Genomic DNA, 249,071 nt, shown 5'->3' with positions numbered 1-249,071 from the left:
GCGGTGGGTCGCTTGGTCTTGAGTGGCCGCACCAGAGCTCCGGGCGGTTGCCCAGAGGACCCGTGCAGCGGGTCACGTGGATTCAGAGCCAGTCAGAGCGACCGCTCCTGAACCCCCGGGGGGTTATCTGGAGAAGGAGGAGGAACGGGGAGGGTCACTTCGACTCGGAGTGATTGATTGCCCAGGGCTACGGGTGGTTGGTGGGGAGGTGGAGGCACGCAGTGAGTTGCTTGGACTCCTAGTGACCGCACCGGAATACTGGGCGGCTGTCCTGGAGGAAGGCGTGTGGCGGGTCTCTGGGACTCAGAGTGATTGTACGGGGGCCCCAGGTGGCTACTCAGAGGAGGGGCCGCATAGCCAGGCGATTAGGTGCAGAGCAGGGTCCCAGGATCTAGGAGGCTTCTGGGTGGAAGAGCCGCACATAGACAGGCTTAGGGTGGAGCGAAGGTTCCAGGCCTGCGGGCAGATTCTGAGGAGGGGCAGCCTAAGGAGATTCATCTGCGAAGGGTGAGGCTCCCAGGCCCAGGAGGTAGGGCCGGGCCCCTGGCAACTTTGCAGAGGAAGGCAGCCCACAGGCGGTAGCTGTAAATTGAGGGGAACCTCTAGGAGGGAACTGACCAGAGAGACCTCCCCACGGGTGAGTCTTCCCTGCCGGGTGAGGTTTCCCCAAGGACGGTAAAACCAGAGACTCAGGCCCAAACAGGCCCTTGCCTCAGCCCGCAGCCTAGGTCCCCTTTGGATGACATTGGTCAACAAGTGGAGGCACCTCTGCCCACTAGCAGGGATTATACCCCACCTGAAGGCCACCACTCCAAGAGAGGCAGCTTCTTTGTGGAGCACCGCATTATCAACTTCCTCCAAGACTTCAGCCTACTGAAGGCTAAGAAGGGATGTATATAGAAATCTTCAGGGACATTGTAAGTCAATAGAGGAAATCTGCAATATCTCAGTGGTCCACTGATACCTGAACAATATGAGAAAACAAGGGAAGAAAATGCTGCAAACAAATCTAGATGTTACATCAATAAAACCCAATGACAGCATGGCAGAAGAAATGAGAGAAAAGGAGTTCAGAATGTACATAATTAAAATGATCAGAGAAGCAAACGATGAGATGAAAGAGCAAATGCAAGCATTGAATGATCGCACCAATCGACAGCTAAAAGAGCAAATACAGGAAGCAAAAGATCATTTCAATAAAGAGTTAGAGATATTGAAAAAAACCAAACAGAAATCCTTGACATGAAGGAAACAATAAACCAAATTAAGAACTCCATAGACAGCATATCCAGTAGGATAGAACACCTGGAAGACAGAACCTCAGACATTGAAGACAAATATTTAACCTTGAAAACAAAGTTGAACAAACAAGAGAAGATGGTAAGAAATCATGAACAGAATCTACAAGAACTATGGGATATCATGAAAAGGCCAAATTTAAGAATTATTGGGATTGAGGAAGGCTTAGAGAAACAAACCAAAGGAATGAACAATTTATTCAATGAAATAATATCAGAAAATTTCCCAAATCTGAAGAATGAAATGGAAAATCAAGTTCAAGAGGCTTATAGGACTCCAAATACACAAAATTACAACAGACCCACACCAAGGCACATTATAATGAAAATACCTAACATACAAAATAAAGACAGAATTTTAAAGGCTGTAAGAAAAGAACCAAATTACATTCAGGGGAAACCAATACGGATATCAGCAGATTTTCAATCCAGACCCCTAAAAGCTAGAAGGGCCTGGAACAACATTTTTCAAGCCCTGAAAGAAAATGGATGCCAACCAAGAATCTTATACCCAGCAAAACTTACCTTCAAATTTGACGATTAAATAAAATCCTTCCAAGATAAACAAAAGCTAAAGAATTTACAAAAAGAAAGCCAGCGTTACAGAACATTCTCAGCAAAATATTCCATGAGGAAGAGATGAAAACAAAGAAGCAAATCAGCAAAGGGAGGAATTATCCTAAAGGAATTGTCAAATAAAGGAGGAACAAGTTGTGTCAAACAAATAAATAAAAAATGAACCAAATGACCGGGAAACCAAATCATATCTCTATAATAACCCTGAATGTTAATGGCCTGAATTCATCAATCAAAAGACATAGACTGGCAGATTGGATTGAAAAGAAAGATCCAACAATATGTTGCCTGCAAGAGACTCACCTCATAGAAAAAGATACCCATAGACTAAAGGTGAAAGGATGGGGGAAAACATACCATGCACATGGACTCAGCAAAAAAGCTGGAGTACCCATCCTCATTTCCGATAATGTGGACTTCAAGCCAAAGTTAGTCAGAAGGGATAAAGAAGGTCATTTCATACTGCTTAAGGAAGCATAAATCAGCAAGATATAACAATCATAAACATCTATGCCCCAAACAGTGGCTCATCCATGTATGTCAAACAAATCCTTCTCAATTTCAGAAACCCAAATAGACCATAACACAATAATACTAGGTGATTTTAACATGCCTCTCTCACCACTCGACAGATCTTCCAGACAAAATTGAACAAAGAAACCATAGATCTCAATAACACAATCAATAATTTAGACTTAACGGACATTTATAGAATATACCATCCAACCAAGAGCGAATACACTTTCTTCTCAGCAGCACATGGATCCTTCTCTAAAATAGACCATATATTATGCCACAAAGCTAATGTTAGCAAATACAAGAAGATAGAGACACTACCTTGTATTCTATCAGATAATGGATTGAAGTTAGAAATAAATGAAAGAGTAAAACACAGAAACTATTCCAACATCTGGAGATTAAACAATATGCTATTATATGATGAATGGATAACAGAAGATATTAGGAAGGAAATTAAAAAATTTTAGAGGTAAATGAGAACAAAGAAACATCATATCGAGAAGTGAAGATGGCGGAGTGAGGAGAGGAGAGGCCATCTGGCCGTTTGGCCTCTGGGCCGGGGGCTGGCAGGCCCCGGGATGCCGATTGCGTGGTACAGTCATACATTGCTGGTGGGGTTGCAAATTAGTGCAGCCACTCTGGAAAGCAGTGTGGAGATTCCTCAGAAAGCTTGGAATGGAACCACCATTTGACCCAGCTATCCCACTCCTGGCCTATACCCAAAGGACTTAAAATCAGCATACTACAGAGATACAGCCACATCAATGTTCATAGCTGCTCAATTCACCATAGCCAGATTGTGGAACCAACCTAGATGCCCTTCAGTTGATGAATGGATAAAGAAACTGTGGCATATATACAATGGAATATTACTCTGCCTGAAGAATGATAAATTATGGCATTTGCAGGCAAATGGATGAAATTGGAGGATATATGCTAAGTGAGATAAGCCAATCTCAAAAAACTAAAGGACGAATGATCTCTCTGATAAGCGGATGAGGACATATAATGGGGGGTAGGGAGGGGTTAGCGTTAGGTTAGGATTAGGTTTAGGATTAGGGATAAGGAGGGGTGGTAAGAATGGAGGACTGTATAGAGGGAAAAGGGGTGGGAGAGTGGGGGCAAGGGAAAAAATAACAATGAATCAAACAACATTGCCCTATGTAATTTATGATTTTTTAATAAAAAAGTCTTGATGAGCCAAAAGACTATTATAGTACAAATTTCATATATTTCTTTAATTGTTGACATCTAGAGTATTTAAAAAAATAAATCCTTTTTCTTGAGGATAGGGGTATAACTCAGTAAGAGTGGTTGCCTACCATGCATAAGGCCCCAGGTTCAATCCTTAGCACTGCAAACAACAACACAACAAACCAAAACCTCGGGGCGGGAGTTATGGCTCAGTAGTAGAGCACTTACCTGGCTTTGTGAGGCCCTGGGTTTGATACTCAGCACTGCATATACATAAGTAAAATAAAAGATACTTTGACAGCTAAAAAAAAAAAACAAGACCTCTATCCCGATTTAAATATATAGATATATATTTTTTTTTTTTTCACTTCATATTCCTTTATCAGAGAATGTCTTTCTTCCTCTATCATTCTTAAAGGATTTTTCTACGGCAAGCCTTTCCTTCCTGTTCTTAAAAAATGTTAAAATAGGGCTGGGAGATAGCTCAGCTGTAGAGTGCTTGCCTTTCAAGCACAGGCCCTGAGTTTTCAATCCCCAGTACCGCAAAAAAAAAAAAAAAAAAAAAAGTAAATAAATATATTTGCTTCTTTCTAGCTGCATGGTTTCTGATGAAAAATCCACAATCGCATGATTATTACTTCTATAGAATTTAGTCATTTTAATATGTTTTCAAGGTTTTTTTTTCTTTATCTTTGTTTTAGAAGTTTGGTTATGATGTAATCGGGACTGATTTTATAACAGTTTATTCTGTGTGCTGTTCACTGAGCTTATTTAATCTGTAGATTTATGTCTGCACCAACTGGGGATTATTCTGCCATTATTTCTTCACTCCTAACTCATCTCCTAACACACTAGGTCTATTTGATATAGTCTCACAAGTCTGGAAAGTGTATTCTCTTTTTTCATTCATTTTTCCAATAGTTCATGTGTAATTAATTTCTATGATGTGTCTTCAAGTTCCACTAACTTGTTCTCATTACCTTCTCTATCATGCCTTTATCCTACGAGTAAATTTTAAAGAAATTCATAGAACGTGAGTAGCTTTTGCTTTTCAGAAAATTGATTAGAATGTACGAATCTGGGGGCCTCTTACCCAAACCACTCTCATCCTGTGATCTCCGCCATCTGGCATTACGTGGTATATGTATTAGATTGATAGCCACTGTTGATACATTATTTTAAAATTCATAGTTATACATTGGGGTTCAATTCTTAGTATTATATAGTTCTGTGGGGTTTCTTTCTCTCTGTTCTTGTGAGCTGGGTACACCATACTCTTGACAAATAGATGTATTCATCAAATCAGGAGCACTCTTTTTGGGAAATACTGGGATTGAACTCAAAGGTGCTTTACCACTCACATGATGCTCAGCCCAGCCTTTTTTTTTTTTTTTTTTTTTTTTTTTTCTGAGACAGGGTTTCACTAAGTTACTGAGCCTCCAACTTGGTGATCTCCTGCCTCGGCCTCCCAAGTCACTGGATTAAATTATGCACCACAATAACCAGCTCCTAGAACACTGAATCCCATAATGAAGGATTTGTATAAGAATTTTATCACATAGGCATGATTGATGATTAGGCTTAAAGCTATAATCATGGCTCTTCCAGGCTCACCTTGTATTTTTCTGCCCTAGACCTGACATCAACCACTTTTCTGAGATCTTGTTTCCTTTTATTGGAGACTTAACCAAGAACTGGGCACTAGATATGTTCATCTAGGCCTTCTCATAGACTGATCTAGAGAAGAGACTATGCCCATTTACCCATGGCGTATGTTCTGGATAAGTCCATTGTAAATTGAAACATTGTAAGTGAAAGAGCATTAATACACTTAATCTACAGCACATCCTGATTCAGCGCACAGTGCAGCTGTAGAGCATGAAGGGCTTTCCTTACAGATGCGCAGCATCGCAGATGGATTGGATTGCATAGCACTGTCTGTAGAAACCTACAAGTCTAGAAGTCAAAATATGATTTCTACTGAACATGCATCACTTTTCACACCTATAGTGAGTGGAAAACTCTTAAGTACACCCATCATGAGGCAGGAGTCATTTGTACATGTATGCTTACTGATCCATGGGTATATAATTATCTGTATTTCTGGTCCCATCTTTCTGATCATATATATACACATATATAATACATATATATATCATATACATACATGCAAATATATAAGTATTTTTAAAAATATTTATAGATTATATATGTATATACATATACTTTTTCCCCCAGTACTGGAGATCAAACCCAGGGCATCACGCATGTTAGGTAAGGTGTCCTGCCACTGAGGTTACCCCCCAAACCTTTTTATTCTTTAAAATTCTGAGGCCTGGCACAGTGCACATGCTTGTAATCCCAGTAGCTCAAGAGGCTGAAGCAGGAGGATTGTGAGTTCAAAGTCAGCCTCAGCAATTTAGCAAGGACCTGAAACAACTCAGTGAGACCCTGTTTCTAAATGAAATACAAAAGGTCTGGGGATGTGACTTAGTGAATAAGTGCTCCTAAGTTCAATCCCTAGGACCTAAATAAATTAATTAATTAATTAAATAAAATTTTGAGACAGGGTCTCACTTAATGACCCATAGTGGCCTTGAACTTTCAATCCTTCTGCCTCTGCTCTCCAGCTGGGATTGCAAGTATGCACCAACATGCCCAGAAAATTTTTAAAACATATTTATACTGATGCTCTTGTCCTAATTGACATCATAGAATTCATTTTGGAATTCTCTCTTAGTTTATTTATAATTTCTTTCTATGATAATGAGAGACCTGCCCTTCATTTTCTTATGCAGAATTTTCAATTTAAGATTTTGTTTTGAAAAATGTAATAATTTTACACCCTCAATTTATTTCAAAACTTATGAATTTTTAAATATTCTAAATGGCTAATGTAAAGTTTCACATGGTTTTTACTCTTTGAGGGAAAAGGATATTTTAATAGTCTGTAATTCATAGATTACATTGTAAAAGTAGTCTTATAGCTCTCAGAGAGCTAATTTTTCTTGGTCAGGTTTTAGGGAAAGAGCAACTTAATCACTCTGATTATACAGTTGGTACTAACATAAAAATTAACACAGGTCAAGTTTTTCTCAATTTACAATTTAAAATAGGGTTAAGTAGTCACCAAAATATAATGGTACAGTGGACATAGGGACTGAATATTTTTCAAAGAAGATATCTCATCCTTGCTGACTTTCAGAAACTGGAGTTCAAGGAAACCCCTGACTTGGCACCTTATTCCTGGAATGCATTTGGAATTAATTTTAGAATTGAACAGAGTGATTCTTAAGAATAGCTGTGTGAGGGGCTGGGGATATAGCTCAGTTGGTAGAGTGCTTGCCTTGCATGCACAAGGCCTTGGGTTCAATCCCCAGCACTGCGCGCGCACACACACACACACACATACACACACACACACATTAAAAAAATAGCTGTGTGAGACCAGCACAGTGGTTCACACATGTAATCCCAGTGATTTGGGAGGCTGAGGCAGGAGGATCACAAATTGGAGGCCAGCCTCAGCAACTTAGAGAGGCCCTAAGTAATTTAGAAAGACCCTATCTCAAAATAAAAAATAAAAAGTTCTGGAATGTAACTCAGTGGTAAAGTGCCCCTGGGTTCAATCCCTAATACAAATAAATAAATAAATAAATATGGGTAACAGAGACGTAGTAAGAGTCCCAAGTATGATCACTGCAAGTCATATTTTAATTTTCTAGTAGCCACATTGAAAAAATAAACAAAAACAGGTGGGATTAGTTTTAACAATATATTTTATTTTGAAACTAATATGCTCTCAATGTTAAAAATTCAACAAGTGATTACTACAGAAATTATTGAGACATTTTTCTTTTTTAAATACTTTTAGAACTATAGTGTGCATTTTTTACATCTCAATTTGGAGTAACCTCATTTCAATCTTTCAAAAGCCATGTGACTGGTTGTATTAAATTGGAGCAGTTCTCAAACAAAGGAGTTCCTCTAAAAATATTTCAAAGTCATACTGTATAAGAGAATTTGACAGCTGACCTGAATGATTTCTCCTTTTCCAGGAAAAAATCAGAAACAAAATTAAGTTAGCTGCATATTTGATGGGTCCCAGGAGAAATAAACATGGTCCAAGAGAAAGATTGAAGTCAGAAACAGAATGAATCACGTGAATCAAACACTGAACAATGTCCAGTGCTCAACATAAGTTTTTAGTTTATCATAAGATCACATTACACCACCAAATATAGAGATTTCCTAACTATACTTAGTACAAGAGGTCCATTGTTACACTGTTGTATAAACTACTACAGTTCTACACTTTTTGAAAAACTATCTTTCACTCTTGGGGAATATTGTATTTATTGTAATCTTAACCTATACTAAAATAACTAATATAAAACACCTGTGAAATTGCTCAGAGTAGGTCTGAATCCTACTTTGTTAAAAGAAAAGGAATAAAAATTATTAGCTAGACATCTAAAGCAATCCACAATGAGATCACCCAAGCAAACAAGCATCTCTTCCCAAAGGACAGCTCTTTCTAATTACCTGGAACACCATTTAGAATCAGTAAGTGCATAAAGTCAGTTCAATCACTGCTTTTTTGTTTTGTTTTGTTTGTTTTTAGATATTCATGACAGTAGAGTGTATTTTGACGTATTATTCATACATTGAGTATAACTTATTCTAATCAGGATCCCATTCTTGTGGTGGTACATGATGTGGAGTTTCATGGTGGTGTATTTATATAAACATAGGAAAATCAATTTCTTCAGTTTTATAAGCAGTTTTTTAAAATCACTTTGGGATGGGAATGTAGCTCAGTGGTAGAGTGCTTGCCTAATATGTGCAAGGTCCTGGGTTCAAGCCTCTGCACCCACCCACCAAAAAAATTTTCTTTCATTGAAATACAAAGTTTGATTGAACTTCATCTCATCAATCTTTCTTCAGCTAGACTGACATTGCCATAGATATGCAGTGGGTGACATTTATATTATGCTTGGACAAAATAACCAGAAACATACATCGTTTCATAATACAGATATTCTGAAATCAGGCAAGCCAGGATTCATTAATAGATCATTTCTTGGGAAAGTTGATGCAAGTAAAGACTAAAGTTAGAACAAAATGGCTTCCTCAGGAAGTGTGGCCTTCTGGTAACCCCTTGGATAAGAAAAAAACAAACAAACAAATAAGAAGAAAGAGCCAGTTTTCAAAAGAGGCTCTTTAAGGAAAGAATAACCTGTATTGTGGGTTTTTAGTACTTCCCTTGGAAAAGAACTATAGCCACAAACAATTATTTAATTCAGTAGCATTAGGTTTAATCTCCTGAGTGGTGGCAGTGATAATGATGTGCTGAAACTAGTCTGTAATTATGTCTGAAGTGGAAAATAAAAATATCTAAAATTTATTTTATGTGTCTTATTTTATGTGCTGGGTCAACATTCTGCCTGCAGTAATTAATTAATTAATTAATTAAGGTTATGAGGTTATTATTATCCTTACTTGAAAATTAGGAAAGAGTGGTGTTACATACAAGTAAGGAATTATTTTTCTCATAACAAAAATTTTAAGATTAGTTGTGGATAGTTCATTAATAAAAACCTGAATTCCATTTTCAAATCTACCATTCTTAGCGTATTTGTTGCTGGGGTGCTTAACCACCGAGCCAATTTCGAGCCCTATTTATTTTTTATTTACAGACAGGATCTTGCTAAGTTGCTTAGGGTCTCGCTAAATTGTTGAGGCTGGCTTTGAACTTGGTGATCCTTCTGCCTCAGCCTCCTGAACTGCAGGGATTACAGATGTGTGTCACTGTGCCCAGCTCTCTTTTTCTTAAAAATTTTAATGGCTTGCCAGGTGTCCTATAGCCTATTTCCTAATTGTTTTTTTTTTTAACCAGACATCTGCTTGGTTTTTTTTTTTTTTTTTTTCTTGGTGCTGGGGATCAGAACCCAGGGCCTTGTGCTTGCAAGGCAAGCACTCTACCAACTGAGCTATCTCCCCAGCCCCTTAACCAGACATCTATTACCTGGCCTCTTCTAGCTGTAAGGGAGGTTGGTGACCTATCTGGCTTTCTAATATCTAGAATGGGAGGAGCAAGAGAGAAGGAAGAAGGAATAGCTGAGGGTTAGCCAATTACTGCATTCCTTCACCATTTAGTACATGTAGAAACTGAGGCACAGGAAGATGAAGTTACTTACCCATATTCATACAGCTAGCAAATAGTATACAGACTCTTGAAGACTGGCAAAATGCCTGCAAACTCTGGCATTGCCTTCTAGACAGAGGGAAGGCAGTTATAGAAATCAGTATATTTTTGCATATAATGTTTTATTTATAAAATTGACTACCTCAGGTTAGTAGAATGTTTTCCAAAACAATCTCCATGTATCTTTCAGTCTCTCTCTCTATATATATAATGTGTGTGTGTGTGTGTGTGTGTGTGTGTAGGTAGTTTATATATAAGTAGATATGTATATATAGGGAGATATGGATGTGTTGTGTGTGTGTGTGTGTGTGGTTCTGGAGATCAAACCCAGAGCCTCATACATGCTAGGCAAGTACTCTACCAACTCTACCAGTGAGTTATATCCCCAGCTTCCCAAAATATTTTTATTAATGTGATTATATCCAATGGATATCAGTGAAATAAAGTTTACTTTTAGGAAGATGTAGATTAAATGAATACATTAAGAATTTATTGGCCCCTCCCCTCGCTGGAGCAGTGAACGCGGACAACTGGGAGCGCCGTAAAGGAGGCCGCTCGGCACAGCGCTGGGACCTGGAGCAACCACTGGGGCTCCGGCGGCTGCCCAGGGGAGGAGTGGCGAGGAGAGCTGTGTGGACTCAGGACACGGGGCCTGCCCTGAGGAGGAGGAGGAGGAACGTGGCTGCGTGGATTCGGAGTGACTGCACCAGAGCTGCAGGCGGTTGCCAGAGGAGAAGCTCCGCGGTGAGCTGTTTGGACTCAGAACGACTGCTTCTGAACCCTGCGGCCTGCCCTGAGGACGAGGAGGAGGAAGAGGAGCACGGCCGCTTGGATTCGGAGTGACTGCACCAGAGCTGCAGGCGGTTGCCAGAGGAGGGGCTGCGTGGCGAGCTGTTTGGACTCAGACCACTTCTGAACCCTGGGGCCTGCCCGGAGGAGTAGGAGGAGGAGGAGGAGGAGTGCGGCGGGTCGTTTGGACTCGCAGTGACTGCATTAGCGCTCCAGGCGGCTGCTCAGAGGAGAAGGCGAGTGGTGAGTTGTTTGGACTTAAAGTGACAGCCCCTGAACACAGGGGGGCTGCCTGGAGGGGAAGCGCGGTGGGTCGCTTGGTCTTGAGTGGCCGCACCAGAGCTCCGGGCGGTTGCCCAGAGGACCCGTGCAGCGGGTCACGTGGATTCAGAGCCAGTCAGAGCGACCGCTCCTGAACCCCCGGGGGGTTATCTGGAGAAGGAGGAGGAACGGGGAGGGTCACTTCGACTCGGAGTGATTGATTGCCCAGGGCTACGGGTGGTTGGTGGGAGGTGGAGGCACGCAGTGAGTTGCTTGGACTCCTAGTGACCGCACCGGAATACTGGGCGGCTGTCTGGAGGAAAGGCGTGTGGCGGGTCTCTGGGACTCAGAGTGATTGTACGGGGCCCCAGGTGGCTACTCAGAGGAGGGGCCGCATAGCCAGGCGATTAGGTGCAGAGCAGGGTCCCAGGATCTAGGAGGCTTCTGGGTGGAAGAGCCGCACATAGACAGGCTTAGGGTGGAGCGAAGGTTCCAGGCCTGCGGGCAGATTCTCTGAGGAGGGGCAGCCTAAGGAGATTCATCTGCGAAGGGTGAGGCTCCCAGGCCCAGGAGGTAGGGCCGGGCCCCTGGCAACTTTGCAGAGGAAGGCAGCCCAGCCCAGGCGGTAGCTGTAAATTGAGGGGAACCTCTAGGAGGGAACTGACCAGAGAGACCTCCCCACCGGGTGAGTCTTCCCTGCCGGGTGAGGTTTCCCCACAAGGACGGTAAAACCAGAGACTCAGGCCCAAACAGGCCTTGCCTCAGCCCGCAGCCTAGGTCCCCTTTGGATGACCATTGGTCAACAAGTGGAGGCACCTCTGCCCACTAGCAGGGATTATACCCCACCTGAAGGCCACCACTCCAAGAGAGGCAGCTTCTTTGTGGAGCACCGCATTATCAACTTCCTCCAAGACTTCAGCCTACTGAAGGCTAAGAAGGGATGTATATAGAAATCTTCAGGGACATTGTAAGTCAATAGAGGAAATCTGCAATATCTCAGTGGTCCACTGATACCTGAACAATATGAGAAAACAAGGGAAGAAAATGCTGCAAACAAATCTAGATGTTACATCAATAAAACCCAATGACAGCATGGCAGAAGAAATGAGAGAAAAGGAGTTCAGAATGTACATAATTAAAATGATCAGAGAAGCAAACGATGAGATGAAAGAGCAAATGCAAGCATTGAATGATCGCACCAATCGACAGCTAAAAGAGCAAATACAGGAAGCAAAAGATCATTTCAATAAAGAGTTAGAGATATTGAAAAAAAACCAAACAGAAATCCTTGACATGAAGGAAACAATAAACCAAATTAAGAACTCCATAGACAGCATATCCAGTAGGATAGAACACCTGGAAGACAGAACCTCAGACATTGAAGACAAAATATTTAACCTTGAAAACAAAGTTGAACAAACAAGAGAAGATGGTAAGAAATCATGAACAGAATCTACAAGAACTATGGGATATCATGAAAAGGCCAAATTTAAGAATTATTGGGATTGAGGAAGGCTTAGAGAAACAAACCAAAGGAATGAACAATTTATTCAATGAAATAATATCAGAAAATTTCCCAAATCTGAAGAATGAAATGGAAAATCAAGTTCAAGAGGCTTATAGGACTCCAAATACACAAAATTACAACAGACCCACACCAAGGCACATTATAATGAAAATACCTAACATACAAAATAAAGACAGAATTTTAAAGGCTGTAAGAGAAAAGAACCAAATTACATTCAGGGGAAACCAATACGGATATCAGCAGATTTTTCAATCCAGACCCTAAAAGCTAGAAGGGCCTGGAACAACATTTTTCAAGCCCTGAAAGAAAATGGATGCCAACCAAGAATCTTATACCCAGCAAAACTTACCTTCAAATTTGACGATTAAATAAAATCCTTCCAAGATAAACAAAAGCTAAAAGAATTTACAAAAAGAAAGCCAGCGTTACAGAACATTCTCAGCAAAATATTCCATGAGGAAGAGATGAAAAACAAAGAAGCAAATCAGCAAAGGGAGGAATTATCCTAAAGGAATTGTCAAATAAAGGAGGAAACAAGTTGTGTCAAACAAATAAATAAAAAATGAACCAAATGACCGGGAAACCAAATCATATCTCTATAATAACCCTGAATGTTAATGGCCTGAATTCATCAATCAAAAGACATAGACTGGCAGATTGGATTGAAAAGAAAGATCCAACAATATGTTGCCTGCAAGAGACTCACCTCATAGAAAAAGATACCCATAGACTAAAGGTGAAAGGATGGGGGAAAACATACCATGCACATGGACTCAGCAAAAAAGCTGGAGTACCCATCCTCATTTCCGATAATGTGGACTTCAAGCCAAAGTTAGTCAGAAGGGATAAAGAAGGTCATTTCATACTGCTTAAGGGAAGCATAAATCAGCAAGATATAACAATCATAAACATCTATGCCCCAAACAGTGGCTCATCCATGTATGTCAAACAATCCTTCTCAATTTCAGAAACCAAATAGACCATAACACAATAATACTAGGTGATTTTAACATGCCTCTCTCACCACTCGACAGATCTTCCAGACAAAAATTGAACAAAGAAACCATAGATCTCAATAACACAATCAATAATTTAGACTTAACGGACATTTATAGAATATACCATCCAACCAAGAGCGAATACACTTTCTTCTCAGCAGCACATGGATCCTTCTCTAAAATAGACCATATATTATGCCACAAAGCTAATGTTAGCAAATACAAGAAGATAGAGACACTACCTTGTATTCTATCAGATCATAATGGATTGAAGTTAGAAATAAATGAAAGAGTAAAACACAGAAACTATTCCAACATCTGGAGATTAAACAATATGCTATTATATGATGAATGGATAACAGAAGATATTAGGAAGGAAATTAAAAAATTCTTAGAGGTAAATGAGAACAAAGAAACATCATATCGAGAAGTGAAGATGGCGGAGTGAGGAGAGGAGAGGCCATCTGGCCGTTTGGCCTCTGGGCCGGGGGCTGGCAGGCCCCCGGGATGCCGATTGCGTCTGCTGGACCATGCGAGAATCCTTATCACACAGGATGAACACTTTCCTGATATTTAGGTGCTTTTCTATTCATCTCAACAAAATTCTGAACTCAGGATGTGGCAGGTATTTCTATGTTGTCTTCTAGAGCGGGTAGTCCTGCTTCTTTTATTCAGCCACTTTCCTCACTGAAATATGGATACCTTTCTACACATTACCTCCATGGTTTGGAATGGAAAAAACTGCTTTTCTTTTGTTCCACCTTTCATATTCAACACAGAAGGAAGACCTTAGGGTGCAGTTATCCTGCTGACTTCTCCAGGAAGAAAAAAGCAAGTGATATGGGTCTTCTGCAACTTGCTTAATTGTCAAAAAATTATTTTGCAAGCCGAAGGCTGATGTGTAATTTGAAACAGGTGCTTAGGTTGTGGTATTCTTTGCCTTTTACTCGAAACGAGAAGACTAATAAATGGCAGGTGTGGATGACTTCAGGGTTTTTAAAAAATGTCTTCCAGTTTCGGCCACTATTATGATAAGCACATTTGAGACTGCAGCAGTAAATTCCAAATATTTGTTGTAATTTGAAAAGAAGGAGATGTTAAAAAGTGACATATATCTCTAAATCCTGGTTCATCTTGTGACATATATTTGCTGGACAGAAACAAGGATCCAGTTTTGCAGCTAACCCTTTGATGTGATAAAGGAGCATAAAGACAAGGTATCAAGATTGATTGATTTCACAACTGATATACCTAGAGTCTGTACAAATACATATTTTTACATGTGTATATCCACATTTTTGGATGAAAGGAGGGATTTTTCTCCTGGAGAAAGAAGCTGTTGTTGACTTTTTCAAAGGTCTTGGAACATTTGCTATTTTTAAATTTTTTCATTCTTCTTCTGAAGGACCAGATGGTGTAGCAGCTAATTCTGTGAATGCATGCTTACATTTAGTTGAAAGAATGGTAAAAGCAAACAACCCAGTTTGAGTCCATGATGGAAACCTGTTCACGTAAGATGAGAGGCTGCTGTATTACAGTTTTATTCATCCTGTTTTTGTGGAGTCATATAGCAGAGTAGAGTTAATTTTCATTGTGGCCAAAGCTGGAAGAAAAGTAGCACGAGTAGGTTTTTAGTTAAGAAGGTGTGATGGACCCTATAGTATGACTTGCCTTCAACTTTGGACATAGAAAATAGAAGAAGAAAAAAAAAATGAGAAGTTTTCATATAATTCCTTTTTCCTGAAAAAAAAAAACAAAAATGTCTTATGTAGCACCATTCGACTTTTTGGGAATTTTACATTACATTGTCCCATTTTTTTGCAAAGTCATAAATAACTCTTTTTCTTCAACCCAGATGGGTACTTGGATTTATTTTTCTAGGTGGTAGGTGTATTGTTAAACTGAAAAGGCTGGGACTCAGGTAAATTTCTGCAGTTGGAATAGGACTTTCTCATCAGTAAATGGGTCTATCTCAGAAACAATGTTCCCAATCCTGTGGTTGTTTCCTTGTAGATTTAGAAGAAATTCTGGATCTGGAAAAAACCTCAATAAGAAAAATAGTTCCAATAAGAAGCGTGGATCTTGTGTTTGTTCATCATAGATTGAGAAGAAATTCAGGGTTTGGAAAAACTCAAGAAATATGAATCTTCTTTTTTTTCCCCTTTAACAGTTATATGATGAAGACTATAGTGGAAAACTGTCCTTGCTTCCAAACAAACAGAACCATTGTATGATGTCAAATCTTTCATAAGAAGCATGAAAAACTTTATTAGTAGAGAAAGAATTTTAAACTTATTTGATGAAATTAAGAATAGGTAGTATTATTGGAAAAAAAAAAACATCATATCAAAATCTCTGGGACACTATGAAAGCAGCACTTAGAGGGAAATTTATTTCATGGAGCGCATTTAATAAAAGAAGTAAAACTCAACAAATAAACGACCTAACACTACAGCTCAAAGCCCTAGAAAAAGAAGAACAGAACAGCACCAAAAGTAGTAGAAGACAGGAAATAGTTAAACTCAGAGCTGAAATCAATGAAATTGAAACAAAAGAAACAATACAAATAATTGACAAAATAAATAGTTGGTTCTTCGAAAAAATAAACAAAATTGATAAACCTTTAGCCACACTAACAAAGAGAAGACGAGAGAAAACCCAAATCACTAAAATTCGGAATGAACAAGGAAATATCACAACAGACAGGATTGAAATACAAAACATAATTAGAAGCTATTTTGAAAATCTATGCTCCCACAAAATAGAAAATTTCGAAGACATCAACAGGTTTCTAGAGACATATGAATTGCCTAAACTGAACGAGGAGAACATACACAATTTAAATAGACCAATTTCAAGTACTGAAATAGAAGAAGTCATCAAAAGCCTACCAACAAAGAAAAGTCTGGGACCAGATGGGTTCTCAGCCGAGTTCTACAAAACCTTTAAAGAAGAGCTCATTCCAATACTTCTCAAAGTATTCCATAAAATAGAAGAGGAGGGAACCCTCCCAAACTCATTCTATGAAGCCAATATCACACTGATACCTAAACCAGACAGAGACTCATCAAGGAAAGAAAATTTCAGACCAATATCCTTAATGAACATTGACGCAAAAATTCTCAACAAAATTTTAGCAAATCACATACAAAAACATATTAAAAAGATAGTGCACCATGATCAAGTGGGTTTCATCCCAGGGATGCAAGGTTGGTTCAATATCAGGAAATCAATAAACGTAATTCACCATATTAATAGACTTAAAGTCAAGAATCACATGATTATTTCAATAGATGCAGAAAAAGCATTTGATAAAATACAGCACCCCTTCATGCTCAAAACACTAGAAAAAATAGGGATAGTGGGAACATTCCTTAACATTGTAAAGGCCATTTATGCTAAGCCCATGGCTAATATCATTCTAAATGGTGAAAAACTGAAAGCATTCCCCCTAAAAACTGGAACAAGGCAGGGATGCCCTCTTTCACCACTTCTATTCAACAACGTTCTTGAGACTCTGGCCAGAGCAATTAGACAAACCAAAGAGATTAAAGGGATATGAATTGGAAAAGAAGAACTCAAACTATCCCTGTTCGCTGATGACATGATTATATATTTAGAGGAACCTGGAAATTCCACCAGAAAACTCTTAGAACTCATAAGTGAATTCAGTAAAGTAGCAGGTTACAAGATCAATGCCCATAAATCCAACGCAGTTTTATACATAAGTGATGAATCTTCAGAAAGAGAAATTAGGAAAAATACCCCATTCACAATAGCCTCGAAAAAAATAAAATATTTGGGAATCAATCTCACAAAAGAGGTGAAAGACCTCTACAATGAGAACTATACAACACTAAAGAAAGAAATTAAAGAACACCTTAGAAGATGGAAAGATCTTCCATGTTCTTGGATAGGAAGAATTAATATTGTCAAAATGGCCATACTACCTAAAGTGCTATACAAATTCAATGCAATTCCAATTAAAATCCCAATGACATACCTTACAGAAATAGAGCAAGCAATTATGAAATTCATCTGGAAGAATAAGAAACCCAGAATAGCTAAAGCAATCCTTAGCAGGAAGAGTGAAACAGGGGGTATTGCAATACCAGATCTTCAACTCTTCTACAAAGCAATAGTAACAAAAACGGCATGATATTGGTACCAAAATAGAAAGGTAGATCAATGGTACAGAATAGAGGACACGGACACAAACCCAAATAAATACAATTTTCTCATACTAGACAAAGGGGCCAAAAATATGCAATGGAGAAAAGATAGCCTCTTCAACAAATGGTGCTGGGAGAATTGGAAATCCATATGCAACAGAATGAAGCTAAACCCATATCTCTCACCATGCACGAAACTAAACTCAAAATGGATTAAGGACCTCGGAATCAGACCAGAGACCCTGCAGATTATAGAAGAAAAAGTAGGTCCAAATCTTCACCTTGTTGGTCTAGGATCAGACTTCCTTAACAGGACTCCCATAGCACAAGAAATAAAAGCTAGAATCAATCACTGGGATAGATTCAAACTAAAAAGCTTTCTCTCAGCAAAGGAAACTATCAGCAATGCGAAGAAAGAGCCTACAGAGTGGGAGAATATCTTTGCCAATCATACTTCAGATAGAGCACTAATTTCCAGAATCTATAAAGCACTCAAAAAACTCTACTCCAAGAATTCAAATAGTCCAGTCAACAAATGGGCTAAGGAAATGAATAGACACTTCACAGAAGAAGATCTACAAGCAATCAACAAACATATGGAAAAATGTTCAACATCTCTAGTAATAAGAGAAATGCAAATCAAAACCACCCTAAGATTCCATCTCACCCCAATTAGAATGGTGATTATCAAGAATACGAGCAACAACAGGTGTTGGCGAGGATGTGGGGAGAAAGGTACACTCATACATTGCTGGTGGGGCTGCAAATTAGTGCAGCCACTCTGGAAAGCAGTGTGGAGATTCCTTAGAAAACTTGGAATGGACCCTCCATTTGACCCAGCTATCCCACTCCTTGGCCTATACCCAAAGGACTTAAAATCAGCATACTACAGAGATACAGCCACATCAATGTTCATAGCTGCTCAATTCACAATAGCCAGACTGTGGAACCAACCTAGATGCCCTTCAATTGATGAGTGGATAAAGAAACTGTGGTATATATATACAATGGAATATTACTCAGCCATAAAGAATGATAAAATTATGGCATTTGCAGGCAAATGGATGAAATTGGAGAATATCATGCTAAGTGAGATAAGCCAATCTCAAAAAGCCAAAGGACGAATGATATCGCTAATAAGTGGATGATGACACATAATGGCGGGGAGGGAAGGGTTAGTGTTAGGGCTAGAGTTAGGGTTAGGGAGGGGGGCAAGTATGGAGGAAGGAAGTACTGTATACAGGGTAAAAAGGGGTGGGAGGGGTGGGGGGAAGGGAAAAAATAACAATGAATCAAACAACATTACTCTATGTAAATTTATGATTACACAAATGGTATGCCTTACGCCATGTACAAACAGAGAAACAACATGTAAAATGATTTATTTATTTTAATTAAAAATCATAAATTTACATAGGGCAAAAAAAAAAAAAGAATTTATTTCGGGGCTGGGGAGATAGCTCAGTCAGTAGAGTGCTTGCCTTGCAAGCACAAGGCCCTGGGTTCGATCCCCAGCACCACCAAAAAAAAAAAAAATAATAATTTATTTGGTGGGATATCCAATCCAAGATGGCAGACTAGAGGAGGTCTGCATTCCTTGTCACTCTGTGACTCAGAATTCAAGCAGAGGAAATACTATTTCTCTGCGAGGCAGCCCTTGCTGCCCACTCATCGCCTGGTGTCCACTCATCGCCTGGTGTTTACCCCTCATTCATTGCTACAATCACCTGCAGTCTGCCAGCATATGGTCCACCTTTTGAATACAGATTGCTCTCTGACCGCCGGCTATCATCAGCCATTTGCCCATTTGCCCACCTTTTGCCTGACCATCTCTCCACACTGAAGTTCACCCACTGAATGCCCTCCGTTAGCCTACCCACCAGTTATTGGTGACGAGCTCTGCTTCCTCAGATGTTGAAGTTTGAACATGAAAGAAGCACGCCAAGGCAAGCATATAAAGCAGATTCTGTTTAAAGGTAGTAACACAGACTTCTCCCACGAGGGATAAGGGGGCCATGGCTGGTGTTCTGGTGTCCCAAGAAGTGAGAGCGCCCTGCCCTTTTCATAGACTAACATCTCCTGCTCCCTCCCCCTTTATCTCTCTCCTTCCTGCCTACATGACCAGGTCCAGGAGATGCCAGTGAGATGGCAAAAAGGTGAGAAGCAGATGGGCAGGGCAGGGGCCAAAAGGAGTGGTTCAGGCAGGTAGGAGCCCAGGAGGCATTAATTAGCAATTCCCTGCCTACAGCCTCTCGGGAGGGGTAGTACAGGCAGGTAACCCTGGTGATCAAAAGGGCTCTGGCTCATTCCAGTCTCCCAGGGGCAGTCTTCAACTTCTCGGACTCAGATGGCCTCCATTCCTCTATTCAACCAGATTCCCTATTCTACACCCACTGCCTGTTCTCAATTCTGGCTTCACAGACTGCTCGTTAGACCACCAGCAGATTACCCACTGCCCAGTGTTGCCTGGAAGTCCATTATCACAGGACCTATAGGTTTGGTTACATGCAGCTGCAGGCCATCTTGGGACACTGGCCAGGGTCTGCAGGTTTGCCACCACCACCACCACCATCTTGGGGTGAGCCGCCTCAGTCTGGGGACACTGGCCAGGGCATGGAGATATATTGGGGTACCAGCAGATCTGGCTGCACCTGAGGTCCTTGTTGGTAAATGTGCTAGTGGCCACCATCTGGCTGCCTCTTTGCAGTGTCGCTTCTTTGTGTGAGCACATCCCTTAGGGTCTCTCTGCAAGTTGAAGGGGTATTGAGATCTTGTGACTGCAGCAAGACAGGATCTGGGGAAGCTGAAGCCCAGATCCACCAGATTGCATCTGGGTTTGCGTGGTCCAGTCTGGGTCTGGCAAGCCTGTGGAAAGCCAGAGACTAGGGGCAATTCCCTGGAGTACAGGCTGAAGAAACTGGAGAAAACTGAGCTCTCTCCACCTGAGTCCTGAAGTACACAGGGATGAGAGGGGCCAGCTACAACGGGTGGGAAGACAGTAAGAGGGTGTGAAGGCATCTTGCTATCCAGTACAGCATCCACTGGACTGGAGCTAACATCAAATTTCAGACAACCCCACCTATCGTCTGAACAGTATATTACAGTTTTGTTGTGGATTCTTATATTTTAAAAAACCTGTATATATTTTTTTACTCACCTATCTGTCTCCCTGGATTCTCTTTTTCACTTCTCTCATTCTATTAATTCCTCCCTCACATTTACTATAAATTTTTACCTCTATCTTCTCTCCCTCTCCCTCATAAACAACACTCTACTTCTGTTCCCTCATTGTCCATCATTTGAAAAAATAAACCCCTTTAGCAAACTTACTGTATATATTGTAGACAATCATTGAACACATCATTTCTGTTTATTGTGACTACAATGTAGACCCCTTAATAGGAGCTATTTGGTTTAAGGTTTTATATTGTTTGCATTGGGTGCTGTTAATATTGGTCTCCCCCTTAAATGTGAGGTACTGGAAGCCTTCAGGTAGTAGTCAGTCTATAAGACTACAAGGTAGAAAATGTACTGCATTAGATTCATACCGCTAGATGAGAAGACACACAAACAACATGAGAAAACAAAGGAACAAAGCCCCTCAAACAAATAAACAGTAGAATCCATAGACAACACAGTACAACAAATGTCAGAGATGGAGTTTAGAAAATACATAGTTAGATTGATCTTCAAAATAAAGGATGGTATCAGAGAGAAAATACAGGAACTGAAAGATCACTTCAATAAAGAGGCAGAGATTATAAAAAGGAATCAAGCAGAAATCCTCAAAATAAAGGAAACAATAAACCAAATTAAAAAGTCAATGGAAAGTGTCACTAATAGACTAGATCACTTGGAAGACAGCACCTCAGACAACGAAGACAAAATGTATACTCTTGAAAATAAAGTTGACCACACAGAGAAGATGGTAAGAAACCATGAACAGAACTTCCAAGAAATGGGCTAACATGAAAAGACCAAATTTAAGATTTATTGGAATAGGGAGCTGGGATTGTGGCTCAGTGATAGAGCACTTCCCGAGCATGTGTGAGGCACTGGGTTCAATTCTCAGAACCACATACAAATAAATAAATAAAGGTTCATCAACAACTAATATATATATATATATATATATATATATATATATATATATATATATTTTTTTTTTTTTTTTTTGTGGTACTGGGGATCGAACTCAGGGCCTTGTGCTTGCGAGGCAAGCACTCTACCAGCTGAGCTATCTCCCCAGCCCATAAAAATATTTTTTAAAAAGATGTATTGGAATAGATGAAGGTGTGGAGATGCAAACCAAAAGAATGTACAATCTTTTTAATGACATAATATCAGAAAACTTCACAAATCTAAAGAATAAAATGGAAAATCAAGTACAAGAGGCTTATAGGACGCCAAATGTACAAAATTACACCAGACCCACACCAAGGCACATTATAATGACTAACATACAGAATAAGGACAGAATTTTAAAGGCTGTGAGAGACAAAAATCAAATTACATGTAGGGGGAAACCAATTCGGATATCAACTGATTTCTCAACCCAGACCCTCAAGGCCAGGAGGTCCTGGAATAACATATATTAAGCTCTGAAAGAAAATGAATGCCAACCCATAATCTTATATCCAGCAAAAGTAAACTTCAGATTTGAAGATGAACTAAAAACCTTCTATGATAAGCAAAAGTTAGAAGTATTTACTACTAGAAAGCCTGCATACAGAACATTCTTGGCAAAATTTCCATGAGGAGGAAAAAAAAAAAAAAAGTGAAAACCAGCAAAGGGAAGAACTACACTAAAGGAAAGGTCAATCAAAGGAGAAACTAAGTCAAGTTAAAAACCAAAGATAAACCAAAATGACTTGGAATACAAATCATATCTCAATAATAACCCTAAATGTTAATGGCCTAAACTTATCAATCAAAAGACATAGACTAGCAGATTGGATTGAAAAAAAAAAAAAAAAAAAGACCCAACAATATGCTGTCTTCAAGAGAATCACCTCCAGGCTGGGGAGGTATCTCAGTGATAGAGTGCTTGTCTCACATGTGTGAGGCACTGGGTTCAATCCTTAGCATCCATCTAAGAAGAATAAATAAAGATATTGTGTCCATCTACAACTAAAGCAGAAAAAAATATTTAAAAAGAGAGACTCACTCCTAGGAAAAGACATCCATAGATTAAAGGTGATTGAAGGTGAAAGGTTGGGAAAAAAATATCACTCATATGGACTGCATAATCAAGCAGGGGTTTCCATCCTCATATCAGACAAAATGGACTTCAAACCAAAGTTAGTCAGAAAGATAAAGAAGAACTTTTCACAATGCTTAAGAGAATCAAACATCAACAAGACATAAACAATTGTAAATATGCCTCAAACAACAGAGCATCCACATACATCAAACAAACCCTTATCAATTTCAAGAATCAATAATACTGGGTGACTTTAACACTCCTCTCTCACCACTGGATAGAGCTTTCAAACAAAAAATAAACAAAGAAATTTTAGAACTCAATAATCAATAATTTAGACTTCATGGACATAGATATATAGTATTTCATCCATCATTCAGCAAGTACACTTTGTTCTTAGCAGCACATGAATCCTTCTCTAAAATAGACCATATGTTATGCCACAAAGCAACTCAGCAAATACAAAAATATAGAAATACTACCTTTCATTCTATCAGATAATAATGGAATGAAACTAGAAATCAATAATAAAATTAAAAATAGAAGCTACTCCAACACCTGGAGACTAAATAACATGCTATTAAATGATGAATGGATAGCAGAAGAAATCAGGGAGCAAATAAAAAATACTTACAGGTAAATGAAAACACCAAGACAACATATCAAAATCTCTGGGACGCTATGAAGGCAGTGCTAAGAGAAAAGTTCATTGCATTGAGCTCACTCATTAAAAGAATAGAAAGTCAACAAATAAATAACCTAGCACTACATCTCAAAGCCCTAGAAAAAGAAGATCAAATTAACACCAAAGCAGTAGAAGACAGAAAATAATTAAAATCAGAGATGGAATCAATGAAATTGAAACAAAAGACATAATTAAAAAAACTGACAAAACAAAAAATTGGTTCTTTGAAAAAAATGAATAAAATTGATAAACCCTTAGCTACACTAACAAAGAGAAAGAGAAAACTCAATTTACTAAAATTTGTTATGAAAAAGGGAATATCACAATGGACACTACTGAAATACAGAAGATAATTAGAAATTATTTTGAAAATTTATACTCAAATAAAATAGAAATCTCAGACATCAACAAGTTTCTAGGGACATACAAAGTGAAGCAGGAAGACATATACAAATTAAACAGATCAATTTCAAGCAATGAAATAGATGACACCATCAAAAGCCTACCAACCAGACAAAAACACATCAAGGAAAGAAAACTTAAGACCAATATTCCTGATAAACATACATGCAAAAATTCTCAATAAAATTCTGGCAAATCACATACAACAACATATGTGAAAGATGGTGCAAAAAGATAGTGCATTACGATCAAGTAGGGTTCATCTCTGGGATGCAAATTTGGTTCAACATATGGAAATCAATAAACATAATACATCACATCAATAGACTTAAAGACAAGAATCATAATTATCTCAATACATGCAGCAAAAGCATTTGACAAAATACAGTACCTCTTCAAGTTCAAAACACTAGAAATACTAGGGATAGTAGGAACATACCTCAATATTGTAAAAGCTAACTATGCTAAGCCCATGGCCGACATCATTCTAAATGGAGAAAAACTGAAAGCATTCCCTCTAAAAACTGGAACAAGACAGGGATACCCTCTTTCACCACTTTTTTTTTTTTTTATAAACAAATGGGATACATGTTGTTTCTCTGTTTGTACATGGCGTAGAGGCGTACCATTTGTGTAATCATAAATTTACATAGAGTAATGTTGTTTGATTCATTCTGTTATTTTTCCCTTCCCCCACCCCTTCCACCCCTCTTTACCCTCTATACAGTAGTTCCTTCCTCCATCTCTTTCACCACTTCTATTCAACATCATCTTTGAAATTCTAGCCAGAACAATCAGACAGACAAAAGAAATTAAATGGATATGAATAGGAAAAGAACTCAAACTGTCACTATTTTGCCAAAGACATGATTCTATATTTAGAAGATCCAAGAAGTTCCATCAGAAAACTTCTAGAACTAATAAATGAATTCAGCAATATACCAGGATATAAAAATCAATACCCACAAATCAAATGCATTCCTATACATGAATGATGAATCCACTGCAAGAGAAATTAGGAAAACTACCCTATTCACAATAGCATCAAAACAAAAACAAAAAAACAAAAAACAATTTGGGATTCAATCTAACAAAAGAGGTGAAAGACCTCTACAATGAAAACTACAGAATACTAAAGAAAGAAATTGAAGATCTTAGAAGATGGAAAGATCTCCCATGCTCTTGGATAGGCAGAATTAATATTGTCAAAATGGCCAGACTTTCAAAAATGTTATACAGATTTAAAATCCAATGACCATTCTTCATGGAACCAGAAAAAGCAACCATGAAATTCATTTGGAAAAATAAGAGACACAGAATAGACAAAGCAATCCTTAGCAAGAAGAGTAAAGCAGGAGGCATCACAGTACCAGAACTTAAACTATACTACAGAACAATAGTGATAAAAATGGCATGGTATTGGCACCAAAATAGATATGTAGATCAATGGTACAAAATAAAAGATGCAGAGACAAACCCACATAAATACAGTTATCTCATATTAGACAAAGGTACCAAAAACATACATTGAAGAAAAGATAGCCTCTTCAACAAATGGTGCTGGGAAAACTGGAAATTCATATGTAACAAAATGAAATTAAACCTCTATTTCACACCCTGCACAAAAATCAACTCAAAGTGGATCAAAGACTTAGGCACTAGAACAGAGACCCTGTGCCTAATAGAAGAAAAAGTAGGTCCAAATCTTCAAGATGTCGGCTTAGAACTTGACTTCCTTAACAAGACTCTTAATTTATTTTTAATGTGCTAGGAAATAAACCACATGTGATAAATAGTAAGGCAGACTGGGAAAGAGAGAGTTGTTAAACTACATTCCTTTAGTTTATCCAGAATTGTCCATGAAATACAGGATTTGAAATTGTTTTGGTTTCTTTTTCTTTTCTTTTCCTTCTCTCTTTCTTTTTATACAATGCTAGGAATCAATCTCAGGGCCTCAGGTATGCTAGTCAAGTGCTCTACCACCGAGCTGCACACCGCCTTATGAGAATGTTTTTACATATAGTACCTGTGATTGCTCATCTTATGTGTCAGCCTGACTGGGACACAGGGTGCCCAGATATTTAGATAAACATTATTCTAGATGTGGCTGTGAGGGTGTTTCTGGATGAGATTAATATTGGATCTGTGGACTAAAGCAAATGGCCCTCCCCAGATGGGTGGGAATCCATGAATCCCTTGGAGGCTTGGATAGAAAATTCTGGAGGGGAAGGGAGAACTTGCTCTCTGCCTGTCTTCCTCAGGTGGACATCAGTCTCACGCACTTGGATTCTAACCTATACCAGCAGCTCTCCTGGTTCTCAACCTTCAGACTTGGACTGGAGCTAAACCAGCGGTATTCCTGGATCTCCAGACTGTGGGACTTCTCAGCTTCTTCCATCACCACGTGAGCTAATTCCTTATAATCAATTTCCTTCTTAGCTATCTTTCTATGTAGGTATCCTCTCTATGTCTATAGATTTGTCCTATATCATCTGTGTATTACTATGTATACATACATATTGGTAATATCTGACATAATCTATTAGGAATATGTATAAGTTTTATCCTGTGTATACTATTGGTTCTATTTCTCTAAAGAATGCTAATACAGCACTACATATTGAAACAGGATAAAATATGTTTATATAAGTCCTTTATAATGAGAGGTAATAAGAATCTTAATGATCCACTAAATATTCTTTCTATTGATATTTGATATCAATATTCTCTTATCCAAGGTCAGTAGATCTAGTAAATACACCTGAAATACAGTAAATAGCTACAGATCCTAAAAATATAGCTTTGACACATATACTATTACTTGGATTTGGATGCCATAACAAAATACTAGGTGGTAGAAAATAGAAATCTATTTTCTCACATTTCCAGAGGCTAGAAGTTCAAGCTCAAGGATCCCATCACATGGACTTCTGATGAAGGCTCTCTTTTTGGCTTGCAGGTGGTTGCCTTCTTACTATATTCTCACATTGGCTTTCCCTTTATACGTGTGCAGAGAGCACAAACTCTGGTCCCTCTTCCTCTCTCTCTCTCTCTCTCTCTCTCTCTTTTTCTTTCTTTTTCTTTTTTTTTTTTTTTTTGCAGTGCAGGGGATTGAACCCAGGGACTTGTGCTTCCAAGGCAAGCACTCTACCAGCTGATCTATCCCCAGCCTCCTCTTTCTCTTCTTAGGAGGATAAAGTCTACTGAATTAGAGTTCCACTCTTAGGAGCCCATTTAGTGTATGAGAACTGGCCCTAAGGTGCTTCAAAACTAAAGAGAGAGAGAGAGAGGTGGGGGGAGTGAGAGATATCTGGAATTACACAAGTACAATATTTTGGGGAAGTTACTGACAGAAGCATGGTCCTGAGTTGGAGCAAAACCAAGTGTATCCCTGCAATTTGGGTCAGAAGAAGGGGTTTCTATATTGGTTAGGACAAAAATGACTTTATCCTAGCCAGAAGATATCTGGATGGTCTTAAGCTAAGATTGAAAAGTCAGCCATATTCCTGGCACCAGGAAATGCTCCACATACCTCTCTAATGTTTTTGCCTACTTATAGTTTGCTGGGAAGCTATGTGGAGAAAATCAACTAGGGTTATTCTGGGGCAATCATGACTATTACAACTCAAGATGGCTACAGTCACATTGAGCTGAATCCATACATTCCATCTCTAGGAGCTGGATCTTTCAAGTCCATATACCTGCCTCTTCCTGATATGCCCTGAGCCTGTGTGGGGTTTCAGCATTGTGTAAGTGATATGTTGCAAGGCCATTTGTCCAGCTTGTAAGCAGAGTCCATGGCAACAGTAGAGGCACATGCAAAAAGAGAATGAAAACAGGCAAATGATAACGACAACCAGTTTCTTCCACCAGGAACCCCAGATGTGTGACATCAAGAGTGTGTACAACATTTTGTCTTGGTAACAGCACAGCTTCCATGAAAAACAGCACAAAAGTAAAAGATCACAGTTAAGGACAGAAAAATAAATGTTTAATAAGGACTTGTAAAGGTCAATGTGCCCTATCTAGCTTGTGACATCATCTCTATTAGACAAAACAGTGGCAGCAACTGGAGACTGATACCATGGAGCATACTACACATGTTAGTTAACAGGATGGGGGCCAGGAATGATTCCTAAAACAAAGGGTGAGATAGCATGCAAGACCAGGAGGCCAACTATGGCCCTCAGGGAGTCCCTCAGAGCATAAGCCATGGCCATAGGTCAAGTCTAATAGGAACAACTAGAACCAAGGTAGGAGGGTCCAGAGATTCTTCACACCATGGCAAGAAATAGTTGGCCCAACAAACCAGATGATCTCCTTAAGCCCCAGCTGAATTGTCTTCTCTTCTGGATTTAATGCTTGTGGCATGGGAAACAGTAGAATTCTGTCCACGTGTCAATCCTGGCAGTACAGCACCTGGATGCACAGCTTGGATGGGGATGGTCTTTGAGGCACATGCTAGAGCCCCCAGGTGCTCATAAGGAGCATGCATGCCAGCCATATGAGTATTTAAATTGGTTAACATTTCTCCAAGGATTCCAGCTGGCTAAATTGGGCCTGCTTAATAGGGCCCACATCAGCTGCTTTAAGAAGTGATTCTTTCTACTAACTGTGTTGCCTGAGGGTTAGATACATAGCAGATGAAAGTGCCATGTACATCATGTGCTTGTGCCAATCCTGAGCAGCAAGTCCTGTGGAATGGGTGCCCAGGCATTGTCAATCAGACACTAGTACCTACACATTTCCCTTAGCTCTTTTTTTTTTTTTTTTTTTTTTTTTTTGCGGTGCTGGGGATTGAACTCAGGGCCTTGTGCTTGCAAGGCAAGCACTCTACCAACTGAGCTATCTCCCCAGCCCTCCCTTAGCTTCTTAAGACCTTTGATAGTGGTGGAGTATTTTCACAGAAGCTGTGTCCATATAGGTAAAAGTATATTTATGTCCTTTGCTATTTGGTGAAGGGCCAATACAATCCATCCACTAAAATAGGTTGGATGCCTTGGTGTGTCTGTCACTGCACTTGGGTGAAACAATGGGGCTGGAGGCAGGAAAATACTTGACGTTGGGTTGCACCATCAACAGGTCACTATATTTTTTTATTTGTCCTAATTGGTTATACCTCACAATAGAATGCATGTCAACACATTGTAACAAATGGAGCATAACCTTTCATTCCTCTGGCTGTACATGGTGCTGAATCCCACCAGTAGTGGAATCAAACATGTATATAGGGTAATCATGTCTGTCTCATTCTACTGTCCTTCCCAACCCCACTGCCCCACCCCTCCCCTCACTCCCCTCTATGCAATCCAAAATTCCTTCATTCTTCCCTAACCCCCGTAAGGGGGCGAGGCCCTGGCCCACTGCCCAGTTGTCAGTACAAACAACCACCAGTCATGAGTTGCTACCAGTCACACTGCCCATAACTTAGCTCATGACTGCTCTGATTTTCTCCTGTCTCAAACCAGACGGTGCCAGTACAGTCCAAACCCTTGGGCTCCTCGCTGGACCCCGTACACCAAAACATTTGCAGGTACGGCCCCCCCCTCTTGTGTTAGTGAAATTATAAACACAGAGGCCACCTGTGGTGGTAAGATGGTTTCATAGGTAATGGGGCTCAATACTGTCCACAGCTATGGAACAGTAGGGGGTCTGTGCTACAGAGAATTGAGGCTGGAGGAGCAGGCTATCCTGAGTAGGGCAGTTTGCACTGTGACTAGTAAAGTCTCGGTCAGTGGCTCAACCTGCAGTAGGGCATTGTATACTGCTAGAAACTGCCATTCAAAAAGGGGGAGTATTTAGGTCAGCTTCCAGAGCTGTGACAGCACCTAGAGGTAACCTTTGTCTTGTTCTTGCCAGAGAGCACAACTCATGCCATGTGCTGTTCAGGAGACTAACTGCATTAGCACACCTGGCAGACAGGTGCCCAGAACCTGCACCTGGCCTATTGACATCCTTCAGTTTTCAAATGCTTCCTGTTGGGGAACGCCCCGTTCCATGTTGTTCCCTTCTTTACACACACACACACACACACACACACACACACACACACACACACGTATATATGTATATATACAAACACATAAAAAATATATATATTTTTTAGTTGTAGATGGACACAATGCCTTCATTTTATTTGTTCATTTTATGTGGTGCTGAGGATCAAACCCAGTGCCTCACACGCATGAGGCATGCGCTCTACCACTGAGCCACAATCCCAGCCCCGTGACTCCCTTCTTAATCAGCAGATACAGCAGGTGTAGGCTTTGAAATAGACGAGGAGAGGAGGACTGCCAGAGCCCAGGAGCCCCACAAAAGCCTATGTGGCCTGTACAGGAGATGGAGAAGCTTTGCCTTTTATCTTGCACTATACTGGGAACCAAATGAATCTTACCCAGCCAGACCACCCCTGGGACTTCACAGATGGATCTTGTTGGGGTTGACAGCACATTGCCTTGTGTGTGGATGAGTACAATTATTGTGCCAGGGAGATTAGCACCAAATATGGAATGGTTGCTTTCCCAATTCCTAGATGCAATAATACTTGTTTTACTCTGATGGTTCTCAATTCCATATCCACCTCCATATCCATTCCCAGGGCCCCAGAAATGTGCTGGGTTGCTGTGGATCAGTATACATTCAGCATCTTTATCTACCACAACAATGATCTTTTCCTTGGTCTTGGAAGACTAATACTGAGCTCCATGTGAGGCCTCTGGTGGCCTGCATGGCCCTCACTTTAGGATGACCTTGGCACCACCCCTACTCACAGGAGTGCAGGGAATCCATCCTCCATCTTGGAAATTCTCGACCTTCCTCCACAGGTGGGGCAAAAGGGCGAGGCAGATACTATTGTTGGGACTTTTCCTTCCATAGGGCAAATCAGATTGCACTAATTTGTTTATCTTTTCTCTGTAGTGCTGACACAATGTTGTCATCTGCTTTCTTATTATCGTGTTGCATCTGTTTTCTTATTATCTTAATTGGTCCCATTTCTTTCTCTCCCATTAAAAAAAATTTTTGTCATCAATGGATTTTTATTTTATTTTTTTATTTATACACGGTGATGAGACTCAAACCCATGTGAGGCAAGTACTCTATCACTGAGCTACAACCCCAGCCCTTTCCCTCCCATTCTTATTTGTCCCGTTTTCCTATCAGGCTTTGAGAAAGTCATTCCCTGTTCCAGCCACCTTTAGTCTCTCCCATAATGGCCTCACCCATCTCATAAACATGCTGTCTGGGACAACCCAGCTGAGGAGGAAGACAAAGGAGCCATACCATTTCGGAGGGGCATTTTATAAGTTTGTTTTTCATCCTGACCATAAAAGTGGTTTTATCAGCTCCTTGAAACACATGAGCAAAAATGACTGTTGCATGTCCAATTATTGCAGAAAACCTAGGACTTCCTCAGTGTTTTTCCATGGGTTTCCTGTTCTGGCAGAACCACTTCATTTGGTCATCCCTCTCTGATGCTCAAGATGATCCAATCTATAATGGAATAATTTCCTTGATCTGGCAGACATTATGTCGACTCTGCATAAGGGCCAAATGAGCAGCAATATAACGTATTTTCTCAGCTTCATTTCCTGGTGGAGAAATGTCATCCCTTCCTACTTGGTGTAGGCCTTGTAAGGGATCCCACAGAAACCACGCCGGACATAGGAAATCACATAAGGGAGTTCATTAAGCAAACAGAGTGTCTCCCTGCAGGGTAAGAGAGAAAATGAGAGGAAAAGAAAGGGAAAGAGAAAGGGCACGCACTAGAGAGAGTGGAAAAGCGAGTAGGAGAGAGAAAGCAAGTGTGTAGGAGAGAAAAGCAAGAGAAAAGATGGCGGGGTAGCTACCGTGAAGCAGTTGAATTCCCCGAGCTTACAGGGACCAATAACAGAGAAGGATACTTGCAAGCTGACTGATAAACCAATAGCTAGCTAGGATGTTCACAGACTGACAGTAGTTGGGAGGCGGGGAAATGGCTGCAACAGAAAGGGTGGGGAGAGAGGCTTTGTATTACAATAAGGACAGAGCTTTTGGCAACATTTGAAGAAGTGTCTGTTTAATTCATTTGCCCATTAATTAATAGCATTATTTGATTTTTTTGGTGTGAAGTTTTTTTGAGTTCTTTATATATTCTGGTTATTAATCCTGTCAGAAGACGAGCTAGCAAAGATTTTCTCCCATTATGTAGGTTCTCCATATTCCTAATTGCTTCTTTTGCTGTGCTGAAGCTTTTTAATTTTGTGCCCTTGCATTGATTAACTTTTAAACTTTAGGGGTCCTATTGAGAAAGTCATTGCCTGTACCTGTATGCTGGAATGTTGACCCCAAATGTCAGTGCACAGTTTCTTGTCTAAAACTCCTAGGTCTTTGATCCGGGTTTTCATCCAGGGTGAGAGATAAGGGTGTAGTTTCATTCTCTTTCATATGGATAACTACTTTCCCCAGCCCTGCTCCTTACAAAGGCTGTCTTTTCTCCAGTGTATGTTTTTGGCACCATTGTCAAGACTCAAATGACTGTAGATATGTGGGTTTGTCTCTGTGTCTTCTATTCGGTCCTATTTGTGTATGTGTTTCTATGCCAGTATCATTTAGTTTTTGTTACTATAACACTGTATTATAATTTGAAGTCAGGTATTGTGATGTCTCCAACATTGTTTTTTGGCTTAGAATTGCTTTGGCTATTCTTGGTCTTTTATTCTTCCAAATGAATTTTAGGATTGTTTTTGTAATGTGAAGATTGCCATTGCTCTTTTCATAGGGATTGCATTGAATCTGTACTGCTTTTGATAAAAATGACCATTTTAAATGATATTAATTTTGTCTATCCATGAACATGGTAGATCTTTGTATCTTTTAAAGTCTTGTTCAATTTTTGAGGCTATTGGCATATCATCTTCAGGATGGAGTACTGGGAAGTCTATGACTTCTGTCTGGATCCCTATCTCCAGCCAGTATTTCTTCCCTGTCGCACATTCTTTTTTTTTTTTTTTTTTTTTTTTTTTTTTTTGGTGCTGGGGATTGAACCCAGGGCCTTGTACTTGCAAGGCAAGCACTTTACCAACTGAGCTATCTCCCCAGCCATTTTTACTTTTTTTTTCTTTTTTTTCTTTTTTTTTTTTTTTTTGTGCTGCTGGGGATTAGAACCCAGGGCCTTGTGCAGGCAAGGAAACTAATCTACCAACCGAGATATATCCCCAGTCCTCACTTTCATTCTTGATTCAGGCAATCAAACTGATTCATCATGAGATGTCCTGTGGACACAACCCTGTGATAAAGGCATGACACCATCCATCCTCCCACCAGAGATGCACTGAGGTTCAGCCAACCTGGATCCTCCCAAGAACACAGGCACGAGCCCAGAGGCAGATCCTCCCAGCTGAGCCTCAAAGGAGTCTGTAGTCCCAGCCTCCTGAGACATGAAAACAGAAGTGTCCAGCTGAGCCACCTTGGATGCAGGTGCACAGAAACTAACCTCATCAATGCCCGACATTGTCAGTCATGACGTAGAGGGGTGATGTTTCACAACTGTGGACATCAAGGAAGCCTCCAGGCTTTTTGGTATGCACTAGCCTATCCCTCTCTGCCCAGGTCCTCCAAGCCACATCAGCCATTAATCTAACCTCCTCCTGTGGACAAACTCAATCCCGTATGGCCACACCTTCCCCAACACAGTGCTTCCAAAATGAGCAGGGTTGGCCCCCACTCGTTGCTCTCATTCCAGAGGCAGTGCCACCTCACTGAAATGATTCTGAGTCCCCCACAAGTGACTCCAGCTTTCCTGGTCACCCCAGGCCCTATTTTGGCCTCGGCTCTTGCTCTTTTCTTTCATGTGCATTTGCTTTGAGATTTTGCATATCTGCAGCTACTGCAGTGCAGAGCTCATGGTGGTGACTATCTGAGCCATGCCCAAGCTGACAGGACCCTTGGATGGGTGACTGCCGGGTCACAGGGATGGGATGAGTGAACAGATGAGAGGACATTGGAAACTCCTGCCTGAGTGGCTTCTTTTATCCAGGAATGCTAGTGAGGAGAGGACCCGTGACATGGGATGCTGTGGACAAAGCAAGAACACAATTGCTCCACTACAATGGAGAGCATTGGTGTTCCTGGTGGCTAAGACCAGCCCTGTACCCCAGAAAGGACACTGCTCTGAAAACCTTGACCTGAGTGTGGGTGTCCTCCAGGCAATGAGCTTTCAGGTTCCCAGGTGCAAAGTAGTAAGTCTTCTCAAATCCAGGGACACTATCAGTCTCCCTTGTCCCTCTTTCCCTCTGCTGGTCCCAGGGTGTCCTCACCCTAACCAAGGTTAATGCCCTGACACATTCCCAAATGAAGACCAGTGGGCTACAAAAAGACCATGTGTGAGATACCCAGTGTACCAACCCCCTCTGCAGAACCCAAGACCCCAAGATCTTCCCCCAAGACCCCAAGATGATTTCTCTTCAGGAAACCCAGGTTTGGGAGAGCATTTTCTAAAGACCCAAGGACACTAGATGGCGAGTGATAGATGGATGGATGAACTACGCCCACCACAAAATTCTGGGAACATGGATGGCCCTTGAGTCACAGGCCCATTCACTTTGTTTTTTTTCAACCAATTGTTTAACAGAGGTGAGGCTTTCACTTAGAAGGCTCCTACAAACTAAGGGGGCCTCATACTTCTTCCACAGGAAAATGGTGGACAATGGACCTCCCACTGTGTTTATTCAAGAACACTCTGTGGGCATCTTAAGCCTGGGAAGCATGGGGACATCACACCCACCACCAGCGTACCATTTCTTCACATCACAATTGCCCCCGTGCTAGAACTCCCCATTCCACTTTCTAGTCTGCTTGATCAGACCTACCTCTCTCCTTCCTTAGTCTCGACTGTCCTGATGCATCCCAGGGTGCTTGTTGAACACCCACCCTACTACGGTGACCCGTCAGGTCCCAGAAATCGAAGAAATATGTCTGGAAACCTCTGATGATGGGAATGCCACCCTCCAGGGTTTCATCTTCAAAGGAATGAGTGGAGAGGGAGCCAAGAGGGATCTGCAAGTTAGAGACGTGTGGGAACTCAGTGAGCCTCAACGCGATGCCCAGGACTCCGGGATCAGAGGTGGTTTTATGTGGAGTTGCTGGGGGCCCTGAAGAAAGCCCATTCACTCTGCAGAGACGGAGGACTCCCTCAGTGCTCAGCCTGCTGCTGTGCTTCTCAGAGCCCCGGGATGCCCCAGGTGTGAGGAGGTGGGGAAGCCACACGCCATCCCAGGTGCTCCTCAGCAACTCCACCTGGACTTGAAGCACGCATCTCTGCATCAGGTGTCAGCACAACAATGTTTCCCTGCCTCCCAGCACAAAAGTGCTCTTACACACACTGAGGTTCCACTGGCTGTGGACCAGCCCTTTCCTCTGGGATTCCTGGGTCCTATGATTTACGAGGCCACAATTCTCAGCACATAGGCTGGGCCCACTCTCAGTCCGGGAGAATATAGGCATTGCTCATACTTCTAGTCTATCCTGACCCACGACACGATGCCTGGCTAGACAAGAGTCCTCTCCACCACCGGGATGGCCCCTTCCCCTGGCTCAGGACTCATCCTCCAAGTACCTTCAGAATGGCCCACAAACACATGGAAGAGGAGGGAACCCATGGGCTGGGAACCAATACCCTAGATCCTGGGATCACACCTGCCCACTGACATGGACACAAAGCTCATGTGCAGTCACCACTGCCTGTCACTGAGGGTCCGATTGAGACACCTGTGGAGTTGGCAGGGGACCTGGATCCCCAGGAGTGGGGGTGAACTGCATCCACTTAAAATTGATGGTGTCCACAGAAAGACAAATTTTGTAGGATTTCACTAATCTCAGATTCCCAGTAAACCAGTTCTTAAAAACGTAAAGAAGGATTCCCAATAATCCACTTCAGAAAAACATAAAGAAGAATGTTCTTTTCTTAGGACTAGGGAAGGCACTAGAAGTAGTCTGGTGGCAAGAGCATGTCCACATGAGTTCTGGAGACGGATGGTGGTGATGTCTAGACAGCAGCAGGACTACGCTTAATGCCCCTGAATTACAAAGGGGTGTTGGGTGTACTCGACCACAATTTAAAAGCAAGGGGATTGCTGATTGACTCTTTAAGGATTGTTTGTGTTGTGATGCCAGAATACAAGAGACTGGGTAACTTATAGCACAGGTTTTATTTCTCAAACTCTGGAGGCTCCAAGTCAGGTGCCCAATCCGATAACCTTCTTGTGTCCTCCCGTGGCAGAAGGTAAAACAGGAACAAGGGCTTCTTTGAGTAGCCCCTTCCCAAGGAAGGAGACTCCAAGGTTCTCACCTGGTAACATCATGTGGAAGACAAAACAGAATGACATCCCATGCTCCCCAGAACCAAACTTCTTGGAATGACTCAGAATGTCTGCAAGATTTCACAAGTCATGATCTTGTTATAAAAGAAGACTTAAGCTTGAAACATGGGGAGAGGGCTCCCTTCTCTGCTCCTGGTTGTGGTCTTGGATGTGGTCTTACAAGTCCTTCCTGAGCTTCTGCACACCACCTACGACAGCCCACCTAACACATTCCCATGGGGCTGACTCACAGTGAAGTCCTGAAGGTTCTCAAGTCTGGAAATCAGAAACATCTCAGGAAACAAATGGGAGATTTGTTCTAAGACCAATAAGAACCACAGTCCTCACATGTTCAAGTCTCTTCTAAAATTGCCAGAGTATTTGCACATAAACAATGTACATCTTCTTCCCATATTAATGGCTTCTGACAACTAATACAATAAAATGGCAACGTAATTCTCCATAATCCTGTATGATCTAGGAAACAATGACAAGTATCTGTCCACTGAGATACAACTTCTTTCCTGAGACTTTTGATTCGCAGCTGCTGGGACTTTGGAGAGAGAAGGATGGGCACAGGGCCAACTGCATTTTTCTTGCTTTGCATCAAGGGCAGGAAAAACTGCAGCCAAGATGAGGGTTTATAGGAGCTGATATTCTTCAAGTCAATGTCTGGACACATCTGGTTTCAGGCTGGAAGACTTGCTTGGAGAGGATCCAAGCACCTGCCCACTGAGGAAGCAATCCAAAATAATGACTTACTTCAAAGGACGTCAAGCATCGGGCTTTCAGGAGGGAGGGGGTCATTCCACTCGTCTAGGACGTGTTACACAGCTCACAGAGCAGGTTCAAAGGGAAACTCTGCAGAGTCCCATGGGGAACACTGCAGAGTGTTGGTGGTTTCAGAGAGAGTGAACCCCCAGGTCACTAGGTCCTCTCAGCCAGAAGGAGGGAACCTGCCATGACGGCAACTAGGACAAGGGACGCCAGGAAGCCTCAGTGGGGAGGGATCTGAAGGAAGGCCAGTGTACGTGATAGAAGAGTGTCCCCTGAAAATTCTTGCTCACCCAAAAGTGGGTGCAAGCTCGTGGGGAAAGTCTTTGCACAGAATCAAACTAAGAAGAGGTCACATGGTGGAAGCAGTCTAAATGGATCCCAAATCCATTATTTGGTATTCTTGTGGGAAGAGGAGAGTTTGAACAGAGACCCAGGGAGGCCTGGGGAAAGAGGCTGTGTGAAGTCTGAGGCAGAGCCTGGATGCCCCCAGACAAGAACAACGGATCGTGGGCGGCAGCAGGAGGGTGGGTAAGAGCAGGGAGAGTTGGGGAGGACACTCCCTGGGAACCCTGGAAGGGAGCGTGGCCCTGGTAGAGCCCACACCTCTTGCCTTGAGTCTCTGGGGCTGGAGGGAAGGTCTCTCCTCTGCTGGAGGCCACCCAGCTTGCAGGGTTAGGTTGAAGCAGCCTACAACCTGCCTGCAGTTGGTCATCCAGGAAGATATGGGTCACAGACACACTCTAATGACTGCATGGTCTCAGCCGTAATGAAGCACGACAAGCGTGCCCACTCAGTCTATGTGGGGAGAGGGCTAGGCACACACTGTGGGGGCTGGTGCCTGTGTTACTGAAACCACAACGTAAACCCGACGGAATAAATAATCGACGGGTGGCGGAGCAGTAGGAACTGACTCAAAAGTATTCACACCCTGAACACATTCTTCACTTCAAAACACTTGAGAGTGACTGATATCTATTTCTTGTGACCTTGCTCTCCAGCAAATTATTCTTCAAAATTCAAAGGAGCCTGTCACAGAACCACACAGAAAGGGATGTTAATTACAGATGTTTAGTGTAAAAAGTAGGACTGTTATTTTTTGTTTCTGCTCTTTTGTTAAAATGAAATTTCTCCTGCATTACCTCAACAATCCAAACGGGAATGTGTACGAAATTCCAAATTGGAAGAGAATATATACTTGCTAAAGAGGCAGTGCCAAGAATTTCGACACTCCAAATGTGTGTGTGTGTTTCAGAGGCAGTCATACTTTAAATGAGAGAGTCCCACAAAATTAATGAGGAAGATCAGTGCTCTAGCCCTACCATGCAAGCAGTGTGACCTTGAACACGTGACTTAGTCTTAGCAACCATCGTCACTAAGAACTAAGTACATGAATAAAGGTCCTCAGGTGTGAAGTTACAAAATGTGTGGTAAGTATGGAGGAGGATGGGTGGGAGAATTCTCCCCCTCAAACAGAATTAGGGAAGGCTGCACCTGCCGTGAGGTGGCTAGGGCGCCTGGGATCCTGCCACAGAGTGGGATTCCAAACCTCAGATTCACTGAGCCCAGGCCACAAGAGCAGGCTATAGTCCAGGGACACTGGAGAGGCCCAATAGCAATGGAGGTCAAGAGAAACCAGGTACCTGCCTGGACCTTTAATCCCCTCCTCTAAGCAGGGCTGGATGAGGATGCCAGAGACCAGCCACAGCAATAGGCCTTCACAAGAACCCTGAGTGGCTGCAGCCTGCATCAGGCTCACTGAATCAGGGTGATGGTCTCACAAAAGCAAGAGCACTTGCTGCGATTTGAGCAGAAGTTCATGTGCTCGGGCGGAATGGCTGGATTGAGCAATGCACTGAGGAATGAAATACATGATTAATATCCAAACCATCTGTGGCTCTTCCACATCATCAGGGGTTCTGATTCAACTGAGTAAAAATGGTTTCTGAAATGGCTTCTAAATATGTTGGGGAACTCACCTGTGTGTGGGACTTTCAGGAAAAATGTCATAATATCTCATGAAGCAGCTCTTCTCTCTTCTAACCCATTTGCAAGGCTGGGTTGCACAGCAAGCTCAGCTCTTTCTTCTCATGCCCTCTTCAAATTAATCATGAATGCTTCTTTTGAAGTGAAACAGATGCCTGGGTTCCAGGTGCATGGAAGTGTTGGAAGGCACTGTCCTCCTTAAAACCAAAACAGAAAAAAAACAGTTCATTGGTGAGGCACATAGATAGGCGTCAGTTATCAATGATCTGTCCTCCCTGGAACCTTCCACATGACCATCTATCACATTCGTGGAACAATGCTTTGCCATGCTCCAAGGGCAGAAGACCATGATGCTGATAACCAGGAAGTCAACTTGAAGAACTTGAAGGGAGCAGCCAGAATTGCAGAAGGCACACCAAGGATCTTGAGCACAGCTGCTAGAAAACAAGAGCTCAACTTCAGTACTGACTTCCCGCCACTTACCAAGTACAATGTTAGCGTCAACCACAATACTCAAAGATCCAAGTACCAGGTGACACCCAGCATCCAGTCATACAAGTGGGAAACATCTGCACTGGAACAAGTATCTTGTCCTTTTTCATAAAAGTAATCAGGAAATGAAAAGAATAACATGGATGGAAGGCTTCACATTTCGCTATCACATATTTCCTCTAATTCCCTAAAAATCAGACACCCAAAAAATAAAAACTGTGTCAGAGATGTGTCAATTTTTCAATGTATGACATTTAAAAAGTTGTGTTCTTTACTTAATATTTCTGTATGCTATATTCCTGCCTAATGCTCTTTGAGATGGGAGTACACAGAATTGAGTTTTTATAATCTAACGTTGCCTTATAAATACGACCAGCTATGTCAGGCATGGCTAACTGAAAAGGGGGACTTGTGATAATCAGAGAATGCAATGCTGTAGCCCCAGGATCCCCGAGTCACATTCACCATGTGGAAACTATGGAAGCCAGGGAGGTAGCAGGAGGAAGAAAGCCAACTGAACAGATGACCTCGGGGATACAGCGGGAGGGATATGCAAAACTGAAGAACACGTTCCAGCTAACCACTGGCATGTGGGCCCTAGACCTTCAGTTTTAAAAAGGGTGAAAAAATGCAGCATTCATGGAAAAATATCTAAACTCTAAAAGTGGATTATTTAAATGGTGTCCAATTACACATCTGATGGAATGGGCTGTGAATTTTGCTCAAACAAAAAAAACAGATGATGACAGAAATAAAGATAAAACCTTCGTCTTTTCCAGGATGCCTGCAAATGTTTCCTTTGACTCAGATGCAAATAACTTTAAATAGAATTTCTGCTTTCTGAACGAACCTATTAAATATTATACTACCCAAATCACAAGGTTTTCTTTATTGAATATTCTGTTATTATTAAACATAAAATGCCTCACAGAACATATGAAGGGAATGACCCAAAGGATGAGAAAATGGCTAGGGATCATTCTCAAATGTGCACGTGTAGCCTGAAGGTTAGGAAAAGGAACCACACACATTGCCTGCTCAAGATTGCACTCAGGCTGCAGGGGTACCAGAGTGGCTGTCCCAACAGTGATGGCTCCATGTCACTGAACAGGCCTAGCTTTCCTCAGATACAGGACACACAGCCAACGACCTCACTTTGATGGCACCTAAATGGCTGCCTGAAACAGTTATCAACTTATTTGCTACATTCATTAATACACACAACTTTACCACTTCAACCAAATCCCAGAAAATTTTAAACACATAATCATTTTGCTTGATATCTCTACTTCCCTTTCACTATCCAAAGATGATATCTACTTCATATTTCAAGTGATACAGATTTATATCAGAATGTCTAAGATCCTGAGGATATATATTATCTCAGTCCTTGTTATGGCTTCACTATTTTATTATTTTGTAAGTAATAAAATATAACTTTCTGTTTTGAATATATCATCCAACATTTTTCTTCCCAAGATGGTAGCCCAATTTCTGTGCTCACTTAATGTGTTGCAATTTGACTAATTGTTTTAAAGTTGTAGATGACCTGTTGGTCCTTGTGAGGGACAAAGTATCCAACATACTGCAGAGAACACACATGTGTGGCAAGAAAAGAATAAAGCCAAGTAGCGGAATGGGCAGGGGGATCCGGAGGAAGCTCATTTTCACAAGAGAAAAGCCCCCCAAAGTGAAAAGCATCTGAAGACAAGTTAAGAAAAAATACCAATGAAAACAGTGCGCTGCCACTTTGTATCCACTAAACATGCAAAAGGTAGAAGCTAGATGGTAGAATGCTGGTGAAATGTGGATGGGTTGAGCTGTTCACAAGAGCCACCTGGCAGTGCTCTGCCAAGAGAGTAAGCATACATTCTTTGATTCAGATATTCTACCTGTGGGTATGTAACCTACATAATGCTTGAACAGTTTCAGAAGGGGACTTGCAGAGGGATATTTATGCTCATGTTCCTTGTAGCCTCATCTGGGCTGACTGCGAGTTAAGGGCTATCTGGATGCCCACTGCTGGGGAAGTCAATGCCTAAAACTGTGGTGGATGCAAATCTTCATATGTCAAAAACAATCGATTAAGAACAATAGATTTAAATATGACAGTCAAATTCCAAACTCTACTTCTTGCTTTCCTATCTACCAACAAGAATGCTTGGTCAAGACACTTGAATACTTAGGGGGGAAAAAAAGGTAATATTGTGTCATTATGCAAAACAGAAATGGTGATATTTACCCATCCAAGATGTTATGCATACTAAATGAGATTTTTGCAGGTATGTTAGTGAATGATTATCTATTCAGATACTTTCAGACTCACCAAAGCAAAAATCTATGAAGAATTACAGTCTCCATAAACAAATTCATCATCAAAAGCCTTGACAATCAACAGGTTCTTCACAAAATAGCTGCATGGGTGGTTGACACCCATCCAGCCCTGGTAAGTCACAATCTGGAGTTTTATAAATTCTCAGGGGATTTGAATAAACATGACATTTAAGATTCCAGATCAAGGAATACTTTGATGGTGACTAGCAGGTTACTAATACACTTTCTTCTTCTAGGACTAGGTGTCCCAGAACAAGCATGTCAGCAAGGAATTCTGCACATTAAAATTAACATAAGAAAACTCTTTGCAGTTAATGTCCACATTCCCTTGTGTATCAGAGCAGTGTCAGACAGGATAAGTGTATTTGAATGTCTACAACTCACTATGAGTGCCAGGGGAAACTTTATTACAATAAGCAACCTAAATTCTGACTCCCTAAAACACTTCAAACTACTTCTAGAATGTGATCACAATCTAAAACCTCCCTACCGTAGTTCACACATGGCTCACAGTTGATACTACTCTTTGTGATTCTCATTCTGTGAGCCCAGTGAAATTAAGCACATTCGATATTCATGGTTTAGAGCAGAAGCCCACTACAGACACAGGGGTCAGGCTGAGTCCTTCTACTTTCTGTTTCCTCAGGGGATTCCCACAGCCAAGGTGTGTCACAGGGTTGTGTGTCCCTCTGATGAGCAATTACTGGCTATGCTGGAACTAACCCTCTCACACCTCAACACCTCAAGTTGGGCTCCAGAGTCTCTAGCCAGCAGTGTCTTGTGAAACACATAAAAATCTACCCCTGCCTCCTGCCACCAAGTGACATGACTAATGACAAGGTATCAAAGTAAGAACCACATAACAACCTCTTTGAGTCCGTCTATGGGATCTCTCCCTTAGATGTCTAGCTGACCTAGATGCCCTGGCTAGAGCAAGACTTCTGGACAGAGCACTGGACACAATTCCACAGTGAAACATTCACCAGGTATGGCATTGTCTGGTGAACATTTCAGTGACCCTACTTGGTTGATGCTTCCATACTAAGAAGAAAAAAATTTTAATTACTCCCAGTTAATAAAAACAAAATACCATCCATTGCCATGTCATTTCCAGGTCAACCACAACAACTTACAAGTCCTTAAAACTTATTGAGACTCTGTCTCAAAATAAAAAATAGAAAGGACTGGAGGTATGCTCAGTGGCAAAGCACCCCTGTTTTCAATCCCCAGGACTAAAAGAAAAAGAGAAGTGAGATAAGTTCGCTTTTTTCCTAACTCATGATACATTACCAGTGACTGTCATTAAGCCATTTCAATATTCCTTTTTTTTTTTCTTTTTGCGGTACTGGGAATCAAACTCAGGGCCTTGTGCTTTCGAGGCAAGCACTGTACCAGCTGAGCTATCTCCCCAGCCCTCAATATTCTTTTCATACTCACTAATTTATATCAAATCTTCACTTTTCTCTTGACTCTGATCACAGAGTGCAGAGAGTGAAATTCAGGATCTGGCAGAACTTATTGGAAAGAAATTAGATGATAAAGTTCTACATAAAGGTATCCATTACACCACACTGGATGTTGGGGAGCAGAATTCATGGCAAACTATTCCTCATGTCCTACCAAAATTATGATCCACTTTATTTTATCATGGGAAAGTGTTTTCTTATTTTCTTTTGGACAAGTGCTTATCCACGGCCAGGCATGCTGACACACGCCTCTAATCCCAGTGGCTCGGGAGGCTGAGGCTAAAGGATCACAAGTTCAAAGTCAGTCTCGGCAAAAGCAAGGTGCTGAGTAACTCAGTGAGACCCTGTCTCTAAATAAAATACACTATAGGGTTGGGGATGTGGCCCAGTGGTTGCATGACCCTGAATTCAATCTGTGGTACCCCCCTCCAAAAACGTTTACCTACTTACACTAATAATGAACTGTACCATCTGTTTCCTTTAGGTTAAAACAAAAGAAAAGAAAGAAATGCACATGCTATAGAGAATCAAGCAACTTAGGACAATAATACATTTCTGATTTGTGGAATGGCAATCTTATTATTCTACTTGGGGATTCAAATATCTTTGGGCATACAACTTTGTGTCTGTAACATTTCAACTTGACTCCTCTAGAAAACACACTTAAAACAATCTACAGTCTATATGAAGGGGCAAAATAAAAATTACTTTCTCAAAAATTTTTACAATACTCCTCCCTAACTTTGTTTTCTCAACAAATAGTAACTGTAATTTTGACATAAAATTTAAAACACACAGACACACACACACACAAAATAAAACAGGTAAACAGAATGTAAAGTAGTGAGATTCCACCACAGTGACCAAAGATGCATCTGGAGTCACTGGAAACAAAAACAGGACCATGTACTATTTATAAGTCCCTCATTTTTAACCAAGATGAATATTTTCAAAGAATACCTGTACATTTCCATGGCGCTCTCTGCAGTAGAATCACTGGCTTCTTGGCACACATATGAGGTCTTCTTTGGGCAGTGTATCCAGCTGAAAGATAGTCACCAACTTGCTCTCACATTTCCGCACTGCCAAAAAAAAAAAAAAAAAAAGTCTGATATTCTACTGAATAAACCTTGAAGTGGACCAAACACCATACTTTGTTCCATATTTCAAAATTAGTAAATGCAATTTCAACTCAAAAAGTATTCGTTATTAGGGAAAAAGCAAGCATAACCTCTTACACACACTCTTGTAATCTAGGACTGACATTTCCTACATCCTCATTTCTTTAACACATGCTACTTCACATTCCTTAGAGCTGTCAAATTCATTCTCATCCAAGCTGAACACACATCCCTGTCACATGGCAATGTGAGCATATTTCCACCCACACCTTGCATCAGCAAACATTTAGGTTTTCAATAAAAACTTAGGCTTCACCATTTAGGAAACTGCTTAACCCCTGTGGGCTCAGTTTTCTCATCTATAAAACAAAAAGTGCAACAGGACTATCTCATGGTTTCCTGAAGTCTAATAAAGGAACCGAGTGCTCAGGCAAGCCTGAAAGGTGGTATGCAAACAGTACATTTTAGCGATAAGGCCCGGTCACTGGGAATCAGTCCATGTCACACATCGCATGGGACCAAAAGCATCTGCTCCAATTCTCTCCAGGGTGGAACCTGGAGCCCACAGGACCGAGCGCCTTGCTGCCTCCCTAAGTCACTGCTCTCGCCGCTGCTCCACTGGAGACCCTTCCTATGTTGCGCTGCTTCACTTAATGCTGGAGACACCGGAGGGCCTCCTGCGCTGTCAGCCAGGAGCAGGAAGAAAGCAGCAGGGGTTTCCAGGCGGGAAGTTGGGGAAGAAAGAGAGAGAGACGCGAGAGAAACAAGGTGGCGGGTGGCCGGTGGCCCTCAGTGGACACCGAAGTACCTGGAGGCGGCTCCTCTCCACGCGGCCTCCCTCGCCCTGGCGGACGGTCCTCCTCCGTCGCCCTCCACTCCCCAGGGCGCCTGCTGGCCGGGCATCCTCTTCACCTGGAGTCCGGGTCCCAGGCGAGGCTGCTGCGGCCACGCCGCCCTGGACAGGACCCTGGAGCCGAGACCACACCCGGCTGTGAGCGGAGTCCCCGCGGAGGACCCGCCCTCGGGAGAACGAGGGCAGCGCGGGACCGGGCGGCCGTCCGTGCGGAGGCCACCAGGCGGGCCCGAGGGACAGGCAGCGGGATGGAGCCTGCGAAGGCGGCGGCAGCGCCCTCCCGGGTCCACCCCGTCCCCAGGCCTGGCGCGGGGGTCTCGGCGCCGAGTTCGTGGCCGCTCCCGCCTGCTCACCTTCCACGCCGCCCGCCGGGACCTGCGAGCGGTCCGCCGAGCCACCGCTTGGGCGCGACCAGGCGCCACTGCGGGTCAAAGTTCCGCCTTGGCTAGGCTCCGCCCCTCCCGGCGACCGCTGCGCCGCGCTTGCGCTCCCGCTTCCGCTTCCGCTTCAGCCTTTTCGGGACTGTAGGGCTGGGGTGCCCAGCCTGCCGGGCTGTCAGCTCACCTGGCGGGCCCAGGGTGCGACAGGATCCGGGTTTCCTGCCTGGACACAAACTCCGTAGGTGTGAGTCCTGCGGCTGCCACTTCGTGGCCACGGACCGTGCGGACGTCCCCGCCGCCTCCTGCTCGGATTTCCCACCCGATACATCTTGTCCATCAGGGTGGTGACAGTGCTGCGCACCTAGTCGCATCTACTACTGCCAGACTGGAGCCTCCCAGTCTCCTTGCAGTAAAGTGACTGCCTGCAAGTCCTGCTGCACAGCAAGCTGCTGGCGAGGGCTTTCTTGGGCCTATGTGTGAGCTCAGCTCCAGCCTCAGGTCTGGAAGTGGGACCTTCTCTCAAGCACGCATGTCTGTCCGGGTAGCACTGCCCAGCGGTTACCTTGTACTGACATGAATGTGGTAGTAAAGAGACACTCTGCCAGGGTGCTGGCACTAAGCACCCAGAGCAAATGCACCAAAAGACAGCCAGGGACCCTCACTTCCCAGGCACACCATGAGATTGGCCTTGGAGTGGTCAGAGCTGCTGCTGTGCCCTGGTGGGCCTCCAGTTCCCCAGAAGCCCGCCTGCTCTACTGCTCAAGGGCTGGCTGTCACCCTGACCTTCCACTGATGTTTCCCATACAATCCCATCAAATAAGGGAACCAGGAAAGAGAACTCAGTTCCCTGTAGTTTGAAATGGACCAAAGGATGCAAAGAGTTGCAGTATAGAGTGGGGATCAAATAAATGGTAGCTGATTCTATTAGGTAAAGGAAGTGTCAACTAAAAGACCAAGAAAGACTACTGGAGACATTAGTTACCCTCTCTGTTATCTATTCTTGCTCTTGTACGGTGTGGAGCATCTCTGGTGTTTGACTGTGGTTGGTTCAAGGATAACATGCTGCAAAGTGTACAGTCAGTGAGTTTGGGGACTTGTGTGTAATAAATTAGTTTAACGATAATGTTTATTTTCCTTTAGCATGTTGATGAAACACAGCAGCTCTGAATGCTAGTGAACAGAATTTGCCACTGCAGTAGAAGTCTGCCTCAGGACCTAATTGCTGAGAGGAAAAAAGGCAGGATCAAGGCCACCACAGAGTGGAGATGGAACCCAGGTCCATTTATGATCAGAGAGTCAAATTAATTTTGGTAAGTGAGCCAGTTCAAATTGGGATTTACTGTATAACAAAGTACAAAATAACTTGGAAAGAAGTGTTCTCCAACTTGTCAAAAAAATCTCTCAAAAGTGAGACAGTTTAGTAAGTGCCTATAAAGCTGTACATCGTACAGTGTGTACAAGGAGCAACTTCCCTATAGGACTAGAAAAATGATAGACAATTTTAGGAAATTAACTCCTAAGAGCCACCAAAATATTCTTTTTTTTTTTTTTTTAATCAGGAAACACTGTAAAACAAGAGTGGATAAATGTTTTTGCACACAGTATTCAAAACCTAAGGTGGAAAGAGAAATTTCTCCTGCCCTATCTCCACAGGTGAGTTGCCCGTTATTTAGCAAGAACTCCATGGACACTTAATGGAATCTGTTAAGTAATTCATGTAGAAAAAGATCAAAGGACCAGAACTGAAGAGCACTCTTCAGTTTCTTTCCAGGCTTTGAGAAAGGTTAGAACTGAAACTTCAGAGATGTTTTTCTTTTTTTATTATTTTTAATTTTTATAGGCTGCATTTTGATTCATTTTACAAAAATGGGGTACAACTTTTCATTTCTATGGTTGTACACGAGGTAGTTTCATCTATTAATTAAAAGGATTTTCTGTCATTTTCCTCTTCCAGCGTGGCATATGGGTATTGTTTTTGATGACAGGTTTCTTTTTTGGAAGATTTTTAAATCTTCGCTTGGTCTTTTATATAATTAATATTTGAAGATTACAGTCCTCACTTTTTTTGTCAGTTGACCTATAGTAAAATGGACATTCATTTTGGCTTACAGTTCTTTGAATTTCAATATACATTAAGATTCACACAACCAGCACCACAATCGGGTTACAGAAAAAGTTTTTTTAGCCCTCAACATTCCTCCATACTATTCTGCTAAAGCCACAACCCCCTCCCATGCTTAATTCTGGCCTACATGATGTCTTCTTCATCACTATAGTTTGGAACTTTTGGGGACATCATATAAATGGCCACATCATATAAATGGCCACAGTATGTAAACTTTTGAGACTGACTTCTTTCCTTCAGCATAACGCCTTTAAGATTCATCCAAACTGTTTCCTTTATCAATAGTTTGGTCCTTCTTATTGCTCAGTAGTTAGTATTTATTGTTTGGATGTATCACAGTTGGTTCATTCAACAGTTGTGAGACATTTGGGTTTATTCATTTCTAGTTTGGGATGATTATGAAGAGATCCAGCTAAACATTCATGTACATGTTTTGTGTGAAGACAAGTTCTTACTTCTCTAGGGTAAATAGCTAAGAATGAGATTTGCTGGATTCTATGGTGGATATGTTTTAATTTTGAAGAAACTGCCAATCTATTCATCCTGATCATTACCCAGGATGTAACTGGGAGGAGATCATCCCTTTCTCAGGAAAGCTGCATTTAATGACCAAGGTGCTTGAGGAAGGTGCATGGACCCAGACATAAGGGAGGCAATCTGTTGATTGCTTATTTGAGTTGATTTAAAATTTTTTTTTATTTGTTCTTTTTAGATATACATGACAGTAGAATGTATTCTGAACTGCTATACGCATGTGGAGTATAATTTATTCTAATTAGGATCCCATTCTTATGGTTGAATGTGATATGGAGTTACACTGGTCATGTATTGATATGTATGTATTGATATGTATGTATTGATAGTTGACCATAGGAAAGTTATTTCTGATTCATTGTGCAGTCTTTCCTGTAGCCATGTACCCTCACTTCCCTTCATTCTTCTTTGTCTAATCCAATGAACTTCTTTCCTCCTCCTGCTGCCCTCCCACGTTATTGTGTGTTAGCACCCACATATCACAGAGAACATTCAACCTTTGGTTTTTGGGATTGGCCTATTTCGCTTAGCATGATAGTCTCCAGTTCCATCCACTTATCAGCAAAGGCCATAGTTTCATTCTCCTTTATGGCTGAGTAATGCTCCATTGGGTATATATCCCACATTTTCTTTATCCATCCATCTGTTGAAGGGCACCTAGATTGGTTCCATAGCTTAGCTATTGTGAATTGAGCTGCTATAAACATCGATGTGTCTCCTTCACTGTAGTATGCTGATTTTAGGCCCTTAGGATATACACTGAAGAGCGAGATAACTGGGTCAAACCGTGGTTCCATGCCAAGTGTTCTGAGGAATCTCTATACTGCTTTCCATAGTGCTTGCACCAATTTGCAGTCCCACGGGCAATATACGAGTAAACCTTTCTCCCCACCTCCTCGCCATCTTTCATTGTTACTTGAACTCTTGATGATTGCCATTCTGACTGGAGTGAGATGGAATCTCAGTGTAGTTTTTCTTCTCATTTCTCTAATTACTAGAGTTGTTTAACATTTTTCCAAATATATATTGGCTGTTTGTATTTCTTCTTCTGTGAGGTGTCTGTTCAGTTCCTTTGCCCACTTATTTTTATTTTTTTGGTGTTAAGTTTTTTGAGTTCCTTATATACCCTGGAGACTAGTGCTATATTTGAGGTGCAGGTGGCAAAGAGTTTCTCCCATTCCGTAGGCTCTCTCTTCATATTCTTGAGTGTTTCCCTTGCCGTGAGGAAGGTTTTTAGTTTGATGCGATCCTGTCTATTGATTCTTGATTTTACTTCTTGTGCTTTAGGAGTCCTGTTGAGGAAGTTGGTTCCTAAGCCGACATGATGAAGAGTTGGGCCTCTGTTTTCTTCTAGTAGGCACGATGTCTCTGGGATAATGCCTAAGTCCTTGATCCACTTCAAGTTGGGTTTTGTTCTGAATGAGAGATGGGGTTTCACCTTCATTTTGCTACATAAGGCCACCTGTTTTCCCAGCACCTCTTCTTGAAGAGGCTATCTTTCCACCAATGTATGTTTATGGTGCCTTTGTCTAGTATGAGATAACTGTATTCATGTGTTGTCTGTGTCTTTCATTTTGTTCCATTGGCCTTCATGTCTGTTTTGGTGCCAACACCATGTTATTTTTGTTATGATAGCTCTGTAGTATAACTTAAGGTCTGGTATTGTGAAACCTCCTGCTTCACTTTTCCTGCTAAGGATTGCTTTGGCTATTCTGGGCCTCTTAGTTTTCCAAATGAATTTCATGACTGCCTTTTCTATTTCTGTGAAGAACGTTGTTGGAATTTCAAAGGGAATTGCATTAAATGTGTATAGTATGGCCATTTTGGCAATATTACTTCTGCCTATCTAAGAACATGGGAGATCTTTCCAACTTCTAAGGTCCTCTTTAATTTCTTTCTTTAGTGTTCTGTAGTTTTCATTGTAGAGGTTTTTCAACTCATCTGTGAGACTGACTCCCAAGTATGTAATGTTTTGGAGGCTGCTGCGAATGGCATAGTTTTCTACTTTTTCTATCAGTCAATTCATCATTGGTGTATAGGAATGCAATTGATTTATGTATGTTAATTTTATATCCTGCTACTTGACCCTCCTGGATTGGCAGGAAGTTGCATTCCAGACTGGAGAACATGCAGCAAACAGAAAGAAGAGTGTAAGGAAGTGTAAAGAAGAGTGTAAAGAAGAGTGTAAGAGTGTAACCTCCCCACAGGAAGGGAGAGCTGGTCACACCACAGATCTAGACTTTTTCTGATGGTGGTTCTTTGGCTAGAGACCTGTCCTGTCACAGCCTGTATAGCCAGTGTGTCTTGGCTGACATGGACTGGCCTGTGGAGAGACGGGGGTTACAAGAGCCCAGGCCCATAGGGACGCTATGGGAGGCTGTTTGAAGGAGAGGCCAGGCTTCTGCTGACTGTACACCTGCCTGCCCACAGTGCCATGCCTTTCATCCTGGGCAATAGGCTGAACCCACATGCTGAGGCTTTCTGTCAGCCTCCAGGCCTTTGGGACTCCACCTCTGTTGCCTTTGTTGCAGCTCAGCATGGGTGACTTGAACTGGAGCACTGTGCTGCCTACCTGCTGGCCCAGCTCAAGGACATGAAGTGCAGCGAGGCAGAGTGTGAGGGCGAGGAGGCAAAAGGGTAAATGAAGAATGCTCATAATTTGGCCACGCCGGGTGGAGTCTGTAAGTCTGATGTTGCTCTGGGAACAACAGTAAGCCTTTGTCCACTCAGCCAATGGTCCCTGAGAAGAGGTCCCACAGGGGCTCAGGGTCTGAGGGCTTCCTGACAGATAGAGGTGTCGCCTGTTTTGGCAAAGCTCAGGGCAAGGCAGTCATGTTGGATTCATTTCTCCTGTGGCTGCAGCCTCGGTTCCAGTGCGATCTCTGAAGCACTTGTGGAGCTAGAGCCTTCTCCAGGAGCTGCTCTTGTGCCCAGTCAAGTGGCAGCACTAGCATCAGATCCGGAGCTCAAGTCCACCCAGCATGTCTCTGGAAGGAAGAGGCAGTTCAGGGGCTGGCTTTAGTGCCAGCTCTGGAGCTCCAGGCAGCTGAAGCTCTTGCTCCACTGCTGGATCCAGCTCTGTGCCCACTCTAGAGGTGGAGGCCACCCTAGTGCCAGTTCCTCTCAGTACAACCTTGCCGGCCTTATCCTGTGACCACAGAGAAAAGGCTGAGGGAGGAAAACCCTCATGTCTTAACATTCCCTCTGGACCTGGGGGCAGAGAGCTTCATGCTGATGGATGAGGTGAGTGTCTGGGCATGGCTGGGCAGAGTGGGTTGAACTTCCTTCTGATCTCTGCTGTCTAGGCCTGCTGTTCCCTGCTCCAGAGCCCATGTTCCTGTCCCATTGCCCAGTTCACCATTGCAGCCAGGGGTCTTGACTCCTGGGTGGTGATAAGGTCCAAAAGGAAAAGATGTGTCCGTGAGCTCTGAATAGGGCAGAGTGGTGAGTCAGGACAGCACAGAGGCAGTAAAGAGAGAGTGCTCTGTATGTCAGCGGGGCTGGTGTACGTTTGTCCATCATAGCAGAGGGGAAGGTAACCAGATGTAGAAACGGTATTTGGGGGGATAAAGGAGGTTTAGAAGCAGACCCTGTGCACAGGCCAGGCTTCATACTCAGTGGCAGACCAAGGGGACAATGTTGTCTTGAACTTCAATCCTCAATCTCTGGCTAACCCAAGGAGCCCAGATGGCTCAGTGCCTGGTTGTAGTTGCCAGAAGTCCCCAGAGAGTGCTGTGAACCTGAAATGTCCCTCAGTTTCTGAGATTCTGCTGATGTTGCCATCCCCACAGTTCTTGGAGTTGAATTCAGAGTCCTCAGCAATGATGTCCAGCATCACTGCATCTTTGAGCAGCACCTCTTCAGTCAGCCAGGCCCCTTCCCATGGCCACCAAAAGCAACAGTGAGTCCAGTATTGCAGTGTCTCCACTAGCAGCTCCTCGCTGCCCATCTGCACAGCTGGGAGACAGCTGCATGGTTCATATCAACCTAGAGGGGCAAAGCATGGCAGAGTACGAGAGAATCCTGGTGAACCTGACAGCAGGGTTTTCTCCCAGGTGCCCACACTGGAAAAGGCAAAAAACATAGCCAATACCATGGACTAGTCCTGCCATCTTGAATTGGGGCTTCTGGGTGGTCAGGAAGGGTAGGTGGGGATAAAGAAGAGAGAGGTCAGTGTTAAGGACTTGACCTAAGAGGAGGGAGAGCACCAGCATGCCCAGCTCCAGGTGTGAGTAGACCTGCATGCTGTGGGGTTTGCAGGCCACAAGTGGAAGAGCAAGTACAGGGGACAGATGAGGTCAGAGAAATATCTAGGGTGCAGGCTGCACTGTATGGACCTTGGTATTCCTGAGGTGGACCTTTGGAGTTTGGAGCAGAGGAGGTGGCAGTGATTTCTCCTGTGTATGGGAGGGGGTGTGTTGCTGGTGGGGAGGGGCTGAGAGCCTCCTTGGCGTGATTAGTTGTGGTATTTTGGGGCCACGGACACCTAGGAGCCATACAGGAGGCCAGGAGTGTCGGAGTCCTTGTATGCCTTGAATAGGGATCTATTCAATAGGGGGTGAGTCTCTTTGTAGAATTTATATGGATGTGGAGTATGCGCTCTAATGTTCCAGGTGCCCAGATTTAGAAGAGACATGATCTATCCTCCCCCTGCTGGCTCAGGTGTCCCATTACACTCCAGCCAGCACTGAGCCTCAGGAAGCCAGGAGCTCTCCTGGTTACTGTTGGTCTCTCACCATCATGATCTTGTTCCTGGCTGTTGGTTTTTTGTCCTGGCTGTCAGGACCGAAGCCTGCAGCATTTCTGCCTGTGTCAAGTACAGAATCAGCCTGCATCCCAGAGTAGAGCTGGCATATAGTGGGCCACTGGCCTATTACTCCGATCTCGTTTAGAGTAGAGTGTGTCTGTGCACAGGCTCATTGGTTCTTTTACTCTGAGTGAAAAGTGGCTCCACACAGGACAATGGCAATTACAGGCAGTAACAGGGCTAGTAGCCCATGGGCAGAACCCATGTGATTACAGGGAGCCCAGCCTCAGGTAGCAGGATAATGAGATGGTGCCTTTGTGTTCACAGCTGAGGTGTCTCCTGAATGTCCCTGACTGCTGTCCTCCGGGCATGCCCTCTGGGGCACCTACCCTGATGACCTGTCTCCCATTCTGATCCAACTGACATGCCGGGATAGGGCTCCTGCTATTGTATGCATGGCTTCGGACTGACACCTACTTAAGGAGGAAGAGGATTTGAAAGACTTTGAGCTCCTGCAAATCATCTCACAACATCAGATTAAGTGGGACAATCAGATGGTGGGGAGAGATGATCAATGAGCAAGCTCAGAACAACTTGCAGCCCAAAGAAAGAGTGCCTTGGCCTAGTAAAACAGACAAAAACTGTGTGGTGGGCCTTGTGCACAAAGGAAACTGCACTGAGGTGGCCCTAAAAGCTGCAGTCTCTGTGCTGCCCTGGGGCTGCTGGACCTCCCTATCATGTGTCCTCCCCTGCACCTGATCAGCCATTGCACAGCTAACATCCATGAGGGGCAACAAAGACAGGCTCCTTCCAGCAGGAATATGCACCATGGGTCACTCTTAGGGATGATTTTAGAATAAGACGGGAAAATGGGCTACAAGTGGAATCCACACTAAAGTGGAGGAGGGTGGGGAGGAGGAGAAGAAGAAGAAGGAATACAAAATGCACCAGAAGAGGCTTAATAATAACCAGAATAAGGATACCAATCAGAAGGATAATGATGAGGAGGAAGAGAAAGACCTGAAAAATTCTGTTCTGAGGACACATTCCTGCTGAGGTCATCCTCCATTCTTGCCCAACATACTTTCAATTTATACCAAGTCCCAGAACTGCATTCATCTATGAATGGATTAATCCACTGATTGGGCCAAGGCACTCACATCAAATGATCCCCGGAAACACTGGAGTGAACATTGCTGCATTCAGAGAAAAACTAAAGCACGTGAGCCATTGGGGGCAAATTCTGATGCAAACCCTAACAGTGACTCTGGCAGGTCCAACCTGAATTGAGTCATTCTGGGGTCCAAGGTGCTTTTTCTTTGAAAGGTGATAGTTTGGTTTAGTTCCTGCGCATAGTCTTTCCTCAGGGAAGAATCATGGAGAAAATCTTTGATGGTACTGTAACCGGATTGAAGGGCTGTAAGGTCTGTTGCTCAGGCCTGACCTGGCAAAGGCTCTCAGTTGTTGGGCGTGTCCTGTGGTGTATGCCATGAGTCACTAACCACCACTCTGTCCCTCCCTCTCCAGAGCTGAAGATCCCTGACAATGTATTCATCTTTTATGCTGCGAATTCTCAATTTAACTCTCTCCAGCCTGAAAAAATAACCCACCAGCAAGTGGACCGAGGTCAAAGGAAGGAATGAAAACACCCACCTTATTCGCTCCTTTCTTCTGGTGACACTCCACATCCTCACAAGGAAACAAGAAGCCTCAGTTGCTGGACATATGTTCTAGAATGCCCAGAGAGCAAACTGCCAGGCTGGGGTGTCTTACAGTTTCTGGCCTTGCTGATGTTGCCATCCCCACAGTTCTTGGAATCCACTTCAGAGTCCTCTGCAATGATGTCCAGCATCACCCCAGCCTTGAGCAGCACCTCTTCTCCAAAACCAGGACCCAGGTTCATAGCCATTAAATGCTTCATGAAGCCCAGTGTCCTAGGAGATCCTCACGGCTCCTCTAAAACATGCAGGTGGGAGAGAGCTGCTTGGTTCGTTTCAGCTTAGAGGAGCAGAGTTGACAGAAGTACAAGAGGGGCCTGGTAAGCCTGGCAGCAGGGTGTCTCCTGGTGCTTACCCCAGGGCAGGGAGCAAGCACGCATCAGATGTCATGGACTATTCCTGCCCTTTAGAATTAGAGCTTCTGGGTGGTCAGGAAGGATAGATGGAAAGAAAGAGGAGAGGTCAGTGTTGACCTGAGAGAAGGGAGAGCACCAGCATGTCTACCCCCATGTCTGAGGGAGTCTGTGTTGGGAGGCAAGAAGTGCAGGCCAGAATGCAGGGGCAGGTATTGGTGGGAGATGAGGACAGAGTAGTGTCTAGGGTGCTGGTTCCACTGTATGGGATGGAGAATGCTGGTGCCCATGGAGGAGGACAGCAGTGTCAGTGTCTGTATGTCCCTTCAGTAACGAACAGAGAGGGTCCCTTGGCAGAATTTATATGAATGTGGAGTGCACACCCTAATCATCCTGGTGTCCAGTTGCAGAGAAGTCATTTTCAATCACTTCCCCTGCTGGGTCAGGTGACCCATTACACCCCATCCAGCACTGAGCCTCTGGATCCAAGAGGTCTCATGGCTGCCATTAAGCCCTCCCATGCATGGTCCTGTTTGTGAGTCTGTTTTGTGCCCTTGCTGTTATGACCCAAGCCTCTAGGGTTTCTGCCTGGGCCACCCACAAATGTAGCCTGCATCCCTGAGCAGACCTGGCATATGGGAGGCCACTAGCCCATTTCTTTGACCTTGGTGGGCATGGAGTGTGTCTGTGCACAGGCTCTTTGTTCCTTTTACCACGAGTGTAATGTGAATACACACAGGGCAATGGCAGGCACAGGTGGACTCTTGTTTGAAGGTTGGGCTACTAGGACATCAGAAGACCCCCTCATGATTATATGGAGGCCACCCTTAGGAACCTGAATAACAAAATTGTGTCCAGGTGGTTAGACCTGAATTTCTCATGAAAGTCCCTGACCACTGTGCTCTGGTAGCCAGTCCAAGGCCCATTCCATGATGACCTATTTCCCACAATGATACAGGTGACCTTGCCTCTGCAAGTCCCCTTCTGAAACTGTTCAAGCATTATGTAGGTTACATACCCACAGGTAGAATATCTGAATCAAAGAATGTATGCTTACTCTCTTGGCAGAGCACTGCCAGGTGGCTCTTGTGAACAGCTCAACCCATCCACATTTCACCAGCATTCTACCATCTAGCTTCTACCTTTTGCATGTTTAGTGGATACAAAGTGGCAGCGCACTGTTTTCATTGGTATTTTTTCTTAACTTGTCTTCAGATGCTTTTCACTTTGGGGGGCTTTTCTCTTGTGAAAATGAGCTTCCTCCGGATCCCCCTGCCCATTCCGCTACTTGGCTTTATTCTTTTCTTGCCACACATGTGTGTTCTCTGCAGTATGTTGGATACTTTGTCCCTCACAAGGACCAACAGGTCATCTACAACTTTAAAACAATTAGTCAAATTGCAACACATTAAGTGAGCACAGAAATTGGGCTACCATCTTGGGAAGAAAAATGTTGGATGATATATTCAAAACAGAAAGTTATATTTTATTACTTACAAAATAATAAAATAGTGAAGCCATAACAAGGACTGAGATAATATATATCCTCAGGATCTTAGACATTCTGATATAAATCTGTATCACTTGAAATACGAAGTAGATATCATCTTTGGATAGTGAAAGGGAAGTAGAGATATCAAGCAAAATGATTATGTGTTTAAAATTTTCTGGGATTTGGTTGAAGTGGTAAAGTTGTGTGTATTAATGAATGTAGCAAATAAGTTGATAACTGTTTCAGGCAGCCATTTAGGTGCCATCAAAGTGAGGTCGTTGGCTGTGTGTCCTGTATCTGAGGAAAGCTAGGCCTGTTCAGTGACATGGAGCCATCACTGTTGGGACAGCCACTCTGGTACCCCTGCAGCCTGAGTGCAATCTTGAGCAGGCAATGTGTGTGGTTCCTTTTCCTAACCTTCAGGCTACACGTGCACATTTGAGAATGATCCCTAGCCATTTTCTCATCCTTTGGGTCATTCCCTTCATATGTTCTGTGAGGCATTTTATGTTTAATAATAACAGAATATTCAATAAAGAAAACCTTGTGATTTGGGTAGTATAATATTTAATAGGTTCGTTCAGAAAGCAGAAATTCTATTTAAAGTTATTTGCATCTGAGTCAAAGGAAACATTTGCAGGCATCCTGGAAAAGACGAAGGTTTTATCTTTATTTCTGTCATCATCTGTTTTTTTGTTTGAGCAAAATTCACAGCCCATTCCATCAGATGTGTAATTGGACACCATTTAAATAATCCACTTTTAGAGTTTAGATATTTTTCCATGAATGCTGCATTTTTTCACCCTTTTTAAAACTGAAGGTCTAGGGCCCACATGCCAGTGGTTAGCTGGAACGTGTTCTTCAGTTTTGCATATCCCTCCCGCTGTATCCCCGAGGTCATCTGTTCAGTTGGCTTTCTTCCTCCTGCTACCTCCCTGGCTTCCATAGTTTCCACATGGTGAATGTGACTCGGGGACCCTGGGGCTACAGCATTGCATTCTCTGATTATCACAAGTCCCCCTTTTCAGTTAGCCATGCCTGACATAGCTGGTCGTATTTATAAGGCAACGTTAGATTATAAAAACTCAATTCTGTGTACTCCCATCTCAAAGAGCATTAGGCAGGAATATAGCATACAGAAATATTAAGTAAAGAACACAACTTTTTAAATGTCATACATTGAAAAATTGACACATCTCTGACACAGTTTTTATTTTTTGGGTGTCTGATTTTTAGGGAATTAGAGGAAATATGTGATAGCGAAATGTGAAGCCTTCCATCCATGTTATTCTTTTCATTTCCTGATTACTTTTATGAAAAAGGACAAGATACTTGTTCCAGTGCAGATGTTTCCCACTTGTATGACTGGATGCTGGGTGTCACCTGGTACTTGGATCTTTGAGTATTGTGGTTGACGCTAACATTGTACTTGGTAAGTGGCAGGAAGTCAGTACTGAAGTTGAGCTCTTGTTTTCTAGCAGCTGTGCTCAAGATCCTTGGTGTGCCTTCTGCAATTCTGGCTGCTCCCTTCAAGTTCTTCAAGTTGACTTCCTGGTTATCAGCATCATGGTCTTCTGCCCTTGGAGCATGGCAAAGCATTGTTCCACGAATGTGATAGATGGTCATGTGGAAGGTTCCAGGGAGGACAGATCATTGATAACTGACGCCTATCTATGTGCCTCACCAATGAACTGTTTTTTTTCTGTTTTGGTTTTAAGGAGGACAGTGCCTTCCAACACTTCCATGCACCTGGAACCCAGGCATCTGTTTCACTTCAAAAGAAGCATTCATGATTAATTTGAAGAGGGCATGAGAAGAAAGAGCTGAGCTTGCTGTGCAACCCAGCCTTGCAAATGGGTTAGAAGAGAGAAGAGCTGCTTCATGAGATATTATGACATTTTTCCTGAAAGTCCCACACACAGGTGAGTTCCCCAACATATTTAGAAGCCATTTCAGAAACCATTTTTACTCAGTTGAATCAGAACCCCTGATGATGTGGAAGAGCCACAGATGGTTTGGATATTAATCATGTATTTCATTCCTCAGTGCATTGCTCAATCCAGCCATTCCGCCCGAGCACATGAACTTCTGCTCAAATCGCAGCAAGTGCTCTTGCTTTTGTGAGACCATCACCCTGATTCAGTGAGCCTGATGCAGGCTGCAGCCACTCAGGGTTCTTGTGAAGGCCTATTGCTGTGGCTGGTCTCTGGCATCCTCATCCAGCCCTGCTTAGAGGAGGGGATTAAAGGTCCAGGCAGGTACCTGGTTTCTCTTGACCTCCATTGCTATTGGGCCTCTCCAGTGTCCCTGGACTATAGCCTGCTCTTGTGGCCTGGGCTCAGTGAATCTGAGGTTTGGAATCCCACTCTGTGGCAGGATCCCAGGCGCCCTAGCCACCTCACGGCAGGTGCAGCCTTCCCTAATTCTGTTTGAGGGGGAGAATTCTCCCACCCATCCTCCTCCATACTTACCACACATTTTGTAACTTCACACCTGAGGACCTTTATTCATGTACTTAGTTCTTAGTGACGATGGTTGCTAAGACTAAGTCACGTGTTCAAGGTCACACTGCTTGCATGGTAGGGCTAGAGCACTGATCTTCCTCATTAATTTTGTGGGACTCTCTCATTTAAAGTATGACTGCCTCTGAAACACACACACACATTTGGAGTGTCGAAATTCTTGGCACTGCCTCTTTAGCAAGTATATATTCTCTTCCAATTTGGAATTTCGTACACATTCCCGTTTGGATTGTTGAGGTAATGCAGGAGAAATTTCATTTTAACAAAAGAGCAGAAACAAAAAATAACAGTCCTACTTTTTACACTAAACATCTGTAATTAACATCCCTTTCTGTGTGGTTCTGTGACAGGCTCCTTTGAATTTTGAAGAATAATTTGCTGGAGAGCAAGGTCACAAGAAATAGATATCAGTCACTCTCAAGTGTTTTGAAGTGAAGAATGTGTTCAGGGTGTGAATACTTTTGAGTCAGTTCCTACTGCTCCGCCACCCGTCGATTATTTATTCCGTCGGGTTTACGTTGTGGTTTCAGTAACACAGGCACCAGCCCCCACAGTGTGTGCCTAGCCCTCTCCCCACATAGACTGAGTGGGCACGCTTGTCGTGCTTCATTACGGCTGAGACCATGCAGTCATTAGAGTGTGTCTGTGACCCATATCTTCCTGGATGACCAACTGCAGGCAGGTTGTAGGCTGCTTCAACCTAACCCTGCAAGCTGGGTGGCCTCCAGCAGAGGAGAGACCTTCCCTCCAGCCCCAGAGACTCAAGGCAAGAGGTGTGGGCTCTACCAGGGCCACGCTCCCTTCCAGGGTTCCCAGGGAGTGTCCTCCCCAACTCTCCCTGCTCTTACCCACCCTCCTGCTGCCGCCCACGATCCGTTGTTCTTGTCTGGGGGCATCCAGGCTCTGCCTCAGACTTCACACAGCCTCTTTCCCCAGGCCTCCCTGGGTCTCTGTTCAAACTCTCCTCTTCCCACAAGAATACCAAATAATGGATTTGGGATCCATTTAGACTGCTTCCACCATGTGACCTCTTCTTAGTTTGATTCTGTGCAAAGACTTTCCCCACGAGCTTGCACCCACTTTTGGGTGAGCAAGAATTTTCAGGGGACACTCTTCTATCACGTACACTGGCCTTCCTTCAGATCCCTCCCCACTGAGGCTTCCTGGCGTCCCTTGTCCTAGTTGCCGTCATGGCAGGTTCCCTCCTTCTGGCTGAGAGGACCTAGTGACCTGGGGGTTCACTCTCTCTGAAACCACCAACACTCTGCAGTGTTCCCCATGGGGCTCTGCAGAGTTTCCCTTTGAACCTGCTCTGTGAGCTGTGTAACACGTCCTAGACGAGTGGAATGACCCCCTCCCTCCTGAAAGCCCGATGCTTGACGTCCTTTGAAGTAAGTCATTATTTTGGATTGCTTCCTCAGTGGGCAGGTGCTTGGATCCTCTCCAAGCAAGTCTTCCAGCCTGAAACCAGATGTGTCCAGACATTGACTTGAAGAATATCAGCTCCTATAAACCCTCATCTTGGCTGCAGTTTTTCCTGCCCTTGATGCAAAGCAAGAAAAATGCAGTTGGCCCTGTGCCCATCCTTCTCTCTCCAAAGTCCCAGCAGCTGCGAATCAAAAGTCTCAGGAAAGAAGTTGTATCTCAGTGGACAGATACTTGTCATTGTTTCCTAGATCATACAGGATTATGGAGAATTACGTTGCCATTTTATTGTATTAGTTGTCAGAAGCCATTAATATGGGAAGAAGATGTACATTGTTTATGTGCAAATACTCTGGCAATTTTAGAAGAGACTTGAACATGTGAGGACTGTGGTTCTTATTGGTCTTAGAACAAATCTCCCATTTGTTTCCTGAGATGTTTCTGATTTCCAGACTTGAGAACCTTCAGGACTTCACTGTGAGTCAGCCCCATGGGAATGTGTTAGGTGGGCTGTCGTAGGTGGTGTGCAGAAGCTCAGGAAGGACTTGTAAGACCACATCCAAGACCACAACCAGGAGCAGAGAAGGGAGCCCTCTCCCCATGTTTCAAGCTTAAGTCTTCTTTTATAACAAGATCATGACTTGTGAAATCTTGCAGACATTCTGAGTCATTCCAAGAAGTTTGGTTCTGGGGAGCATGGGATGTCATTCTGTTTTGTCTTCCACATGATGTTACCAGGTGAGAACCTTGGAGTCTCCTTCCTTGGGAAGGGGCTACTCAAAGAAGCCCTTGTTCCTGTTTTACCTTCTGCCACGGGAGGACACAAGAAGGTTATCGGATTGGGCACCTGACTTGGAGCCTCCAGAGTTTGAGAAATAAAACCTGTGCTATAAGTTACCCAGTCTCTTGTATTCTGGCATCACAACACAAACAATCCTTAAAGAGTCAATCAGCAATCCCCTTGCTTTTAAATTGTGGTCGAGTACACCCAACACCCCTTTGTAATTCAGGGGCATTAAGCGTAGTCCTGCTGCTGTCTAGACATCACCACCATCCGTCTCCAGAACTCATGTGGACATGCTCTTGCCACCAGACTACTTCTAGTGCCTTCCCTAGTCCTAAGAAAAGAACATTCTTCTTTATGTTTTTCTGAAGTGGATTATTGGGAATCCTTCTTTACGTTTTTAAGAACTGGTTTACTGGGAATCTGAGATTAGTGAAATCCTACAAAATTTGTCTTTCTGTGGACACCATCAATTTTAAGTGGATGCAGTTCACCCCCACTCCTGGGGATCCAGGTCCCCTGCCAACTCCACAGGTGTCTCAATCGGACCCTCAGTGACAGGCAGTGGTGACTGCACATGAGCTTTGTGTCCATGTCAGTGGGCAGGTGTGATCCCAGGATCTAGGGTATTGGTTCCCAGCCCATGGGTTCCCTCCTCTTCCATGTGTTTGTGGGCCATTCTGAAGGTACTTGGAGGATGAGTCCTGAGCCAGGGGAAGGGGCCATCCCGGTGGTGGAGAGGACTCTTGTCTAGCCAGGCATCGTGTCGTGGGTCAGGATAGACTAGAAGTATGAGCAATGCCTATATTCTCCCGGACTGAGAGTGGGCCCAGCCTATGTGCTGAGAATTGTGGCCTCGTAAATCATAGGACCCAGGAATCCCAGAGGAAAGGGCTGGTCCACAGCCAGTGGAACCTCAGTGTGTGTAAGAGCACTTTTGTGCTGGGAGGCAGGGAAACATTGTTGTGCTGACACCTGATGCAGAGATGCGTGCTTCAAGTCCAGGTGGAGTTGCTGAGGAGCACCTGGGATGGCGTGTGGCTTCCCCACCTCCTCACACCTGGGGCATCCCGGGGCTCTGAGAAGCACAGCAGCAGGCTGAGCACTGAGGGAGTCCTCCGTCTCTGCAGAGTGAATGGGCTTTCTTCAGGGCCCCCAGCAACTCCACATAAAACCACCTCTGATCCCGGAGTCCTGGGCATCGCGTTGAGGCTCACTGAGTTCCCACACGTCTCTAACTTGCAGATCCCTCTTGGCTCCCTCTCCACTCATTCCTTTGAAGATGAAACCCTGGAGGGTGGCATTCCCATCATCAGAGGTTTCCAGACATATTTCTTCGATTTCTGGGACCTGACGGGTCACCGTAGTAGGGTGGGTGTTCAACAAGCACCCTGGGATGCATCAGGACAGTCGAGACTAAGGAAGGAGAGAGGTAGGTCTGATCAAGCAGACTAGAAAGTGGAATGGGGAGTTCTAGCACGGGGGCAATTGTGATGTGAAGAAATGGTACGCTGGTGGTGGGTGTGATGTCCCCATGCTTCCCAGGCTTAAGATGCCCACAGAGTGTTCTTGAATAAACACAGTGGGAGGTCCATTGTCCACCATTTTCCTGTGGAAGAAGTATGAGGCCCCCTTAGTTTGTAGGAGCCTTCTAAGTGAAAGCCTCACCTCTGTTAAACAATTGGTTGAAAAAAAACAAAGTGAATGGGCCTGTGACTCAAGGGCCATCCATGTTCCCAGAATTTTGTGGTGGGCGTAGTTCATCCATCCATCTATCACTTGCCATCTAGTGTCCTTGGGTCTTTAGAAAATGCTCTCCCAAACCTGGGTTTCCTGAAGAGAAATCATCTTGGGGTCTTGGGGGAAGATCTTGGGGTCTTGGGTTCTGCAGAGGGGGTTGGTACACTGGGTATCTCACACATGGTCTTTTTGTAGCCCACTGGTCTTCATTTGGGAATGTGTCAGGGCATTAACCTTGGTTAGGGTGAGGACACCCTGGGACCAGCAGAGGGAAAGAGGGACAAGGGAGACTGATAGTGTCCCTGGATTTGAGAAGACTTACTACTTTGCACCTGGGAACCTGAAAGCTCATTGCCTGGAGGACACCCACACTCAGGTCAAGGTTTTCAGAGCAGTGTCCTTTCTGGGGTACAGGGCTGGTCTTAGCCACCAGGAACACCAATGCTCTCCATTGTAGTGGAGCAATTGTGTTCTTGCTTTGTCCACAGCATCCCATGTCACGGGTCCTCTCCTCACTAGCATTCCTGGATAAAAGAAGCCACTCAGGCAGGAGTTTCCAATGTCCTCTCATCTGTTCACTCATCCCATCCCTGTGACCCGGCAGTCACCCATCCAAGGGTCCTGTCAGCTTGGGCATGGCTCAGATAGTCACCACCATGAGCTCTGCACTGCAGTAGCTGCAGATATGCAAAATCTCAAAGCAAATGCACATGAAAGAAAAGAGCAAGAGCCGAGGCCAAAATAGGGCCTGGGGTGACCAGGAAAGCTGGAGTCACTTGTGGGGGACTCAGAATCATTTCAGTGAGGTGGCACTGCCTCTGGAATGAGAGCAACGAGTGGGGGCCAACCCTGCTCATTTTGGAAGCACTGTGTTGGGGAAGGTGTGGCCATACGGGATTGAGTTTGTCCACAGGAGGAGGTTAGATTAATGGCTGATGTGGCTTGGAGGACCTGGGCAGAGAGGGATAGGCTAGTGCATACCAAAAAGCCTGGAGGCTTCCTTGATGTCCACAGTTGTGAAACATCACCCCTCTACGTCATGACTGACAATGTCGGGCATTGATGAGGTTAGTTTCTGTGCACCTGCATCCAAGGTGGCTCAGCTGGACACTTCTGTTTTCATGTCTCAGGAGGCTGGGACTACAGACTCCTTTGAGGCTCAGCTGGGAGGATCTGCCTCTGGGCTCGTGCCTGTGTTCTTGGGAGGATCCAGGTTGGCTGAACCTCAGTGCATCTCTGGTGGGAGGATGGATGGTGTCATGCCTTTATCACAGGGTTGTGTCCACAGGACATCTCATGATGAATCAATTTGTTTGCCTGCATAAAGAATGGATGTGAGCCAGGGAAGAAATAGTGGAGATAGGGATCCAGACAGAAGTCGCAGACTTCCCAGAACTCCATCCTGGAGATGATATGCCATCTCCATTGCCTTCATCTAGTCCCACGAATCCAGAGACAGAGTCCGATCCACCTCCAGGAGATGGTCGTACTAACTGTGGCAGAAGGATCCGGTGGTACCTCAGAATATTTGTGAAACTCCCACCTCCTCATCTGCGAAGCGGCACTTGTGCCAATTTGAAATTCCATGAGAAGCCTTGAAACGTCTGTGCCAGAGAGGTCAGCCTCTGAATCTCAATTGCCTCAATCTTGTCATGGTGCAGAGTGGGAACGGCAGCTAAAAGGGACTGACCTTGTCCAGGATGCTATGTGGGGACAAAAGCATGACTGAGTTGGGGTGCATTCTTTGTCTCCACTTCTTGTGATTGGACCATTTTTAAGTTTGTGTCTCACAACTTATGAGTCCCTTCTATGTTTTCAGAGATAATATAGGCATTTATGGGCAAATATATCCAATAACATCCTAGAAATCATAGGCTGTATTGATACCCTGAAATGAGTGGGGACTCTGGGGAGCCCAAGAGGGGCACTAAGTTTGGTGGAGGGTCACAAAGCTGGTGAGAAGGAGGGTCTGCTTGTGAATTCAGGTTTGAATCCCCACGCTGGAAGTGTACTGAGAACCAAGGTGGGCAGGGTCTGGTGGGTGTAGATGTTGGTGAACATGTGTTCAGTTGTGCACTTGATGTGGGTTGAGGTGGGAGCAAGCAGCAGCCCTTGCGGTTTTGGGAGTAGTCTTGTGTGAATAAGAGGCTTGGGTAGAGGCAGCACAGGACGTGACCTCAGTGCCTTGATGATGGATCAAATGGAACATGGAACCCTGGTAAACAGGTGCCCAGTTCACTGAGCAGACCATCCCAGCATATTTGGTTAAAGACACTGGAGTGAGAAGGATGTTCTTCTGTTGTTTCAAAAAATGTCGAGCCTCAGGCCCCCAGGAATCTCAGGGGGGACGCCATGTTCTTGTGTGAGAAGAAGGAGTGAGGTTTCATCCTAGATGCCAGAGTCTCGGGACACTTTCCCAGAGAAGCTCAACAGCAACACTGAGCATCACAGGACAGGTGAGCAGAGCAGGCCCTCATTTAGGATCCCTCATGAATGGCCCACCACTCACACTCTGGCTCTGTGTGTGTGTGTGTGCGCGCGCGCGCCGATGAGAACTGTCCCATTCTGCTGTTACTTCATTGTATTGGGATGAAGCATTTTTGTGTTTGCTACCATTTCCATTTTTGATCCCACCATTCTTCGTCCCAAACCAGGGTGAAATGATCTGGTTCCAAACATGGATGAGCCCTGTGGGATAGAGTCCCTTGAAGGTAACAGAGAGGCAGAGCTCATGAACCAGATGGTGCCAGTCTTTTTTGGTAGGAACCTCAACTGGGGCAGCACCTTCAGGTCTATTTACTCAGGTTTCATCACCAGCCAGCAGGTGCTGGAGCTGCTCTTCCCAAGGTAAGACCGTCCCTCCGAGACCAAGTGTACCGTCGCCTCATGCTTGGGACTTGAGGAAGCCATGTACCTCAGAGAACCAATGCTTGGTGAGACCTAGGGGGATCAGAGGACCAAGCTCATAGTATACTGTCAGCAGCAAGTGGGTGGCGGTGGGGAGTGACCTTGCATTCTCAGGCAGATGAATGCACCCTCTCTCACTACCTGGTCCACAGAGGCATGTGGAGCAACCAACACACATTGGGCTTTGCTGTTTGAGGGTGTGTACTCAGCTCAATTCCAGGTGGGCTCAGTGAGGCCTGGGGTTTCTTTCTGGTTGCTTGTTCCCTTCCTGCATGGAGAAGCTCTGTGCTAGGGGCCTGACTTTCTTTAGGCCTTGGGGAGAGCACTTTTGCATTAGAAAGGATGCTCCAGATTCCATAGTGGGGCAGAACTCTCCTTCTTCAGTGTAGCCAGACAGGATTTGGGGGCTGGCAGCTCTCATGCCCAGTGAGATATGTGTGAAGAAGCTGTTTGGGTTCTTGCATTGATGAACACAGACAAAGCACCCACCGTGGGAAGACATGTTGAAAGGCATGTTGCACAATTCAGTGAAAAATGTGGTCAAAGTGTCTGCTATCTTGTCTTTCGATGGCGGTTAGCTCCAAACCACAGGTGTCATAAATAGATATTCTACATATGTCAGCATCCCTGCCTCTATGAGACATGACCATCTTGTCCTACTCCAGTGAACATGGTAGACTACTGCACCAATGTCAACATGGGGCAGGTTTTTGATCAAAAGAGTGGGCTGCTGTTTCCAGAGTAGAAAGCTGCCAGGTTATTGGACTTGGGAAGGCTGAGCAAACCCTGGTTCCTGCAATTTTGTTGGGTGCATGCAGTCAAAGGTCTGGGGCCTCAACTGTAGGAGGAGGAAGGCAGAGAGCTCTAGGTGGACTCATGGTCACCCAAGGAACTGAGAAGAAACTCTAGCCTCAGAGGAATCTCCTGGGACAATTGATGCCATCATACCTCATCCCAGTGTGACTTTCCCTCTCTGTCCTCTCCCAGGGCCACAAACATGTAGTCTTCACTCTTTGAAAAGGATAGATCACTTGATTCTCAGGGGAACTCAATGAGAGCTCTCAAGAGAATGAGCAAGCAAAGCAGTCCAAGCCAGGGAATGAGGTGTCCCTGGAGCCCTGCTAGTAATGGACCTGAGCACAGACCCTTCTCGGTGTTGCCTGTCAGGGTGGAGAGCATGTAGCAAACAATGAAGAGTGTGTGGCCTCCCCCAAGAATGGGAGAGCTGGTCATGCCATGGTTCTAAACGTCTTTGGGTGTAAGTTTTTTGTCCAGAGAGTTGTCCTGTCACTGTGTACAGCCATCGTGTCTTGGCTGTGGTGGACTGGCCTGTGCAGAGACAGCAAAGGCAGAGGCTGCCAAGGCCAGTTTTGGTGGTGGGGGCTGTGGGGTCAGAGCGTCCAGACTTCTGCTGACTGCACACCTGCTTGCTCACAGTGCCGTGCCCATCAACCCGGGTGCCTGGATGGAGCAGTACAGCCAGGCTTTCCATCAGCCTCCAGGCCTCAGGATTCTCCAGCTGCTTCTGCCTTACCTGCAACTGTAGGATTCATGGGAGGCTTGAATCTGGAGCGCCAAGCACACCACCTGCTGGCCCAGCTGGAGGATGGCAAGTCCAGCGAGGCAGAGCCTGAGTGTCAGGAGGCCCGGGGTGTGTACATAAGGGTCTAGAAAGGTCATAGTTGGTTCCAGAGGGTGGAATCTGTATGGCTGCTGTTGGGCTAGGAACAAGGAGAAGCCACGGTCTGCTCAGGCCATGCCCCTGTCTGGGAAGAGGTCCAGGGTGGGCTCAGGGCGTGAGATCTTTGTGGCAGACAGGGTGGATTGTCTGTTTTTGCAAAGCTCATGGCCAGGCTGGAATCTTTTCTCCTCTAGCTACAGGCTCACTTCCAATGTCCACCCCAGGGCTAGAGCCTCATCAAGGAGCTGCTCTAGCAGCCAGTGAAGGAGCAGCACCATCCCCAGAGGCAGAGCTCAAGTCCAGTTCCTCCGGGGTCTCTGCTCTGAGCTCCACGGTACCTCTGTACAACCAGCGAGTGGGAGACAGCTGCTCCATTCATGTCCATCTAGAAAATCAAAGGCGAATGGAGTAGAAGAGCATCGTGGTGAGCCATTCAGCAGGGGATCCCCTGGGTGCCCTCACTGCGGAAGGCAGAGGACATAGCTTGCACTAGGCCTGCCTTCGTGAATTAGAGCTTCTGGAAGGTCAAATACAATTGAAGAGGATGAAGAAGACAGAGGTCAGTGTTAAGAAGCTGACCTGAGATGAGGGAGAGCAGCAGCATGCCCCAGCTCCAGGTGTGAGTGGTCCTGCAGGGTGTGGGGTTCGCAGTCTGGAAGTGCAGGGGTAAGGGCTGTGCTCAGATGAGGTCAGAGGAACACATAGGGTGCAGGCTATACTCTCTGAAGCCTGGTGTCTAGAGTGAGTTGGACCCTTGGAGGTTTGTGCAGAGGATGTAGCAGTCATAACTCCTGGGTGCTGGAAGACACATGTGGAATGCAAGGGATCCTCCTTAGCATGATGAGATTAGGTTATTGCAGGTCACGGACAACTGGAGGCTTTCCAAGAAACCACGAGTGTCATAGTGTGCACGTACCATGGGCGTGGGGTTTAAGCCGTAACTCTCCAGGTGTCCAGTGGCAGAGGGGCGCTGTTCCAACATTGCCCCTGCTGGATTTACACCCCATTACATTACACCCCATCAAGTACTGAGACCCTGGATCCCAGCAGCTCTCTTGGCTATCATTAAAGAGTCACAAGCTTGCTCTTCTTCCTGGGTCTGTTTTATGCCCTGTCAGGACTAGGGTGTCTAGGGTTCCTGCCTGTGCCACCCACAAAGGGAGCCTGTTTCCGAGAGCAGAGATGGGGTACAGGAACGAACTGGACCATTCCTCCCATCTGGTTGTGTCAAGAGTGTGTCTGGACAAAGGTACATAGCAGGGCATAGCAGGTACAAGGTGATTGTTGTACCAGGATGGGGCCAGCAGCACATAGGAAGATCCCACATAAACACTTGAAGGCCCCAGGGAAAGTAAAACTAAGTGGAGCATGGTGCCCTCTACCCTGCTGGGAACTGTTCTTCTTTTTACTTAAGCTATCATACAGTAAAAACATGTTTCTTGAATAAGGTCATTAATTATACTCTTGAAGATTTTTTACTTAACATTTCCTTGTATTAACCATGAAATGATGTAATCAATACCAAAGAAAAAACATACAAAAAGAGTCTGTGAATAATAAAGATTCAGACTCGGCCTCAGAACACCTGGTGTCTGTGTGTGCTGTTTCTCCACCGCACCGACGCCTCTCATCCACCTCGGACCCCCGACTGCTGCTAGGGCTGGACCCCAGCAGATTGGTGCCCAACGTGGGGCCCGAAGAGTGGTAAGTAAACTTGTGTGTCGGGGAGGCTAGGATCCTGTCTAGGGTGCTGCAGACCCCTCAGTAAAGGCCGAGTGAGGAAGGACAGGTAATCACAGAACTTTGACAAGTTAGTAGGACCCTCGGTAGAGAAAAGGCCGAGTGGAAAAGGACAAGTAATCACAAAACATTAAACAAGGTTAGTACGAAAACATGGTTCACTCAGAATCTAAGGGAAGAAGCTTATTCACATGACATTGCTAAAAGTATGCTTATTAAGAGGAATTTCTGTCTCATCTTCTCAGTTGAGACTTTCCTTTCATTTTGTACAAGAATGTCCTCCATGGTTTCCTGAGGAAGGTACTTTAAATTTGACTATATGGAAAAAATTGGGGGATGAAATGAGATTATATTATCAACATCATGGAGCTGAAAGGGTTCCTGCTGATGCTTTTGCCCTTTGGAATCTCCTTAGAGATGCACTAGATCCAGAACATGAAGTTGTGTATATTGGTAAGCGTGCCTCCTCTCCAGAAGAGTCTTCTCTTGAGAAAACACCTTTGTTAAAATCCTCTTCTAAGATACAAAATTACCAGGCTACCTCCTCCTCTGGGAGTTCATCTGACTCGGAGAAGGAAGATAGGGAGTCACTTTCTTCACAAAATAAACTAGATTTAGAGGTGATGGCTGCTAAATATCATAAGGATTGGCCACTTGCAGCCTCTGCACCACCTCTACCAAAGCCCAGGAAAAGGCGCCGAAATCCAACTAAAGTAGGATTTTTGGGAGCTAATGATTTTCGTGCCCAAGGTGATACTTCTTTTTGTTCCAGGTATACAAGCCTTTAAAGCAAAAATTTATCGGTCTGCTGTTCTCCAAACTAAACTTGTCTGTAATGGTAATTTTAAACTTGTAAAAATAACAAATTTTATTGGGAACTTGTATGTATCATTAAATATTGTTATAGGCCCCGTTCAGTTTCTGCTCCTGTTTTCCTGAGAATGTAGACTACAACAGGCTCAGCGAGGGACCGGCCTAAGACTGAAGAAAAAAAGTGTCTGTTTTAAACTTCTGGACTGCAACACGAAACTCTCTCTCTCTCATCCCTTCTCTCTGCCTTTCTCACTCTCATGTTGTAATTAATGGCCATTATCATTTTTTCTTCTAGGACTCTTGTTTTGTTTTTCTTAAATGCTATATTTTTTGAGCTCACAATTTTGATCCTACATACCTAGGTTTATGATTTTTTGATCCATTTTTATTCAACTCGAGTTATTTTAAACATCTGTTACATTGCAATGGAGATAAAAACTGCAAGGCCTTTGCTTTTGTGTTATGTGTTGTCTAATGTCATGTTTGTCTATGTTCAATTAAATGTCATGTACATGATACTTAAGTGCACAAAATTAAAATTTAAAAAATGGATCCAAATACTTTTAATTCATGTGATTTAAAAAGGTTCAATTTAAATTGGGTAAACTAATAAAAGTAAAGTGTCTTTAAAAAAACACATTTTTTAGGTGGTCAAACTAATAAAATGTTGATGTTTATAAATGTCTAATATAAATTGTTTCTAGGATTTTTCTTCAACAGGAAAGAGCATATACTGTTCACTACTCTTGTCTGATATCTTGGTTTTACAGTAAAATAGATAAATTAGACTTAACATATATAAGATTACTCAAATGTGTTTGTTAGAGACATCTGGTTAATTTCCAAAGTTAACATTCTAATTATTAAATAACATGGAGTACTCTTAACTCCTTTAATTCCATGGGGTAACATACTTAAATGTTATTGGTGTTTTCATAGATTGGTGAATAAAAAGGGTTTAAAATTGCTTTGTGTTATAACTAAAAGCAATGTAACCAAGAGTTAATTCCTAACAAGTACAATTCTATATACAAAGGACTCCAAAAGTCTCAACTATGTTTCAATTAGAGTACTATAAACAACAAAGTGTTTAATCTTGTTAAAATGGAGTGATTTAGCTAAATTCAGAAATTTCATAAGAGTTGTTTCAGGATGCAAACAAGGGGTCAACAGATAGGTAAAAAATAAAATAAAATAAAATAAAAGGTTCTAAATATGGAAATATATTTAGGGAAAAATGTTTCTGGGTAAAAAAATGCTTATGTGATATACATGAGGGTCTAAGTAAATGCTAAAAGTCTGTGTAAGTAAAAGACAAATTTCAACAAGTTTGTGTGTAACTAAGTTGGTTATATGTATGTGAGATCATCAGTTAAAGCCATTTAAGGCTTTTTCCTAAGGTCAAATACTATTATACTGATTTAAAACTAAGGTTTAATCTATATGTTAAACTGACAAGGATTTCTTTGAAATACTAATTTGCTTTTAACATTGTGTCTATTAAATTTTCTTCTTTAGAGCAATTAATCTTAAGAAATTGGGACTTATACAATTATGGTTAAACAACAAATGTTAAATTATTGTACTACATTGGAGTCTGAGTTTTCTTTTAGAAACTAAACTTAATTAATATAAAACATTAATGTAATTTTGGTACTATTACTCTTGTTTATTAAATGTGTTCATATTTTCTAGATATACAAGTTTTTTAAACAAAAAATCTAAAACAATGTTTTTATCAATTGTTCTCCAAAGTAAACTATAATGGATGCCGACTCTCCATTGTGGATTCCTGATTTACTGATCTGACACCATGAGCCACCCTCACAAAAGGATTCCTCCCCAACCATACCCACAAATCCATTTGACCCAAGATGATCAGCTTGCTAAACAAAAACTTGCTAACATTGATTTTCACTTTAAACAACTTAATGAACTTATGAGACCTAAACATTTTGTAGCTGCTTTAATTTTGGGAATAACTACATTAATAAGTATAATTACTTCTTTGGCTATATCTACTACTGCTTTAGTTCAAGAAACACATTCAGCTTCTCATATAAACAATTTATCTCATAATGTATCTTTAGCTTTGGCAGCTCAGGAAAAGATAGATAAAAAGTTGGAGACCCGCATCAATGCTTTAGAAGCTGTTCTCTATATTGGAAATCAAATTCAAAATATTAAAACTCAAATGACTGCTAAATGTCATGCTAATTATAAATAGATTTGTGTTACTCCTTTAAAACATGATGAGGAGGGGCTGGGGAGATAGCTCAGTCGGTAGAGTGCTTGCCTTGTAAACACAAGGCCCTGGGTTCAATCCCCAGCACCCCCAAAAAACAAAACAAAACAAAAAAACACGATGAGGAAACCTCCTGGCAACAAGTACAAACTCACTTAAAAAGGGTTTGAAATAATTCAAATATAGCACCTGATATTGAAACCCTACAAAACAAAATTAAGGATTTATCTCAGGCCCATTTACAAATGTCTCCAACTGGCAATCTTACATTAAAGGTTAATAAAAATATCAAAAGTACAATTGGAAGTAGTACATTTCTGACATTTATCATCCAAATTGGTATAGAAATATTTTGTGTTCTGATGTTGTTGTTTATCTTTCCAGTCATCCTCCATCTAATTTGGAAAAGTGTCCATAATCTATGTACTCAAACTGTAACCATCAAATTAAAAAATAAAAAATAAAATAAAAAAGGGGGAAATGCTGCATCTATTTCCTACCACTCCGACACTTGACATGGTTCTGTTGGAGTAGAGGATCAACACTTGACGCCATTCTGTTGAAAGATCATCCTCCCTCTTGGAGGCCATAGGCGTGGCATGTCTCCATGTGCAGTTGCCTTTAATACTAATAATCAATGTTATCCTTAGATTCAGATTATAGAGAATACTGGGGAGATTTCATGGTGCTGGGACACAAAATAACATACAATAAAATTTAATATTAATACTTAGATGAAATCATTAATAAGCAAATATGATTTGCTCAAATTTGTAAGGAGTGACTTCTTTTAGTATATAAATTCTCTTAAAGTTATAAGTATGTGAGAGTATTCCTCTGAGCTTTGATGTGGTGTTTGGTCTTCATTTCTTTCTTAGTGTTTATGATTAAGTTTAAGGATATTTTTCCCACTTAATAAATAGGTTAATCATAAGTACAATTTGTGTTCTTCCTATGTCTAGTTAGAGTTTTAGTCCATCATTGAGTACATGAAATAAATATTAACTATAACCTAATTCCTCTGTTAGTAATAACAAAAACATTCCACTGTTAAAACTAACATTAGCATTCTTGAAAGGGGTAACTTCTATAGAAACTTAATGACGTATTCTTTCAGGGAAATTAAAACTAAGTGGAGCACGGTGCCCTCTACCTTGCTGGGAACTGTTTTTCTTTTTATTTAAGCTCTCATACAGTAAGAACATGTTCTTGAATAAGATCATTAATCATACTTGTGACGATTTTTTACTTAACATTTCCTTGTATTAACCATGAAATGATGTAATCGATACCAAAGGAAAAAACATACAAGAAGACTGTGAACAATAAAGATTCAGACTCAGCACTGCACCGATGCCTCCCATCCACCTCGGACCCGACTGCTGCTAGGGCTGGACCCCAGCAGAAAACAAGAATATAACAATAAATATATGGATCATTCACTTCTCCAAATGGGCCTGTGTTGATGGTTTGACCTTTGGGTCTATCACTCGTGTGCACTAGCAAATAGGAACTGTAAAGACAATTTTATTTGCCTTTTACCTTGCTGTTATCAGTTGCCCCCAAATAATTGGTAATTCCATGAAGACTTGCTCTAGTTCATCAAAATTGAAAATTTCTCAAGTGTTTTATTTCTTTTTAATGGTCAAATTAACTATTTGGGGGTAGGGGAAGCTAGCAAGGAGCTATTTTGGTTGTTTGTCGGAGGAGTCCTCTTCATTTGTGTTAATGTTTACAAGAGCAAGAGGTGCTGATAGAATAATTGTGTTATTCTTCCCACTTCATGATTTCTCTCTTACAAACATTGTTTTGCATTATTGGGCTCCATGTTCCTTTTCCTCAACTGCTGTTTTACAAATATTTGCCTAACTGCCTGAGACTGTGGTCCAATAAAGTCAAACTGAGTTTGGATTAAAAAAAATACTATGAATAAGAAGGATAATGAGGAGGAAATGCAGAATCAGGTGACTCAAAAAATAAAAACTAAAAAAAACCATGGTTTTTGAAGGCACACTTTTACTGTGGACATCCTCCGTCCATGCCCAACATACCTCCAATTTATACCACCTCCCATTAGTGTCTTCATCTATGACTGGATTCTCCACTGCAAGGTCAAAGCATCCATCACATGATTTCCTGAACCCCGTGTGTGAACACTGCAGCTCCAACACAGGAGCCACTGATGGCAAATCATGATGCAAACTCCAGCATGGTCTCCATGGTAGGTTCTACCTGAACAGAGTTGCTGGGGTCCAGGGTGCTTTCTGTTGGAAGCTGGTAGGTTGGTTTAGATCCCATGCACACTCTTTCCTCAGAGAAAGTCCCTGAGGATGCCTTCGGTGGAACAACATCTAGATTGGAAGGCCCTCAGGTCTAGAGCTCAAGCCTGACCTGCCAGAGGCTGTCAGTCGTGGGGGGTGTTCTGTTGTGTACTCCTTGAGTGTCACTCACCTTCCGACCTCTGCCCCGCCCTCTCCAGTGCTGAGGATCCCTGCTGATGGCAATGTGTTCTATGCCATCAATCCCCGCGTGGACTTTGATTTTGTCCTCAGGAAAAGACTCACCAGGAAGTGGGCCAACAGCAAGAAAAAGGAGGTAACACCAACCTTACTTGCTCTTTACCCCTGGTGCTCCTTCACATCCACCAGGGTGACAAAAAGCCTCAGCTCCTACAGAGCACCCTGACAGGTGGGGGTGGTGACAGTTTCTGGGCTCTGTTGATGTTTCCATCCCCCACAGTTCTTGGAGTCACCTTCTGCAGTGACTCCCACGATCCCACCAGCTGTGAGCAGCAGCTCTTCAGTTGCAGCTGGGGCACTGCACAAGGCCACCGAAAGCAAGTAGTTCAGTATCAAGAGTGTCACCGAATGGAGTTCCTCCTTGCCTGACTACAATGAGCACGTAGAAGACACCTGCTTTGTACATGTTCACCTCGAGGAGCGCAGCAGGAGGGATTCAAAGCGTATCCTGCCAAGTCTGATATCCGACTAAGTCTGTCTCCTGCGGACCCACACTGTGAGTAAACCCCACAGGCTGTATGATCCAAAAAGAAGAGAGAGGTCAGCATTAAGGGCTCCCCTGAGAGGAGGGAGGGCACAAGCTTGCCCAGCTCCAGGTGTTAGTGGGACAGTGTTGTGGGGTTTGCTGGCTCGAAGTGCAAAAGCAAGTTCTGGGGACAGTTGCGATCAGAGAAATATCTAGGGTGCAGGTTGCACTATCTATGCCTTGATATTGTCGATGAATGAATTCTGCACAATGGGAGGTTGAAGCAGAGGAAGTGGCAGTGATTCTCATTTGTATAGGAGGGGCCCAGCCAGTGGTAGAAGAAATGGACCCTCCTTAGCAAGAGGTGTGATATTTTCAGGCTGGGGTCACATGAAGCTCATACCAAATCTCAGGAAAGTCAGCATTTGCATGTCGGTGAATAGGGAGCTAAAGGGATCTTTTACAGAATTTGTATGGAAGTGGAGTACACAGGCGAATTCTGCAGGTGTCCAGCTGCAGAGGAGACATGTTCAATGACTGCCAGTGATGAGTCAGGTACCTCATTCCAAACAGGCCATCACTGAGGCCCAGAGGCCAGGGGCTCTCCTGGCTATCATTAAGCGGTCAAGGGCACATGCTTGTATTGGAGTCTGTTCTTTATACTGGCAGTCAGCTGCAAAATTTCTAGGCTATCTGCCTCATCCAAAGAAAATTGTAGCCTGCTTCCCGGAGCTCACCTGGCATAGAGGCCCCGGGTACATTCCTCCATCTTGGTGGGATGAAAATGTATCTGCACACAGGTAGATTGGTCATTTTTCCCTGAGTGGAACATGTCTCCACACAGGCATGGCAGGTACAAGCAGACATTTGTACCAGGATTGGCCTAATGGCATATCACAAGACACCATGAGAATACAAGAAGGCCACTGTCAGCAGGATAAGAAGTTGGTACCCTTTCCATGGAGCTGAGGTGTCTCCGAATATCCTTGACCACTCTCCTCTGAAGTGGTACTCCAAAACCCATTGTCTGATGACATTTCTCCCACCATGATCCAGGTGACCTGCTGGGAGAGAGTCCTGTACATCATAGGCTGGGCCTTAGAGCAACACTCGCTCAAGGACCAGGATTCACAAGACTTTGAAATTCTGCCAATTGTGTCAGCACATGAGAATAAGTGGGACCATCAGATAGTGGGGAGACATGAACCACACTTCCTAAGCCATAGGAAGTGTGTCTTGGCTGGACAAAACAGCCAGTGTGGCTTTTGCACAAAACTAAGGATAGGGGACATAATGTCGGCAAGTTGTCCCTGCTGCCCCAGGGGCTACTCAGCCTCCCAAAAATGTGTCTCTCCTGGACCTGATCGGGCATTGCAAAGCTACAATCCCTGAGGCACAAACTATAGAAGGTCCTCCTTGAAGCTGCAGTTTGAGTCATGGCTCACTGAAAGTAGTTCCTTCCCAGTAAGATGAGGACATCAGGGGCTATGGGTGGGATCAGCACTGATATGGACTGAAGCAGCACCTGTTCAAATCCATGTGTGGGACACGAGAAGTCCTACCTATTGAGAAGAATGTCAGTATTGAAGCCTCTCCGGACAGGACTCAGTCACCAGGCAAAAGCCTGTTTGGATTTTTCTTTATTTTTGAAAATTTGCAAGACCTCTGTGCCTGGATGCACATCTCCAAAAGAGTTCAGAATATCCTCACTGGTGTATCTCTTCCAGCATCATATAAGGGCATCCTGAGAACAAAGGTCACAATGCTGATTGGGAAATAATGGAAGTGCCATTTCCTTTTCAGTGAGACACTCTCATAGCATCCAGGATCCCGATCTGTCCACAGGAGACCCCTCCACCTCCAGGGCACATGTGGTCAGTGCTCTCACACTTTCCCACACCAAGCTGGTTTGGTTGGCCACGTCTTACACATGAGGAAGACTGAGGTCAAGATATTCCAAGGAGCTGGGCAAGGTGGCAGTGGCCAGGAAACTCAGTGGCTTGGGCAGCTACCAAATGGAGTCCAAAATCAGCCTCAGAAATGTAGTGAGACATTGGATCAAAATTAAAAGGGGAGACAAACATGTCTGTATGGTTAAGTGCCTCCGGGTTTAATCCCTGGCATAGATTAGTGAAAAAATAAAAAATTAAAAAATGATAGCCTATTAAAGTGATATCAGAAAGAGAAACATCCAACCTAGCATTGGTAGGAGGGAATTATATGGAAGTGGAGTACAGAGGCTAATTCTCCAGTGGAGGATTGTGTGTAATTGATGTCCAAGGAAGGAAGAGCTGGTTGCCTGGAACCCAATAGGTGTTATGGTGTGCACAGATTATGGCAGGAGGGTTGCAGTGATGGTGGCCCTCCCCTAGACTTTGGAAACCTTGTTTACATTAAAAAATATTGGGGATGTGGCCTCAATGGTAGAAAGCCTGGTTGAGCTGACAGTGTTCACTTCCACAGGTACAAGCATGCACAAAATGGGGGTCACTTTTAGGCAGGTTTTCATGACTGACACTTCTGAAGATAAGAAATTATACTTTGGCTCCTGGTTTCACACCTTGCCGTTCATTGAGAACTGATTCCATGTTGGGGTCCTAAACAGAGACTGCATCTGGGCAGAAGTGTCTGGTAGATTTGTGCTACAAAGAGCATGGCCAACTAAAAGAAGGAGGAGGAGGAGAAGGAAATGCATGAGCCTGAGTGGGAAGAGGATGAGGAGATGAACTGGCATACATTGAATTGTCTCCATTCCCAACATCCTGCTAATTGATAATACCTGTCACTAGTGTATTCACCTATGAATTGATTAATCCACTGGCAAGGTCAAAGCACCCAATATCAAATGCTTGTGAGAACATTGCTGCATTGGGAAGAAATGATGAAGCATATGAGGCTTTGGGGGAAATCCTGCTGCAAACCCTAGCACTGTCTCTTGGGCAGGTCCAACCTGAACTGAGAAGTTCCTTGGTCCAAGGTGATTTTTCATTGAAAGGTGTTAGTTTGGTTTAGATCTGGTGCATAGCTTTCTTCAGGGAAGACTCATTGAGGAAGAATTTGGTGGAAGTGTGGCTGGAGTGGAGGGTTCTCAAGAAAGTGGCTCAGGCCTCACCTTTCAGAAACTCTCAGATGTGGGGGGTGCCTTGTGGTAGAATCCTTGACTGTCACCTACCAATGTCTCCCCCTCTCTCTCTAGAAATAAAAGTCCCTGACCATGCAGCCATCTTGTTCTCCATGAACCCTCAAATCAAGTATCATTTCATCCTGAGAATAAAGGTCCATCGAGAAGAGAGTCAAGGTCAAGGGAAGAGAGGTAAACACCCACCTTATTTGCTCTTTCATCCAGGTGCCCTTCTAAATACACACAAAGAGGCAAGAAGCCTCAGGCTCCGGACATATGTTCTAGAATGCCAATAGAATAACCTAACAGGAAAAGACTCACCAGGAAGTGGGCCAACAGCAAGAGAAAGGAGGTAAACACTCACCTTACTCCTCCTTACCCCTAGTGCTCCTTCATTTTCACCAGGGTAACAAAAAAACCTCAGCTCCTGGACACATGTTCTAGAATGCCCACAGAGCACCCTGACAGGTGGGGGTGGCCGTCAGTTTCTGGCCTTTGCTGATATTCCATCTCCCACAGTTGTCCGAATCAACTTCCAAGGCCTCTGCCATGGTGTCTAACGTCAGCCCAGCCTTAAGTGGCATTTCTACTCAAAAGGCTAGGCCCAAGCCCATGGCAACAAGACAGATGAGGAAATCGAGGGACACTGGAGGCATAATTTGCAGATCCTCACGGCCCAGGTCCAACCAACAGGTGGGAGACAGCTGCCTCATACACATCAGGCTAGAGCAGCAGAGTGCCAAGGATGGCAAGACTGTCCTGGTAAGCCTGGCGGAAGAGGTGTCCCCTGGTGCTATCCCAGGGCAGGGAGCAAACACAAATCCCATACCATGGGCTACTCTTGCCCTCTTGAATTGGGAGTTTTTCGATGGTCAGGAAAGAGAGATGGGAATAAAGAAGAGAGAGGTCACTGTTAAGGGTTTGACCTGAGTTGAGGGAGAGCATGACCATGTTCTCCCCCGTTTGTGAGGGAGTGTGTGTGTTGGATGGCAGTGTGCAGACCAGAAGTGCAGGGGAAGGTCTTGGTGGGAGGTGAGAAAAGGACAGCATGCAGGATGCAGGATGCAGGCTGCACTGTGTGGGATGGAGAATGCTGGTGCACATGGAGGAGGAGAGCAACACGAGATTCTTCCTACACTTGAACAGGGCACCTTGAGGGTCTTGCTGTAGAAGCGATATTCATGTGGATGGAGCACACTCCGCCTCCAGGGAGGTGCTGTACAGGGGCCCGTTCCCATGCCACCCTGCCTGAGTGAGGTGTCCTCCTCCATCCCAGGCACTACTGAGCCTCTGGAGACCAGGAGCGCTCACGGCTATCATTGGTCTTCTGCCTGAGTGTGTTCTGTCCCTGGCAATTACAACCAAACTCTCTTGAGTTTCTGCCTGGGCCACCCCCAAATTCACCCTGCATTCCGCAACAGCCCTGGGAGAGAGGACGTCACTGGTCCATTCCTTCCATCGTGGTGGAATGAGAGTGTTTCTGTACCCAGGCTGTGGCGTCCTTTGACCCTGAGTGAAACGTGGCTCCACAAAGGGCAATGGCAGGGCCAGGCAGACCATTGTAGGGGGATTGGTGTCAAAGCCCTGAGGAAGGCCCCAGGCGATTACCAGGAGGCCACCCTCAGGTAGTGGAGTAGTGAGTAATGATGGTGCCCCTGTATTTAGAGCTGAGCTTCCCCCTGAATGTCCCTGACACTGTCCTTGGGTAGCCACCCCAAGGCCTGTTTCCTCAAGGCCTATCTCCCACATTGATGCAGGTGACATGCAACAACAGGGCTCCTGCTGTCATTCGCAGAGCCCTGGCACATCATTTGCTAATGGAGGAGGAGTCAGAAGACTATGAGCTGGGACAAATCATCTCCCAACAGCACAGTAAGTGGGACAGTCAGATGGTGGGGAGCCATGTTGAGGAAGTGCACTCAGGTCACTCAGGTAGCCCAAAAGAGTAGAATCTGACCCAGAAGAACACTCCAACAGGACTGGTGGGCCTGGTGCACAAAGAAAACCACACTGGCACTGCTGCAAAGGTCTCCAGGTTCTCTGAGCAGCCCCAGGAGCTAGTGCACCTCCCCACCAGGTGACCAACCCTGGACAGCAACAGGCATCCAATGCTGACATCAGTGAGGAGCGAGGAGGAAAGCATTCCAGGAGGGGTCATGTGGCCCCAGGGCTCACTGAGAGGAGTGTTTGCAGAGGAAGATGGGAACACAGGGGCTAAGGATGCACTTGATGCATTTGTGGACTGAAGCAGTACTATGGAAAGCCTCCATGACCAGAAATCCACTCCCTGGGCAGAGCATTGTCAGTATTCTAGCAACCAGGAACAGGACTAAATCTGAAAAAAGAACAGACTGCAAGACAGCCTCAGCAGTCTGACACTGCACAAATGACCAAGCCTTCTGTGCCCGAGTCCACTTGCCTAGATGGAATCAGTAGAGCCAGGTTATTTTCCCTCACTAAAATCAGATGAGGGCTTCCTAGGCACGTATGCCCCAAAGCTGACCTGTAATTAATGCCATTGCTGTTTTCTTTTCTGTGAGCCAAAACCCTGCAGCAGCCATGATCCCCTTTCTGTCCACACTGAAAACCGCATCCAAAACCAGCCTATGAAACATTCTCTCATATCCTAATCCACTAATTCTGTTAAGTGAGTAGAGTTCACAGAAGTAGAAGGCTAAAGCCTTGGTAGGCTCGGAAATTCGTAGCACAGGTACACCCATCCAAATCCAAATAGAGAACAGGCCCTTTTTAGAGGGCGGCAGGAGACAGGTGTTCAGACCAGGGACTCGCTGGCCATCTGAAACCCACTGGGGGTTGTTGCATCCCTGGATGCAAAATGTGGGAGTGAAGCTGTCCCTTTCCTGGTCTTTGGAATGATTGATCTCAGTAGGGCAGCATTTGGGATGTGGCCTCCCTTGTAGCATGCCTGGTCCACGTGGAGCTGGCTAGCAACAATGGCAGAACATGGCTAACACAAGGTGTCTCAGTTGGTCATACTTTCCTCCCTGTCAAATACTCAGGGAAAATAATTTAGGGGACTCCTGTTTTGGCTCTGGCTTTCATAACTTTCCATTTGGTTCTGAACTGAGGTTGTCCACAGTGGCAGAGGGTGTGGCACCTGTAAGCTATGGAGCACTTGCCAACCAGGTGATAGAATGGGAGATAAGGAGACTGAGAGAGGGAAGGAGAGAAAGATGGGAAGAAGCGGAGGACTACTACTAAGAGAATGAGGATTAAGAGGAGCCCCCAGCAAAAATACTTGTGTGCTGAGGGCATCCCCCTCTTCAGGTCTTCCTCCATCCATGCCCAACCATCTTCCATTTTCTCCCACTGCTTAGTAGTATCTTCATCTTGACTGAGTATTTCATTCTAACATCAGAGCACTCATCATGGAATGCTTCCCCCAAAACCCACCAGTGAACACTGCTGAACTGGGGGCCAAACCTCGAGCATATGATTCGTCTGTGGGAGATTTCAGATGCAATCCCTAGGGGTATCCTTTGGCACATTCAAGAGGAACTGTGATCTTCTGGAGCCCAAAGCCTTTGGAGGCAACAGACATTAGGTCTGGTGAAGTCCTAGACCTTGTTTTTCCTCAGGGAGGATGGCTGAGGATGTCTTTGGTGGTACTGGAGCTGTTCTGGAGAGTTCTCAGGTCTGTGGCTCAGGCCTTTCCTGGCAGAGGCTGTCAGATGTTGGGGTGTCCTGTTGTGCACATCTCCAGTGCCACCTACCATACCTGTACCCCTCTCTCCCCAGGAATGATGATTCCTGAACGTGAATGTCTTCTATACAATGAATCCCCATGTCCGGAGAGACTTTGTCCTGAGGAAGAGGACCTACCCTCATGAGGAGAACAATGGCTGGATCCATCCTAAACCTCCCACTTACAAGGCAACGAAGGCTCAAGGTCACCACTGGAACCTTTGGAGAACAATTTGCTATTGTCTGTCTGGGCAGTGCTGAAGCATCTCATGATCATTGATCATTGAGATTTATTTCTAAATATTTTCTTGACATTTTGAAGTCATCAATTTCATATATTATTTGTCCTTAGGTCTTCTGTTACTTATAGTTTTAGTAACATGTTTCTCACTATATTATACATTCATTGTTTAAACTATTTGTACTTTTTAAAATACACATGTTTTGTAATCTAATCAACTTTCATGATTTAGGAGCAATTCCTAGAGGAACTATTCAACCCCAGATGAAAGAATGTTTCATCCGATCAAAATGACATTTTGGTATTGGGACTACAGCAGATTGCATTTTCTGAGTCAATTTCCAATGGGAGTGAGGTAATAATGTCTGCAGCCACGTTTTGTCCCCATGGTTGTGACTTGGCCAAAACTAGTCCCTTCAGTGCCATTTACAGTCTATTCACCAAATTTGAGACTATTTATCTCAAATTTTCCATATAAAGAAAAAACCTATGAATGCAGCAAAAATAATTTTAGTTCATAAAACTAGAGAACAGGCTGCCATTTCTCCCAGGGGACAAATGCTGGAACCTGACAATGAGATGCTCACAGACGCTACCAGCCAGTGGGAGGAAGACTTGTTCTATACCTAGAAACCCACAGGGTCAGCAGCACTTGCTGCTCAAGCCACTCAGAAGGGATGACATGAGAGCCACTAACGAACATGGGGAGGGCCGGCTCCCCCTCTGTTCTCTGAGTCCTCAAGGGAGCCCTTGCTGCCCAGGGTCCGCGGCCACCTCTCTACCTGGGTCCTCAGGAGCTGGTGCTCAGGTGCCACACCCTCCACGGTCACTGTCCAGCCTCCAGTGCCCATGGCACATCAGGGAAGAGTGGCCTCACCCACCAGGCGGGAGTTAGGGTTCTGGCTGCCCAAAGGGTGGAAGACGGTGGTCAGGGGTCCGGGGTGCAGAGGTGGGCTCTTGTCTTCACGCTCCTTGCTGCTGTAACAGGACACCATTTCAAGATCCCCAAACTTGCGGTCACTGCACATGCTTGTCAAGTACAATACAGGTGCTCTGTGCCCAGCCTAAAAAAAAATAGAAGAAAATATGCAGCATTATCAAGTATTAGTTTAAAATGTGGTTAAAAGTATATGTCAATGAAAGTTCTAGAAGGTGAGGCTCTGGTAGACCCAGGGCCTTTTCTGCAGTCATCCAACCCTAAGAAGAGGGAGCATCTCTCTCAGCAGGTTTTGTCTGTTCCAAAGGGCATCAACCCCTTCAACCTTGGGGTGTGGCAGCACCCCAGCCTGTGCGGAAGGTGGGGGTGCCTCACAATCCCTCTGGACGTGGAGGGGTGTGTCTGCTCCACACCCACCCAGGGAGCACACCACCAGCCCCACGAACCTGGGGGGCACCAGCTCAACCCCTCCAAGCAGCGGGGTGATTCCCGACCAGCCCCTCTATCCCGTGCAATGCCCACTCGGGACACCCAGCCCATCAGAGGTGACACCAGACTCACACCCCCAACTACTGGAGGCCCAATCATCTCTAGCACATTGTGTGCTCACACCCAAGGGGGTCACCTTCCTACACATGCCCTCTGGAGCCAGCGACACAGACGTGGTGAGAGGGGGACTGTCACGTCACAGAAAGCCACCATGCTGCAGGCTCCTACCATGTCCTTGTCATTGGTTGAGGTTTCATAGTGCACAGGATGGTTGGTGTGGACCTGCTTCAGTCTCTCAAGCAGGGTCTCCACCAAGGTCTCTATCCTTGAGCTCGATGAACTGGAATGCCATCTTGCTCCTGATGCTGATGAGGATGGGGCCGGGCAGCAGACTGGTGTCCTCCATCTTCTCCATGCTCACTACCTGATGCAAAAGACGGCACGTGAAGGGGAGGTGCTGGAGAACGGAACTGACCAATTACGTTCTGTGCATGTTCTAATACGGAACAATGAATCCCACTGTTATGTATAACTGCAAGGCACTAATAAAAAGATTTGAATCACAGTAAGAACCGCAAAAAAGAAGGCAGGCAGGCCTCCACGTACATGCTCAGAAGTTAATCTAAGATAGAATAATGGCAATAAGAACCTAGTGTAAAAGTTGAAAAGTGTGCAAGGGAGCATCAATCACAATCACCAAAAGGTAGAAGTAACCCAAGCTTCAATGGACAGATGAATGAATAAGGGAACTGTGGTTTAGGCTACCATGGAATATTATTCAGACTTCCAAAGGAAGGGAATTCTAACAGATAAGAGGTGGGTCAACATTAAGGACATTGTGCAGTGGAATAAACAAGTAACAAAAGGGCAATGCTGTAAGATTCCACTTACAAAATGGTTACAAGGTAAATTTTATGGTATGCATGTTACCAAAATAAATTTTTTAAATATGTAGGTCACAGGCTGGGAGATAGCTCAGTCGGTAGAGTGCTTGCCTTGCATGCACAAGGCCCTGGGTTCGATCCCCAGCACCGGAAAAAAAAAAAAAAAAAAAAACTTGAAAATATGTAGGTCATATGTAAAGTCCACATCTTACACCTTACACACATTGCACAAGCGTGCTTCTGGTGCCAATGAATTCCTCCCTAGAGGGACATTTCCCTTCCCCCTCAGGAGAGGGTGGAGGCCCAGGGACACAAAGATAGTAATTAGCACAAATCCCAGCAACTCGCCTTGAGGTCTAAGGGTAGGAGGACTTCTATCTCTTTTGCTCCCAAGTACTGAAATTATCATGCGGTGTTCACGTGTCTGAGGCCAACTGAGAACAGTGTCCTCTCAGTTCACCTGCTACCTCTGCCCCAGCAGAGGCTTCTCTGTGGCCTCAGAGCAGCTGGGTATGCTCCACATCTCGTGTCCACGCTCCCTCTGGGCACATTTGGTAACCAGAGACCAGAAACCTCAAATTACAAGAACAAAAGCCCCAGAAGGGCTTAAAGGCCTGCGTTCTTCCCTTCCTGGAAAGCCGTCCAATTTCACTTTGAAGTGTGTGAGACATGTTTCAATTACTAGCACAACTCAAATGAAACAGTGACCTGATGAGAAACCAGCTTTTCATGAAGACAGGAGTGACAACCCCCTTTAGGGTTCCAGACAGGTGGCAGTTTTGATGCTAAACATATCACTTCCTTTTTCTAAACACTATCAGAAACCAAGCCAGCTAGCCACGACTTGCCTCCTAGACCTTGCCATACTCAATGTCTCTGCTTCCCCTCCACAGACAAGGTCAGGCCCCAACACTGAGAAGGCAGGAGCTGACGGGTCTGAGCCAGGCACAAGCACCCCAGGATAGAGACCCGCCCAGAAGCCCGGTGCCTGCAGAGTTCCTGTGTGCACAGGCCAAAGCAGTCACGGCCAAGAGAGTTTCAGCTGAAACAGCAGCAGCAGGTGCCACCAACCACCCTGAATTAGCACACACTGCTGGATGAGCCTGTAACAGGGAGGAAAGAAATGTGCTGACAGAACGTGAAGCAACACGCTGCAGGCTTGTTGGTGAAGCTGAAGTTAATAGGTGCAACCCCACAGGACCTATGCAGGACGTTCTGGACAACAGGCATGCCTTTTCTTCCAAGATGCTCAATTTACCACAAGGGAGCCAGATGCTACAGATCTTCCACCTTCTTCTTTTTTCCTCACTTTGCCCCAAACCAAAAATGCCACATCTGAAGTGAAGCTGGCCAGGATATCACCTGAAATCCTGATGCCCACGGGGCCACCAGCACACACTAGCTGGTCTCCCATGCCTGAGACTATGCACAGGGAGAGGATCAAACCTTCAGCTGGCAGTTTTATGAGCCCTCTAATTATGCATGCACCACAAACTCGTTCCCTTAGGGCTGCTAACTGTGCCTTTACAGATCTTTTTCAGCTGGAGTACAAGGACTTGGATACCAACTATCTCAGTAACACTGGGGAAAAACACAGACAGCCTGGCTCTGACAACACTGGGTTGTCTTTTTTAAAAACACATGACCCAAAGATGGGGATATACTGGGGGTCTTGCAGTCAAGAGGCACATGAGCACTTGGGACCAGGAAACAAACAAACAAAAAAAAAGTGATCGGAGCCCCAAGAGTCTCTTTCCTGAGGAGATAAGCACCATCCTTCTTCCAAATCAACTGTCACATATCACAGGTGACCCAACACCATGTGGAGTTCATTGGAATTTAACCAATTTGGGAAAAAAGAAAAAAGAAACCCTCCAAGAGCATTTCATTTTGTTTTCTTTTTGTGCCTTTTGTGGCCACACATGACCAGTTTGAACTACATGCACACAGCTGGAAGGGACGGGAAGTCATTCTGAATACATGAAAACCCCAAACACGCTGCTGTTCGCGGACCACCACTTAGAAAGATGCACCCCCACCTGCAGTCAGAAGAAAGTGCATGTGTTAAGGAGGAAGAGATCTGCTGTTTGCACAATGACTTTCATTGTATTAGCACTGAACACTAGACCTCACAGCTCTCAATGAATTCACTGCAGTTTGAGTTGGCCTTATTCAAAATGCTTGGGACCAGAAGAGTTACAAATTTCAGAGTTTTTCAGATTTTACAAGATCTATGTAAATGTTAGCAGTTTAGCACCCCTAATTAAAAAAATGTAAATAAAAACTGCTCCAAAATTGGATTACAAAACAAGAGTTTCAGATACTGTAGTACTAAACTGCCTCATGAGCAAAGGCATTATAGCTATGGTTTATTCATCTCCTTGGATATTTTTAAGAAATGTCAATTGAAAAAAGAACAAAATACAGGAATGTTAAAAGACAAACAATTTTAATGTAAAAGACTCAAGCTGATTTTAAAAAATTAAACATAGAATTATATGATTTGGCTATTCCACTTCTGGGTAAAAATACTCAATAGAATCAAAAGCAGGTGTCAGAGAAATTAGTGTGCCCAGTTCATGACAGCATTGTTCACAATAGCCAGAAGGTGAAAGTAAAGTAAGTGTGCATGGACAGATGAGTGGATAAACACAGTGGGGTATGTACATATGATGAATTATGATTCAACCCTGCAAAGGAAGGACATTCTGACACATGCTGTGACAGAGATGAGCCCTGAGAACATTCTATTTAGTGAAATAAGCCCAGGGTAAAACATTGAATGTAGTCTAATTAAGTGAGGGATCCAGCTGACTCCAGAGACAGTACAATGGCAGTTGCCAGGCAAGGGTGATCAAAGTGGTAGTGTCTAGTAGGTAGAGAAAACCAGAAATAGCCACAGTTAGAAGAAAAAAAATATGAGCAGGGATTGATTAACCATCACAAGGTTGCAAAACTCAAGGCCAAGTCTCTCAGTCACTTACTAACCATGAAGCTTTGGCTGAATCAGCTGACTTCTAAGATTTTGAGAATTTTAATTCACAATTATTTTCCAAATCTTCCCTACACTGATGCTACAGTTTGGATCTTCAATGCCTCCCCAAGGTCCATGTGTTAAAGGCCTGATTCCCAGCTAGTGTATTGGAAGGTAATGAAACTGCACAAGGTGGGGTCTGGCGGGAGGTCCTTGGGTCACTGGGGGTGTGCCCTTGAAGCCCACACTGGGACCCTAGCCCCTTCCTCTTTGCTCCCTGGCTCATCATGAGTGAACACTTTTGCTCTGCCATAAGCTGCTGCCATGATGTGCTGTCCCATCACAGGCTCACAAACAAGGGGGCTGACCAGTCACGGACCGGAGCCTTCAGAACTGGGAGCCAAACCAACCTTCCCTAAGTCAGTCATCTCAGGTATTTGTGACAGCAATGAAAAGCAAATCAACACAAGAGATACAAGGACACAGTGACTGGCTCTGGTGTGGGAACTCACAACAGCCCCGAAGAATGACCCAACTAGGACCTAAGAGTCCCTTTAAAACACGAACGAATGTCTTCTTTAGGTTCAAAAAGGTCAGTATAAAGCCAACTGCAGGATTTGGAGAAGACTAATGCCGTGCACCACCACCGTCCACGCTGTACTTGTTGAAGGTGGAAGGGAGGACCCTGGCCAAGCTTCCAGAGGCTGGAAGTACTCCTAAACCCCTGGGGAGTGCGGGAGACAGAAGAGGGCACAATCTGACACTGCAACTCTTTTGCCAACCAACAAGAAGGGACCTTTGTGATCTGCTTGGTGACAGAAGAGTCTAGAATAAAAGCTGTGGTTCATTTCTCAAGGGTGACAGTCTGTCATTACCTGTCCTTTTCTTTTTATTAACATTTTCAATTGTGTTTGATAGGACTGTCTTATGAGAGCCTATGTTTCTTAAGATGAGGCTGTTTTCTTGGGGGTGTTACCAAATCCTCACTGTGTAAGTCTTTTTACAAATGAAACCTGGGCAGTCATGTTAAAATAATCTAATCATAAATTACTTTTCAAATATACCTGAGCACCAGTGAAGTGTACTGTTTTCTTCATTATTCATCAGGTTCCTAGTCATCACTATTGCATGATGGCTACTCCAGCATAGGGGTGCATGTGCCCAGCTCCCAGTGCAGTGTCCCGCACATAGCAGACGCTCAGTGAAGTGCTCAGTAAAGCAAGCACAATCCTGGACAAGAAAAGGCATGTGAGGACCAGGCAGTGTGGCTCAGCTGGATTTCCAAATGGAACATGGGGTATATTCTAAACTCAGAGAAATTAAAGACTACCAGACAATAGTACAGAATAACTGAGCCACTGTAAGACACAAGGGCCACTAGAGTCACAATATCCAAATGCCAGAAGTGTGTTTTCAAAACTGAACTTCCTTTCCCACTCTATCCCACCTGCAACCTTCCTCTCCTACACTACAGACTCATGTGAATATCGTGTAACACAGGTTGAGCAACCCAATCTGGAAATCCAAATTCTGAAATGCTCCGAAGTCTTCAACTTTGCAGCTCCAACATCATGTCACAGGTGGAAAACCCCATACCTGATTTCTGGTTCAAAGGACACAAACTACTTCATGTACAAGACTGAAAATACTATATAAAAAAGTACCTTCCAGCTATCTGGACAAGGTGCGTATGAAACATATGAATTTCATGTTTCAGTTGGGCAGCATGGTATTATGTACATGCAAATATCTCATCATCCTAGAGAATCCAAAACTCTTCTGGTCCCCAGAATTCTGAATAAGGGATATGCAACCTGTACCTTGCAAGGAAAGGGCCCAGAGGGCTCACTCTGATCTTACAGATTGGGGTCTATGAGAATGAAGAACATCTGTATTAGGACTGCTCTTTTGAGTGGGCACTTGGAATGGAATTAAAACAAGTACCCAGAAGTACCTCGTAAGGAAAAAGAAAAGCTCAAGACAACAGAACTTCATTCCCTTGTGATCTCCCAACGCTGAGGCACAGGATGGCCTAAGGTGACATCCTTGGGTCATCACCAAAGCCAGTCTGCAGCACTGATAGGCTGTCACATGCCTCTCTCCACCCACATCTCTATTCCCAGATAAGGCACCAAGAGGACGTGACCAGAGACCTTCTCACCTCCTGTCTTGCTCTTTCAGGATCCAGAAGCCTAAGTGGCAACCCACTTGAAACTTAGAAGGAGCTACCTGTGGGGTGAGTGGTCAGGATCCTCTTGTTTTCAGTTCCCTCACTCTTGGGGGCCCCTCTGGCATCCTGAAAGCCTTGGCCCATCCTGCTCCCAGTATTTTAGGATTGGGAAAGCTCATTTTAAAACAAAATCACACCAAGGAATTCCAACCTCCACAGTGTGACTCTCCTGACGCTCTGAACCTTTTCCTATCTGACCTGAAAATGAGCCCTTGACTCTTCAGGCTCCAAGACTTGCTTGCATGCTGGCCTGGCTCAGCTGGACATCTGCTGTACCTGCCTCTGGCTGCAGTCTCCCTTCCTCCTCAGCACCCTAGGCGAGAGCTGGGTAGGGGCAGGTCACAAGAACACTCCTAAACCTGGTGGGTCAGCAATGGTGTCTTGGAATCATGAGGACAGCTCGTCACTCACAAAGTGGGGTTCCACTGAAGCACACAGGAACCTGGGGGTGGTCAGGGCTTCACACACACACCCCCCCCAGATACTATGAGATCTTCTTCCGTCTTTACTCTTTACTACCTCTCACACTAAAGCCAGCTAGTCAGGATCCTGAACAAACGAGGGAAGAAGAAACTAAAAAGGGAAAAGCTCTACCAGTCTCGAATCTTGCTTGTTTTCATGTACTCCTCATTTATCAAAATTTTCAAAAGTTGGAGGAATGGGGAAGAGCAGAGGGGAGACGTCTTGCCTTTGTGGCTCTAGTCTCTCCAGGAATGATCTCATTGATCTGTAATGAAGACTGGAGGAGGAAAGGGGAGGCTCAGATACTTTTCCAAGGTCATATAGCAAACAAAGAGCAAGCCTGGGAATGATCTCATGCTTGGCAACTTGCAACGCCCTTGAGTCCTCCCATAAGAAGCTACCTTTGCATTTTTCAGTAGCTTTCACATAGTCCTTAGGTCAGTATGCGCCGTGGCTGGACACTAAAAGAGCCACTCTGTTTGCACTTGGAGGGAGCTCAGAGTCCCCTACAAGGCCACCTTCCTGACCACATCTTTCAGGGAGACACAATACGTTTTCATTATCCTGCTACATCAGCTCACAAGGGCCAATGTAGTTAACTATTAACAGCTGTGTGTGGCGTCAACTGATAACATTTGATAACATGAATAAAATTATATCCAAGCTCTAATGCAACATGTCACCATGGAATCAAGATCTCACACAAAAGACATCAGAAAACCAGACTTTTAAATAATTTTTCTATCTACTGCAGAGGAGCTTATGATGAGGAAAGACAATCCCAAACCAAAACCAAACCCACACCTTGAAAGAGAAAATAAATACATAAACTCTATCATGGTTGAGCTACAGGGAGATTTTATTACAACCTACCCTGCTCCTGAATACAAGCCTCAGTGTGCGCCTCTGCCAGCAAAGACATCAACATAATCAAACTCTTCCACTCTGTTGATTTCCTACACAAATGCAAAATGGCAGGGAAACTTTCCAAACTATCATTTCCTCTGCAGGGAAGTCTTAGGATGGGCTTCCCAAATACCATTAATCAAGGCAAGCAAACTGCATGTCCGTGACCTCAAAGGACTAAAAAAGTCATTCCACATGTCACACACCATAGCTGTGAACCGACACTACAGCAGCGTTTTGCAAAATTCCATGAAGTAGTCCCACTGAAAATAGTGTAAAAAAAAATATCGAATGGGACCTAGGATGCATTCCTCCTTGTGAGGGTAGCTACTGAAAATTGTGAATTATTTGCCAGTAATTTATTAGTGAATATATACATATAAGTAAATGTATTTTTCTCCAGGTTATGGGCAGAGACTGACAGACACATGCAAATCAAACCCTGAAAGATGAAAACTACACTATCTGAAACGGGAACTTACTTTGTGGGATTAAAAGCAGACTAGAAATGGTAGTTAAAAGATTAAGGAACTTGACAGAAACTTTAAAAGGAAAAATAGCAAAGGATTAATATCAACTCAAAATAACCAGATGCACTGTGGAGTAAGCAGCTGACTATAATACATGAAACTGCAGTTCCCAGAAAAAAATAGGCAGGAAAAGAGAACAGAAACAATTACATATTTGAAGTACACTGGCTATTTTCAAGTATGATGAAAACAAGAAACACACAATTCCAAGGATCTCAATAAGACCCAAGCAGAAAAATAATGGAAAAAGAAAATCACACTGAACATCACAATGAATGTGAGCATCTCAATCAACGTGGAATAAAACTCTAATAATCAGAACATCAGCACAACACAGGTCTGTAGGAAAAAAGGAGAAAATTTCTCATCAGAAACGCAGGCCAGAATATATCAAGCAACAGCTTCAAAAAAACAATCAACTCACAAGTACTTGAAGGAAATACAGGTGAATTCCTATAATGTGGGATGGGAAAATCTTCCTAATCATTGCTGAAACTCAAAAACTATGAAACAAATGAGTTATAAATCCGACATTAAGAAGGAAAAAAAAAAAAGGCGCATGATAAAACACACCCAAATTAAAATAAGCCGGAAAAGCATTTTTAATCTTCTATCTCAGATAAATGGCTAATATTCCTAACACGGTACCTAGAAATTGAGGGGCACAGAAAAAACCACCCAACTAAAACACCAGACAATTAACAGGAACAAAGAATTTCTCAAAACAATCTTTATTCATGAAAAAATTTTACAAGGACTGAATTAAAACCTTGCCAATACATGGGGGTGTGTGTGGGAAGAATAGAAGTTCAGGGAATTAGTAAAAGGGGAACGGGGAACAGAGGGCAGATGGGACTGGGAAAGACAGTAATGAACTGGACAGAACCTTCCTATGTTCATATATGGATACACGACCAGTGAGACTTCACATCATGCCACAGAATGGTACATTATACTCCATGTATGCATAATATGTCAAAATACACTCTACTGTCATGTATCTCTAAAAAGAACAAAAAGGGGGGGGGGGGATATTGCCAAAGCAGCATCTTACCTATCAAGTTGGCAAAAATCAGAAGGTTTTTTTTGTTGTTGTTTTTGGTACCAGAGATTGAACTCAGGGGCACTTGACCACTGAGTCCCAGCCCCGGCCCTGATTTGTATTTTGTTTAGAGACAGGGTCTCACCCAGTTACTTAGCACCTTGCTAAATTGCTGAGGTGGGCTTTGGACTCTCAATCTCCTGCCTCAGCCTCCCAAGCCACTGGGATTATAGGTGTGTGCCACCATGCCTGGCAAAAACCAGAAAGTTTAACAATTTATCTTCTGACAATTTGGTGAGAAAGCTACTTTCTCATATGTTGCTGTTGGGATTTTTTCTAAATGGTACAACCCCAGTGAAGGAGAAGAAATTTAACAATATTGAACAAAATGTCATGCTCATTTACCCTAGACCCTACAATCCCACTTCCAAGAGTCTTCAACAAAAAAGTACACAATGACTGAGGTACAAAAATATTTACTGGTCATTATTTCTTATGACAAAGGTGGAAAACGATCCAAACACAGGTCTATATAAACTATGGTACATCCTACAGAGTGAGAGAAAGACAAACACCTTCTCTCCACTCTGGTGAGGGATGATTTCATGGGTACACTGGTAGATGAAAAAGGCAAAAAACAGAAGAGAGTATCAAGGACCTTGGGGAAAGAAAGGTGGAGGATATGGGTATGAATTGTGTGCATTTCAGAATCATACAGCAAAACAATGTTGTTATATTTACAAAAGGTCTGGAGAGTTTCTCAGAGCCTCTGCACCTTCAGCCATGTTCCATGGAGGACTCCTCTCCTGGCTGTGCCTCTAAGTCCTCTTTTTGGGAATCAGAAAAGAGAGTGCACCTAAGCCTTCAATCTACAACAACAGGAATCAAATTATCACATGAGCAAATCCATTCTTGGAATGATTCTAAGCAGAGAACTCAAACTCCTGCAGTTCCTGCCAATGTTATTTCTGCTTCCTGGAAAACAGGCAGAGACAACAAGGGGCTTAGTGCTCCGGGTCATGGTGAAGAAACAGCGAGTGTTTCCACAACACAGCAATACCACTGAGAACCAGCTATGTCTCACATGGGAACTTACAATAAGAGCTGAGGTTCAGCCTGCCATGGCCTGGACTTCTCAAAAGCAGAATAGGACCATGACTAACCAAGACCACCAGGCACACAGAACCAGCAGCAAAGCCTCCTTGTCCTCCCAGGGCCCCCAGAGAACTTATCACAGCTTAGGGTCAATTCAGCAGGGTTCGGGTCCTCTCATCACTCCTGCTCCTCTCTGCCTTCTTCTCCCCACAGCCCCAACCTGAGTGGGGACTACCTCCTGGTATTCAGCCCTCCTGCTTCCTTGTACAGTGTCCTTAACTCTACTCACAGGACAACCATTATATGTGATTCTAAAATGCAGGCAGACGTATAATGGAGTCTCGTCCAGTCTTAACAAGGAAGGAAATTGACACATACAGCAACATGGATGAAACTTGAAGACTCTGCCAAGTGAACTAAGCCACTCACAGGATAAGGTGGTATGAGTCCGCCATATGAGGTTCCTCATCAAATGCAGAGGCAGGGAATGCAATGGCAGCTGCCAGGGGAGAGGGGAGCGGAGACTTTGATGGGTGCAGAGATTCAGCTGGGGAACCTGAGAAGTGTCCTGGAGATGGATGGTGGTGATGCCTACATGTCATTGTGAAAGTACTTCATGCAACTAACTAAAAATAATTAGGATAGTCAATTTCCTTATGTACAGTTGATAAGAAAAATTTTTGTTTAAAGAAAAAAAAAACAACCTCTATTTTGAAGTTGTCTGACTGCTCAATGTTCATGAGCAGGCCTGTGCCCTGCCTTTTCACAAAGGACCCAAGAAATCTTAATTGTAACTACACATGCTCCTCAACTAACAACGGGGTTGCAGCCTAATAAACTCATCGTAAGATTGAGATTGCTATCAATAAAAAGTGTATTTAATACCTATCCACCAAGTATCATAGTTTAGCCTAACCTCCCATCAACACCTTCAGAACACATCCATTACCCTGCAGTTGGGCAAAACCATCCAATGCAAAGCCTATGTATTATAAAGTGTTGAAGAGCTCACGTAATTTATTGCATACTATGCCGAAGTGAAAAGTCCAACGTTTGTACAGCTATGCTTCCACATGACCGAGAAGTCAAAAAATCATAAAGTCTGACCACGCAAAGTCAGGGCGCCAACTGGACACGTCACTTTCCTTCGCCTTACAAATCTTCAACAAGGGGCCTCGGTCACCTTCTTTGCATGCTTCCCCGCTATCTACCCACCATGCTTTACTGGGCACTGACTACATGCCCAATGCTGTCCTGGGCACAGGAGGGATAGCAGCCAGAGACACGTTGGAAATTTTATTTCCATGAGGGAGGCGGGAAAGAAAAAAGTGACCTGAGTGCCAGCAGGGAGTCAGCACAACGGATGTCTGAGCTCTAGCCTGAAGGACTGGGCATGCTCCTCTGTCTACAACCCCAAGCCACTCAGTCAATGCTCACAACTTATCTTTCTGTCTAAAGTGAGGCACCTTTAGCAAGCCTGGAGAGACTTTGGTCCATGTGAAATTAAAATAGTAATAACAACTTGTCTCCCTTCCAAACTGTTATCCACAGATCTTTTGCCAAATAACACAGTTCACCCATGAAATACTTTAACTCTCTCTTCCATCTACTTTAAAAAATAACTACTCTTAAAGACCCTCTTATGCTTCCCTGTTCTGCCACACAGGAGCCTGGTAAACACAGGGATCATCCTCACAGGCCGCTCTTTCTGTTCTTACCCTTGTGTTGCTTCCACCCAGGGCCCTTCATACACTTTTTGTTTGTACTTTATTGGAGACCCAAATTCCTAGGCAGGGAATCCCTTCTCAAAGCTCAGCACACAATGAAGAATGAGGGCAAGTCAAGGACATGCAAGACGCCCAAGTAATGCCTGCACAAGCCAAAGCATCTCAGTCAACACCACAAGCCCCAGAAAAGAATGCACCCATGATTTCCATTCTCAAAGCCAGAAGAGAACTCTAAAAAGAACAATTCATTACTCAGGACCTTCTGTGGGCACAATGATGGTAGAAAGCAAGCCACCAGGAAGCCTGGCTGTGTCGGCCCAAGGCCAAAATCTAGCCAAGTGAAAACTACAGGAAGCAGAGCCTGGCTCAGAAGAAAGATTCTGGGGACTAAACCTGCCCAGAACTACTGTCCCTGGGGCATGGGCCACTGGGGAAGCTGGAGCAAACTTCTCAGCAGGCAATCTGTCAGTCGCTTTCTGTCCCTTTGGCAACAGGTGCACAGCCCTTCCACACAGCCACAACTCATTCTGTGCTCTGTCTTCAAGGTCCTGTGTTCTCTGGATTCCCCAGCCCTCTTCAACATGGTCGTGTTATTTCATGACGCTGTAATGCTGGAGAGAGGAAGAAGCCGAACCCCCAACACCAAGCAAGTGTCTGGTGCTCAGCAGGCATAAAACCTTTCAAATGAATGATCTTTGGGGATGGCAAGTTTCCTGGAAATTTGATGTGAACAGATGCTTGGTTGTTTTGAAAGTACTGAAAAATCAGAACCAATTAAGTATCTACTAAAAGACCAGATGAGTCAATCGACCTACAGACACAGGACTGACTGCTATGCAGCTACACTGCATGGCTGTAGATTTGAAGGGGTGGATTTAGGAACACAGCAGAGATAGCACTAACTCCCCACCCGGTCAACTCCCCAGAAGCTAAACTAGCAAGGAGACAAAAATTCAAATATTTGTATCCAGAGCTCCAAATCCAGAGCAAGATCAACTCTTTTGCCTATGTAAGAGTGGGCCTGGGAAAAACACAAGGAGAGCAATCCCACTTCCTTACCACACCCCATTCCTACACCAGCAGACCAGTCCCCTCTGCTTTGCCCCCAAGTTAAAAAGTCCCACCACATTCCTGCTTCCATAACGTCTGAAATAACAATGCCGAGATGAGGAGAAGCAGCACAGAAAACATACAATGAACAGCAAGAGAACAGAATCATGAGAACAAAATGTCCTGAAGATGAGACACAACCTAGAAGGAAGTCAATACTCCAGAAGAAAAGGAAATTCTCACAAATGCTTTGTGCTCCAAAGCAATCAACTAAGAACATAAATGCAACCAAACAAGAACTCACAAATGAAATGAGGAAATAAAAGATAAAAAAGGAAGTAAAGGTATACAGCAATGAACTAAGGGTCAAAACAATCTGACAAAACTAGTAACTAATACTGAGGTACAGAAAATAATGTTGAAAGCTGTATTATTAATTCAATAAATTTATGTACAGAATGGATAGTACAGATGAAAAGCAAAGACAAACAAAGAATAGCTAGCCAATATAAAATGTCTTTAAATGGAGAATCCAACAAATAGAATGTAAAATATAATACACATGCAGAAAGACATAAGAAATTTCCCATAAGAAAATGATTAAAGAAGTCAATCTGCAGCATGCCACAGCAGTCACAGAAAATGTTAACACATGCTTGTAGCTGTAACAGATTCTGATCAAGGTACCAAAGGGCAGTGACACAGGTGGCTATATGCAGTCAAAACACATCACCACAAGTTGGAGGGGTAGGGGAGGGCCATGAGAGCAGCCTGATGATCCTCATGTAGCTGCCTCACATCCTGGAAGACCCCAGAGCAAAAGCCACTGAGCTCTAGAGCGTAGCCCACCACGACCACACCCAGCCAAGGCATCACTGAAGTCCAAAAGCAAGGGGCAGACGTTGGCGCAGGTGAAAACATTCAGAGAATAGGACACTTGTGAGACCACGAGGAAAAACAAACAAACAAACAAAAAAAAAACCCACAGGAATCCAGCCAGTTAGGAGATGAACCAAAATAAAAGGTTCTGCATTGGGAGAGCAATACCCGAGTAGAAGCATGAAAGACATGTAAATGCAGAGCTGAGACAGTAACAGAAAACACAATTACAGGACAGAATGAGAATTACAATGTAAAATAATTTTGTAAGGTAACAGGTTGGCAAAGCAAGAGAATAAGAATGCTGTACCCAGGTCCTGTAGCATGGGGATGTCCAAGAACATGGTCAAACCGGAAGCACTGTTTCTCAAATACCACAATGTCAACCTTACAATACTTTCAAAAATCTCCTCCCTTGACCTCACCTGAACTTTTTAGAAAAAGAATCTTTCTCTTTTAAACATTTATTTGAAGTTTAATTTTGTTTTATTTCCATTTATTGAAAATTAGCTAAACCTAATACTTTTATTATAAACCAGAACTGGCAGACAAGTTACATTATATAAAAGCATTTCTACCCGTCTTTGTAACTACCCTTGAGGCTACTTTGGATGATTAGGATTTGTGGCAACAGATTTTTTTTCTTTTATTTGGAGTGGGCAGGGGTGGGGTGCCAGGGATTCAACTCAGGGGCGCTCAATCACGTAGCCACATCCCCAGCTCTAATTTATATTTTATTAAGAGACAGGGTCTCACCAGGTTGCTTAACACCTCGTCTTTCCTGGGGCTGGCACTGAACTTGGGATCCTCCTGTCTCAGCCTCCCAAGCCATTGGGATTACACGTATGTCCCACCACACACGGCTGGATATTTTCTTCTTTCTACTTTTCAATGTTGATTTGTTTACATTGAGCATTCATATTTTTTCCATCACTTTAGATAAAAATAAGATGATTTGTCCTAATTAAAAACAGGGAGGTACTGGGAAATGAAATTGACCACATTACATTATGTGCATGTATGAATATGTCACGATGAATCTCGGATAAAATGGAACAGTTAAGATGGAACATGAATGAAAAAAAAAAATAGACTGGAAAAGAAACAGGGAGAGGTCAACAATGGTTAGGACTGGATGGGGGATGGAAATGAAAAATCTCTTCTTCCTATGCTTGGTATTTTTCCAGGAGAAAGTTTGCTATACACAGGAGGTGATATTAGAAGTTTATGGTACCTAATAGAGTAAATTAATAAGTAAATCAATAAAACCTTTTTTAACTCTATACAGAAGGGTAAACACTATAAACTGGGACTGGGGAGATAGCTCAGTCAGTAGAGTGCTTATCTTGCAAGCACAAGGCCCTGGGTTCGATCCCCAGCACCGCAAAAAAAAAACCAAAAAAACAAAAAAAAAACAAAACAAAAACACTATAAACTGGATAAAAGATAACAGATAATTTTTTTTCCCTATTTATTACTCTCTGGAAGATGAACACTTCTTACAAGTGTAGGCAAAATAAAGACATGGTTTTAGGTTTATTTATAATATAAAGGGCTTTTCTTGGGCTGTGACAATTCCAGGAACATGACTAGCTACCAGCTAATGCCTGTAAGGAACAGGACCGTCGGTGCAGGAGGAGGGGATTTCTAAACTTCCCCAGCACCTTACAGCCCAGGGGTGCAGTCTCTTGGTACAGATGTGCAACATGGGGCGGAGACTGCCCAAGTCGGACACAGCCCTTGCACTTTTCCCCCAGCTATTACCACACATGCACACACCTGGGAAAACCCTGTTAATCAGACACCAAGACTGTAAAGGAAATGGCCACTTCATAACCAACATGTGAGTGTCCTGAAACACACCCCTCAGAAGCCTGGCTCACTCATGCTCACAGCTCAGTGTGCTTCTGATCACTAAAAAAGCGACAGACACATGGAGGAGAGCACAGAGCTCCTGAAAGCAGGTGAGGCTCCCCGGGGGTTGCCTGCGGGCTCATCAACAAGCAGATGCTCCGCATGCTCAGACCTCAGGGTCTGGAACATTCCAACGGGAACAAGTGGCTATGGCCCAGTGAATATCGGATCCATCCAGGAACTCTCCACATGCTATGGGAGAGTACACCTGTGAGCCAGGAACCTGAAGCAGAATTCCAAAGGGAGAGACATCGGTATAGGAATCTTGTACTGCCTTCATAGCACCCACCGGACCACCTGCAATGCAAAAGAGAAGCAAACACACCTGTGAGCTCAGGGACGGGCAGACCCGCAGCCAGTGTGCAGCTGCCACGCCCACATGCGGAGGCAGCATGGTCACTGGTGAGAGCCCAGGCACTGCTCCAACACCCTGCACAGTCAGAGCTCCATGGGGCCCAGAGCTCTAGCTCCTCACACCCATTTCCCCAGCATCTGCTGTTGGAGTCAGACTGCCCGATTGGAACTTCAGCTCTACCACTTTCAAGCTGTGTGGCCTTAGGCAAGTCACCCGATTTCTCTGTGCCCTGGTCTCTTTGGAAGATAAAGCAACCACGATATGCCTCCAAGGGTAATTATGGAAATTAAGTCATCATTCAAAGTACCTAGACTACTGCCAGGCCCTTCAAGCACCAGGTAAGTGTTGCCTGTTAGGATCCTCATCATATCCACATCTCACATGGAAGAATAATCCCTTTCCACTCCAGAAAGGTACCCTGAGAAATATGACAACACATCCAAGACCCCGCAGGACAGAAGGCACAGGTAGCAGGTGAAGGACTGGCATTCTGCTGTGATGACTGGCGTCCTGAATCAATGGCAGGGGAACAAACCACTCCCTCCTCCCTGGAGGAGCTGAAGCCCTCCACCTTCCTTTGCCCACGCTCCTTCACTACTAGGCCCCAAGGGGGCCCTGAGTAACCTGAGTTTATTTTTGTTTAAGGACCCCAATGTTAAAGGAAGTTGAATCATTAAGGAGTACGTCACTAACCTGCCACCCCATCACCCCAGAGTGTGCAACATGTTTCACACCAGCAGGGACGTGTGCTGACACAACAGCGCACCCCACAATTCAGAAAGTTAATGCTGGGACATTCCTACCCTTTGTTCCTCAGATCCCGGGAGTTTCTAAGTGCCTCACAAACACGTCCTAAGGGGAACAAACACACTGCGACTCGGAAATGCATGGGATGCATCATGGGTTCCTCCTGCCTTGGCCACAGGGCACACTCTGTCACTGGATGGCTCTCATGATGGCAGGCTGGCTGGGGCCTGCAGCTCTCTGCAGCTGCCCCACATCAGAGAGGACCAGGGCACATCCCCAGGAAAAGATCCAAATTCAAAACTGCATGGACGGGGCCTGGGGTTGGGGCTCAGTGGCAGAGTGCTTGCCTGGCATGTGGGAGGCACTGGGTTCCAATCTCAGCATTCATAAAAATAAAAAGTAAAGTTCTATTAATATCTAAAAAAATTATTAAAAATAAAAACTGCTTGTACGGTTTCTACTGAACAAAGGTTGCTTTTATACCACTGTAGAATCAAAGACTCTGATCCAGGCAACAGGAGTTGAGAACTGCCTGTCTTATGACTCTACCACATTGGACCTGTTCAGAATCACTCACTGTCTTGAACCGTCACATCTCTCAACACACCTTTGACTTCCTTGAGCTTGACGGTTTCAAAGATTACTCTGAAACCAGATCTTCAGCAGCAAATCCCAGTTTTGGCTTGCTTAATGCTGATTAGATTCAGGTTAAAGCTCTGGTCAGCCTCACTGAAGGAATGCTATGCATCATATCCTCTCAGGTGGACACAATTTCAACTTGTTCCACTCCTGGTGATGTTCACTTGGACTCTTAAGTTAGTGGCTGCTTGGGCTCTGCACCATGAAATTATTCCTTTTTCCCTTGTAACTGAAAAGTCTCATACACAGAAACCAAGAAGTTATGTAAATTCCCATTCCTCAAAGTTTCATTTTATTAATTTTATCAGCATGGTCTCATCTTTCCTGCTTTTATTCAGTGGGTAATAATTCATTACTATTATTTACTTGGATGCTCTAATTGTCCCAGGTTTGGCAGGTAGGAATCCCTTCAAGTTGGGTTCTGTGTCCTTTGGACATGTACTCATGGTTTTTCATATTTTCTGGCATAATAAAATATTCCAACATTGTCTTGTACTTTCCCTGCTCCAGCCCTGAAAATGGACATTTTTCCCAGGAATTCTATTTCCTATCATGAGGACACCTACACAACAGCCACCTGGCATTCCAGTGGCTTGGGAGGCTGAGGCTAGAGGATTGTGAGTTCAACGACAGCCTCAGTAACTTAGCGAGGCCCCATGCAACTTAGCACAACAGTGGCTCAAAATAAAAAAATAAAAAGGGCTGGGGATGTGGATCAGTGGGTATATGACCATAGGTTCAATCCCTGCTACAAAATAAAAATAAAGAGCTGGTATCTGGGAGCTCATTGCAAACAGGATACCCCCAGGACATGTCTGGAAAGAGCTAGGTCTGTGTGTGTATGTATGACTCATGTATTTACACACAGGCATACACATTTCTTTTTTTTTTCGTGGTGCTGGGGAATTGAACCCAGGGCCTTGTGCTTGCAAGGCAAGCACTCTTCCAACTGAGCTATATCCCCAGCCCACAGGCATACACATTTCTAATGCAATGACATCGTCTGTGTGTATGTATACATAGTCTACATATAGAAAAACTGCATTCACACTGATGCCTCCTGCAACCCCGTGTTCATTCTTTCTTCTTTCCATTTTCACAGCTCTGTTCTGCAACAGAGAAGCCCAGCCTCCACCACCCTTGATAGATACACTTGCAGATCAACCCTCTCTTGTTGCCAACCTCCACACCCAAGAGACACCCTCCTCACCCTGTGCTCCATGTGCCTAGATGCCTAGCAGTCATACCCCCATCACGTGAAAGTCATGTGATGACTTTCCCCAGCAGAAGGAAGGAAGGACACGTGGGTTTTTATAGCAATTATTCCTTTGGCAAGTCCCCTGTCCCCTTCTGGTTATGTTACTGGATGTCAGGTGAATGGGGGGCAGGAAGGCTGTCTTGTCTCCTGGATGGAGAGCTGACACTTAATACAGAACCCACAGGCAGCTTAAGGAGGCTCTTTGGTAAGAAATAGGCTGGGGAAGGGGTGCTTCAAGTTCTGTTTTCAAAAGGCCAGTGAAACGCCATGTTTGTCTAGCAAACACGGAGGGATGCTGATGGAGACACTGAAGAAGCCCAGAAAGGAGCCCATCCCAGGATGCGCTCCTCAGACATCTCTGACAGAACCCATGCAGACTTTGTAACAGCAGCCTGGGGGACTCTAGGTGACATGGAAAGAAGATAACACGGAGGGTGTGCAGCACCTGGACAGCCACAGAGGGTACCGAGTTTTGATGCAGAGTGGGGATTTCTCTCATGTGCTTCTGGAAAGGTCAGGAGGTCTGGGTCAACCCGGACCCTTCCACTGGTGGGCAGGTGGGCAGGGCAGCAATCAAAAGCCACAAGGGGACTTCCAGCTTCAGATCCAGCATGCAAAGAGCTTGGGAAGCACCCCTCCCATAAATACCAGCAGAGGCCAAGCAGACTGCAAATTACAGGCTTTTCTTGGACTCATCGAAGAACTGAGGTCACGGGTCAAAACATAACCCCCAAAGCTAAAGCGGCACAGGTAATCCGAGGGGCACAACTGGAACCTGCTCCCCCAGTGCTGAGGTCATGAACTGGAGGACACATGAGTTGTGAGTCTAACCCTATGGGGCCCTGACTGAAAGACAATAAGAAAGCCCTGGTGCTGCGATCTTAAGGGACCCCAAGGCAGCACAGGTGTTCTCACCAGAACCCCACCAGTTCCCACTAAAAGACCTCAGGGACACCTGCCCAGCTCTCTGGACAAGGGAAGAATAAGGCCATGCAGCATCCTCAGGGCCTCACCCCAGCTGGGGAAAGGCCTTCTCTGGCTCCTGTGCCCCCTCTGGCTTTCCTGTCCCCACAGGGGTGGGAGGAAGTGACTAGGAATCACATGGGAAGGTCACAGGTCAGGGTCACATGTCCACTGATGACTGAGATTGATTGATGATTCTAGGACCCTCCTCCTTGCCAACAGCAAAAGCTCCAGGATAAATGAGAGCACATGACAGCTCAATAGCAGGGAGACTGGGAAGTTCTCAACCCAGGAACAGAGGGGAGACCCAACCAGGGACATGGAGGAATGTGAGGCTTCTGGTACCTTCAGCTACAGTAAACTGCAAAGAGCCAAGTCCCAGCAGAGTAGCAAAACTGACGCTGAAGATGATGTCCTCAGTCATTACTATTTATATATATGTATACATAGTAAGTTCTTTATTATTTATATATATAAAACACGTTAGTAAGAAAGAAAAAATAGATTATTAAAAGATAAAGCATGCATAGGAATGAGATATAGATAAGACAGATCTTGGTACTTTGAGAGAACTTTTAAAATAAGTGTGATTTATAGGTGAAGGGCTCTAAAGAAAAGGTACAGAATATGGAAGACTAAGTAATAAAAGCAGAGAGATGGAAACTCTAAGAAATGAAAAACAAAATAAATTGAAACAAACAAAAACGAAGACTGCCCTTGATACCGCATCAGTAGATGGGACAGTCAAGAAAAGAATCAGGAAACTTGAAGACAGATCAACAGAAACTCCCACTGAAAAGTCAAGAGAGAGAGAGAGAAAGAGAGATATAGATAGATAGATACAGGAAGTACAGAATATCTGAGTGCTGTGGATAATTCCCAAAAGAATAAGAACCCCAAACTGGAAAAACAAGAGAAGAGGAAAGCAATCATGTAAAGAAATAATGAATAAGAATTTTCCAAATTAATGACACACCCCAGATCACAGATCCAAGAAGTACAGAGAACACCACGCAGATCATTGTTAAAAAAACAAAGAAAAACAATGTAAAACTCTACACTGAGGTATATCATATTTGAATTGCAGAAAACAAAAAGAAAATCTTTAAGGAAGCTGGGGTGTGAAGCAGACAGCCTAGGAAGAACATGATAATTATAGCAGACTTCTCCAAGCATGCGCTCAAGGGAACTGAAATAAAGTGTTGAAAGAAAGGAATCACCAACCGATAAGTCTATGTGCAGTGAGGCCTTTTTTTTTTTTTTATTGGATACTTGGTATTGAATCCAGGGGTGCTCTACCACTGAGCCACATCCCCAGTTTCTTTATTGTTCATTTTGAGACAGGGATTCAATAAATTGCAGAGGCTGGCCTCAAACTTATGATCCTCCTGCCTCAGTCACCCAAATTGGTACGATTACCAGCATGGACCACGTGCCAGTTTAGGTCCAGTGAAATTATCCTTCATAATTGAAAACCAGATTTTCTTGAACAAGACAGGAAATTCAATTCCAGCAGACCTAACCATCAAATTCTTCAGAAAGAAAGAAAACACATAGGTCAGTAGCTCTGAGGTATATGAAGAAGTGAAATGTGTCTGAAAATAAATGAGGATAAATTAAATTTCTTATTTTTCCTATTCCTAAGTAATCTAAAAGAAATGTTTAAAGGGTTAACAAAAATTTATTGAGTAATTACTGCATGTAAATAAGTGAAATGAATGACAACAATATCATAAAAGATGACAGAGGATCTGGGAATACTATTATCTCTGCATCTCAGCCATGCATGGTGGTGCACACCTACAATACAGTGGCTCAGGAGGCTGAGGCAGGAGGATCACAAGTTTAAAGCCAGCCTCAGCAACTCTCAGACCTTGTCTCAAAACAAAACTAAAAATGGACTGGGAATATGGTTCAGTGCTTAAGGACCCCTGGGTTCAATTCCCAGTACAAGAAAAAAAAATCTACATTTCATGTGTAACAGCATAATATTTTAAGGTAGACACAGACTAATTTAGAAATTACTTTCCAAACAAGAAATATGTACTACAAATTGTTTTCAAGCTATTTTTGACAAGATAATAAATAAACCAATGGAATCACAAAGTATTCAATTGGTAAAGAAATCAGGAAAAGTGGTTCAAAAGAAAACGAACAGAGCAACAAATAGAAAACAGTTACAAATATGGTAGAGATTCACCTAACATTGCCAACAATCACTTTACATGTGAATGGTCTCAATACACCAACCAAAAACGTCCAGTATTTTCAGAATGAATTAAAAAAAAAAAAAAAAAAAGGAAGAAAAGAAAACCAAGGCCCACAAAAAACCCATGTCACAGTCACACAAAGTAAAAAAAAAAAAAGGGTGAGGCTAGGGATGTAGCTCAGTGGCAGAGTGCTTGCCTAGTATGCCCAACGCCCTGACTTCAATAGAAAAAAAAAACTCAGTTGGAGGAACACTCCATGATTTCAAGGTTTACCACGAAGCCACATTCATCAAGCCAGTGTGCTGCCAGCAGTAGAATCAACACAGGTCAGTGGACCAGCGCAGAGCCCAGAGGCAGACTGACAGAGCAGACGGTCTTTAACGCAGGGCAAATGCGCATCAATGGGGAAGGATAACATTCAAGAAATGGTGAACAATTAAACACCAACATGCAAAACCCAAACAATGAACCTAGACGCAGACTTTACCAGACTTGCCCGAGAAATGCAGAAGAAAGCAAAACGAACCTGAGGCAAGGCCATCCTGACACCGTGTCTCCCAAGAAATCGCCACCTGCCATTCAGCCCCGGGCTGGGAGCTGCGGCCGGCCACCCCCGCGAGCCCCTTAGGGCTGAGGCCACCGCCCCGCTCGCCTACCGGCCACGCCGCCCTAGGATGAAGGAGCCGCTGCTCCTCTCGGTCACCCAGAGCTTCAGGGCGTCCTTCGGCAGCACCTTGTCGGGCCTGTTTCCCTTTCTTCCGGGGCCCCGCTTCACGTAGCCCGGGCCAAGGCCGCAGGTGGCCCAGCTCGTAGGGAGGAGGCGGCGGCTGCGCGGAAACGCAGACCGGCGGGTGCCCAGCGCTCGCACTTCCGCAAGCGCAGCGGGAGGAGCGTCCCGGCGAACCCCGCGCAGCCGCGCACCGGCCCCCGCCCCCCACCCCCACCGGCTCCTGAGGCGCCTCCCGGGTTTTCGGGTCCCAATCCCAGATGGGAGCGGCAGGTGTTGCGGAGAGCGAGACCCAGGCCCCGCCCACCCCCGCCACCCCCTTACCGGTGAGGTGAACGATCCCCTGCCGTGTCCGCCACGCTGCCCTAGGATGAAGTAGCCGCTGCTCTTCTGGGGCACCCAGAGCTTCAGGGCGTTCTCCAGTCGCACCTCCTCAGGCTTAAGCCACATCCCAGCGATCGGGCCGCGATGGGGGGGGGGTCCCCGCTTCACATTGCCGGGCCATGGCCGCGTCGGCCCAGTTCGCTTGGGAGGAGGCGGCGGCGGCAGCGGTTGCTCACAGGAACCGCACACCTGCAGATGCCCAGCGCTCGCAGTTCCGGGAGCGCAGTGGGAGGAGCTCGCTCCGCGCAGCCGGCGCGCCGCCCCGCCCCGGCCCCGCCCCCCGCCCCCCAGGTCTCTCCGGCTCCCGCGGTACCTCCCGGGTTTCTGCGTCCCGGTCGCCGGTCCCGAGTGGACGGTGGAAGTCCGATCCCGCTGCCAGGTCCCCTCCCTTCAGTCCCCGCCCAGATCGCGGGGAGCGCCTGGGCAGCGGCGCGGCTCCGACCCCCCGGGTGGCGACTCCTGAGAAAGAGCTCAGGGTGGCGGGAGCCGCCCCCACACGCCTCATTCCAAGAGGTGGAGGAAGACCTGGGGAAGAGACCTCTTGCTCTCCAAGCTGCGGGTTGACCAGTCCAGAGCCCTTTACCTCGGGAAGGACAGAATGCACCAATGCAAGCTAGTAAAGCAAGTGTGTTTGGGTTTTAAAAAATAACATTTTGGAGATCTCCCACAAATAGCATGAGAAATAAAAACGATTATGTTCGGACTTTTTAGCACACTTTCTTAAAGATTTTTTTAAGTCTTGTCCATATTTATGGGGAACTGAATGACATTCCACTTAATTTATACGCTGGGTAATGAGCCTATCAGGATAACTGGCATATCCATCACCTCAAACATTTCTTTGAAGGCACATTTGGGAAGCTCTCGCAAGCTCTGACTGAGCTGCAGGAAAGGCAGAGGTTGGGGAACCTGATGCACGTATCAGACCAAACTCAACACCAGACATCCTAAGGTAGGATATTAGAGCCACTGTTAGGGGTCCCATATTCTGAAATGGTCATTTGTCTTAGAGAATGTGGGAGAGTGGAATTATGGCGTGAGGTGATAATAGTGAAAAGCTGCAGGGCATGTGGAGGTAGGTTTAAAACTGAGTATTTCCTCGATTAACATGTAAAAATCAATAGCTTTCCTACCAATAGTACCCCCAAAAAAATCGTGAGAGTAATCTAATCAAGGAGGTGAAAGACCTCTACAATGAAAATTATAGAACACTGAAAAGAGGAATTGAAGAGGACCTCAGAAGGTGGAAAGACCTCATCCATGTTCGTGGATAGAGAGAATTAATATTATTAAAATGGTCCCATTACCAAAAGCAATCTACAAAGAAATCCCCATCAAAATACCAATGGCATTTTTCATAGAAGTAGGAGAAGCAGTCCTAAACTTCATAGGAAAGAACAAAAGATTCAGAATATCCAAAGCAATACTGAGTAATAAAAGTGATGCTGGAGGCATCACAATGTTCATTCTTGGTACCCTTCAGAGCTACAGGAACAAAAAGAGCATGTACTGGCTTCAAAACATGAAGACCAGTGGAGCAGAATAGAAGATACAGAAACCAATTCAAGTAGATACAGTCATCTGTTCCTTCACAAAGTTGCCTAAAACACTGAAGAAAAGACAACCTTTTAAAATAATGGTGTCAGGAAAACTAGATGTTCACATGTAGAAGAGTGAAACTAGATCCCTATCACTCATACCGCACCGGTCAGCTCAAAGTGGATCAAAGACCTAGGAATTAGACCAGAGCCACCGCAACTGCTAGGAGAAATAGTGTCAACACCCAACATATCTGCTCAGGCACTGACTTCCTCAATAAGACTCCTAAACTCAAGAAAGAAGACCAAGAATCAATAAGTAGGATAAGTGGGATAACCTCAAATGAAAAGCTTCTGCACAGCAAAGGAAACAAGAGCAGGAAGAGATGGCCTACAGAATGGCAAAAAAAATCTTTGCCACCTACTCTTCTCACAGGAAATTTATATACAAAAATACATAAAGAACTAAAAAAACACCAAAAAGCAAGAATGCTTTTAATAAATGAGTAAAAGATCTAAATAGACATTTCTCAAAGAAGAAATATAAAGGGCCAACAAATATGTGAAAAAATGTTCAACATCTCCAGCAAGAATAGAAATTCAAAGTGAGATTCCATCTCACTCCAGTCAGAATAGAAATCATCAAGAATACACATAATAGTAAATGCTGGCAAGGAGTTGAGTGCGAAAGGTACATTCATTCATGCATTGTTGGTGGGACTGCAAATTTGTACAACCCCTTTGGAAGGCACTATGGAGAATAATCAAAAGACTGGGACTGGAACCACCATAGGACGCAGCTACCCCACTCCTTGGTATTTATCCAAAAGAAGTAAAATTAGTATTCTAAAGTGATATGTCAATATTTGTAGCAGCACACACAATAGCCAAGTCATGGAACCAGCCCAGGTGCCCATCAACAAATGAATGGATAATGAAAATATGGTATATATACACAATGGAGTTTTACTCAACCATGAGATGCAATTTTCACAGGTCAGCCTTTCAGCACAGAGCAAGTGGAGAGTGTTGGAGAGGGTAGCTGGAGCAGGGGATGGAGAGCATCCAGCACAGGTGCTAACAACTTCCTGTTCTCACTCCTTTGTGAGTGCTCATCACCCCTTGATGGTATAATTGCATTTTGTCCCCCAAAATCCATGTGTGGAAGTCCTCAACCTCAGTTCCTCAGAATGTGACCTAATGGAGATACAGTCATTACAGACGTAATTAGTTGAAAATGAGGTTATCATTTTATCAGGGTGGGTTTTAGTTCCATATGACAGGGGTCCTTACAAGAAGGGGGCATTTGAACAGCCAGACCTACAGGGAGAATACCATGTGCAGATTGGAGATATGGCCAAGAGGTGCCAGAAGCTGAGAAAGGTCTGGAGCAGTTCTTGCCTAGCACCCTCACAAGGAACCAACCTGGATCTCAGACGTCCAGCCTGTTCCAATGCTGCTTCTGTGTTGAAACTTCCCGGTTTGTGGGACATTGATAGGGCTGTCCTAGCAATAGAAGACAGATGCTTCCTGAATCCTGCTGACAGCTGTTCAGCAGCACATCAGTTCCAACATTCAGAGAAAGATTCTGTTTGCTGCCCGGCGCTGGCTGATAGCAAGAGGGACCACAGTTCCTCAGTGTGGCGTTCTGGCTGGGTTTTGCACGTGTCTGTGCCCGTGTAGGGAACAGAAGGAATGCTAGTAGCCCATGCCATTTCGCAGCAGCAGGAGGACCCTGTTAGCACTGATGGCAGGAGGAGCGGTGGATGGAGGACGAGGCCTCATTGTCCTTGCTGCTGTTCAGAGTGATCTCTGGGGCAACAGTGAACATCACATAAGATTGTGGAGTTAGATGGCTGTTCCCGTGTGCCGTGGAAGTGTTACGGAGAAACAAGTGAACGTGAACTATTAATTCCCATCTCAAGGTATCCCTATGGAAAAATTCAAAGAATCCCTTGTCTGAATAACCATGGGACACACAAGGTCTTCTTCAGATCTCTGACAGAATTGTTGCAAGGGGGACATGCTGAACCTCAGCAATTTCTTTGCAAAGATGAGAACACTGATGGGGAAGAAGTAGGTCCCTAGACTTGTGAAGAGACAATTTGGCCAGATGCAGACAAAGGTGGACTGTGAAATCCTAAGCTTCCTTTGCCTACAAAGTAGCTTCTCCTTGCCAATGGAGGAAATTTCCCTTCGCTTTCAGAAAAACCTCATGCACTTCACCAGGGACTTCCAGTGAATGCCTGTTCTCCAGACCTTCCCCCGAAGCACCTCACAGACTCCAGGAGCAGCATAAGAGAACTCCCAGCAGAGCCCAGCAGCAGGACTGAAGGTAGCAGGGGATGGGGAAATAGAAATAGATCATATCCTGAGCCACTTGGATCTTGCCCACATATGTATAGTGGGAAGCAGCTGAGGATCAGGTAGGGGAGTGAATTCTAGAGTGTTCCACCAAGAAGGGTGAAGTGTAAGATTGGATTTAGTGATATTTACATACATGCATACACTCACCTGGGATCCATGATTTAATATATTACATCTTAGAGTGGTAAAAATATTTTGGAAAAAGTGGTATGAATATACTGTGAATACACTGAAAACCAGTGAACCCTTTAATTGTTTTTCAGTTGTTGATAGACCTTTATTGTTTTCATTTATTTACATGTGGTGCTTCACACATGCTAGTAGAGCACTCTGCCAGTGAGCCATGACCCCAGCCACACACTGAACCCTTTAAAAGCTACTTGGAAAAAGAGATGGTTTTGGAAATGATTCTTGTCCATAGCAGTGCATGTAACCTTGGGTCCATGTAGATACCCCTGATACTATTAGAAGATTAATATTCTTAAATAACTATAATTATATAGTAAAATTTATGTACAAAACAATGTTACATAAATGAAATGAGTATTATAAATTGATTCTAAAACCCACATTCATGCCTATATATCTGTTCTTTATATTCTCCTTTGAATTCATCTTAACATCTGACTGGTTTCCTTATCAACGAAGGAGATGAAAAAAATCTCTGATCCATGTTCGTTTTGTATTTAATGACAGCCACGCTTTCAACCTTTTGAAAATCACACCTAAGCAGTTAAAAGGGGCACAGGGTTAGCAGGATGCTGAAATTTTTTCATTGCAGTTGGCAGATGGAAAAAGGAGAGAGAAGTCTAAAGGAAAGGACCTTCAAAGATACTTACCCCCTCCTACCCTGGACACCGATGCTCCACTGAACTTATAACCTGTGGCAAGAAAAGATGATAGTCCCTCAGCCTGGAGCCCTTGGTGAAGTACTCCTGGAGAGGCAGGCATGGTTAGGACACATCTGTCCCTGAGGCCATTTGAGAACCATCACAGGGGCAAGGGACACAGCATGCTGACTTTACGGTGATGAGCAGTCAGAGATGAAAGCACACCACGGTTCAAAACTTCACAACCATGGCACATGCTTGCAATCACATCTATTCAGGAGGCTGAAGCTGGAGTATCGTACATTCAAAGCCAGCCTCAGCAACTCAGTGAGACCGTATCTCAAAATAAAAATTAAAAAGTGTTGGGGAATGTAGCCCAGTGGTAAAGAACTGGTCTCACATGTGCAAGGGCCTGTGTTCAATCCTCAGCACCACAGAAGAAAACAAAACAAAACCAGAACTTCATAACCACCATGGGTTTCTGGGACCATGAACTGGGCTGGTGAGGACTAGCTAAAATGACCATGGATTTGGTGAGAGTCCTCAAAAATCTCTTTTCAGAGGATCTCAAAGGTTCCAAACACAAAGTCATGATAAAGGGATGGAAACGTGCTCCTCATGGTGGCTCCTGCCCATAATCACAGCGACTCAGGAAGTTCAGGCAGGAGGATCACAAGTTTGAGGCTATCCTCAGCAACATAGTGAGACCCTGTCTCAAAAAAAGAATAAAAAGGGTTGGGGGCTGGGGATATAGCTCAATTGGTAGAGTGCTTGCCTCCCAAGAACAAGGTACTGGGTTCAATTTCCAGCTGGGCAATAAAAGAGGGTTGAGATGTGGCTCAGCAGTTAAGTGTCTCTGGGTTCAATCCTTGTACTAAAAAAAAAAAAAGATGGAAGCATTCATTAACTCGATTTGATCCATTCCTTCTGTACACCTGTATTAAAATAGCGTATCCCATCAATATGTACAATTATTACTTGTTGATTAAATTGATTTAAAATGTTTAAGGAGATTTGATCATTACATACTGTGTATGTGCATCAAATTATAATACTCTATCCTACACATTTGTACAATGAAAATAAGTTTTCAAATAAATAAGAAAAAATACTAATTATGAAAATGAAGGGAAAAAACTGTTTCTCATAGAAAGGAGTATAGTGCCCTACAATGCTATCAGTGTGATATTGCTTGTACTCAAGAGTGGCACTAGGTTGGGACCCCTCTCCTAGACCCTCAGCCCTGGCTCAGGTCCCTGCCATGAGCTGGGCCTGCCCATTTCAGTCCCCTCTGCACATCATCTCCTGCCCCTTGCCCTTCACATTGAGAAAACAGGAAAAATGAAAAGGAGCTAGAAATGGGTGAGAGAAACTGAGTATTCTGAGAATGGTAGACGGAAGGCAAGAAGGAAATTGTAAGACACTTCCAATTTCTGTTCCTAAGTAAAGTTCTTCAGTTCTTACTAAAACTGCCACTTGTCTTACCTGCAGACTTTCATCTTCCATTCATTTCAAATGAGTTGCTAAGTGAAGTTGTTTTCAGTTTTCCATTGATTTAACTTCGTTGTTTTGTTTTGTTTTCTTTAGCTTTGTTTTGAGCCAGGGCCTCACTAAGTCTGAGGTTGGCTTTGGACTTGGGATCCTCCTGCCTCAGTGTCCCAAGTTGCTGGGATTATATGTGTGCACCACTGGACCCAGCTTGATTTAACTTTTTTAAACTTTACAGTAATGTATGCTTTAGAAAAGATTGATTATTTTTAGAAAACAACTTTCAAAGTCTCCCGTTGGCTTGACTTTTGCTCACATTTCCAGCTTTATTACTTCTCCAAATCCTCACTTTGTGTTTCCCCTTATGATCTAAGTGCTATGAAGTGAAGCCCAGGGACCCATGTCCAGGTTCTGTTCCTGTCTGTGTCTCTACAGTCATGTGCCCAGGGAAGGCACTTCACCATGAAGTCACCCCCTGTATTCTCCCATTCTGCCACCGTGCCTCCCATCCTGTGGGCACCAAATCAGTCACAAGCAGCCCAGGAGTAGGCTGACAATTTTTCAGGATTGGTGAAGCCAAGAATCATCCACTGAGTGCATTGAACAGGCTGGCACTGTGAGACGTTTCTAGGACTGAGAAAAGAATCAATCCTGGTTCCTGGCATCCCATGTTACTAGGGGAATATTCCCCAAAGACAGAAGAACTATGCACCTAGCACAGTGCTTGTTGTATTTTTAAAAGTCATCTCATTTTTTTTCATGATCAACTTAGAAGGAGAGCAAAATTGGTCCCATGTTATAAATGAGAAAACTTAGGCGCCTTAGAAATGTTTAGATAACTAGCCAATAACTCACATGGGGCAACAGAAGAGCATTTGTTGCTGAGCTTCTCTGAGTCCCAAACCAAAGATTTTCCATGGACACATGCTTTCAGTGGATTACAGACTATTCCTGGAAACAGACTGGAATCACAGTTTCTTCTCTTAGCAATAAAGTTGAGGGTCACCACCACCACCAACAACAACATCGTCTGGAGTCAAACAACATGGACTTCAAAAAGACTGATCTGAATTTAAAATTCTGCTTTCCCTGGTCCCCACTTGTGCAGCCACAAGCAAGTCTCTGAACCTCTGATCATTTCAGTTTCCTCACTGATATGTGTGTCTCACTGAGACATAGGAGGCTTTAAGAGGTAACCTAGGGCCCACATGTGCTAGTGACTTGTCCTGTGTACATCTGGTACATAGTAGCTGTTATACTCACCTCTGGGTAATTCCAGTGGTCAACCTGGGCATGCCTGTGATATGTCTCACCCCTGCTAGCAATTCTTAGATAACTTTGGGATCATGAGGACTGAAGGACTTGCCCTGGCATCCTCCCAAGCACAGGAAGAGAAAAGCACCCAGGAAAGGAGGATGGTGAGTCATAAATGATGACCTATTGTGGTTCGGATGTGAGGTGTCTATCAAAAGCTCCTGTGTTAAAGCTGGAGGTGACACAATTAGGTCATGAGAGCTGTCACCTAATGGATCCATCCTAGTTTGAATGGACTGACTGGATGATAGCTGTAGGGAGGGGGAGCTTGGCTGGGAGATGTGGGTCATGGGGGGAGGGACCTGAGGCTTCATCTTTCTTGCAGCCCCTTTCCACCTGTCTGCCTCCCGGCTCCTCTCTCTCTCTCTCTCTCTCTCTCTCTCTCTCTCTCTCTCGCTCTCGCTGTCTCATCCACCCTCTGCTTCCTGGCCACCATGAACAGAGCATGACTCCTCCATCACACCTTTCTGCCATGTTCTACTTCACCTTAAGTCCAGAGCAATGGAGTCAGCCCACCATGGACTGAAACTCTGAAGCCATGAGCCAAAGTAATCTTTTCCTCCTCCAAGTAGTTCTGGCCAGATAGTTTGATCCCAGCAATGCAAAGCTGACTATCACACCTGTCCACACTGAACCACTGTTGGAAATAGACCTTAGCCCATTTGGCCACCACTGATTCAACATAGATGAAGACGGTAGGTCTCCCCTCCCCATCTCCTCAAACTCCATAGAGAGAGGTCATTTGTTCAAATGGAAGCATCGCAGACTGTTTTTTACACATTCAAGCATGTATTCAACATTGAATGGGAAGAAAGCCCAGATGGGGTCCTGCATTCAACTCCTGAGGGCTCAGGGCTCAGACCAGACCTTGCATTAAATGCTATCTCAAATCAAAAATGTAATTACATCCTAGAAGTCAACTAATCAGGTAATCAGAATCCTGAGAAGAAAAATGGACCTCTACCACTGCAGTCAGGCCTTAGATGCCATCAAGATCAGTGTTAACCAGCCCACCTTCTAGAAAGTAATGATTTTCACCAATAGAATCGCTCTTCTAGGGTTTGCAATGGTGACTCCATAGTAGAGCCTTCGCCTAACATGCACAAGGCTCTTGGTTTGATCACCAGTATCACACACACACACACACACACACACACACACACACACACACACACAATTTGCTCTTCAAATATCCATTAGTCTTACTAAAAAATTTTTTTGTAGGCAAAAAGAAAGGCAACTGGAGAACAGGTGATTTTATGTGCCCTAGCCAGCTCTAGAGTGTGTATTCATGATTAGGATTACAGAATCTGGCCCTGTCTCTATGTTTAAAATCAGCTATCAGACACATATGTCACCTTATATCCTGCAGGTAAAGAATTTGAAGGCAAATTACAGTCAACACAGCAAGCGCTCTCTTCCTTATATAAGGCACTGGGACCCTCTAGGTCTGTGGCTTAGTTAACTCAGTCATTGAAAGTACCATCACCAGGGGTGGATATAGCAGGCAGGTCCCCTGGCATCCTCTTTTGGAGGGATGCTCTTCTGATCCTCTATGAGCTAAGGCAATTTATCTGACCTCTGTCTGCATTTTTTTTTCTCTGTACTTACATCAAAAGGTTAATGATTTCCAAGTATCCAACAAAAGTACAGCTGATATCCAACTCCTCAGAAATCCCCCTCCCAAGCACACACCTGTAATTCTAGTGACTTGGAAGGCTGAACCAGGAGGATCACTAGTTTAAGCCAGCCTCAGAAACTTAGCAAGAGGGCCTCAAAACAAAACAACACAAAAGGTGGGGAGGTTGGGAATGTAGTTCAGTGGTAGAGCACCCTTTGGTTCAGTTCCAAGTATTGCAAAAAGAGAGGAGAAAAAAAAAAAACAAAAAAAAAAAAAAAAAAAAAAAAAAAGAAAGAAGAAATTCCCTTCTCTGAGCCTGAGCTCCACATGGACCAGACTGTCCTCCCTGAAGAAACAGGCACCAGGAGAAGGGAGGGGAATTCAAATCTTGAGTTTTCTTCTTAGCAATTTTGCATCTACAAAAAATGAGAATCTGAGAAATTATCCACAATGTTTATGAGCTTGTTACAGGTGCCAGGGAGAACTAGTTAGGGAAGTTACCAAGGAGCCACGTTACTTGTAAACAAAACTCTTGGGAAGGATCCAGGCTTCTTGGTCACTCTCTCCTCTTTCTACAACTGGTTCATCTATTAGTTGGCCAAAATCAGCATCAAAATATTCAAAGCATTCAAACCAACCTCAGTAGTAGGTTGGTTTGTGGTATCTGGATAGGTACTTCTTTTGGAATTATCCAAATAAATTATTCATTGCTCATTATATGCTTGCTTTTGCTCTGTTTATCATCGAGGGTCTGCATCTTTTGGCTCGGATGTGCGTTCCAGGCAGGGTGGGGATCTGTGCTTTTTCACTGCCTCACCAAGTGCCTTGTAGGTGCTTTACTAATGTGTCTTAGGAGAATGATGAGCAGTCTTGCCAGAAACACCCAAGCCCACTGTTATGAAGCTCATTCTAGCAGTGCTCCATTATCTATAGCTTTACTTTCCACGGTTTCAGTTACCCACGGTCCAAATATATTAAATGGAAAATTCCAGAGGTAAACAACCCATAAATTTAAAGTAAATTAGAGTATATTATTATAATGATTTCATTTTCTTATTAATCATTGTAGTTAGTCTCTTCACTGTAGCTACTTCACAAATGAAATTTTATCATAGGTATGTATACACATATAGAAAATGACAGAGTGTATAGATCAGGGTGGCTCTACCTGAAGTTTCAGGCATTATGGGGGTTGTGTCTTGTAACATGTCCCCCCCAAATAAGGGGGGACTACTGTATTCAAGAGAACCCGGTTAGGTCAATATCAAACCTTTTATATCACTTTCAATGGAATTGAGAAACCAAAGATTTTAAAAGGGGTTCATTTGATCAGGTCCCTTTAAATATTTGGTACTGGAGATTGAACTCAGAGCCACTTTACCACTGGGTTACATCCCAAGTTTTTTTCTTTTTTTTATTTTGGGACAGGTTCTTGCAAGTTGCTGAGGCTGGCCTTGAACTTATGATCTTCTTGCCTCAGCCTTTCCCATTGCTTTGGATTACAAGTGTGCACCATCACACGTGGCTGTCCCTTTATTTTATAAATGAAGAAAAACAGGCTCAAAGCAGGGAAATGACTTGTCAAGCATCTCCCAGCCCACAAGTGACAGTTGCGGACGCCAGCGAAGGTCTCCCAGCTCAGATATCTTCTCGTCTAGCCACCTAATCCCTTATTCCTAATACTTATAGGAGAGTCATTGGTGGGGGTTTCTCTTTCTTCTCTTTTTTCCTGCTACAGATGACACACATACACCAGGACAAGCATGTGAGGATTTGGCTTTCCTGCCACCAAAGCACCAGCAAAACAGGAACATCCACCAGCAGACTGTCAAGTAGTATTCTTTCTACTCCGGCCAGAAGAACACACCTAAAATTGTATTGTGTTCCTGCTGAGATTGGGAATCCCAGGCAATGTCCAAGATGGATCACACCCTTTCCTCAGCCCCGACTTTCCAGATTCTTCGATAAAGCAACACGTCTCCCAATCACTTTGCCCCAGGCCAAGACCAGTTTGGATCCCCCCCGAAAAGTCATAGAAGACATTACCATATATGTGCAGTATTGCACAATTTTGTATTCCTGAAACCCCCATGGTTCAATATAGGGGAAATAAAAATGATTCCAGCAAAAGCTGATAGTTCAGCCCCTGAGCTTCTAGATGACTAGAGGTATCCAGGAACTGATGGAAGGATCCAGATGATTCAATGACATACCATGTTAACAGGTAAGAAGGTGTCTATTCACGATGTCACTGCTGAGTAAGCTCAATGAGCTGTTAAATCATGACATCGTATTTTCATTTTATTTGCCATCTGTGATTTGCCGCTTGCTGCTGACCCGTGGGACAAACAACACGTACTCTTCAGAAGTTCATGAAGCAGCTTCTGCTTTATTCGGATAACACCCTCAATATATAAGTAGTCTCATGCATAAGCAATTGTAACCAGATACATCCATCCAATACTATTAAAGGTCAAGCGATCACGAGCTCAAGCATACATGTAAGATACATCTGTCCACGCGCTAAGCGGCTGAACTAATTATCATACAGCCAATGGTAAACACTTCCTGTTTTTCTCAAGGCGCATTCAGCATGCCCTTTGGCTCTCTGCCAGTCGCCATCTTAGATGCATGTGGTGTAACCCTGGGCCCCGCGTCTCGCCCGCCACAGTGATTTATAAGATGGAAGCATGATAATGTGGATATATTGATCAGGTCATAAAATGAAGTTAGAAATAAGAGATGTATCTAGACAAAGCTAGATACCTGGCATTTGGAGATCTCTGGGAATGGAGAAGTGATCCTAGACATTGGAATATAAATCATAACTCTAGAAATTAAATTTAGTCCTCATTTGAAGAGGTTTTGCCCCCCAAAATTAGAAACTCCTTGATTTGTCAACATACTAAGGTGAATTTTCCTTCAAAAGTGTCAAATCCAGCTGGGCACAGTAGTGCACACCTCTAACCCCAGCAACTCAGGAGGCTGAGGTAGGAGGATCGAGAGTTCAAAGATAACCTCAGCAACTTAGCAAGGCCCTAAGCAACTCAGCAACACCCTGTTACTAAATAAAAGATTTAAAAAGGGGCTGGGGATGTGGCTGAGTTGTTAAGTACCCCAGGTTCAATCCCTGGTACCAAAAATAAATAAATAAATAATAAATAAATAAATGTCAGCTCCACAGTCCTTTTCTCAGGCACTTGGTCAAGACAACACTAATTGTGGGCCCCCATCGATGGCAAATCATTTGACACCCCTTGAAACCATCATTCTTTAAATATTTTTTCAGGATTTTCTTAGTTGGGGTAGAAAGAACAGATTGTCTGCTAATAAATCTGTACACCTCTTTCTGTACATTAAAAAGAAAGGATTTATTACGTGCCTCTGAAAGACAAAAATGCACGAAAAAATTAAGGAGACATTATTCAAAGTGTTGCAAGAGAAAGAGCATTCACGAATGAGGGGTTCCTCAAGGTAAAGGAAGAGGACTTAGTTGATCGAAGTGGGTAGACCGGAGAGCCAATCACAAGGCCCACAGCATCAGGAGAAAAACTGGGCAGCAAGTCTCATCTAAGTCACACAGAAGGAGTTTTTTTTTTTTTTTTTTTTTTTTAATAATGAGGGTTAGCCCTTTTCCCAGGACAGAAGACAAAAGGATGGTGAACATCTTCCTTATTGCCCTTTTCCATGAGCATGGGACTCAGACATTATCAGGTTGTAAATGACAACATTCACAATTTAGAAATAAAATTTTTGTTGTGGTACTAGTGATTGAACCCACAGGGGGCTCTCCCACTGAAAGATATCCCATCTTTTTTATTTTCAACAGGGTTTTACTAAGTTGTCAAGACTGACTTCAAACTTGCTATCCTCTTGCCTTAACCTCCCAAGTAGCTGGGTTTAGTGTAGTGTGCCACAGAGACTGGCCATTTGAATATTGTAAGTGAGGTTTTGAGCGTGTGTGTGTACCTATGTGAACCCTGCGAATGCTAAGCATGTGCTTTACTACTAAGCTGTGTCCCATCTGACATTTACATTTTTCTTACAATTGTTTTTCAAGTCACCATATTTCTGCTCTTTATTGCTGGACAGTTTACCTGGCTTACACTTCCAAAGATATGCTCCCAACTTACTTACCTGTTCTTTCTTCTGCTTGGCACATCACAAATACTTTTCTACATCTCTGTACTTCTTGTTTTTCTGGTAGTTTGGGTTTGGTAATTTCCTGTCAAAAATATTCAAGTTTACAATGTAGATAATGAAATCACTCGCTCATCTCTGTTCCTAGCACTAACCCACACACTGATTTCCTGCCACCAGGGGGCTGTCAGCTGGTGGTGTCAGGCTCATGGGTGGGTCTGAGGTTGCTCAGAACACTCACCAGAACACAGACTAACACTGCTTACTAGTAATTCACTGGTGTTGCTGGGGAATGGCGCATTGGTTGATCTTTATTTTTGTTTCCTTTGAGGATCATTTGCCAGTTGTGTGAAGATTCTTGTGTGAACGCTGGAGTGAGGGCACCCTACCTCCCATATGTTCTCATGATTTCTTTAAAAATCAGCATCATCAAGACATAATTCTTATACCATAGAAATCACCCTTTTAAAATATACCACTCAGTGATTTTGTGGTACATTCATAAAGTTGGGAAAACACCATTGCCATCTAATTCTGGAATTTGTGCGTGTTGTGGAGGCTACTAGGGATTGAACCCAGAGTGCTCTAAAACTGAGTTATGCTCCCATTTCTTTTTATTTTTTGAGACAGGGTTTCCCTAAGTTGCCCAGAATGATCCTTCTGAGTTGCTCAATATCCTCAGTTGTTGGGATTACAGGCATGAGCCAGGGCACTTGGTTCTATTTCCAGAATACTTTTATCATTCCACTAAAGAAGCACAGCACCAGGCTGGGGATATGGCTCAGTTGGAAAAAAAGAAGCCCAGGACCTGACATTTCCCATTCACCCCTTCCTCAGCTACTGGCATCCATTAATCTCTTTCTGTTTCAATAGAGTTGCTGATTCTGAACTTTTCATAGAAATGAAACCTTTGATTTGTGTCTGGTTTCTTTGACTTAGCATGTTTCTAAGATTCATCCATGTTGTAGCATGAATCAGCACTTCATTCCTTTTGATTGCCAAATAATATTTCATTGTTTGGCCTTTTCACATTTTATTGCCTTTTCATTTGCTGGACATTTGAGTCATTTCCACTTTAGAGCTACGCTGAATAAAGATGTTACAGACATTTCTGAAACGTTTTTGTGTTGACATGCTTTCATTTCTCTTGGTACCTAGGAGAATTGCTGAGTTATAAGGTAATTCCTTTTTGTTGTTGTTGTTTTAGCAGGGATTGAACCCGGGTTCACTTAAGAACACAGAACCACATCCCTAGCCTTTTTTTTAATATACATATTTTATTAGAGACAGGATCTTGCTAAGTTGCTCAGGGTCTCACTAAGTTGCTGAGGCTGGGTTTGAACTGGATATCCTGCATCATCAGCCTCCTGAGCTGCTAAAATGACAGGCATGTGCCACCAGGCTCAGTTCATAAGGTAATTCTATGCTTTGTTGTTTGAAGAACTGATAAATCCTTCCAAAGGAGCTACACCAATTTGCATTCCACATAGCCATGTATGAGGGTTTCTATTTCTTGGCATTCTTGCTCACTTTGCTACTGTCCATCTTTTTTTAGTACAGAAGTCCTAGCAGGTGTAAAGGGTATCTCATTGTAGGTTTGATTTACATTTCCCTCATGACCGAGGACTTGAGAATCTTTTACTGTTCTTATTGGCATTTGTATATCTTTGGAGGATGAAGACTTTGGGTCATATTTCTGAGTTGTAAAAGTCCTCTGTATATTCAGAATAGCAGTCTCTTATCAGAGAGTAATTGGCAAGTTGGTTTGTCTTTTCATTTCCTTGATAGTATCCTTTGAAGTATAAACTTTCAAGTGCTGACAAAGTCCAGTTTATCTATTTCATTCTATGACTGCTTGTGCTTCTACTATTTTAGTGCCACCTAGAGTTTATGGTTCCAGCCAGTAGCTGCCTGACCCTTTTCTTGATCTGGTCCAAGCTAGGGCCTTGAAAGCTTTGACAATACTATGACACATGTGTTAAGAGAACGACTTTAGATGAAGTCAATTTCACAGAATTTGTTTGAGCGAAGAATGAGTGGTGAACCAGGAAGCACTTGAAAAGAGAGCTAATCCGGGGCCATGGCAGGCTGCATTTAGGGCATGAAAGATTTCAGGCCTAGATAGCCGATTCCAGGAAGGCTACTACATTAGGACTGGCCTTTGGCAAACAACCAATCGGGAGCTAACAAGCCAATGCCTAGCATTCCAAACCACATACGTCAAAATGTTAAGACCTGGGTACCCTAAGCCAACAGAAACATGCCAAACCACACATGCTGAAAGATCAGCCAATTGTGTACTCTGCTTTGTTTAAATTTCCCGCTGTACTGTGGAGCTCATAAAAATCCCACTGAATCGAGACTTGGGACTCTCAGCCAGTACCTGTTGCATCAGTGAACACTTGATTCTGAGCTGAGCTTGCAATAAAGACCATTTTGCTTTTGCATTGGAGATGGCTCCCTGGTGGTCTTTGGGGATTTGTGATCTGGGCACAACAGTTGGGGGCTCATCCGGGATTCCCCCAAGACCCCTGGGACTCCTGAACTGGAGGGTCGATCACCGGCCGGTAAGTGTGTCTGTGTCTTTGTGTGTGTGGTGCCTTTTTCCCTGAAGAACTTGAAACTGGTCAGGTTCCTGTAGAGGCCTTTTGTATTAGAGTTGGCAGAGGACCTAGGCGGACACCCTGGAGGGTCGGTCTTGGAAGATGTTCCAGGCCCTCCTGAAGGGAATGTAAGTCCCCCTGAAGAACTTGAAATCGGTCAAGTTCCTGTAGGATTTGAAACCGGTTGTGGGTCGCTCCCGCGATACAGTGTGAAGCTGTCAGTTTACTTTTGGTTCTGTTTTAGGTCAACCTCTGGCATTTTTCTCTTCTTCTTTTGTCTGTTTGTTTTCTTAAGTCTTTTGTTTGTGACTATTTTTGTGACTGATGACATGGGACAAACTCAGATGACTCCCTTGACTCTGGCGACTGATCTTTTTAAGGATGCATGGGCTCACGCTCATAACCTCAGTGTGGACATAAAGAAAGGAAAACTAAGGATTCCTTGCAGATCTGTTGGAGTAGTGTAAAGATAGAAAGAGCCCGCACCTGTGTAAATACATATATGAGGCTCTTCCCAAACTGCCCTCAACCCCTCATAAAAGCCGCAAAGAATTTTCGTCTCTTATCTTATCTGTAAAGGCCAGGTGGCTGACCCAAAAGCAAACTTAAAGATAATGATGACCCTCCTCTCGGAGGTCAGGGTGACCCAGAACTTAAAATAACATGCTTTGTATACAATTTTATATGTTAGCCAATCAAAAAGAACACTGTAAAACTGCTTGCCTTTCATTATAAAAACCCTGCTAAACAAGGGCTCAGGGCCTCTTAGCATCACCGGTTACCGAGTGCACAGAGGACCAGGCTCGAGCTTGCTAATAAATGACTCTTTGTTGCTTGCATTGATCGTGGTCTCGAGCCACTGGGAACAACAGTAGGTTGGCTGCCTGAGGGGACCTTTGATGTTTGGAAGATTAGAAGTGTAAAATCAAGGGTCTTTCTCAGGGGACCCGAGGGGCACCTGGACCAAATCCCCTACATTTTGGTCTGGGAGGATCTTGTCAAAAATCCCCCTCCCTAGTTAAAACCATTTATTCCAGCAGGAAAGATTCTGTCACTAAAGACACAATCCATGGAGGAAGAGCACCCCAAACCTAAGCCTTCTGCTCCCCCGCATTCTTCACATTCTATTTTTCAGGGAGGCATGGAGGAAGAAGTCATCTTTCCTCCCCCATGTCAACCCAAGGTTCCGGCACCCCCTGAAAATCAGCCCCACTTGGCTGGCGCAGCCTCGGCCACCCAACCAGTCACAGAACCAGCAGCTGGTACCCAAGCAAGGAGCCACCAGGAAGGTTCCCCCTGCTCAAGGACCAGCAGATTCAACGGTCCTTCCCCTCAGGACCATGGGGCCCCATGATGAGGAGGGAAACCAGCAGTACTATTATTGGCCCTTTGCCACCAGCGATCTCTATAACTGGAGGTCCCACCGAGATCTACACCAAGGTAAGTAAGCTTCTCTCTTCACACACCCCACATCTGTTTGAGGTGCAGCTTTCTGTCTCTTTATTTTTGGAGGGTAAAATGGGCACCGGCGGCTACTTAAATGCAGTTAGTGCAGCTGCCATCCTTCAAGACTCGGGTGAGAGGTTTCTGGCCTTGGCAGTTTTCAATCACCTGCTCTGTACAGACCAGGCATTTTGGACTCTGCCGAAGCTGTTTCCTACTTTTCTGTCCAGGCCTGGAGCACAATTGCCGCCAGTACAGTGTCCCTAGTCCTGACCTACCCAGAACGCATGGAGGTGGAGGAAGGGTTGGAACAACTGCGGGGTTTTCTGGCCTGGGCTACTCTTGGGTGGACCCCAAAGGTTTCTTCTCTGACTCCCCCTCCTGACCGCCCTAAGGGGTATCCAGGGTGGTCGGTAGATGAGTGGCACTGAGGGAAATCTCCAATTACCTTTGCCTCCATATGGGCCCTACAGCACATCCTCCCACATCCACTCCCTCCTGGATGTTTCCCCTTTGCTCCCTGATCAGACACTAAGCATTCAGATGGTAGGATCAAGAGAAAGACATAGGACAATTAGTATGAAAATGCCCAGGTGAAGCCAGGATTGGGGACAGGCAGTTAGTGTAGAAATAGGGAATCGGGTCAGATCAAGGAAATGGAGGCCATAAAGCCATCTGCCTCTGGAAGTTGAAGACTGCCCCTGGAAGAGTGGAATGTCAAGGATCTCCGGAGCCCATTGATTACCAAATTTACCTGCCTTTATCAAGGACTGCAAGCAAGAAGCTGCTAATTGGTGCCCCCTGGGCCCTTATCTGCCTGAATCACCCTGGCCCTCTCCTTGCCCATGGCTTCTCACTTAATGCAAAACCAGGCCTCATAGTGTAGGCAGGAAGGAAAGAGACAAGGGGGAAAGAATGGGAGAATAAAACCCATAAAAAGACAAGATTTGCTCATCCCATGGATTCCGCCTTTGGGTCCCCTTCTTCCACCCGGGAGAAGTCTGCTTCTACTTTTCTTTAATAAAGCTGCATTTCCACTCTACATTTGCCTCGGCGTGCTTCTCCGGCGTTATACTTCAACACCTGAAGAAGCAGGACTCGTCACCGGTAAAGAGCGGTATCACAGGTTCCCTTTGTTCACATAGTTAGCCTTCACTAGTCTATCTAGAGTCTCCCCATTACCGTTCCTGTGCTTAAATGTGCTCACTGTGTTCTCTTTAAGCTGCAAGAGGGAGGCATTTAAAAACCCCTCCCGTGAGACCCTCCAAGAAAAGGGTGTTATACGCCTAAGAACCAAATTTAGGGAGGTTTTTGGAGGATCCTAATAAATATTGAGATGTGTCAAAACTTATGCCAGGTATTTGACTTCACCTGGAAAATTCTGCTATTAACCATCTAGAGCACAGGCAGTTCCCAGAAACCATCCTAACTGGGATTTGAATGAGTAGGATGGCTAGAAAACTATTGTGAGGCCTTCGGATAAATCCTGCTATTTTCATGGAGAGACTCAGGAAGGCAATTAGAAAATGCACCACACTGAACCACCTACTTTTTTTTTTTTTTTTTTTGATGCTGGGGAGCGAACCCAGGGCCTTGTGCTTGAGAAGCGAGCACTCTACCAACTGAGCTATCTCCCAAACCCGGCCACCTATTTTTAAGGTACAAATATGTCATTCAGTCATCCCCAAACATTTAGAGGAAATTGCAAAAATTGGCACGTGGCCCTGATTAATCCTTAAATGATCTTCTCCAGCTTGCATCTTCCATTTTTAATAGAGATCAAAAAGAAAGAAAAGGGAGCATAAAGACAAGAAAAAGGGCTTATTAAAGATCATTCAAACTGATAGAAACTTTTTGTTAGGTCGGAAATTAGGCGACTGTAGGGGGCAAAGCTGAGCAGCCAGAACAAAGACCAGCCCACCAAAGGTGACCAGAAAGTTCACAGTAAGGTGGAGGGAAAGTCCCACTGACCCTTCACACCCACCTGTCACTCAACAGGACCCCCCTCCCATCCCAGTCTATAAAAACCTTGGGCAGCCAGGGCCACGTGCAATTTTTTCCAGGTCCCTATACCCTCGGGGGTCTGGGAATTTCACCTGAGAGCCAAATTCCAATAAAGCTTGCTTCGGCCACTGTAAGGAGCAAAGTTAAGTGTGTGACATTCTGTGTGCTGTGTAACTTGCAAAAAAAAAAAAAAAAAAAAAAAAAAAACTTGTTTACTCTGTGCTGTGTAACTTGCAAAAAAATAACTTGAGTGCTCTGTGCTGTAATGAGGTAATGATGTGGTGTTGCCCCAAGATAAAATTGACGTTGCCCCCAAGTTGGAGACACTTGCAACTGACCCCGAGTAAGATAACTAACTTCCCTTGGACCAAGACCGACTGGCAGGATCTGATAAAAAGGGTTTAAAAGGACTCATGATGAGCCTAGCTCCAGTCCCCATTTTACATCAATGATGCCAGTGTTGCGCCAAGCCTGAAGGGGACTCACTGACTTGCTCGTTGCTTGATGGACCTTCCATCATCCTGACCGTGACCGAGATGTTCCTGTGGAAGGGACAGTGGAGCTGCCCGTGTGCATCCTGCCTGAGACATCTCTGCTCGTCCTGCCTGTTATGACCTCGCCACCCTCCTTAGCCTTCCAACTGTCCTCGCCATCAGGACTCCGGCCAGAGGGAGTTCCCCAGCGAGATCTCCTGAGCTGTCTTCCTGACTGACCTCTGGGAGTCGCTGTCCCTCGACTCAAGACACGTCACACAGGAGTGGACCTTAGGAACAGGTCTCAGTAAGGAGTGAGTTTTGTTTATTCAGGGCTTACAATAATTTAGTGATTAAGTTGTGTGTCATATTAGTGTGACTAAAAATTAGAATAACTATAAATAATTGTGTGATCAGCATCAAATAAAAGCCAATTGATTTTGGACCAAATTTACTCTCATTGACTCCTCCTTGCTGCTCGTGACAACCACTTTGTCCCATTTTATTTGGCCACTAACTGTGCCTGACAAGACCCACTGAGCTTATATTTGGTCCCGCCACTGAGCCCGCCTGAGCTTACACTTTTAATGCCTTGCAACAGCCCATGCAATTCACCCATTTTAGGAGTTAAAAAGCAAACAGCCTAGTCCAAAACCTTAGAATAATGAAGCAGTAATTTCCCCCCACCCTGTAGTTCTTACTCTCTTATCTGAAATTCCAGCTGCTGCTTGGTTTACTATGTTAGATTTAAAAGAAGGCTTTTCCTGTATATGCTAGACTCTGAATAGCAATTTCTGTTTGCCTTTGAGGAACCAGATACTGTTTCTCAACTAACCTAGACAGTGTTGCCTCAGGATTTAGAGATGGCCCTCATCTATTTGAACAAAGGTTAGCTATGGACTAAACAAAATTCAGAGATAAAACATCTGTAATTGTTCTCCAGTATGTAAATGACATCCTTTATGTCCCTCACCCAGGAGGAATGTCAAAAGGCCATTGCAGAACTCCTAAACTTCTTAGCTGATAGGAATTATAAGATCTCAAAAACTAAAGCTGAATTATGTCACCAACAGGTTCAATACTACAGGAAATAGCCACCATAGGACAATACTCTGCCCCAGGAATATCAAAAGGGGTCTTACTTCAAGCTCCTGTTCTCAGCTTACCTATGAAGCAAGATTTAACCTGTTTGTCACTGAGGGGAAAATAAATCCCGGATAGGCAGCTATAGGCAGCTCAATAACCAATGGCATATCTCAGTGAGGAGCTTAGCACAGTAGCTTCATTCTTAAAAGTAATGGAAAATAGGTCTCATAATTTTCTTTGACATTCAAGCCTGTTCAGATAGAAATGGCTAAAATGCCCTAGGCACAAAATTTCTGCTAAAACCTGTTAGCTCCTTCCAGATGTCAGTCAAGGCTTACATTGAAATGTAAATAGAGGAACCCTAAAGGCTCAGTAGAAGACCAGTCTCAAACCCAAGGAAGAAAAAAAAAAGGTAAAAAGAGTCTTACCTAAACTCCAGCAAAAGTAAATTTTATGGTGCTTTACTAAAGTAATTAACGGCTGTATCAGTTTTTCTTCCACGACTCGTTTTTTTTTTTTTTTAATTCTACATTTTTTTTTGAGCTACATTTTTTTATTCAACTAGAGTTTTGAACATCTGTCACACTGCAATGGAGATTTACCTATAAAGTTACAAGGCCTTTGATTTTGTGTTATTTGGATGTCATGCTGTCTGATGTCATGTTTTGTCTGTATCAAAACTGGGCGCTCCTAAAATTAAAATTTAAAAATGGATCCAGATACTTTTAATTCATGTGATTTAAAAAGGTTCAATTCAAATTGGGTAAACTAATAAAAGCAAAATGTCTTTGAAAATAACTCGCAAGTCTCTAGGTGGTCAAACTAATAAAATGTTGATGTTAATAAAATGTCTAATATCAATTGTTTCTAGGACTCTTCTTCAACAAGAAAGAGATGGCAAATACTGCTCAAGACACTTGTCTAATGTCTTGGTTTTTTTAAGAAAATAAGTGAATTAGAGTTGACATATATGGGATTATTCAAATGTGATATAGAGACATCTGATGAATTTACAAAGTTAAAATGCTAATTGTTAAATAACATTGAGTACTTTTAACTCCTTAAATTCCATGGGGTAACCTACTTAAACATTATTGGTGTTTTCATAGATTGGTTAGAAAAAAAGGGTTTAAAATTGCTTTGTGTCATCACTAAACTAAAAACAAGTTTACTAAGAGTTATTTCTTAACAGGTACCATTCTATATACAAAGGGTTCCAAAAGTTTCAACTGTGTTTCAATTAGAGTACTATAAATAAAAAAATATTTAATCTTATTAAAATAGAGTAATTTATCTAAATTTGGAAATTTCATGAGTTATTTCAGAATGTGAACAAAAAGGGGTCAACAGATAGGAAAGAAAAAATAAAAGGTATGGAAATATATTTAGTAAAAGGGAAAAGGAAATGCTTCTGGGTAAGAAAGTGCTTGTGTGATGAAATACATGAGGGTCAAAGTAAGTGCTAAGAAAGTCTGGGTAGTAAAGGGCAAATTTCAACAAGTTTGCACGTAACTGAGTTGGTTGTATATGTGAGACATTTAAATCTATTTAAGGTTTTTCCTAAGGTGAAATACTAATGTTCTGATATAAACCAAAGTTTAATCTATATGGTAAAATGACAAGGATTTCTTAGAAACACTAATTTACTATTAACTTTGTGTCTTAAGTTTTACTCTTTAGAACTATTAGTCTTAAGAATTGATTTATACAAATATGGCTAAACAACTGTTAAGAGTATTGTACTACGTTACAGTCTAAATTTTTTCTTAAAAACTAAATTTGGTAATATCAAAGTGTCAAGGTAATTGTGAAATGGTCACTCTTTGTATATTAAATGCATTCATATTTTCCAGGTATACAAGTTTTTAAAGTAGGAAATTTATCAAGCTGCTATTCTCTAAATTAAACTTGTCTGTAATGGTAATTTTAAACTTATAAAGAGTAATTTTATTGGGGATTTATTTCTATCATTTAATGTTCTATTATAGGACCTGTTATCAATAGGGTATATGTAAAATTTTTTACTTTTTACACTGAGATAAAGAATTTTAAATGTAAATGTATTTCTAAAAGTTAGAGCTTGATTTGTTTAAAGGTTAATATCATGAAACATGAAAACATTTTGCCACTTTGCCACACAAAAGGAAGGTTAAAAGCTCTCTCAGGCTTTCTTTAATTCATGTTTTAGATATAATGTTAAATTGTGTTAACTAGTGATCATATATACTCAAGAATCAATATATGTAAACTTCTTAAAATGACATTGAAGAAAGAAGCAAAGATCAATATAAGCTCGGCAGGTCTCGGCAGCGGGACCAAATGTAAGCTCAGGCAGGCACAGTTAGCAGCCAAATAAAATGGGACAGAAAGTGACCAAAGCAAGCTTTATTGGAATTTGGCTCTCGGGTAAAATTCCTAAACCCCTGGGGATATAGGGACTCGGAGAAAATCACCCGTGGCCCTGACTGCCCAGGGTTTTTGTAGACTGGGATGGGAGGGGGTCCTGTTGAGTGACAGGTGGGTGTGAAGGGTCGGTGGAACTTTCCATCCACCTTGCTGCAAAATTTCTGGTCACCTTTGGTGGGCTGGTCTTTATTCTGGCTGCTCAGCTTTGCCCCCTACAGTCACCTAATTTCCAACCTAACAATCAACATCAGAATTAGAACACTTAAGATTTATAAAGAGTCACGCCTTACCTGAGATAAGGCTTTGCCTCCCACCTCACTGCAGGTAGAACAGCTCCAAAATAAATGAATAAGACTTCAGCTTATTTAAAGTTATAGTCAAAAGACTGGTTCTTGTAAAAGACTGTAATCTCAAACAGGGGATAAAATGTATAGCTGAGACAAAATTTAAGATAGCTATTATACAAGCCAAATATATTTTTACTCTTGCTAATTTCATTTTGTAAAACTGTTACCTGTTACTGTTTTGCAGAAATAGCCTCTTCCAGAACACACAACCTAGGTAACTTGTGATAATAAGCCATCACCTATAGAACAGGTAGTGGTAACTTCTAATACTAATAAGACTCCAGTTAGATAAAAGAGGTATATGACTGTAAAGTTACAGACATTGAAGTTAAAACCCAGTACTCTTACTTTATGACTGTTGAAACTGGCTTGCTGGATGGTTAAAATCAAACTTAGAGATTGAGATTAAATACAGAGGGCAAGATTGGCCAGTTTTTGGCTCTTTTGCCCTCAGTCAGACTGAATACAGGGAACAAGAGGACTTCTCTAAGGAGCTTTGCAACTCTGGGTGGGTCACACAACCTCCTGATCAAGGAGATTGATGAGGCCATTAAAGGATCAAAAGTCAATCAGTGCACCTGCTGCAGAGGAGAGTCATGGAAAAAGGGAGACACCTCTAATGCTTCCAAGGGAAGCCACCTCATTGAGGAGACCCTGCCTAACCAAGGGCACTAATGGAGCTAAGAGGCTGCTCTTAAGTTCTCTACATGTAACCCCTGTGGGAACTCAGCTGACTGTTTAACAAGACAGGAACAGGTCAATTTGACCAGTTTGACCTTAGACACCTAGCAAAACAGTTTAAACCAAACTATAGCCATTCTTGGGCACTTAAAAGAAATAATAGTTAAAAGTAACTTAAGATGTACACGTTATCCCACTAGAATAAAGACTGGAAGCTACAAATGAAAGATTCTTAGGCAAATGTGCCTGATAACTATCAAGAAAAACTGCCAGAGTCAGAAGATTTTAGTCAGTTTAAGGTCTACAGACACAGGTAGGTTTAATTTATGTTTGCTAGTAACAGAAATATAGAGATCTCTATTAAACACAGCTTATACATATAAAAGGATGTTTTACAAAAATCAGATGACATTAAGCAGCTTAACTATATTTTCTGGGGACATCAATGACATTAAGAGTTAAATGTTGTGTTTACATTCCTGATAACCTGGACAATGTTAAAGTTCCCAAGTAAAGGCCTTGTCCTCTCCAGCCTTTGTTAGGCCTTATTATGGAAACAATTTCTCAGTTCTTCTACCTCCTGGTGAGAGACTGACTTCTGTCATTTTCACGATATTCATTGGCATGTTCCAGATGCTGCAACATTTACTTTGTACTAATCTCATTTCAATACTCATGTCTTCTTGTTCTTCTCTCATAGAACCCACCCCCAGATGACTTTACAACCTGCTCTTCCCCAACCAGACATCTAACGTGGACCCCTAGATTGACCTGATTTTTTTTCCTTTTTATTTTATTCATTTTTTAAAATTTATTTTTATTGTAAACAAATGGGATACATGTTGTTTGTTTGTACATGAAGTAACAGCATACCATTTGCATATTCATAAATTTACAGAGTAATGATGTTTGATTCATTCCATTATTTTTTTTCCTCCCCCCCACCCCTCCCACCTCTCTTTTTCCTCTATACAGTCCCTCCTTCCTCCATTCTTGTCCCACTCCCACACCCCATTAAGTGTCATCATCCGCTTATCAGTGAGAACATTCCTCTTTTGGATTTTTGAGATTGGCTTATCTCACTTAGCATGATATTCTCCAATTTCATCCATTTGCCTGCAAATGCCATAATTTTATCATTCTTTATGGCTGAGTAATATTCCATTGTGTATATATATATATATATATATATATATATATATATATATATATATACACACCACAGTTTCTTTATCCATTCATCAATTGAAGGGCATCTAGGTTGGTTCCATAGTCTGGCTATTGTGAATTGAGCAGCTATGAACATTGATGTGGCTGTATCTCTGTAGTGTGCTGATTTTAAGTGCTTTGAGTATAGGCCGAGGAGTGGGATAGCTGGGTCAAATGGTAGGTCCATTCCAAGTTTTCTAAGGAATCTCCACACTGCTTTCCAGAGTGGCTGCACTAATTTGCAGCCCCACCAGAAATGTATGAATGTACCTTTTCCCCCACATCCTCGCCAACACCTATTGTTGCTTGTATTCTTGATAATCGCCATTCTAATTGGGGTGAGATGGAATCTTAGTGTAGTTTTGATTTGCATTTCTCTTATTACTAAAGATGGTGAACATTTTTTCATATATCTGTTGATTGCTTGTACATCTTCCTCTGTGAAGTGTCTGTTCATTTCCTTAGCCCATTTGTTGATTGGGTTATTTGTATTCTTCATGTAGAGTTTTTTGAGTTCTTTATATATTCTGGAAATTAGTGCTCTATCTGAAGTATGATTGGCAAAGATATTCTCTCACTCTGTAGGCTCTCTCTTCGCATTGCTGATAGTTTCCTTTGCTGAGAGAAAGCTATTTAGTTTGAATCTATCCCAGTTATTGATTCTTGCTTTTACTTCTTGTGCTATGGGAGTCCTGTTGAGGAAGTCTGGTCCTAAGCCAACAAGGTGAAGATTTGGACCTACTTTTTCTTCTATAAGATGCAGGGTCTCTGGTCTGATTTCAAGGTCCTTGATCCATTTTGAGTTGAGTTTTGTGTAGGGTGAGAGATAGGGGTTTAGTTTCATTCTGTTGCATATGGATTTCCAGTTTTCCCAGCACCATTTGTTCAGAGGCTATCTTTTCTCCATTGCATATTTTTGGCATTTGTCTAGTACTAGAAAATTGTATTTATTTGGGTTTGTGTCCGTGTCCTCTATTCTGTACCATTGATCTACCTGTCTATTTTGGTGCCAATACCATGTCGTTTTTGTTACTACTGCTTTGTAGTATAGTTGAAGTTCTGGTATTGCAATACCCCGTTTCATTCTTCCTGCTAAGGATTGCTTTAGCTATTCTGGGTTTCTTATTCTTCCAGAAGAATTTCATGATTGCTTGCTCTATTTCTGTGAGGTACGTCATTGGGATTTTAATTGGAATTGCATTGAATCTGTATAGCACTTTTGGTAGTATGGCCATTTTGACAATATTAATTCTGCCTATCCAAGAACATGGGAGATCTTTCCATCTTCTAAGGTCTTCCTTAATTTCTTTCTTCAGTGTTTTGTAGTTTTCATTGTAGAGATCTTTTACCTCTTTGGTTAGATTGATACCCAAGTATTTTATTTTTTTTTGAGGCTATTGCAAATGGAGTTGTTTTCCTCATTTCCCTTTTAGCTGTTTCATCGCTTGCATATAAAAATGCTTTAGACTCATGCGTGTTGATTTTATAGCCTGCTATTTTGCTGAATTCACTGATGAGGTCTAGAAGTTTTCTGGAGGAGATTTTTGGATCCTCTAAATAGAGAATCAGGTCATCTGCAAATAGTGACACTTAAGTTCCTCTTTTCCTATTCGTATCCCTTTAATTTCTTTAGTCTGCCTAATTGCTCTGGCTAGAGTTTCGAGGACAATGTTGAATAGAAGTGGTGAAAGAGGACATCCCTGTCTTGTTCCCGTTTTTAAAGGGAATGGTTTCAGTTTTTCTCCATTAAGAATGATGCTGGCCATGGGCTTAGCATGAATAGCCTTTACAATGTTCAGGTATGTTCCTACTGTCCCTATTTTTTCTAGTGTTTTGAGCATGAAGGGGTGTTGTATTTTGTCAAATGCTTTTTCTGCGTCAATTGAAATAACCATATGATTCTTATCCTTAAGTCTATTGACATGATGGATTACGTTTATTGATTTACGGATGTTAAACCATCCTTGCATTCCAGGAATGAACCCCACTTGATCGTGGTGCACAATTTTCTTAATATGTTTTTGGATATGGTTTGCCAATATTTTGTTAAGGATCTTAGCATCTATATTCATCAAGGATATTGGTCTAAAATTTTCTTTCCTTGGTGTGTCTTTTCCTGGTTTGGGTATGAGGGTGATATTAGCTTCATAGAATGAGTTTGGTAGGGTACCCTCCTTTTCTATTTCCTGGAATACTTTGAGAAGTATTGGAATGAATTCTTCTTTGAAGGTCTTGTAGAACTCGGCTGAGAATTCATCTGGTCCTGGGCCTTTCTTGGATGGTAGATTTTTAATGGCTTCTTCTATTTCATTGCTTGATATTGATCTGTTTAAATCATGTATGTCCTCCTGGTTCAGTTTGGGAGGAGCATATGTCTCTAGAAATTTGTCAATGTCTTCGGTACTTTCTATTTTGTTGGAATATAGATTTTCAAAGTAGCTTCTCATTATGTTCTGTATCTCAGTGGTGTCTGTTGTGATATTTCCTTTTGCATCATGTATTTTAGTAATTTGAGTCTTCTCTCTCCTCTTTGTTAGTGTGGCTAAGGGTTTATCTATTTTGTTTACTTTCTCAAAGAACCAACTTTTTGTTATGTCAATTTTTTGAATAGTTTCTTTTGTTTCAATTTCATTGATTTCAGATCTGATTTTAATTATTTCCTGTCTTCTACTACTTTTGCTGTTATTCTGTTCTTCTTTTTCTAGGGCTTTGAGCTGTAATGTTAGGTCATTTAATTGTTGACTTTTCATTCTTTCCTGGAATGCGCTCCATGCAATGAATTTTCCTCTTAGTACCGCTTTCATAGTGTCCCAGATATGTTGTATCATCATTCTCATTGACCTCTAAGAATTTTTTAATCTCCTCCCTGATGTATTTTGTTATCCATGTTTAATTCAATAGCATACTATTTAGTCTCCAAGTGTTGGAGGAATTTCCTTTTTTTACTTTGTCATTCATTTCTACTCTCAGTTCATCATGATCTGATAGAACACAAGGCAGTATCTTATTTTTTTGCATTTCCTAAGGGCTTCTTTGTGGCATAACATATGGTCTATTTTTGAGAAGGTTCCATGTGCTGCTGGGAAGAAAGTGTATCCGCTCGTTGATGGATGAAATATTCTATATATGTCTATTAAGTCTAGGTTATTGATTGTGTTATTGAGTTCTATGGTTTCTTTGGTTGGATTTTGTTTGGAAGATCTATCTAGTGGTGACAGCGGTGCGTTAAGTCGCCCAGAATTATTGTGTTGTGGTCTATGTGATTCTTGAAATTGAGAAGTATTTGTGTGATGTACAGGGATGCACCATTGTTTGGGGCATAAATATTTACTATTGTTATGTCTTCCTGATTTATGGTTCCCTTAAGCAGTATGAAATGTCCTTCTTTATCCCTTCTGACTAACTTTGGCTTGAAGTCCACTTTATCTGATATAAGGATGGAAACCCCCGCTTTTTTACTGGGTCCATGTGTGTAGTAGGTTTTTTCCCATCCTTTCACCTTTAGTCTGTGGATGTCTTTTTCTATGAGATGAGTCTCTTGCAGGCAGCATATTGTTGGGTCTTTCTTTTTAATCCATTCTGCCGGTCTATGTCTTTTGATTGAGGAGTTTAGGCCATTAACGTTCAGGGTTATTATTGAGAAATGATTTGTATTCCCAGTCACTTGGCTGATTTTTGGTTTTTAAGTTGGCTTGGTTTCTCCTTTGAGTGGTTTTTCTCTAAGGTAGTTCCTCCTTTTGCTGACCTCCATTGTTGTTTTTCATTTCCTCCTCATGGAATATTTTGTTGAGAACATTCTGTAGTGCAGGCTTTCTATTTGTAAATTCTTTTAACTTTTGTTTATCATGGAAGGATTTTATTTCATCTTCAAATCTGAAGGTTAGTTTTGCTGGGTATAGGATTCTTGGTTGGCAACCATGTTCTTTCAGAGCTTGAAATATGTTGTTCCAGGCCCTTGTAGCTTTTAGCTGGGTTGAGAAGTCGGCTGCTATCCGTATTGGTCTCCCCCTATATGTAATCTGATGCTTTTCTCTTGCGGCCTTCAAAATCCTATCTTTATTTTGAATGTTAGGCATTTTCATTATCATGTGCCTTGGTGTGGATCTGTTGTGATTCTGTGCATTTGGTGTTCTGTAAGCCTCTTGTATTTGATTTTCCATTTCATTCTTCAGGTTTGGGAAATTTTCTGATATTATTTCATTGAATAGGCTGTTCATTCCTTTTGTTTATATCTCTGCGCCTTCCTCAATCCCAATAATTCTTAAATTTGGTCTTTTCATGATGTCCCATAGTTTTTGGAGATTCTGTTCATGATTTCTTACCATTTTCTCTGTTTGGGTGACTTTATTTTCAAGATTCAATATTTTGTCTTCATTGTCTGAGGTTCTGTCTTCCAAGTGGTCTAGTCTGTTGGTGATGCTTTCCATTGAGTTTTTTATTTGGTTTATTGTCTCCTTCATTTCAAGGATTTCCGTTTGGTTTTTTTTTTGAGAATCTCTATCTCTTTGTTGAAATGATCTTTTTGCTTCCTGCAGGTGCTCTTTCAGCCTATTGGTATTATCATTCATTGCCTGCATTTGCTCTCTAATCTCATCCTTTGCTTTGCAAATCATCTTAATCATGTATAATCTGAAGTCCTTTTCTGACATTTCTTCTACCATACTGTCATTGGATTCTATTACTATAGAATCTAGATTTGTTTGGATCATTTTCTTCCCTTGTTTTTTCATGTTGTTCATGTATCTTCCCCTCTAGCAGTGCAGATCTGGGGTATTGCAGATTTCCCCCTATAGGCTTACAGTGGCCCTATAGGTTTCCAAAACCCTTTCTTTAAGGGGAGATCAATATTAGCAGTGCCCAAACCAGACACTATGCAATCCTAGACCAAATAGCCCCTATGGGGACAATAACATCATGTAAATAAGGGAGAAAGCGACTCTGAGGGAACAGGTAAACAGAAGGAAAAGAAAGCAAGAAACGTAAAGAAATAAAAACTTAAATTTTTTTTTAAAAAAGGAGAAAAAAGAAAATCTACTGTATAATAGTCATATTGTAATGAAACCTCCCAGTGTTCAGTAGCCCGATGTATGAGAGGTACCTGAGAATGAGTTTCAAGCCTCCAGCAGGCGTTGCAGGATGGGATTTGCCCCACCCAAAGATCAGAGTTACGGCTTCCAGCATTATTCCAAGATGGCTGATCTGGCTTCCAAATCTGTTGGCAAATGGGGAGCTGCAGCTCAGGGGTGGACGTGTTCAGCTGGAGATCCTGGAGACAGGATGCAGTTGGTCCGGCAGGGGTCCTGGAGGTCCTGTGTGTTTGGTGTGGTTGTGGCATCCTGGAGGCCGGGTGCAATCAGTCGGTCTAGGGTCCCGGTGATAGGGCGCAGTCAGTTGGTCTGGGGGTCCTGCAGGTACTGTGACAGTGAACTTCCAGGCAGCAGCAGGCAGCTGGTTCTCCACTGGCGATCTGCGGTCAATCTGCTGGCAGCTGTCGGACGATCGGGAGGTGAACCTCGAGCTTTGGGTGATGGATAGGGGTAAGGCAGGCGATGGACAGGCGAGAGGCAGGCAAATGGCGGATGATAGATGCCTGGCAGTGAGCAATCTGCTCTCAAAAAAGGCGTTGATATGCTGGCAGACTACAGGTCATCACAGCAGACAAATGGGGTAAAGAGCAGGGGATCGATAAGCAGCAAAAACTGCCTCACTGAGAAACAGATATCCTCTGCTTAAATCCGGCATTGCAGAGCGACAAGGAACGCAGCCTCCCTCTAGACCGCCATCTTGGATCCCTGACCTGATTTTTAAAAGGGAACTCCAAACTGCTTGCCCCATGCTGCCCCCTTCCAGCTTGAAGCAGCCAGAATGGTCATCACCCCCTTTCCCTACAGCAGCAAGAAGTTCCTAAAATTAGAAGGGGGGAATGCAGCCAGAATTGGGGACAGGCAGTTAGTGTACAAATAGGGGATCGGGTCAAATCGAGGAAATGGAGGCCCTGAAAGCCATCTGTTTCTGGAACCCTTGATTATTTTACTAATGTTGCTCACCTTCAGTCCCTGTATCTTTAATAGATTGGTCAATAACTCAATATAGGCCAATACAGGAGACAGAAACTAAATTTTCAACCCTGGATCCATGATTGGCTCCCCTAGATACAAGAAAAAGGGGGAAATGAAAAGGGAGCTAAACTGCAGCCATGACAGGCTGCATTTAGGGCATGAAAGATTTCAGGCCTAGATAGCTGATTCCAGGAAGGCTACTACATTAGGACTGGCCTTTGGCAAACAACCAATCGGGAGCTAACAAGCCAATGCCTAGCATTCCAAACCACATACGTCAAAATGTTAAGACCTGGGTACCCTAAGCCAACAGAAACATGCCAAACCACACATGCTGAAAGATCAGCCAATTGTGTACTCTGCTTTGTTTAAATTTCCCGCTGTACTGTGGAGCTCATAAAAATCCCACTGAATCGAGACTTGGGACTCTCAGCCAGTACCTGTTGCATCAGTGAATGCTGTGAGTTTGAGTTCGAGCTTGCAATAAAGACCCTTTTGCTTTTGTATCAGAGACTGCTCCCTGGTGGTCTTTCGGGATTCATGATCTGGACACAACACACTCAGAACAAGAGAAGTTTAGAACGCTCTGCCTGGCAGTGTGAGAAGTGAGTTTTTACAGGCTGAATTTGGAAGCAGGGTAGGAAAGTCACTTGATCTGCTAATGCCTGGGTGCCTGCCACTTGGGAGGATTGCTGTGATCAGTTAGCTGCCTCAGTTGGCGGAAGCTTGGGTGTTCATGACTGGCTAAAATCATTATTTGTTACAAAAAGTTTAAAATAACAAACGAGCTTTCCAGGTCAGGTTAGGTTGGGGTCCATAAAGTAGGAGCTCCAACTACACAGACAATCTCAGACTAATGACCTCCTGATTATTTCATTTCATCCAGGTTTATTGCGGTACTTTCAAGATAGCACTAATGGCAGTGTCCCTCAGCATTGTCTGAGAAACACAAATGACATATTGTGGAGCAAAGGGCTGACACCTTTTCCTATCAGAAGAGTTTTGGCATTCTTCAAGCCACCAAGAAAGCATTTGCCCCAACTGAATTCCTGGGCATTTTTTTCCATGAAAGAACACTGCCTGGTGGTCAAATATGGGGACACTGGGGAGCCCAAGAGAGGCACAAAGGTTGGTCCAGCATCACAGAACTGGTGAGAAGGAGGGTCTGCTTGTGAATTCAGATTTGAATCCTCACACTGGAACTCTATTGGGAGCCAAGGTGGGCAGGGTCTGGTGGGTGTAGATGTTGGTGAACATGTGTTCAGTTGTGCACTTGATGTGGGCTGAGGTGGGAGCAAGCAGCAGCCCTTGTGGTTTTGGGAGTAGTCTTGTGTGAATAAGAGGCTCGGGTAGAGGCAACACAGGACATGACCTCAGTGCCTTGACGATGGATCAAATGGAACATGGAACCCTGGTAACCGGGCACCCACTTCACTGAGCAACATGACCCAGCTCAGTCTGTTGGAGACACTGGAGTGAGAGGGATGTTCTCTTGTTGTTTCAAAAAGTGTCGAGCCTCAGGCCCCCAGGAATCTAAGGGGGACCACTGTGCTCTTGTGTGGGAAGAGGGGGTGAGGTTTCGTCCTACACGCCAGAGTCTGGGGACACTTTCCCAGAGAAGGACAGGTGAGCAGAGAAAGCCCTCATTTAGGATCCCTCATGAATGGTCCACCACTCACACTCTGGCTGTGTGTGTGTGTTCCGATGAGAACTGTCCCATTCTGCTGTTACTCCATTATACTGGGATAAAGCATTTTTGAGTTTACTACCATTTCCATTTTTGATCCCACCATTCTTGGTCCCAAACCAGGGTGAAAATGATCTGGTTCCAACACGATGAGCCCTGTGGGATAGAGACCCTTGAAGGTAACAGAGAGGCAGAGCTCATGAACCAGATGGTGCCTGTCTTTTTTGGTAGGAACCTCAACTGGGGCAGCACCTTCAGGTCTATTTACTCAGGTTTCATCACCAGCCAGCGGTGCTGGAGCTGCTCCCAACGTAAGACCATCCCTCCGAGACCAAGTCTACCATCGCCTCATGATTGGGACTTGAGGAAGCCACGTATCTCTCAGAGAACCAAATGCTTGGTGAGACCTAGGGGGATCAGAGGACCAAGCTCATAGTATACTGTCAGTACTAAGTGGGTGGTGGTGGGGAGTGACCTTGCCTTCTCAGGCAGATGAAAGCACCCTCTCTCACCAACTGGTCCACAGAGGAATGTGGAGCAACCAACACACATTGGGCTTTGCTGTTTGAGGGTGTGTACTCAGCTCAATTCCATGTGGGCTCAGTGAGACCTGGGGTTTCTTTCTGGTTGCTTGTTCCCTTCCTGCATGGAGAAGCTCTGTGCTAGGGGCCTGATTTTCTATAGGCCTTGGGGAAAGCACTTTTGCATTAGAAAGGATGTTCCAGATTCCATAGTGCTGCAGAACTTCCCTTCTTAGTTACAGTCAGACAGGAGTTGGGGGCTGGCAGCTCCCATGCCCAGTGAAATATGTGGGAAGCAGATGTTTAGGCTCCCGCTGGCATGAACATAGAGAAAGCACCCACTGTGGGAAGACATGTTGAAAGGCATGATGACAATTCAGTTGAAAATGTGGTAAAAATCTGCTCTCTTGTCTCTTTTGATGACAGATCACTTGATTCTCAGGGGAACTCAATGAGAGCTTTCAGAGAAAGAAGCAAAGCAGTCCAAGCCAGGGAATGAGGTGTCCCTGGAGCCTGCTAGTAAGGGACCTGAGCACAGACCCTTCTGGGTGTTGATGTCAGGTTGGAGAGCATGTAATAAACAATGAAGAGTGTGTGGCCTCCCCCGAGAATGGGAGAGCTGGTCATGCCATGGTTCTAAACGTCTTTGGGTGTAAGTTTTTTGTCCAGAGAGTTGTCCTGTCACTGTGTACAGCCACCGTGTCTTGGCTGTGGTGGACTGGCCTGTGCAGAGACAGCAAAGGCAAAGGCTGCCAAGGCCAGTTTTGGTGGTGGGGCGGTGGGGTCAGAGCATCCAGGCTTCTGCTGACTGCACACCTGCTTGCTCACAGTGCCGTGCCCATCAACCCGGGTGCCTGGATGGAGCAGTACAGCCAGGCTTTCCATCAGCCTCCAGGCCTCAGGATTCTCCAGCTGCTGCTGCCTTACCTTCAACTGTACATGGGAGGCTTGAATCTGGAGAGCCAAGCACACCACCTGCTGGCCCAGCTGGAGGATGGCAAGTCCAGCAAGGCAGAGCCTGAGTGCCAGGAGGCCCGGGGTGTGTACATAAGGGTCTAGAAAGGTCAGAGTTTGGTTTTAAGGTTGGAATCTATATGGCTGGTGTTGGGCTGGGAACAAGGAGAAGCCATTGTCCACTCAGGTCATGCCCCCGTCTGGGAACAGGTCCAGCGTGGACTTAGGGGCAGAGATTTTCATGGCAGACAGTGTGGATTGTCTGTTTTTAAAAAGCTCACGGCCAGGCTGTCATGTTGGAATCTTATCTCCTCTAGCTACAGGCTCACTTCCAGTGCCCACCCTAGGGCTAGAGCCTCATCAAGGAGCTGCTCTGGCGGCCAGTGAAGGAGCGGCACCATCCCCAGAGGCAGAGGTCAAGTCCAGTTCCTCTGGGGTCTCTGCTCCGAGCGCCACGGTACCTCTGTACAACCAGCGAGTGGGAGACAGCTGCTCCATTCATGTCCATCTAGAAAATCAAAGACGAATGGAGTATAAGAGCATCGTGGTGAGCCATTCAGCAGGGGATCCCCTGGGTGCCCTCACTGCGGAAGGCAGAGGACATAGCTTGCACTAGGCCTGCCTTTGTGAATTAGCACTTCTGGAAGGTCAAATACGATTGAAGAGGATGAAGAAGACAGAGGTCAGTGTTAAGAAGCTGACCTGAGATGAGGGAGAGCAGCAGCATGCCCCAGCTCCAGGTGTGAGCGGGCCTGCAGGGTGTGGGGTTTGCAGTCTGGAAGTGCAGGGGTAAGGGCTGTGTTCAGATGAGGTCAGAGGAATGCATAGGGTAAAGGCTGCACTCTCTGAAGCCTGGTGTCTAGAGTGAGTTGGACCCTTGGAGGTTTGTGCAGAGGATGCAGCAGTCATAACTCCTGTGTGCTGGAAGGCATATGTGGAATGAGAGGGATCGTCCTTAGCATGATGAGGTTGGGTTATTGCAGGTCACAGACAACTGGGGTTTTTCAAGAAAACATGAGTGTCATACTTTGCACAGACCTAAATAGGGAGCTAGCAGCTCCCTTTGCAGAATTTTTCTAGGTGTGGGGTGTAAGCCCTAACTCTCCATGTGTCCAGTGACAGAGGAGCCCTGTTCAAACATTGCCTCAGTGGCGTCCATACCGCATTGCACCACATCGAGCAATGAGGCCATGGAGCCCAACAGTCTCCTGGCTATCATAAAAGAGTCACAAGCATACTCTAGTTGCTGAGTCTGTTTTATATCCTGTCTGTCAGGACTAAGGGGTATAGGGTTCCTACCTGGACCACCCACAAAGGGATCGTGATTCTCAGAGCAGAGATGGGACACAGGAGCAAACTGGACTATTCCTCCCATCTTGTTGGGTCAAGTGTGTCTGTAGAGAGGCTGTTAGGTATTTGCACCCTTTTATCAGAAGGACGTAGCAGGGACAACCTGACTGTTGTACCAGGATGGGGCTAGAAGCACATAGGAAGATCCCACATGAACTCTCCAAGGCCCCAGGTAGCATGATAACACATGGTGCCCTTGTATTAAGAGCTAAGCTGTCTCCTGAATGACTTTGACCTTTGTGCTCTGGGTGGCTACTCCAAAACTCATTCTCTGATGAGTTTCTCCAACCCTGATCAGGTGACCTGCCAGGATAGGGCCCCTGTGGTCATACGCAGGGCTTTACAAGAACACTTGCTCAATGAGGAGGATCCAGAGGACTTTGAACTGCTTCAGATTCTGTCGGAGCATAAGAGTAAGTGGGTCCACGTGATGGTGGGGAGAAGTGACTTCCTGTGGGCTCAGGACAACGCACCAGCCAAAGAAAGAGGGCTGTGGCCTGAAAAACAAACAGCGTGGTGGGTCATTTGTAGAAACAAAGTGCAATGATGGGAGTGTAAATCAGTTCACCCTGGGACTGCTGGGCCTCCCTATCCAGTGTCCTCCCCTGGACCTTATCATGCTTTGTAAACTTCATATCCACGAGGGGCAGAGGAGATAAGCAACGCCTGGCTGTCAATTTAGGCAGCCTTTCAGGACAGTGACAAGTACTTGAGAAAAGTTCTTGAATGAAGAAATCTTGCTTTAGGCACCTGTCTTCCAATCTTTCCATTTGTGTGAATGGACACCATTTAGGTGTTTTGGGACAGAGGTCATATCTGGCAGAAACGTGTGACGCAATAGAACACTTCACAGGTGGACAAATGGGCACTGGAGAGAGATAAAGGAAGGACGAGGAGCAAGAAGAGGAGTAGGTGGACATAAAGGAAAAGGAGTTGAAGGAGGGAAAAGTGAAGAAGAACATGAAGAAGATCATAACCAGAAGTAGAAGATGAAGAACAACAACAACACAAGATCAAGAAACACAAAGAGAACGAGAATATAACAAGAGACAGATTGAATATATGAATTGTTCTCCTCTCTGAAGGAGCCCCTATTTATGGTATGAACTTTGAATTTATCACTTCTGTACATTACCAAACAGGATCTGTACAATTTTATTTTCCTTTCACCTTCCTGATATCAGTTGCCCCACAGTAGTTGGTAATCTCATGAAGATTGTTCCAAGTCATCACAATTGCAAATTCCTCAAGTGTTTCCTTTCTTCTTCATTGTAAAATTAACTATTTGGGGGTAAGGGTATGCCAGCAAGAAGCTATTTTGGTTGTTTGTCAGAGGAGTCCTCTTCATTTGTGTTAGGTAATGTTTACAAGAGCAAGAGGTGCTCATAGAATAATTGTGTTATTCTTCCCACTTCATGATTTCTTTCTTATAAACACTGTTTTGCATTATTGGGCTCCACGTTTCTTTTTCTCATCAGATGTTTTAAATATATTTGTCTAATTGGCTGAGACACTTGCTCCCATAAGTTGAAATTGAGTTTGGTTTGAAAAAACTGAATGCAAAGGAGAATGAGGAGGAGGAAATGAAGAGTCAGCCGATTAAAAAAAAAAAAAGGTTCCCAAAGGCACAAGCTTCCTGTGGACATCCTCCGTCCATGCCCAACACACCTCCAATTTATACCACCTCACATTAGTGTCTTCATCTATGACTGGATTCTCCACTGCGAGGTCAAAGCATCCACCATCACATGATTTCCTGAACCCCGTGTGTGAACACTGCAGCTCCAACACAGCCACTGATGGCAAATCATGATGCAAACTCCAGCATGGTCTCCGTGGTACGTTCCACCTGAACAGAGAGGTGCTGGGGTCCAGGGTGCTTTCTGTTGGAAGCTGGTAGGTTGGTTTAGATCCCGTGCACACTCTTTCCTCAGGGAAAGGCCCTGAGGATGCCTTCGGTGGAACATCATCTAGATTGGAAGGCCCTCAGGTCCAGAGCTCAAGCCTGACCTGCCAGAGGCTGTCAGTCCTGGGGGGTGTTCTGTTGTGTCCTCCTTGAGTGTCACTCACCTTCCGACTTCTGCCCCGCCCTCTCCAGTGCTGAGGATCCCTGCTGATGGCAATGTGTTCTATGCCATCAATCCCCGCGTCGACTTTGATTTTGTCCTCAGGAGAAGATTCACCAGGAAGTGGGCCAACAGCAAGACAAAGGAGGTAACACCCACCTTACTCACTCTTTACCCCTGGTGCTCCTTCACATCCACCAGGGTGACAAAAAGCCTCAGCTCCTGGACATATGTTCTAGAATGCCCACAGAGCACCCTGACAGGTGGGGGTGGTGACAGTGTCTGGGCTCTGCTGATGTTTCCGTCCCCCACAGTTCTTGGCGTCACCTTCTTCAGTGACTCCCTCGATCCCACCAGCTGTGAGCAGCAGCTCTTCAGTGGCAGCCAGACCACTGCCCCAGGCCAGTGAAAGCAAGGACTCCGGTACCAATACTGTCACCAACAGCAGTTCCCTACTGCCTCATTACAATGAGCAGGCAGAAGACAGCAGCTTCCTACAGGTCCACCTGGAGGAGCAGACCAGGAAGGAATCACAGTGCATCCTGGTAAGCCTGCTGGCAGGACTGTTTCCTGCATGAGCACACGTGGGGGTGGCCATCGGTGTCTGGCCTTTGCTGATATTCCATCCTCCACAGTTGTCAGAATCACCTTCTGAGGCCTCAGCCATGGTGTGTAACATCAGCCCAGCCTCCAGTCACACCTCTTCTCAAAAGGCTAGGCCCAAGCCCATGGCCACAAAACACATGACGAAATCCAGGGCCATCGGATGCATAATGGGCAGATGCTCACGGCCCCGGTCCAAGAAACAGGTGAAAGACAGCTGCCTCATACACATCAGGCTAGAGCAGCAGAGTGCAAGGATGGCAAGACTGTCCTGGTAAGCCTGGCGGAAGAGGTGTCCCCTGGTGCTATCCCAGGGCAGGGAGCAAACACAAATCCCATACCATGGGCTACTCTTGCCCTCTTGAATTGGGAGTTTTTCAATGGTCAGGAAAGAGAGATGGGAATAAAGAAGAGCAAGGTCACTGTTAAGGGCTTGACCTGAGTGGAGGGAGAGTGCGACCATTTCCATGCCCCTTTGTGAGGGAGTGTGTGTTGGATGGCAGTGTGCAGACTGGAAGTGCAGGGGCAGATCTTTGGGGGAGGTGAGAAAAGGGCAGCATGCAGGATGCAGGATGCAGGTTGTACTGTGTGGGATGGAGAATGCTGGTGCACATGGAGGAGGAGAGCAACACGAGATTCTTCCTACCCCTTAAACAGGGTCTCGCTGTAGAAGCGATATTCATGCATCCTGGTTTGAATAACTAAGAAGTCCTCCAAAAATGGCAGCAAAGGCCACGTGTGGATAAGTTAGATGATAAGTGGGGTGAGCATCGGTGAGATGTGGGGAAGATGGAGCCCTCACATGCTGCTCGTGGAAGGCCAAATGATGCTCTCACGTTGGCAAACAGCCAAAAGCCCTCGAACATTGAAAGTGGACCTAGTGTTTACCCAGACATCCCCTCCCAGGTGAATGCGCCCAACAGACTTGAGAACTGCCGTCCACTAACTGGCACACAAACACAGCAACAGATTCATAGTCGAAGGTGGAAACTACCCCATGTCCACCAATTGATCAATGGACACACCAAATATGCCACATCCCCTCAAGCAGGGTAGATAGTACTCAGCCATCAACAGAAAGTGTGCATGGACAGAGCTTGGAAACCTCAGGCTGAGTGAAAGAAGCCAGACACAAAGACCACGGGGTGCCAGGTTCATTTACATGACATGTCCACACAGGAGGCTGACACACAAAAATAAGGAGTGGCTGCTCATGAATGTGCGGCTTCTTTGGAGGGTAATAAAAGGTTCCGTGGCTGTGGTGATGATTGTGTGGTCCTGTGAATATTGTGAAACCTGAACTGCCCACTGAAAGGGTTAACTGTTCAAATGTGAATAACCAAAGAGGAGCCTGACTTTTCTCCAGAGGAGGATCAGGGAGCCAGGGGCAGCCAAGTGCACTGTGCAGGTTCACACACTGAATCACACACAATTTCCTACGTTCTTATATGAACATACACCTGGTGTAGCTCCACATCTTGTACAACCACAAGAAGGGAAGCTGTACTCCATGCATGTAGGACAGGTCAAAGTACACATGACGGTCAAGTATATCTACAAAGAACAAAGAAAAAGAAGTTCACATACTGCAAGAATGGAAGGTGAGGTCCCTCAGGGGGACCACAAGGTCCGTGAGAGACAACAGTGCCCAACACACTCACATTGAACCCTAAAAATGTTGCTGTCATAGCGTTGAGACTAGAATGGTGGAAACCAGAGGCCAGAGAGGTTGGCTCAGGGGCTCTGAGTCAGTGAGAGAATGAGCAGGAAGTTCCGGGGTGCTGCCGCAGAGCAAGTGACTACAGGTGCCAATCCCACACAGAATGCTTCAGACTGCTAGATGAAAGGATTTAGGAACCAGGAAACAAAAACAATGATCACAGCCCCAAGAGTCTCTTTCATAAGGAAGAGATAAGACCCATCCATCTTCCATAAGAACGACCATGTATCAGAGGTGACCCAATGCCACATGGAGGTCAATTTGGGAAAAAAGAAAAAAGGAAACCTGCAAAGAGCATTTCTTTTTTTTTTTTTTTTTTTTTGTGCCTTTTGTGGCAACAACACGTGACCAGTTTGAACTACATTTTACAAGATCTATGTAAACTTTAGCAGTTGAGCATCCCTAATTCAAAAAATCTATATAAACACTGCTCCAAAATTCGGTTACAAAACAAGAGTTTCAGATGCTGAGGGACTAAACTGCCTCATGAGCAAAGGCATTATAGCTATGGTTTACTCATCTCCTTGGATATTTTAAAGAAATGTCAATCAAAAAAAAAAAACAACCAAAATACAGGAATGTTAAAACAGATAAACAATTTTAAAGTAAAAGATTAAGGTTGTTTTTAAAATTAAACATAGGATTATATGATTTGGTTATTCCACTTCTGGGTAAAAATACTGGATAGAATTGAAAGCAGGTGTCAGAGAAATTAGTGTGCCCAGTTCACAACAGCATTGTTTACAATAGCCAGAAGGTGAAAGCAAACTAAGCGTGCACGGGCAGACGAGTAGATAAACACAGTGGGGTATGTACATACGATGGATTATGATTCAACCCTGAAAAGGAAGGACATTCTGACACATGCTGTGACAGAGATGAACACTGATGACATTATATTAAGCGAAATAAGCCCAAGGCAAAACATTGAGTGTTGTCTACTTATGTGAGGGATCCAGCTGATTCCACAGAGACAGCAGAATGGCGGTTGTCAGGCAAGGTTCAACAGGGTGGTAGTGTCTAGTAGGTAGACTTTTAGTTTAATCAAGTCAGAAGAGTTCTGGAATGGGCAGTGAGGATGGTCATGTATCAGTGTGAACGTACTTAATGCCACTGAACTGCATGCCTGAAAATGGTGCGGTCTGTGTTATATGAATTGCACAGTAAAGGAAAAAAAAACCCTGTTTATTGACTAGTAGTATTTAATCAGTTCTGATTCTGTAAGTATGTCAAAAATTGAATCCAGGACAGTACTCTGTGGTCTCTCATAGGATCTTTCATAACTGTTTACCTTGACATCAGAGCTGTGGTTAGTTACCCACTTATGATCTGCAAACCTGAAATCAAAGTCCAGCTCAAACACCGTGTTTGAACTTCAGATGATAAAGCTGAATTCTTTGGTGACATGGCCAGCAACTACCCTGACAGTCTCCGTGACTAGTGTCACTGTGGGCCAAATTATACAAAATACTGACTTACTCTATTGATGACAAAGGTATCGAAATCAGTTCGGCTGCCCTGAAAACATTTTCCACCACGTGATTTAAGATGACAAGATGAGGACTTGGTGTAGCTCGGTGGTAGAGCCCTGGTCTAGCATGCATAAGGACCTGGGTTCAACCCCAGCACCACCAGAAAACCAAAACAAGGTTTCTATACAAATACCATGCCATTTTATGAAAGAAACTTGAGCATTCATGGGGTTTGCTATGCACACAGGCCCTTGAACCCATGCCCAGGGACACGCGCGAAGACCTCACAACCAAAAGGTGCTAAGCAAAGCACATGAAAAGGTCAAGCAGCTGAGGGACACCATGGGACTGAAGCTCTACCTCTTGGTGATCTGGCTTGGCTCCTGCACATCTGGCTCCAGACCTCATTATCCAGCAGCCTCTGCAGCATCACATCTACCAACTGCTCAATGATCTTCAAGACCGCATCCGGGATCAGAAACATGGAGGAGTCACGCTACTTATTCTGTGTGGTGATCTGGATGGTGTCCGCCACAAAGACGTTGGATGTCCTTTCCAATTTCTGAATATCAACCCAAGGGATTACAAGTGGAACTGAAAGAGAAAAGTGCAAATTCACATCCCCCATAAAGTGGGAGCCAAACTTTAAGCATCAGTAAATAACAATCCAAAGTTCTATTTCTTTCTTTTAAAATGCAAAAGTCTCAAAGCCTGTGCAGGAGAAGAGTACACAACTGCCTGACAGCTGCTGGTGAAAGCCAATTCATGGGCTAAGGGTTTTCTTAAAGACTGAAGTGTCATCTCCCAGGTTGCTGGCTACTGCATACTTTCAAGGACCATCATTTTGCAACCCAACAGCATACATCTTCAAGAATATTTCAACACTCATGCAAAAGTTTCTGAATCACACAAAATCTACTTTCAAAAACAGCACTCACACATCAAGGTAGAGGAAAAAGGAGTGTGCAAGAGGGTTATTCATTTCTCGTTCACAGAAGCGGGCTGAGCATCGAGTCTGTGTCACATGACTCTTATTATGCTTAGAAGACACTACAAACAGATTCTATGAAATGCTAAGGTAATACAGTACAGTCAGGCACAGCGTATGTGCACCTCCCAGCTACCTGCAAGCCTGAGGCAGGTGGCTGTCTTGATCCCAGGGTTTTAGGTCCAGCCTGGGCAACAAAGCAAGACTTTCATTTAGAAAAAGAAAGCAGGTGCTGGGACATAGCTCAGTAGCAGAGCACTGGCCTAGCATGTGTGAAGCCCTGGCTTTGATTGCCAGCACTGCTGTGGCACACGCCTTTAGTGACAGTGACCCAGGAGGCTGTAGGATCCCTCCTTGCTAGGGAGGTAACTTGGCTAGTCCTTGTCTCAGAAAGCAAGGTTGGGGTGAGGGGCGGGGCTCAGCAGTTAAGAGCTCTGGCTTCAATCCTCAGTAATACTGCTACTAATAAAGATAATGTAAAATAGTGCAGGTCATACCTTTTTAAACAAACATGCTAGTCCCAGATTTTTCTTGGGGGGTGTACCAGGGATTAAATTCAGGGGCACTTGGCTACTGAGCCTCATCCCCAGCCCAATTTTGTATTTTATTTAGAGACAGGTCTCACTGAGTTGCTTAGTGCCTTGCTTTTGCTGAGGCTGCCTTTCAACTTGCTATCCTTCTGTCTCAGTCTCCTGGGACGCTGGAATTACAGGTGTGCACAGTAATACCCATCCGAGAATTACTGTGGATATGGTGATAGGCAGTAGGCTAATGCAGAAGAAAATGGGAGAAGATAAAGTCATATCTGTTAGCCGATTCATCATACAGATAACAAGTGGAAAAACATGATCGAATATTAGCAATAATTAATTTTTTCCAAATATCATCCTAACAATTAGGTTTAGTGACAATCCTTAGTGTCCAAAATTAAATCACTTCCTTTTCACATCAGAGAATGAATGTCATATTGTAACATTTCCTTCCACTTATTTAGCGATAGCATTTTCGATGCCTTTAGAATTGTAAACAGCCTCATTTCTATGTCAGGCCTGGGACTACTCTTTTCCACCTATGCCAGCTCTTCTGTCCACACTGGTTTCATCTACACTGCCTCCTTGAGTTCATTACGTGACTGCTCTATGAAAAACCCTGCACTTAAGCAGCACAAATAGGAAAAACTAACCTACAAGCAAATAAGTAATACCAACTTGGCCAAACCCAGCCCAGAAACAGACATGGCGTACATTAAAGGGGACAAGGAAGGCGTGGTGGACGTGACCAATCTGAACCGGGGTTTGAAGGACAAACAGGAGTTTCTAAAGAGGCTAAGGACAGAAGGAAAAGCAGGGTGTTCAGTTGGAAAAGCATTTCAGAAAGAAGGATGGCCAAGGTTAGGCCAGGACCCATTCCAAGCAAGGTCAGGAGAGGACTGGGCACACAGGGCAGGGTGCTGAGGCATCAGAACCGAGGCTGGTGAGACTGAAAGAGAAAACAGCATGTGCAGGAGGCTGGCCACAGCACACATTCAGCAGGAGGCCTCCCACTGGCTGCACTTGGAGAATAAATGAAGAAAACCACACATACATGTGCGTCTCCCGTGCCACCCAGCACGGGATCTTGAAATGGCTTCTGAAAGTGCTGTCAGTGGCATGGCTTTTGAAACCTTGAACACACAACTGACATGTGTGGCCTTGCTTTTCCTGTGGGAATGCCAGTACTGAGGACAGTGCCCACTGCTGTTGCGATGTCATAAATTCTTTCTGGATTTGAAGTGGACCCAGGTAAAGCGTTCTGCATATACAACAGTCATGATGTTCAAGGACGAGTGTTTTAAAAGATGTCCTTCTCATTAAGAAGCACAAGTACATGCTACTCCTTTAGAAATATTCACCCATCAGATATGATACTGTATCTTCAACAGGATCTATGGTAGTAAAAGGTCTTGAGTAGCTATTTAAATAAGTTACACAGATATGCAGAAGCAGAGGTGGTTGATACTGATGTACAGCCAGCCTTGGCGGGGCACCCGGACCTTACAGCAGCAACAAGAGCAGTAGGTGACCACCTTCTCTGCCTCAAGGACAACGAACCTGGCCTCCAACGTCACCACCGCTTCTCAGAACTTCTTGGGCTCCCCTTCCTGCTCAGCAAGCCTGCTGCTGCTCTCTTAAGCAATCAGACCCTGACACAGAAGGGACAGGGCCTTCATCCAGGGAGCTGGGCAAAGGGAAGGAAGAGAGCACAAGGGACAGGAAGCAGGAAAGACAGATGCACCCAGGCACTTGAGGAATCTCTGTTGCTTCAACGACAATCACCCCTGACCAGTACCCTCAAACAGCCACAGCCAGAGGGGGAAAAAAGAAGGCAGAGATCGATTAACCATCACAAGGTTGCAAAACTCAAGGAAAAGTCTCTCGGTCACTCACTGACCACGAAGCTCTGGCTGAATCAGCTGACTTCTAAGGTTTTGAGAATTTTAATTCACAATTATTTTCCAAATCCTCCCTACACTCATGCTACAGTTTGGATCTTCAATGCCTCCCCAAGGTCCATGTGTTAAAGGCCTGATTCCCAGCTAGTGTATTGGGAGGTGATGGAACTGCACAAGGTGGGGTCTGGCGGGCCCTTGAAGAGCACAGTAGGACCCCAGCCCCTTCCTCTCTGCTCCCTGGCTCACCATGAGGTGAACACTTTTGCTCTGCCATAAGCGGCTGCTGTGATGTGCTGTCCCATCACAGGCTCACAAACAAGGGGGCCCACCAGTCACGGACTGGAGCCTCCAGAACTGGGAGCCAAACCAACCTTCCCTAAGTCAGTCTCTCAGGTGTTTGTGACAGCGATGAAAAGCAAACCAACACAAGAGATGCGAAACCCAGTGACTGGCTCTGGTGTGGGAACTCACAACAGCCTCGAAGAACTACTCAACTAGGACACAAGAGTCTCTTTAAAACACGAACGAATGTCTTCATTAGGTTCAAAAAGGTCCGTATAAAGCCAACTGCAGGATCTGGAGAAGACTAATGCCGTGCACCACCAGCCACTCTGTACTTGTTGAAGGTGGAAGGGAGGACCCTGGTCAAGCTTCCAGAGGCCGGAAGCACTCCTAAACCCCTGGGTGTGCGGGAGAGAGCAGAGGGCACAATCTGACACTGCAACTCTTTTGCCAAACACCACCACCAAGAAGGGACCTTTGTGATCTGCAGTGGTGACAAGGGTCTAGAATAAAGGCTGTGGCCCATTTCTCAAGGGTGACAGTCTGTCGTTACCTGTCCTTTTCTTTTTCTTAACATTTTCATTTGTGTTTTATACGACTCTCTTATGAGAGCTTCTTAAGATGAGTCGGTTTTCTCAGGGGTGTTACCAAATCCTCACTGTATAAGTCCTTTTAGAAATGAAACCTGGGCACTCATGTTAAAATAATCTAATCATAATTACTATAAAATAAACCTCAGTGCTGGTGAAGTTTACTGTTTTCTTCCTTATTTATCAGGCTCTGGAGCCGACTGGCATGGCTGAAAACAGGATTTAGTGGCTCCAAGCAGACGTGATGGTGGCCATAGGGCCTCCCAACTGTCATGGCTGCATGTCTGCTCCCAGGAAGAGCTGAAGCAGAGGGATTTTTAAGTTTTATGGAGCAGCCAAGGGCCCAGGAAAGGTCCAACTCTCACACCTTGTGGATCTGGCCCGAGGAGTGCGAAGAACAAATGCCACGATGTGCTCTCACTCCCCAGCACTGCCTCCTCAGGTTTCCTTTCTTCCTTCCTTTTTTTTTTTTCAGGACATACTAGCTTTGAAGTGTCACAGATCAAAACTGTCACCCCCAAACATGCCACTTCAGCATAAGGATAACTTTTAGCCAAAGATAATTGAGAAACAAAAAAGACCGGGTACCAGAAAGACTGTCTGCCCTGCCCCATCTGCCTCGAGTCAGGAGGGACTCTCTATCTGCACAGGTGTGTCCCCCTCTGTCCTGGGAAGACACCTTTGACTTCTTGATCTCGGCAGCAAGAGGGGCTCACACAGCCTCACAGAGACAGCTCTCCCCTGCCATTAGTTTCCCCATGTTTACCTCCCCGACCCTGCGCCACCCCAGAAGATGGACCCCTTTTCCTGTCACTTCAGTCCTCAGTCAACTGGTTGCTTTCCCTTAAGGTGCTGTGCAAGGTCGATTCTAACCACCCTACCAGTTACAAGGCTGAGTTTCTGCCACGTGTATACACTCTGCATGCATTCAAATCAACTCGTTCTCTCTTGCTCATCTGCTGTACAGTGATGTCATTTCCAGGGCCTCAACTACAGAACCTAGGGAGAGGACATTTTTCCTTCTCCTACAGAAGGGATTCAGGAAGCAGCATAGCAGAAATCAATTTCCTTCCTCCCAAGCAAGGGAAATACCTCGAGAAAAGAACCACTACAGTTCACCTTAGGCCAAGAGAGGCAGGTCAAGTGTTGCTGATGCTCAGTTCCATCAGACACAGGACATCGAGGCACAGTCCATCGGCAAGGATGAGGGGTGTCCCGAGAGCTGTGTCTTTTACCATAGCCCAGGTCAGCTCTGACCCCACACGTAAGAAGAGGTCATGCCCTGGCTGACAAGCACTGGATGGCCTCGGTCACCCCTGCTCACATCCCCGAGTCCCCAAACGGAAAAGAGTGCTTCTCTTTCTTCCTCTAAAACTAAAAATTCACTTTGCCACCCTTTACTAAAAGCTGGAACTCTTCAGGTTTGTTTTAAAAAAAAAAAAAACAAAATCCATGGTCTGGGAGATTCACCACGTTTCTATCAGTGCATTCTACTTATACACAGTAGTGGGGTTCACTCTGACATCATCATACAGGCATGGAATAGAATGAGCTCCATTTCCCTCCCCTGGGCTTCCTACTTTAGTGGGCTCTCTACTACGTATTTGGTCTTTAATTAGTGCTTTGTAGGTATGCATCAAAGATGGGATTCACTGTCGTATATTCATATATGTAGACAGCACTATTTTGACAATTTCTTTCCACACTGGGGATCCTTTGAATAGAGGAGATGAACTGAGGGGAAGGAAGGAGGAACAGGAAGAGGGAGGAAAGACGGATTGCTTTGGGGAGGTTTTATCCCAAGGGAAGAAAACTGTACTGCAGGCTTATGTGTTCAAGTGTGTAAGGAGAGTTCAATGTAGAACGAGGAAACATGTCCCTGCCCAACAGGATCTTAAAGCACCAATCACCATCATGTCCTTGCAACCACACCAGGACGTATGGACACATACCTCCCAAGATTCCTCTCCTGCCTCCGCAGACCTTAACTGGCTGTAACTCCATTTAATTAACATCTGCAGAACAAACATCCACTATTAGTGGGACCAGAGCACTAGGTCCAATGTGGTGACAGATGTTACAGCTAATGAGAAAATGAGTCAGGAATAACTAATTTGAGGAAGAAAATAACATGTTGCTCTGCAAAAACAGAAATCCTAACATTACGGTATCCCACGAGAAAAAAAAAAAGGATGATTATATCTGTAAAAGATAAAGGGAATTAGGACTGAGGATGATGCACCACCCCCTTTTTTTCCTAAATTTCAGGTGTATCTTTATGTGCCCCAAAGACTGACAGGTGACAAATTGAACTAATTTGGCTTTGCGCATTAATCCAAAAAGGGTAATCGGACTGGTGAAGACCATGGGTACGTGGCAAAGTTCAAAATGTCATGAAGAGTTATCCGAGATGGGGAGAAAGGTCGAGATCAAAGGGCCTACCTTCACCTTCCCCTTGACAAAGCTGGCCATGTCATCTTTATAATCAAACACAGACAGAGTATGGAGGAGATTCTGTCCCAGCCAGTTCCAGTGCTGGTTGATTTCCTCTAATGTGGCACCTGGATCACAATAGAAAGAGAGAGAGTGAAAAACAAGAGTCATTGTTTTGCCAACATTAAGTGCCTGTGTTAATGTTCTGCAAACGTCCCGTGCCAGGGTTCTCACACCCCGAGCCACCGTTTGTCACTGAATGCTGGCACGGTCTCTCCCGCCACTGCACTGGGATTTACAAACTTCAGTCCCATGGCCACTTAGGCCAGATCACCAAGCAGGAAAGCCTTGGAACTGTCCTGTGACCACTCTACACACCTTGATCATGTGCAGAGCACCTACCACTCAAGTGTCAGAAGCATTTGCAATGGTACAGCTGTTCCAGCATGGAACACACCAAGTGGCAGATGATTCTCAACAGTGTCATTTAGTGTCTCCCGTGAGAAGAGAGGCAAAAATGGAGGAAGGAGGGACTGTTTAGAGGGAAAAGAGGGGTGGGAGGGGTGGGGGGGATGTAAAAAAATAAAAGAATGAATCAAACATCATTACCCTGTGTAAATGTATGATTACACAAATGGTATGCTGTTACTGCATGTACAAACAGAAACAACATGTATCCCATTTCTTTACAATTAAAATAAATTAAAATTAAAAAAAAAAAAACCTGTATTTAATACCTAATCCACCAAGTATCACAGCTTAGCCTAAGCTCCTGTCAACATGTTCAGTTGCCCCACAGTTGGGCAAAACCATCCAATACAAAGCCTATGTATTATAAAGTGTTGAAGAGCTCACGTAATTTATTGCATACTATGCTGAAGTGAAAAGTCCAAGGTTTGTACGGCTATGCTTCCCCATGACCGAGAAGTCCAAAAACCGTGAAGTCTGACCACGCAAAGTCAGGGGGCCATCTGGACACATCACTTTCCTTCGCCTTACAAATCTTCAACAAGGGGCCTCGGTCACCTTCTTTGCATGCTTCCCCGCTATCTACCCACCATGCCCTTACTGGGCACTGACTACATGCCCAATGCTGTCCTGGGCACAGGCCCTCCTGAGAGACACTGCAGCCAGAGAGACACTGGAACTTTTATTTCCGTGAGGGAGGCAGGAAAAAAGTGTGACCTGAGTGCCAGCAGGGAGTCAGCACAACGGATGTCTGAGCTCTAGCCTGAAGGACTGGGCATGCTCCTCTGTCTACAACCCCAAGCCACTCACTCAATGCTCACAACTGCTCTCTCTGCCTAAAGCAAGGCACCTTTACAAGCCTGGAGAGACTTTGGTCCATGTGAAATTAAAATAGTAATAACAACCTGTCTCCCTTCCAACCTGTTATCCACAGATCTTTTGCCAAATAACACAGTTCACTCATGAAATAGTTTAATTCTCTCTTCCACCTAGTTTAAAAGAAAAAAAGTACTCTTAGAGGCCCCCCTCTACTTCCCTGTCCTGTCACACAGGAGCCTGGAAAAGACAGGGATCATCCTCACAGGCCGTTCTTCCCATTCCTACTCTGAGCTGGTTCCACCCAGGGCCTTTCCTACCCTTTTTCTTTGTACTTTATTGGACACCCACATTCCTGGGCAGAGATCCTTTCTCAATGCTCAGCAGACAACGAAGTATGAGGGCGAGGCCATGACATGCAAGACGCCCAAGTAATGCCTGCACAAGTACAAGTATCTCAGTCCACAGCACAATCCCCACACCAGAACATACCCATGCCTCCCATCCTCACTCCCCACGAGAGAACCCTGAAAAGAACAATTCACTACTCAGGACCTTCTGAGGGCAGGACAATGGTAGAAAACCAGTCACTGGCAAACCTGACCTGTGACGGCACAAGGAAAACTACCTTAGCACCCGGCAGCCCAGTGATGCAGTCTCTTGGCACAGACGTGCAACATGGGGCAGACTGCCCAAGTCGGACACAGCCCTTGTACTTTGCCCCCGGCTATTACCACACATGGACACACCGGGAAAACCCTGTTAATCAGACACCAAGACCGTAAAGGAAACGGCCACTTCATACCCTGTTGTGGGCTGTGCCATGTTGGCAGCGCCGGGATGGCGCCTGATCACATCAGCAGCGAGGAGGTTAATTGACATAAGCACACTCAGGTGATTTTCTCGACCACGCACACAATGTATGCGCATGTGTTCTTGAGCACTAATTGCCTGCTCAGAGCGTCTCGCCTAATCTTTGCGTAAGAGGCGTGGCCCTGCTCTCCGCCTCCTGGAGGTGATATAAGCGTAGGCAGAGTGAGACAGAGACAGCAGCCATTAGCAGAAAAGCAGTAGAAGAAGACTCAAACACGAAAGCAGCTAGGAAACGCGCGACAGCAGCTAGTAGGGAAAAGCGGCACAGCAGCTAGCAGGCAGCAGCAGAAGGCAGATTGCAGAACGGAGAACTGAGATGCATCACTAAACCACCTTAGGTAGATGTACCCTTAGTTCACAGGATGCAGGACTTTAAGGTGTAGCAAGTCTCTTCCTCTAAGCTCTAAGCAAAGCCTGTCTTTCTCTCAAAGTTTCTCTCTTAAGCAAAGTCTCTCTCTCCTCTCAAAGCAAGTAAGCCTCATTTCCTCTATCCTCTATGAACAAACAAGAAAGCAGCGCACTAAAGAGAAAGATAGAAGTAGCTCAGTTTCCACTCCACCACCCAAAAGACCCGTGCAAGTTGTTGCTGCAGGCGGTGACAAATATCCACGGATTCTGGAACCGTAAAGAGCCAGCGACAATACCCAACAACACGTGAGTGCCCTGAAACACACCCCTCAGAAGCCTGGCTCACTCACGCTCACAGCTCAGTGTGCTTCTGATCACTAAGAAAGAGACAGACATGTGGAGGAGAGCCAGAGCTCCTGAAAGCAGGTGAGGTTCCCTGGGCGTTACCTGCAGGCTCACCAACAAGCAGATGCTCTGCATGCTCAGACCTCAGGGTCTGGAACATTCCAACAGGAACAAGACTCACCAGTGGCTATGGCCCAGTGAACATTGCATCCATCCAGGAACTCTCCACATGCTATGGGAGAGTACACCTGTGAGCCGGGAACTTGAAGCAGAACTCAAAAGGGAGTGACCTCGGTGTTGGAATCCAGCACTGCCTCCAGAGCACCCACCAGGCCACCTGCAATGCAAAAGAGAAGCAAACACACCTGTGAGCTCAGGGACGTGCAGACCCGCAGCCAGTGTGCAGCTGCCATTCCCACATGCGGAGGCAGCATGGTCACTGGTGAGAGCCCAGGCACTGCTCCAACACCCTGCACAGTCAGAGCTCCATGGGGCCCAGAGCTCTAGCTCCTCACACCCATTTCCCCAGCATCTGCTGTTGGAGTCAGACTGCCCGATTGGAACTTCAGCTCTACCACTTTCAAGCTGTGTGGCCTTAGGCAAGTCACCTGATTTCTCTGTGCCCTGGTCTCTTTGGAAGATAAAGCAACCACGATATGCCTCCAAGGGTAATTATGGAAATTAAGTCATCATTCAAAGTACCTAGACTACTGCCAGGCCCTTCAAGCACCAGGTAAGTGTTACCTGTTGGGATCCTCATCATATCCACATCTCACATGGAAGAATAATCCCTTCCCACTCCAGAAAGGTACCCTGAGAAATATGACAACACATCCAAGACCCCGCAGGACAGAAGGCACAGGTAGCAGGTGAAGGACTGGCATTCTGCTGTGATGACTGGCATCCTGAATCAATGGCAGGGGAACAAACCCACTCCCTCCTCCCTGGAGGAGCTGAAGCCCTCCACCTTCCTTTGCCCACGCTCCTTCACTACTAGGCCCCAAGAGGGCCCTGAGTGGCCTGAGGAGTTTATTTTGGTTTAAGACCCCAATGTTTAAGGAAGTTGAATCATTAAGCAGTACGTCACTAACCTGCCACCCCATCACCCCAGAGTGTGCAGCATGTTTCACACCAGCAGGGACGTGTGCCGACACAACAGCGCACCCCACAATTCAGAAAGTTAACGCTGGGACATTCCTACCCTCTGCTCCTCAGATCCCGCCAGTTTCCAAGTGCCTCACAAACCCGTCCTAAGGGGAACAAACACATCGCCACTCCCACCTTGGCAGCAGGGCACACTCTGTCACTGGATGGCCCTCATGATTGCAGGTTGGCTGGGGCCTGCAGCTCTCTGCAGCTGCCCCACATCAGAGAGGACTAGGGCACATCCACAGGAAAAGATCCAAATTCAAAACTGCATGTACGGGGCATGGGGCTGGGGCTCAGTGACACAGCACCTGCCTGGCATGTGGGAGGCCCTGGGTTCCATCCTCAACACCCTATAAAAGAGAACAAATAAAAGAAAGGCCTATTAACATCCAAAAAAATTATTAAAAAAAAATGCTTGTACAGTAGAAACTGAACACAGGTTGCTTTTGCACCACTGTAGAATGAAAGACTCTAATCCAGCCCACAGGAGTTGAGAACTACCTGTCTTGTGAGTCTACCACATTGGACCTATTCAGAATCACCCACTGCCTTGAACTGTCACATCGCTCAACACACCTTTGACTTCCTTGAGCTTGATGGTTTCAAAGATCACTGGCCAGATCTTCAGCAGCAAATCCCAGTTTTGGCTTGTCTGATGCTGATTAGATTCAGGTTAAAGTCTCTGGTCAGCCTCACAGAAGGAATGCTATGCATCACATCCTCACAGGTGGACATAATTTCAACTTGTTCCTCTCCTGGTGATGTTCACTTGGTCTCTTCAGTTAGTGGCTGCTTGGGCTCTGCACCATGAACTTACTCCTTTTTCCCTTGTAACTCACAAGCCTCCTACAGACAAATAATGAAGTTATGTAAATTTCCCATTCCTCAAGCTTTCAATTTATTCACTTTTATCAGTATGGTCTCATCTTTCCTGCTTTTATTCAATGAGTCAGAATTCATTACTATTATTTACTCGGATGCTCTAATTGTCCCAGGTTTGGCAGGTAGGAATCCCTTCAAGCTGGGTTCTGTGTCATTTGGACATGAACTCACGGTTTTTCATAGTCTCTGCCACAATAAAATATTCCAATATCGTCTCCTACTTTCCCTGCTCCAGCCCTGAAATGGGACATTTTTCCAGGAATTCCATTTCCTTTCATGAGGTTTGCTACGCAAAATCCATCTGTTATTCCAGTGGCTTGGGAGGCTGAGGCAGGATGATTGTGAGTTCAACCACAGCCTCAGTAACTTAGCGAGGCCCCATGCAACTTACCACAACAGTGGCTCAAAATAAAAAAAAATAAAAAGGGCTGGGGATGTGGATCAGTGGGTACGTGGCCCTAGGTTCCATTCCTGCTATAAAATAAAAATAAAAAGCTGGTATCTGGAAGGTCAATGCTAACAGGGTCTGTGTGTATACATATGACTCATGTATTTGCACACAGGCATACACATCTCTAATGCAATGACATAGTCTGTGTGTATGTACACATAGTCTACATACAGAAAAACTGAGTTCACACCGATGCCTCCTGCGACCCACTCCCCGTGTTCATTCTTACTTCTTTCCTTGTTCACAGCTCTCTTCTCCAACAGAGAAGCCCAGCCTCCACCACCCTTCATAGATTTACTTGCACATCAACCCTCTCTTGCTGCCAACCTCCACACCCAAGAGACACCCTCCTCACCCTGTGCAACCTCTTCCTAGGTGACCGGCACCTACACCTTCCTCACCTGCCCTACGGGATAACTTTCCCCAGCAGAAGGAAAGATGATTTTCCCCAGCAAAAGGAAGGACATGTGTGGTTTTACAGCAATTATTCTTTGGCTAGTCCCCTGACCCTTTAAGGGTTTGTTATTTGGTGTCAGACGACGGAGCGCGGGACAGGAAGGCTGTCCTGTCTGCTGGATGAAGGGCTGACACTTAATACAGAACCCACAGGCAGCTTAGGGGAGCTCAGTGGAAGAAAACAGCAGGCTGGGGTAAAGGCACTTAAGGCTGTGTTTTCAAAGGACAGGTGAAACGCCATGTTTCTCTAGCAAAGATAAAAAATCCTGGTGGAGACACCGAGGAAGACTAGAAAGGAGCCCATCCCAGGAGGCGCTTCTCAGACTTCTCTGACAGAACCCATGTAGACTATGTAACAGCAGCCTGGGGGACTCTAGGTGACATGGAAAGAAGAGAACAGGGAGGGTGTGCAGCACCTGGACAGCCACAGAGGGGTACTGAGTTTTGATGCAGAGTGGGGATTTCTCTCACGTGCTTCTGGAAAGGTTTGGAGGTCTGTGTCAACCTGGACCCTTCAACTGTTGGGCAGGTGGGCAGGGCAGCAATCAAAAAGCCACAAGGGGACTTCCAGCTTCAGTTCCCGCATACAAAGAGCTTGGGAAGCACCCCTCCCATAAATACCAGCAGAGGCCAAGCAGACTGCAAATCAGAGGCTTTTCTTGGACTCATCGGAAAACCGAGGTCAGGGGTCAAAACATAACCCCCAAAGCTACAGCAGCACAAGTAATCCAAGTGCTGAGACCTGCTCCCCCAGTGCTGAGGTCATGAACTGCAGGACACTTGAGTCCTGAGTCTGACAATGTGCGGGGGCCTGACTGAAAGACAATAAGAAAGCCCTGGTGCTGCGATCTTAAGGGACCCCAAGGCAGCACGGGTGTTCTCACCAGAAACCCACCAGTTCCCACTGAAAGACCCCAGGGACACCTTCCCAGCTCTCTGGACAAGGGAAGAATAAGGCCATGAGGCATCCTCAGGGCCTCACCCCAGCTGGGGAAAGGCCTTCTCTGGCTCCTGTGTCCCCTGTGGCTTTCCTGTCCCCACAGAGGTGGGAGGAAGTGGCTAGAAAACACTTGGGAAGGTCACAGGCCAGGGTCACACGTCCACTGATGACTGAGATTGATCGATGATTCTAGGACCCTCCCCCTTGCCAACAGCAAAAGCTCCAGGATAAATGAGAGCACATGACAGCTCAAAGAGCAGGGAGACTGGGAAGTTCTCAACCCCGGGACAGAGGGGTGACCCAACCAGGGACATGGAGGAATGTGAGGCCTCTGGTACTGTCAGCGACAGTAAACTGCAAAGAGCCAAGTCCCAGCAGAGTAGCAAAACACACACAGAAGATGATTTCCTCACTTGTTATTATTTATACAACTATAAATAGTAAGTTGTTTATATACCATAATAAGTTCCATATATATATATCCATATATATATATATATATAAATATAAATATGCCAGCAGGCTAGAAAATACACATTATTAAAAGATAAAGCATGCATCGGAATGACACACAGATATGACAGATCTTGGTACTTTGAGAGAACTGTTAAAATAAGTGTGATTTATAGGTGAAGGGCTCTAAAGAAAAGGTATAGAGTATGGAAGACTAGGTCATGAAAGCAGACAGAGGGAAACTCTAAGACATGAAAAACAAAATAAATAGAAATAAACAAAAATGAAGATTGCCCTTCATGGCTCATCAGTAGATGGGACAGTCAAGAAAACAATCAGTGAACTTGAAGACAGATCAACAGAAACCCCCAAACCCACTGAAAAGCCAAGAGAGAGACAGAGACACAGGAAGTACACAATATCTGACTGCTGGGGATAATTCCCAAAGATAGAAGGACCCCAAACTGGAAAAACAGGAGACGAGGAAAGCAATCATGTAAAGAAATAATGGCCAAGAATTTTCCAAAATTAATGACACACCTCAGATAACAGATCCAAAAAGTACAGAGAACACCACGCAGATAATCCTAAAAAAACAAAGGAAAAATATTTACAAATCTACACTGAGGTATATCACATTCAAATTGCAGGAACAAAAAGAAAATCTTTAAAGAAGAGGGAGTGTGAAGCAGACAGCCTAGGAAGAACACGATAATTATAGCAGACTTCTCCAAGCATGTAATCAAGGGAGTTGAAATAAGGTGTTGAAAGAAATGAATCACAAATGAATAAATCTAAATGAAGTGAGAATTTTTTTGGGGGGGATACTTGGTATTGAATCCAGGGGTGCTCTACCACTCAACAACATCCCCACTTGTTTTATTGTTTGTTAAGAGACAGGGATTCAACAAATTGCTGAGGCTGGCCTCAAAGATGTGATCCTCCTGCCTCCTTCACCTAAATTGGTAGGATTACCAGCAAGGACCAACATGCCAGGCTGTGTCCAGTGAAATTATCCTTCAAAATTGGAAAAAAAAAAAAAAGACTTTCTTGAAAAAGAACAGGAAGTCCATATCCAGCGACCTAACCATCAAATTCATCAGAGAGAAAGAAAACACATAGGTCAGTAGCTCTGAGCTATGTAAAGAGAAGAAGTGTGTCTCAGAGAAAAGAAATGAAGGTAGATTCAAATTTCTTATTTTTTCTATTCCTAAGTAATCTAAAAGAAATGTTTGAAGGGTTAACAAAAAATTTATTGAGTGATTACACTATGTAAATTAATGAAATGGATGACAATGTCAGAAAAGATGAGACAGGATCTGGGAATACTAGTATATCTGCATCTCAGACAAGCATGGTGGTGCACACCTACAATCCCAGTGGCTCAGGAGGCTGAGGCAGGAGGATCACAAGTTTAAGGCCAGCCTCAGCAACTCTGAGACCTTGCTCAAAATAAACCTACAAATGGAGTGGGGATATGGCTCAGTGCTTCAGCGTCCCTGGGTTCAATCCCCAGTACATGAAAAAAAAAAAAAAAAAAAAAAAGTCTACATTTCATGTCAAACAGCATAATATTGAAGGCTGACACAGACTAATCTGGAAATTATGTTCCAAACCAGAAATATATACTACAAATTCTTTTCAACCAATTGTTGGCAACCTAACAGATAAATGGCATCGTCAAGCATTCAACTGCAAAGGAAGTCAGGAAAAGAGGTTCAAAAGAAAAAGAACAGAACAAGGGATAGAAAACAGTTACCAACCTGGTAGAGATTCATCTAACAATGCCAACAATCACTTTACATGTGAATGGCCTAAATACACCAACCAATCACCCAGGGATTTTCAGAATGGATTTAAGGAAAAAAAAAAAAAAAAAAAAAAAAAGGAAGAAAAGAAAACCAAGGCCCTCAAGAAACCCATGTCACAGTCACACAAAGGAAAAGGAAAGGGATGGGGCTAGGGATGTAGCTCAGTGGCAGAGTGCTTGCCTAGTATGCCCAACTCCCTGACTTCAATTGTTCACACCCCAAAAAATTCCACCAGCAAACAGGATCCACCAACATATAAAATAAATTATACCTCATGACCAAGTGGGACTTGCTCCAAGTATGCAACAATGGTCCAGCATTCGAAAATTCATCAATATAGAAGTGGGGGGGAATCACAAAATTATTCCAATTGATACACAAAGCATTTGACAAAAATGGAACACCCGTTCATGATTAAAGGAAAAACACATAGCAAATGAGGAATCAAGAACTTGTCTAACTTGATAATATCATTTACCTTCTCCCCCCAAAACCCTACAATGAACATCATACTTACGGAGAAACTCAACACTTTCCTGATAACCAGGAACAAGGTAAAGACAACTTCTCCTATCACTCCTATTCAACGTCACACCGAAAGATCCAGCTAATATGCTAAGACGAAAAGAGGAGACAGCAGGTATACAGACAGAGAGGAGAAATAAAACTCTGTTCAAAGACGACATGCTTTTCTTTAGAAAAATAAAGGAAAGAATCAAGAAAACTTAAGGAACTAAGAAGCACAGCAGAGCTGCAGGGCAGAAGGATAGCATGAGGACTGCTTTCCAACACTCCAGCAAAGGACGCTGTAACTTGGGCGTGGGGAGTAGACACCAATGACAAGCCAGAGAAACGCAGGAAGGAGAACAAACCCGAGGCAAGGCCATCCTGACACCGTGTCTCCCAAGAAGTCGCCACCTGCCACTCAGCCCGGGGCTGGGAGCTGCGGCCGGCCACCCCCGCGAGCCCCTTACGGCTGAGGCCACCGCCCCGCTCGCCTACTCGTCACGCCGCCCTAGGATGAAGGAGCCGCTGCTCCTCTCGGTCACCCAGAGCTTCAGGGCGTCCTTCAGCAGCACCTCGTCGGGCCTGTTTCCCTTTCTTCTGCGGCCCCGCTTCACGTAGCCCGGGCCAAGGCCGCAGGTGGCCCAGCTCGTAGGGAGGAGGCGGCGGCTGTGCGGAAACGCAGACCGGCGGGTGCCCAGCGCTCGCACTTCCGCAAGCGCAGCGGGAGGAGCGTCCCGGCGAACCCCGCGCAGCCCGCCCGGCCGCCCAGGCAGCGTCCGCACCACCCCGAGCCCCTCTCAGCCCCGCAGGCTGCACAGGCGCCTCCCGGGTTTCCGGGTCCCAGCCCCCGGCTGGGAGCGGCGGGCGCGGCGGTCAGCGAGACCCCAGGCCCGGCCCACCCCCGCCACCCCCTTACGGTGAGGTGACCGATCCCCTCCCCGTGCCCGCGGCGCTGCTGTGGCAAGAAGTAGCCGCCGCTCCTCTGGGCCACCCAGAGCTTCAGGATTCTTCACCAGCACCTCCTCGGGCTTGAGCCACATCCCGGGCGACCCGGCTGCACTGCGGGGAGCCGCTTCACATCGCCCGGCCACCAGCAGCACCGGGCCCAGTTCGCTCGGCAGGAGGCGTCGGCAGCGATAGCGCGGGAACCGCACACTCGCAGGTGCCCAGCGCTCGCAGTTCCCGGAGCGCAGTGGGAGGAGCTCGCCCCGCGCACCGCCGCGCGCCGCCCCGCCCCCGTCCCGCCCAGCCTCGCGGCGGCCCCGCCCCAGGCCCCGCCCACCCCATCGACTCCCGCTGCGCCTTGGTGGGGCGGGTTTCTGCATCCCAGCGGCCCGAGTCATGGTTCCCAAGTGGAGGAAGGAGGTCCGATCCCGCTGCCAGGTCCCCTCCCTCCTGTGCCTGCACAGATCGCGGGGAGCGCCTGGGCAGCGGCGCGGCTCCAACCCCCCGGGTGGCGGCTCCTGGGAAAGAGCTCAGGGTGGCGGGAGCCGCCCCCACACGCCTCATTCCAAGAGGTGGAGGAAGGACCTGGGAAAGAGACGTCTTCCTCTCCAAGCTGCGGTTTGACCAGTCCAGAGCCCTTTACCTCGGGAAGGACAGAATACACTAATGCAAACCAGTAAAGCAAAGTGTGTTTGGGTTTTAAAGAACATTTTGGAGATCTCCCAAAAATAGCATGGAAAATAAAAACAGTTATGTTCGGACTTGTTAGCACACTTTCTTAAAGATTTATTTTAATTCACACATCATACTTTTCCACATTTACCGGGCACTGAATGGCATTCTGCTACGTTTATACGATGGGTAATGAGCCTGTCAGGATAACTGGCATATCCATCACCTCAAACATCATTTCTTTGAAGGCACATTTGGGAAGCTCTCCCAAGTGAACCACCTGAGCTGCAGGAAAGGCGCTCATGAACATCAGCTCATATTCCTGAATGTGCTTCTGATGCAATCCATACACATTCACCCATACTTTCAATATTATTCAGTTTCATCTGTCAAATATTCAATAGGAAAGAAGCATGGAAAGACAGGAATTTGAACATTAGGTGGGAGGGGATGGGAAGAGCAGCATAGGGTAGTACAGCCTGACTCCTCTCTTCCCACCCCCCAGGCTCCTGCCCATGTCTCCCATTACTCAAGTCTGACAGAAGCTCATGGGAGGTCAGGATGCTCCAGGGTGCAGTTTTCAGAGGTCAGCCTTCCAGCACAGAGCAAGGTGGAGAGGGTAGCTGGAGCAGGGGATGGAGAGCATCCAGCACAGGTGCTAACAACTTCCTGTTCTCACTCCTTTGTGAGGGCTCACCACCCCTTGATGGTATAATTGCATTTTGTCCCTCAAAATCCATGTGTGGAAGTCCTCAACCCTAGTTCCTCAGAATGTGACCTAATGGAAATAGAGTCATTACAGATGTGATTAGTTGAAAATGAGGTTATTAGGGTGGGGTTTAATTCCGTATGATAGGGATTCTTACAAAAAGGGAACATTTGAACAGCCAGACCTACAGGGAGAATACCACGTGCAGATTGGAGATATGGCCAAGAGGTGCCAGAAGCTAAGAGAAAGGCCTGGAGCAGTTCTTGCCTCGCACCCTCACAAGGAACCAACCTGGATCTCAGACGTCCAGCCTGTTCCAATGCTGCTTCTGTGTTGAAACCTCCCGGTTTGTGGGACGTTGATAGGGCTGTCCTAGCAAAAGAAGACAGATGCTTCCTGAATCCTGCTGACAGCTGTTCAGCAGCACATCAGTTCCAACATTCAGAGAAAGATTCTGTTTGCTGCCTGGTGCTGGCTGACAGCAAGAGGGACCACAGTTCCTCAATGTGGCGTTCTGGCTGGGTTTTGCACATGTCTGTGCCCGTGTAGGGAACAGAAGGAATGCTAGTAGCCCATGCCATTTCGCAGCAGCAGGAGGACCCTGTTAGCACTGATGGCAGGAGGAGTGGTGGATGGAGGACGAGGCATCATTGTCCCTGCTGCTGTTCAGAGTGATCTCTGTGGCAACAGTGAACATCACATAAGATTGTGGAGTTAGATGGCTGTTCCCATGTGCCGTGGAAATGTTACGGAGAAACAAGTGAACACGAACTATTAATTCTCATGTGAAGGTCACCATATGGTGAAATTCAAAGAATCCCTTGTTTTCATAATCGCAGGACACACAAGGTGTTCTTCAGATCCTACAGAAAATCTTTGCAAGGGGGACATGCTGAACCTCAGCAGTTCCTTTGCAAAGAGGGGGACCCTGATGGGGAAGAAGTAGGACCTTAGATTTGTGAAGAGACCATTTGGTCAGATGCAGACCAAGCTGGACTGCCAAATCTCAGCTTTCTTTGCCTGCATGGTAGTTTCTCCTTGCCACTGGAGGAAATTTCCGTTTATTACAGGAAACCCTCATGCGGCTTCACCAGGGACTTGCAGTGAATGCCTGGTCTCCAGACCTTCCCCCGAAGCACCTCTCTGACTCCAGGAGCAGCATAAGAGAACTCCCAGCAGAGCCCAGCAGCAGGACTGAAGGTAGCCAGGGGATGGGGAAGGAGAAATAGATCATATCCTGATCCACTTGGGTCTTCCTCACATAAGTATATTGGGAATCAGCTGAGGATCCGGTAGGGGAGTGAATTCTAGAGTGTTTCGCCAAGAAGGGTGACGTGTAAGATTGGATTTAGCAATATTTACAAATATGCATACACTCACCTGGGATCCATGATTTAATATATTACATACTGGAGTGGTAAAAATATTTTGGAAAAAGTGGTATGAATATACTGTGAATTCACTGAAAACCACTCAACACTTTAAAATCTACTTGGAGAAAGCTGATACTTTTGGAAATGTTTATTGTCCATAGCAATACCTTGGGCCCATATAGATAGCCCTGATATGATTAGAAGATTAATATTCTTGTATAACTATGATTGTATATGTAAAATTTATGTAGACAATGTTACAGAAATGAAATAATTATTATAATAAATTTATGCCTATATATCTGTTCTTCATTATCTCCTTTGAATTCACCTGAACATATTACTGGTGTCCTTATCAATGAAGAATTTGAGAAAATCAATCACCCTGTTTGCTTCTTTTTGTTTCTTTTCTTTTCTTTTTTTTTTTTTTTTTTTTGGTGCTGTGGATCAAACCCAGGGCCCTTGTGCTTACAAGGCAAGCACTCTACTGACTGAGCTATCTCCCAGACCCCATGTTTGCTTTCTATTTAATGACAGCCATACTTTCAACTCTTTGAAAATCACACCTAAACAGTTATAAGGGGCACAGTGTTAACAGGATGCTGAAATTTTTTCATTGCAGTTGGCAGACGGAAAAAGAAGAGAGAAGTCTAAAGGAAAGGACCTTCAAAGATACTTTTCCCCTCCTACCCTGGACACAGATGCTCCACTGAACTTATAACCTGTGGCAAGAAAAGATGATAGTCCCTCAGCCTGGAGCCCTTGGTGAAGTACACCTGGAGAGGCAGGCATGGTTAGGACACATCTGTCCCTGTGGCCATTTGAGAACCATCACAGGGGCAAGGGACACAGCATGCTGACTTTACGGTGATGAGCAGTCAGAGATGAAAGCACACCACCGTTCAAAACTTCACAACCATGACACATGCTTGCAATCACATGTATTCAGGAGGCTGAAGCTGGAGTAGCGTCCATTCAAGGCCAGCCTCAGCAACTCAGTGAGACCGTATCTCAAAATAAAAATTAAAAAGTGTTGGGAAATGTAGCCCAGTGGTAAAGAACTTGTCTAACATGTGCAAGGGCCTGTGTTCAATCCTCAGCACTAGAAGAAAACAAAACAAAACCAGAACTTCATAACCACCATGGGTTTCTGGGACCATGAACTGGGCTGGTGAGGACTAGCTGAAATGACCATGGGTTTGGTGAGAATCCTCAAAAATCTCTTTTCAGAGGATCTCAAAGGCTCCAAACACAAAGTCATGATAAGAAGATGGAAACGTGCTCCTCATGGTGGCTTCTGCCCATAATCACAGCGACTCAGGAAGTTCAGGAAGGTGGATCACAAGTTTGAGGCTATCCTCAGCAACATAGTGAGACCCTGTCTCAAAAAAAGACCCTGTTGGGGGCTGGGGATATAGCTCAGTTGGTAGAGTGCTTGCCTTCCAAGGACAAGGTACTGGGTTCAATTCCCAGCTCTGCAATAAAAGACGGTTGAGGATGTGGCTTATCGGCTAAGTGTCTCTGGGCTCAATCCTTGTACCAAAAAAAAAGAAAAAAAAAAAAAAAGAAAGAAAGAAAGAAAAAGATGGAAGCATTTATTACCTCAATTTGATCCATACCTACCGTACACCTGTATTAAAATATCATATCACATAACATGTACAATTATTACTTGTTCATTAAAATTGATTTAAAATGTTTAAGGAGATTTGATCATTACAAACTGTGTGTGTGAATCAAATTATAATACTCTACCCTATACATTTGTACAGTGAAAATATGTTTTCAAATAAATAAGAAAAAATACTAATTATAAAAATGAAGGGGAAAAGTGTGTTTCTCATAGAAAGGAGGTACAGCGCCCTACAATGCTATCAGTGTGATATTGCTTGTACTCAAGAGTGGCACTGGGTTGGGACCCCTCTCCTAGGCCCACAGCCCTGGCTCAGGTCCCCACCATCACCCGGGCCTGCCCATTTCAGTCCCCTCTGCACATCATCTCCTGCCCCTTGCCCTTCACATTGACAAAGCAGGAAAAATGAAAAGGAGCTAGAAATGGGTGAGAGAAACTGAGTATTCTGAGAATGGTAGACCGAAGGCAAGAAGGAAATTGTAAGACACTTCCAATTTCTGTTCCAAAGTAAAGCTCTTCGGTTCTTACTAAAACTGCCACTTGTCTTACCTGCAGACTTTCATCTTCCATTCATTTCAAATGAGTTGCTAAGTGAAGTTGTTTTCAGTCTTCTATTGATTTAACTTCTTGTTTTGTTGTTTTGTTTTGTTTTGAGCCAGGGCCTCACTAAATTCTGAGGCTGGCTTTGGACTTGGGATCCTCCTTCCTCAGTCTCCCAATTTGCTGGGATTACAGGTGTGCACCACTGGGCCCAGCTGGATTTAACTTTTTAAAACTTTACAGTAATGTATGCTTTAGAAAAGACTGATTTTCTTTACAAAACAACTTTCGAAGGCTCCTGTTGGCTTGACTTTTGCTCACATTTCCAGTTTTATTATTTCTTCAAATCCTCACTTTGTGTTTCCCCTTATGTACTAAGAGCTCTGAAGGGAAGCCCAGGTCCCAGGGTCTGGGTTCTCTTCCTGTCCCTGTCTCTACAGTCATGTGCCCAGGGAAGGCACTTCACCACGAAGTCACCCCCTGTATTCTCACATTCTGCCACCGTGCCTCCCATCCCGTGGGCACCCAATCAGTCACAAGCAGCCCAGGAGTAGGCCGACAAGTTTTTCAGGATTGGTGAAGCCAAGAATCATTCACTGAGTGCACTGAACAGGCTGGCACTGTGAGACATTTCTAGGACGGAGAAAAGAATCAATCCTGTTTCCTGGCATCCCATGTTACTAGGGGAATATTCCCCAAAGACAGAAGAACTATGCACCTAGCACAGTGCTTGTTGTATTTTCAAAAGACATCTCATTTTCTTGGTGATAAACTTGGAAGGAAATCAAAATTGGTACCCTTTTATAAATGAGAAAACCCAGGCACCTTAGAACTGTTGAGTTAACTAGCCAATAACTCACATGGGGCAGCAGAACAGTATTTGCTGCTGAGGTTTTCTGAGTCCCAAACCAAACTTTTTCCACGGACACATGCTTTAAGTTGATTTCAGTCTATTCATGGAAACAGACTGGAATCATAGTTGCTTCTCTTAGCAATAAAGTTGAGGGTCACCACCACCACCACCAACAACAACAACAACAACGTCGTCTGGAGTCAAACAACATGGATTCAAAAAGACTGATCTGAATTTAAAATTCTGCTTTCCCTGGTCCCCACTTGTGCAACCAGGAGCAAGTCTCTGAACCTCCAATCCTTTCAGTTTCCTCACTGATATGTGTGTCTCACTGAGACATACGAGGCTTTAAGAGGTAACCTAGGCCCCACATGTGCTAGTGACTTGTCCTGTGTACATCTAGTACATAGTAGCTATTATACTCACCTCTGGGTAATACCAGTGGTAAACCTGGGCATGCCTGTGACATGTCTCCCTCCGGCCAGCAATTCTGAGATAACTTTGGGATCATGAGGGCTGAAGGACTTGCCCTGGCATCCTCCCAAGCACAGGAAGAGAAAAGCACCCAGGAAAGGAGGATGGTGAGTCATAAATGATGACCTACTGTGCTTTGGATGTGAGGAGTCCATCAAAATCGTTGGGGACATGTAAGATCTGCACAGCAGTTAAGTCCTCATGGTGGATAGCAACAGCATGGTGGGAGCACACATAAGTGGGAGCAATCATACCGTGAGGCAGGCTGGGGATGCAGCTCTGTGGTACAGCACTTGCCTAATGCATGCAAGGTCTGGGTTCCATCCCCAGTCCCACATAACAAAGGAAACCCATAGGCTGAGGCACTGAGAAAGGAAACCAGAGGAAGCAGGAGGATCTGAGCTTCTCTTTCAGAATAATGCTCTCTCATAACTAAATTAGGGTACCAGGAGATCTACCTTAATCCCCTCCCAGGAGAATTGCAAGTGACCTAAGTTCTAAAGGTTAGCATTCTAATATTTCCAGAGTGGATGCCTAAATTTTGAGGAAGAGGAGTTTCATATTTTTAACTGACTTTGCAGTGGGGAAGGGAAGCAGGGATAGGAGGGTGAGAGAGGTCAGATAGATCTTGCTCCTGGGGGCTTTCTGGTTTCCTGTTCTTCAAAGTACTCAGCATACTAACACAGCTTACATTGGGATTCGTTTTCTGAGCCCTAACATCCATAATGAAAGTGTTATGGGGCATACTTAAGAACAGACTGAGAAGTCTGAACCACTGAGAAGTCCAAATTTGAGAGTCTTTATTAAGCGGGCCAGCTGACTGTCTCACACAATGCCCCCAAAAATGGCTATTGGGAGAACAGCCCCGACCACAGGGTTGTAGGGGTTCTTATACCAAAAATTACATTAATCATAAGTGTCTGTTGCTATGGTTTGAAATTACACATTAACATCATGAGATCATCGACAGAGGGGGAAGTGGGTCAAAATGACCCTTAACTAGGTACAAACTAAAGAATGGTCACTAACATCCACACAATCACTGTTCACATGGTACATTGTTTAGGAGCAATAGGAATCAAAAGAGAGCAATTCGTTACTACATAGGAGTTGCCATTGTACATTATTAAACATGTCACACCAAGTAACTGGTGATGGGCACAGAGGCGAGGTGTTCCCATGGGAGAAGCTTATTTCCTACATAACATGGAGTCTCAGAGCAAAATGGAGTCTATTTAGTCATTTTCCTTAGAGTCTGGCCTATACCATTCTCATGGAGTCAGATCTTTCAGCCCATCACAGAAAGACTATATGGGAACTGTTCAAAACAGAAAAGAGAATTATCCAGAAGGCCCACCTCTTTCCCCACATAGAGACTCTCTGCTGCCTCCCAAATGGACCTAACAGCAGCCTTGCTGGGTTTCCCCACTGGGTGGATTACCATTGTGTCACGTCCTTTTCACAATCACATTCCAACACACCTGTTGGTGCTCATTGAACCTGAGGGTAAAAATGGGTTTCTGGATCTTTAGCTGAAGACTTCTATGTAATACAAAACTTTAAGTAAAATTTGTCATGCATTTCCTTTGTTCACCTGTCTTTTGTTATTGAAATGTCAGTCATGAACCTTATAAAGCATCAGGATGGATCACAACTTCCTGACTCTGTATAGAATGTGTACATGATTGACCACTTAGCAGAAGTCGAGAAGCATTATGGTCTGGCTGTGAGGTGTCCCCCAAAAGTTCACATGGGGAACAATGCAAGAAAGTTCAGTGGAGAAATGATTGGGTTGTAAGAGTCTAAACTCAATCAGTGATTTACTCCCCTGACAGGGATTAGCTGAGTGGTAACTGAAGTGGTAGGGTATGGCTGAAGGAGGTGGGAATTGGGGTGTGGTTTTGATTATATATTTGTATTTGGCGAGTGGAGTCTCATTCTGCTTGGACTGCTTCTATCTGCCATACTCTTCTGCCATGATGTCCTACCTCAGCTAGAGTCCTGAGGAATGGAGCTGACCTTGTGTGGACTAAGACCTCTGAAACCCTCAAATAAACTTTTCATTCTCTACAATTGCTCTACCACATCCTTTAGTTGCTGTAGTGCAAAAGCTGATTAAAAGAAAAGGTCTTCCCCAAAAGTTGAAATGAATATACAGCATTTATAATAATAATAATATAATGTTATTATTAGTAGTAATAATATAGCTTCTGGAGTCACACTGAGTTTTAAGTCTAGTTCTGTTTTCAAGCTTTGTGACTTTAAGCAAGCTACACTACCTCTCTAAATTTAATTGTCCCACTCTGCCTAGATTTTTTCTAATAATTATACTAAATCAAATAATTCACTTAGAGCTCATAGCCCAGTGCCTAGAAAACATTACGTGCTCAAGAAATATTATTTTGTAAATCAAGTGTGGTGACACACACCTGTAATCCCAGCAACTCAGAGGAGTCTGAGGCTTCTGAGGTCCCAGCTGACATGGGTAACTCAGTGAGACCCTGTCTCAGGAAAAAGATAAAAATGACTAGGTCTACAGCTGAGTAGGAGACTTCCCATGGTTCCATCCCTAGGATACACACAAAAATGGTATTTTTTTTTTCAAAAAATATTTTTCATCAAAACCAAGATTCTCTTATCAGATTTTGCTAGTCTCAATAATGTCCATCTCTTTCCTTTTTCTATTCTCAAAACTCCATTTTGTTTCTTACCTAACCTCAGAACTGTGGTTTGTCCTTCCAGATGTGCCTCAATTGGCAGGCCAATCAGAATCACTTGTGATTATTCATCTCAAACTCTAAAATCCAGTAGGACTTGGAAGGATGTGTTTCAAGCCCTGAAAGAAAATAGCTGTTGACCAAGATTGCTATATTTAGCGAAGCTATCTTCAGATTTGAACATGAAATCAAACCTTACAAGATAAGCAGAAACTGAAAGAATTCATGAATGATGCTGAAGAAATAGTACACACAGAAGAAATCAAAACCAAGCTCCAGAGCTCACAAATGAACAAATCTCATTTGAAGGGTAGCTAAGCAAATGAGAAATAGGACCAACTTAAACATAATCAAAATGGCACAAATTAATAAACTTCTCTCTTTAATAATAAACATAAATGTTATCAATCCTTCAATGAAGAGACATAGGTTGACAAAATGGATTAAAAATAAGAGCCAACTGTATTTTGTTTGCACAAAATTACCTCACAGGCATAAACGTCATAAGGCTCAAAGTGAAAGAATGGAAATTGATAGGCCGATCAAATGGAGCCCCCAACAAGCAGGAATAGCTACTCATGGAGTCTCCAAAGAGGCAGGAACACTGATTCTCATATCCAAATTAATTAGAAGAGACAAAGAAGGTCACTTCATGAAGATAAAGGGAACAATCCAACAAGAAGATATAACAGTAGTAAATATTTATGCCCCAAATATTGGTGTATTTAAACACATAAAGCAGACAGGATGCAACCTAAGAAGACTCAGACCTCATTACAGTATCGAGTGATTTCAACACAGCCCTGCTTTAATAGATAGGTCATTCAGACAGAAACTCAGGAAAGACCGCTCAGACTCAAAAATTATAACTCAAATAGACTGAACAGACATCTATGGAATATTTCATCCAATAACAGCTGAATTCACTTTCTTTTCAGATGCTCATGGAAACCTCTCCAAAACCAGATATATTTTAGGCTACAAAATAACTCTTAGTAAATACAGAAGAACTGATACAATTTCTAGCATTCCATCAGATAATGCAATGAAATTAGAGATCAACACCCCAAAAAACTACAGAAGCTATAAAAGCACATGAAGATTGAAAAATATACTTTGAATAGTGAATGGAAACAGAGGAAATCAGTGGAAAAGTTTTTTAAATTAGAATCAAACAGTAATAGTGATGTAACATTCCAGAACTTCTAGGACCCAAGGAAGGTGGTTCTAAGAGGAAAATTTATGAGTGCCAACATAAAAAAATCTGAAGATCCCAATAAGGATTTCAAGGTTCGAGGAAAACAACGACAAACCAATTAAAAACCCAGTAGAAGGATGGAATTAAAATCAGAGCCCAAAATCAATGAAATAGAGAATTTTAAAAATTGTAAAGAAATAAATGAAATACAGAGTTGTTTCTCTGCACAGACAACTATAAATCCTTAACCAAACTAAGAGAAAAATGGAGAGAGAGAGAGAGAGAGAGAGAGAGAGAGAGAGAGAGAGAGAATGAGCAACCACATTCAAGAAAGAAGAGATGAAAAAGAAGAAATCACCACAGACATCACAGGAATCCAGAGAATCATTAGCGACTACTTTGAAAATTGATACTCTAGTCAGTTGGAGAACTTAGATGTAAATACGTTTGTAGACATATATAACCTGCCAAAATTCAATGAAGAGGACATAGAAAAACCTAAACAGACCAGTAACTAGTAATGAGATAGAAGCAGTAATAAAAGCCTAACAAAGAAAAACCCAGGTCTAGATGGATTTTCTGTTAAATTCTTCCAGGACACATCAAGGAATGAAAACTATAGATCAATGTCCTGATGGAATTAGATGTCAAAATTCTCAATAAAATAGTAGCAAACATATTCAGTGACATATGAAGAAGATTGAATATCATGACCAAATTGGTTTCATTCCAAGGATGTAAGGATGGTTTATCATATAAATATCCAAAAACATATGACACAGGATGAGTATTTAGAATATATAAAGAACTCCAAATTTTACCACCAAATAACTAAATAAACCAATCAATAAATGGGCAAATGAGCTAAACAGATACTTCTCAAAATTAGAAATACAAATGGCCAAAAAAATATATATATATATAAACTCAATATCTTTAGCAATTAATTTGATTAGATTTGATTTGCCATTTGCAAATCAAAGCCACACTGAGATTTCATCAAGCATACCAACAAAAATAAATGCTGGAGAGGATGTGGGGGAAAGGAACGTTTCTATCCTGTTGATACAAATGTTAATTAGTATAATTGCTGTGGAAATCAGTGGGATTTACTCAAAAGACTAAGAATGAAACCACTATGTGACCTAGCTAAAGGACCCCTTGGTTATTTATTCTAAGGAATTAAAGTGAGCACACTTTTCATTACACACATGCCAAGTTTATAGAAGCACAGTTCATGATAAGCAAATTATGGAATAAGTTGGTGTATCTATTGATGATAAGTAGATAAAGAAAATGTGGTGTATATACATAATGGAGTTTTATTTAGCAGTAAAGAAGAATGAAATTGTGTCACTTGCAGGAAAATGAATAGAAGTTGAAAGCCTTGTAAGGGTAAGTAAACCAGACTCAGAAAATAAAGGGTCATATGTTTTTCTCTCATATGTAGAAGATAGAGAGAGGAAAAAAAAAAAAAAAAAAAAAAAAAGAAAAACACAGGTGCAGAGGATCTCAAGAGAGAGGAAGGAAGACTAGTCAAATAGAAGTCAGGGCCCAGGGGAAGGGTTAGGGGAGGGAAAAGGGAAATACCAGGGAGCAATATTGACCTAATTGCATTGTTATATCATGTGCATGTAAGAGTATGTAACAATGAATGCCACTAAAATTTATAATTATAATTCGCCAATAAAAATAGGGGAAGCCAAACTCACAAAGTCAAGGGCAAAAACAAAACCAAGAATACCCTCAGCAACAAAGCTGACTCAATGGCCATGCTGGACACTCATTCCTTTATCATTTTCTAGGGCCACTTTGTGAAACTATCAAGTTGCACAGAATCCCCCATGTCCCCTGCTTTTCAGTTATTAAGACTTTTTAAAATTTATGCTGTCGAGCCCATGACTGTCTTCTATTTTCAGAGGGAAAGTTGCTGCCTCTTTGTACCCTTTTCATTTCTCACTCATTGACTCTCCAAACCACGTCCAGTGGGGACTAGGAAGTCTTATGCAATCCTACTGTCTGTCCAAAGTTGAGGTGGACCTTAGTGGGACTAGCTGGAAACTTCCCTATGTACCTCTTTTCCTAAGTGGATCCACTGTTTCTCTTGGGGGGTGTCCCCATTTTATCTTGCTCTATCCCTTCCAGAACACTTCTTTCTTTCACTAAGTCTCCTTTTGCCCCGAATTCTCTCAAGCAAGAACATAAGATTCTGGGCCAGGAACATCCATGTCTGCTTGGCTCTGGCTCCACCTGCTGGTGTCCTCTGCAACACCAGCTGTGCATGCATGCAAGCTGAGCAGATTCTGGCTGCAAGGGAATATTGTAGAAGCCCCAGATCAGGAAGAAAGAAGTACAACAACACAGGCATAGCAACATGGTGTCTGGTTGTTCCTGCCTAGAGAGCCAAAGTCTGCACAATACTCGGGGCTGCATGAGGGGCAGAATGTGAGGCAGAGGGGATTTGAGTGGCATTTGTCAAGGGTTGAGGGTTTGAGACTTTATCCTATTTCCTATTCGCAAGTTAAGCAAGACTGCCATCGTCTCTTGGATGCTAGTAGAAGACATCAGACTTTGAGACTGATGAATTTTTTAATTCATAAACATAGCAGCAATCAGGGTAAGAGTATATCCCTCTAGAGACATACACTCCTCTCAAACTGAACCAGGAGGACATACACAATTTAAACAGATCAATATCAAGCAATGAAATAGAAGAAGCCATTAAAAACCTACCATCCAAGAAAAGTCCATGACCAGACAGATTCTCAGCCGATTTCCACAAGACCTTCAAAGAAGAACTCATTCCGATACTTCTCAACATATTCCAGAAAATAGAAAAGGAGGGTACCCTACCAAACTCATTCTATGAAGCTAATATCACCCTCATACCCAAACCAGGAAAAGACACATCAAGGAAAGAAAATTTTAGACCAATATCCTTGATGAATATACATGCATAAATCCTTAAAAAAATATTAGTAAACCATATCAAAAAACATATTAAGAAAATCATGCACCATGATCAAGTGGGGTTCATCCCTGGAATGCAAGGGTGGTTTAACATCTGCAAATCAACAAACGTAATCCATCATGTCAATAGACTTAAGGATAAGAATCATATGGTAATTTCAATTGACGCAGAAAAAGCGTTCAACAAAATACAACACCCCTTCATGCGCAAAACACTAGAAAAAATAGGGATAGTAGGAACATACCTGAACATTGTAAAGCTATTTATGCTAAGTCCATGGCCAACATCATTCTTAATGGAGAAAAACTGAAACCATTCCCTTTAAAAATGGGAATAAAACAGTGATGTCCTCTTTCACCACTTTTATTCAACATTGTCCTCAAAACTCTAGCCAGAGCAATTAGGGAGACTAAAGAAATTAAAGGGATACGAATAGGAAAAGAGGACCTTAAACTGACACTATTTGCGGATGACATGATTCTATATTTAGAGGATCCAAAAGACTCCTCCAAAAACATCTAGACCTCATCAATGAATTCAGCAAAATAGCAGGCTATAAAATCATCACACATAAATCTAAAGCATTTTTATATGTAAGCAACAAAACAGCTGAAAAGGAAATGAGGAAAACAACTCCAATTGCAATAGCCTCAAAAAAAAAAAACTTGGGAATCAATCTAATCAAAGAGGTAAAAGATCTCTATAATGAAAAATTCAAAACATTGAAGAAAGAAATTGAGGAAGACCTTAGAAGATGGAAAGATCTCCCATGTTCTTGGATAGGCAGAATTAATATTCTCAAAATAGCCGTACTACCAAAAGTGCTATACAGATTCAATGCAATTCCAATTAAAATCCAAATGATGTACCTTACAGAAATAGAGCAAGCAATCATGAAATTCATCTGGAAGAATAAGAAACCCAGAATAGCTAAAGCAATCCTTAGCAGGAAGGAAGAAACAGGGGGTATCACAATACCAGAACTTCAACTATACTCCAAAGCAATAGTAACAGCATGGTACTGGCACCAAAATAGACAAGCAGATCAATGGTACAGAATAGAGGACACAGACACAAACCCAAATAAATACAATTTTCTCATACTAGACAAAGGGGCCAAAAATATGCAATGGAGAAAAGATAGCCTCTTCAACAAATGGTGCTGGGAAAACTGGAAATCCATATGCAACAGAATGAAACTAAACCCCTATCTCTCACCCTGCATAAAAATCAACTCACAATGGATCAAGGACCTTGAAATCAGACCAGAGACCCTGCATCTTATAGAAGTAAAAGTAGGTCCAAACCTTCAACTTGTTGGCTTAGGATCAGACTTCCTTAATAGGACTCCCATAGCTCAAGAAATAAAAGCAAGAATCAATAACTGGGATAGATTCAAACTAAATAGCTTTCTCTCAGCAAAGGAAACTTTCAGCAATGTGAAGAGAGAGCCTACAGAGTGGGAGAAAATCTTTGACACTCATACTTCAGATAGAGCACTAATTTCCAGAATATATAAAGAACTCGAAAAACTCTACACCAAGAATACAAATAACCCAATCAACAAATGGGCTAAGAAAATGAACAGACACTTCACAGAAGAAGATGTACAAGCAATCAACAAACGTATGAAAAAATGTTCACCATCTTTAGTAATAAGAGAAATGCAAATCAAAACTACACTAAGATTCCATCTCACCCCAATTAGAATGGCGATTGTCAAGAATACAAGCAACAATAGGTGTTGGAGAGGATGTGGGGAGAAAGGTTCACTCATATATTGCTGGTGGGACTGCAAATTAGTGCAGCCACTCTGGAAAGCAGTGTGGAGATTCCTTAGAAAACTTGGAATGTTTCGGAACCACCATTTGACCCAGCTATCCCACTCCTTGGCCTATACCCAAAGAACTTAAAATCAGCATACCACAGAGATACAGCCACATCAATGTTCATAGCTGCTCAATTCACAATAGCCAACTGTGGAACCAACCTAGATGCCCTTCAATTGATGAATGGATAAAGAAACTGTGGTATATATATACAATGGAATATTACTCAGCCATAAAAAATGATAAAATTATGGCATTTGCAGGCAAATGGCTGAAATTGGAGAATATCATGCTAAGTGAGATAAGCCAATCTCAAAAAGCCAAAGGACAAATGATATCGCTAATAAGTGGATGATGACACATAATGGGGGGAGGGAAGGGTTAGTGTTAGGGTTAGAGTTAGGGTTAGGGAGGGGGGCAAGTATGGAGGAAGGAAGCACTGTATAGAGGGAAAAGAGGAGTGGGAGGGGTGGGGGGAAGGGAAAAAATAACAGAATGAATCAAACAACATTACTCTATGTAAATTTATGATTACACAAATGGTATGCCTTTACGCCATGTACAAATAGAGAAACAACATGTATCCCATTTGTTTACAATAAAATAAAAAAAAGAAGGTAATGTAAGACAAAAAAAAACTGTGGTATATATATACAATGGAATATTACTCAGCTATAAAGAATAATAAAATTATGGCACTTGCAAGCAAATGAATGAAATTGGAGAATATCATGTTAAGTGAGATAAGCCAATCTCAAAAATCCAAAAGGTGAATGATCTCGCTGATAAGCAGATGATGACACATAATGGGGGGTGGAAGCGGGGCAAGAATGGAGGAAGGAGGGACTGTAGAGAGGGAAAAGAGAGGTGAGAGGGGTGGTGGGGAAGGAAAAAAATAATGCAATGAATCAAACATTACATGAATCATTACCCTATGTAAATGTATGATTACACAAATGGTATGCTGTTACTCCATGTACAAACAGAAACAACATGTATCCCATTTGTTTACAATAAAAATAAAGTATGTAATAAAAAATTAAAAAAAAAAAAAGAAATGTGGCCTATAAGAGCAAGGTAGTTTTATCCAGCCAAAAATAAAAATGAAACAATGTCATAGATGAACCTAGAGACCATTATGTAAACAGAAATAAGCCAAACTTAGAAGGTCAAGGGTCATATGTTTTCTCTCACATGTGGAAGCTAAAGACGAAAAAGGAAAAGAAAGTGTGTGTGTAGCAGGGTGGACTCATGAAAATCAAAGGAAGATCAGCAGAGGAAAGAGATCAGGGTGTGGAAGGAGAGTGGAAGGGCAGAGAGAAGGGAAGTGATGTTGTTCAAATCACTTTGTCACGTTATGTGCATGTTCAGATATGCAACAACAAATGCCCTCGTTATGTGTAACTATAATGTGCCAATGAGAGAGTACGCTCCGTTTATGTATGAACTCTAAAAATGTATAAATGCTCTCTACTGTCATGCACAACAAATCAGAACACAAGAAAACAAAGAGTATATCCCTAAAAGCCAATTCCATGAACAATGTGAAGCTTAATTCTTTTGCTTTTTTTTTTTTCTTTTTTAATTGGTATCAGGGATTGAACCCAGGGGTACATAACCACCTAGGCCTTTTCGTTTTTTATTTACAGATACAGTCTCACTAAGTTGCTCAGGGCCTCACTAACTTGCTAAGGTTGTCTTTGAACTCATGATCCTCCTGCTTCAGCGTCTCAAGTCACTGGGAATAAAGCTGTGCACCACAATGCCTGACATAAATCTAATTCGCAGTTGTAGTGTGTGTACAAACAGGACCCTGAGGTTAAAAATCCCCAGCTTTTTTGAAAAAGTATTTTTTAGTCATCAATGGACCTTTATTTTATGTATTTATGTGCTCGATGAGAATCAAACCCACTGCCTCATGCAAGCTAGGCAAGCACTCTACCACTGAGCCACAACTCCTGCCCACAACTTTCTATATTGGTCATTAAGCATGCCTGCTGTTTTCTTAAGTGAGACATTATCCTTTGAAGTTGCCCATAACACATTCTTAAAAAAAAAAAACAAACTCTAGAACAAATGCAGATTTCTTTCATGAGGTGTAGAACCAAGAGACACATGGAATATCACCTCACAGCAGTATATAGGAAATATCCTATAAAATTAGTAAGGTGTGAGTATGTACCCTATTTGCCCTCTTTTCCCTGAGGAAGAGTTTGTCTCACTTACCTTTGACTCTCCCAACAATAGTTAAAGGTAACCTGTGAACTGTGAACACTTCACACACATACTACACACACACACACACACACACACACACACACACACACATCCCTACCTCCCTGCCTCAAAGCTTATTTAATTTAGGATACACATAAAAAAGTAAGCTAGATAATAGGCGCCTCTGGGAAGGGAAGGCCCAGACCTGTGCTGTATCTTAGAATGTTGAACAGTACCTGGCACCTAGTAGGACATCAAAATATATCTGTTCAATGCACATATGAACATAAATACCTGATTTCCCTATAGAGAACTGTGTTCAGTAGGATGCACCATTTAAAAGTGAGATTTCCAATCTGTGAAACTAGAAAAAGGCCTGAAGGCTGACAGTTGAGGAAAATGTCATATGAGAAATAGTTAAGGTACAAACTGTGGCTTCCCAGTTGTTATGGTTTAGCTGGCAAGTTCACGTGTGAGACAGAGCAAGTTATGAGAGCCTTAACCTGACTAGTGCATCAGTCCACTGACAGGGATTAACTGGCTGGCAACTGTAGGCAGTAGGGTGTGGCTGGAGGAGGTGGCTCCCTTGCAGTTTGCCCTTAGGGTTTATATTCTGTCTTGGTGACGGGAGTTCTCTCTGTCTCTCTTTCTCTCTCTCTCTCTCCCTCTCCCTCTCCTTCCCTCCTCCATACCCTTCTGTGGTGATGTTCTCCACTCTGATGAGTTGTTCAAAAATCAACTCAAATAGACTCTTGATTGCCTGTGTCAACTTGTGGTTTGTGCACCTTGCTCGAGCAGCTGGACACTAATAGCAGCCTCCCACAAAGAGATCATCTCCTCTCAGCTGCAGCCTGAGTAAGGATCAGGATGATCACTTGGCAATTTCTTAATAAAACCAAACATATACTCATCATTGAAACAAACAAATCTCACTCCTAGCTAATTATCCTAGACAAATAAGAACTTAGGCTCACACAAAAGCCTACACATGAATGTTCAGATGGCTGTCTTCATAATCACCCCAAGATGGAAACAAATTCCCAAGTCCTTCAACTGTTGAATGGGAAAACAAATGGTGATACATTCATACGAGTACCAGACAGCAATCAAAAGGAACAAATTACTGATAAGTGTAACATCTTGAATAAATCCTAAAGGCACTGTGCTGAGTGAAAGAAAATAATCTCAAAAGTTCACATGCTGTTTTTATTAATGTCTGTTCAAAACTATTGTAAAGAAGAATAAATCATGTTTGCCAGGGATTATGCAAGCAACAGGCGTGTGGCTACAATGCTGGATTGTGGTGGAGTTTGGGCAATAACAACTTTTTCTGTAACCTTATTGTGCTGCTTGTTGCATGCATCTCCATGTACATTGGAATTCAAAGAACTGTAAGCCAAAAGGAAAGTTCATCTACAGTAGGTCAACTGGGGAAAAAAAAAAGGTGAAGAGGAAATAGCTTTCAAAAATGTTAATTTCATAAAAGACCAAGAAAGGCTGTGGAAATGTCCAGGTGAAGGAGCCTGAAGAGACATGACTAATGCAAAGGGCAAAACCCACAGTGAAGGGAAACAATGACATAATGTCCTTTATATGAACAGATCGAAATATAGCCCTGACGTTTCACTTCTAACCTTTCTCAAAACCTGGAAAATGTCGACTAGTGATCTTGACTTCTGTTCCGATTATCCTTCTTTACATTAATTAGTTGATTCCATTAAGTATCCATGTATACATAAATTATGTCCTCTCATATTAAACGCCATGTATTTGTGGACATAAGGCAGAAGAAATTCCTCTTTTCCTTTAAGACTGTTGAATACTTCATGCCAAACCATTTATCCACTCTTTTTAAGAGTATTTACTATCGTAAAAGTATGAAAAATTTTGGCGACTCTTAGTTTTCTAAATAGTCATTTGAGATTATTTTTCTAATCCCACAGGAAAAATCACACACTGTAGAATGTGCAGCTTTGTGAACATTTTTTCAAACACTCTCACTATTGAGAGATCTTTGTTTTGCAAGTTGGAAAACTCTTCTTCCCACAACGTTCTATACACTGACCAACTAACAGGACATCCCACTGCTAATTGACTCATTTACCAAAAGGAATTTATTGACCCACTGATCATAGATGGACATGGACTGCACCTTCACGCCTCTGTGGTGGTCTTTACCCTGCCTTATTTCTCTTAGAAATTTCGTCTTCAGTCTGTCTTCTACTGTAGTGGCAAATGTATGCTAGTGCAATCAGAGCTGCTGTGTTTCTTCAACCATATCCAAAGGACAAAAACATTATGTCTAAATCAAAACATTAAAAGCAGTCCTGCACCTCACTGTCTGTATACCTTACAGGATGTGTTATCCCTGAACCAACAACAGCCAAACACACACTGTAGGAGACAAAAGACGATATCAGGGAGGGCACCATCATATCTCTCTACAGGAATAATCCTTTCTCTTAGTTGACACTTCCTTGTCCTGGAAAAGGAATCAGCTGCCATTTATTTGATCCCTACTCTGTGATGCCTCTTTGCATCCTTTGGGCCATTTCAAACTGCAGGGAACTGAGTTGTCGTTCCGGGTTCCCTTACTTGATGGGAGTGTAAGGGAAACATCAGTGGAAGATCAGGGTGACAGCCAGCCCTTGAGCAGTAGAGCAGGCGGGCTTCTGGGGAACTGGAGGCCCACCAGGGCACAGCAGCAGCTCTGACCGCTCCAAGGCCAATCTCATGGTGTGCCTGGGGAGTGAGGGTCCTGGCTGTCTCTTGGTGCAGGTTCTCTAGGTGCTTAGTGCCAGCACCCTGGCAGGTGTCTGTTTTCTACCACATCCTTGTCAGTACAGGGCCACCGCTGGGCAGTGCTACCCAAAGAGACGTGCCTGCTTGAGGGAAGGTCCCGCTTCCGACCTGAGGCTGGGGCTGAGCTGACCACATATGCCAAGAAAGCCCTCCCAGCACCTGGCTGTGCCACAGGCCTTGGAGGCGTCCCCGCACAGCCAGCAGATTGGCAGGCGCCCTTCCAGGCACCTGTCGCGTGCAGCCGTCTCACCACCCTGACTGACAGGCTGCTCCGATGGGAACCCGAGCGTCGCGGTGTCCACACGGTCGTGGCCACGACGAGGCAGCCGCAGGACTCACACCGACGGAGTCTGTGTCCGGCAGGAGGCCCGATCCTGCCGCACCTGAGTCCACCGGCTGAGCTGACAGCCCGGCAGGCGGGGCGCCCCGGGGAACCGCCCCCAAGGCAGAGGCGGAAGTGGAAGCGCGGGGAGCCGTCGCCACGGAGACGGGAGGGGCGGGGCCTAGCCCAGGGCGCGAACTTTGACCCGCAGAGGCGCCTGGTCGCGCCGAGGCGGTGGGTCTGCGGGCAGCTCGCAGGTCCGGGCCGGCGGCGTGGAAGGTGAGCGGGCGGGAGCGGCCACGGACTCGGCGCCGAGACCCCCGCGCCAGGCCTGGGGACGGGGTGGACCCGGGAGGGCGCTGCCGCCGCCTTCGCAGGCTCCATCCCGCTGCCTGTCCCTCGGGCCCGCCTGGTGGCCTCCGCACCGACGGCCGCCCGGTCCCGCGTTGTCCTCGTTCTCCCGAGGGCGGGTCCTCCGCGGGGACTCCGCTCACAGCCGGGTGTGGTCTCGGCTCCAGGGTCCTGTCCAGGGCGGCGTGGCCGCAGCAGCCTCGCCTGGGACCCGGACTCCAGGCGAAGAGGATGCCCGGCCAGCAGGCGCCCTGGGGAGTGGAGGGCGACGGAGGAGGAGCCTCCGCCAGGGCGAGGGAGGCCGCGTGGAGAGGAGCCGCCTCCAGGTACTTCGGAGTCCACTGACGGCCACCGGCAACCCGCCGCCATGTTTCTCTCGCGTCTCTCTCTCTTTCTTCCTCAACTTCCCGCCTGGAAACCCCTGCTGCTTTCTTCCTGCTCCTGGCTGACAGCGCAGGAGGCCCTCCGGTGTCTCCAGCATTAAGTGAAGCAGCGCAACATAGGAAGGGTCTCCAGTGAAGCAGCGGCGAGAGCAGTGGCTTAGGGAGGCAGCAAGGCGCTCGGTCCTGTGGGCTCCAGGTTCCACCCTGGGAGAGACTTGGATCGGATGCTTTGGCCCCATGCGATGTGTGACATGGACGGATTCCCAGTGAGGGGATTTATCCTAAAATGTACTGTTTGCATGCCACCTTTCAGGCTTGCCTGAGCACTCGGTTCCTTTATTAGACTTCAGGAAACCATGAGATAGTCCTGTTGCACTTTTTGTTTTACAGATGAGAAAACTGAGCCCACAGGGGTTAAGCGGTTCCAAAATGGCGAAGCCTAAGTTTTTATTGAAAACCTAAATGTTTGCTGATGCATGGTGTGGGTGGAAATATGCTCACATTGCCATGCGACAGGGATGTGTAGTCAGCTTGGATGAGAATGAATTTGACAGCTCTAAGGAATGTGAAGTAGCATGTGTTAAAGAAACGAGGATGTAGGAAATGTCAGTCCTAGATTGCAACAGTGTGTGTAAGAGGTTATGCTTGCTTTTTCCCTAATAACGAATAATGTTTGAGTTGAAATTGCTTTTGATAATTTTGAAATATGGAACGAAGTATGGTGTTTGGTCCACTTCAAGGTTTATTCAGTAGAATATCAGACTTTTTTTTTTTTTTTTTTTGCAGCAGTGTGGAAATGTGAGAGCAAGTTGGTGATATCTTTCAGCTGGATACATTGCCCAAAGAAGACCTCAAATGTGTGCCAAGAAGCCAGTGATTCTATTGCAGAGAACTCCATGGAAATGTACAGGTATTGTGTTGAAAATATTCATCTTGGTTAAAAATGAGGTACTTTAAGATAGTATATTGTCCTTCTTTTTTTGTTGTTTTCCAGTGACTCCAGATGCATCTTGGTCACTGTGGTGGAACCTCACTACTTTACATTCTGTTTACCTCTGTTTTGTTTTGTGTGTCTGTGTGTTTTAAATTTTATATGTCTAAATTGCAGTTACCTTTATGTGGAGACAATAAAATCAGGGGGACCTATTTTAAAATTTTTTGTAAAATTAAGCATTTCCCCCCCTTCATATAGATTGTAGATTGTTTTAAGTGTCGTCTCTAGCGGAGTTGAGTTGAAATGTTACAGACACAAACTGGTATGCCCAAAGTCATTGGAGTCCTGCAGTAGAGTAATAAAAGGATGCCATTCCTGGAAATCAGAAGTGTATACATATCCTGAGTTGGTTGATTCTCTATTGCATTTGCATTTCTTTCTTTTTTTTTAACCTAGAGGAAATATATGGTAATGTTTTATACTAGTGTAATAGGGTAATCTATTTTGGAGGGCTGGGGTGCATACCACGAATTGAACTCAGAGGCACTCAATCAGTGAGCCACATCTCCAGCCCTGGTTTGTACAGTATTTAGAGATAGTTTCTCACTGAGTTGCTCAGCTCTTCGCTTTTGCTGAGGCTGGCTTAAAACTTGCAATCCTCCAGCCTCAGCCTTCTGAACCACTGGGATTACAGGCGAAGGGTCAGCATGCCTGGTTGTGGATAAGCTCTTGAGCAAAAGAAGATAAGAAAACATTTTCCTGTGATAGAGGAATAAAGTAGACCATGATTCCAGTAGGACATGATGCATAGTTTGCCATGGATTCTGCTTCCCAACATCCAATGTGAGAGCATCACCCTGATTCAGTGAGCCCTATGCAGGCTGCAGCCACTCAGGGTTCTTGTGAAGGCCTATTGGTGTGGCTGGTCTCTGGCATCCTCATCCAGCCCTGCTAAGAGTAGGGGGTTAAGGGTCCAGGCAGGGACCTTGTTACTCTCAACCTCCATTGCCATTGGGCCTCTCCAGAGTCCCTGGACTATAGCCTGCTCTTGTGGCCTGGGCTCAGTGAATCTGAGGTTTGGAATCCCACTGCATGGCCAGATTCCAGGCACTCCAGCAGCCTCATAACTGTACAACCTTTCCTAATTTTGTTTGAGTGGGAGAATTCTCCCACCCGTCCTCCTCCATACTTATCACACATTTTGTAACTTCACACTTGAGGACCTTTATTCATTGACTTAGTTCTTAGTGATGATGGTTGCTAAGACCTCGTCACTCATTCCAGGTCATACCACTTGCATGGTAGGGCTAGAGCACTGATCTTCCTAATATATTTTGCAGGACTCTCTCATTTAGGCTATGACTGCCTCTGAAACCCACACTACATTTGGAGTGTCAAAATTCTTGACACCGCCTCTTTAGCAAGTATACCTTCTCTTCCAATTTGGAATGTCTTAAACATTCCCGTTTGGATGTTTGTGGAGGTAATGCAGGAGAAATTTCACTTAAAATATAGAAAACACAACAAATAACAGTCCTATTTTTTTACACTAGGCACCTGTAATTAATATTCCTTTCTTTGTGCTTCTATGAGTTGCTCCTTTGAATTTTTGAAGAAAAATTTGCTGGAGAGCAAGGTCTCAAGAAATAAATGTCAGTCATTCTCAGTGTTTTGAAGTGAAGAATGTGTTCAGGATGTGAATGCTTTCCAGCCAGTGCCTATCTATGGCTTCATCACAGGTCAATCAGAGGGTTCTCTCGGGTAAACTGATCCCAGTAACACAGGCACCAGCCCCTGCAGTGTGTGCCTAGCCCTTTCCCCACGTGGGCTGACTTGGCACTTTTCATGCCTCATGACTGACACCGTGCAGTCATTAGAGTGTGTCTGTGGCCCAGATCTGAACTGCGTGGCCAACATGCTGAAGGCCTGGTGCAGGCAGGTCCTAGGCTGCTCCAACAAACCCTACAAACTAGGTGCCACACAGCAGAAAAGAGGCCTTCCGTCCAGTTCCAGAGGCTCCAGGCAGGAGGTGTGGGCTCTCCCAGTGCCACAGTCCCTCACAGGGTTCCCAGGGAGTGTCCTCCCCAACTCCTCCAGCTCTTGCCCACTCTCCTGCTCCCACAATCTGTTTTTCCTTTCAGGGCCATCCAGTCTGTGTCTCAGACCTCACACAGCCTGTTTACCCAAGCCTCCCTGGGTCTCTTTGTCCAAACTCCCATTTCTACAAGAATTGCAGACATTGAATTTGGGACCTGTTTAAACTGTGTTCCTTCATGTTACCTCTCCTTAGCTTGATCAGTGTGTAAAGACTGTTTCCCCACAAGCTCACACCCACTTTTGGGTGAACGAGAATTTTCAGGGGATACTCTTCTCTCAAGTACACTGGCCTTATTTCAGAGCTCTCCCCACTGAGGCTTCCTGGTACCCCTTGTCCTAATTGGTGTCTTGGTAGGTTTTGTCTTCCTGAGAGGATCTAGTGACCTGGCAATACACTCTCTCTGAAAACACCAACACTCCCCAGTGCTCCCCATGGGCTCTGCAGAGCTTTGCATTTGAGCTACTCTCTGATGCGTGCAACGTGTCCTAGAAAGTGGACTGACCCCTCCCTCCTGAAAGCCCAATGCTTGATAAACGTTGAAGTAAGTTGTTATTTTGGATTCTTTCTTTAATAGGCAGGTGCTTGAATCCTCTCCTTGAAGGTTTACAGGCCTAAAGACCAGATGTGTCCAGATGTTGACTTGAAGGATATCAGCTCCTATAAGCCCTCATCTTGGCGGTAGTTGTTCTTCCCTTGGATGCAAAGCAAGAAAATGCAGTTGGCCTGTGCCCATCCTCCTCCTTCCACAGACCCAGCAGCTGCAAATCAAAAGTATCAGGAAATAAATTGTATCTCTGTGGACAGTTACTTGTCATTGTTTCCTAGATCATACAGGGTTATGCAGAATTACATTGCGATTTTATTGTATTAGGTGTCAGAAGCATCAAAAGGGGTGGAAGATATGGAAATACTCTGGCATTTTTAAAAGAGACTTGAGCATGTGAGGACTGTGGCGTTCTCCATGCACTTGGAACAGACCTCCCATGTATTTCCTGTGATGTTTCTGATTTCCAGACTTGAGAACCTTCAGGTCTTCACTGAGAGTCAGCCCCATGGGAATGCGGTAGGTGGGCAGTCGGAGGTGGTGTGCAGAACCTCAGTGAGGGCTTGAAAGACCACATCCCACACCGCGACCAGGAGCAGAGAAGGGAGCCCTCTCCCCACGTTGTAAGTTTATCTCCTGTTTTATAACAAGATCATGTCTTGTGAAATTTTGCACACATTCTGAATCATTCCAATAAGTTTGGATGATCTGGGAAGCATGGATTTCATTGTGTTTTTTCTCCCATATGATGTGTTACCAGGTGGAAACTTGAAGACATGATCAGGCCATGGAGTCTCCTTTGGGAAGGGGCTACTCAAAGAAATCCTTGTTCCTGTTTTACCTTCTGCCACAGGAGGACACAAGAAGGTTTTCAGGTGTGGGTACCTGACTTGCAGCCTCCAGAATTTGAGAAATAAAACTTGTGGTATAAATTACCCAGTTTCCTGTATTCTGCTTTCACAACACACAGAGTTCTTTGAGAGTCGATCAGCAATTCCCTAATTTTTAAATTCTGGTAAAATACACCAAACATCCCTTTTTAATTCAGAGGGTTTAAGCATAGGCATGTTGCTGTCTAGACATCACACCGTCCCTCTCCAGATCTCAGGTGGACATTCCCTTCTGCCAGACTGACTTCGAGTCCCTTCCGCAGGCCCAAGAAAGGAACATTCTTCTTTATGTTTTTATGAACAGGATTATTGGGAATCTGAGTTAAATCCTACAAAATTTGTCTTTCTTGGACAACGTCATTTTCAAAAGTGTACGGCTCACCCCCACCACTGGGGATCCAGGTCACTGCCAGTTCTGCAGGTGTGTCAGTCTGGGTCTCAGGCAGTGGTGACTGTGCACATGAGTTGTGTGTCCATGTCAGTTGGCAGCTGTGGCCCCAGGATCTAGGGTATTGGGTCTCAGCCTGTGGGTTCCCTCATCCTCCAGGTCTTTCCACAACAATGTGCACCAAAGCCGTGTGCATGGTGGGTTCAGGAGGTGCTTGTAGGATGAGTCCTGAGGTGGTAGAAGGGGCCATCCCAGTGGTGGAGAGGACCCTTTTGTCTAGCCGGGTGTTGTGTCGTGGGTCATGATAGACTAGAAGTGTGAGCAACGCCTAGATTGTCCTGGCCTCTGTGGGCCCAGCCTAGGAGCTGACAACTGGTGTGGCCTCCTAAATACTGAGTCAGGCATCCCCGAGGAAAGGGCTGGTCCAGAGCCAGTGGAACCTGAGTGTCTTTAAGAGCACTTTTGTGCTGGGAGGCAGGGAAACATTGTTGTGCTGACACCTGAGGCAGATGTGCGTGCTTCAAGTCCAGGTGGAGTTGCTGAGGAGCACCTGGGATGGCGTGTGGCTTCCCACCTCCTCACACCTGGGGCATCCCGGGGCTCTGAGAAGCACAGCAGCAGGCTGAGCACTGAGGGAGTCCTCCGTCTCTGCAGAGTGAATGGGCTTTCTTCAGGGCCCCCAGCAAGTCCATGTCACACCATCTGATCCCAGAGTCCTGAGCGTCTGTTGAGGATCAGTGCGTTGCCACATTTCTCTACCTTGCAGAACCCTCTTGGCTCCCTCTGCACTCATTTCCTTGAAAATCAAACCTTGGAGGGTGGGCTGCACATCATCCAGAGCTACCCAGACATAGTCCACAGTGTCACCATCTCTTTGTGGGACATGAACAGTTGACCATAGCAGTTTGGGGTGGGCCACAAACACCCTGAGATCCATGGACAAATCACATCAGGACAATCAAGAGACTGAGGAGGCAGAGAGGGAGGATTGACCAAGGCAGATGGCTCGGGAGGGCAGGGCACAGAGTGGAATGGAGAGTTCTGGCAGGGGCGGTTTTGAGGTTTAGAAACGGTGTGCTGCTGGTGGCTGGGGTGTCTCCGTGCTTCCCAAAGCCTTCACAGGTGGAAGATGCCCCAGAGTGTCCATGAATAGACACAGTGGGAAGTCCATCGGTCACCTTTTTCCTGTTGAAGTATGAGGTCCCCTTTGTGTTTAGGGGCATTCTAAGGGAAAGCCTCACTTCTGTTTAAAAAAAAAAAAAATAAGAAAATTGGTGGGGAGAATAAAGGTGCATGGGCCTGTGACCCAAGGACATACATGTTTCCAGAATATTCTGGTGGCCATAGTTCTCCATTCATCCATCCATCCATCACCCACTAATGTCCTTGGGTCTTTAGAAAGGGCTCTCCCTTGGGGTCTTTGGGGAATAGAGACATGGGTTCAGCAGAGGGCGCTGGTACACTGAGTATCTCAGAAGCAGTCCTTTTTGGAACCCAATGGTCCTCATTTTGGAATGGACTAGGGTACTGACCATGGTTAGGCTGAGGACACCCTGGGACCTACAGAGGGAAAGAGGGACAGTGGAGACTGATATTGCCCCTGGATTTGAGAGGACTTAATTTTGCACCTGGGAACCTGAAACCTCATTACCTTAGGACACACACACTCAGGTCAAGGTTTTGAGAGCAGTGTCCTTTCTGGGGTACAGGGCTGGTTTTAGCACCAGGAATTTCACTGCTCTCCATTGTCGTGGAGCAATTGGACCCAGGAAAGAGAGCCTGTGGTCTTGCTTTGTCCACAGCATCCATGTCATGGGTCCTCCCATCACCAGCATTTCTGGATAAAAGAAGCCACTCAGACAGAGCTTTCCAATGAATTCTCTTCTGTTCACTCATGACTGTGATCTGGCAGTTACCCATCCAAGGGTCCTGTCAGCATGGACTTGACTCAGTCACCACCATGAGTTCTACCCTACTGTGGCTGCAGATATGCAAAATCTGAAAGCAAATGCACATGAAAGAAAAGAGCAATAGCCAAAGCCAAAATAGGATCAGGGGTGACAAGGAAAGCAGGAGTCGCTTGGTGTGGGGGATGGGCTCAGTGGGGTGGCATTGCCTCTGGAGCCAGAATGACATGAGGGGATCAGTCCTGCTCATTTTGGGAGCAGTGTGTTGGGGAAGGCGTGGCCATACAGCAATTGGGAAACAGGATTGAGTTTGGCCACTGAAGGAGGTTGGATTCATGGCCAATGTGGCTTGGAGGGCCCAGGCAGAGAGGAATAGGCTAGTGCACACCCCTAGGAGGGTGCCTTGATGTCCACGGTTCTGAAACACCAGCCCTCTAGGTCATGACTGACAACTACAGCATTGATGAGGTCAGTTTCTGTGCACCTGCATCCAAGGTGGCTCAGCTGGACACCTCTTTTCAGGAGGCTGGGACTATAGCCTCCTTTGAGGCTCAGCTGGGAGAATCTGCCTCTGGGCTCATGCCTGTGTTCTTGGGAGAATCCAGTTTGGCTGAGCATCAGTGGTTCTCTGATGGGAGGATGGAACACTGTCATGTCTTTCTCACAGGACTGTGTCCACAGGACAGCTCATGATGGATGAATGTTGATTGCCTGGATCAAGAATGAAAGTGAGACAGGGAGCAATACTGGAGATACAGAAGCCATAGGCTTCCCAGAACTCCATCCTGGAGATGATATGCCATCACCATTGCCCGCTTCTAGTCCCATGGATCCAGACACAGAGTCTGATCCACCTCCAGGAAAGGGCGTACTGACTTTGGGCAGCAGGGTGCTGTGGTACCACAGAGTATTTGTGAGGCCCCCACCTCCTAGCCTTTGAAGAGGCACTTGGGCAATTTGAAATCTCATGAGAGGCCTTGGGCGGTCTGTGCCAGAGAGGTCCGCCTCTGAATCTCCATCCGCTCCAGCTTGTCATGGTGCAGAGTGGGAACAGCAGCCAAAAGGGACCGACCTTGTCCAGAATCCTGTGTGGGACACAAGTCTGATTGAGTTGGGGTGCATCCTTTGTCCCCTTCTTGTGATTGTACCACTTCTAAGTTTGTGCTTTCATAACCTACGAGTCTTGTCTATTGTTTTCAGAGATAGTACAGGTATTTATGGGCAAATATATCCAATGACATCCTAGAAATCAAAGGCTACATCCATACCCTGAATTAAATGGGGACAATAGGGAACCCAAGAGAGGCACAAAGTTTGGTCCAGCGTCACAGAGCTGGTGAGAAGGAGGGTCTGCTTGTGAATTCAGATTTGAATCCTCACGCTGGAGCTCTATTGGGAGCCAAGGTGGGCAGGGTCTGGTGGGTGTAGATGCTGGTGAACATGTGTTCAGCTGTGCACTTGATGTGGGTTGAGTGGGAGCAAGCAGCAGCCCTTGCGGTTTTGGGAGTAGTCTTGTGTGAATAAGAGGCCCGGGTAGAGGCAGCACTGGACGTGACCTCAGTGCCTTGACGATGGATCAAATGGAACATGGAACCCTGGTAACCGGGCACCCACTTCACCGAGCAACCCGTCCCAGCTCAGTCTGTTGGAGACACTGGAGTGAGAGGGATGTTCTCTTGTTTCAAAAAATGTCCGGCCCCCAGGAATCTCAGGGGGACCACTGTGCTCTTGTGTGGGAAGAGGGGGTGAGGTTTCGTCCTAGACGCCAGAGTCTGGGGACACTTTCCCAGAGAAGCTCAACAGCTACACTGAGCAGCAGAGGACTGGTGAGCGGAGCAGGCTCTCATTTAGAATCTTTTATGAATGGCCCATCACTCACACTCTGGCTCTGTGTGTGTGTGTGTGTGTGTGTGTGTGTGCGCGCGCGCCGATGAGAACTGTCCCATTCTGCTGTTACTTCATTATATTGGGATAAAACATTTTTGTGTTTACTACCATTTCCATTTTTGATCCCACCATTCTTCGTCCCAAACCAGGGTGAAAATGATCTGGATCCGAACACAAATGAGCCCTGTTGGATAGAGACCCTTGAAGGTAACAGAGAGGCAGAGCTCATGAGCCACCTGGTGCCTGTCTTTTTTGGTCAGAACCCCGACTGGGGCAGTACCTTCAGGTCTATTTACTCAGGTTTCATCACCAGCCAGCAGGTGCTGGAGCTGCTCTTCCCAAGGTAAGACCGTCCCTCCGAGACCAAGTGTACCGTCGCCTCATGCTTGGGACTTGAGGAAGCCATGTACCTCTCAGAGAACCAAATGCTTTGTGAGACCTAGGGGGATCAGAGGACCAAGCTCATAGTATACTGTCAGCACCAAGAGGGTGGCGATGGGGAGTGACCTCACCTTCTCAGGAAGATGAAAGCACCCTCTCTCACCACCTGGTCCACAGAGGCATGTGGAACAACCAACACACATTGGGCTTTGCTGTTTGAGGGTTTGTACTTAGCTCAATTCCATGTGGGCTCAGTGAGGCCTGGGGTTTCTTTCTGGTTGCTTGTTCCCTTCCTGCATGGAGAAGCTCTGTGCTAGGGGCCTGACTTTCTTTAGGCCTTGGGGAAAGCACTTTTGCATTAGAAAGGATGTTCCAGATTCCATAGTGCTGCAGAACTTCCCTTCTTAGTTACAGTCAGACAGGAGTTGGGGGCTGGCAGCTCCCAAGACCAGTGAGATATGTGGGAAGCAGATGTTTGGGGTCACTCTTGCATGAACATTCAGAAAGCACCCACTGTGGGAAGACATGTTGAAAGGCATGATGACAATTCAGTTGAAAATGTGGTAAAAATCTGCTCTCTTGTCTCTTTTGATGGTATCAGAAGTAGACTTTCTGCATGTGTCACCGTCCGTTCCTCCTTGAGACAAGACTGCATCTTGTCCTACCCCAATGAACATAGTAGACCAAGAGACCATCGTTAACATGAGGTGGAATGTGGCCAAAAGTGAGGGCTGCTGTTTCCAGAGTAGGAAGCTGCCAGGTTATTGGACTTGGGAAGGCTGAGCAAACCCTGGTTCCTGCAATTTTGTTGGGTGCATGCAGTCAAAGGTCTGGGGCCTCAACTGTAGGAGGAGGAAGGCAGAGAGCTCTAGGTGGACTCATGGTCACCCAAGGAACTGAGAGGAAACTCTAGCCTCAGAGGAATCTCCTGGGACAATTGATGCCACCATACCTCATCCCAGTGTGACTTTCCCTTCCTGTCCTCTCTCAGGGCCACAAAGATGTAGTCTTCACTCCTTGAAAAGGATAGATCACTTGATTCTCAGGTGAACTCAATGAGAGCTCTCAGAGAATGAGGAAGCAAAGCAGTCCAAGCCAGGGAATGAGGTGTCCCTGGAGCCCTGCTAGTAATGGACCTGAGCACAGACCCTTCTGGGTGTTGCCTGTCAGGTTGGAGAGCATGTAGCAAACAATGAAGAGTGTGTGGCCTCCTCCAAGAATGGGAGAACTGGTCATGCCATGGTTCTAAACGTCTTTGGGTGTAAGTTTTTTGTCCAGAGAGTTGTCCTGTCACTGTGTACAGCCACCGTGTCTTGGCTGTGGTGGACTGGCCTGTGCAGAGACAGGAAAGGCAGAGGCTGCCAAGGCCAGTTTTGGTGGTGGGGGCTGTGGGGTCAGAGCGTCCAGACTTCTGCTGACTGCACACCTGCTTGCTCACAGTGCCGTGCCCATCAACCCGGGTGCCTGGATGGAGCAGTACAGCCAGGCTTTCCATCAGCCTCCAGGCCTCAGGATTCTCCAGCTGCTGCTGCCTTACCTTCAACTGTACATGGGAGGCTTGAATCTGGAGAGCCAAGCACACCACCTGCTGGCCCAGCTGGAGGATGGCAAGTCCAGCGAGGCAGAGCCTGAGTGCCAGGAGGCCCGTGGTGTGTACTTAAGGGTCTAGAAAGGTCAGAGTTTGGTCCCAAGGGTGGAATCTGTATGGCTGGTGTTGGGCTGGGAACAAGGAGAAGCCATTGTCCACTCAGGCCATGCCCCTGTTTGAGGAGAGGTCCAGCATGGGCTCAGGGGCTGAGATCTTCATGGCAGACAGTGTGGATTATCTGTTTTTGCAAAGCTCACAGCCAGGCTGTCATGTTGGAATCTTTTCTCCTCTAGCTACAGGCTCATTTCCAATGCCCACCCCAGGGCTAGAGCCTCATCAAGGAGCTGCTCTGGCGGCCAGTGAAGGAGCAGCACCATCCCCAGAGGCAGAGGTCAAGTCCAGTTCCTCTGGGGTCTCTGCTCCGAGCGCCACGGTACCTCTGTACAACCAGCGAGTGGGAGACAGCTGCTCCATTCGTGTCCATCTAGAAAATCAAAGACGAATGGAGTATAAGAGCATCGTGGTGAGCCATTCAGCAGGGGATCCCCTGGGTGCCCTCACTGCGGAAGGCAGAGGACATAGCTTGCACTAGGCCTGCCTTTGTGAATTAGAGCTTCTGGAAGGTCAAATACGATTGAAGAGGATGAAGAAGACAGAGGTCAGTGTTAAGAAGCTGACCTGAGATGAGGGAGAGCAGCAGCATGCCCCAGCTCCAGGTGTGAGCGGGCCTGCAGGGTGTGGGGTTCGCAGTCTGGAAGTGCAGGGGTAAGGGCTGTGCTCAGATGAGGTCAGAGGAATGCACAGGGTGCAGGCTGCACTCTCTGAAGCCTGGTGCTAGAGTGAGTTGGACCCTTGGAGGTTTGTGCAGAGGATGCAGCAGTCATAACTCCTGTGTGCTGGAAGGCATGTGTGGAATGGGAGGGATCCTCCTTAGCATGATGAAGTTGGGTTATTGCAGGTCACAGACAACTGGGGTTTTTCAAGAAAACATGAGTGTCATACTTTGCACAGACCTAAATAGGGAACTAGCAGCTCCCTTTGCAGAATTTTTCTGGGTGTGGGGTATAAGCCCTAACTCTCCATGTGTCCAGTGACAGAGGAGCCCTATTCACATGCTGCCCCAGTGGGGTCCATACCGCATTGCACCACATTGAGCAATGAGGCCATGGAGCCCAACAGTCTCCTGGCTATCATAAAAGAGTCACAAGCATACTCTAGTTGCCTAGTCTGTTTTATATCCTGTCTGTCAGGACTAAGGGTTATAGGGTTCCTGCCTGGACACCCACAAAGGGATTGTGATTCTCAGAGCAGAGATGGGATACAGAAGAAAACTGGACCATTCCTCCCATCTTGTTGGGTCAAGTGTGTCTGTAGAGAGGCTGTTAGGTATTTGCACCCTTTTATCAGAAGGACGTAGCAGGGACAACCTGACTGTTGTACCAGGATGGGGCTAGAAGCACATAGGAAGATCCCACATGAACTCTCCAAGGCCCCAGGTAGCATGATAACACATGGTACCCTTGTATTAAGAGCTAAGCTGTCTCCTGAATGACTTTGACCTTTGTGCTCTGGGTGGCTACTCCAAAACTCATTCTCTGATGAGTTTCTCCAACCCTGATCAGGTGACCTGCCAGGATAGGGCACCCGCGGTCATACGCAGGGCCTTACAAGAACACTTGCTCAATGAGGAGGATCCAGAGGACTTTGAACTGCTTCAGATTCTGTCGGAGCATAAGAGTAAGTGGGTCCACGTGATGGTGGGGAGAAGTGACTTCCTGTGGGCTCAGGACAACGCACCAGCCAAAGAAAGAGGGCTGTGGACTGAAAAACAAACAGCGTGGTGGGTCATTTGTAGAAACAAAGTGCAATGATGGGAGTGTAAATCAGTTCACCCTGGGACTGCTGGGCCTCCCTATCCAGTGTCCTCCCCTGGACCTGATCAGGCTTTGTAAACTTCATATCCATGAGGGGCAGGTGAGATAAGCAACGCCTGGCTGTCAATTTAGGCAGCCTTTCAGGACAGTGACAAGTACTTGAGAAAAGTTCTTGAATGGAGAAATCTTGCTTTAGGCACCTGTCTTCCAATCTTTCCGTTTGTGTGAATGGACACCATTTAGGTGTTTTGGGACAGAGGTCATATCTGGCAGAAATGTATGAAGCAATAGAACACTTCACAGCTTGGCAAATGGGCACTGGAGAGAGATAAAGGAAGGATGAGGAGCAAGAAGAAGAGGAGTAGGTGGACATAAAAGAAAAGGAGTTGAAGGAGGGAAAAAATGAAGAAGAACATGAAGAAGACCACAACCAGAATAAGAAGATGAAGAACAAGAACATCATTAAGTAGTAGAAGAAGAACAACAACAACACAAGATCAAGAAACACAAAGAGAACAAGAAATGTAGCAAGAAACAGATTGAATATATGATTTGTTCTCCTTTCTGAAGGAGCCTCTATTGATGGTATGAACTTTGTATTTATCACTTCTGTACATTACCAAACAGGATCTGTACAATTTTATTTTTCTTTCACCTTCCTGATATCAGTTGCCCCACAGTAGTTGGTAATCTCATGAAGACTTGTACTAAGTCATCACAATTGCAAATTTCTCAAGTGTTTCCTTTCTTCTTCATTGTAAAATTAACTTTTGGGGGTAAGGGTATGCCAGCAAGAAGCTATTTTGGTTGTTTGTCAGAGGAGTCCTCTTCATTTGTGTTAGGTAATGTTTACAAGAGCAAGAGGTGCTCATAGAATAATTGTGTTATTCTTCCCACTTCATGATTTCTCTCTTATAAACACTGTTTTGCATTATTGGGCTCCACGTTTCTTTTTCTCATCAGATGTTTTAAGTATATTTGTCTAATTGCCTGAGACACTGTGCTCCCATAAGTTGAAATTGAGTTTGGTTTGAAAAAACTCTGAATGCAAAGGAGAATCATGAGGAGGAAAGGAAGAATCAGCTGATTCAAAACATAAAAAATAAAAAATAAAAATGGTTCCTGAAGGCACAAGCTTCCTGTGGACATCCTCCGTCCATGCCCAGCACACCTCCAATTTATACCACCTCCCATTAGTGTCTTCATGTGTGACTGGATTCTCCACTGCAAGGTCTAAGCATCCATCACATGGTTTCCTGAACCCCGTGTGTGAACACTGCAGCTCCAACACAGGAGCCACTGATGGCAAATCATGATGCAAACCCCAGCATGGTCTCCGTGGCAGGTTCCACCTGAACAGAGAGGTGCTGGGGTCCAGGGTGCTTTCTGTTGGAAGCTGGTAGGTTGGCTTAGATCTCGTGCATACTCTTTCCTCAGGGAAAGGCCCTGAGGATGCCTTCGGTGGAACATCATCTAGATTGGAAGGCCCTCAGGTCTAGAGCTCAAGCCTGACCTGCCAGAGGCTGTCAGTCGTGGGGGGCGTTCTGTTGTGTCCTCCTTGAGTGTCACTCACCTTCCGACTTCTGCCCCGCCCTCTCCAGTGCTGAGGATCCCTGCTGATGGCAATGTGTTCTATGCCATCAGTCCTCAAGTGGACTTTGATTATGTCCTCAGGAGAAGATTCACCAGGAAGTGGGCCAACAGCAAGACAAAGGAGGTAACACCCACCTTACTCACTCTTTACCCCTGGTGCTCCTTCACATCCACCAGGGTGACAAAAAGCCTCAGCTCCTGGACATATGTTCTAGAATGCCCACAGAGCACCCTGACAGGTGGGGGTGGTGACAGTGTCTGGGCTCTGCTGATGTTTCCGTCCCCCACAGTTCTTGGCGTCACATTCTTCAGTGACTCCCACGATCCCACCAGCTGTGAGCAGCAGCTCTTCAGTGGCAGCCAGACCACTGCCCCAGGCCAGTGAAAGCAAGGACTCCGGTACCAATACTGTCACCAACAGCAGTTCCCTACTGCCTCATTACAACGAGCAGGCAGAAGACAGCAGCTTCCTACAGGTCCACCTGGAGGAGCAGACCAGGAGGGAATCACAGTGCATCCTGGTAAGCCTGCTGGCAGGACTGTTTCCTGCGTGAGCACAGGTGGGGGTGGCCATCGGTGTCTGGCCTTTGCTGATATTCCATCCCCCACAGTTGTCAGAATCACCTTCTGAGGCCTCAGCCATGGTGTGTAACATCAGCCCAGCCTCCAGTCACATCTCTTCTCAAAAGGCTAGGCCCAAGCCCATGGCCACAAAACACATGACGAAATCCAGGGCCATCGGATGCATAATGGGCAGATGCTCACGGCCCCGGTCCAAGAAACAGGTGAAAGACAGCTGCCTCATACACATCAGGCTAGAGCAGCAGAGTGCAAAGGATGGCAAGACTGTCTTGGTAAGCCTGGCGGAAGAGGTGTCCCCTGGTGCTATCCCAGGGCAGGGAGCAAACACAAATCCCATTCCATGGGCTACTCTTGCCCTCTTGAATTGGGAGTTTTTCAATGGTCAGGAAAGAGAGATGGGAATAAAGAAGAGAGGTCAGTGTTAAGAGCTTGACCCAAGTTGAGGGTGAGCCCAACCTTTTCCACGCCCGTTTGTGAGGGAGTGTGTGTTAGATGGCAGTGTGCAGACCAGAAGTGCAGCGGCAGGTCGTGGGGGGAGGTGAGAAAAGGGCAGCATGCAGGATGCAGGATGCAGGATGCAGGCTGCACTGTGTGGGATGGAGAATGCTGGTGCACATGGAGGAGGAGAGCAACACGAGATTCTTCCTACCCCTTGAGAAGGGCGCCGAGGGTCTCGCAGTAGAAGCGATATTCATGTGGATGGAGCACACTCCGCCTCCAGGGAGGTGCTGTACAGGGGCCCGTTCCCATGCCACCCTGGCTGAGTGAGGAGTCCTCCTCCATCCCAGGCAGTACTGAGCCTCTGGAGGCCAGGAGCTCTCACGGCTATCATTGGTCTTCTGCCTGAGTGTGTTCTGTCCCTGGCAATCACAACCAAACTCTCTTGGGTTTCTGCCTGGGCCACCCCCAAATTCACCCTGCATTCCACAACAGCCCTGGGAGAGAGGACGTCACTGGTCCATTCCTTCCATCGTGGTGGCATGAGAGTGTTTCTCTACCCAGGATGTGGCGTCCTTTGACCCTGAGTAAAATGTGGCTCCACAAAGGGGAACGGCAGGGCCAGGCAGAACGTTGTAGGAGGATTGGTGTCAAAGCCCTGAAAAGGCCCCAGGCGATTACCAGGAGGCCACCCTCAGGTAGTGGAGTAGTGAGTAATGATGGTGCCCCTGTATTTAGAGCTGAGCTTCCCCCTGAATGTCCCTGACACCGTCCTTGGGTAGCCACCCCAAGGCCCATTTCCTCAAGGCCTATCTCCCACATTTATGCAGGTGACATGCAACGACAGGGCTCCTGCCGTCATTCGCAGGGCCCTGGAACATCACTTGCTGATGGAGGAGGAGCCAGGAGATTATGAGCTGGGACAAATCATCTCCCAACAGCACAGTAAGTGGGACAGTCAGATGGTGGGGAGCCATGTTGAGGAAGTGCACTCAGGTCTCTCAGGTAGCCCAAAAGAGTAGAATCTGACCCAGAAGAACACTCCAACAGGGCCTGGTGGGCCTGGTGCACAAAGAAAACCACACTGGCACTGCTGCAAAGGTCTCCAGGTTCTCTGAGCAGCCCCAGGGGCTAGTGCACCTCCCCACCAGGTGACCAACCCTGGACAGCAACAGGCATCCAATGCTGACATCAGTGAGGAGTGAGGAGGAAAGCATTCCTGCAGGGGTCATGTGGCCCCAGGGCTCACTGAGAGGAGTGTTTGCAGAGGAAGATGGGAACACAGGGGCTAAGGATGCACTTGATGCATTTGTGGACTGAAGCAGTCTCCATGACCAGAAATCCACTCCCTGTGCAGAGCATTGTCAGTATTCTAGCAACCAGGAACAGGACTAAATCTGAAAAAATAACAGACTGCGAGACAGCCTCAGCAGTCTGACACTGCACAAATGACCAAGCCTTCTGTGCCCGAGTCCACTTGCCTAGATGGAATCAGTAGAGCCAGGTTATTTTCCTTCACTAAAATCAGATGAGGGCTTCCTAGGCACGTATGCCCCAAAGCTGACCTGTAATTAATGCCATTGTGTTTTCTTTTCTGTGAGCCAAAACCCCGCAGCAGCCATAATCCCAGTCTGTCCACACTGAAAACCGCATCCAAAACCAGCCTATGCAACATTCTCTCATATCCTAACCCACTAATTCTGGTAAGTGAGTAGAGTTCATGGAAGTAGAAGGCTAAAGCCTTGGTAGGCTCGGAAATTCGTAGCACAGGTACACCCATCCAAACCCAAATAGAGAACAGGCCCTTTTTAGAGGAAGGCAGCAGGAGACAGGTGTTCAGACCAGGGACTCGCTGGCCATCTGAAACCCACTGAGGGTTGTTGCATCCCTGGACCATAGAAAAATGTGGGAGTGAAGCTGTCCCTTTCCTGGTCTTTGGAATGATTGATCTCAGTAGGGCAGCATTTGGGATGTGGCCTCCCTTGTAGCATGCCTGGTCCACGTGGAGCTGGCTAGCAACAATGGCAGAACATGGCTAACACGAGGTGTCTCAGTTGGTCATACTTTCCTCCCTGTCAAATACTTGGGGAAAATAACTTAGCAGGGGACTCCTGTTTTGGCTCTGGCTTTCATAGCATTCCATTTGGTCTGAACTGAGACTGTGCATTGTGGCAGAGGGTGTGGCACCTGTAATCTATGGAGCACTTGCCAACCAGGGGATAGAATGGGAGATAAGGAGACTGAGAGAGGGAAGGAGAGAAAGACGGGAAGAAGAGGAGGACTACTTCTAGGAGAATGAGGATTAAGAGGAGCCCCCAGGGCTGGGGATAGAGCTCAGTTGGTAGAGTGCTTGCCTCCCAAGCACAAGGCCCTGGGTTCAATCTCCAGTACCGCAAAAAAAAGGGGGGGGGAGCCCCCAGCAAAAATATATGTGTGCTGAGGGCCTCTCCCTCTTCAGGTCTTCCTCCATCCATGCCCAACCTTCTTCCATTTTCTCCCACTGCTTAGTGTTGTCTTCATCTTGACTGAGTATTTCATGATCCCATCAGAGCACTCACCATGGAGTGCTTCCCCCAAAACCCACCAGTAAACCTGGCTCAACTGGGGGTGAAACCTTGAGCACATGAACCTTGAGCACATGAGTCATCTGTGTAAGATTCAGATGTAATCCCTAGGGGTATGCTTTGGCACAATCAAGAGGAACTGTGATCTTCTGGAGCCCAAAGCCTTTGGAGGCAACAGGCATTAGTCCTGGTGAAGTCCTAGACCTAGTTTTTCCTCTGGGAGGACGGTTGAGGATGTGTCTGCTGGTATTGGAGCTGATCTGCACAGCTCTCAGGGCTGTGGCTCAGGCCTTTCCTGGCACAGGCTGTCAGATGTTGGGGTGTCCTGCTCTGCACGTCTCGAGTGCCACCTATCCAACCTGTACCCCTCTCTCCCCAGAAATGAAGATTCCAAAGAACGCCAACGTCTTTTATGGGATGAATCCCCATGTCAGGAGAGACTTTCTCCTGAGGAAGAGGACCTACCCTCAGGAGGAAAATGATGACTGGATGTCTCCCCAACCTCCCTCTTATGAGGCAACTCAGGTGCGAGGTCACCGCTGGAACCTGTGGACAAGAATCTGCTCCTGTCTCTCTGGGCAGTGCTGAAGCATTGCACCATGGATGAACAATGAGATTGATTTCTAAAATGGTTACTCATCAATTCCATATATAATTTGACCTTAAGTCCTTGTTATTTAAAATATGTTTGTGTATTTTGATCCACTTTCGTGATTTGAATCTATTCATTTTACCAGTAATTCCGAGTGGAAACATTCAACCCTAGATGAAAGAATGTTTCATTTGATCAAAATGACATTTTGGTATTGGGAGTATGGCAGATTGCATTTTCTGACTCAATTTCCAATGGGAGAAATGAAATATTGGATATTATGACACTCACACGCATGAAGAACATGAATGCACACATTCAACAGACATACAAGTGCACACACTCAACAGACATACAATTACACACGCTCAGAGAGAGGTCGAGTTGGTTATGGGAAATACTTTTAATAACCTGCATTCTCCAGCAATGGGAGGATACATATATGCTCAATACTTAGGAAATTATAGATTAAGGAAATAATTATATATATACATAATAAATACACACACATTATATATATATATGTATATATATATATACATATATATATATATATATATATATATACCTCCCGTGTGTGTGTGGGCATGCATCATATGTGATAGGAAAGGTTAAGTCTGGATCAATAAAAGTAACAACTGATGCTGCAGGAGCTACAGTAACTGAGGAGTGTGGGGTAATAAGGTCTGCAGCCACACCTGGTCCCCAAGGTAGTGACAAGCCCACAACTAGTCTCTTCACTGCCGCTTAGAGTCCAGTTATGAAATTGGAGTCTGTTCGCCTCAAATTTTCCATATAATGAAAAAGTATGAATGTAGCAAAAATAATTTTAGTTCATAAAACTAGAGGACAGGCAGCCCTTTTTCCCAGGACACACACGCAGGAAACTGACACTGAGATTCTCAGACTCCACAGGCCAGTGGGAGGAATGCTTCGTTGACACCTGAACCCACAGGGCTGGCACCACCCGCTGCCCAAGTCACACAGCAGGAATGACACGAGAGCCACTAACGGACAGAGGAAAGGCCGGCTCCCCCTCTGCTGTCTGAGCCCTCAAGAGAGCCCTTGCTGCCCAAGGTCCATGGCCACCTCTCCACCTGGATCCAGAGGAGCTGTGCTCAGGTACCACACCATCCATGGTCATTGCCCAGCCTCCAGTGCCCATGGCACACCAGGAAAGGAGTGGCCTCAACAACCAGGTGGGAGTCAGGGTTCTGGCTGCCCAAAGGCTGGAGGATGATGGTCAGGGGTCTGGGGTTCAGAAGTGGGCTCTTGTGTTCATGCTCCTTGCTGCTGTGACAGGACACCATTTCAAGATCCCCAAACTTCTGGTCACTGCACATGCTTGTCAAGTACAAAACAGGTGATGTGTGTCCAGCCTTTAAAAGAAAACAACAACAACAAAAAAAAGTAAGAGGAAAATATGCACCATTATTAAGCATTAGTTTAAAATGTGTTTGTAAAAGTATATGTCAATGAAAGTTCTAGAAGGTGAGGCTCTGGCAGACCCAGGGCCTTTTCTGCAGTCATCCAACCCTAAGAAGTGGGAACATCTCTCTCAGCAGGTTTTGTCTGTTCCAAAGGGCATCAACCCCTTCAACCTTGGGGTGTGGCAGCACCCCAGCCTGTGAGGAAGGTGGGGGTGTCTGATAATCTCTCTGGACATGGAGGGCTGTGTCTGTTCCACACCCACCCAGGGAGTACACCACCAGCCCCGCGAACCTGGGGGGCACCAGCTCAACCCCTCCAAGCAGTGGTGTGATTCCCGACCAGCCCCTCTATCAAGTTCAATGCCCACTCAGGACACCCAGCCCATCAGAGGTGACACCAGACTCACACCCCCAACTACTGGAGGCCCAATCATCTCTAGCACATTGTGTGCTCACACCCAAGGGGGTCACCTGCCTACACATGCCCTCTGGAGCCCACTGACACAGAGGTGGTGAGAGGGGGACTGTCACGTCACGGAAAGTCACCATGCTGCAGGCTCCTACCATGTCCTTGTCATTGGTTGAGGTGTCATAGTGCACAGGATGGTTGGCGTGGACCTGCTTCAGTCTCTCAAGCAGGGTCTCCACCAAGGTCTCTCTATCCTTGAGCTCGATGACCTGGAAGGCCATCTTGCTCCTGATGCTGATGAGGATGTGGTGGGCAGCAGACTGGTGTCCTCCATCTTCTCCATGCTCACTACCTGATGCAAAAGACAGCACGTGAAGGGGAGGTGCTGGAGAACGGAACTGAACAATTACGTTCTGTGCATGTTCCAATATGGAACAATGAATCCCACTCATGTATAATTGCAAGGCACTAATAAAAAGATTGGAATCACAGTAAGGACCACAAAAAAGAAGGAAGGCAGGCCTCCACGTACGTGCTCAGAAGTTAATCTAACATGGAATAATGGCAATAAGGACCTGGTGTAAAGGTTGAAAAGTGTGCAAGGGAGCATCAGTCACAATCACCAAAAGGTAGAAGTAACCCAAACTTCCATGGACAGATGAATGGATAAGGGAACTGTGGTTTAGGCTACCATGGAATATTATTCAGACTTCCAAAGGAAGGGAATTCTAACAGATAAGAGGTGGATCAACATTAAGGACATTGTGCAGTGGAAGAAACAAGTCACAAAATGACAATGCTGTAGGATTCTACTTACAAATTGGTTACAAGGTAAATTTGATGCTATGCAGAATTCCAAAATCAATTTTTTGGTATGTAGGTCATCATGTCCATTTCTTGCTCCACTGATAATAATGCGTGCAAAATGAGACATCTACTGCAGAAGGAGGGGATGGAGGTGGGAAATCACATGAGGAAGAACACTGACTTTCTAAACCATCAGGCTCAGGACCTAAGCTACGAGAAGCGAGACCCCAGAGGTCTTGACGTGTGACAGCTGTGGTACCCCTCAGCAGAGATGCCTGAGATGAAGGCGGAGCTGCTTGAATCCAGAAGCAAACTCAGGTTGCCCACACTCCCGTTTCCAAAGAGAGAATCACAGAGTTATATGAGGGTCCTGATCCCAACACAAGGAGGCATTTTTAACTCTTTCACAAGTTCCACGAGAGTATAAACGCCAATTTGCCACGTATTTTCTAAAGGTGAAGCTTTTTATAGTTTGCCTTTTCCTTTGTCTTTTTTTGGCAACAAAAGGGGAGGATCCCTTCCTAAGAGCTTAGGAAAAGCTCGAATTGCGAGGCATGTACTTTTGAATGACAGCTTTATCAACAGTGTGGGGTTAGGGTATGATGTTCTTACCATCACTTCCAGGCAACGTTCGCTTGTCATAGCAACAAGAGAAAAAAGGAAGGCTGAAGGGGTAATGGTGTAATTCAGGCCACGCTTCCCTCCTGGAGCCTGGCCATCAGATGGTCCAAGATGCTCTGGTTGGGATATAGTTGGAGTATGTCCCCTGAAAGTTCTTGTGTTGAAAGCCTGATCCCCAATGGGGCAGCATTAAACGGTGGTGGGATGGATGGGTCACTGGAAGAACAGCCCTCAGTAGGGATTATGGGACCTGGTTCATTCCCACAACAGGGGTTGTAACAAAGAATGGTCCCTCCCCATTCTCTGGCTTCTTGTCTTCACACATGATGTTTCCATCTACTCATGCTCCTGCCATAGGGACACTGTCCAGCACAACACCCTCACTGGTGCTCACCCACCACCATGTTCTTGAGCCTCAGGACTGGGAGTTAATTAAGCCTTTTCTTCCTTTTTTTTTGGTTAATAAGTAAACCTGGCATCACGGATTTTGTTTTAGTAACAGAAAATGGACTCAACCACATGGGTTTAAAGATGAAAGAGTGCATCAAAGTGTGCACGGCAGGTCAAACAGAGGGGAGAGGCAGGGTGTACCTCTCTGAGTGGAAGGAGAACATTGTAGCAGCCATCTACTCTGCTGGCAAAGCAGGTGGAGCTGTCAGAGGAAAACACGCGTCCTGCAGTGTGGAACCGACTGAAGGGCATCCAGAGGAGCAGTCCACCACAGTGTGCAGCTTCTCCTTTCTTGTTAACCTGAAAAAGATTCAGAATAGCTCCTTCTGTGCTTGGGTTTCAAGGTCCCTGGTGAGAACTGGGGAGAGGTCAAGATATGGAAAGGTCAACAGACACGAGATCAAAAAGAAAACAGTTTTGAACTCGCTGGCACAACGAGATAGATTAGTATTGAAATAAAAAAGTCATGCCCCTCCAGAGCCTGTGAGCCCTACTGTGCATCCAGACATTCAGTTGACCTTCCAAGCAAGTGCAAAGAGCAGAGCCTGCTGTCCCCACCAGCAAGAAAGTCAGAAACTCATGAACTCAAATAAGCATTCCATCCTGGTTTGAATAACTAAGAAGTACTCCAAAAATGGCAGCAAAGGCCACGTGTGGAGAAGTTAGATGATAAGCGGGGTGAGCATCGGTGAGACGTGGGGAAGATGGAGCCCTCGCACGCTGCTCGTGGAAGGCCAAATGATGCTCTCACGTTGGCAAACAGCCAGAAGCCCTCGAACGTTGAAAGTGGACCTAGTGTTTACCCAGACATTCCCTCCCAGGTGAATGCGCCCAACAGACTTGAGAACTGCCGTCCACTAACTGGCACACAAACACAGCAACAGATTCATAGTCGAAGGTGGAAACTACCCCATGTCCACCAATTGATCAATGGACACACCAAATGTGCCACATCCCCTCAAGCAGGGGAGACAGTACTCAGCCATCAACAGAAAGTGTGCATGGACAGAGCTTGGAAACCTCAGGCTGAGTGAAAGAAGCCAGACACAAAGACCACGGGGTGCCAGGTTCATTCACATGAAATGTCCACACAGGAGGCTGACACACAAAAATAAGGAGTGGCTGCTCATGAACGTGAGGCTTCTTTGGAGGGTAATAAAAGGTTCCGTGGCTGTGGTGATGATTGTGTGGTCCTGTGAATATTGTAAAACCTGGGCTATGGACATAGCTCAGTTGGTAGAGTGCTTGCCTCATAAGCACGAGGCCCTGGGTTTAAATCCCCAGCACCCCCCCCCCCCAAAAAAAAAGAAAAGAAAAGAAAATTGTAAAACCTGAACTACCCATTGAAAGGGTTAACTGTTCAGATGTGAATAACCAAAAAGGAGCGTGACTTTTTTCCAGAGGAGGACCAGGGAGCCAGGGGCAGCCAAGTGCACTGTGCAGGTTCACACACTGAATCACACACTTTCCTACGTTCCTATATGAACATACGCCTGGTGTAGCTCCACATCTTGTACAACCACAAGAAGGGAAGCTGTACTCCATGCATGTAGGACATGTCAAAGTACACATGATGGTCAAGTATATCTACAAAGAACAAAGAAAAAGAAGTTCACATACTGCAAGAATGGAAGGTGAGGTCCCTCAGGGGGACCACAAGGTCCCTGAGAGCCAACAAAGCCCAATGCACTTACATTTAACTCTAAAAATGTTGCTGTTATAGCAGTTCAGAGTAGAATGGTGGAAACCAGAGGCCAGAGAGGTTAGCTCAGAGGTTCTGAGCAGTGAGAGAACGAGCAGGAGGTCCGGGGTGCTGCCGCAGAGCAAGTGACTACAGGTGCCAATCCCACACAGAATGCTTCAGACTGCTAGATGAAAGGATTTAGGCACCAGGAAACAAAAACAATGATCACAGCCCCAAGAGTCTCTTTCATAAGGAAGAGATAAGACCCATCCATCTTCCAAAAGAACTATCACATGTCAGAGGTGTCCCAACGCCACATGGAAGTCAATTTGGGAAAAAAGAAAAAAGGAAACCTGCAAAGAGCATTTTTTTCTTTTTTTTTTTTCTGCCTTTTGTGGCAACACATGACCAGTTTGAACTACATGCGCACAGCTGGAAGGGACGGGAAGTCATTCTGAATACATGAAAACCCCAAACATGCTGCTGTTCAAGGACCACCACTGAGAAAGATGCACCCCCACCAGCAGTCAGAAGAAAGTGCATGTGTTAAGGAGGAAGAGATCTGCTGTTTTCAAAATGACTTTCTTTGTATTAGCACTGAACACTAGACCTCATGGCTCTGAATGAATTTACTGCAGGTTGAGTCGGCCTTATTCAAAATTCTTGGGAGTTACAAATTTCAGAGTTTTTCACATTTTACAAGATATGTAAACTTTAGCAGTTGAACATAACTAATTCAAAAAATCTAAATAAACACTGCTCCAAAATTCAGTTACAAAACAAGAGTTTCAGATGCTGAGGGACTAAACTGCCTCATGAGCAAAGGCATTATAGCTATGGTTTACTCATCTCCTTGGATATTTTAAAGAAATGTCAATCAAAAAAACAACAACAACAACAACAAAATACAGGAATGTTAAAACAGATAATTTTAAAGTAAAAGATAAGGCTGTTTTTAAAATTAAATATAGGATTATATGATTTGGCTATTCCACTTCTGGATAAAATACTGGATAGAATCAAAAGCAGGTGTCAGAGAAATTAGTGTGCCCAGTTCATGACAGTATTGTTCACAATAGCCAGAAGGTGAAAGCAAACTAAGCGTGCACGGGCAGACGAGTGGATAAACACAGTGGGGTATGTACATACGATGGATTATGATTGAACCCTGAAAAGGAAGGACATTCTGACACATGCTGTGACAGAGATGAACATTGACCACATTATATTAAGCGAAATAAGCCCAAGGCAAAACATTGAGTGTTGTCTACTTATGTGAGGGATCCAGCTGATTCCACAGAGACAGCAGAATGGCGGTTGTCAGGCAAGGTTGAACAGGGTGGTAGTGTCTAATAGGTAGACTTTTAGTTTAATCAAGTCAGAAGAGTTCTGGAATGGGCAGTGAGGATGGTCATGTATCAGTGTGAACGTACTTAATGCCACTGAACTGCATGCCTGAAAATGGTGCGGTCTGTGTTATATGAATTGCACAGTAAAGGAAAAAAAAAACCCTGTTTATTGACTAGTAGTATTTAATCAGTTCTGATTCTGTAAGTATGTCAAAAATTGAATCCAGGACAGTACTCTGTGGTCTCTCATAGGATCTTTCATAACTGTTTACCTTGACATCAGAGCTGTGGTTAGTTACCCACTTATGATCTGCAAACCTGAAATCAAAGTCCAGCTCAAACACCGTGTTTGAACTTCAGATGATAAAGCTGAATTCTTTGGTGACATGGCCAGCAACTACCCTGACAGTCTCCGTGACTAGTGTCACTGTGGGCCAAATTATACAAAATACTGACTTACTCTATTGATGACAAAGGTATCGAAATCAGTTCGGCTGCCCTGAAAACATTTTCCACCACGTGATTTAAGATGACAAGATGAGGACTTGGTGTAGCTCGGTGGTAGAGCCCTGGTCTAGCATGCATAAGGACCTGGGTTCAACCCCAGCACCACCAGAAAACCAAAACAAGGTTTCTATACAAATACCATGCCATTTTATGAAAGAAACTTGAGCATTCATGGGGTTTGCTATGCACACAGGCCCTTGAACCCATGCCCAGGGACACGCGCGAAGACCTCACAACCAAAAGGTGCTAAGCAAAGCACATGAAAAGGTCAAGCAGCTGAGGGACACCATGGGACTGAAGCTCTACCTCTTGGTGATCTGGCTTGGCTCCTGCACATCTGGCTCCAGACCTCATTATCCAGCAGCCTCTGCAGCATCACATCTACCAACTGCTCAATGATCTTCAAGATCGCATCCGGGATCAGAAACATGGAGGAGTCACGCTCCTTATTCTGTGTGGTGATCCATTTGGTGTCCGCCACAAAGACGTTGGATGTCCTTTCCAATTTCTGGATATAAACCCAAGGGATTACAAGTGGAACTGAAAGAGAAAAGATGCAAATTCAGATCCCCAATGAAGTGGGAGCCAAACTTCAAGTGTCAGCAAATAACAATCCAAAGTTCTATTTGTTTCTTTTAAGCTGAAATGCAAAAGTCTCAAAGCCTGTGCAGGGGAAGAGTACACAACTACCTGACAGCTGCTGGTGAAAGCCAACTTATGTGCCAAGGGCTTTCTTAAAGATTTAAGTGTCATCTCCCAGGTTGCTGGCTACTGCATACTTTCAAGGACCATCATTTTAGAATCCAACAGCATACAGCTTCAAGAATATTTCAACTCTCATGCAAAAGTTTCTGAATTACACAAAATCTACTTTCAAAAACAGCACTCACACATCAAGGTAGAGGAAAAAGGAGTGTGCAAGAGGGTTATTCATGTCTCATTTACATATGCAGGCTGAGCACCAGGTCTGTGTCACATGACTGTTGTTATGCTTAGAAGACACTACAAGCAGATTCTATGAAATGCTAAGGTAATACAGTACAGTCAGGCACAGCGTATGTGCACCTCCCAGCTACCTGCAAGCCTGAGGCAGGTGGCTGTCTTGATCCCAGGGTTTTAGGTCCAACATGGGCAACAAAGCAAGACTCTTTCACTTAAGGAAAAGAAAGCAGGTACTGGAACATAGCTCAGTAGTAGAGCGCTTGCTGAGCATGTGATGACCTGGGTTTGATTGCCAGCACTGCCAGAAAAATAGCCAGGTGCTCGGGCACACACCTATAGTCCCAGTCACCTGGGGCCCAGGGGGATCCCTCTTTGCAAAGGAGGCAACTTAGCAAATCCTTGTCTCAAAAAGCAGGGGGGGGGGGGGCAGGGCTCAATAGTGAAGAGCCCTGGGTTCAATCGCCAGTACTACCACTACTAATAAAAATCATGTAATATTTGCAGGTGATACCTTTTTAAACAAACATGCTAGTCCCAGATTTTTTTTGGGGGGGTACCAGGGATTAAAGTCAGGGGCACTTGGCTACTGAAACTCATCCCCAGCCCAATTTTGTATTTCATTTACAGGCGGGTGTCACTGAGTTGCTTAGTGCCTCGCCTTTGCTGAGGCTGCCTTTGAACTTGCCATCCTTCTGTCTCAGTCTCCTGGGATGCTGGGATTACAGGCGTGTGCCACAGTGTTCAGTCCAGAATTATTTTTGATACAGTGACAGGCAGTAGGCTAATGCAGAGGAAAGGGGGAGAAGATAAAGTCTTCTATCTGTTAGCCGATCCATCACATAGATAACAAGTTGAAACATATGATCGAATATTAGCCATCATTACTTTTTTCCAAATATATCATCCTAACACAATTAGGTTTAGTGACAATCATTAGTGTCCCAAATTAAATCATTTCCTTTTCACGTCAAAGTAGAGAATGAATGTCATATTGTAACATTTCTTTCCACTTATTTAGCAATAGCATTTTCGATGCCTTTAGAATTGTAAACAGCCTCATTTCTATGTCAGGCCTGGGACTACTCTTTTCCAGCTCTCCCAGCTCTTCTGCGCACACTAGTTTTGTCTACACTGCCAACTTGAGTTCATTAAGTGACTGCTGTTGAATATCCCTGCATTTAAGCAGCACAAACAGAAAAACTAACCTACAATCAAATAAGCAACACCAGCTTGACGGAATTCAGTCCAGAAACAGACATGGTGTGCATTATATGGGGCCCAAGGAAGGCGTGGTGGAGGTGACTTATCTGAACTGGGTTTTGAAGGACAAACAGGAGTTTCCGAAGAGGCAAGTCTAAGGACAGAAGAAAAATCAGGCCGTTCATTTTGAAAAACATTTCAGAAAGAAGGAAAAGAAGTATGACCAAGGTTAGGCCGGGGCCCCTTCCAAGCTAGGTCAAGAGCTTAGACAGCTGCCAGTAGGATCAGAATTTCAAAATCAGCCTCAGAAACTTAATGAGATCCTATATCAAAATAAAAAAGACTGCTAATGTGTCCATATGGTTAAGTGCCTCTGGGTTCAATTCCTGGTACAAGATTAGTGAAAAAATGATAGTCAATGAAAGTGATATCAGAAATTGAAACACCCAACCCAGATTGGTTGAGAGCAGGCTCCAGTCCAGTGGAAGATTGTGTGTAATTGATGTCCAAAGGGAGGAAGAGCTGGTTGCCTGGAACCCACTAGGTGTTATGGCGTGTGTGGATTATGGCAGGAGGGTTGCAGTGATGCTGGCCCTCTCCTAGACTTTGGAAATCTTGTTTACATTCAAAGACTTAGGGGATGTGTCTTCATTGTAGAAAGCCCAGTTGAGTTGAAGGGGTTCACCACCACAGGTACAAGCATGGACAAAGTGGGGGTCTCTGTTAGGCAGGCTTTCATGACAGTGACAATTCTGAAGATAGGAAGAAATTATCCTTTGGCTCCTGGTTTCACTACTTTCCGTTCATTGAGAGCTGATTCCATGTTGGGGTCCTAAACAGAGACTGCACGTGGGCAGAGGAGTGTGGTGGAATTGTGCTGCTCACAGCATGGCCAGCTGTGCTTAGAGAGAGGAGGAGGAGGAGGAGGAGGAGACAGGGTCAGCATTGGAAGAGGACCGGAGAGGAATGGGAATAAGGAAAAAGAAGGAGGAGGAGGAGGAGAAACAAGAAGAACAACAAAAAGAATTGAAATAGAATCAAGAAAAAGAACCAGAAGGCATAAAAGAAAATGTAGGATTAAAAGATCAAGCAGAAGAATAACGATAGGGAGAATCAGAATACAAAATAGATCATGAAGAAACACAAGACGAAGGAGAGCTCACCTAGAAAACAATATAGGTCTTCAGGGCACCAACCTGCTTAGGTTGAATTGTCTTTATTCCCAACATGCTGCTAATGTATAACACCTGTCATTAGTGTATCTATCTATGAACGGATTAATCCACTGGCAAGGTCAAAGCACCCAACATGAAATGCTTCCCCCAATGCCATGTGAGAACATTGCTGCACTGGGAAGAAATGATGAAGCACATGAGGCTTTGGGCAAAATCCTGCTGCAAACCCTAGCACTGTCTCTTGGGCAGTTCCAACCTGAACTGAGAAGTTCCTTGGTCCAAGGTGCTTTTTCATTGAAAGGTGTTAGTTTGGTTTAGATCCTGTGCATAAGCTTTCTTCAGGGAAGACTCATTGAGGAAAAATTTGGTGGAAGTGTAGCTGGATTGGAGGGTTCTCAAATCTGTGGCTTACACTTCACCTGGCAGAGACTCTAAGATGTTGGGGGTGCCTTGTGGTATAAACCTTCAGTGCCATCTACCAATCTCTACACCTCTCTCTCTAGAAATAATGGTCCCTGACCATACAACCATCTTGTTCTCCATGACTCCTCAAATCAAGTATTATTTCGTTGTGAGAAACAGGTCCATCGAGAAGAGAGTCAAGGTCAAGGGAAAAGAGGTAAACACCCACCTTATTTGCTCTTTCCTCCAGGTGCCATTGTAAATCCACACAAAGAGACAAGGAGCCTCGGGTCCTGGACACATGTTCTAGAATGCCAATACGCCACCCTGACAGGTGGGGGTGGCCATCAGTTTCTGGTCTCTGCTGATATTCCATCCCCCACAGTTGTCAGAATCAACTTCTGAGGCCTCTGCCATGGTGTCTAACGTCAGCCCAGCCTTAAGTGGCATCTCTACTCAAAAGGCTAGGCCCAAGCTCATGGCCATAAAACACATGAAGAAATTGAGGGACATTGGAGGCATAGTGTGTCCCGGTCCAACCAACAGGTGGGAGACAGCTGCCTCATACACATCAGGCTAGAGCAGCAGAGTGCAAAGGATGGCAAGACTGTCCTGGTAAGCGTGGCAGAAGAGGTGTCCCCTGGTGCTATCCCAGGGCAGGGAGCAAACACAAATCCCATACCATGGGCTACTCTTGTCCTCTTGAGTTGGGAGTTTTTCAATGGTCAGGAAAGAGAGATGGGAATAAAGAAGAGCGAGGTCACTGTTAAGGGCTTGACCTGAGTTGAGGGAGAGTGTGACCATTTCCACCCCCGTTTGTGAGGTAGTCAGTTGGATGGCAGTGTGCAGACCAGAAGTGCAGGGGCAGGTCTTGGTGGGAGGTGAGAAGAGGACAGCATGCAGGATGCAGGATGCAGGCTGCACTGTGTGGGATGGAGAATGCTGGTGCACATGGAGGAGGAGAGCAACACGAGATTCTTCCTACCCTTGAACAGGGCACCGAGGGTCTCGCTGTAGAAGCGATATTCATGTGGATGGAGCACACTCCACCTCCAGGGAGGCGCTGCACAGGGGCCCGTTCCCATGCCACCCTGGCTGAGTGAGGTGTCCTCCTCCATCCCAGGCACTACTGAGCCTCTGGAGGCCAGGAGCTCTCACGGCTATCATTGGTCTTCTGCCTGAGTGTGTTCTGTGCCCTGGCATTCACAACCAAACTCTCTTGGGTTTCTGCCTGGGCCACTCCCAAATTTCTGCATTCCAAAACAGACCTGGGATAAAAGAGGCCACTGGTCCATTCCTTCCATCTTGGTGGAATGGGAGTGTTTCTGCACCCAGACTGTGGGGTTTTTTTACCCTGAGTGAAATGTGGCTCCACAAAGGGCAAGGGCAGTGACAGAAAGACCATTGTAGGAGGATTGGTGTCATAGCTCTTAGGAAGGCTCCAGGTAACTACAAGGAGGCCACCCTCAGGTAGTGGAGTAATGAGATGTTGCCCCTGTATTTAGTGCTGAGGTTTCCCCCTAATGCCCCTTACTCTATTCTTGGGTAGCCAGCCCAGGGCCCATTTCCTGAAGGCCTTTCTCCCATGCTGATGTAGGTGACCTACAAAGACAGGGCTCCTGTCATTATTTGCAGGGCTGTGGTACAACTCTTGCTATTGGAGGAGGATCCAGAAGACTATGAACTGGGGCAAATCATCTCCCAACAGGATAGTAAGTGGGACAATCTGATTGTGGGGAGCCATGTTGAGGAAGTGCACTCAGGTCAACTCGTAGCCCAAAAGAGTAGAATCTGACCCAGAAGAACACTCCAACAGAAAGTTGTGGGCCTTAGGCACAAGGAAAACTCCACTGGCACTGGTGAAAAGGTCTCTGGGTTCTCTGATCAGCCCCAGGGTCTAGTTCACGTCCCCACCAGGTGTCCAACCCTGGACAACAACAGACATTCAATGCTGACATCAGTGAGGAGCAAGGAAGAAAGCATTCCTGCAGGGGTCATGTGGCCCCAGGGCTCACTGAGAGGAGTGTTTGCAGAGGAAGATGGGAACACAGGGGCTAAGGATGCAGTTGATGCATTTTTGGACTGAAGAAGTACTATTGAAAGCCTTCTCCATGACCAGAAATCCACTCCCTGTGCAGAGCATTGTCAGTATTCTAGCAAGCAGGAACAGGACTAAATCTGGAAAAAGAACAGACTGGGAGACAGCCTCAACAGGCTGACATTGGACAACTTACCAAGTTTCTTTGCCTGAGTCCTCTTGCTTAGACATAATCAATAAAACCAGGTTATTTTCCTTCACTAAAGTCAGATGAGGGCTTCCTAGGCAGGTATGCCACAAAGTTGATCTGTAAATAATGCCATTGCTGTTTTCTTTGTGAGCCAAAACCCTGCAGCAGCCATGCTCCCAGTCAGTCCACACTGAAAGTTCCCATCCCAAACTGGCCTATGAAACATTCTATCATATCCTAATCCACAAACTCTGTTAGGTTAGTAGAGTTTATGAAAGCAGAAGTCTAAGGCCTTGGTAGGCTCAGAAATTCATAACAGAGATACACACATCCAAACCTAAATGGATCAAGGACAGGTACTTTGTTAGAGGAGGGCTGCAGGAGACAGGTGTTCAGAGGAGGGACTTGCTGGGTGTCTGAAACCCAGTGGGGATTGTGGCTTCCCTGGACCAAAGCCTAATTTTGGAGTGAAGCAGTCCCTTTTCTGATCCTTGGAATTATTGCTTTCAGTAGGACACCTTTGGAATGTGGCCTCCATTGCAGGATGCCTGGTCCACACGGAGTTGTCTACCAACAATGGTAGAACATGGCTAAAATGAGGTGTCTATGTTGGTCATACTTTCCTCACTGTGGCGTTACTTTAGGAAAGTAACAGTGGCAGAATCCTGTTTTGTCTCTGGGTGTCATAGCTTTCCATTTGGTTCTGAACTGAGGCTGTCCATAGTGGCAGAGCATGTTGCAGTGCAAGCTACTCAGCTCTTGCCAACAAGGGGATAGAATGGAAGAGACAGAAGGAGGTTGAGAGGGGGAAGGAGAGAAAGGCAGGAAGAGATGGAGGAATACCACTAGGAGAATACCACTAGAGATTAAGAGGAGCCCCCAACAAAAATATACGCTTGCTGAGAGCACCCCCCTCTTCAGGTCTTCCTCCAACTATGCCCAAACTTCTTCCATTTTCTCACATTGCCCAGTAGTGTCTTCATCTAGAGTGAGTATTTCGTGATAACATCAGAGTACTCACTATGGAATGCTTCCCCCCAAACCCACCATTGAAAGTGAGGGAATTGGGGGCCAAACCTTGAGCACATGAGTCTTTTGTGGGAGATTTCAGATGCAATCCCTAGGGATATCCTTTGACCCATTCAAGAGGAACTGTGTTGCTGTGGAGACCAAAGCCTTTGGAATCAACAGGTGTTAGGTTTGTTGAAGTTTCAAACCTTGTTTTTCCTCAGGGAGGACTATTGAGGATGTCTTTGGTGGTATTGGAGCTGACCTGGACAGCTCTCAGGTCTGTGGCTCAGGTCTTTCCTGGCAGAGGCTGTCAGATGTTGGTGTGTCCTGCTGTGCATGTCTGGGGTGCCACCTACCCAACCTGTACCCCTCTCTCCCCAGAAATGAAGATTCCTCAAAATATGAATGTTTTCTACGTGATTAATCCCTGTGTCTGGCATGACTTTGTCCTGAGGAAGATGACCTACCCTAATGAGGAGAATGATGACTGGATCCATCCCAAACCTCCCACTTATGAGGCAACTGAGGCACGAGGTCACAGCTGGAAACTTTGGAGAACAATTTGCTCTTGTCTGTCTGGGCAGTGCTGAAGCATCACATGATCTTTCATCATTGAGATTTATTTCAGAAATATTTGCTTGAGATTTTGAAGTCATCAATTCCATATATAATTTGTCCTTAGGTCTTTGTTAATTATAGCTTTAGGAACATGTTTCTCCCTATATTATATATTTGCTGTTTAAGCTATTTTTAATTTTTTAAATATAATTTTTCTGGAACCTGATCAACTTTGATGATTTGAATGTGTTCATTTTAGCAGTGATTCTTAGCGGTAACATTCAACCCTAGATGAAAGAATGTTTTATTTGATCAAAATGACATTTTGATATTGAGAGTATAGCAGATCGCACTTTCTGAGTCAATTTCCAATGAGAGCAATGAAATAGTGGATGTCATGACACACACACACACACACACACACACACACGCATGAAGACACATGCACACATGAGCACGTGCACTAGGAGATAGAAATATAAGTTTTGTTTAGGCTAACATGCTTGGGAGAGAGGTTTCCAATTTCTAAGATTTTGGTATATTGTTTGTGTCTATATTCACTAGATATATTGGTCTAAAATTTTCTTTCCTTGATGTATCTTTGTCTTGTTTGCATGTGAGGGTGATACTAGCTTCATAGAATGAGTTTGGAAGGGTTCCCTCCTTTTGTATTTCCTGGAGTACTTTGAGAAGTATTGGAATGAGTTCTTTGAAGGTCTTGTAGAACTCAGCTGAGAATCCATCTGGTCCTGGGCTCTTCTTGGTTGGTAGGCTTTTGATGACTTCTTCTATTTCATTGCTTGAAATTGATCTGTTTAACTTGTATATGTCCTCCTGGTTCAGTTTGGGAAGATCATATGTCTTTAGAAATTTGTCAATGTCTTGATATTTTCTGTTTTGTTGGAGTATAGATTTTCAAAGTGTCTTCTCATTATGTTATGTATTTCAGTGGTATCTGTCATGATATTTCCTTTTTCATCATGAATTTTAGTAATTTGAGTTTCCTCTCTCCTTCTGTTTGTTAGTGTGGTTACAGGTTGGTTTATTTTGTTTACTTTTTCAAAGAATCAATTTTTTGTTTTGTCAATTTTTTGTATTTTATTGAATGCTTTTTCTGTGTCAATTGAAATAACCATACAATTCTTGTCCTTAAGTCTATTGATATGATGGATTACATTTATTGATTTACAGATGTTTAACCAAACTTGCATTCCTGGGACGAACCTCATTTGATCGTGGTGCACTATCTTCTTAATATGTTTTTGGATGCGGTTTGCCAGGATTTTGTTAAGGATTGTTGCGTCTATATTCATCAAAGATATTGGTCTAAAATTTTCTTTCCTTGATGTGCCTTTGTCTGGTTTGGGTATGAGGATGATATTAGCTTCATAGAATGAGTTTGGTAGGGTTCCCTCCTTTTGTATTTCCTGTAGTACTTTGAGAAGTATTGGAATGAGTTCTTTGAAGGTCTTGTAGAACTCAGCTGAGAATCCGTCTGGTCCTGGGCTCTTCTTTGTTGGTAGGCTTTTGATGACTTCTTCTATTTCATTGCTTGAAATTGATCTGTTTAAGTTGTATATTTCCTCCTGGTTCAGTTTGGGAGAATCACATGTCTCTAGAAATTTGTTGATGTCTTCAGCATTTTGTATTTCATTGGAGTATAGATTTTCAAAGTATCTTCTTATTATGTTATGTATTTCAGTGGGGTCTGTCATGATATTTCCTTTTTCAACACGGATTTTAGTAATTTGAGTTTTTTTCTCTCTCCTTCTCTGTTAGTGTGGCTAAGAGTTTATTTTGTTTACTTTTCAAAGAACCAACTTTTTGTTTTGTCAATTTTTTAAATTGTTTCTTTTGTTTCAATTTCATTGATTTCAGCTCTGATTTTAATTATTTCCTGTCTTCTACTACTTTTGGTGATGTTCTGTTCTTCTTTTTCTAGGACTTTGAGCTGTAATGTTAGGTCATTTAGTTGCTGACTTTTTGTTCTTTTCTCGAATGTGCTCCAGGCAATGAATTTTCCTCTTAGTACTGCTTTCATAGTGTTCCAGAGATTTTGATATGTTGTATCATCATTCTAATTTACCTCTAAGAATTTTTATATCTCCTCCCCATTGTTTTCTGTTATACATGCTTCATTTGATAGCATATTATTTAGTATCCAGGTGTTGGAGCAATTTCTGTTTTTTATTTTGTCATTGATTTCTAATTTTATTTCATTATGATCCGATAGAACATAAGGTAGTATCTCTATTTTTTTGCATTTACTAAGGGTTGCTTTTTGGCATAACATATGGTCTATTTTAGAGAAGGATCCATGTGCTGCTGAGAAGAAAGTGTATTCCCTTGTTGATGGATGGAATATTCTGTATATGTCTTTTCAGTCTAAGTTTTTGATTGTGTTATTGAGCTCTATAATTTCTTTGTTTAGTTTTTGGTTGGAAGATCTATCCAGTGGTGACAGTGGTGTGTTAAATTCACCCAGAATTATTGTGTTGTGGTCTATTTTATTCCTGGAATTGAGAAGGATTTATTTGATGTACATGGATGCACCATTGTTTGGGGCATAAATATTTACAATCATTATGTCTTCCTGATTTATGGTTCCCTTAAGCAGTATGAAATGTCCTTCTTTATCTCTTCTGACTAACTTTGGCTTGAAGTCCACTTTATCTGAAATAAGGATGAAAACCCCTGCTTTTTTACTGAGTCTGTGTGTGTGGTAGATTTTTTCCCCCATCCTTTTATCTATAGTCTATGAATGTCCTTTTTTATGAGATGAGTCTCTTGAAGGCAGCATATTGGTGGGTCTTTCTTTTTAATCCAATCTGCCAATCTATGACTTTTGATTGATGAGTTTAGGCCATTAACATTCAGGGTTATTATTGAGATACGATTTGTATTCCTGGTCATTTTGACTTATTTTTGTTTTCTAACTTGACTTGGTTTCTCTTTTGATTGGTTTTTCCTTTAAGGTAGTTTCTCCCTTTTCTGACCTATATTTTTGTTTTTCATTTCCTCTTCATAGAATATTTTGCTGAGAATGTTATGTAGTGCAGGCTTTCTATTTGTAAATTCTTTTAACTTCTGTTTCTCATGGAAGGATTTTATTTCATCTTCAAATGTGAAGGTTAGTTTTGCTGGGCATAAGATTCCTGGTTGGCAACCTTGTTCTTTCAGAGCTTGAAATATGTTGTTCCAGGCCCATCTAATTTTTAGGGTCTGGACTGAGAAATCTGCTGATATCTGTATTGGTTTCCCTCTATATGTCATCTAATGCTTTTCTCTCACAGCCTTCAAAATTCTCTCTTATTTTGTATGTTAGGCATTTTCATTATAATGTGCCTTGGTGTGGGTATGTTGTAATATTGTGCATTTGTTGTTCTGTAAGCCCCTTATATTTGATTTTCCATATCTTTCTTCAGATTTGGGTAATTTTCTGATATTATTTTACTGATTAGGTTGTTCATTCTTTGGTTTGTATCTCTGTGCCTTCCTCAATCCCAATAATTCTTAAATTTGGTCTTTTCATGATGTCCCATAATTCTTGGAGGTTTTGTTCATGATTTCTTACCATCTTCTCTGTTTGGTCTACTTTATTTTCAAGCTTAAATATTTGGTCTTCATTGTCTGAGGTTCTGTCTTCCAAGTGGTCTAGTCTTTTGGTGATGCTTTCCATTGAGTTTTTTCTTTGGTTTATTGTTTCCTTCATTTCAAGAATTTCTGTTTCATTTTTGGCTTTATTAAAGAATCTCTTTTTTGTTGAAATGATCTTTTGCTTCCTGAAGTTGCTCTTTCAACGCTTGTTGGAGTGATCATTCATTGCTTGCATTTATTCTCTTATCTTACCCTTTGCTTCCTGAATCATTTTAATTATGTATGTTCTGAACTCTTTTTCTAACATTTCTCTACAATGGTGTCACTGGATTCTATTAATATAGAACCTAGGTTTGTTTAGAAAATGTTCTTCCCTTGTTTTTCCATGTCATTCATGTATCTTTCCCTCTGGCAGCACAGATCTGATGTATTGCTGTTTCCCTTCCTAGGCTTATAGTGACCCTGCAGGTTCCCAAAACCTCTCCTTTAAGGGGGAGATCAGTTTTAGCAGCACCCAGTACAGACAATATGCTGCCCTAAACCAAATAAGCTCTATGAAGATGTTAACAATATTGTCATAATAAACAGAGAGGATGAGTTCAATTATTATCTACAGTATAACAAATAGATTTGCAAAAAGGTCTGCAGTTTCTAATGGAGGACAAAGAGGATGCGGAGGGGTGTAGTATGTAACCATTAATGGGATAAGAAAAGAGTATATAGAAGTTCTAGATTGTAAAAAGTGTGAAAGTGTAATCAAAAGAAGTTGGTTGGTAGCATGAGAAAAGGGAGAAAGAGGCTGAGGAAACAGGCAAACAAAAGGAAAATAGAGCAAAAAAAGTAACAGCAGGCAGCTGGTGATCCACTGCTGGTCTGCAGTCAGTCTGCTGGCTACCAGCTGTTGGTCGGCAGGTGAACCTCGGGCAGTGGGTGATACGTAGGTGAAAGGCAGGCAATGGGCAGGCAAGAGGCAGGCAAATGCCAGATGATAGGCACCAGTCAGTGAGCAATCTGCACTCAGAAAGTAGTTGATATGCTGGCAGACTGCAGGTGATCACCGTAGACAAATGGGTAAACAGCAGAGGATCAATAAGCAGCAAAGACTACCTCCACAAGAAACAGATATCCTCTGCCTGAAACCAGAGTTATGGAGTGACAAGGAGCAGAGCCTCCCTATAGTCTGCCCTCTTGGATTCTCAGATATTGATTTTTGTATGTTGATTTTTTAGCCTGCTACTTTGACATATTTATTTATTAGCTTTGCAGTGTTTTGGTGGAGTTGTTTGAATCTTCTAAGTAAAAATCATATCATGTGCAAACAGTGATAATTTGATTTCTTCCTTTTCTACTTTTATTCCTTTAATTTTCTTCTCTTGCCTAATTTCTCTGGCTAGAATTTCTAGCCGTATATTAAATAGGAGTGGTGAGAGTGGACGTCCTTGTCTTGTCCCAGATTTTAAACAAAATGCTTTCAGTTTTTCCCCATTTACTGTGAGTTTGGCTTTGGGTTTTTCATATATATAGCCTTTACAATGATGAGGTAGTTTCCTTCTATCCTTATTTTCTTCAGTTTTATGAATGGGTGCTGAATTTTGTCAAAGGCCTTCTCTGCATCTATTGAAATGACTGCTTTTGTTCTTAATTCTGTTTATGTCATGAATTACATTTATTGATTTGAGCATATTAAATCATCCTTGCATCTCTGGAATAAAACTAACTTGGTTGTGGTGTACAATTTTCTTAATATGTTGCTGTACATGATTTGCTAATATTTTATTAAGAATTTTTGCATCTAAATTCATCAGGGATATTGGTCTGTAATTTTCTTTCCTTGACATGTCCTTATCTGGTTTTGGTCTGAGCGTGATACTACTTCATAGAATGGATTTGGAAGGGTTTTGTCCCTTTCTATTTCATTGCTATTTATTGGTCTGTTTAGGTTTTCTTTGTCTTCTTGATTTCACTTTGGCAGATAGTATTTGTCTAGAAATGTATCCATTTCCTCTAGGTTTCCCAATTTATTGGAGTATACTTTTTCAAAATAATCTCTAATGATCTGTTGGATTTCTGTAAAGACTGTGGTGATTTCTCCTTTTTCATCTCTAATTTTATTACTTTGTTTTTTTTTCCCTCTTTTCTTTTGGTTAGTTTGATTAAAATCTTATCAATCTTATTTATGTTTTGAAAAGCTGATTCTTTGTTTCAATCATCCTTTGAGTTTTTAAAAATTTTTTAATTTTTCTATTTTTTACTATTCTCAATTTTGCTTATTGTGGCTTGGATCTTAATTATCTTCTTCCTTCTACTGGTTTTGGAATTTGTTTATTCTTTTTTGAGGGCCTTTAGATGCATCATTAAGTTGATTATTTGGATTCATTTTTTTTCTTTTCAGCTAAGATGGACACAATACCTTTATTTTATTTATTTATTTTTATGTGGTGCTGAGGATTAAACCCAGTGCCTCACACATGCTAGGCAAGCTCCCTACCACTGAGCCACAATCACAGCCCCTGTTTATTTGAATGTTTTCTGTTTTTCTTATATAGACACTCATAGCTATATACTTACCTCTTAGAACTACCTTCTTAGTGTCCCAGAGGTTTTGGTGTGTCCTATCATTATTCTCATTTGAGTCTAAGAATTTTTAAATTTCTCCCTTTTCTTCTATCATCCATTTATCAATCAAAAATATATTTTCAATCTCCTTGTGTTTATATGTTTTCTATAGAATTTTTTTCACATTAATTATGATCTGATAAGATTCAATGAATTATATCAATTTCTTTTTTTATTTCTTAAAGGTTGTTTTGTGGTCTAAAACATGGTCTAATTTGGAGAAGGTTCCATGAGCCATTAAAAAGAAAGTGTTTTCAGTCATTGTTGGGTGAAATATTTTATAGGTGTCTGTTAAGTCCATTTGATTTATAATATTTTTCAGGCCCAAAGAGTCTTTACTGAGTTTATATTGGGATGATGTTTCTAATGTTGAGAGAGGTGTTTTCAAATCATCCAGTATTATTGTACTGGGGTCTATCTGAGGCTTCAATTTGAGTAGTGTCTCTCTTATGTAATTAGTTGTGCCCACATTTGGGGCATAAATATTTATTATTTTTATATCTTCTTTTTAGATTTTTTCTTTTACAAGTATGAAGTGACCTTCTTTGTCTCTTCTGATGGATTTTGGCTTGAAGTTCACCTTCAAAACCAGAAATCTTCTTGTTTTTGGTTTCCTTTCACATGGTATATCAATTACTATCCTTTCACTTCAGCCCTTTGCCTATAAGGTGTATCTCTTGCAAACAACATATAGTTGGAACTTGTTTAATTCATTCTGCCAACCTATGTCTTTTAATTGGAGAGTTGAAACCATTTGTATTCAGTGTTTTTATATAGAGAAATTTATTAATTTCCCACCATTTTGATTTACTCATAGTGATAATGTTTAATTTGGTCTTGCTTCTCACTTGCTTAGCTACTCTTCAAATGGGATTTGTTCACTTGTGAGCACTGGAATATGTTTTTGATTTCTTCTGTGTGCAGTATTTCTTTAAGTAAATTCTGTAGTGCTGGTTTAGTAGTTATGAATTCCTTTAGTTTCTCCTTATCTTGGAAGGTTTTTATTAATAGCCTTTAATTTTGAATGATAGTTTTGCTGTATATTGCAGTCTTGGTTGACACTTATCTTTCAGGACTTGGAACACACCATTCCAAGCCCTTCTGGCTTTTAGAGTTTTTACTAAGGCCTGTTCATAGATTTTTAAACTATGTTTTACAACTTTTAAACTTATTTTCTCTTATTTTAAGTGAGAAATTAGATTCCTTATGTCTCCCCATGTCTGTGCCCATCCTCCCACAATAGCATCCTAATATTTTGTACTTAGTGTTTGTTTCAACCTCATGTTGTTAAACAGTAAGCCAGGTGTGTACTATGACTACATCTCCTTTCCTGTTCACTTTTTTGTTTTTCCTAAATTAACATTACCTTACCCTCCCCCACTTTCTTAGTCTCCTATTTACATTTTACAAATTCTCCAGCAACTCTTCTTTCTTAGCAATATTTTGTTATGGAGAATTTCAAACATAGCAAAGAATAATAAGTGCTCAAGTCCTCATTATTAAGCTTCAAATACCAAGTTCTTCACAGAAGAAGATTTGGTGCAAGACTGATTAAACATCCAACAACCAATCAATGTAATAATGTACTATACATTAACAAAATAAAGAACAAAAACCTCATGATAATTCCAATAAACATAGAAAAAAAGCATTCAACAAAACTCATAGGTTTCATAGAAACACCCAACAGACTAGGAATAGTATTAAACTTCCTCGACTTTCTAAAGGAAAATCCTATGGGCAACATTAGATTTATGGTAAAAGACTGAAAACTTCCCCCTAAGATCAGAAACAAGGCAAGGATATCCTCTCTTACCAGTTTTATTCAACATTGTAATAAACTTTCTACCCAGAGCAACAAGGTAAGAAAAATAAATAGAAGGAATCAAGAATGGAAAGGAAGAAAAACTATCTTTATTTTGTGTATAGAAAATCTGATATGATTTTTCATATGGAAAATTCTGTGGAATCCACACACACATAATGCTATTAGAAAAAATAAAGGGTTAGTATGATTGCTAGATAAGGGATCAGCATATGGAAAAGTAAATTGCATTTCTATATACAATGAACAATTAAAAGAAATTAAGAAAACAATCCTTTTTTAAAATAAGTTTTAAAAAAATATTTTTAGTTGTAGATGGACAAAATACCTTCATTTTATTTATTTAATTTTACATGGTGCTGAGGATCAAACCAGTGCTTCACAAGTACTAGGCAAAAACTGTACCACTAAGCCACAATTCCAGCCCCAAGAAAACAATTCTAATGTCATTGATGATAATAACACACTGAGGTGTAGTTGTATTAATTTTTATTTGTTCTTTTTAGGTATACATGACAGTACAGTATATTTTGACATATACATAAATGGAATATAACTGTCCATTCTTGTGGTTGTATGTGATGTAGTGTTACACTAGTCATGCCTGACAAGTTATGCCTGACTGATTCATTCTACTGTCTTTCCTATTCCCAACTCCTCTCCCTCCCCTTTGTCTAATCCAATTAACTTCTATTCCCCGCCTTTTGTATATTAGCATCTGCATATTAGAGAGAACATTTGGCCTATGATTTTTTGGAATTGTCTTATTTTGCTTAGTATGATATTCTCCATCTCCATCCATTTACTGTCAAATGCCAAAATTTCATTCTTCTTTAGGGTTGAGTAATATTCCATTGTGTGAATGCACCACATTTTCTTTATCCATTCATCAGTTGAAGGGCACCTAGGTTGGTTTCATAGCTTAGCTATTGTGAATTGAGCTGCTATAAACATTGAGGTGGCTGCATCACTGTAGTATGTTGATTTTAAGTCCTTTGGGTATAAACCAAGGAGTGGGATAATTGGGTCAAATTGTTGTTCTGTTCCAAGTTTTCTGAGGAATCTACATACTGCTTTTCAGAGTGGTTGCACCAGTTTGCAGTCCTACCAGCAATGTATGACTGTAGTGTACCTTTTCCCACAATCCTTGTCAAAATTGTTACTTGTATTCTTGATGATTGCCGTTCTGACGAGTGAAATGGAATCTCAGTGTAGTTTTAATTTGCATTTCTCTCATTGCAAGAAATGTTGAACATTTATTTATGTATTTGTTGACCAATTGTATTTCTTCTTCTGTGGAGTGTCTATTCAGTTCCTTGGCCCATTTATTGATTGGGTTATTTGTGTGTGTTTTTTGTTTGTTTTGGGCGTACTGGGAATTGAACTCTGGCCCTTGACCACTGAGCCACATCCCCAGCCCTATTTTGTATTTCATGTAGTGGCATGGTCTCACGAGGATGCTTAGTGCCTCGCTAAGTTGCTGAGGCTGACTTTGAACTTTTGATCCTCCTGCCTCAGTCTCCCGAGTCCCTGGGATTACAGGTGTGCACTATCACACATAGTTGTGGCTTTTTTCTTTCTTTCTTTTTTTTGGCATTACATTTTTTGAGTACTTTATATATCCTGGAGATTAATGTTCTATCTGAGGTGCAGGTGGCAAAGATTTCCTCCCATTGTGTAGGCTGTCTGTCATGATCTTGATTGTTTCCTTTGCTGAGAAGAAGCTTTTTAGCACAGTATCATACCATTTATTAATTCTTGATTTTACTTCTTGCATTTTAGGAATCTTGTTGAGCAATTCAGTTCCTAAGCTGACGTGATGAGATTTGGACCTGGTTTTTCCTCTAGTAGGCGCAGGGTCTCTGTTCTAATGCCTTGTTCTTTGATCTACTTTGAGTTGAGTTTTGTGCAGGGTGAGGGATAGGGGTTTGATTTCATTTTATTGCATATGGATTTCCAATTTTCTTGGCACCATTTGTTGAAAAGGCTGTCTTTTCTCCAATGTATGTTTATGGTGCCTTTGTCTAGTGTGAGATAACTGTATTTATGTGGGTTTGTCTCTGTGTCTTTTATTCTGTATCATTGATCTTCATATCTGATTTGGTGCCAATACCATGCTGTTTTTCTAACTATTGCTCTGTAGTATAATTTAAGGTCTTGTAGTGTGATGTCTCCTGATTCACTTTTCTAAGTATTCCTTTGGCTATTCTGGGTCTCTTATTTTTCCAAATGAATTTCATGACCGCTTTTTCTATTTTTATGAAGAACATCATTGGAATTTTAATAGGAATTTCATTAAATCTGTATAGCACTTTTGGTAGTATGGCCATTTTGACAATATTAGTTCTGCCTATCCAAGAACATAGGAGATCTTCCCATATTCTAAGGTCTTCTTCAATTTCTTTCTTTAGTGTTCTGTGGTTTTAATTGTAGAGGTCTTTCATCTCTTTTGTTAGATCGATTCCCAAATATTTTGTTTTTTTTTTTGAGGCTATTGTGAATGGGGTAGTTTTCCTAATTTCTCTTTCAGTTGATTGATCACTGATGTATAGGAGTGCAATAGATTTGGGGTGTTAATTTTGTATTTTGCTACTTTGCTGAATTTATTTATGAGTTCTAGAAGTTTTTTTGGTAGAGTTTTTTGAGTCTTTTAAATCATGTCATTGGCAAATAGTGATAGTTTGAGTTCTTCTTTTCCTATGTATATCCCTCTCATTTCTTTCTTCTAATTGCTTTGGTTAGAGTTTCAAGGACTATGTTGAATAGAAGTGGTGAAAGAGGTATCCTTGTCTTGTTCCAGTTTTTAGAGGGAAAGCTTTCAATTTTTTCCATTTAGAATGATGTTGGTCTTGAGTTAAATATATATAGCTTTGACAATGTTGGGATATGATTCTACTATCCCTTGTTTCTCCAGTGTTTTGAATATGAATGGATGTTGTATTTTGTCAAATGCTTTTTCTGCATCTATTTCGGTAATCATGTGATCCTTGTCTATAAGCCTCTTGATGTGATGAATTATGCTTATTGATTTCCATATGTTAAATCAACCTTGCATCCCTAGGATGAACTCCACTTGATCATTGCACATTATCTTTTGTGTGTGTGTGGTTCTGGGGATTGAACCCAGAGCCTTGTGTATGCAAGGCAAGCACTCTACCAACTGAGCTATATCCCTAGCCCACATACTATCTTTTAATATGTTTTATGTGCAATGTGTCAGCATTTTATTAAGTATTTTTGCATGTATGTTCATCAGGGATATTGGTTTGAAGTTTCTTTCTTGAAAAGTTTCTTGTCTTTGTCTGGTTTTGATATCAGGGTAGTACTAGCTTCATAGAATGAGTTTAAAAGAGTTCCCTCCTTTTCCATTTCATGGAATAATTTGAGGAGTATTAGTGTTAGTTCTTCTTTGAAGGTCTTGTAGAACTTGGCTGAGAATCTGTCTGGTCCTGGGCTTTTCTTTTTTGGTAGGCTTTTGATGATGTCTTCAATTTCATTGCTTGAAATTGATCTTTTTAAATTTTCTATGTCCTTCTGGTTCAATTTGGATAGGTCATATGTCTCCAGAACTTTGTCAATGTCTGCAAGATTTACTATTTTATTGAGTATAAATTTTCAAACATTTCTGATTATCATCTATATTTCAGTAGTGTCTGTCATGATATTTTCTTTTTCATCACAAATTTTAGTAAATTATGTTTTCTCTCTTTTTTTTGTTAGCTTGGCTAATGGTTTATCAATTTTATTTATTTTTTCAAAGAACCAACTTTTGGTTTTATTGAATTTTTTTGTTTCAATTTCATTGATTTCAGTTCTGATTTTAATTATTTTCTGTGGTCTGCTTTTTGTATAGATTTGTTGTTTTTGTAGGGCTTTGAGATGTAATACTAGGTGATTTATTTTGTGACTTTTTTAATGAATGAGCTCAGTAGAATGAAATCTAGGTATAAATTTAACAACAAAATTCAAGACTTGTACACTGATAACTATAAAACATTGTCAAATTAAAGACCTACATAAACAGACATTATACATCCGTGGATTGGGAGATCAAGTACTGTTAAGATGGCAACACTTCCCAGATAGATCCACAAATTTAACACAGAGCCCTACCACAATCCACTTTGCATTTTTGCAGAACTTGACATGCAGATCCTAAAATTCATATGGAAATGCAAAGGACTCTGAACAGTCAAAGCAATCTTGAAAAGGAAGAACCAAGTTAGAGTACTTGCATTTCCAATTTCAAACCTTATTGTACTATGGCAGTAAGCAAGATAGTGTTGTTCTGGGGTACAGACAGATCAATAGAATTGGAGTCCATAACAAAATCTTACATTTATGGTTAGCTGATTTTCAACAAAAATACCAAGACAATTCTGTAGGGAAAGAACAATATTCTCAATAAATGATGCTGGAATATCAACCTGCAAAGAATGAAGTTGGACCCTCCTTATACCATAGACCTGAAATAGTTAGCAATCTACAAGTCAAACTAAAACTAAAGCTCTCAGAGGAGAACATGTGAATATATCTTTGTAAACTTTGATTAGATAATGGTGTCTTGAATTGATACAAAATGCACAGGAGGAAAAAAAAGATAAGTTGGATTTTGTTGAAGATAAAAACTTTTCTGTTGCAAATGATATCATCAAGAATGTAAAAAAAAAAAAAAAAAAGTACACCTTCCGGCCCAGGCCGCCGCTACTGCAGAAGCCTCAACCCTGGTTTTCTGGGTTAATTTTGACCACGGCGGCAGAGTCTGATGTTCTGCACTTCCATTTTGAACATCAAGGAGATGTGGTCTTGCAGAAAATGAATCTCTTGAGGCAGCAAAATTTATTTTATGATGTATCAATTTATATTAATGACACGAGTTCCAGGGGCACAAGGTGATATTGGCTGCTTGTTCCACTTTCATGAGAGATCAGTTTTTCCTCCACCATCAAAACATGTCAGAATCACCATTCTGCAAAGCGCAGAAGTCGGCAGAAAGTTGTTGCTCTCTTGCTACACTGGAGCACTTGAAGTAAAAAGGAAAGAGCTTTTGAAATACTTGACTGCTGCCATTACCTTCCGATGATTCACATGGTGGAAAAGTGCACAGAAGCTTAGTCAAAGTATCTGGAAATTGATCTAGCTATGAAAAACAACAGCCAACACACTGACCTATGTCAGTCTTCTGATCCAGATGTTAAGAATGAAGAAGAAAATTCTGATAAAGACTGTGAGATAATTAAAATTTCAGAAGACAGCCCCATAAACATAGATTTCCATGTTAAAGAAGAGGAAAACAACATGTCACAAGCCACAGTAGAGAGCTTGACATTTGAGAGAAAGGAAATGAAGTCACCAGAACTGTCCCCAGGTGATATAGGTTTTAAAGACAATGAAATTTGTATCCTCCATGTAGAATCTATCAGTAGAGCTGGTGGAGAAAATGGGCAGTTTTCACAGTCTAATACCTCATCAAAAGCAAGCATGTATTTCTCTGAAACAGCATTCATTGATCAATTCTACTGTGGAGAACAGAGTAGCAGAATTTCCTGGGAATCAAGGTCAGGGTTTATTTTGTGAAACTACTGAGGAAAGTCATGGTACAGCAAATGAGAATCAGAACCTGGAGGAAAGTTACTCACTGAGGCACCAGTGTCCCCGTGTCCTCGAGGGTTTCTTCACGTTGAAAACTATCTACGCCACCTTAAGATGCATAAACTGTTCTTGTGCTTACAATGTGGGAAAATGTTTACACAGAAGAAAAATCTTAACTGGAACGTACAGGGCACATGGGCCTTTGGCTCTTTCAGTCTACGGTGTGCTTGAAGACCTTTACTGCTGAAAGCATCTTCAGGACCACTTGAACATACACAGTGGGGATCGGCCATACAAATGCCATTGTTGTGATATGGATTTCAAGCACAAATCTGCTCTCAAAATGCATTTAACCTCTGTTCATGGCAGAAGCAGTGGTGAAAAATTACCTAGGCCTGATCTTAAAAGGCAAAATCTACTCTAATTGGAATCATGGACTTTCTTGATAAACTTTGTATCATTCTCATAGACTTTAGAAACACAGTATTTGTAATGTTTTGTCATTCCTACCCCCTGCCTTTCTAGGTTTTATTTTTTAGGTCTGCCTACACATGTTATTCTTTCTGAACTTTTCAAAGTTCCAGAAAATTGTGAGAGGCGTGATAAAGCTATGGGACTCTGCCTTATCTTGTACAATATATATATGTTCCGTGGTACACTTCGAGGAATAGTGTTCTACTCAAATATTCTTGATTCTGATGACAGGTATTTGCAGATTCTGATTTGTAGTCTCTAGATAATTGATTTGTGTCAAATCCAACTATATCATAACTTTAATGAATTAGAATGATGAAATAAATTTTAACATGCACTACTATTCATTCATTACTAGTCATTTTAAGAACAGGTACAACTAGGAAATTTTTTTCTTTTCTAACCAATGCTCCTGGATCTAAGCTAAACAAACACCAAAATACCTATTATTTTAAATTGTAAAGGAACACAATTCAGATTCACTTCGGAATACAATTCCCTTAGAAAATGTTAAATTACTTAAAATGCTTCCCTTTTTATTAGTTTTCATTATACATATTTTAGAATTATTAACTAGACTCTCGAATTTACTTAATACAGTTAAATTAATTTTGTGGCCAAAAAATTAAATGATTGGCATGAAGGTATGAAAAAAATACTTATCTTTGAAATTCTGACTTTATCAAAGATAGCTGTTCTTCTCTTTTTAAACTGTCCTTAAGTTCCCTCCCTTTTTCTTTTTCTTTCTTTCTTTTTTCTTTTTCTTTTCTTTTTTTCTTTTCTTTGGTTAATGTAAAAATTTTTTTTTTCCTTTTTGGTGTATAGTTTTATGAATTTGAACACATATGTTTGTGTACCACCACTGCCACTGGGATGTAGAACAGTTCCCTCACCTCCCTAGCCTCTTTCACGCTGCCTCTTCGTGGTCAGTTCCTCCTAACTAACCCTGGCGGTAGTTCTTCATCACTATAACTCTGCCTTTTCTGGAATGTCATATAAATGGAATCTTAGTATATTCCCTCTTGAGATTTTTTTCCACCCAGCATATTGCCTTTGAGGTTAATTCGTGCATATATCAATTTTCATTCCCGTTTTCCATTTTGCCAATATGTTAGTTTCAGTTGTCACCAGATGAACAATTTAAATGTGAATAGCTGCTAGTGTTAGTTATTAGTTATAATATTTTCATTTCCTTGAATGCTCTGTTAAACAAAAATATTACCCATCCCTAGAGTTTGATAGTTCCAGAAAAGCACCAAAGCAAAACCATATGATTACTTTAGTAGGAGTAATATTCTGAGTCACCTCTCTTAATAGCCCTGCCTACATATAAAATGAAATTGTGTTTTCATTGTCATAACAAAGATCAAAATATATCACAGGGCAAATCACCTCTAAAATGCAGGGACTGCTTTTAGTAAAGAAGCATGACTGGATATACTTTAACTTTCAAACTTCTATCCTTTCTCTACTTACCTCAGTTTTATGTAGAATTTCTGCTGTACTTAATTTCTATTGATGTCCTTCTGTATTTTAAAACATAATATACTTTGTACCACTTAGAAGAATCTTGTGAAGAATCATATTGATTATTATAAATGTAAAATATTGTTCTTGTGATACTTTCATGGGGAAGATATTCTCCACAGAATTTTACTCTGGGGAGAGACTTAAAAGAATCTAGGTCTCATATTTGATGAGAAAACTGACTTTATAACCCAGGTCACTAATTAATGACATGGACAGGTCACCTGTCTTTTCAACTTTTCTTAATTTTATGTGTAATAACTTTGGTCTTGATTTTTTGTAGGATAATTTTCAGGACTAAAGTTCTATGATATTATATTTCTTTTGAGGAACAGAAAAGTGAAGAGCAAGAAAGCAAGAGAGGAGTTTTGTGTCTATGAATGTTGCTATATTAAGTATGCCATTGGAGGGGAGATAGCTCAGCTGGTAGAGTGCTTGCCTCGCAAGCACAAGACCCTGAGTTCGATCCCCAGTACCCGCCAAAAAAAAAAAAAAAAAAAAGAGTCATAAGTATGCCATTGGAAACAGAATTTTTCTAAAGTAGTGTTTTTCTTCCATTGGATAATATAATAGTTCAGTGCCTGATTTTTTTCCCATTTGACTAAGAGTGGCCATTTATAGTTGTGAAAATATTTCCCTTTCAGGAATAGTTTGTGGTTGAAGTACTCACTTTTCCTTACTAGGATGCAATTTTGAAGGGAAGGGCTAGGGATAGGAGAAGAGGGTGAAATAAAGTAAACTGATTTTTTTAGGAATTGGTATCTACTGTCTTGGCTGTTTGAGAAAAATTTGAAAATGGGTTTTATGTGTGCCTTGTAAGATTGTTGTAAAATTTTTTGTGTGCACTTTGAGATTTTTGCTTCAGGGTGTTATGTAAAAGTGGTGGTTGTTATTTATATTTTTTATTCCTGTTAAGTAGAACAGTGATCTTAAAACATTCCTAGGAGAGTATGTTTGCATGGTGTGTCTGAAAAGTTGCGGGCAAATAGAATCATTTTTAACAGGTAGGGCAAAGTGAAGTGTAGAATTTATTCATTTAAATATTCACTTTTAGTTGTTTCTGTTTTTGGTAAGATAAAATTATGTGTTCAACCTTTTTTATTTACTGCATTTATATATGTAAAAGACCTTGAAAGGTAGTTGTTACTTTGTTGTAAGAGAAAATCCTTGCCATTTTTTCCTTGGATGTAACTAGCTTTTTATGTTTACATAAGAAAGAATAAAGTAGAAGTGGGAATAGAAACAAACAAACAAACAAAAGAACCAACAAATGACCAAAAAGAATGTAAAAAAAGGAGCTAGGGTTGTGGCTCAGTGGTAGAGCACTTGCCTAGCGTGTGTGAGGCACTGGGTTCAATCCTCAGTACCACATTAAAAAATAAAAATATAAAATAAAGGTATTGTGTCTATCTGCAACTAAAATATTTTTAAAAAGACTGTAAAAAAAGCTGGGTGTGGTGGTGCACACCTGTAATCTCACTGGCTTGGGAGGCTGAGGCAGGAGGATCACAAGTTCAAACCCAGCCTCAGCAGCTTAGTGAAGACATAAGCAACTTAGCAAGACCCTTTCTCAAAAATAATTTAAAAAACCATTGAGGATGTGGCTCAGTGGTTAAATACCCTTGGGTTCAATCCCCAGTACCCTCCCCCCAAAAATGCTGAACATCTTAAGTCATTACAGAAATGGAAATCAAATTCACAGTGATTTTACATCTTTTATATTCACTTCACATCTACTAGGGTGGCTGTAGTGAAAGGACATAATTTTTGCTAAGGATGTAGAGAAAATGAAGTCTGGTACCTTATTGATGAGATTGCAAAGTGGAATACTCTTTTTTTTTTTTTTTTTTTTTTTGCGCAGTGCTGGAGGTTGACCCCAGGGCCTTGTGCTTGGAAGGCAAGCACTTTACCAACTGAGCTATATCCCCAGCCCACAAAGTGGAATACTGAGTTTAGAAAAAGCAGTTTTGCATTTGCTCATATAGTTGCCAAAAGATCCAGCAATTCCACAGCTAGGTTTTTACCCAAGAGAACTGAAAACATAAAAATTTGTGTGCAAATTTTTGTAGAAGCAATTTTTTTTTTCTTTTTTCGCAGTACTGGGGATCAAACTCAGGGCCTTGTGCTTGCACTCTGCCAGCTGAGCTATCTCCCCAGCCCTGTAGAAGCAATTTTGATAGTAGTCCTAAGTTTAAAACATCTAAATTTTCATATAGTAATGAAGAGGTAAAATTTGGTATGCTATGGTATATCATGCAGTAGAATTTTATTTAAAAAGGAAAAGACATGAAGTATTGGTACATGCTTCAACAGGGATGAACCCTGAAAACATTAGCCAAATGGGAGAAGTAAGTTACAAAAAACTGCATATTATGTGATTTCATTTATATGGGAAGCCCAGAATTGATAAATCTAGACAGAAATTAGATTAGTGATTGCCAAGGGGTGGAGCATGGTGATTGCCAATGGATACAGAGTTTCTTTTTGGAATAATGAAAATTTCTGAATTTAGTTTGTGTATTTCACAACTCTGTGAATATATTGAAACAAAGGAATTTATATTTTAAGCCAATGAATATTATGGGATATAAATCATATCTTAATAGGTTTAAAAAACAAAACACACATACAAAAAAGATGCATGCTTAAGGTGTAGGTTGGAAAAGAACCTATAAAATGAAAATGTTTGTGCCAGATTTAAGGAAAAACAATCAACTCATTGTCACCTCTATGTCATATATTCTCCCAATTTTGTCCTTTCCATAACTTGTAATATACATAAATTTCAAATATAAATATTTCATCATGTTTTGAAAAGAATTATTTTTAAACATAAATATTATTATTATTTATTATTATTATTGTTAATTGAACTCAAGGGGGCTCTTCCACTGAATTATTCTCTGCCCCTTTTATTTTTTAATTTGAGACAGGGTCTTCCTATTTGCTGAAGCTGGCCTCAAACTTGCGATCCTCCTGCCTTAGCATTGCTGAGTTGCTGGGATTACAGATGTGTGCCATTGAGCCTGGCTAAACATGAATACAATATTATTAAAACTGAATATTAAAACTATTTCCTTAATAGCAACTATTTTATCATTATTCACATTTAAAAAATTTTTTTTATTTCTTGAAGACTTTTATTTTATTTATTTATACACGGTACTTAGGATTGAACCCAGTGTCTCACACATGCTAGATAAGTGCTTACTGGACTCCAGCCCCAGCCTCAATATTCACATTTTCAATTGTCCTTTTCCCAAGGAGAATTCCCGTTTGTTGTGCTACTCCTTCCTCTTCTACCAGTGCTTGCTGCTCTCCAGACCTGTACTCTCATCCTGGGATTCTTCTTGAATTTCTTTCTCTTTTCTTGTTTCTTTGTTTTTCAGCAAATTCTCTTTAATAGGTTCCTAAAAGAGTGTGTATGGTGAGAATTTTTTTTAGTGCTTAAGGATCTGAAAATGCTTTTCTCCTCTCATTTAATTGAAAGTTTGTTGCTTATAGAATTTCAGGTTGTAAATGCCTTTCCCCCAGAATTTTGAGGAATTCCTCCACACTCTTCTGGTGAACAGTGTTGCTGTTGGGAGCAGTGAATGAATTATTGTCCTTTAGCTGTCCAGTGACAGAGGTGGACGCTCCTCCTGGCCACTTTTGGCATGAAGGTGTCAATTTGAGACTGCCCAGCTGCTGTGGTGATGTCCTTTCTAAAGGAGGTTCAGTGCCAGCCACAAAATTATCAGTTCCAACCTTGGATTCAAATGCCAGCTGCGCAAGAGTAGAGAATTCTGGGTGCAAGCTGATAGTTTTAATTGGTCTGTTTATACCCTCCACTTCGGTTCTGTTTATCTTGAAGAAACTTTTTCACAATAAATCCTTTTGATGTTTAAACCTATATATTGAATGTGCTGAGCTTGCTGTGTGTCACTACCTCCCTACCAAGGGGAGGTCAACCACCGAGATCCAGTTTTTTCTCTATTTGTGTGTCTGTTTGACTTTTCCCCAGCCCCTCATTGCCTGGTCCCAGAACTTGAATTAACAGTCATGCAGGACGCAGCAGTGGTATTGAGAGATCTGATTCTTCTTCTTCTTATTTTTTGACTGGCTAGTGCAGGCTGGACCTGAACTCCTGGGTTCAAGCAATCCTCCCTGCAGGAAGCCATCCTTATTTAGCAGAATCAGATAAGGCTGAGCCATGAGACACAGAGGCCTGGCTTCTAGGTACTGCTGGAAGCATGTGGCACAGCATCTCCTCCTGGAATATTCCTTCTAAGAAAATGACTCCCCTAACTCCACCCTATTCTGTCCATCACAGAAGAAGCTCCTCCTAGTCCTTGCTCCCTTTACCTGTATATTATGAATGAAGGAGATTTGAGCAAGTTGTTGTTGTAAGAGGCCAGAGCTGGTATGACCAGACCTGTCATGCCTTTGCTCGTTTAAAAAGAACATTGGCTCTTGTGTACTTATTGAGTAGGTAAGTTTTTGTGTAATTGATTGATAAACAGCCAACATCCTCTTTGGGCAGTTAACCCTTTTCTCATCCATGTGGGATGTGGCAGAGAAGGACTCCCATACCTCCTACCTCAGCCTCCTGAGAATCAGGGACCACAGGCATGTGCCACCATTGTGGTAGGACTTTCTCAGAAACAAACATGGCACCTTCAGTATCGATGTGCACATTCCACAATGCTGTTGTAACATTGTTGCAACTCCATACTACAGAAATAGAATGCCCGATTAGAATGTCTACTGCCTTACACTGAATATAAAGAGCTGGCAAGAAAGAGAGGAACTAACAAGAGGTATATAAGACAATTGCCACCTGCATTCAGTGCTCAGTCTTTGGGTCAGTTTCTCGACCAGCGACTCACTCTTTGCCCCACCCCCCCGCACCCCACCCCCCCACCTGTCCCCTCTTTCTGTGTATCACTGTTTGGGGGACTTTAATCAAATTTTAACGATTATTCTCACCTCTCCCTCCTGCCTCTGCTTTCTCCACATGGCCCCCACTTTTACTTCCCCAAGTTCTTCACCAATTTTGAGAAGTCTTGATTTGGGGGTGGGTGGAAGAGAAAGAGTGAAGAAAAGTTGCAAACATCTCCTCTTCCTAAACCTCCCACCAAGGGCCCGGAGAGGAGACGCTTTGACAACTTTTGATTCCCTCAGAGGGAGTTGGGGGGGGGGGGTTGGCAGCCCCAGAAGTTGTCAGTCCAGTGCAAAGCTGTTGGAGCGAGGGAGCAAAGGTACAAGAATGATGTAATGCACTGGCTGCCCCAAAGCATCCTTTGTTGTGGAATGGTTATCCCAGTCATCTCTCTATGAAGCAAATGTGAGGTACTGCTTCGTGGAAGGTGTCCTTTGCAAGAGCACCTCAATGGGAAAGAGAAAGAGACATTCAGATGGAGGGCTCCTGCTGGAAATGGGTTTAACTCTCCTTTTGTCAGTCACCACCAGCCTGACCGTGTACATTTTTAGTACAGTGGAGAGACTGAGCCTTTGAGCATACCACCATTTCATCATCATGGCAAATTCAAGAAGGAGGTAGAAAAACAGGATTTATTGTTGTCATGGCCCATGAGTTGATTGGAACTCAAATCGTTACTGAGATGTTGGTGGCTCTGCTGGAAAGTGGAATGGAAAAAGTGCTGCTAACTGATAGCTGGCCATTTGTGGAACATAATACATCCCATATTTTGGAAGCCATTAATATCAACTGCTCCAAGCTTATGAAGCAAATGTTGCAACAGGACCAAGTGTTAATTACAGAACTTACCCAGCATTCAGCACAACATAAGGTTGACATTGATTGCAGTCAGAAGGTGGTTTATGATCCGCGTTCCCAAATGCTGCTTCTCTATCATCAGACTGCTTTGTCACTGAACCTCTGGGTAAACTGGAGAAGAGCTTCACCTCTGTTTACCTGCTTGCAGGTGGGTTTGCTCAGTTGTCTCCTTGTTTCCCTGGCCTCTGTGAAGGAAAATCCACTCTTGTCCCTACCTGCATTTCTCAGCCTTGCTTGCCTGTTGCCAACATTGGGCCAACCCAAATTCTTCCCAGTCTGTATCTTGGCTGCCAGTAAGCTGTTCTCAGCAAGGAGCTGATGCAACAGAACGGGATTGGTTATGTGTTAAATGCCAGCAATACCTGTCCAAAGTCTGACTTTATCCCCGGATCTCATTTCCTGAGTGTCTGTCAATGATAGGTTCTGTGAGAACATTTTGCCATGGTTGGACAAATCAGTGAATTTCATTGAGAAAGCAAAAGGCTCCAATAGATGTGTCCTAGTGCACTGTTCAGCAGGGATCTGCTCTGCCACCATCGCTATCACCTACATCATGAAGAGGATGGACCTGTCTTTAGACGAGGCTTACAGAATGTGAAACGTCCTGAGAAATGACCATGATGACATTGATGGGTTAATACTGGAATAGTGAAGCTGATTTGTGAAAGAAAAAAGACCTACTATATCTCCAAACTTCAATATTCTGGGCCAACTCCTCAACTAAGAAAAGAAGATTAAGAACCAGACTAGAGCATCAGGGCCAAAGAGCAAACGCGAGCTGCTGCACCTGGAGAAGTAAATGAACCTGTCCCTGCAGTCTCATAGGGTGGACAGAAAAGCGAGACGCCCCTCAGTCCACCCTGCGCTGACTGTGCTACCTCAGAGGCAGCATGGCAAAGGCCTGTGCATCCTGCCAGTGCGTCCAGCATACAGCCATCACTGATAGAGGGCAGTCCACTGGTACAGGTGCTCAGTGGGCTCCACCTGTCCTCTGACAAGCTGGAAGACAGCAATAAGCTCAAGCGTTCCTTCTCTCTGGCTATCAAATCAGTTTCATATCCTGCCAGCATGGCGGCATCCTTACATGGTTTCTCCTCATCAGAAGATGCTTTGGAATACTGCACACCTTCAGCTACTCTGGATGGGACCAGCAAACTATGCCAGTTCTCCCCAGTTCAGGAAGTGTCAGAGCAGACTCCAGAAACCAGCCTAGATAAGGAGGAAGCCCACATCCCTAAGAAGCCCTAGAATACCAGTCCTTCAGAGAGCCAGATCAAGCGACGGCACTCAGTAAAAACCAGCAACAGTGGCACCCAAAGGTCCTCCTTACCTCCACTGCATCGAAGTGGGAGTGTGGAGGACAATTACCATGCCAACTTCCTCTTTGGCCTTTCCACCAGCCAGCAGCACCTCACCAAGTCTGCTGCTGGGCTGGGCCTCAAGGGCTGGCACCCAGATACCTGGCTCCCCAGACCTCTACCCCATTCTTGACCCATAGTTGGTATTTTGCCACAGAGTCCTCTCACTTTTACTCTGCTTCAGCCATCTAAGGAGGCAATGCCAGTTTTTCTGCCTACAGCTGTAGCCAGTTGCCCACTTGCAGCGACCAAGTCTATTCTGTGCGCAGGTGGTAGAAGCCAAGTAACAGAGCTGACTCTCGGCGGAGCTGGCATGAAGAGAGCCCCTTTGAAAAGCAGTTTAAACATAGGAGCTGCCAAATGGAATTTGGAGAGAGCATCACATCAGATAACAGGTCACAGGAAGAGCTGGGGAAAGTGGTTTTCAGGCAGCATGGAAATCATTGAGGTCTCCTGAGAAGAAAGACATGTGTGACTTCTACTGACAGTTTTTTTCCACAAAAAAATATTCCATGTAAATCTGAAATATATATATGTACATACATATATATTTTGGAAAATAGAGCTATGGTGTAAAAGCAAAAGGTGGATCAACACAGCTGTTCTCTTAGCATCTACCTTTGAGAGATCAGCTAGTATTTCTCTCAAGAAAAGTGGAAGGGCAGATGTTACAATCCCCCCAACCAGAGGAACCAATTTGTATTTCGTGAATTGCACATCTTATTGCTCCTACAGAAGCAACTTTATTCAGTGTCAGAGGACAAAATTCCATACCATTTTCGTGCTGTGCTACAATGAGATCTCAAATACTTGTCTTTGTCCAGTCCCTTCCATAGCGCACCTTAGCGCTGAGATGGAGCCAGTTGATGGGTCATGTGGGTGGACCCTCTTAGGGACAGAACCTAATGGTAAATCCAAGAGAAATGATCCTACCCAAAACTGATTCACAAATCCAAGCTCACCTGACAGCTGAGTGACATCAACATCATTCTACTGCACGGACCATTAGAGGCCTCGCCCAGATCTACTTTAGAACAAACCCAGGAGCTCAGACAGGCCGGTTGGGGCTTTCACCACTACCTTGTCTGGGAGCCTGTTTTCTAGGCATTGTGAATAGGTTAATAGCTAGTCACACTTTTCAGACCAATTTAAATTGTCTATCCACAAAATTCCAATTGGGCCTGGATGGAGTAGTTTGTTTTCTTCCTCTTCTCAGCTTTATTAAGAAAGAGAAGAGAAACCATCTAGGATTCAGCTTAGCCAGGAATCTGGTTGTCTAATGATTTAAGCCAAGATTGGGAGGCTAAACAAGTCTACCCTCCTCTTACAAATCCAAGTTGTTTAAAATAGGATTGTTAATCCTCTAATTGAAGATTAACTGGGTTTAAAGTCAAATGTGAATTATCTGGGTTCATAGCAGAGCGTCAGCACCTTCAAGTTCTCAAAGTAGATTTTTCCATTTGTTTCAATGCATGGATCCAGTTTGTAAAAATGTAGCAACAGGCAGAATTTTATAGGAAACCCCCTAGAGAGGAAAACTATAGAAATATTAAGAAGGTAAAAAAATCATGAAGAAGCAGGAAACTTATTTCCTTGATGGCCTATCTCCCCTTGGCATGTGGTGATGATGATATTTCTATAATCTTACTTTCAAATGTACTAATAGGGCTGAGAGAGGCTTTAGGAAGAAAGGAATACTCAGAGTAAAACAGTTCAGGAAGGCAAAAAGAAGGCTGTTGAATTTTCAGTTGTGAATAGAGTGGAGAGCCACAGCCAAGCTATTTTCAAAAACTATCCCTGGCATGTTCTTAGTAAAAGGGGCCTATCAAGATGGAATAAGATTGAGGTGGTTTCTCAGTCCTTGACCTACCATCACTGTATGGAATCAATCCTGGCAGTTGAAAATAGAAGGTAATTAGAATTTGTACACAAGTGATAGTATGTATCTGCTTTTAAATGTCTTGGCTTACGTTTTATCAACTAAATGTTGATATGGTCCTTTTTTGAAGCCTTAATTCATGTCAGCAGCTTTTGTGGGGGGGGGGGTGGGAAGTGGGACAGATGTTATTCTTTACTTAAGTATAGCTAGTTGCTGACTTCTTATATCTCAGGCTTTTCCATGTTTGAGAAATGGATAGTCCTTGGACTAGGATGAGATTTGTTTCCTATGGTGACTGCTAAAGCCAGCACAGAATAACATGATTCAGAACTGACTGGCTTGATCATGGGGATTATGAACTTCACAGATATACTGGTTATGTACAAAGAACGTGCTATGATGTAGGTATAAAAGGGACACAGAAAAGCATAAACAGCATAGGGAGCACATTATTACTGTACTGAAAAATTTCTGTGAAATGGATCTGAGTTACTTTTTATATATGTATTTAAATTGTTCATGTAATCAGACATTCTCAAAGTTTAAATTTTTGATATAATTTTTGATGTGTTATGTATACACACAACAAATGTTTAACAGCTCACCACTTCCAGAATCTGGTCACATCTGTCCAACAGTTTTAAGAATGAAAGCTATAGCTCCATGGTTCAGTAAGTTTCAGGAGGCTTGGGGGACTGAGGTTCAAAAGGATCTTTGGGCAAAAATTTGCCTTGTGTCATTTAGAGTGTCTCCTGGCTGTGGTCCCCCCTCTTTCCTGTAACTGTGAGGTTATACTACACACACTAAACTGTTAGTCCTTGATCAGTAATGTCCAATAATCAGTTCTTGGAATCAGGACTACCATGTCGAAGGGGCAACCTCCAAGGCAAGGCCTGGAGCCGCCTGGGTCTGTGGGAGGTATGGGGGCTGGTTCTCTTCAGCATGGAATCACAGGGGAACCCCAGGAGTCTACTAGGATGACACAGAATGGTGATTTTAAAGAGTTAAAATAGGCTTCTGTGTGAGAAATGCTGGAAATTAATTTAGGACATTTGTAAAGTTAGGAGGAAAGACTGTATAAATGTTTAATATGAATATAGTGTTGTTTTGGAGTAAGGCAAGCTATTGAATGGTTAAATTGTGCATTTCTCATTTTGATGTGTCATGTATGTTAATACGATGAAATAAAATCAAAACTGGTTACAAAAAAAGAATCCTCTGGGCCAGTGCCAGCACCAACAAACCCTGCTTCCTGCTGGACGCCCAGTGCCGTCCTCTGTGCAAGAACATCCATCGCCAGGCCTGGCTTGATGCAATTTTTCTTTCCCCTCTGTATGTGACTTGCCTTCTTCTCTTTGAAAAGTTTTAGGACCTCTTCTCATGTCTAAAATGCGATGAGTGTGATCTTTTTCATTTGTTATACTAACTCTTCCATAAGCCCTTATTTTGGAACTGATGTTTCAGTTTTCTTATTTCTTTAAAAATTCCTTCTTGTTTAACTTTCAGGGACTCCTATTAAATCTGAGCTTCCTAGATTAGGCTCTCTTTCTGTGATTCTCTGCTTTAATAGTCTACTTTTTGTCCACCCCTTTCTCATCATGTGATTTTTGCAATTGCAATTTCATTTTCAAGAGTTTATTCTGTTTTTTGATTGCTCATTTTCATTAACATGTTGATCTCATTTCATGAATGAAACCTCTCAGCTCTTTGAGAATATTATTATAGTTTCTTTTGTATCTTGAGATCTTTTGTTTTTTGAAGGCTTGCCTCAAATATTTGATTAGCTGATCTTTCTACTTAAGGACTGAACATTAAGAGAGTTATCAGTTTTGGGTTGGTGGGCAACAGTTTTTGAAAAGCACCTTAAGTGTCAGATAATGGGAGCAAACATCTTTTCATTAGGGAATTTCCAAATGTCAGTGTCTCTTGGTATTTTCTTTAGAACTAAGTTTCTTAAGAAAATGATCCTGTGGCCAGCTAGGAAGGTTTTGAGAAGGGCAGGAGCAAAAATGATGTAGGGAAAAGGAGCTAGAGGGTGAGAGAGACATCTGGGTGCAGACTTTCCCCTTAGACCCCTTGTTTAACAAAGTCATATAGAGTCATCTGATCTTTGACGAAGGTGCCAAAAACATACATTAAAGAAAAGACAGCCTTTTAAACAAATAGTGCTGAGAAAACTGAATATTCATATGTAGTAGAATGAAATATGACCCCTATTTCTCACCCTGCACAAAACTCAACTCAAAGAGGATCAAAGACCTAGGAATTGGACCAGAAACTCTGCGACTTCTAGAAGAAAATGCAGGTTCATCACTGCAACATATTGGTATAGGCACTGACTTCCTGAAGACTCCTAAAGAGCAAGAAATAAAATAAAAAATCAGTAAGTGGGAAGGCACCGAGTTAAAAAACTTCTGCACAGCAAAGGAAACAAGAGCATGAAGACGGACGGAGCCTACAGAATGGGAGATCTTTGCCACCTGCTCCTCAGACAGGGTATTAATATGCAGAATATATAAAGAACTAAAAAAACTTAACACCAAAAAACCAAATAACCCAATTAAAAAGTGGGAAAGAGAACTAAACAGACAGTTCTTAAAAGAAGAAATGAAAATGGCCAATAAACATGAAAAAAATGTTCAACATCTCTAGCAATTGAGAAAGCAAAAATCAAAACTCTATTTGAGGTGGGCATAGTGACACATGCCAATAATCCCAGCAACTTGGGAGGCTAAGGCAGGAGGATTGCAGGTTCAAGACCAGCCTCAGCAACTTAGTGAGATGCTCTCTCCAAATAGAAAGGGCTGAGGATGTAGCTCAGTGGTTAAGCACCCCCGGTTCAATCCTGGCATCCCTCTCCAAGAAAAGAACATCTGTTCATCAAAAAACTCAAAAAACTGAAAAGATAGGTTAGAAACGGAAGAAAATATTTGCAGTTCTTATGAACCAGGTTTAAAAGACAAACAACCAACATAGGATAGTCAATGGAAGCACATGAAACTGAAATTTCATGGAATAGGAAATAAACTAGTTAGTAACATAGGAAAAGGTGCTCATTAGGAATTAGGAAGAATGTAATTTAAAAGCGTAAGAAAATTATAAATTATAAATTGAAACCACAGTAAAATTCCACCCATCCGGACTGGGGTTTGTGTGGCCCAGCAGTAGAGTGCTTGCATAGCATTTATGAGGCACTGGGTTTGATCCCCAGCACCACATAAAAATAAATAAATTAATAAATAAAAACAAAACTAAATAAACAAAATCAAACATATTGTGTCCATCTACAACTGAAATAAATTTTTAAAATGGATTTCACCCATCAGAATAGACTGGTAAAAATTAAAAATCTGATATCACTTGATGAAAATGTGGAGCAACAGACACTCTCAATCAAAAAACACATTGAGACCACCAACTCATTTGGCATTATCTAGTGGAATTCAACACATTTGTGCCCTATTATGGAGCATTTCCATTCTCCATATATGCCAATCTGTTGTACATAAGTACTGTGATACATGTTGAATAATGTTCGTGGCAACATCATTTATAAGAAATAAAGAAGTAGAAACAACTGAAATAGCTATTGATAGGTGGAATAAATTGTGGTATATTCATAACATGGAATACTAGATAGCCATGAAAACAAAGGAAGTATGGTTACATGCATCAGTATGAATTATTTTATGTAATGTTAAGTTAGAAAGCAAGTCAGAAGAAAATTTAGACAATAATTCAAATTTTATAAAGCTACAAAACAAGGAACCATAATGCATATAACACATAGACATGATTAATATGAAGTTCAGGAAATTAGTTCCTTTTAGGAGCCTTGAGGGGCTTTTGATCTGGGGAGGCGCACACAGGGAGTTTTGAAGGAGTTGGTATTTAAAAAACATTTTTTTTTTTTGTACTGGTGATTTAACCCAGAGGCACTTTACCATTGGGCTACATTCCCAGCTCTTTTTATTTTTTGAGACAGGGTCTTGCTAAATTGTGTAAGGCCTAAGTTGCTGAGGCTGGCTTGGAACTCGTGATCCTCTTGTGATAATAGGTGTGCGGCACTGTGCCATGGTATTTTTAAATTTTTAACAGTGAGTGGTGGGTCTATGTGAGTTCATTATGTATGCGTGCTATGTGCATTCTTTGTGTGACTGCTCACAATAGAAGACAAATGGAAAAAATCACCACGATCTTATCTTTCCGAATGGAGTAACTTGCAGATTAATTCAGTAGCTGCTCCAGCTTCATCCCTAGGCAGACGGTTCAGGTGGAGCATGCACAGGCGGGGAGGTAACTTCAAGCTGAGCTTATCACTTCCAATTCTACTTTCTCTGCCT

At 43.7% G+C, this 249,071-nt stretch overlaps 2 protein-coding genes, 6 long non-coding RNA genes and 2 pseudogenes across 46 annotated transcripts; 6 read left to right on the top strand and 4 right to left on the bottom strand.

Annotated features, from left to right (window-relative positions):
- Window positions 1-35,660: 35,660 nt before the first annotated feature.
- On the bottom strand, window positions 35,661-45,658 carry LOC306644342. Of its 12 annotated transcripts, XR_013759328.1 has the most exons (6): window positions 45,150-45,423; window positions 44,181-44,264; window positions 43,192-43,225; window positions 39,412-39,521; window positions 38,922-39,125; window positions 35,661-36,900 (listed from the first exon to the last, which is right to left on the bottom strand). It is a non-coding gene; the product is annotated as an uncharacterized lncRNA (long non-coding RNA). The 12 variants fall into 12 exon arrangements; XR_013759325.1 differs by lacking the exons at window positions 39,412-39,521; window positions 43,192-43,225 and adding an exon at window positions 45,548-45,658 and having other exon boundaries at window positions 45,150-45,308; XR_013759327.1 differs by lacking the exon at window positions 43,192-43,225 and having other exon boundaries at window positions 39,412-39,607; window positions 45,150-45,424.
- A 43-nt stretch (window positions 45,659-45,701) lies between these two features.
- LOC306644349 lies at window positions 45,702-53,769 on the top strand. 2 transcript variants are annotated; one of them, XR_013759351.1, is made up of 5 exons: window positions 45,810-46,072; window positions 46,715-46,884; window positions 50,765-50,914; window positions 52,025-52,134; window positions 53,308-53,769. It is a non-coding gene; the product is annotated as an uncharacterized lncRNA (long non-coding RNA). The 2 variants fall into 2 exon arrangements; XR_013759352.1 differs by lacking the exons at window positions 50,765-50,914; window positions 52,025-52,134 and having other exon boundaries at window positions 45,702-46,072; window positions 53,308-53,768.
- Window positions 53,770-56,650: 2,881 nt separating this feature from the next.
- Window positions 56,651-61,726, top strand: LOC306644343. The gene is made up of 2 exons (XR_013759337.1): window positions 56,651-58,465; window positions 60,487-61,726. It is a non-coding gene; the product is annotated as an uncharacterized lncRNA (long non-coding RNA).
- A 5,745-nt stretch (window positions 61,727-67,471) lies between these two features.
- Window positions 67,472-199,476, top strand: LOC306644335 (uncharacterized protein). 6 transcript variants are annotated; one of them, XM_079111211.1, is made up of 7 exons: window positions 140,484-141,062; window positions 141,502-141,710; window positions 141,943-142,172; window positions 143,274-143,388; window positions 145,074-145,189; window positions 145,356-145,586; window positions 145,677-146,245. In XM_079111211.1, the coding sequence occupies exons 1-7, from the start codon at window positions 141,025-141,027 to the stop codon at window positions 145,920-145,922; spliced, it is 1,185 nt and encodes a 394-aa protein (XP_078967337.1). In that variant the 5' UTR covers window positions 140,484-141,024; the 3' UTR covers window positions 145,923-146,245. The 6 variants fall into 6 exon arrangements, 1 of the variants encoding a protein (XP_078967337.1); XR_013759287.1 differs by lacking the exons at window positions 140,484-141,062; window positions 141,502-141,710; window positions 141,943-142,172; ... (2 more) ...; window positions 145,356-145,586; window positions 145,677-146,245 and adding exons at window positions 67,472-67,572; window positions 67,797-68,026; window positions 199,288-199,476; XR_013759289.1 differs by lacking the exons at window positions 140,484-141,062; window positions 141,502-141,710; window positions 141,943-142,172; ... (2 more) ...; window positions 145,356-145,586; window positions 145,677-146,245 and adding exons at window positions 189,054-189,721; window positions 190,655-191,247; window positions 191,385-191,920.
- LOC306644341 lies at window positions 82,950-166,268 on the bottom strand. Of its 19 annotated transcripts, none has more exons than XR_013759312.1 (7): window positions 165,555-165,725; window positions 160,136-160,405; window positions 158,592-158,747; window positions 155,570-155,688; window positions 149,197-149,430; window positions 84,107-84,302; window positions 82,950-83,516 (listed from the first exon to the last, which is right to left on the bottom strand). It is a non-coding gene; the product is annotated as an uncharacterized lncRNA (long non-coding RNA). The 19 variants fall into 19 exon arrangements; XR_013759311.1 differs by lacking the exons at window positions 82,950-83,516; window positions 84,107-84,302 and adding exons at window positions 147,731-148,490; window positions 153,260-153,427 and having other exon boundaries at window positions 165,555-165,726; XR_013759313.1 differs by lacking the exons at window positions 82,950-83,516; window positions 84,107-84,302 and adding exons at window positions 147,731-148,490; window positions 159,868-159,909 and having other exon boundaries at window positions 165,555-165,724.
- Window positions 98,177-107,063, bottom strand: LOC306644346. The gene is made up of 3 exons (XR_013759345.1): window positions 106,795-107,063; window positions 99,713-99,868; window positions 98,177-98,617 (listed from the first exon to the last, which is right to left on the bottom strand). It is a non-coding gene; the product is annotated as an uncharacterized lncRNA (long non-coding RNA).
- Window positions 199,477-199,878: 402 nt separating the features above from the next.
- On the top strand, window positions 199,879-205,603 carry LOC306643424 (uncharacterized protein; the record flags this gene model as incomplete). The annotated part of the gene is made up of 6 exons (XM_079109535.1): window positions 199,879-199,900; window positions 201,141-201,256; window positions 201,423-201,653; window positions 201,744-201,986; window positions 202,983-203,097; window positions 205,096-205,603. 6 exons carry the CDS (start codon window positions 199,879-199,881, stop codon window positions 205,302-205,304), a joined length of 936 nt encoding a protein of 311 aa, XP_078965661.1. The 3' UTR covers window positions 205,305-205,603.
- A 947-nt stretch (window positions 205,604-206,550) lies between these two features.
- Window positions 206,551-213,119, bottom strand: LOC306644345. 2 transcript variants are annotated; one of them, XR_013759343.1, is made up of 5 exons: window positions 212,872-213,119; window positions 211,981-212,164; window positions 209,167-209,325; window positions 207,210-207,499; window positions 206,551-206,687 (listed from the first exon to the last, which is right to left on the bottom strand). It is a non-coding gene; the product is annotated as an uncharacterized lncRNA (long non-coding RNA). The 2 variants fall into 2 exon arrangements; XR_013759344.1 differs by having other exon boundaries at window positions 207,303-207,499; window positions 212,872-213,118.
- A 4,076-nt stretch (window positions 213,120-217,195) lies between these two features.
- Window positions 217,196-234,355, top strand: LOC306643423 (zinc finger and BTB domain-containing protein 6-like; annotated as a pseudogene). Its single transcript has 4 exons — window positions 217,196-217,383; window positions 217,920-217,996; window positions 219,745-219,800; window positions 232,707-234,355. The product of its transcript is annotated as a zinc finger and BTB domain-containing protein 6-like (transcript).
- Window positions 234,356-241,259: 6,904 nt separating this feature from the next.
- Window positions 241,260-243,306, top strand: LOC306643840 (dual specificity protein phosphatase 16-like; annotated as a pseudogene). The gene is made up of 2 exons: window positions 241,260-242,085; window positions 242,152-243,306. The product of its transcript is annotated as a dual specificity protein phosphatase 16-like (transcript).
- Window positions 243,307-249,071: the final 5,765 nt, after the last annotated feature.

Source organism: Sciurus vulgaris (genome assembly GCF_902686455.1).
Source record: "Sciurus vulgaris genome assembly, chromosome: 14".
NCBI classification, from domain to species: domain Eukaryota; kingdom Metazoa; phylum Chordata; class Mammalia; order Rodentia; family Sciuridae; genus Sciurus; species Sciurus vulgaris.
This window is presented reverse-complemented; position numbering and strand designations above follow the sequence as displayed.

Bases quoted from the DNA above. Each gene is read 5' to 3' on its own strand.
- LOC306644335 (XM_079111211.1), top strand. From the start codon at position 141,025: ATGTTGAAAGGCATGATGACAATTCAGTTGAAAATGTG. The intron at 142,173-143,273 runs GTGAGCCATTCA...AACCCTGATCAG, and splicing joins TGGAGTATAAGAGCATCGTG to GTGACCTGCCAGGATAGGGC. The intron at 143,389-145,073 runs GTAAGTGGGTCC...CGCCCTCTCCAG, and splicing joins GATTCTGTCGGAGCATAAGA to TGCTGAGGATCCCTGCTGAT.